Source organism: Pseudophryne corroboree, chromosome 4, assembly GCF_028390025.1.
Source record: "Pseudophryne corroboree isolate aPseCor3 chromosome 4, aPseCor3.hap2, whole genome shotgun sequence".
NCBI lineage: Eukaryota > Metazoa > Chordata > Amphibia > Anura > Myobatrachidae > Pseudophryne > Pseudophryne corroboree.
In genome coordinates, this window is record NC_086447.1 from 572,347,227 (window position 1) to 572,595,287 (window position 248,061).

The 248,061-nt window shown below is 46.7% G+C and overlaps 1 protein-coding gene across 1 annotated transcript; it reads left to right on the forward strand.

Moving 5' to 3' along the window:
- The first annotated feature begins 72,546 nt into the window (after positions 1-72,546).
- SYTL3 (synaptotagmin like 3) lies at positions 72,547-243,363 on the forward strand. Its single transcript, XM_063917458.1, has 16 exons — positions 72,547-72,627; positions 117,787-117,958; positions 121,786-122,001; positions 132,324-132,388; positions 145,394-145,445; positions 153,785-153,851; positions 160,659-160,731; positions 170,847-170,974; positions 171,973-172,110; positions 189,162-189,340; positions 213,796-213,898; positions 218,727-218,897; positions 241,197-241,311; positions 241,397-241,502; positions 241,599-241,795; positions 242,131-243,363. The coding sequence occupies exons 1-16, from the start codon at positions 72,618-72,620 to the stop codon at positions 242,259-242,261; spliced, it is 1,923 nt and encodes a 640-aa protein (XP_063773528.1). The 5' UTR covers positions 72,547-72,617; the 3' UTR covers positions 242,262-243,363.
- Positions 243,364-248,061: the final 4,698 nt, after the last annotated feature.

Genomic DNA, 248,061 nt, shown 5'->3' on the forward strand with positions numbered 1-248,061 from the left:
AGAGTGCCGATATCGTGCTGGGCTCATCTTCTTGCTCGCAGTCCTGAGGAAAGTTTAAAATGGGATACAACTTGCAAGGGTTAGCGTTAGTACATTTATCAACTATACTCTTATCGTATACCAATATGCCATTGTCTGTAGCCACTTTCTCCCCTACAATATACGGTGGTGGTGGTGCGGTTGCCATCATTTTCCTGCTAGGTTTGGAACCTGCTGCGTGAGCTAATTCTCTTTGCATATCGCCCTCTTGCTGCCATAAATTTAAACAGTTTGTGTGTCTGACCCTTTGCTTTCGGGATTTTATCAGACATATCCTAATCCTTAAATTCTGCAATACCTCTGGTTCAAAACTGCCTACCTTAGGGAATGATTGCCTATCTTCCGCAGTCATACGTTCCCATTCATTGCACAAAACTTCTGTGTGTGGTCCATACTTCTCACACATTATGAACCTCGCTGACCCCCTGGGTCGCGGTATTTCAACCTGAACCCTGGTTAAACGTCCCTTACTTGAGCAACTGGCCCCCATATTTTGCAGGTATTGTCCTTTCGGCTAATCCCACAAAAATAACCAAAATAATCAATATAAGGCAACGGTGAAAGTTCTCTGAGCGCTCTTCACCCGCTCACCGCCCACGTTGGCCAGTACTACCATACACTGTCGATAGCGAAGGCAATGTACCCAACCTAGGGCCCTATGTAACTTCTATTTACTGGAAGTATCTGGGAATAACTTACCCTTTCCAGTAAATATAAGTTGTTGGAGATTTCCTGAGAGAGACCAGCGACAACTCCCTAAACCTTTATTATACACAAATCACGCTTGCGTATGCTATATATAGCGCTAATGATACCGCGATTTTACGCAAAGCTCGTAAAAACGGTATCACGTTGCGCTAATCATTGCACCCACGAACGCGCGGTCCAATCGCACAGCGTATAGATACTTGTTACTTATCCGCCGTACGACCACTGGAATCGATTTTTCAGGCTGCGAAACCTGAGCCGGAGCGTATCAACAAAAACTAAATGGGTAAACCTTCGCTAACCCCCTGGGCTGTGGTACTCTGCTACCTTGCTCCTTTGCACTTCAATCTATATTAACGTGAGTCAGCTATCTCACGCCACCAAGTCTCCACTCACTTGGTGTACCACTCGACGGGATCCCGAATTCCCTGGGTCCACAAAACCTTTATTATGTTTCCTCACTCACGTTCGTTCACTCAAATACACTTTGGTTTTTCTGTACAGAAAATTATCTTTCATTCAGATAAACAGCCTTAGTACCAGAGGCAATGCAGTAAAAAAGGTTTTATTTAAACTAAATCTTGGAAACCGAGCAATTTGTGCTAATGTAGCGTGGCTACTGTCATGCCCCTAAACTAAACAATGCTATTGTGTAATTTGTACTTAGCGGTCGTACCCTTACGCACGTTGCGTAAACACGCGACCGTGTGTATGTCTTTACGTTGCGTACGCAGTCCCGTACTTTGTCCGAGACACATGTACAAAAACCGTACGTCCGCAATAGTACAAATCCCACACTTCTATAAATGTAAGCGATATTACCTATAATCGTTTACTTAACACAACACAGTTTCTTTCTGTATAAACCTGTTTAACTAGGCCAGACTGTATTTGTGTTTTACGTTTACTTCCTTAATATTTATTCTATATTTTTAACTAAATAGCAACAAATTTCTCTGCACAGGTCTAAATGAATCTAGTAATCAGTATTTATGGCAACAATATGAGCAGGTATACAAAGTACAGGTGTACGCTTGCGTTGTGTGCGCATTTGGCGCCATACAGAAATTCACAGACTTTTAAAATAGCTTTGCGTATTTACTTTACGGGTCCCACCAGCATCCCTACAAACCATGCAGAGCAGACGCCATCTAATCAGCAATAAAATAGAGTTTCCCAGTGTATCCTGCGGCCAGAAAAAAGTTTACGTAGGATACCTGTCCGCCCTTTGCTGATAGATAAAGTCTGCTTTAACCTGCTAGGCTGCGGGTATGTGGAAAAACCGGACGATGCCCCCAATTGATAATGTCGATATTATCTTAAACCATAAAGCTATACCTTTAAACACACTTTCTCTTACGTCCTAGAGGATGCTGGGGACTCCGTAAGGACTATGGGGTATAGACGGGCTCCGCAGGAGATAGGGCACCTAAAAAGAACTTTTACTATGGATGTGCACTGGCTCCTCCCTCTATGCCCCTCCTCCAGACCTCAGTTAGATCTTGTGCCCAGAGGAGAATGGGTGCACTGCAGAGAGCTCTCCAGAGTTTTCTGTTGAAAAAGAATTTTGTTAGGTTTTTTATTTTCAGGGAGTCCTGTTGGCAACAGGCTTCCTGCATCGTGGGACTGAGGAGAGAGAAGCAGAGCTGGCTTGTCAAGTTGGGCACTGCTTCTAAGGCTACTGGACACCATTAGCTTCAGAGGGAGTCGGAACACAGGTCTCACCTGGGGTTCGTCCCGGAGCCGCACCGCCGTCCTCCTCACAGATGCCGAAGATAGAAGCCGGGTGAGTATGAGAAGGCAGAAGACATCAGGCGGCAGAAGACATCAGATCTTCATGAGGTAAGGCGCGCAGCGGTAAGCTGCGCGCCATTGCTCCCAGTCACACACACAGAGCAGCACTGAAGGGTGCAGGGCGCAGGGGGGGGGGGCGCCCTGGGCAGCAATAAACCTCACTTTTGGGCAAATTCAGATAGATTAGGCTGCGGAGGCAGTAAATCTAAGATCCCCCGCCATTTTAATAGAAAAGTCACTGGGACCGAAGCCCGCCATCGGGTGGGTGGGGCTTGATCCTCAGCACTAACCAGCGCCATTTTCTCTACAGAAGCTGCATGCATGAACGCTGGCTCCCTGGTCTCTCCCCTGCTGAACTTCATAGGCTGGAAAAAAGAGGAGGGGGGCACATTAGCGACGCAGTGAGTGGGAATTGGTATATTATATATATAAAAAAGCGCTATCTGGTCATATTTTTTCCAGTGTTTTTAAGCGCTGGTGTGTGCTGGCATACTCTATCTCTGTCTCTCCTAAGGCCTGGTTGGGGTTTTGTCCCCGTATAGGTTAATCCCTGTGTGTGTGAGGTGTCGGTACGTGTGTGTCGACATGTCTGAGGCGGAAGGCTTCTCCAAGGAGGAGGTGGAGCAAATGAGTGGTGTGTCCCCGTCGGTTGTGCCGACTCCGGATTGGATGGACATGTGGCATATGTTGAATGCAAGTGTGGCATCTTTACATAAAAGGCTTGATAAGGCTGATTTAGGGGGGACATCAGGGGGTCAATCCTCGGATTGGACCGACTCACAGGGCCCGTCGGGGTCTCAAAAGCGTCCCTTAACACAAGACACTACTACCGATACGGATTCTGATTCCAGTGTCGACTACGACGAAGTAAAATTGCACCCTAGGGTGACTAAAACCATTCAGTGTATGATTGTGGCAATAAGGGATGTGTTGCATATTGAGGATGAACCCTCGGTCCCCGACACAAGGGTACACATGTTTAAGGGAAAGAAACAGATTATTAATTTTCCCGCATCCCATGAATTAAATGATTTCTTTGGAAAAGCTTGGGAGACTCCGGAAAAGAGACCACAGATCCCCAAAAGAATTTATATGGCATACCCCTTCCCTAAGCAGGACAGGGAGATTTGGGAATCATCCCCCACTGTGGACAAGGCGCTGACGCGCTTGTCCAAGAAAGTGGCGCTACCGTCTCCTGACACAGCGGCCCTTAAGGACCCTGCAGATCGCAGGCAAGAAACTACCTTAAAGTGTATTTATTCTCATACGGGTGCTGTGCTAAGACCGACAATTGCATCGGCATGGGTGTGTAGCGCAATTGCAGCTTGGACAGATGAGCTGACAGATCAATTTGATAATATGGATAAGGATACTATATTCTTAACTCTAGCCCATATAAAAGACGCAGTCTTATTTATGAGGGATGCTCAAAGGGACATTGGATTGCTAGCTTCTAGGGCCAATGCCATGTCTATCTCAGCGAGAAGATCCTTATGGACTCGCCAATGGACGGGTGATGCGGATTCCAAAAAACATATGGAAGTACTACCCTATAAGGGTGATGTATTGTTTGGGGATGGGCTGACGGACCTGGTTTCCACAGCTACAGCAGGTAAATCAAATTTTTTACCATATATTCCCCAACAGCAAAAGAAAGTAACACCCTATCAGATGCAGTCCTTTCAGTCGCACAAGTCCAGAAGAGGTCGAGGATCCTCTTTCCTCGCCAGAGGTAAGGGCAGAGCCAAAAGAGCACCTGCTTCGGCAGGTGCCCAGGATCAAAAGTCCTCCCCGGCTGCTCCAAAACCCACAGCATGACGCTGGGGCTCCCCTGAGGGAGTCCGCACCGGTGGGGGCACGTCTTCGACTTTTCAGTCAGGCCTGGGTCAGTTCAGACCTGAATCCCTGGGTGTTGGAAATAGTTTCCCAGGGTTACAAATTGGAATTCGAGGAGGTGCCCCCACACCGATTTTTCAAATCGGCCCTACCAGCTTCCACATCGGAAAGGGATATAGTGTTAGCTGCAATTCAAACGCTGTGTATACAGCAAGTGATAATCAAGGTTCCCCTGCACCAGCAGGGAAGAGGTTACTACTCAACCCTATTTGTGGTCCCGAAACCGGACGGTTCGGTCAGACCTATTTTGAATCTGAAATCCCTAAACCTGTACATAAAAAGATTCAAATTCAAAATGGAATCACTCAGAGTGATAATAGCCAACATGGAGGAGGGGGAGTTTATGGTGTCTCTGGACATAAAGGATGCGTACCTTCATGTCCCCATATATGCCCCCCATCAGGAATACCTGAGATTTGCTGTACAGGATTGTCATTACCAATTTCAGACGTTGCCGTTTGGACTTTCCACGGCCCCGAGGATTTTCATCAAGATAATGGCGGAAATGATGGTGGTCCTGCGCAAGCATGGAATCACAATTATCCCATACTTGGACGATCTCCTGATAAAAGCGAGATCAAGGGAGAAATTGCTGAGCAGTGTGGCGCTCTCTCTGAGAGTGCTCCAGCAACACGGTTGGATTCTAAAAAAAATTGTATTTCGTAACACTTCATACAGAAAAAAACCTACTATGTTTACTAAAACTGGGCATACACTATGCAATTATCTGGTAGATAATATGCCAGATCTGGCTGGTTTGAAAGAAAATCTGGTAATGGATGAGAGCAAATGACAATCGTCCATTAATCTTACTCGGGTAAATACAGGTGTGTTGTGACCTGACACAGTACTGTCATGCTGCGGTGTTTGGTTAGGAAGATTGATATGCCTATTGGATCCATTTGTTATCCTTATATAGCCACACAGGAAGTACCCATGAGAGAAAGGTATCCTCTCACTGAAAATCAACTCATGGGTTAAATTCCCCCTCCACGGGGGACCCCCAGGACTTAACCCAATTTCCCTATCATTGTTCCTTCCCACAATCTTCCCCAGGTAAGCACAGCATCATGGGCATTTGGAAGATGTTCAAAGAGGTTGCTCAGGTCAGCACCTGATGTTAGTCGCAGGACTTTTGCTAAGGGGTGATTCTCTACAAATTTACCCCATGTGGATTTATTCAAATATTATCCTGTGGACTAATCTGCTATCACTACTGGGTGGACTCAGTGATAGTTCAGCTGTGTGGAACTGTTTATCTGTAATTCTTGTGTGTTATCTACTCCTGTGTGCAATGAGAAATAGACCATTACTTTATTTCATCTACTCTGTGTCTGAGTGATTAGAAGAACCCCATATATTCACACGCAGCAAGCAGCTGCCTACATCCATGAGGCCTCATCTAATGCTGGAGTATTGGCAGCTAAGGCGTCTACCACCCCAGTATTGGTACGGCGCATTCTCTGGCTCTGTTCCTGGAAGGCTGACCTTGATTCCAAGAAAACTTTGTCATTTCTACCCTTCACTGGTGTAGTGCTGTTTGAGGACGAATGGAACAAAATTGTCACTGCACTAGCTGCAGCCAAGACTGCTTTTCTCCCGTTCACACAACTCTGCGTGGCAAAGCAAAAGGTCAGGCTTTCCTCAGGCAAGCCTCTGTCACTAAGGCTAAGCCCAAGGCCAAGCAACCCTGGGCTACACGTCTACCTCCTGCAAAACTTGACAATCCCGCACCTGAAGGGACGGGCCTCCTCCTGGGGGAACCCAGCATGGGAGGCCGTCTTCTTCACTTCACGCATGCTGTAATCAGGTCCGCTTGTCCCTCACTTGGTGACTCCACGCGGCCCAGTTGGATAAAGGTTGGCCCTTTTGGATTACGGACTGGGTACTCCTCACCATAGATGCCAGCCTCCGCGGTTGGGTAGTGGTTATAGAACAGCTCTCGTTACAAGGGCCCGATCAATATTCTGGAACTGCGAGCTGTATACAAAGCCTTAACTCTGGCGCAAACTGTTCTGCAAGGCAGACCTGTTCAGGTTCAGTCCGACAATGCCACCACAGTGGCTTATTTCAATCACCAGGGCAGCACTCACAGCCAGATAGCAATTCAAGAAGTGGCTCGCATTCTCAGGTGGGCAGAACTTCACTTTCCAGCCATCTCTGCTGTATACATTCTGGGAACCCTCAATTGGGAAGCTAACTTCCTCAGTTGCCAGGACATTCATGTGGGAGAATGGTCCCTTCATCCAGAAGTCTTCCAACTTCTAGTGGACAAGTGGGGTCTCCCAGAGGTTGACCTCATGGCATCGCGACACAGCCACAAGGTTCCCGTGTATGGATCCCGGTCCCGAGATCCACAGGCAGCGTTAATGGACAATCTCTGCATCATCTGCTTTATCATCCTTACGGATATCATCTGCACTTCCTGATTAGCCATAGTTGAAGGAATCCGGGCAGAAGTCACCTCATCATTTTTTCACATTGCTTGGGAGCTCAAACTGAACTTCTTTATACCTATTGTGCTTTCTCCACATATCTACATATTGAACTGAATCTCCACATGGACTATTCTCTGTTAATTTGATGGACTATTCCCGGAGAAACTGACGAAGAGTGTGTTCAACGGTAAATAATAACACCGTTGGAATATCTTTGCGCCGCAAGTGGGATCCCTTCCAAACCCCCATTCTGTATTATTACCCCATTGGTGTGTGTGGTGACACATCAGGATAAGATCCCACTATAGGCAGCAAAGTGAGTGCGCAGGAACATATCTTAAAATTTTGGTTACAATCTCTGCATCAAGTAGACCTTTCGTCTCATGTACGTTTTTCCTCCAGTATCCCTTATGCCAAGGGTTCTGCGGAAACTCAAACAGAATGGAGGCAATCTCATTGTGGTAGCCCCAGTGTGGCACAGACGCCACACTGGGGCTACAAGGCCTCTCAGTGGGCGTTCCTACAAGGCCTCTCAGTGGGCGTTCCACTTCCACTATGCCAAGACCTCTTGTCTCAGAGACCGTGTCTACACTCGGACCTGCCACATCTGTCTTTGACGGCGTGGCTCTTGAGTCATCCTTATTGAGGGCTAAAGGCTTTTCTCGCCCAGTGGTGTAAACCATGCTTAAGGACACGAAAGCCGGCCTCTGCCCACATCTGTACTATTTCAGATAATGGAAATCACAGAAAGCAGCTTACGCCTAAACATTCATTGAGTCCTGTGGGGGCTAAAGCATCTAGGGTATACAGTATATCAACTGTACTTTCTTGTTGGAGTAATGATTTTTTGCCTTATCAACACCCTGTACAGCCAATAGTACTTGATCAATAATACGGTATGTCACACGCCAGGGGCAGCGGCCGCCGCGCTTACCCCTGCATGTCCGCTGGTCCTCCTGGCGGTCCCCGCCTCCGGTGGTCGCTGGGTCCCGACGTCTGGCGGCGCTGCTCCCGGCGGTTCCCCGGAGCGTGGGCGCCGCCATTGCGCCTGGCTGTCACGTGGGTGGTGGGCAGGTGACGTCGCTGGCTCCCCTCCACCAATCGGAGGAAGGCGGGGAATTCAAAAGTGGACGCCGGACAGAGCCCAGCACCTGAGTATTGTCTCTCTTTAGTGACTGACTTCAGTGCTCCCTTGTGCAAACGTGTTCCCTGTTCTACAGTCTCCAGTGTTTCCAGCAGTCAGCGGGTTCTCCGTCTCAGCGTCTCCACGCACCTCAGTGCCTCCAAGCACCTCAGCGTCTCCACGCATCTCAATGCCTCCAAGCACCTCAGCGTCTCCACGCACCTCAGTGCCTCCAAGCACCTCAGCGTCTCCACGCACCTCGGTGCCTCCAAGCACCTCAGCGTCTCCGCGCACCTCAGTGCCTCCAAGTACCTCAGTGCCTCCAAGCACCTCAGCGTCTCCACGCACCTCAGTGCCTCCAAGCACCTCAGCGTCTCCACGCACCTCATTGCCTCCAAGCACCTCAGCGTCTCCACGCACCTCAGTGCCTCCAAGCACCTCAACGTCTTCACGCACCTCAGTACCTCCAAATACCTTAGCGTCTTCAAGCACCTCAGTGTCTCCCAGCTCCTCAGTATCGCTCTCGGTGAGCTCACGGTATTCTTCACCAAATTCATCAGCACCTCTTCAAGTCTTGTCTTTTCAGGAGGCCTGTCATCTAAATCCTGCATGAAGAAAACCTACATTCGGCCATCTCTGCTGCGGCCCAGTTGCGGTTCCTCTTCCCGGTCATCGGAAGAAACCCCGAGTCCACAACACTCCCAAACCAGGTCAGTGATACGGTAGTGTAGGCTCGGGCAGATCCAGAAAAAAATGACATGGGTGGGCACCATAAAAGGGAAGAGGGGTAAAGTGGTTGTGGCCTTGCAAAAAGAGGTGGTAGGTGGTAAGGTTTGGAAGGTGACGGTGAGTGTGCGGGGACAGGGGTGGTAAGTGAGGGTAAGTGTCTGGGGTGATGTTGTGGGCAGTTGCGCAAGTAGAGAAAATGTCTTAGTGGTACTTTAAGTGCCCACAAAATATGTGTGCAAAAAAAGTAACGTGGTTGCTTGAAACGGGGCATGGATCAGTTATAGCTGCATGAGGAGGGCTGGCAGCAGCAGCTTCATCCGTACAGCTGCAATAAATGTAAAAAATAAATTCAACTGAACAACAGGGGGGGGGGACATGCCTGGGTGCCCCTCTCCATGAATTTGAGTATAGGGAAGCCACCCATGTCTGGCTTTGGCAAAAAGTCAGACTACAAGTTGTTCACTGGAACCTGTATTAATGGCAGTCCTTGTTGAGACATATGCTCCGTAAACTGTCTCTCTGTCTTGGGCAAGACAGAAGGTAGATGATATATTTAGTACTGCAAACCAAGGAACAAGAGATTTAATTTTTTCCCAAATATGGATGAGAAAAACAACCTTAATACTAATATGATTTAGATTAGGAGTCCATAAATTGAAAGAGTTCCATTGTGAGAAAAGATACCTCCCCTGAGTGGAGGGTGGCAGCCAATATTCAAAACTAGTTGTACTCAAGGTGACTGAAATCTGTGAGAGTGGAAGAGAGGTGCTTTCTTGGTGTAATATTTTGGATAATAAAGTGTAAACATCAAAAAATATAAGTCATACGTCAGGGTATGCTTGTACTAAAGCTAATACATATACATCTTTGGGATGATCAGCAACCATTGAAAATGTTCAGTAGGGTTATCTCCAGTTCATCCATATGGAAATAGAAACACAAAATAGTGCAATAACGTCTAATAAAATGTAACACGTACAATTTTTTTTTAATCCTCGTATTTCAAAGAAAGAAAAATTAAGCTTATCCGTAGAGACCCTTAGGAGGATGTCTGGGAGGAACCCAATTGCAATGGAAGTCATCCATTGGTAACTTAATGTGTTTCAGCTCTAGAGAACTTCACCAGTAGTAGAATATTCATCATTAGGTTACAGTATAGCTGGATGAAATCAATCACCTTATTTAAAAATCTGGTGATTTATTTCATCCCAATCTATTCTAATCTAATAACCTGCCATTTTCTATCAACAGTTCTTACAGTGGCATACCTAAAAGCATATTTCTTCACAAAGAAAACTTACTAGCTAATGTAAAAATGCAAACTAGTATCTAAAAAGCACATTACATCAGATACAATATAACAACTACTCACAGACATCAAAACACTTTAAAGAGAAAAGCTACAATCTTAATGCACAATACTGTAACACAGGGGTGTCCGGACTTTTGGGACCTGGGATCTACTTTTTGGTCACTTATCGGTGGTCTACCGGCATCAAATAACACCAATAATAATGCTCACATTTAAATACAGCATTAATAATGACATCAAATAACCCCCCACTGTGCAAATCCCCCATTTGCAGATCCCCCTTCCGGTCCCCTGCATAATAGCCCCCTGTACAATAATCCCCTCTGTGCAAATCCTCCACCCTGTGCAGATCCCCCCTTGTGTAAAAAAAAAACCCTTTGTGAAGATACCACGCTCTGTGCAGATCCCCCCTTTGCAGATCATCCCTCCCCTTGTGAAAAAACTCCCCTTTGCAAAACTTACCTGACAAGTAACGCTGCCTAGCTTCAGTCCTCAGTCTCCCCGCAGTCACGGCTCCTGCTTTCATGCTGCATGGCCTCCCGCTGGTTGCTTCTCCTGTCGTCGCCACCGCCGGCTGGATCAAACTGGATCCAACTAGCACCCAGGCTCCTTACATCGCGGGTGACGTCATTACGCGCACCAGCACACTGCATCCATGGGAACTGTGAAGAGAAGAAGCAGCAGCGGCAGGCTACTTACACTTATTTTCTGTTAAGTCTGTCGTGATCTACTGGCGGATGTTCCGCGAGCTACTGGTAGATCGCAATCTACCTTTTGGCCACCTTTGTTGTAACATATATAATGTGAGAAATACACAAGACTGTCCATCTGGCACTTCTGGCAAATGCCAGAAGGGCCGATCCAGTCACAGAGAGACGGGAAGGCCGCGCGCACTGCATCTCCCGGCTCTCTGTTTATGCTCCCCGCTGCCTGAAGTACCTGTTCTAACAAAAATGGGGGCGTGCCGCGAGTCCACACCCCCATGACCTATGGCATACCCCCGTGTGCCTTGTCCGCCTGTCCCCTCCCGTAATGTGCATATCAACTAAATGAGGGAGTGCCGCGAGTCCACGCCCCCCTGACTCGCAGTGCACCTCATGTGCCATGTCCATGCGCCCTGTCCGCCATGCGCACGCACCCCATGCCAAGCTCGCACACGCCACATGAGAATGCCAGGGTCGAATTCTGGCCCCAGTCTTTCCCTGCAAGACAATAAGAACAAATTAGTCTATACCACATTTTGGGCTAACTGGGCTTCAGGATTTTCTACAAAGGGAAGGGCCGGATTAAGAAAGGAGGGGATCCTTGTGCAGTCTCCGTGCTAGCCCCCTTCGCTCTCTGGTGGTGCAGGTGAGTAGACTCTAGCACAGTGACAGAGTCTACTGCACATGCGCAAATGCGAAGCATTCCAGAGCTTGGCCCCATTCGCTAACACCACCTCAAGATGTCACTAGTCATTGTAGCCTATTGGCTACACATCACATAATTTACAAGGAAAGGAATGTTCTAGATACCTACCTGGTAATGGGCACTTACGCATGAATTGTTTGATGACCACACATGCATAGTAGGCCTTCTGAGATCCAGCAAGACATGGCAAAGTGATGTAATCCAGCGGCGTAACTAGGGCCCCACAGCCACAGTTATTGCTTGGATGTGCAGGGCTGCGGGGGTGCCACCGCCTCCATTGATTGTTTTGGGAAGGACACGGAGGGCACAGTGCGCACCTCTCCTGTGTGTCCCTCCTGGGTCTCCGGCGGCAGTGGCGTGTCTGTTAAATGAAGTGCCAGTTCATGAGCTCAGATTGGCTCACGAACCGGCACTTCCTTTAACAGACACGCCGCTGGAGACACAGGAGGGATACACAGGAGAGGCGCGCACTGTGCCCTCCAGCTCCTTCCGAAAATGTACAGCAGCGGGGGAGCCCGGGGGGAGGGGTGTACCCGGCACTGGGGGGTATATGTGTACCTGGCACTGGGGGGTATATCTGTACCTGGCACTCGGGGGTCATGTTTGGCACTGGGGGTATATCTGTACCTGGCACTGGGGGGGGGGCATCTTTGGCACTGGGAGGGCATATTTGACACTGGAGGGTATATCTATACTTGGCACTGGGGGGAGCATGTTTGGCACTGGAGGTATATGTGTACTTGGCACTGGGGGGGCATATTTGGCACTGAGGGTATATGTGTAGCTGGCACTGGGGGTATAGGTGTACCTGGCACTAGGGGGGCATATTTGGCACTGGGGGTATATGTGTACCTGGCACTGGGGGTATGTGTGTAGCTGGCACTGGGGGGGCATATGGGGCACATGTGTATCTGGCACTGTGGGGGAATAGCTGGCACTAGGGACATATGTGGCACTGGGAGCACAGCCCTAGCAATGAGCATTACCCCCTGGTTACAAGCACAACACCCAGCTCATGAAATCCCTGGCAACAAGCATTACTCCCTAACAACGAGCATGGCACCCAGTGCATGAAACCCCTGGCAACGAATATTACCCCCTGGCAACAAGCTTGAAACCCAGCACATGATAATTCTGGCAACAAGCATAACACCTGATAATGCTGAATATGATTACCTTATAACCTTCACTATATGGGTAAGAGACTCAGTGCGCATTGGCGTATGGGGTACCATAAGGGTACGCACTTAGCGTAGCATACGCTCGGCCGTGATCGAGACGCACATGCGGCACGCTCGCTCACAGCTTACGCTTGGTGTCGAGCACGCTATAGACGAGCGACTACCGTAATGCTACGCTACCAGCGTAGCGGACGCTCGAGACCACGAGGAGATCACGAGCGGCGCAGACGCTCACAAGATGATAATCAGTAAACCTTGAATGTAACACACAGAAAAGATACTCTTATGCTGTAAACCTTGTACTGAAACACTGTAGCGATATAACGCTGCTTAACCTTGTTAATCCTAAAGCTGTTTGAGCGATCGAGACGCTCCTATTACCCTCTGCAATGTAATGAACACACAATACCGTGCTAAGGTTCCAACACCTTTACTAACAAGCTTTTAGTTATATCGAAAAGGGGTAAAACAGTTTACAAGTCATACACTACAAGCTAACATATAATTCTAACAGAATATCTAGACAGAAATATACAATAACGTTACAATCTTATACTATAACAGAGAGAGAGAGAATGAATGGCCAATACAAACAAAGAGCGAGTTGATTACAGAGAATTACTTACGCACACTGGGAACGATCGCTGCGCAGCCTGGTACCAGCTCCGAGTTAGTCAATATGAAAACCGTTTGTGGAGAGTGGGGGAGCTGCCCAGGCTGGCTGATCTTATATACACTGAGTACAGTATACTACAAAGGGACCTATAATCTCATTGTTCATTGGACACAGGAATGTCTCCTCGCATCATAACAAAAGGTCATAGGTTAGTTTGAACAGGTGGGCTGTGACTATTACAAACTGCTCAGGTGGGAGGGAATCGCCGGATTCCCGCCGCATGGATAATGAACTGCAAATATATGAAATGTCCAGAATCTACTAATGGCCATAACTATACGCAGGAGCGATTAATCTTTACCTAACCAACACCGGATTATTGCTATTAAAATACTCTTCGGTTAGGTACCAGACACCACTGTTCAACCTTAATCAGACCCTTTGTACCACGTAAAGAGGGATTCCCACGTCCGTGAACAAGTCACATTAAACAAACTTACAGTTATCACTAAAGGGAACATTATCTATAAAACATGCTATATGGATTTATTATCTAGCGATTGAGTCGCCCGCTAGACGCACACAAACTCTACCGTAAATGCACATACCACGCGCCAATGCGCACGGCCGTAGAAGCTTCATTACGCAGCTGCGAGTATCCGCACGCACGGGAGAGAATGTGCACGTGCAGCAGGCACGCGCATGAGGTGAATATATGGCAACGTGTAGCATGATATTTTTCTGACTTTGACAGTCCACCCTTTGGCAGTCATAAATAACTGCCACTTTCCTAAAACAGTTCAAAAAGAGAAAAATATATGTCACGTGTAAATACATTTCTATGGTTGGGTAAGGGAGAAGAGGATCAGGTGGGAAAAAGGTATGACCTAGTGAGATAGTAGAAGCATGTGTGTATGAATCCATGTTTGAGGGGTCATGTATCATCGTGCCGTACGTGTTTTAAATCAAGCTTCGAGGTATTGCGAAGTATACATTTGGATTCCTTCTTATCCCGTATTACGGGCCTGTGGATGGGCTGTCAAACTTTACCGAGCTCTTTTCGGCTTGTGGTTGCAACAAAATGGGGGAGCACATTTTAGTTGATGATACATGAATGGGGGAATATTTGAGTGCTGATATCTGTGCCTATATTCCCTATCGACTATGTGTGTCATTACCTGAAGGTTGTAGAAATGAAGATAAGGAGCAATTATGGTAAATGCAGTCATAAACTATGTGAGTTTAATATACATTTGTTGATTGAGGTCTTGTCTTGTGTCTTGTCTCGATGTACATGTTGACTGTAGTCTCTTTGGGCTTTTGCTATAATGCGAGCAAAGCCGTTTCAACGTCCATAAATTTTTAAATCACAAGTTCTGGGCTAGCGTTTTCATTAAAGTCACTAGCGATATTGGGGGCCGGCAACATAGTCCATAAAAAAATCTTTGTATAAATGTGGTCTTCAAATCCTTCTTCCAAGCGAGTCTTTGTACCTTGGAGAAAAACAAAGGAGAAACGGGTGAAAGAAACGGACCGTGGAATCACATTTTCATCACAACATTGTCTCTATCGTTGGGTCATAAATCAAATTAGTCGTTGTTAATACAGTGTCCTCGCTCCTTAGACTCATCACCCTGGTACTGTTTCTACGCTTCGCTAAAACCCGAACGCATCTAAATATCAGACCGACCAATATGATGACACCCAGAATACACAAAAGAAATTTCCCTACATCCATAATAATACCTTGGGCCCATTCTCCTAAACCAGAGAACCAATTTCGTGGGTTCAACCATGACACCCAACTGGTCAGCTCATTACCCACAGCAGCAAGGGTGAGATTGTGTTTCCTTCGGAACTCCCATTTTAATTGTAAAATGTCATCCATCTTTTGGTCTATGACCTCGACTGGGTCCTCCGTGCTGTTTGTAATGTACGTGCAGCACTTTATTCCATATTGAGTAGCCAAGGTGACACAATACCCGCCTGTCACTGCTGTGAGATAATTGAGAATCATCCTATGCTGAACCAGTTCTGTTTTGTAGGCTTGTAACTCTCTTCCAGTATACCTGAACGTGTCATCATACATTTCAGTGATATTGTCTAATAAATTAGCAAGGGCAGATATATATCTATAGTTTAACACTCCTCTGGCGGTACGAGTGATATCTAACGCGATTAGGAATTGAATCCCGGTGGATTCATGGATCAGGTCAGAGGCCGGATGCTCTGTTCTTTCTGTCAGTTGCCTTTTAACGACGTGCTCGTAATGAGTGTGAGTGTAAGGAGCTTGTGCACTGCGGTGAATATCTTTCATTTTGTTATGAGATACAGTAATTACCTCAGGCAGCACTTTTCCAATATAACATAACCCTTCTGAGTTTGGGGCAAGCCACTTATACGCCTTCCTCCCGCATATGAAATATGCATCATCGGGGAGAACATATGGGACGGAGTATGACATTACCATGTTACAAATTTTCCATGTGAACTCTCCTAACCCTAATTCTCCCATCTGTTTAGTGCACGTATCAGTTTGTACGATCTGTGCACAGTATCCTGGTGATACTTCTCCAACTCGCATGATCCTACTTCCTAAGGTGTACCTATACCGAAAGAATTTCCTATGGTCGGCTATCTGGCGTATAAGTTCTGTGTCTACGGGTAATCTGTCGGCTCTATGTGAAAATGTCATGGTTTGATTACTCGATGACACTTCCCAATTTCCCGGCTTTCGGGGATTGGAAATGTTGAAGCATACTAAGGATCTATCCACATGATACTGGTGGAGCTTCAAACTAGGAGGACTAGAGATATTAAACCTCCTGTCCACCGGCCTCCCACCGCTTAGCTCAAGTACCTCTCCTACAGTTAAAGGGAATGGTACTAGTCCTGATTTGCTATGGCCTTGAGGTACTTTGAGAGCATACCCAACAATCTGTCTGATTTAACACTTTACCCACTAAGGAGTGATAGTCACTCAATGGATGCCGGTCCATATGGATATTAAAACTGGATTGGCATTTCTTGATACACCCATCCTCGACTATACTGTCACAGTGTCTACAGATGCAGTTCTCTTCAGCTAACAATCCTTCACAATTCCTTCTATTGTCAATGCTACCAGATCGTTTTCTGATACTCGCCTTTACTCTGTGATTATGTTGTTCTTGGAAATCTACGCCTTCATCCTGGCCATCAGAACCCATTCCAGATCCTTTCTCGACTTCCATGGTACTCTCACCGAAACAGACTGCTCTTGTCAACATCATGGTTAACAGGAAAATCCGTATCACAGTCTCTTGGGGCAAGTCCATCTTGGAGGAGTAAAAGGAGAAAATAAGAAGGAGGAAGGGAAATAGAAGGGAGGTGGGAACTGGAGAAAATAACAAATGGGAAAAAGAAATCTGGCTCGACAAGCTTCTGGTCTTATTATTCTCAACGCTCAGGTGTCATCTCACTCTTCCCTGAACAGACACTCTAGTGATACAACCTCTACCGTCTGTTCTTTGTCACGGGACCTTTCTGGATCCGCAACCTTCTTACAATGAGACGTATGGACCCAAGTCTCTCTCTCGGCAACCTTCAAAGCAGTTGTGCTGGTCAATAAGACTTGGTATGGTCCTTCCCATCTGTCAATAAGGCAACCTGAGCGTAGAAAATTCCGTATCATTACATAATCCCCAGGTTCAATGTCATGACAATTACTGTCTGGCAAATCAGGAATCACCAACTTTAGATTATCATTCTGATTCCTCAATTGCTTACTCATCTTAACCAAATACTTTACGGTTACTTCATTGTTACATTTCAAATCATCCTGGGGGTTAATCATAACATGGGGTTGTCGACCAAACAGAATTTCAAAAGGAGACAGATTAAGAGGGGACCTGGGAGTGGTTCTGATGCTCTATAATACAATTGGCAAAGCTTCAGGCCACAACAGTCCTGTTTCAGTCATTACCTTGCTCAATTTATTTTTAATAGTGCTGTTAACTCTTTCCACCTTTGCACTCGCCTGGGGGCGGTACGGAGTGTGCAGCTTACTATTAATTCCCATCAACTTACACATTGTTTGAAAGACTTCACCTGTAAAATGGGTACCCCTATCACTTTCAATTATTCTAGGGATACCGTACCTACACACAAATTCCTGCACAATTTTCTTTGCAGTAAATACAGCGGTATTTGTGGCCGTGGGAAATGCTTCAACCCAATTTGAGAACACATCAATACAGACCAAAACATATTTTAATTTTCTACAAGGTGGCAATTGTATGAAATCAATTTGTATTACCTGGAAAGGGCCATCTGTCGGAGGGATATGGGATGGTTCTGTTGGTATTGCCTTTCCGATATTCTTCCTCAAGCAGGTGAGACATGTCATTGCTCTTTTACCCGCATGGGAAGAAAATCCTGGGGCGCACCAATAAGCTCTTACTAGCTTGCACATCCCTTCTTTGCCTAGATGAGTCAGCCCATGTGCTGCTTCCGCTAGACTTGGAAGGTATGCTCTGGGTGCCACTGGTTTACCATGTCCATCTGTCCAGAGTCCTGAGGACTCCTGGCCATATCCTTTTGACCTCCAGACTGCCTTTTCCTGTGGGGAACACAAATTTTGCATTTCACACAATTTTTGTGTGTTTACAGTATTAAATACCATCAGCTGTGTGGTGTCTGTGTCACAACTGAGGGCCTGAGCTGACGGAAGGCAGCCTCAGTTGTAGGGGCTGAGATGTACCGGAACCTGGGAGGTTGTATCAGACCCCTGGACATGTAAGTAACATGAAGAGAAACCGCCCGAAGGCGTGACCACGACAACTTGAGTAAAAGTCAATGATATTTATTTATGACAAACTCCATGCATCACAGTAGCAGTAAAAAGTGACATAAAAATCAGCAGAGAAATAATAATACAGTTCCTGGGTACTACAGGGTGGCAGGGGCCACAGGGCTCTGGTGGTTTGAGACAGTTCTTATTATCTGCAAGTTGGAAAGTCCTTACCAGGCTCAACTGTAGCAATGAGGAAAGCCCAGGGTCGTACCAGCTGGTGTTCCAGGGAAAGCTGGACTGCTGTAGATAAAATGCTGCTGTGGGTACTGGATAGAACCAGACAGGTGTTGGCACGGAGTGGATACTGGCTGGAACCAGTTAAATAATAAATAAAGCTTGAGCGCAATGCAATGTAGATGAAATGTAGAATTTGAGAGCGGAGAAATAATAATACCGGTGGAGAGTGGTAAACTGCAGAAAGGACACCGGCCCTTTAAGAGAAGCTGTACACTGCTGGAAGCTGAGCTGGAAGCAGGTGATGTTATAGCTGGAAACAGGTGAGTCCAGAATGGATCGGAGAGTCAGGCTACACCGCAGATGGAATGCTGGTGCGGGTCTCTATAGCAGAAGTCTGGAGACAGGAGCTGGAACCTGGAAGACATTCACAGAAGAGAGACAAACTGGAACTAGGTTTGACAACCAAAGCACTGACGCCTTCCTTGCTCAGGCACAACCTATTTATACCTGCAGCAAGGAAGGCATTGGCTAGGCAATTATGCAAATTAATAATACTGACAACGGATTGGTAGGAATGATCAGCTGACAGAATCCAAGATGGCTGCGCCCATGCAGACACTTGGAGGGAAGCTTGGATTGTAATCCATGTGGTCCGGAAAACAGTAATGGCGGCGCCGGCCACCGGAGACAGGAGACGCCAGGCTGACAGATGCACATCCGACCACGCGGACACAGCGGAGGCCGCGGCTGACGTAATCGCCACTCTGAATGCAGAAGCTCAGGGATGGCGGCGGAGGCCGCGGGAGACGCCATGCCAGATGTACAAGGCGTTACTGTGACTGCGTCCAGAGAGAAAGGAGAGGATGCGGGAAAGTGCACATCAGGATAACAGATGGGATCCGGTCCTGGAGCGCTGAGCCAGCCTTAGGAGGCATCTGATAGGTAAGAAATGGCGTCCAGATACCCGGATCGTGACAGCACCCCCCCCTTTAGGAGTGGCCCCAGGACACTTCTTTGGCTTTTGAGGAAACTTGGAATGGAATCTCCGGACCAAGGCAGGAGCATGGACATCAGAAGCATTGGTCCATGAACGTTCCTCAGGGCCATAACCCTTCCAGTCAATAAGATACTGAAGTTGACCGTAACGGTGACATGAGTCCAGGATCTTGGCTACTTCATACTCAACGCCTCGTTGAGTTTGGACTTTCGGAGTTGGAGGAAGTGAGGAATGAAACCGATTCAAGATTAGCGGTTTCAACAGGGAAACATGGAATGTCCTGGGTATCTTTAAGAAGGGAGGCAACTGGAGTCTGTAAGCAACAGGATTGATGACTTGATCAATTTTAAAAGGACCGATGTAGCGAGGTGCAAACTTCATACTGGGAACTCTTAACCTTAAATTCTTCGTGGATAACTATACCCGATCACCCACCTTGAGAGCAGGAACTGCTCGACGCTTCTTATCTGCAAACTTCTTGTACCTGAACGATGCCTTGAGCAGAGCTGATCGTACGCTCTTCCAGATATTGGCAAACTGATGCAAGGTGATATCCACTGCGGGAACAGAAGTTGCTGGAAGCGGTTGGAACTCAGGGACTTTAGGGTGGAATCCAAAGTTGGTGAAGAATGGTGTTGAAGAAGATGAAGAATGATACTGGTTGTTATGACAGAACTCGGCCCAGGGAAGTAATTGAACCCAGTCATCTTGAGAGGAGGACACATAGATGCGGAGGAAGGCCTCCAAGTCCTGATTCACCCTCTCAGTTTGACCATTGGTCTGAGGATGGTAAGCCGTGGAAAACTTTAGCTTGACTTGGAGGGCTTGACATAAACTTCGCCAGAATTTGGCTGTGAATTGAACTCCTCGATCTGAGATAATTTCTTCTGGAAGACCGTGAAGTCGAAAGATCTCTTGTATGAATACTTGAGCCAACTTGGAAGCTGACGGAAGACCGGTGAGAGGAATGAAGTGTGCCATCTTGGTGAACCGGTCAACTACCACCCAGATGGTATTAAACTTGTTGCACATGGGCAAATCAGTAATAAAATCCATCGACAAATGGGTCCATGGTCGACGGGGAACAGATAGTGGAACCAGTTGCCCCGCAGGCGACTGGCGGGATACTTTATGTTGAGCGCACTTTGGGCAAGATGCAATAAACTCCAAAACGTCCTTTTCCAGAGTTGGCCACCAATAGGACCTAGAGATAAACTCCAGGGTTTTTTGGATACCTGTATGTCCGGCAAAGCGGGAAGCATGGGCCCAATGCATGAGCTTCTTCCTTAGTGTCGGCTTCACAAAACTTTTCCCTGATGGGGGCGTAGAGTCCATCCCTACCGTGGAGAATGCCAACGGACTTATAATAGGATGCTTGTCTGAAGACTCTGACTCATTTTCTTGCTCCCATGAGCGGGAAAGGGCATCGGCCTTGCGATTCTGAGAGCCCGGACAGAACTGGAGTTTAAAGTCGAACCTGGAAAAGAAAAGTGCCCATCTGGCCTGACGAGGGTTGAGACAATGTGCGCCTTTCAAATATAGAAGGTTCTTGTGGTCTGTAAGGATGGTGATTGAATGAGAAGCTCCCTCCAACAGATATCTCCACTCCTCTAGAGCGAGCTTGATGGCTAGCAACTCCTGGTCGCCAATGGCACAGTTGCGCTCCGCTGGGGAGAACTTCCGTGAGAAGAAACTGCAAGGATGTAAATGGCCATCTTTAGCCCTCTGAGATAACACCGCTCCTACTCCAACGGAGGAGGCATCCACCTCTAGGATGAAAGGAGAGTCGATGTCAGGCTGTTTCAGGACAGGCGCAGAGATGAACCTCTGTTTTAAAAGATGAAAAGCTTGCATGGCTTCTTCAGACCACTTGGACGGGTTAGCACCCTTCTTGGTGAAAGCAGTAATAGGCGCCACAATGGTGGAAAAGTCTCGTATAAACTTTCGGTAATAATTGGCGAACCCCAAGAACCTCTGGACCCCTTTGAGGGTTAAGGGTACCGGCCAATTCTGGATTGCTTGTAGTTTCTCAGGATCCATCACTAGTCCGGAACCGGACACAATGTACCCTAGAAACGGAATGGACTTGACTTCAAAGACGCATTTCTCTAATTTGCAATAGAGATGATTGACACGGAGACGGGACAGAACCTCCTTTACCCAAAAACGATGTTCCTCTAAATTGTTGGCAAAAATGAGGATATCATCTAGATAGACCACGACATGACGGTATAGAATGTCTCTGAAGATCTCAATGACGAAATGCTGGAAGACAGCTGGAGCATTGCTCAATCCGAAGGGCATGACGAGGTACTCATAATGTCCGTCACGGGTGTTAAATGCGGTCTTCCACTCGTCACCCTCACGGATCCGGATGAGATTGTATGCACCTCTCAAGTCCAGCTTTGTAAAGATGGTAGCTCCGCTAACTCTGTCAAAGAGCTCAGTAATCAGGGGTAAAGGATAGCGGTTCTTGATGGTAATGTCGTTCAAACCTCTGTAGTCGATGCACGGCCGCAGACCACCATCTTTCTTTTTTACAAAAAAGAAGCCTGCGCCGGCTGGAGAAGAAGAAGGTCGAATGAACCCCTTTGCTAGGTTCTCTTTAATGTATTCCTCCATAGAATGCGTCTCGGGCAGAGACAACGGATAAGTTCGGCCTCGAGGTGGAACCTTCCCTGGAACGAGATCAATCGGGCAGTCCCATTCTCTATGAGGAGGAAGGATATCAGCAGAAGCTTTACTGAACACATCCGTGAAATCTTGATATGGAGGAGGTGGAACATCAGACGACCTGGGGGAGGAAGAACAGACAGGCAACACTTTAAACAAACATGTCTCTGCACAGGAGGGACCCCATGCCAGGATTTGCGTAGTCGTCCAATCAATTGTAGGATTGTGAAGACGGAGCCATGGAAGGCCCAGGACCACAGGATGTGTGGCTCTTGGAATCACTAAAAGTGAAATAAGTTCGGAATGAAGAACTCCCACTCTCAGACGAACTGGTAGAGTCCTTAAAGCAATAACTGTATCAAAAATTTTACTGCCATCCACGGCAGTTAAGGAAAAGGAGGAAGGAAGTCTCTCGGTGGGTAGGGACCACCGTTTAACATAGGCTTCGGTAATAAAGTTCCCAGCTGCTCCGGAATCCAGGAGGGCAATGACGTTCTGATAACGTTGAGCAACTTGAAGCGAGACTGGGAGATTACAATCTTGAGGAGATGGAGAGGAGATCATTACTCCTAGCCGGCCCTCTCCTGGGCGAGCTAGGGTTTGGAGTTTTCCCGGACGTTCGGGACAGGCATGAATAGTGTGAGACGGGGCTGCACAATACAGACAGAGAGACTCAGAGAGACGTCTTCGGCGCTCAGCAGGAGTTAAACGGGAACGGCCAATTTGCATGGGTTCATCTTTAGTTGGTGACAGTTGGCGAGGAGGAGGAGCAGAAGATTTTGGAGCAGATGATCTTCCACGCTCAGTTGCTCTCTCTCTGAAACGTAAGTCAACTTTTGTACAAAGTGAGATTAGCTCATCTAACTTGGAGGGTAAGTCTCTGGTAGCTAACTCATCTTTAATACGCTCGGATAAACCATGCCAGAATGCAGCATACAGGGCCTCGTCGTTCCATGCCAGTTCAGATGCCAGGATCTGGAACTGTATAAGATATTGTCCTACAGTATGTGATCCCTGGCGTAAACGGAGAATCTCAGACGAAGCTGAAGTTACCCGGCCTGGCTCGTCGAAGATGCGCCTGAATGTTGACACGAATGCAGTGTAAGAAGATAGCAGGGTGTCGGACCTCTCCCATAACGGTGATGCCCAGTCAAGGGCTGAGCCACTGAGAAGTGAGATGATGTAGGCAATTTTTGTACGGTCACTGGGAAAATTGCCAGGTTGTAGCTCAAACTGAATCTCACACTGGTTGAGAAATCCCCTGCAGAATCTTGGAGATCCGTCAAATTTTGCTGGCGTTGGAAGATGAAGACGTGGAGCAGAAACGGGTAAGGTGGGTGGGGTTATAGTTGGAGTCACTGTGGTTGACGCCCCAGATGCGCCTGATCCACGGAGAGTTGTCTGAATCCCATCCAGCCGAGTAGAGAAATCCTGGAGACAGCGGATGATGTGGCCCTGTGCAGCCTCCTGATGTTCAAGTCGGGCTGCCAGTTCTTGCATCGGCCTGGCCGCTTGATCCTGGTCTCCGGCTGGATTCATTTGGTCAGTGCTTACTGTCACAACTGAGGGCCTGAGCTGACGGAAGGCAGCCTCAGTTGTAGGGGCTGAGATGTACTGGAACCTGGGAGGTTGTATCAGACCCCTGGACATGTAAGTAACATGAAGAGAAACCGCCCGAAGGCGTGACCACGACAGCTTGAGTAAAAGTCAATGATATTTATTTATGACAAACTCCATGCATCACAGTAGCAGTAAAAAGTAACATAAAAATCAGCAGAGAAATAATAATACAGTTCCTGGGTACTACAGGGTGGCAGGGGCCACAGGGCTCTGGTGGTATGAGACAGTTCTTATTATCTGCAAGTTGGAAAGTCCTTACCAGGCTCAACTGTAGCAATGAGGAAAGCCCAGGGTCGTACCAGCTGGTGTTCCAGGGAAAGCTGGACTGCTGTAGATAAAATGCTGCTGTGGGTACTGGATAGAACCAGACAGGTGTTGGCACGGAGTGGATACTGGCTGGAACCAGTTAAATAATAAATAAAGCTTGAGAGCAATGCAATGTAGATGAAATGTAGAATTTGAGAGCGGAGAAATAATAATACCGGTGGAGAGTGGTAAACTGCAGAAAGGACACCGGCCCTTTAAGAGAAGCTGTACACTGCTGGAAGCTGAGCTGGAAGCAGGTGATGTTATAGCTGGAAACAGGTGAGTCTAGAATGGATCGGAGAGTCAGGCTACACCGCAGATGGAATGCTGGTGCGGGTCTCTATAGCAGAAGTCTGGAGACAGGAGCTGGAACCTGGAAGACATTCACAGAAGAGAGACAAACTGGAACTAGGTTTGACAACCAAAGCACTGACGCCTTCCTTGCTCAGGCACAACCTATTTATACCTGCAGCAAGGAAGGCATTGGCTAGGCAATTATGCAAATTAATAATACTGACAACGGATTGGTAGGAATGATCAGCTGACAGAATCCAAGATGGCTGCGCCCATGCAGACACTTGGAGGGAAGCTTGGATTGTAATCCATGCGGTCCGGAAAACAGTAATGGCGGCGCCGGCCACCGGAGACAGGAGACGCCAGGCTGACAGATGCACATCCGACCACGCGGACACAGCGGAGGCCGCGGCTGACGTAATCGCCACTCTGAATGCAGAAGCTCAGGGACGGCGGCGGAGGCCGCTGGAGACGCCATGCCAGATGTACAAGGCATTACTGTGACTGCGTCCAGAGAGACAGGAGAGGATGCGGGAATGTGCACATCAGGATAACAGATGGGATCCGGTCCTGGAGCGCTGAGCCAGCCTTAGGAGGCATCTGATAGGTAAGAAATGGCGTCCAGATACCCGGATCGTGACAGTCTGTCTGTATGGGGTTACCGGCTGCTGATTTAGCAGCTTCGTCTGCTCGGCTGTTACCAAGTGATACTGGTCTTGGCTATACGTGTGAGCTTTACACTTGATAAAAGCCACTCTGTCGGGTTCCTGTATCGCTGTTAGAAGTCTTTTGATGTGGGCTGCATGCGCTACGGGTGTGCCAGCTGCCGTCATGAAATTTCTGAGGCGCCATAGGGCTCCGAAATCATGGACTACTCCGAATGCGTACCTAGAATCTGTGTAGATATTGGCTGACTTGCCCTTAGCCAATTCACATGCTCTGGTTAGGGCAACCTGTGCTGAGTGTGGTGGGCCTAGCGGTTCTGCTTCTATGGTACCTTGGTCATCTACGACTGCGTATCCAGTACACAAGTCTCCCGAGTCCGTCTGTCTGTGACAACTACCGTCAGTGTAGAAAGTAAAATCTACATCTTCCAGTGGGTTGTCACTGATGTCAGGCCTTGCCGTGAAATTTTGGGTCAAATATTCCATACAATCATGCGTGTCATCCCCTGTATTAAATCCTCCCTCACCATCACTCTCATCCTCCACCCTTTGTGCCTGTCCAGGCACACCTGGGAGATACGTTGCAGGATTTAATGCGCTGCATCTCCTTATGGTAATGTTTACGGGGGCCATCAATGCCAATTCCCATCTTGTAAACCGCGCTGATGAGACGTGTCTGGTTTGGGCAGAATTCAGTAAGGCTGACACTGCATGTGGTGTATGAATTGTGAGGTTGTGTCCTAGCACTACATCTTCGCTTTTCGTAGCTAGCAATGCTATTGCTGCAACGCTTCGCAAGCATGTGGGGAGGGATCGCGCTACCGTATCTAGCTGAGCGCTGTAGTAGGCTACCGGCCTGCTGGCATCACCATGCTTCTGGGTTAATACACCTGCTGCGCAACCAGCACTCTCTGTTCCGTACAGCTCAAAGGGTTTTCCATAGTCAGGCATACCTAATGCCGGTGCCTGTGTTAGGCACTGTTTTAGTCTTTCAAATGCCATCTCAGATTCGTCTGTGTGCGAAATCCGATCAGGTTTACTTGATGAGACCATCTCCTGCAGAGGTAGGGCTAGTATGGAAAAACCTGGGATCCAATTACGGCAATACCCACACATTCCTAAAAACGTTCTAATCTGTTGCTGGGTCTGTGGCAGGGTCATGTCACGAATTGCTTGAATTCTATCAGCGGTAAGGTGTCTCAGTCCTTGTGTCAGACAGTGTCCCAAATACTTCACCCGGGCTTGGCATAATTGTAACTTGTCCTTGGAAACCTTGTGTCCTGTGTCTGAAAGATGAAACAGGAGTTGTTTCGTATCTCTCAGGGACGCTTCCAGTGAATCTGAACACAGTAGTAAATCATCCACGTACTGGATCAATACTGATCCACTCACTGGTTGGAAAGACTGTAAACAATCATGCAGGGCCTGTGAGAAAATACTTGGACTGTCTATGAACCCTTGTGGTAAGCGAGTCCAGGTATATTGGACTCCTCTGTATGTGAATGCGAATAAGTATTGACTGTCAGGGTGCAGAGGTACCGAGAAGAAAGCGGAGCAGAGGTCACTCACAGTGAAAAATTTGGCAGTGGGAGGGATTTGCATTAGGATGACAGCTGGATTTGGCACTACGGGGAATTGACTCTCAACTATTTTGTTGATCCCTCTTAGATCCTGCACTAATCTGTAACCCCTCCCCCCACTCTTTTTAACAGGGAAGATGGGACTATTTGCAGTGCTGGACGTCCTTACCAGAATGCCCTGTTGTAGCAAGCGCTCTATTACAGGGTAAACTCCTAACTCCACCTCTGGCTTCAGAGGATATTGTGGGATTTTTGGAGCTATCCTACCATCTTTTACTTGCACAACTACTGGGGCTACATTTGCCATTAATCCAGTGTCTTGTCCATCCTTGGTCCAAAGTGACTCCGGTATCTGGGAAATCATTTCTGCTACCTTGGACGGACACCTATTTACAACAACAGTGTTTGACATTAATCTTGTTGGGGAGTCTAGCATATCTTGCGCTTCCTGAGCGTGGTTTTCGGGTATGTCCAAGAACACACCTTCAGGAGTACAGTATATGACGCATCCCATTTTGCACAGTAAATCTCTCCCTAAGAGATTAGTCGGAGCCGATGCAGCCAGCAGAAAAGAATGCTTGGTATGCAAAGGCCCTATCGTAATCTCTGCTGGCTTGCTTAAAGGATATTGTCGTACTACTCCTGTTACTCCCATGGCTGGAATTGTTTTACCAGTGGTTCTCATGCCCACGGTCGAATTTATCACTGACTTGGCCGCCCCCGTATCTACAAGGAAATTTAGAGATCTACCAGCTACATCGATTGTGACCTCGGGTTCACTTCCAAGGCTCGCAATCAATTTCACTGGCTGCAGATTACAGGTGTGGCCACACCCCTATGGTGTATGGTGACCTCCCTGTATTGCAGTTGCAGCTATCACCAGTGAAGGGGGTGAATGGGTGTTATTAGAAACTTGCCAGTCTCCTTTTGGGGGATACCTTCTTGTTTCCCCTGCGTGTGGCTCATAACTCCGTCTCTGCGGTCCTTGATCCCAATTTCGTATGTCATGTCGTTGTCTAGGGTTTTTATGTGCATTTTTCGATCTACAGTCTCGTGCAAAATGTCCCTCTTTATGACAGTAATAACAAGTTACCACATTTGACTTACCCACAGGGGTCGGAGATTTATACAGAGGTGGCCTTGTGGTCAGAGCCTGTATACTTAAGGCCATTAACTTATCACTTTGTGACTCCCTGTGTCTGGTGATATTCCAATCATGATCAACAGCGGCCTCTCTCAAAGTAGCCACCGACAGACCTCGCCAACATGGTTGGGTGGTGTCACGATCCGGGTATCTGGACGCCATTACTTACCCTTCAGATGCCTCCTGAGGCTGGCTCAGTGTTCCAGGACCGGACCCCATCCGTTATACTGATGTCCACATTCCTGCCTCCTCTCCTGTCACTCTGAGACGCGGTCACCGCGGCGCCATGTTACATCTGGAATGGCGTCTCCCGCGGCCTCCGCCGCTGTCCCTGAGTTCCTGCATGCAGAGTGTCAGAGTGGCGATTACGTCAGCCGCGGCCTCCGCTGTGGCCGCGTGGTTTAGATGTGCACTCATCAGTCTGGCGTCTCCTGTCTCCTGTGGCCGGCGCCGCCATTGCTGTTTCAATTCTCACATGGATTACAAACCAAACTTCCCTCCAAGTGTCTGCATGGGCGCAGCCATCTTGGATTTTGTCATCTGATCATTTCCACCAATCTGCTGTCTGTATTGTTAATCTGCATAATTGCCTAGCCAACCCCTTCCTTGCTGCAGGTATAAATATGCTGTGCCTGAGCAAGGAAGGCGTCAGTGCTTTGGTTGTCAAACCTAGTTCCAGTTTGTCTCTCTCCTGTGGTTGTTTTCCAGGTTCCAGTTCCTATCTCCAAACCTCCACTAAAGAGACCTGCACCAGCATTCCACCTGCGGTGTAGCCTGACTCTCCGATCCATTTTGGATTCATCTGTTTCCAGCTACAACATTACCTGCTTCCAGCCCAGCTTCCAGCAGAGTACAGCTTCTCTTAAAGGGCCGGTGTCCTTTCTACAGTTTACCACTCTCCACCGGTATTATAATTTCACCGCTCTCAAACTCCTAACTTCAGCTCATATTTCATCGCTCCCAAGTTCATTTATTATTTAACTGGTTCCAGCCAGTATCCACTCCGTGCCAACAACAGTCTGGTTCCAGCCAGTATCCACAGCAGCCGTTTTATCTACAGCAGCCCAGCTTTTCCTGGAACACCAGCTGGTACAATCCTGGGTTATCTCCATTGCTACAGTCGGGCCTGGTAAGGACTTTCCATCTAGAAGATTATAAGAACTATCTCACACTACCAGTGCCCTGTGGCTCCTGCCACCCTGTAGTTCCCAGGAACTGTATTTATTCTTTGCTGACTTTTATGTTTCTTTTACTGCTACTGTGATGCATGGAGTTTGTCATAAATAAACATCATTGACTTTTATTCAAGTTGTCGTGGTCACGCCTTCGGGCGGTTATTCTTCATGTTACTTACATGTCCAGGGGTCTGATACAACCTCCCAGGTTCCGGTACATCTCAGCCCCTACAACTGAGGCTGCCTCCCGTCAGCTCAGGCCCTCAGTTGTGACAGTAAGCACTGACCATATGAATCCAGCCGGAGACCAGGATCAAGCGGCCAGGCCGATGCAAGAACTGGCAGCCCGACTTGAACATCAGGAGGCTGCACAGGGCCACATCATCCGCTGTCTCCAGGATCTCTCTACTCGGCTGGATGGGATTCAGACAACCCTCCGTGGATCAGACGCGTCCGGTACGTCAACCACAGTGACTCCAGCTATAACCCCACCCACCTTACCCATTTCTGCTCCACGTCTTCATCTTCCAACGCCAGCAAAATTTGACGGATCTCCAAGATTCTGCAGGGGATTTCTCAACCAGTGTGAGATTCAGTTTGAGCTACAACCTGGCAATTTTCCCAGTGACCGTACAAAAATTGCCTATATTATCTCTCTTCTCAGTGGCTCAGCCCTTGATTGGGCATCACCGTTATGGGAGAGGTCCGACACCCTGCTATCCTCCTATACTGCATTCGTGTCAACATTCAGGCGTATCTTCGACGAGCCAGGCCGGGTAACTTCAGCTTCATCTGAGATTCTCCGTTTACGCCAGGGATCATGTACTGTAGGACAATATCTTATACAGTTCCAGATCCTGGCATCCGAACTGGCATGGAACGACGAGGCCCTGTATGCTGCATTCTGGCATGGCTTATCTGAGCGTATTAAAGATGAGTTAGCTACCAGAGACTTACCTTCCAAGTTAGATGAGCTAATCTCACTCTGCACGAAAGTTGATTTACGTTTCAGAGAGAGAGCAACTGAGCGTGGAAGATCATCTGCTCCAAAATCTTCTGCTCCTCCTCCTCGCCAACTGTCACCATCTAAAGATGAGCCCATGCAAATTGGCCGTTCCCGTTTAACTCCTGCTGAGCGCCGAAGACGTCTCTCTAAGTCTCTTTGTCTTTACTGTGCAGCTCCGTCTCACACCATCAATGCCTGTCCCGAACGTCCGGGAAAACTCCAAACCCTAGCTCGCCCAGGAGAGGGCCGGCTAGGAGTAATGATCTCCTCTCCATCTCCTCATGATTGTAATCTCCCAGTGTCGCTCCAAATTGCTCAACGTTATCGGAACGTCATTGCCCTCCTTGATTCCGGAGCAGCTGGGAAGTTTATTACCGAAACCTATGTTAAACGGTGGTCCCTACCCACCGAAAGACTTCCTTCGTCCATCTACTTAACTGCCGTGGATGGCAGCAAGATTTTTGATACAGTTATTTCTCTAAGGACTCTACCAGTTCGTCTGAGAGTGGGAGTTCTTCATTCCGAACTTATTTCTTTTTTAGTGATTCCAAGAGCCACACATCCTGTGGTCCTGGGCCTTCCATGGCTCCGTCTTCACAATCCTACAATTGATTGGACGACTACGCAAATTCTGGCATGGGGTTCCTCCTGTGCTGAGACATGTTTGTTTAAAGTATTGCCTGTCTGTTCTTCCTCCCCCAGGTCGTCTGATGTTCCACCTCCTCCATATCAAGATTTCACGGATGTGTTCAGTAAAGCTTCTGCTGATATCCTTCCTCCTCATAGAGAATGGGACTGCCCGATTGATCTCGTTCCAGGGAAGGTTCCACCTCGAGGCCGAACTTATCCGTTGTCTCTGCCTGAGACGCATTCTATGGAGGAATACATTAAAGAGAACCTAGCAAAGGGGTTCATTCGACCTTCTTCTTCTCCAGCCGGCGCAGGCTTCTTTTTCGTAAAGAAGAAAGATGGTGGTCTGCGGCCGTGCATCGACTACAGAGGTTTGAACGACATTACCATCAAGAACCGCTATCCTTTACCCCTGATTACTGAGCTCTTTGATAGAGTTAGCGGAGCTACCATCTTCACAAAGCTGGACTTGAGAGGTGCATACAATCTCATCCGGATCCGTGAGGGTGACGAGTGGAAGACCGCCTTTAACACCCGTGACGGACATTATGAGTACCTCGTCATGCCCTTCGGATTGAGCAATGCCCCAGCTGTCTTCCAGCATTTTGTCAATGAGATCTTCAGAGACATTTTATACCGTCATGTCGTGGTCTATCTAGATGATATCCTCATTTTTGCTAACAATTTAGAGGAACATCATTTTTGGGTAAAAGAGGTTCTGTCCCGTCTCCGTGTCAATCATCTCTATTGCAAATTAGGGAAATGCGTCTTTGAAGTCAAGTCCATTCCGTTTCTAGGTTACATTGTGTCCGGTTCCGGACTAGAGATGGATCCTGAGAAACTACAAGCAATCCAGAATTGGCCGATACCCTTAACCCTCAAAGGGGTCCAGAGGTTCTTAGGGTTCGCCAATTATTACAGAAAGTTTATACGAGACTTTTCCACCATTGTGGCGCCTATTACTGCTTTAACTAAGAAGGGTGCTAACCCGTCCAAGTGGTCTGAAGAAGCTACGCAAGCTTTTCATCTTTTGAAACAACGGTTCATCTCAGCACCAGTTCTGAAACAGCCCGACATCGACTCTCCTTTCATCTTAGAGGTGGATGCCTCCTCCGTTGGAGTAGGAGCGGTGTTATCTCAGAGGGCTAAAGATGGTCATTTACACCCTTGCAGTTTCTTCTCCTGGAAGTTCTCCCCAGCTGAGCGCAACTATGCCATTGGCGACCAGGAGTTGCTAGCCATCAAGCTCGCTCTTGAGGAGTGGAGGTATCTGTTGGAGGGAGCTTCTCATCCAATCACCATACTTACAGACCACAAGAATCTTTTATATCTGAAAGGCGCACAATGTCTCAATCCTCGTCAAGCCAGATGGGCACTTTTCTTTTCCAGGTTCGACTTTAAGCTCCAGTTCTGTCCGGGCTCTCAAAATCGCAAGGCCGATGCCCTTTCCCGCTCATGGGAGCAAGAAAATGAGTCAGAGTCTTCAGACAAGCATCCTATTATAAATCCGTTGGCATTCTCCACGGTAGGGATGGACTCTACGCCCCCACCAGGGAAAAGTTTTGTGAAGCCGATGCTAAGGAAGAAGCTCATGCATTGGGCCCATGCTTCCCGTTTTGCCGGACATACAGGTATCCAAAAAACCCTGGAGTTTATCTCTAGGTCCTATTGGTGGCCAACTCTGAAAAAGGACGTCATGGAGTTTATTGCATCTTGCCCAAAGTGTGCTCAACATAAGGTATCCCGCCAGTCGCCTGCGGGACAACTGGTTCCACTATCCGTTCCCCGTCGACCATGGACCCATTTGTCGATGGATTTCATTACAGACTTACCCATGTGCAACAAGTTCAATACCATCTGGGTGGTAGTTGACCGGTTCACCAAGATGGCGCACTTCATTCCTCTCACCGGTCTTCCGTCAGCTTCCAAGTTGGCTCAAGTATTCATACAAGAGATCTTCCGACTTCACGGTCTTCCTGAAGAAATTATCTCAGATCGAGGAGTCCAATTCACAGCCAAATTCTGGCGAAGTTTATGTCAAGTCCTCCAAGTCAAACTAAAGTTTTCCACGGCTTACCATCCTCAGACCAATGGTCAAACTGAGAGGGTGAATCAGGACTTGGAGGCCTTCCTCCGCATCTATGTGTCTTCCTCTCAAGATGACTGGGTTCAATTACTTCCCTGGGCCGAGTTCTGTCATAACAATCAGTATCATTCCTCATCTTCTTCAACACCATTCTTCACCAACTTTGGATTCCACCCTAAAGTCCCTGAGTTCCAACCGCTTCCAGCAACTTCTGTTCCAGCAGTGGATATCACCTTGCATCAGTTTGCAAATAACTGGAAGAGTGTACGATCAGCTCTGCTCAAGGCATCGTTCAGGTACAAGAAGTTTGCGGATAAGAAGCGTAGAGCAGTTCCTGCTCTCAAGGTGGGTGATCGGGTATGGTTATCCATGAAGAATTTGAGGTTAAGAGTTCCCAGTATGAAGTTTGCACCTCGCTACATCGGTCCTTTTAAAATTGAACAAGTCATCAATCCTGTTGCTTACAGACTCCAGTTGCCTCCCTTCTTAAAAATACCCAGGACATTCCATGTTTCCCTGTTGAAACCGCTGATCCTGAATCGGTTTCATTCCTCACTTCCTCCAACTCCGAAAGTCCAAACTCAACGAGGCGTTGAGTATGAAGTGGCCAAGATCCTGGACTCACGTCACCGTTACGGTCAACTACAGTATCTTATTGACTGGAAGGGTTACGGCCCTGAGGAACGCTCATGGACCAATGCTTCTGATGTCCATGCTCCTGCCTTGGTTCGGAGATTCCATTCCAAGTTTCCTCAAAAGCCAAAGAAGTGTCCTGGGGCCACTCCTAAAGGGGGGGGGTGCTGTCACGATCCGGGTATCTGGACGCCATTACTTACCCTTCAGATGCCTCCTGAGGCTGGCTCAGCATTCCAGGACCGGACCCCATCCGTTATACTGATGTCCACATTCCTGCCTCCTCTCCTGTCACTCTGAGACGCGGTCACCGCGGCGCCATGTTACATCTGGAATGGCGTCTCCCGCGGCCTCCGCCGCTGTCCCTGAGTTCCTGCATGCAGAGTGTCAGAGTGGCGATTACGTCAGCCGCGGCCTCCGCTGTGCCCGCGTGGTTTAGATGTGCAATCATCAGTCTGGCGTCTCCTGTCTCCTGTGGCCGGCGCCGCCATTGCTGTTTCAATTCTCACATGGATTACAAACCAAACTTCCCTCCAAGTGTCTGCATGGGCGCAGCCATCTTGGATTTTGTCATCTGATCATTTCCACCAATCTGCTGTCTGTATTGTTAATCTGCATAATTGCCTAGCCAACCCCTTCCTTGCTGCAGGTATAAATATGCTGTGCCTGAGCAAGGAAGGCGTCAGTGCTTTGGTTGTCAAACCTAGTTCCAGTTTGTCTCTCTCCTGTGGTTGTTTTCCAGGTTCCAGTTCCTATCTCCAAACCTCCACTAAAGAGACCCGCACCAGCATTCCACCTGCGGTGTAGCCTGACTCTCCGATCCATTTTGGATTCATCTGTTTCCAGCTACAACATTACCTGCTTCCAGCCCAGCTTCCAGCAGAGTACAGCTTCTCTTAAAGGGCCAGTGTCCTTTCTACAGTTTACCACTCTCCACCGGTATTATAATTTCACCGCTCTCAAACTCCTAACTTCAGCTCATATTTCATCGCTCCCAAGTTCATTTATTATTTAACTGGTTCCAGCCAGTATCCACTCCGTGCCAACAACAGTCTGGTTCCAGCCAGTATCCACAGCAGCCGTTTTATCTACAGCAGCCCAGCTTTTCCTGGAACACCAGCTGGTACAATCCTGGGTTATCTCCATTGCTACAGTCGGGCCTGGTAAGGACTTTCCATCTAGAAGATTATAAGAACTATCTCACACTACCAGTGCCCTGTGGCTCCTGCCACCCTGTAGTTCCCAGGAACTGTATTTATTCTTTGCTGACTTTTATGTTTCTTTTACTGCTACTGTGATGCATGGAGTTTGTCATAAATAAACATCATTGACTTTTATTCAAGTTGTCGTGGTCACGCCTTCGGGCGGTTATTCTTCATGTTACTTACATGTCCAGGGGTCTGATACAACCTCCCAGGTTCCGGTACATCTCAGCCCCTACAACTGAGGCTGCCTCCCGTCAGCTCAGGCCCTCAGTTGTGACAGGTGGTCTGTACCCTTGTCCTTAATACTTCCTTTAAACCTTCCATTAACACAGATACTGCTACTGCTCTATGATTTACATTTGTCTTAATGTCTTCTATGCCTGTATACTTAGCCATTTCCTGTAGTGCCCGATGAAAATAATCAGCAGCTGTTTCTCCCTCTTTTTGTTTGATGGAAAAAAATTTGTTCCATTTGGCAACAGCTGGAAAATACTCTTTTAACTGTAAATTTATTCTCTTTACATTATCTTGGTTGTACACATCCGTAAGGGGTACATCTTCATCTAATTTACAGTCAGCTAAAAATCTTGCTGAGTCGACATTGGAGGGTAAACATGCCCTCAGCAATATCTGCCAGTCTTTGTTATTGGGCTCCACAGTATTTCCTAGATCTCTAATGTATTTCTGGCTAGCAGCTAGATCTTTCCTAGGATCAGGGAATTCAGACACCATTGTTCTTAATTCCATTCGGGAAAAGGGGCAGTGCATGGCGATGTTTCTGACAGGAGTGACTCCTGAAGTGTCAGTTTTCCCATTTGGCACTGCTATTACCCTAACGGGATTAAGTCCAATAACATCATTCTGAGTAGATTCTACAATATGTGGTGAAATGGTTTCAGCATAGTGTATGGTGCCGTACTTACCAGTTGATACGACCTCACCTGTCCCTCCGCTAGGGGGCTTTGACGCTAATCTTACGGGTTGGGCCGTGCCCACTGTTGTTTCTGCTATGGTGGCTGCTAGAGAGAGTGCCGATATTGTTGTTGGCTCATCCTCTTGATCACACTCCTGGGGAAAGTTTAAAACAGGGTACAGCTTGCACGGATTAGTATTTGCATCAATAATCTTAGTCACATTATTCTTAACATTTATACAGTTACTAAGTGCATGTTTATCATTCACCAGTGTGCCATTCTCTGTAACCACCTGCTCTCCCGTTATGTATGGTGGCGGTGGCGCCGTGGCTATCAGTTTCTTGATAGGGTTAGATCCAGCCGCCTGAGCCAATCCTCTCTGTATTTCACCCTCCTGCTGCCATAACTGTAAATAGTCATAATGTTTGATCCGTCTCTTTGCAGATTTAATGAGACATATCCTTCTCCTTAGATTTTGTAACACATCTGGGCTAAAACTGCCTACCCGTGGGAACTTTTCCCCATCATGCACAGTCATTCTTTCCCATTCATCGCACAATACCTCTGTGTGTGAACCGTATTTCTCACACATTACATACCTTGCCGACCCGATTGGTCGGTTTACTAAGTCAACCCGAACCGAGGTTGATCGCCCCCTACCTGAACAACTGGCCCCCATCTTTGCAGGTGTTGCTTTCACTACCTCTGACCTTCAAATCAGGGTCTTCAGCGAACCCTTACAAAAACCAAGATGTCCTGGGTAGGCCGGCGGCGGAGTTTACCGAGTACTCCACTCACTCGCCCACGTCGACCAATACGCCCACACACTGCCTTAGCGCTGGCGTACTCAACCTAGGGCCCCTGCGACCTGAACCTCCTATTTACTGGAACATGTGGGTGTGATCCGAAGAGCACTTAACCCTTTCCAGTAACTATTGGTTGTTGGATAGTTCCCGAGTGACCAGCGAACCTCCCTTAAAATAAAAAAATTACACAAATCACGTTAGAATGTACAAATAGCGTTTGTGACCCCTCTAGCGTACGCAAATGGTACTGGGTCAAGTTATTAACTAATGCACACAATTACGTGCGATACAATCGTTCTGCACATAAGCAACTAATCTTATGTGCGGAGCGACCAGTGGAATAGAAAATTGTGGCTGCGAATTCCTTCAGCCAGAGCTTAATGGCCTATATGGGTATCGCACCAACCCTTTCTGGTGTTGTGCTCCTTTTATCTATAGCGGACTTCTTAGTCTGCTGTACCTAGACCTCCTGGTCTGTGCTACAGCAGACCTCCTGGTCTGCTATACTCTAATGCTCTTTTTTTAAATGTTTAACAAGGGATGCCTCCCAAGCCACCATGCAGTCACTTACACGTATGTACCTCACGAGAACTCGATGATTTCCTGTGGTTCAACCCCAAAAATTTTAGAAACTTATATATATATATGTATTGTAACACTGTAGGGGTGCAAGGCGCCTTTTCCTGGGGAATATGGCAGCACGCAGCAGCTGAGGAACAACACAAGTCCAGTTTCTGGTACAACTGACCCCGGCCAGTTTTATTGAAACAGAAAATAAAACAAACCCCAAAATAAAAATACCTTGCCTGTCCGGCACTAACTAAACATAAGATATTCCTAACTGTCACTAAACAAAACACAGAGTTCTTCAGTACATACTGTATAGCTCTCTTGCATCAGAAAGCGTGTCTCTCACACACAGATCCTGCAGCCTTCCCAGGCAGTCTGCCCATACTAATCAGGTTAGCAGCACTATAACACACTTACACAGCTGAAACCCTGATTAGCCCTCTGTGAGGCCAAAGACCCGAACTGGGCCCAATGTCTAGAACTCGCCTTATCTCTCTCTCAGAGCCTTTACCCAGCTTTTACAGCAAACTGAAAAGGTTCAGACAAAACAAAAAGCATTTTTCCTAGAAGTTAACATTTTCTAAAACATGTAAGACAAGAACCTGGGACAAATATACCTGCCCTCAAACACTATCCCAGTGTTCTTGTCACATATCCCCCTCCCCTGTTTCGACCTAGGGGCCGGAACACTTGTAGCCCCCAAACAGAAGATGCGAGACAATGCATCTGCGTTGGCCAATTGTGTTCCCGGTCTATGTTCGACAGTAAACTTAAAGTCCTGCAACGCTAGAAACCATCTAGTTACACGAGCATTCTTGCCTCTATTTACATACATCCATTTTAAAGGGGCATGGTCTGTCACTAGTCTGAATTGTCTACCCAAGAGGTAATATCTCAAGGTATCTAGTGCCCACTTAATGGCCAAAGCCTCCTTTTCCACAATGGCATACCTTTTTTCATGCTCATTGAGTTTCCTACTCAAATAAATGATAGGGTGTTCGTCCCCATCTCTGGTTTGGGACAGCACAGCCCCTATCCCTACCTCTGAGGCATCTGTCTGTACCACAAATTCTTTTGAAAAATCTGGTGTTATCAATACCGGTTGTGAACACAAAGCCACTTTTAACGCTTGGAACGCTTTTTCTGCATCAGGGTTCCATTTCACCATATTTGACTGCTTACCTTTGGTAAGGTCTGACAACGGCACCGCTGTGGTCGCAAAATTGGGAATAAACCGTCTATAGTACCCAGTTATTCCCAAAAAAGCCCTTACCTGTTTTTTATTCACTGGACGAGGCCAGTTTTGAATAGCATCAACTTTATTCAATTGGGGCCTGATCAGACCTCTGCCTATGGTGAAGCCCAAGTATTTGACCTCCTCCATTGCGAGGCAGCACTTCTTTGGGTTAGCAGTTAACCCTGCCTCTCTGATTGAGTCCAGTACGGCTTGTACTTTAACCAAATGGGACCCCCAGTCTGTACTGTGAATTACCACATCATCCAAATAGGCAGCTGCATATTTTCTATGGGGCCTCAAAATTTTATCCATCGCCCGTTGAAAGGTTGCTGGAGCCCCATGCAACCCAAAGGGTAACATCTTATACTGGTACAGCCCCTCCGGAACCGAAAAGGCTGTTTTTTCTTTGGCGCTATCAGATAAAGGTATTTGCCAGTAACCTTTGGTCAGGTCCAATGTGGTGAGAAACCTGGCTGTTCCCAGCCTTTCTACAAGCTCATCCACACGGGGCATGGGGTATGCGTCAAACTTGGACACCTCATTTAACTTACGAAAGTCATTACAGAAGCGTATGCTACCGTCGGGCTTCGGGATGAGCACTATGGGACTGGACCACTCACTGTTAGACTCCTCTATGACTCCAAGTTCTAACATGGTTTTAACTTCTTTAGAAATAGCTTCTCGCTGAGCTTCAGGAATCCTATATGGCTTTAAATGAACCCTGACCCCTGGTTCTGTGACAATGTCATGTTTTATTATGGTCGTTCGGCCAGGCAGCTCTGAAAATACCTCCCTATTTTGGATGAGAAATTCTTTAACCTGATTGTTCTGATCAGCTGATAATGTCTCTGACACCTTCACTGCGGGAAGCAACCGGGGTGAAGACACCGAAGGGCAAGGCTCCGCTGACAGAGACAACCTATCTTTCCAGGGTTTGATTAAGTTAACATGGTAGATCTGTTCGGGTTTTCTCTTTCCCGGCTGGTATACTTTGTAATTAACCTCATTCACTTTTTCCCTAATCTCAAATGGACCCTGCCATTTAGCTAGGAATTTGCTTTCCACAGTGGGTACCAAAACAAGAACTCTATCTCCAGGAGCAAATTCCCGTATCTTGGCACTCCGGTTGTATACCCTCTGTTGAGCACTTTGGGCCTGTTCCATGTGCTCTCTGACAATAGGTACCACAGCTGCAATCCTATCCTGCATTTGTGATACATGTTCAATAACGCTTCTATAAGGAGTGGGCTGTCCTTCCCACGTCTCTTTGGCAACGTCCAACAGCCCTCTGGGGTGTCTACCATACAACAAATCAAATGGAGAAAACCCCGTAGAGGACTGAGGAACTTCTCTGACGGCCATTAACAAGTAGGGCAACAAACAATCCCAATTTTTCCCATCTTTATCAACCACCTTTTTTAACATACTTTTTAATGTTTTATTAAACCTTTCCACCAACCCATCAGTTTGGGGATGGTAAATGGACGTCCTGAGGTGAGTGACCTTAAATAATTTGCACAATTCTTTCATGACCTTTGACATAAATGGAGTACCTTGGTCAGTCAAAATTTCTTTTGGTATTCCCACTCTACTAAAAACCTGCACCAGCTCCCTAGCTATCGCCTTGGTTGTGATAGTGCGTAAAGGGACAGCCTCAGGATACCGAGTGGCATAGTCCATTATTACCAGGATATACTGATGGCCCCGAGCGGACTTTAACAAGGGCCCCACGAGATCCATGGCTATTCTGTCAAACGGGACCTCTATAATAGGCATGGGAACTAGTGGGCTCCTGAAATGGGGTCTAGGGGCATGATACTGGCATTCAGGACAGGAAGAACAATATTCAGACACTTCTTTATAAACCCCTGGCCAAAAGAACCTTTGTAAAACTCTTTCAGTGGTTTTTTCTGCCCCTAAATGTCCTGCTGTAACGTGACTATGAGCTAAATCTAGCACCGTTCTCCGATAAGGCTGGGGTACTACCAGCTGTTCTACCACATCCTCACCCTTTTTGACAATGTGGTACAAGAGCTCATTACAGATGGCCATGTGGGGATACGTAACCCTGTCACCTGGTACCACAGGCTCCCCATTAACAATCTTAACATTCTCTCTAGCCTTTATCAAGGTAGGATCCTTTAACTGTTCAGATGCAAACAGATCCTTTTTTACTTCCAGGTCAGGCACGCTTTCGTTTCTAACCACTATGTCTCTGTTCCCAGCAAGAGGGTCCTCACTGGACTCCCCATCTGTCACTTCCCCAGCCAAACTGGCAAAAGGCAAAGGGTCAGAAAGTTCCGAAGACACACCTACATCCATACAATCACCGGTATTACCAACTGGCTCTTCACTTCTCACATCTGCTGATAAACGTGATTCCCACAGTTTCCAGAAATGAGGAAAATCCCTCCCTATTATGGCCTTATGCACCAAGGTGGGGACCAGTCCTACTTTAACCATTGCTGACCCACAACAAGTTTCTATATTCACTTCAGCAGTGACATAATACTGGGTATCCCCATGTATGCAAGTTACCCCAATAGGTATTTGCTGGACCTTTAAGGGGTTCACTAACCCAGTTTTCACGAGGGTAACTAAACTTCCTGAATCTAGCAAGGCCTCTACCCGGTTACCCTCTAAGAACACATCACACATTTGTTTTTCCAGCTCAGGTGAAGGTACCACAGTACAGGCTAACCTAGCAAAGAAAGACATTCTGCGACATTCAAAGGCAGCATCACATTGCATGGGTTCTTGCATGACTGGGCAATTGGCAACAACATGACCTGGCATACCACATCTAAAACATTTAACCACACGATTATCAACCCGTTTGGGCAACATAGACCGTTCTAGCCCCATTGGCCTGTCTCCAGGGCCAGTGTTTACAGTCTCTCCAGCCTTGCGTTCTCTTAACCGCCCAGCAACGTTTTCCCACGGAACAGTCTTACCAGTCTTTACTGAAGGGCGCTGTCGAGGATCTATGGGTTGCTGGGTGGTCATCAGTAGTTCCTCTACTGCCAAATACCGCTCTACCATGTCCACTAATTGGTCAGCAGTACCCGGGTTTCCATGGCTCACCCACTTGCGCAGGACCATGGGCAAAGATCTCAAGTAGCGGTCCATGACGACTCTTTCAACCATCTGGGGACCAGTTAATGTCTCTGGCTGTAGCCATTTTTTGTTAGCTGAATAAGGTCGTGCATCTGAGAGCGCGGAGGCTTCTCCATGGCGTACACCCAACGGTGCACCCGTTGTGCTCGTACTGACAGCGTGACTCCCAGGCGGGTCAGGATCTCAGTCTTTAGTTTATCATAGTCCCGAGCCTCAGCAGGGCTTAAATCAAAGTACGCTTTTTGGGGCTCACCTGACAGAAAAGGTGCCAGCAGACTGGCCCACTGTGCTTTTGGCCAGTTCTCACGCTCTGCAGTCCTTTAAAACGTGGTCAAGTAGGCCTCCACATCATCAGCCTCTGTCATTTTCTGCAGGAAGTGACTGGCCCGTATAGAACTAGAGCTGGTCGGAGTACTGACGGCCACATCTCCAATCCGGGCTGCAAGGCTCTGCACCACTTCTGTTAAGGCCTCTCTATCCTGACGCTGTTGCCTGTAAAGTTCGTCAATAGCCACCTGCTGCTGTCTCCTATTTTCCTCCATTGCCACCTGCTGTTGTCTCCTATTTTCCTCCATTGCCACCTGCTGCTGTCGGTTCGCCTCCTGCTGAGCCGCTGTAGCTTGCAGCAAGGCTTTAAGCAGATCCTCCATGTCGACAGATTTTTCAGGCGGCTTTGTAGCTGCTTTCACCCAGGACATATATCAAACCCTCAGGGGTGAGTCTCAGTAACTTCACACTGGGCTGTATCTGCATAAACCACCGTTTTCTGCAGGCCTCACAAAGCTGCTGCTTTCACTTATGCGCAGAACGGGGTTGCTCGCACTCTCCACCAAGTTGTAACACTGTAGGGGTGCAAGGCGCCTTTTCCTGGGGAATATGGCAGCACGCAGCAGCTGAGGAACAACACAAGTCCAGTTTCTGGTACAACTGACCCCGGCCAGTTTTATTGAAACAGAAAATAAAACAAACCCCAAAATAAAAATACCTTGCCTGTCCGGCACTAACTAAACATAAGATATTCCTAACTGTCACTAAACAAAACACAGAGTTCTTCAGTACATACTGTATAGCTCACTTGCATCAGAAAGCGTGTCTCTCACACACAGATCCTGCAGCCTTCCCAGGCAGTCTGCCCATACTAATCAGGTTAGCAGCACTATAACACACTTACACAGCTGAAACCCTGATTAGCCCTCTGTGAGGCCAAAGACCCGAACTGGGCCCAATGTCTAGAACTCGCCTTATCTCTCTCTCAGAGCCTTTACCCAGCTTTTACAGCAAACTGAAAAGGTTCAGACAAAACAAAAAGCATTTTTCCTAGAAGTTAACATTTTCTAAAACATGTAAGACAAGAACCTGGGACAAATATACCTGCCCTCAAACACTATCCCAGTGTTCTTGTCACAGTATACACACTCTTTCACCTCATATGCACTTTACTTTCGTTTCTGCGCAGAAATCCCTTTCATTCAGTAACACAGTCTAGTCCAGATGAGTTGCAAATTAGAGAAGGATCTATTAGCTTAAAATTTTGGACACTGAGATCGATTTGCGCTATTATCGCTTTGCCTCCTTTTCGCCTATTTAAAATACTATCGTGATTTGTATTATGTGGGCGTACCCAGACGCTCCGTTGCGTAATATACGCTCCGTGCGTCGGCCCTTGCGTCGCGTACGCTAGTCCCGCCCTTTGCTAGAGACAAATGTACGCAAGCCAGGTATATCCACAGAAATACAATTAACACGTTTATATCACTGTAGATGATCTTTAACTGTAATCATCTACTGAACACCACACCGAACTTCCTTGTATCTTAGGCAAGCCGTGCGCGTGTTTTACAAATTACTTCCTTACGTTATTAATCTTACTTTTAACTACCAATAGCAACAAATCTTTCTCAGCACGTTATCAATTGTGAAATGGCAAACAGGAAGGTGATATGTGAAAATACACAAATGAAAAGAGATACAGTGGTGTGTGTGCGTGCGTGCGTGCGTGCGTGCGTGTGTACGCAAAACAGAAATAAACAGTTTTAAAAAGGCAATAGCGTATTGTTCTTACCTCCGGTTCCGGATTCCACCAGCACTCCTACAACATAGCGAAACAGACGCTTATCTAGCCAGCACTACTGCCTTCCCGCCCTTGCTGGCAGATCACGTCTGCTTTCGTCAGTGTGGATATGTGGAGGACGGACGAGCCGCCAATTGATAATGCTGATTATGATTATCTTATAACTTTCACTATATGGGTAAGAGACTCTGTACGCAATTGGCGTATGGGGTACCATAAGGGTACGCGCTTAGCGTAGCATACGCTCGGCCGTGATCGAGACGCACATGCGGCACGCTCGCTCACAGCTTACGCTTGGTGTCGAGCACGCTATAGGCGAGCGACTACCGTAATGCTACGCTACCAGCGTAGCGGACGCTCGAGACCACGAGGAGATCACGAGCGGCGCAGACGCTCACAAGATGACAATCAGTAAACCTTGAATGTAACACACAGAAAAGATACTCTTATGCTGTAAACCTTGTACTGAAACACTGTAGCGATATAACGCTGCTTAACCTTGTTAATCCTAAAGCTGTTTGAGCGATCGAGACGCTCCTATTACCCTCTGCAATGTAATGAACACACGATACCGTGCTAAGGTTCCAACACCTTTACTAACAAGCTTTTAGTTATATCGAAAAGGGGTAAAACAGTTTACAAGTCATACACTACAAGCTAACATATAATTCTAACAGAATATCTAGACAGAAATATACAATAACGTTACAATCTTATACTATAACAGAGAGAGAGAGAATGAATGGCCAATACAAACAAAGAGCGAGTTGATTACAGAGAATTACTTACGCACACTGGGAACGATCGCTGCGCAGCCTGGTACCAGCTCCGAGTTAGTCAATATGAAAACCGTTTGTGGAGAGTGGGGGAGCTGCCCAGGCTGGCTGATCTTATATACACTGAGTACAGTATACTACAAAGGGACCTACAATCTCATTGTTCATTGGACACAGGAATGTCTCCTCGCATCATAACAAAAGGTCATAGGTTAGTTTGAACAGGTGGGCTGTGACTATTACAAACTGCTCAGGTGGGAGGGAATCGCCGGATTCCCGCCGCATGGATAATGAACTGCAAATATATGGAATGTCCAGAATCTACTAATGGCCATAACTATACTCAGGAGCGATTAATCTTTACCTAACCAACACCGGATTATTGCTATTAAAATACTCTTCGGTTAGGTACCAGACACCACTGTTCAACCTTAATCAGACCCTTTGTACCACGTAAAGAGGGATTCCCACGTCCGTGAACAAGTCACATTAAACAAACTTACAGTTATCACTAAAGGGAACATTATCTATAAAACATGCTATATGGATTTATTATCTAGCGATTGAGTCGCCCGCTAGACGCACACAAACTCTACCGTAAATGCACATACCACGCGCCAATGCGCACGGCCGTAGAAGCTTCATTACGCAGCTGCGAGTATCCGCACGCACGGGAGAGAATGTGCACGTGCAGCAGGCACGCGCATGAGGTGAATATATGGCAACGTGTAGCATGATATTTTTCTGACTTTGACACACCTACTGCATGAAACCCCTGGCAACGAGCATGACACCCTGAGCATGAAAACCTCTGGCACCGTGCATGGAACCAAGAGCACGGAAGCCCTGGCAACGAGCAGGTCATTTAAAAGTAATTAGAAGCCTTACTGTAGGACTTAATGTGTAATGGGCATTGCGGTGTGTGTCATAATGTGTCACAGGCATTACAGTGTGTGGTATACTATATCACGGGCATTGTGGTATGATGTCTCAGGGGCATTGCAGTGTGTGGCATAGTGTATAACGGGCATTGCGGTGTGTGGCATAGGGTATAATGGGCATTGCGGTATGTGTCACAGGCATTACGGTGTGTGGTATACTATAACACGGGCATTGTGGTATGTGGTATGATGTCTCCGGGGCATTGCAGTGTGTGGCATAATGTATAACGGGCATTGCGGTGTGTGGCATGGGGTATAATGGGCATTGCAGTATGTGTCACAGGCATTACAGTGTGTGGTATACTATAACATGGGCATTGTGGTATGATGTCTCAGGGGCATTGCAGTGTGTGGCATAGTGTATAACGGGCATTGCGGTGTGTGGCATAGGGTATAATGGGCATTGCGGTATGTGTCACAGGCAATACGGTGTGTTGTATACTATAACACGGGCATTGTGGTATGTGGTATGATGTCTCAGGGGCATTGCAGTGTGTGGCATAATGTATAACGGGCATTGCGGTGTGTGGCATAGGGTATAATGGGCATTGCAGTATGTGTCACAGGCATTACAGTGTGTGGTATACTATAACACGGGCATTGTGGTATGTGGTATGATGTCTCAGGGGCATTGCAGTGTGTGGCATAATGTATAACGGGCATTGCGGTGTGTGGCATAGGGTATAATGGGCATTGCGGTATGTGTCACAGGCATTACGGTGTGTGGTATACTATATCACGGGCATTGTGGTATGTGGTATAATGTCTCAGGGTCATTGAAGTGTGTGGCATAATGTATCACGGACATTGCAGTGTGTGGCATAATGTGTCACAGGCATTGTATGTGCTGTAATGTATCAGGGGCATTGCAGTGTGTAACAATGTATAACGGGCATTGCGATGCGTGTCATAGTGTGTCACAGGCATTACGGTGTGTGGTATAATGTGTCGGGGGCATTATTGTGTGTGTGGCATAATGTATAATGGGCATTACTATAAGGAGGAAAAATGACAAATAATGTAAGGGGCATGAATCAGGATTTTTTTTTTTTTTCCTGTGGTGGTCAACGTCTGGGCGTGCAGGTTGCAAAACTGGGGTATAGGGTAGTCTTTTCCTGCAATGCCATGCTCCATTATGCAAAGCCATGCCCATTTCAACAAGACCACGCTCCTTTTTGCTGTGCGGATTCATCGCTTTACTAGTGGCAATTATGGGGGGGAGAATGTTTTGGCTTGGGGGAGGAAAATTTTTAGTTACACCACTGATAATCATTTTACTTTACACATCCACGGGGCATCCAAGTGGTACAGAAGAATTTCTTATTGTCGCAAATACTGTAGCAGCTATAAGAAATTCCAATTATCGGGTTTAAAACGCGATAATTAATAAATGGTCTGCTATGACTTCACTATTTAGGCAAATTGCTATATCTTGGTGAGTATGTTATTTTTTTAATATATATTTCTGATTTTTTTTGAGATGCATGCCTGTTATACTATCACATGTGGGGGGTAATTCCAAGTTGATCGCAGCAGGAAATTTTTTAGAAGTTGGGCAAAACCATTTGCACTGCAGGGGGGCAGATATAACATTTGCAGAGAGAGATAGATTTGGGTGTGGTGTGTTCAATCTGCAATCTAAATTGCAGTGTAAAAATAAAGCAGCCAGTATTTACCCTGCACAGAAACAAAATAACCCACCCAAATGTAACTCTCCCTGCACATGTTATATTTGCCTCCCCTGCAGTGCACATGGTTTTGCCCAACTGCTAAAAAAATTCCTGCTGCGATCAACTTGGAATTACCCCCGTGGTCCTGAAATGTTGACAAAAAGTTTGACCATCTGATTATATGCCAGGCCTGTATCTGGTAACTATGCATTGAGAGCTGTACCTCCTAATACAATTAACTTTGTTTAGCAACATTGAGCGCCACATTTTGTTCCATGGGGGTCATTCCGAGTTGTTCGCTCGCTAGCAGATTTTAGCTGCATTGCACACGCTAGGCCGCCGCCCTCTGGGAGTGTATCTTAGCTTAGCAGAATTGCGAACGAAAGATTAGCAGAATTGCGAATAGAAATTTCTTAGCAGTTTCTGAGTAGCTCGAGACTTACTCCTACATTGTGATCAGCTCAGCCCGTTTCGTTCCTGGTTTGACGTCACAAACACGCCCTGCGTTCGGTCAGCCACTCCCCCGTTTCTCCAGACACTCCCGCGTTTTATCCTGGCACGCCTGCGTTTTTCCACACACTCCCAGAAAACGGTCAGTTTCCGCCCAGAAACACCCACTTCCTGTCAATCACACTCCGATCACTTCAACGATGAAAATTCTTCGTTCGGACGTGAGTAAATCTACTAAGTTTTGTGCTAAAATACTTAGTGCATGCGCACTGCGTACCATGCGCATGCGCATTTTCGCCTTAATCGCTCCGTTGCGAAAATCGGCAACGAGCGAACAATTCGGAATGACCCCCCATATGCGATATTTGCATTGTGTGTATATTTAACATATAAGGGGGAATTCATTTGTTTGAAAAGTCGGTTGGGTGTCTGTTTTTTCCTAACAATTTAATACCCCCCATAGTGTATATTTATAATGTATACATTACAGTTATTAATATGCATGTTATAAAATGTCAGGGATATTTTGCTCTGAAGAATGGTCAATGGTGTAGAATCTAGGTGCTCAAAATCAGGGACTTGTCCTGATTGAAACAAATATAAGGGTGCTTTAATGTCAGCACAAAGAATAAAGAAAATAAAAGCCTAGCCCTCATTCTGTGCAATATCTCACTTCTTCATTCCTCACTATCCAGGCAGCTAGACTGCAATCTTCAATGTCTCAGAGTAGCAAAGTATCATGTGTTTTATAGGGGGTCATTCTGACCTGTTCGCTCGCTGCTGTTTTTCGCAGCCGAGCGAACGGGTCTCTACTGCTCATGCGCTGGCGTCATAGTGCGCCGGCGCATGTCACACGGCAGAAGGCCATTGCAGGTCTGCGATCGCCTCTGCCTGATTGACAGGCAGAGGCGATCGCTGGGCGGGAGGGGACGGAACGGTGGTGTTTAGCCGCCGTTTCGTAGGCGCGGTCTGGCCAACGCAGGCGTGGCCAGACTGAACGGGGGACGGGCTGCAGCGGCAGCTTGACGTCACACGCAGCCGCTGCGGGCCGGGGAGCGAGGAGTAGCTCCCGGCCAGCACGCTAAATCTGCGCTGGTCGGGAGCTACTCTTGACGTGCAAAGGCATTACCGCTGTGCGATGCCTTTGCACTTCGGGGGCCGGCACTGACATACTGGGCGGACTAGCCCTGTGCAGGGCGTCCCCCCACATGTCAGGGAAGATGATCGTAGCTGTGCTAAATTTAGCACAGCTACGATCATCTTGGAATGACCCCCAATATGCCTCCTGTAGGTATGGTCATCGGCCTCCTTGCCTCAACTGGCCTCCAGGCTCACTGGGCTTTGGTTTCACGGGCCTGCTTGCTGCCACAGCCCCACATGGACTGTATCCACAGGGCCGGCAATAGGCGTGGTCACATACATTTTTAAGGCAGTTTGAGCGGATACCACCATCCCAGCACATGTTCAAGGGACTTACCAACACCTCCTAGTTTCATTCTACCACAATACTGTATATACACCACTATCAGGATTTATTTTCACTGCCTTGTCTGGTGTTTTCTTTCTGTTTAAATTCTGTTGGTTCAACAAAAGTTAGGATGTATTTTTTTGTTCTTTTACCAGATAATCAGTCAGTACAAGGGATCAGGAGCCAAACTGATAGTCATCCAAATCCACAGATCATATAAATGTTTGTTTAGAGATGTAAGTTCAATAAGCTAGCCTGAGGTAGAAAAATGCATGCATACCATTATACCATCATGTAGGAGAATCTTAGAGAAGGAGGCATAGCTGGTAATGTGTTTGGGGAAACATTAGTCAGAGACTGTGGGGGGTGATTCCGATCTGATCGCTGCTGTGTGTTTTCGCACAGCAGGCGATCAGGTCCTAACTGCGCATGCGCATCGGACAACAAGAATGGGCATTGCCGGTAAGCTACGGGATGGTGCAAAAAATCTGATCTCACCTGCGTTCGCAAGGTGATTGACAGGAAGAGGCCGTTTGTGGGTGGCAACTGACCATTTATTGGGAGTGTCCGATAAAATGCAGGTGTGCCCAAGCGTTTTCAGGGAGAGTGTGTAACGTCAGCTCCGGCCCCGATCAGCCTGATCTTGTCGCACTGGAGGAGTAAGTCCTGGGCTACACACAGACTGCACAAAGTGGATTTTAGCAGCTCAGCATACACATGTGATCGCACACTTACATGGCGCATTTACACTTCCTCTGGGGACGGCGACTATCTGAACGCAGGACAGCAAAGTTTGCAGCACAGCAATCAGATCTGACTTACAGCCTGTGTCAGTGTAAGAATCCTAAGACACAGTGGTGGTCATTCCGAGTTGTTCGCTCGCTGCTATTTTAAGCAGAATTGCTAACAGGCTAAAATCCGGCAGTTCTGCACATGCGTATGCACAGCAGGGCGCACGCGCTAAGCAGTTTTACACAAAACTATGCTATTTTACTCACGGGCGAACAAAGCTTTTCAATCGCTCTGCTGATCGTAGTGTGATTGACAGGAAGTGGGTGTTTCTGGGCGGAAACTGTCCGTTTTCAGGGAGTGTGCTAAAAAACGCAGGCGTGCCAGGTAAAAACGCAGCAGTGGCTGGAGAAACGGGGGAGTGGCTGGCCGGACGCTGGGCGTGTTTGTGACGTCAAACCAGGAACTAAACGGACTGAGGTGATTGCAATCTAGGAGTAGGTCTGGAGCTACTCACAAACTGCAAGGAAATACTTAATAGCAGAATTGCTAATCTTTCGTTAGCAATTCTGCTATGCTATACACTCCCGGCGGCTTTGCCTTTGCATTTCTGCTAAAAGTAGCTAGCGAGCTAACAACTCGGAATGAGGGCCATTATGCAAATAATAGCAACTGGCCACAGTTCCAGAGAAGAGGCAGGTTAAAATACTTGGTTTGGCACAAGTTTGTGATAGTGATGTTATCATTATGCATTTACCACAACTTTGTTTGTTGATTTGCATACTGCTGGGTGAGCAATTACATATGTACAAAGAGATAGAAAACATATCGGTTCATGCACAAGAGGGTGCACTAACGGCATGTGTGAAGGGGCCAGGGGGAGCACAGTGAGGCATGTGGAAAAAGAAGCAGGGGAGCACAGTGAGGCATGTGGGAAGGGAAGCAGGGGAGCACAGTGAGGCATGTGGGAAGGGAAGCAGGGGAGCACAGTGAGGCATGTGGGAAGGGAAGCAGGGGAGCACAGTGAGGCATGTGGGTTGGGAAGCCGGGGAGCGCAGTGAGGCATATGGGTTGGGAAGCCGGGGAGCACAGTGAGGCATGTGGGATGGGAAGTAGGGGAGCACAGTGAGGCATGTGGGATGGGAAGCAGGGGAGCACAGTGAGGCAAGTGGGTTGGGAAGCAGGGGAGCACAGTGAGGCATATGGGATGCGAAGCAGGGGAGCACAGTGAGGCATGTGGGATGGGAAGCAGGGGAGCACAGTGAGGCATGTATAATGGGAAGCAGGGGAGCACAGTGAGGCATGTAGGATGGGAAGCAGGAGAGCACAGTGAGGCATGTGGGAAGGGAATTAGGAGAGCACAGTGAGGCATGTGGGATGGGAAGCAGGAGAGCACAGTGAGGCATGTGGGATGGGAAGCAGGGGAGCACAGTGAGGCATGTGGGATGGGAAGCAGGAGAGCACAGTGAGGCATGTGGGATGGGAAGCAGGAGAGCACAGTGAGGCATGTGGGATGGGAAGCAGGAGAGCACAGTGAGGCATGTGGGAAGGGAAGTAGGAGAGCACAGTGAGGCATGTGGGATGGGAAGTAGGAGAGCACAGTGAGGCATGTGGGATGGGAAGCAGGGGAGCACAGTGAGGCATGTGGGATGGGAAGCAGGGGAGCGCAGTGAGGCATATGGGATGGGAAGCAGGGGAGCACAGCCAGGCATGTGGGATGGGAAGCAGGAGAGCACAGTGAGGCATGTGGGATGGGAAGCAGGAGAGCACAGTGAGGCATGTGGGAAGGGAAGCAGGAGAGCACAGTGAGGCATGTGGGATGGGAAGCAGGAGAGCACAGTGAGGCATGTAGGATGGGAAGCAGGAGAGCACAGTGAGGCATGTGGGAAGGGAATTAGGAGAGCACAGTGAGGCATGTGGGAAGGGAAGCAGTAGAGCACAGTGAGGCATGTGGGAAGGGAAGTAGGAGAGCACAGTGAGGCATGTGGGATGGGAAGCAGGGGAGCACAGTGAGGCATGTGGGATGGGAAGCAGGAGAGCACAGTGAGGCATGTGGGAAGGGAAGTAGGAGAGCACAGTGAGGCATGTGGTATGGGAAGCAGGGGAGCACAGTGAGGCATGTGGGTTGGGAAGCCGGGGAGCGCAGTGAGGCATGTGGGAAGGGAAGCAGGGGAGCACAGTGAGGCATGTGGGAAGGGAAGCAGGGGAGCACAGTGAGGCATGTGGGTTGGGAAGCCGGGGAGCGCAGTGAGGCATATGGGTTGGGAAGCCGGGGAGCACAGTGAGGCATGTGGGATGGGAAGTAGGGGAGCACAGTGAGGCATGTGGGATGGGAAGCAGGGGAGCACAGTGAGGCATGTGGGATGCGAAGCAGGGGAGCACAGTGAGGCATGTGGGATGGGAAGCAGGGGAGCACAGTGAGGCATGTATACTGGGAAGCAGGGGAGCACAGTGAGGCATGTGGGATGGGAAGCAGGGAAGCACAGCCAGGCATGTGGGTTGGGAAGCAGGAGAGCACAGTGAGGCATGTGGGATGGGAAGCAGGAGAGCACAGTGAGGCATGTGGGAAGGGAAGCAGGAGAGCACAGTGAGGCATGTGGGATGGGAAGCAGGAGAGCACAGTGAGGCATGTAGGATAGGAAGCAGGAGAGCACAGTGAGGCATGTAGGATAGGAAGCAGGAGAGCACAGTGAGGCATGTGGGAAGGGAATTAGGAGAGCACAGTGAGGCATGTGGGAAGGGAAGCAGGAGAGCACAGTGAGGCATGTGGGAAGGGAAGTAGGAGAGCACAGTGAGGCATGTGGGATGGGAAGCAGGGGAGCACAGTGAGGAATGTGGGATGGGAAGCAGGAGAGCACAGTGAGGCATGTGGGAAGGGAAGTAGGAGAGCACAGTGAGGCATGTGGGATGGGAAGCAGGGGAGCGCAGTGAGGCATGTGGGATGGGAAGTAGGAGAGCTGTCAGCGTCCGGGGTCTTACCGGAATGCTGGGGCCGCGGGGCGGGCTTCACGGGCGGCTGGGCAGCGGCGGTGGAGGGCTGCGGCTCTGGGTTCAAGGGTACAGGCAGCGGTAATGGCGTTGAGGTGGTCCGCTCGTGGCGGCGGGACGCCGCTACAGCGGCTCGCTCTCGCTAAACCGTTGCCTAGTAGACCAGGGGCAGTGAGCAGCATGTTGTCAGAAAAAGTCTGCATTACTGGGCGCCGCCATGTTGGAGACCAAGTTTCTGACATAATTCCTGTTACTAGTTTTCCAGCCAATCCAGGGAGACTTCTTCCTATAAAAGGGGGCTGGTTTAGGACAGGGATGCCAGTGCTTCAAGTTACAACCCTGTTGTAGGTGCTTTAGCCTGTGCTCCCAGGATTCCTGCTGTATTCTGGTACTTCTAACCCTGCATTGCCAGTTCTCAGTTGCTGCTGCAGTTTCCCCGTTCCTAGCCTGCTGCTGCCCGTGGAGACGCTCTTGGAAAACCCGGTTCAGTAAGACCCTTTGGGCACGGACAACCCCGGGTCTCTTGCCACGTCCTTCAAGCCACAGTCCGCAGATTCTTGCTTCCAGCCAAGTCCTCGAACCACCATTCACAGTCCTCAGCTCGTTATCTCCAGCTTCATCTTTCAAGCCACAGTCTACAGTTCTCAGTCTCCAGTCACGACCCAAACTACCATCCACAGTACTAAGCTCCTCTACCGCAGTTTCATCTCATAAGTCACAGTCCACGGTTCTTGTCTTCAGCCTCGTTTTACTCTCACTCACAGTTCCACAGTTCTTTGTCTACGACCACGTTCTCAAGTCACCGTTCATCAACCTCAGTTTTCTACCTCTGCTCTGTACATAATAAATACTTTCCATTGACTCTCAAACTCCGCCTACATCCTTCATTGCTCCGTATCCCATGCAAAGGAACTATATCCAACCCCCTCATTTTGTTCTTCCCCAGCCTGCTACCTCCTTGGGCAAGTCTCAGCTGCCAGATCCCCAAACTTTGCTAGACGTGACAGTAAGCACTGGCCCAATGGATTCGACGGTTGATCAGGCCTCAGGAGGAGATTCAACCGCTGATATCTGGTCTCGCTTAAGTAAGCAGGAGGCCACACAATCTCAAATTGTGCAGTTCATGCAGAGTATGTCCGAACGTCTCGATTCTCTCTGTGTTGCCATGACGGCTCCTCAAGTTTCTACAGCTGCTCCCACATTAGCACCTCCGGTTCCGCTTCCTCCTGTGCCAGGCCCACTTCCACGGTTGCATTTGCCATCTCCCAGTAAATTCGATGGGAATCCAAAGCAATGCCGTGGGTTTCTTAACCAGTGTGAAATCCAGTTCGAACTACAGTCGGCCAGTTTCCCATCAGCACGAACCAAGGTAGCCTATATCATTTCTTTACTTACTGGGCAAGCGTTGGAATGGGCGTCACCATTGTGGGAGAGGTCGGATCCAATCCTGTCTAACTACTCAGAGTTTGTAGCCGCCTTTCGAAGAATCTTCGACGAACCGGGCAGGACTTCTGCTGCCTCATTGGAGATCCTGCGCCTGCGTCAGGGCACGCGTACGTACGTACGTACGTACGTACGTACGTACGTACGGTCAGTCAGTACGTGATCCAGTTTCGTACTCTCTCCTCTGAACTGAACTGGAATGAGGAGGCTCTCATCGCAGCTTTCTGGAGCGGTCTCTCCAAAAAGATCAAAGATGACCTCGCGACTCAGGACGTACCTGATAAGTTGGATAAGTTAATTTCCCTATGCAATAAATTAGACTTAAGATACAGAGAACGCTGTATGGAGAGATCACGGTCAGATCGTCCCAGGCCTCGAGTCGTTCCTCTACCAACACCATCAACTCCAACTACTGAGGAACCCATGCAGATCAATCGTTCCCGTCTTTCCAACGAGGAACGTCAGAGACGGCGACAAGGGAACTTATGCCTGTACTGTGGTGCATCTGATCATTTTGTTAAATCTTGTAGCCAACGTCCGGGAAACGCCCGCTCCTAGCTTGTGCCGGAGATGTCAAGCTAGGAGAATTCTCAGAATTACTTGCCAAGAAAGAGTCAGTCTTGTTAACCCACCTGGAGCTTCCTTCTTCCTCCCTTCTCATCCCTGCACTACTCGACTCCGGAGCCGCCGAAAGTTTTATTACATCAGCTCTGGTCAAACGATCTGGGATACAAATGGTCCGTTTGGATCGTACCATCTCAATTACTGCTGTGGATGGAAGTCATATTCCTGAGGGAATTATCACTCTTCGTACAATTCCTCTTAAGATGAAGGTTGGAGCTCTTCATTCGGAAAACATCTCTTTCCTAGTAATTCCCAAAGCCTCTCACGAACTGATCCTAGGATTTCCATGGTTAATTAGACACAATCCCCACATAGATTGGCAAACCATGGATGTTCTTTCCTGGGGACGAAACTGCTTCCAGAACGGTTTGCCCTCTGTAAGACCTCTCTGCTCTTCTAGTCCTTCCAGCCTCCCTGCAGAATACCAGGCCTTCCAAGATGTTTTTAGTAAGCATGGGGCAGACACCTTGCCTCCGCATCGCACTTGGGATTGTCCCATTGATCTGGTACCCGGCAAGACTCCTCCCCGAGGTTGAATCTACCCGCTCTCTCTCCCTGAGACTCAGGCCATGTCGGAGTATATCCGGGAGAACTTGGAAAAAGGGTTCATTAGGTCATCCACCTCTCCGGCTGGGGCGGGGTTTTTCTTTGTCAAAAAGAAGGATGGGGGTCTGCGGCCCTGTATTGACTATAGAGGTCTCAATGACATTACAATTAAGAACAGATATCCATTACCTCTAATTCCAGAACTGTTCGACCGTGTTAAAGGAGCTACTGTATTCACTAAGCTGGACTTACGGGGAGCCTACAATCTTATACGTATTCGCCCAGGTGACAAATGGAAGACGGCTTTTAATACCCGCGACGGCCATTACGAATATCTGGTAATGCCTTTCGGCCTATGTAACGCCCCAGCCGTCTTTCAAGAATTCGTTAATGAAATCTTCAGAGACCTCCTCTATGACTGCTTGGTGGTTTACTTGGATGACATCCTCATTTTTTCTAGGGATCTGAAGACCCATCGAGAACAAGTCAAAGAAGTTCTAACTCGTTTACGGAGGAATCAACTATTTTGTAAGCTCGAGAAGTGCACCTTCGAAGTACCCATGATTCCATTCCTCGGTTACATCCTTTCAGGGCAGAAATTGCAGATGGACCCCGCTAAAGTCCAAGCGATTCAGGATTGGTCGCTTTCAGCTTCCCTTAAGGGAGTTCAACGTTTCCTGGGGTTCGCTAACTTCTACCGAAGATTCATTCAGAATTATTCCTCTGTCATAGCCCCCATAACAGCATTAACCAGGAAAGGAGCCGATCCAGCCAAATGGTCTCCAGAGGCTTTAGAAGCCTTTTCATCGTTAAAGAAGGCCTTCATGACCGCTCCTGTTCTTCGACAACCTGATCTCAGTCGTCCGTTCCTGGTGGAAGTCGATGCCTCCACGGTAGGAGTGGGAGCAGTTTTGTCCCAGCTCTTCGAGGACAAGAAAGTCCATCCTTGTGCATTCTTCTCGCGAAGATTCTCCCCCACTGAGCAGAATTACGCTATTGGGGAGCAAGAATTACTAGCAATTAAGTTAGCCTTTGAGGAGTGGAGGTATTTGTTGGAGGGAGCTCAGCATACAATCTCGGTAACCACGGATCATCAGAACCTCCTGTATCTACAGTCAGCCCAATGTCTGAACCCACGTCAAGCAAGATGGGCACTCTTCTTTACCCGTTTCAACTTTAAACTTAGTTACCGTCCAGGGTCCCTCAACAAAAAGGCAGATGCATTATCTCGTTCCTTGAGTTCTGAAGAACCCTCTGACCGTTCAAAAGAACAATACATCTTAGACTCCACCTCTTTTTCAGCAACCAATACCTCTCCACTTCCTCCTCCAGGAAAGATCTTCGTTGCTCCAAATCTTCGCAAGAGACTGCTTACATGGGCTCATTCCTCCTCCTTCATGGGCCATGCGGGTGGTCATAAAACGCTCAAATTCATTCAGCGCTCCTACTGGTGGCCTTATCTCAGGACTGATGTACAGGAATTCGTGGCTGCCTGTCCAAAGTGTGCTCAGCATAAAAGTCCCAAAGGTCCTCTAGTCGGGTTACTTCATCCGCTACCTGTGCCGCAAAGACCATGGACACATATTTCTATGGACTTTATTACTGTTTTGTCTGTGTCTGGCGGACGGAACACCGTATGGGTCATAGTTGATCGATTTTCTAAAATGGCACACTTTGTTCCCCTGGCCAGTCTTCCATCAGCATCCCAGCTGGCAAAATTATTCATAGCAGAGATTTTTTGTCTCCATGGTTTACCGCAGGAAATCGTATCTGATAGAGGTCCCCAGTTTGTGGCCAAGTTTTGGAAATCCCTATGTTCTGCTCTTGGCGTGAAATTGAATTTCTCCTCAGGATATCATCCTCAAACGGATGGTCAAACAGAAAGAGTGAACCAGGACCTAGTGACATTTCTGCGTTTATTCATGTCCTCCTCTCAGGACGACTGGCTGGACTTCCTCCCATTTGCAGAATTTGCCCATAACAATCTTTATCACTCTGCCAAAATCTTCTCCATTTTTCATTAATTATGGTTATCATCTGAAAGTTCCTGACTTCCAACTTCTGCCTACACTCGAGGTTCCTGCCGCAGAGTCATCACTTCGACAATTTACTGAAACCTGGAAACAAATTCACAAGGCCTTGCTCAAGACATCCAAGAAGTATAAGACCTACGCAGATCTGAAGCGAAAAGCGGTACCAAGTCTTAAAGTGGGAGATCGGGTTTGGGTTTCCACACGTAACCTAAGATTGAAGGTTCCTACTAAGAAGTTTGCTCCCAGGTTTATTGGGCCCTACCCAATCGAAAAAGTTTTGAATCCTGTGGCTTACAAGGTGAAGTTACCTCCACATTTAAGAATCCCTAACGCTTTTCATATTTCTCTCTTAAAACCGTTGGTACTCAATCGATTCAGAGCTGCTCTGCCTAAATCACCCAAGATCCAGTCAACACAAGGAGACAAATTTGAGATTCCCGCAAACGATACGGTTGCCTCCGGTACCTAGTTGATTGGAAATGATATGGACCTGAGGAAAGGTCCTGGGTAGAGGCAGAGGACGTCCATGCCCCAAGACTTCTTCGGACATTTCATGCCAAATTTCCAGCTAAACCTTATAGGTGTCCGGAGTCCCCCCGCAAAGGGGGGGGGGGGGGGTACTGTCAGCATCCGGGGTCTTACCGGAACGCTGGGGCCGCGGGGCGGGCTTCACGGGCGGCTGGGCAGCGGCGGTGGAGGGCTGCGGCTCTGGGTTCAAGGGTACAGGCAGCGGTAATGGCGTTGAGGTGGTCTGCTCGTGGCGGCGGGTCGTCGCTGCAGCGGCTCGCTCTTGCTAAACCATTGCCTAGGAGATCAGGGGCAGTGAGCAGCATGTTGTCAGAAAAGGTCTGCATTACTGGGCGCCGCCATGTTGGAGACCAAGTTTCTGACATAATTCCTGTTCCTAGTTTTCCAGCCAATCCAGGGAGACTTCTTCCTATAAAAGGGGGCTGGTTTAGGACAGGGATGCCAGTGCTTCAAGTTACAACCCTGTTGTAGGTGCTTTAGCCTGTGCTCCCAGGATTCCTGCTGTATTCTGGTACTTCTAACCCTGCATTGCCAGTTCTCAGTTGCTGCTGCAGTTTCCCCGTTCCTAGCCTGCTGCTGCCCGTGGAGACGCTCTTGGAAAACCCGGTTCAGTAAGACCCTTTGGGCACGGATGACCCTGGGTCTCTTGCCTCGTCCTCCAAGCCACAGTCCGCAGATTCTTGCTTCCAGCCAAGTCCTCGAACCACCATTCACAGTCCTCAGCTCGTTATCTCCAGCTTCATCTTTCAAGCCACAGTCTACAGTTCTCAGTCTCCAGTCACGACCCAAACTACCGTCCACAGTTCTCAGCTCCTCTACCGCAGTTTCATCTCATAAGTCACAGTCCACGGTTCTGGTCTTCAGCCTCGTTTTACTCTCACTCACAGTTCCACAGTTCTTTGTCTACGACCACGTTCTCAAGTCACCGTTCATCAACCTCAGTTTTCTACCTCTGCTTTGTACATAATAAATACTTTCCATTGACTCTCAAACTCCGCCTACATCCTTCATTGCTCCGTATCCCATGCAAAGGAAATATATCCAACCCCCTCATTTTGTTCTTCCCCAGCCTGCTACCTCCTTGGGCAAGTCTCAGCTGCCGGATCCCCAAACTTTGCTAGTCGTGACAAGAGCACAGTGAGGCATGTGGGATGGGAAGCAGGGGAGCATAGTGAGGCATGTTTGATGGGAAGCAGGGGAGCACAGTGAGGCATGTGGGTTGGAAAGCAGGGGAGCACAGTGTGGGATGGGAAGCAGGGGAGCACAGTGAGGCATGTGGGATGCGAAGCAGGGGAGCACAGTGAGGCAAGTGGGATGGGAAGTAGAAGAGCACAGTGAGGCATGTGGGATGGGAAGCAGGAGAGCACAGTGAGGCATGTGGGATGGGAAGCAGGAGAGCACAGTGAGGTATGTGGGATGGGAAGCAGGGGAGCACAGTGGGGCATGTGGGATGGGAAGCAGGAGAGCACAGTGAGACATGTGGGTTGGGAAGCAGGAGAGCACAGTGAGGCATGTGGGATGGGAAGTAGGAAAGCACAGTGAGGCATGTGGGATGGGAAGTAGGAAAGCACAGTGAGGCATGTGGGATGGGAAGCAGGGGAGCACAGTGAGGCATGTGGGGTGGGAAGCAGGGAAGCACAGTGAGGCATGTGGGTTGGGAGGCAGGGGAGCACAGTGAGGCATGTGGGTTGGGAAGCAGGAGAGCACAGTGAGGCATGTGGGATGGGAAGCAGGGGAGCACAGTGAGGCATGTGGGATGGGAAGCAGGGGAGCACAGTGAGGCATGTGGGGTGGGAAGCAGGGGAGCACAGTGAGACATGTGGGTTGGGAAGCAGGAGAGCACAGTGAGGCATGTGGGATGGGAAGCAGGGGAGCACAGTGAGGCAAGTGGGGTAGGAAGCAGGGGAGCACAGTGAGGCATGTGGGTTGGGAAGCAGGAGAGCACAGTGTGGCATGTGGGATGGGAAGCAGGGGAGCACAGTGAAGCATGTGGGATGCGAAGCAGGGGAGCACAGTGAGGCATGTGGGATGGGAAGTAGGAGAGCACAGTGAGGCATGTGGGATGGGAAGCAGGAGAGCACAGTGAGGCATGTGGGATGGGAAGCAGGAAAGCACAGTGAGGCATGTGGGATGGGAAGCAGGGGAGCACAGTGGGGCATGTGGGATGGGAAGCAGGAGAGCACAGTGAGACATGTGGGTTGGGAAGCAGGAGAGCACAGTGAGGCATGTGGGATGGGAAGTAGGAAAGCACAGTGAGGCATGTGGGATGGGAAGCAGGGGAGCACAGTGAGGCATGTGGGGTGGGAAGCACAGTGAGGCATGTGGGTTGGGAAGCAGGGGAGTACAGTGAGGCATGTGGGTTGGAAAGCAGGAGAGCACAGTGAGGCACGCCTGCGTCAGGGCACGCGTACGTACGTACGTACGTACGTACGTACGTACGTACGTACGTACGTACGTACGTACGTACGGTCAGTCAGTACGTGATCCAGTTTCGTACTCTCTCCTCTGAACTGAACTGGAATGAGGAGGCTCTCATCGCAGCTTTCTGGAGCGGTCTCTCCAAAAAGATCAAAGATGACCTCGCGACTCAGGACGTACCTGATAAGTTGGATAAGTTAATTTCCCTATGCAATAAATTAGACTTAAGATACAGAGAACGCTGTATGGAGAGATCACGGTCAGATCGTCCCAGGCCTCGAGTCGTTCCTCTACCAACACCATCAACTCCAACTACTGAGGAACCCATGCAGATCAATCGTTCCCGTCTTTCCAACGAGGAACGTCAGAGACGGCGACAAGGGAACTTATGCCTGTACTGTGGTGCATCTGATCATTTTGTTAAATCTTGTAGCCAACGTCCGGGAAACGCCCGCTCCTAGCTTGTGCCGGAGATGTCAAGCTAGGAGAATTCTCAGAATTACTTGCCAAGAAAGAGTCAGTCTTGTTAACCCACCTGGAGCTTCCTTCTTCCTCCCTTCTCATCCCTGCACTACTCGACTCCGGAGCCGCCGAAAGTTTTATTACATCAGCTCTGGTCAAACGATCTGGGATACAAATGGTCCGTTTGGATCGTACCATCTCAATTACTGCTGTGGATGGAAGTCATATTCCTGAGGGAATTATCACTCTTCGTACAATTCCTCTTAAGATGAAGGTTGGAGCTCTTCATTCGGAAAACATCTCTTTCCTAGTAATTCCCAAAGCCTCTCACGAACTGATCCTAGGATTTCCATGGTTAATTAGACACAATCCCCACATAGATTGGCAAACCATGGATGTTCTTTCCTGGGGACGAAACTGCTTCCAGAACGGTTTGCCCTCTGTAAGACCTCTCTGCTCTTCTAGTCCTTCCAGCCTCCCTGCAGAATACCAGGCCTTCCAAGATGTTTTTAGTAAGCATGGGGCGGACACCTTGCCTCCGCATCGCACTTGGGATTGTCCCATTGATCTGGTACCCGGCAAGACTCCTCCCCGAGGTTGAATCTACCCGCTCTCTCTCCCTGAGACTCAGGCCATGTCGGAGTATATCCGGGAGAACTTGGAAAAAGGGTTCATTAGGTCATCCACCTCTCCGGCTGGGGCGGGGTTTTTCTTTGTCAAAAAGAAGGATGGGGGTCTGCGGCCCTGTATTGACTATAGAGGTCTCAATGACATTACAATTAAGAACAGATATCCATTACCTCTAATTCCAGAACTGTTCGACCGTGTTAAAGGAGCTACTGTATTCACTAAGCTGGACTTACGGGGAGCCTACAATCTTATACGTATTCGCCCAGGTGACAAATGGAAGACGGCTTTTAATACCCGCGACGGCCATTACGAATATCTGGTAATGCCTTTCGGCCTATGTAACGCCCCAGCCGTCTTTCAAGAATTCGTTAATTCGTTAATGAAATCTTCAGAGACCTCCTCTATGACTGCTTGGTGGTTTACTTGGATGACATCCTCATTTTTTCTAGGGATCTGAAGACCCATCGAGAACAAGTCAAAGAAGTTCTAACTCGTTTACGGAGGAATCAACTATTTTGTAAGCTCGAGAAGTGCACCTTCGAAGTACCCATGATTCCATTCCTCGGTTACATCCTTTCAGGGCAGAAATTGCAGATGGACCCCGCTAAAGTCCAAGCGATTCAGGATTGGTCGCTTTCAGCTTCCCTTAAGGGAGTTCAACGTTTCCTGGGGTTCGCTAACTTCTACCGAAGATTCATTCAGAATTATTCCTCTGTCATAGCCCCCATAACAGCATTAACCAGGAAAGGAGCCGATCCAGCCAAATGGTCTCCAGAGGCTTTAGAAGCCTTTTCATCGTTAAAGAAGGCCTTCATGACCGCTCCTGTTCTTCGACAACCTGATCTCAGTCGTCCGTTCCTGGTGGAAGTCGATGCCTCCACGGTAGGAGTGGGAGCAGTTTTGTCCCAGCTCTTCGAGGACAAGAAAGTCCATCCTTGTGCATTCTTCTCGCGAAGATTCTCCCCCACTGAGCAGAATTACGCTATTGGGGAGCAAGAATTACTAGCAATTAAGTTAGCCTTTGAGGAGTGGAGGTATTTGTTGGAGGGAGCTCAGCATACAATCTCGGTAACCACGGATCATCAGAACCTCCTGTATCTACAGTCAGCCCAATGTCTGAACCCACGTCAAGCAAGATGGGCACTCTTCTTTACCCGTTTCAACTTTAAACTTAGTTACCGTCCAGGGTCCCTCAACAAAAAGGCAGATGCATTATCTCGTTCCTTGAGTTCTGAAGAACCCTCTGACCGTTCAAAAGAACAATACATCTTAGACTCCACCTCTTTTTCAGCAACCAATACCTCTCCACTTCCTCCTCCAGGAAAGATCTTCGTTGCTCCAAATCTTCGCAAGAGACTGCTTACATGGGCTCATTCCTCCTCCTTCATGGGCCATGCGGGTGGTCATAAAACGCTCAAATTCATTCAGCGCTCCTACTGGTGGCCTTATCTCAGGACTGATGTACAGGAATTCGTGGCTGCCTGTCCAAAGTGTGCTCAGCATAAAAGTCCCAAAGGTCCTCTAGTCGGGTTACTTCATCCGCTACCTGTGCCGCAAAGACCATGGACACATATTTCTATGGACTTTATTACTGTTTTGTCTGTGTCTGGCGGACGGAACACCGTATGGGTCATAGTTGATCGATTTTCTAAAATGGCACACTTTGTTCCCCTGGCCAGTCTTCCATCAGCATCCCAGCTGGCAAAATTATTCATAGCAGAGATTTTTTGTCTCCATGGTTTACCGCAGGAAATCGTATCTGATAGAGGTCCCCAGTTTGTGGCCAAGTTTTGGAAATCCCTATGTTCTGCTCTTGGCGTGAAATTGAATTTCTCCTCAGGATATCATCCTCAAACGGATGGTCAAACAGAAAGAGTGAACCAGGACCTAGTGACATTTCTGCGTTTATTCATGTCCTCCTCTCAGGACGACTGGCTGGACTTCCTCCCATTTGCAGAATTTGCCCATAACAATCTTTATCACTCTGCCAAAATCTTCTCCATTTTTCATTAATTATGGTTATCATCTGAAAGTTCCTGACTTCCAACTTCTGCCTACACTCGAGGTTCCTGCCGCAGAGTCATCACTTCGACAATTTACTGAAACCTGGAAACAAATTCACAAGGCCTTGCTCAAGACATCCAAGAAGTATAAGACCTACGCAGATCTGAAGCGAAAAGCGGTACCAAGTCTTAAAGTGGGAGATCGGGTTTGGGTTTCCACACGTAACCTAAGATTGAAGGTTCCTACTAAGAAGTTTGCTCCCAGGTTTATTGGGCCCTACCCAATCGAAAAAGTTTTGAATCCTGTGGCTTACAAGGTGAAGTTACCTCCACATTTAAGAATCCCTAACGCTTTTCATATTTCTCTCTTAAAACCGTTGGTACTCAATCGATTCAGAGCTGCTCTGCCTAAATCACCCAAGATCCAGTCAACACAAGGAGACAAATTTGAGATTCCCGCAAACGATACGGTTGCCTCCGGTACCTAGTTGATTGGAAATGATATGGACCTGAGGAAAGGTCCTGGGTAGAGGCAGAGGACGTCCATGCCCCAAGACTTCTTCGGACATTTCATGCCAAATTTCCAGCTAAACCTTATAGGTGTCCGGAGTCCCCCCGCAAAGGGGGGGGGGGGGTACTGTCAGCATCCGGGGTCTTACCGGAACGCTGGGGCCGCGGGGCGGGCTTCACGGGCGGCTGGGCAGCGGCGGTGGAGGGCTGCGGCTCTGGGTTCAAGGGTACAGGCAGCGGTAATGGCGTTGAGGTGGTCTGCTCGTGGCGGCGGGTCGTCGCTGCAGCGGCTCGCTCTTGCTAAACCATTGCCTAGGAGATCAGGGGCAGTGAGCAGCATGTTGTCAGAAAAGGTCTGCATTACTGGGCGCCGCCATGTTGGAGACCAAGTTTCTGACATAATTCCTGTTCCTAGTTTTCCAGCCAATCCAGGGAGACTTCTTCCTATAAAAGGGGGCTGGTTTAGGACAGGGATGCCAGTGCTTCAAGTTACAACCCTGTTGTAGGTGCTTTAGCCTGTGCTCCCAGGATTCCTGCTGTATTCTGGTACTTCTAACCCTGCATTGCCAGTTCTCAGTTGCTGCTGCAGTTTCCCCGTTCCTAGCCTGCTGCTGCCCGTGGAGACGCTCTTGGAAAACCCGGTTCAGTAAGACCCTTTGGGCACGGATGACCCTGGGTCTCTTGCCTCGTCCTCCAAGCCACAGTCCGCAGATTCTTGCTTCCAGCCAAGTCCTCGAACCACCATTCACAGTCCTCAGCTCGTTATCTCCAGCTTCATCTTTCAAGCCACAGTCTACAGTTCTCAGTCTCCAGTCACGACCCAAACTACCGTCCACAGTTCTCAGCTCCTCTACCGCAGTTTCATCTCATAAGTCACAGTCCACGGTTCTGGTCTTCAGCCTCGTTTTACTCTCACTCACAGTTCCACAGTTCTTTGTCTACGACCACGTTCTCAAGTCACCGTTCATCAACCTCAGTTTTCTACCTCTGCTTTGTACATAATAAATACTTTCCATTGACTCTCAAACTCCGCCTACATCCTTCATTGCTCCGTATCCCATGCAAAGGAAATATATCCAACCCCCTCATTTTGTTCTTCCCCAGCCTGCTACCTCCTTGGGCAAGTCTCAGCTGCCGGATCCCCAAACTTTGCTAGTCGTGACAAGAGCACAGTGAGGCATGTGGGATGGGAAGCAGGGGAGCATAGTGAGGCATGTTTGATGGGAAGCAGGGGAGCACAGTGAGGCATGTGGGTTGGAAAGCAGGGGAGCACAGTGTGGGATGGGAAGCAGGGGAGCACAGTGAGGCATGTGGGATGCGAAGCAGGGGAGCACAGTGAGGCAAGTGGGATGGGAAGTAGAAGAGCACAGTGAGGCATGTGGGATGGGAAGCAGGAGAGCACAGTGAGGCATGTGGGATGGGAAGCAGGAGAGCACAGTGAGGTATGTGGGATGGGAAGCAGGGGAGCACAGTGGGGCATGTGGGATGGGAAGCAGGAGAGCACAGTGAGACATGTGGGTTGGGAAGCAGGAGAGCACAGTGAGGCATGTGGGATGGGAAGTAGGAAAGCACAGTGAGGCATGTGGGATGGGAAGTAGGAAAGCACAGTGAGGCATGTGGGATGGGAAGCAGGGGAGCACAGTGAGGCATGTGGGGTGGGAAGCAGGGAAGCACAGTGAGGCATGTGGGTTGGGAGGCAGGGGAGCACAGTGAGGCATGTGGGTTGGGAAGCAGGAGAGCACAGTGAGGCATGTGGGATGGGAAGCAGGGGAGCACAGTGAGGCATGTGGGATGGGAAGCAGGGGAGCACAGTGAGGCATGTGGGGTGGGAAGCAGGGGAGCACAGTGAGACATGTGGGTTGGGAAGCAGGAGAGCACAGTGAGGCATGTGGGATGGGAAGCAGGGGAGCACAGTGAGGCAAGTGGGGTAGGAAGCAGGGGAGCACAGTGAGGCATGTGGGTTGGGAAGCAGGAGAGCACAGTGTGGCATGTGGGATGGGAAGCAGGGGAGCACAGTGAAGCATGTGGGATGCGAAGCAGGGGAGCACAGTGAGGCATGTGGGATGGGAAGTAGGAGAGCACAGTGAGGCATGTGGGATGGGAAGCAGGAGAGCACAGTGAGGCATGTGGGATGGGAAGCAGGAAAGCACAGTGAGGCATGTGGGATGGGAAGCAGGGGAGCACAGTGGGGCATGTGGGATGGGAAGCAGGAGAGCACAGTGAGACATGTGGGTTGGGAAGCAGGAGAGCACAGTGAGGCATGTGGGATGGGAAGTAGGAAAGCACAGTGAGGCATGTGGGATGGGAAGCAGGGGAGCACAGTGAGGCATGTGGGGTGGGAAGCACAGTGAGGCATGTGGGTTGGGAAGCAGGGGAGTACAGTGAGGCATGTGGGTTGGAAAGCAGGAGAGCACAGTGAGGCATGTGGGATGGGAAGCAGGGGAGCACAGTGAGGCATGTGGGATGGGAAGCAGGGGAGCACCGTGAGGCATGTGGGGTGGGAAGCAGGGGAGCACAGTGAGGCAAGTGGGGTGGGAAGCAGGAAAGCACAGTGAGGCATGTGGGTTGGGAAGCAGGAGAGCACAGTGAGGCAAGTGGGGTGGGAAGCAGGGGAGCACAGTGAGGCATGTGGGATGCGAAGCAGGGGTGCACAGTGAGGCATGTGGGATGGGAAGTAGGAGAGCACAGTGAGGCATGTGGGATAGGAAGCAGGAGAGCACAGTGAGGCATGTGGGATGGGAAGCAGGAGAGCACAGTGAGGCATGTGGGATGGGAAGCAGGGGAGCACAGTGGGGCATGTGGGATTGGAAGCAGGAGAGCACAGTGAGACATGTGGGTTCGGAAGCAGGAGAGCACAGTGAGGCATGTGGGATGGGAAGTAGGAAAGCACAGTGAGGCATGTGGGATGGGAAGCAGGGGAGCACAGTGAGGCATGTGGGGTAGGAAGCAGGGGAGCACAGTGAGGCATGTGGGTTGGGAAGCAGGGGAGCACAGTGAGGCATGTGGGTTGGGAAGCAGGAGAGCACAGTGAGGCATGTGGGGTGGGAAGCAGGGGAGCACAGTGAGGCATGTGGGTTGGGAAGCAGGAGAGCACAGTGAGGCATGTGGGATGGGAAGCAGGGGAGCACAGTGAGGCAAGTGGGTTGGGAAGCAGGGGAGCACAGTGAGGCATGTGGGTTGGGAAGCAGGAGAGCACAGTGAGGCATGTGGGATGGGAAGCAGGGGAGCACAGTGAGGCATGTGGGATGGGAAGCAGGGGAGCACAGTGAGGCATGTGGGGTGGGAAGCAGGGGAGCACAGTGAGGCATGTATAATGGGAAGCAGGGGAGCACAGTGAGACATGTGGGATGGGCCGCAGGGGAGCTTAGTGAGGCATGTGGGATGAGATGCAGGGGAGCACAGTGAGGCATGTGGGAAGTGAAGCAGGGGAGCACAGTGAGGCATGTGGGATGGGAAGCAGGGGAGCGCAGTGAGGCATGTATAATGGGAAACGGGAGCACAGTGAGGCATGTGGGATGGGAAGCAGGGGAGCACAGTGAGGCATCTGGGATGGGAAGCAGGGGAGCGCAGTGAGGCATGTGGGATGGGAAACAGGGGAACGCAGTGAGGCATGTGGGATGGGAAGCAGGGGAGCACAGTGAGGCATGTGAAATGGGAAGCAGGGGAGCGCAGTGAGGCATGTGTAATGGGAAGCAGGGGAGCACCGTGAGGCAAGTGGGAAGGGGCCAGAGGTAGCACAGTGAGGCATGTGGGATGCGAAGCAGGGGAGCACAGTGAGGCATGTGGTGTGGGAAGCAGGGGAGCACAGTGAGGCATGTGGGTTGGGAAGCAGGAGAGCACAGTGAGGCATGTGGGATGGGAAGCAGGGGAGCACAGTGAGGCATGTGTAATGGGAAGCAGGGGAGCACCGTGAGGCAAGTGGGAAGGGGCCAGAGATAGCACAGTGAGGCATGTGGGGTGGGAAGCAGGGGAGCACAGTGAGGCATGTGGGGTGGGAAGCAGGGGAGCACAGTGTGGCATGTGGGTTGGGAAGCAGGGGAGCACAGTGAGGCATGTGGGGTGGGAAGCAGGGGAGCACAGTGAGGCATGTGGGTTGGGAGGCAGGGGAGCACAGTGAGGCATGTGGGTTGGGAAGCAGGAGAGCACAGTGAGGCATGTGGGATGGGAAGCAGGAGAGCACAGTGAGGCATGTGGGATGGGAAGCAGGGGAGCACAGTGAGGCATGTGGGATGGGAAGCAGGGGAGCACAGTGAGGCATGTGGGGTGGGAAGCAGGGGAGCACAGTGAGGCATGTGGGTTGGGAAGCAGGAGAGCACAGTGAGGCATGTGGGATGGGAAGCAGGGGAGCACAGTGAGGCAAGTGGGGTGGGAAGCAGGGTAGCACAGTGAGGCATGTGGGTTGGGAAGCAGGAGAGCACAGTGTGGCATGTGGGATGGGAAGCAGGGGAGCACAGTGAAGCATGTGGGATGCGAAGCAGGGGAGCACAGTGAGGCATGTGGGATGGGAAGTAGGAGAGCACAGTGAGGCATGTGGGATGGGAAGCAGGAGAGCACAGTGAGGCATGTCGGATGGGAAGCAGGAAAGCACAGTGAGGCATGTGGGATGGGAAGCAGGGGAGCACAGTGGGGCATGTGGGATGGGAAGCAGGAGAGCACAGTGAGACATGTGGGTTGGGAAGCAGGAGAGCACAGTGAGGCATGTGGGATGGGAAGTAGGAAAGCACAGTGAGGCATGTGGGATGGGAAGCAGGGGAGCACAGTGAGGCATGTGGGGTGGGAAGCAGGGGAGCACAGTGAGGCATGTGGGTTGGGAAGCAGGGGAGCACAGTGAGGCATGTGGGTTGGGAAGCAGGAGAGCACAGTGAGGCATGTGGGATGGGAAGCAGGGGAGCACAGTGAGGCATGTGGAATGGGAAGCAGGGGAGCACAGTGAGGCATGTGGGGTGGGAAGCAGGGGAGCACAGTGAGGCAAGTGGGGTGGGAAGCAGGAGAGCACAGTGAGGCATGTGGGTTGGGAAGCAGGAGAGCACAGTGAGGCAAGTGGGGTGGGAAGCAGGGGAGCACAGTGAGGCATGTGGGATGCGAAGCAGGGGAGCACAGTGAGGCATGTGGGATGGGAAGTAGGAGAGCACAGTGAGGCATGTGGGATGGGAAGCAGGAGAGCACAGTGAGGCATGTGGGATGGGAAGCAGGGGAGCACAGTGGGATGGGAAGCAGGAGAGCACAGTGAGACATGTGGGTTGGGAAGCAGGAGAGCACAGTGAGGCATGTGGGATGGGAAGTAGGAAAGCACAGTGAGGCATGTGGGATGGGAAGCAGGGGAGCACAGTGAGGCATGTGGGGTGGGAAGCAGGGGAGCACAGTGAGGCATGTGGGTTGGGAAGCAGGGGAGCACAGTGAGGCATGTGGGTTGGGAAGCAGGAGAGCACAGTGAGGCATGTGGGATGGGAAGCAGGGGAGCACAGTGAGGCATGTAGGATGGGAAGCAGGGGAGCACAGTGCGGCATGTGGGGTGGGAAGCAGGGGAGCACAGTGAGGCATGTGGGTTGGGAAGCAGGAGAGCACAGTGAGGCATGTGGGATGGGAAGCAGGGGAGCACAGTGAGGCAAGTGGGTTGGGAAGCAGGGGAGCACAGTGAGGCATGTGGGTTGGGAAGCAGGAGAGCACAGTGAGGCATGTGGGATGGGAAGCAGGGGAGCACAGTGAGGCATGTGGGATGGGAAGCAGGGGAGCACAGTGAGGCATGTGGGGTGGGAAGCAGGGGAGCACAGTGAGGCATGTATAATGGGAAGCAGGGGAGCACAGTGAGACATGTGGGATGGGCCGCAGGGGAGCTTAGTGAGGCATGTGGGATGAGAAGCAGGGGAGCACAGTGAGGCATGTGGGAAGGGAAGCAGGGGAGCACAGTGAGGCATGTGGGATGGGAAGCAGGGGAGCGCAGTGAGGCATGTATAATGGGAAACGGGAGCACAGTGAGGCATGTGGGATGGGGAGCACAGTGAGGCATCTGGGATGGGAAGCATGGGAGCGCAGTGAGGCATGTGGGATGGGAAACAGGGGAATGCAGTGAGGCATGTGGGTTGGGAAGCAGGGGAGCACAGTGAGGCATGTGGGATGGGAAGCAGGGGAGCGCAGTGAGGCATGTGTAATGGGAAGCAGGGGAGCACCGTGAGGCAAGTGGGAAGGGGCCAGAGGTAGCACAGTGAGGCATGTGGGATGCGAAGCAGGGGAGCACAGTGAGGCATGTGGGATGGGAAGCAGGAGAGCACAGTGAGGCATGTGGGATGGGCCGCAGGGGAGCACAGTGAGGCATGTGGGGTGGGAAGCAGGGGAGCACAGTGAGGCATGTAATATGGTGAGCATGTCACACAGAGAGCAGAACGCCACAAAATACGAATAGTTTCCTTTTGACAGCCGCGGAATACGGAGCCCATAATTATGAAACAACACCAGGCCCGTAACTAGGTGTGTGCGGAGGGGGCATTGCACATAGCGCTGCAGGGTAGGGGGCACTGTTGGCGGCACTTGTCAATTATCTGTTTTCATTACCTTCACTTGCAGCTTCCCCCTTTTTGAAGCCCAGCATCTCCTGACCGCCGCTGTCTCCTACCCTGACCCCTTCTATCACTAATACCTAAACAACATTTATAAACTCAACTTGAGATTTCATTCTTATTAAGTCCTTTATTACATTTCAAGATGCTGACATACCTGGGATTCAAACCCATTGCATTGCAGTCAATCTATTAATTGAGCTCTCTGCACTTGCATAGAAAGGTAGATAATTCTAAGCTGGAGAATTCTAACTATTTGAAGCTTACCTTGTACTTTGTGAACAAAATGATCAGCATTGTGGATGAGCAGATCTATGTAGTGTGTGGCTGAAAGAGATTGGATGTGTGGCTGCACACTACATACAGATGGAGCATCTGATGTGGCTCCATCGCAGGTGTGCACTCCCGGCGTTACTAGGCAATCCATCCGCCTAGCCCAGCCGGGAGTGCACAGAGACGCTCTCCCATTCTAGTGAATGGGGTGCATCCCCGTCACGGGTGCGTGCACCCGCCCGGATGGAGATGCTCTCTGCGTTAGGCACTCCCGGGCGGACGCGCCCAGGCTCAGACGGAGCCACGACTAGCGTGGTTCCATCTGTAGATCTGCTCAATTGCACTGCTAATTACAAAAGTACCAGTAGCCTCATATACGTCTCATAGTTTTTATGCAGGATCAAATAGCTCAATGAGAAGGGTGTGTGATTAGAATTCAGCAGGTTATAGGTATGAATCCTGGGTATGGTAGAATATTGAAAAGGGTTATTTAATAAAGGGTATTGTAACTGAACAACAATGAGCTCTCAAGTGAAGTGCATGAATGTGGTATAAAGAGGAATTGTGTCCAAATTCATTTTCTTGCAGTGGTCTGTAAGTGTGTGTAATATATATATAATGCGGGAATGGGCATCATAGCATGGGCTTTCTCTGGGATCGATCTTGTCATGCCCCTTCCCCATGAGGCATGCACCTTATGTCACTATAGGAAAAATGGGAAAGGGTGGCGCCAATTCTCTCTCTGGCACAGGGCATCAAAAAGCCTAGTAATGGCTCTGCACAACATGTTACAGAGATTATGCTTCATCATAGCCACATGATGTCCTACCCAGCCACATAACCCTTACACTCCCACCCCCATAAGTAACATCACATAATGCATATCTTCCAACTTTAGATCTGGAGACCCGGGACCGTTCTGCATGGCGAGGCCGCGCCTGCCCAAAACAAGGGCATGGCCTTGGTAAAAGGGGGCATGGCTTCACAACCTTGCCACAACTGCCTGCCATGCCTCCCGTTATCATCACAGTGGGGGCATGGCCAGCGCGCTGTGAGGGTGACACCCGGGTGCAGGCTGCACTCCCAGCACCTGGGTTGTAATGCCACTACATCTTTATACTGTACAATGCTCTGTACAACTGCTTATAATTTATTTATGTTATCTTAAAAAAATATATATTATTTAACACAGTGCTTTTAATTATTTATTTTCTAAAAAAAATGGGGTGTGGACAACAATAGATTTTTTACTAATATGGCAACTTTCTAAAGCATGGGATGTATATGCTATGTAGTGGGATGATGCAGGGTTGAAAGCAAATTGTTTTGCTGTTGGATCTTGCATACAGTGCTATCATGAGCAGAGATAATGGGCAAATCCATGCCCCCTCCCCCAAAAATAAAAAAAAATACTATGGGCAGGACAGCGTGCAGCAATGGGGTTGCCGCAAGCTGTAATCAGTGCTGCAAACGGGACAATGGGGGTCATTCTGAGTTGATCGCACGTAGCTGCTTTTTGCAGCCCATGCGATCAACTATACTCCGCCTATGGGGATGGGTTTTTTCCCATAGCAAGGCTGTCGTTGCTTGTGCAGCCCTGCTATGGGAAAATAATTTGTGCAGTTTCTAAGTAGGTCTAGACATACTTACCAGCTGCCACGTTTTCAGCCTGTTCGGTCCTGGCTCTGACATCAAACACCCGCCCTGGACACACCTGCATTTTTCTTACCACTCCCAGAAAACGGGTCCGAACGCTGTGTTGCTGCCCAGGAACGCCCACCACCTGTCTATCTTCAAGTGATCGCCGCTGCGATCGCTTTCTTCGTTCTCTTCGGTGTGCGCATTACGGCCCCCGCGCATGCGCAGTAGTGACCAGGTCGCAGTTGTGCGAGCGAAAGCATGCTGCGATCGGGTTAGAATCGCAGCATCAATGTCCCCCTCAGCAACCAACCTGGGTCCCTCCAACAAGCCCAGAAAAGGCTACCTCCTCTGCTTGTGTATTCTTGCACTGCACGTGCTACGGAGCCAAGCGCTCACAACTAGTTGGATTTGTACACAAATCCGCTGCATCTCCATTTGCCACTGAGTTGCATACAACTGTGACTTGTTTGTTATTGTGTCACTCAGTACAAAGAAAAATTAGATGCTGATTGTGAAGTGCCTTGACCCAACTGTTCCAAAGGCCATTGTGTCAATTGCAGAGAATTGAATTCCCGCTAAAATGTAAAATTAGATTATACTTGCTGATCAGATATATCGTGTGGTTTAATGACCTTTCCCAATTTCCACTGGAAACACAAAGGGGCTAATTTTGAGTGGCAACCAAATAACAAGTATCTTTGCAGCTGAGCAAACCATGTGGCAATGCAAGGGGGGCAAATACATGTATTATTTATTCGAATGCAAGGTACATACTGACTTTTTCATGTAGCCCACAAATGCTGGACCACTCCCATCTAAATCTCTTTGCATGTTTTATCAGTTCCACCTGCAGTGCAACATGGTTCTACCAAGGAGCAAAGTTACCTGCTCTTTATGCTTTGCTCCCAAATCAGACCCAATGAAAGAATGAGAGAAAAACAGATATGTATAGGGGTAATTTGGATAATCTTAATCTTGTCTAAAAAAGACCAAAGTTATCCATGTATTTCCTTATACTGCTTCTATAATTCTCTTTTCCTCCTTATAACAATTTTTTTGTTCTGTCTGACATTACTGAGCAGCAGTTGGTTCCTGGAAAGAGCCCACCTTCTTCACACTGGTGTGGTCAGCTGTTCTCTTAATGTCTGTACAAGCTGTGGTTTTGGTTTGGTTCGTTAGTAGACACATGACATTTCCAGAAACAGATTTTCATATCTTGGGCCGATGTAAATCTAGTACAAGCTATTATCTCTATAGGATTCCACGTCTCAGCATATAGTAGTGATTGCACTCTACAGAAAGACAATTTCCACGTGATGCCTCCTCATTACTTGCTGTGACTTCTTTATTTGTGCGGCTAATGAGGTCCCCCAGGGTCTTACTGACTGAGCAGGAAGGAAAGGAGGTGACGTGTATATTTCCACAGAGACAAAAGTTGCCTTGCACTAAAATAACTATGCTTTCTGTGCTGCTGCTGAGAAGGTAAGGACTGGTACAGCCTGTTACTCCGAATTTTAAGACCACACTAGTACAGTATAGTAGCTTAGTAATGTGCAGGCTGTCATATGAGACATAAGGACAGATTTGGTAAGTTTATCTCTGTATGCTAGAAACCCTATATTACTTGTCATGTTGTCATACAAGAGAGTAGTACATTATAGCAGATGTGTGTAACAAGCTGTAGGAGTTCCATTCAAGTGATTCAGAAGTCTGGACAAATAAATCAGGTGCTCAGTCAGTCTATAGACACAGGTTTCCGATGGTATTCGGAGAACGGTGTCAAAGAGACCCAGGTTGTTATGTCCAGGTTGTTATGTAACTGCTTAGTGTGATGTGATGGTTTGTACAGTATGTTTCAGGCAGCTATCTTTTGTAGATGAAGGGAAGAATAGCAAACTGTATATAAGCACACTTACTACCAGTCACTGAATTATACATTTTGTCAGTAGTTTCTAGAAAAAAAAGATGTTATATAATCTGAACAAAAAAATAAACCATTGATTGAAAAAGTATATAGACTGTAAGATGCTGTTAGCATGTATTTATTGTAGATAAATGTTTCTTATTCAGTAGTGTGAATATTATGGTTAAAGTCTGATCTTTGGTAGAATATAGGAGTAAAGGTGCATACATACACTTAGCGATTTAGTAAACGATATCGACCATTTCCCCCCTCCTGAGAGATATTGTTTACTCTATCGCCCCGTGTGTATGCAGCTGACGACGGTAGTTAACGACCCTTGGTGTCGGCCGTATATGCAGCTCAATTTGGACACATCGTCCAAAACTGCATGTACAGCCCAGCCTCGGCATGACGTCACTGTGCGATATCGGCGGCCCAGGCTGGGAGGGGACACACTAGGCAATGTTGCTCACAGAGCACATCGCCTAGTGTGTACCCACCTTTATGGGGGTATTTATCAAAGCTTGGAGAGAGATAAAATTGTGAAAAACAAAGTACAGTACCAACCAATCTGCTGCTGTCATTTTTCAAACACAGCCTGTAAAATGTAAGGAAGAAGCCAGGTGGAGATGGGACATGGGGCTAGGGATCCTGCATGGGGGGGATTCTGCACAGCACAGGGCTGACAGGGGGTAGTGGATTCTGCATAGGGGGAGGATGCTGCAGAACACACTTAAATCATTTGAACAGCACAGAATGCCAGTTGACATTCCCAGTAAATGTGTTTTTGCTACCTATAGCTCCGACATATAATAACCATGCAATTTGAATTGGGCGTCTCAGTCTTCAGTCTTTGGGCTCCAGAAAACACATTTGATTATTTGACTCTTATGCTGGGTACACACTAGGTGATATGTTGTCTAATCTGGCAGATTGGACCAATATACCATGCACATCGGGTAGTGTGTACGCACTACCGTGTAATCCTGCCTGCCGACATCGTTGTAATTTTCCACCGAAGGGATGACCCGGTGGGCGACGTCCTGCTGCTGAATGCAGATATGAACGATATAGCGCACATCATTTGCTATATCATTCAGTGTGTACAGCTGACCGACATCTCATCCCATTGGTCACGATCACTGGATTGTCTAGTGCAGTGATGGGAAACCTTTGGCACTCCAGCTGTTGTTGAACTACACATCCCAGCATGCCCTGCTGCAGTTTTAGCATGGCCAAATAGCAAAACTGTAACAGGGCATGCTGGGGTGTGTAATTCAACACTATCTGCAGTGCCAAAGGTTACCCATCACTGGTCTAGTGCGTACCCATCTTACATACAATGTAGATCTGTTAGATAATAGAATATTTGTACTCTCCCCCTGCGTTCAGTCCCAAATGTCCAAAACGTCCTTCAAATGATGGTGGCACAGCAGGGCATGACGGTCAGTGGGAATTAAATCTCAGGAGCCAAAAAGCAGGGTATTTTCCCGGGGTGCTCTGTTTTCATTTAACATCTGCGGCTTCCATCACCTTTATCGGTACGATTGTATTCCAGCTACCCATATGCTTTCTGAATTATTTTATTCTGGAAATTCATATATGTTTTATGTTTTGAGCGTTGCATATGTTCAACCTTCTATTTAATAAATGTGACTTATACGTACATAGCTTCTTTACAATGTGTATACACCTAGCAATAGGTTGTTAAGGATTAGCGCCACAAGGGGAGAGTACAAATCTTCTATTATCTTGCATGTTTGGGGAGTTCATTAGGGTAACTCTAATACCTACCTCAGGCTTGCTTAAAATCCAAATACAGTGTATACTGTACGTCTACCCCATCCCTCTTTCTATCATACTGTAGATCTGTTGCCCATGAAAGCTAAATTGAAATGGAATTAAGGAAAAATCAGGGGAAAGATTAGGAGCCAAGTCATGAAATTCCACATGTACCCTTATATTTCAGCAGATACAGATGTATATTCTATATAGGGCATGCTGTACCTCACCTTTGTCAGAATTGCAACATTTGGTAGTGGTCATGGAATGAAATATTCTAAATGTGGAGAAGTAGCTGCTAATTTTTGCCATCTACTGTGACAATGTCCTAATTTTCAACATTTGAGCTGAAGACATTAAAGATAACACATTGCAGAGTACACACAAACACATTAAAAATAACTTGGATTATTGTGTTAATAGCTCTACAGTAAGCACAGAGTGTGGATTGCCTCCTTCTGTCCCAAAATGGTTAATGAAAGTCATGAAAACTTCTTACATTAGTAGTGCAGAGGTTCTCAACCTCAGACCCCACACAGTTCACGTTTTCCAGGTCACCCAGCAGGTGCACAGGTGTACTCATTACTCACTGACACTCCACAGGTGGAGCTAATTGTTTTGCTGGCAATTCTGTGAGGAAACCAGGTAACCATGAACTGTGAAGCTAGGTACACACTGGCAGATTTGTTTTGGTCTGCCCGACAATCGGACAGTTTTTCAGGAAATTGTAGGCAAAAATATCTGAGCTACACACTTAAAGATTTCTTTTTCAGTTACCAATTTTCTGCCACGTCACACCGCATTTGCATATGTCCGCCCACAAGGAGTGAGAGGAAAACATAGGAAATTTGGGCAGATTATTGAGAATGCACACACACCACTCAAAGGGGGTCATTCTGACCTGAACGCTCGCTGCAGTTCTTCACAGCGCAGTGATCAGGTCAGAACTGTGCATGCGCCGGCGCCGCAGTGCACCGGCGCATGGCTGACAGCAGGCGGCTGTCATTGCCTAGAGATCGCCTTTGCTTGATTGACAGGCAGAGGTGGTCGCTGGGCGGGAGGGGGCGGCACAGTGGCGTATGGCCGCCGTTTTGTGGGTGCGGTCCGACCAATGCAGGCGTGGCCGGACCGTATGGCGGGCGGGCCGCAGCAGCTGCGTGACATCACACGTAGCCACTGCGAGCTGGGCAGCGACAAGTAGCTCCCTGCCAGCATGCAAAAGCTGCGCTGGCCGGGAGCTACTCCTGAAGTACAAAAGCATCGCCGCAAGTCTCCCCGCACGTCTGTGTTCCTGATCGTAGCTGTGCTAAATTTAGCACAGCTACGATCAAGTCGGAATCACCCCCAATATCTAGAGATTGTGGCAGATATTTTTGGTCTGGGACGATTGATCGGAACATTTTTCACATTTTTTGTAAAAAATGTTTGGACTTTTTCATACTTTACGATCCACGTGGACTACGACTGGGAATAGTAACCTTGCCCGAAGCACAGCAAGTGAAGCGAGCCACGCGAGAGGACACGGTGCACTAATTGGGGTTCTCCGTCTCTTTACGAAGAAAACGACACCCCCCCAAAAAAAACCTCATGTCAAACTTTTTCCATGTCGGCCCTAGTGACCATGTCGACCTAATGCACGTCGACCGATAGTGGTCGACCTAATGACCCATACCCATAGCTTTGTTGGACTAGTTTACAAGCAAAATAAGAAGATGCATGTTGTATATTTTGTTTGGGGAAAAAAAGTTTATTTACCGGATCTAAGGGGGTATTTTACCAAAGCATGGAGAGAAATAAAGTACTTACCAATCAGCTCCTAACTGTCATTAAAAAAAAAACACACACAGCCTTAACGATGTTAGTTAGAAGCTTATTGGTTGGTGTTTTATATATCACTACTTCATCTCTCTTCATACTTTGAATTTAAATAATTTTTTAGGTGCTAATATTTTTTAATGCAATAACCACACCTTGATTTAAACATCATACAATAGGATAATTATAAAAGTAAATAATAACTTTAACCACTAGATGTCAGTAGAGCCATATCTAACACATACAAATATTAAAGAAAACACACCTTGATAAATATACATATATTCATAGGTCACCGTCATACTGTAGGTAAGTGGAAGAACAATAAATGAATTAGTAGAATAAGGGAGATAGTGCATATCACCCATTGAAGTCATCCGTATGTAGGTGGAATTCTTATGGTATGAGACAATGGGGGAGATCTACTAAAGCTTGCCTATGACAACCAATCTGATTCTTGAAATAATTTATCTAGTTCACAGGTCTCAAACTCGGTCCTCAGGACCCCACACAGTGCATGTTTTACAGGTCTTCGTGCAGAATCACAAGTCAAATAATTAGCTCCGCTTGTGGAACTTTTAAAATATGTCGGTAAGTAATAAATACATCTGTGCTCCTGCTGCGGTACTGAGGACCAAGTTTGAGAACCTATACTTTAGTTAGATAAAATGTGATTGGTTGCTCTGGGCATTGCATTAACTTTGTGCTTTAGGCATTCTACCTCAATGTGTTTTTCAGAAAGAGGACCATCATTTAAATTCTTGTAAGAAAAAGTGACATACAGTAATAATAATAATTTCTCATACGTCCTAGAGGATGCTGGGGATGCTTCAAGAACCATGGGGTATAGACGGGATCCGCAGGAGACATGGGCACTTTAAGACTTTAAATGGGGTGTGAACGGGCTCCTCCCTCTATGCCCCTCCTCCAGACTCCAGTTAGATTCTGTGCCCAGAGAGACTGGTCACACACTGAGGAACTCTACTGAGTTTCTTGGAAAAGACTTTATGATAGGTTTATTATTTTCAGGGAGCACTGCTGGCAACAGGCTCCCTGCATCGTGGGACTGAGGGGAGAGAAGCAGACCTGCTTCTCTGAGTTCAAAGGCTCTGCTTCTTAGGCTACTGGACACCATTAGCTCCAGAGGGTCCGATCACTTGGTGCGCCTAGCTGCTCGTTCCCGGAGCCGCGCCGTCACCCCCCTTGCAGAGCCAGAAGAAAGAAGCCGGGTGAGTAGATGAAGAACAGAAGACTTCAGTGACGGCAGAAGACTTTGTGGCTCTGAGGTACCGCGCAACGGGCGCGCTGCGCGCCATTGATCCCACACACAAGCGGCGCTACAAGGGTGCAGAACGCAGGGGGGGGGGGGCGCCCTGGGCAGCATGTATACCTTAGATTTAGACTGGCAAGAGAGATATTAATTGCCTGGGCAATACAGACCTCCGCCAGTATAAATATCTAGAAAATAGCGGGGCTGAAGCGCGCCATTAAGGGGCATGGCTTAGCCCTCGCAGCTCTATCCAGCGCCATTTTCTCCTCAAAAACGCTGGCCCTGCCAATACAGCACTGCTGAGCAGATCACAGTGAAAAACGGGGGGTGGGGGAGGGGGGGCACAGTTGTTTGAAATAAAGCACAATGTATAATGGTGTAAATAGAGCTGGTAAACGTCCGCTATGTTGAAAACTATATGGGAGACACAAACATGTGTGGGTGACCCTGTCGGCACCAACTAATCTGACTGGGTAAAAAAATTTACATGATAATGTGATGCATTTCAGAAAGCTATACCTGTGTGTGTGTGTGTGTGTGTGTGTGTGTAAGTATGGTACGATTGCATAGATCTGTGGCTCGAACACAGACGTAGTAATTTTGTGGATGGCTTAATATTAATAATATATTTCCCTCAGACCCCTCGGGGTCGCAAAAATATTATTTTGCCCAGTTACTACTCCCTGATATCGACACGAATACTATTTCTTATGTCGACCATGATGTTTCCTGATTAGATCCACAACATCGGCATTCAGTACATGTTTCATACACATTAGAACGTATTAATGTCAATAGGGACCTTGCTGTTCCTGACAAAAATATATAAAATATCTATATATAGATGTGTGTATATGAGTATTTAAATGTGTATATTCATATTAAAAATCATAATGAATGCTGAAGTAAAGTTGTTCCTTCTCATGTGCTGGTCGCTCTGTTGAAAAGCTCTAGGTCAGCCGTGACAAGATGGTTTCAAATCCTCACGAGGAGTCCGAGTGTTTATTCTTTTCCCGCCGTGGATAGAATAAAGTGAGAGTCAACCCCTGTTCTGCATGGGGCCCTGTCACAAAGGATCGTATAAAGGAAGTTAAGTGATATTTTAATTATATGCTTTGATTATATTTGCATTACATGCGCATGAGGGAGTGCTTGTATTCAGAAATGGTCGGTTACCTTGTCGTCCGATATAATTACCCTGTGGAGAGATGGGATACTCCTTAAGTTGGGTCATATATAAAACATTGCAGCCTACTGCCGTGCGACTACAAGAGGTATGGGACTCTTGGGTTCACGGGCCAATTCCATGGTGGTCTCGGCTAGGAGGGCGTTGTGGATTCACCAATGGAATGCTGAGGGTGACTCCGAGAAGTACTGGAGTATCTTCCCTATGAAGGTGAAACCTGGTTTGGGGATGGCTTTGTTATGTTGATCTCAGCAGATACCACTGGTAAGTCTACCTTCTCGAGTTATGTTCCCTCACAACGGTTGGCGACGCATTTTTGGACATGGACCAGTGAGTTAAGAATAGAGCCCCAAGGGGGACATACTGGAGTGTCCAGATAATTCCCCTCACTGATTTTTCAAATAGATCTTACCGATTCTCCTCTGGACGGGGAGGAAGTATGCGACGCCATACAAGAGTTGGGTCAGGATCAGGACATTGTCCAGCTGTCCCTGTCACAAAACAAAAAAAAAAGCTGTTATTCAAGCATTTTCGTGCTTCTGAGCCCGGACAGCTCGGTCAGAAGAATTCCAAAAAACTTCTACTTAAGAAGTTGAACTACAAGATGGAATCTCTCAGGGCAGGGATCTCCAATCTGTTAAAGGAGAAAGAGGTTTTAAGTGCGGCTTCTTCCGCGTTAGGCTTACCTGGGTTTGCAATTCAGGTTTGTCTTTGCCAGTTCTCCGGAGTGATGGCAGTATGATGGTTTTCCTTCAATAGTAAAAGCCATTATTATTCTGTACTGGGACGCTCTCCTGACTACGGCGAGGTCAAGAAACAAGTGGTGCAAGTCGTTGTTTTCTCTCTGACCGTTCTTCAACATAGTGGTTGGCTCCTGAACTTGCCAGAATCGCTGTTGATCCCAACGACACGGATGTCGGAGTTGGGAATAAGGTTAGATACAGAACTGTTGAAAAAAAATTTTTTCCGGTGGAAAGAGATCCGAGGATACAGAGTCGGATCAGATTTGCAACGGTGTAAACCCATCAATACATTACGTTAATGAAGAAGATGGTTGCGGCCTATGAGGCCATTCGGTGAGCAGGTTAAATGCCAGAGTGGTTTTAGCGGGACCAGTTGGACATGTAGTCCTTGTCTCACCTGCACATGCACAAGAAAATAATCCTATTTTCCAGGACCAGGATATCTCTCCTGTGGTGGCTTCACAGTTCTCACCTCCTAGAGGGACGAAGGTTCGGGATCCAGGATTAGATCCTGGTGTTCATGGATACGAGTCTCCGAGGCTGGGGAGCAGTCTTTCCAGGGGAAGAATTTCCAGGGAAAAAGGTCAAGCCTGGAAGCTTGTCTGCAATAAGCATTCTGGAAGTAAGAGCTTTTTACAACGAAACATCTTCTTCGCGATCTGCCTGTCTTAATTCAGTCGGACGACTTAACAGCAGTGGCGTAAGTTAACCGCTAGGGCGGAACGAAGAGCGAAGTGGCAATGGCAGAAGCCACAAAAGTTTTCCGCTGGGTGAAAAGGCATGTAAACGTTCAGTTAGCGGTCTTCATTCCGGGTGTAGACAACTGAGAAACAGACTTCCTCAGCAGACACGATCTCCATCCAGGAGAGTGGGGTCTTCATCAAGAGGTTTTCACAGAAGTGACAAGTCTTTGGGGAATTCCTCAAGTAGACATGATGTCGTCTCGCCTCAACAGAAACTTCAGGGATATTGTTCCAGGTCAAGGGACCCTCAAGCAATAGCAGTGGACGCCCTCGTGACACCGTGGGTGTTTCAGTCGGTATATGTGTTCCCTCCACTTACACTCTTTCTGAAGGTGATAAAGGTCATAAGAAGAACAAAGGTTCAGGCGATCCTCATTGTTCAGGTCTAGCCAAGGGGGGCTTGGTATCCAGATCTTCAAGAATTATTCACAGAAGATCCCTGGACTCTTCCTCTACAAGAGGACCTGTTACAGCAAGGACCGTGCGTGTATCAAGACTTACCGCGGCTGCGTTTGACGGCATGGCGGTTGAACGCCATATCCTAGCCAGTATGGATATTCCCAGTGAAGTCATTCCCACACTGCTTCAGGCTAGGAAAGAAGTAACGGCGAAGCTTTACCACCGTAAAGAAAGTATGTGTCTTGGGGGGTAATTCCAAGTTGATCGCAGCAGGAATTTTTTTAGCAGTTGGGCAAAACCATGTGCACTGCAGGGGAGGCAGATGTAACATGTGCAGAGAGAGTTAGATTTGGGTAGGTTATTTTGTTTCTGTGCAGGGTAAATACTGGCTGCTTTATTTTTACACTGCAATTTAGATTGCAGATTGAACACACCACACCCAAATCTAACTCTCTCTGCACATGTTAAATCTGCCACACCTGCAGTGCAAATGGTTTTGCCCAACTGCTAAAAAAAATTCCTGCTGCGATCAACTTGGAATTACCCCCTTGGTGTGAATCCAAGAAGGCTCCTACGGCAGAATTTCAGCTGGGGCGTTTGCCCCATTTTTTGCAAGCAGGTGTGGATGCAGGCCTAAAGTTAGGCTCCATTAAAGTACAAATTCCGGCCTTATCTATTTTCTTTCAAAAAGAATTGGCCTCCCTTCCAGAAGTTCAGACCTTCGTGAAGGGCGTGCTGCACATCCAACCTCCCTTTGTGCCCCTGGTGGCACCATGGGATCTTAATGTGGGGTTGCAGTTCCTGCAATTCTCATTGGTGTGAACCTTTGCGTATGTCACGATCCGGGTATCTGGACGCCATTTCTTACCCATCAGATGCCTCCTAAGGCTGGCTCAGCGCTCCAGGACCGGATCCCATCTGTTATCCTAATGTTCACATTCCTGCATCCTCTCCTGTCTCTCTGAGACGCTGTCACAGTAACGCCTTATTACATCTGGCATGGCGTCTCCCGCGGCCTCCGCCGCCGTCCCTGAGCTTCTGCATGCAGAGTGTCAGAGTGGCGATTACGTCAGCCGCGGCCTCCGCTGTGTCCGCGTGGTTGGATGTGCACTTGTCAGCCTGGCGTCTCCTGTCTCCAGTGGCCGGCGCCGCCATTACTGTTTTCATTACCACATGGATTACAAACCAAACTTCCCTCCAAGTGTCTGCATGGGCGCAGCCATCTTGGATTCTGTCAGCTGATCATTTCCTCCAATCTGTTGTCAGTATTGTTAATCTGCATAATTGCCTAGCCAATCCCTTCCTTGCTGCAGGTATAAATACACTGTGCCTGAGCAAGGAAGGCGTCAGTGCTTTGGTTGTCAAACCTAGTTCCTGTTTGTCTCTCTCCTGTGATTGTCTTCCAGGTTCCAGCTCCTGTCTCAAGACTTCCACCATAGAGACCCGCGCCAGCATTCCACCTGCGGTGTAGCCTGACTCTCCAATCCATTGTGGATTCATCTGTTTCCAGCTACAACATTACCTGCTTTCAGCTCAGCTTCCAGCAGAGTACAGCTTCCCTTAAAGGGCCGGTGTCCTTTCTACACTTTACCACTCTCCACCGGTATTATTATTTCTCCGCTCTCAAGTTCTACATTTCAGTTCATATTTCATCGCTCCCAAGTTCATTTATTATTTAACTGGTTCCAGCCAGTATCCACTCCGTGCTAACAACAGTCTGGTTCCAGCCAGTATCCACAGCAGCTGTTTTATCTTCAGCAACCCAGCTTTTCCTGGAACACCAGCTGGCACAATCCTGGGTTATCTCCATTGCTACAGTCGGGCCTGGTAAGGACTTTCCATCTAGAAGATCATAAGAACTATCTCACACTACCAGTGCCCTGTGGCTCCTGCCATCCTGTAGTACCCAGGAACTGTATTTATTCTTTGCTGACTTTTACGTTTTCTTTTACTGCTGCTGTGTTGCGGAGTTGTCATAATAAACATCATTGACTTTTATCCAAGTTGTCGTGGTCACGCCTTCGGGCAGTTATTTTTCATGTTACTTACATGTCCAGGGGTCTGATACAACCTCCCAGGTTCCGGTACATCTCAGCCCCTACAACTGAGGCTGCCTCCCGTCAGCTCAGGCCCTCAGTTGTGACAGTAAGCACTGACCTAATGAATCCAGCCGGAGACCAGGATCAAGCGGCCAGGCCGATGCAAGAACTGGCAGCCCGACTAGAACATCAGGAGGCTGCACAGGGCCACATCATCCGCTGTCTCCAGGATCTCTCTACTCGGCTGGATGGGATTCAGACAACTCTCCGTGGATCAGGCGCATCTGGTGCGTCAACCACAGTGACTCCAGCTATAACCCCACCCACCTTACCCATTTCTGCTCCACGTCTTCATCTTCCAACGCCAGCAAAAGTTGACGGATCTCCAAGATTCTGCAGGGGATTTCTCAACCAGTGTGAGATTCAGTTTGAGCTACAACCTGGCAATTTTCCCAGTGACCGTACAAAAATTGCCTACATTATTTCTCTTCTCAGTGGCTCAGCCCTTGATTGGGCATCACCGTTATGGGAGAGGTCCGACACCCTGCTATCTTCCTACACTGCCTTCGTGTCAACATTCAGGCGCATCTTCGACGAGCCAGGCCGGGTAACCTCAGCTTCATCCGAGATTCTCCGTTTACGCCAGGGGTCACGTACTGTAGGACAATATCTGATACAGTTCCAGATCCTGGCATCCGAACTGGCATGGAACGACGAGGCCCTGTATGCTGCATTCTGGCATGGCTTATCTGAGCGTATTAAAGATGAGTTAGCTACCAGAGACTTACCTTCTAAGTTAGATGAGCTAATCTCACTCTGCACGAAAGTTGATTTACGTTTCAGAGAGAGAGCAACTGAGCGTGGAAGATCATCTGCTCCAAAATCTTCTGCTCCTCCTCCTCGTCAACTGTCACCATCTAAAGATGAGCCCATGCAACTTGGCCGTTCCCGTTTAACTCCTGCTGAGCGCCGAAGACGTCTCTCCGAGTTTCTCTGTCTCTATTGTGCAGCTCCGTCTCACACCATTAATGCCTGTCCCAAACGTCCGGGAAACTCCAAATCCTAGCTCGCCAAGGAGAGGGCCGGCTAGGAGTAATGATCTCCTCTCCATCTCCTCAAGATTGTAATCTCCCAGTCTCGCTTCAAGTTGCTCAACGTTATCGGAACGTCATTGCCCTCCTTGATTCCGGAGCAGCTGGGAACTTTATTACCGAAGCCTATGTTAAACGGTGGTCCCTACCCACCGAGAGACTTCCTTCGTCCATTTCTTTAACTGCCGTGGATGGCAGCAAAATTTTTGATGCAGTCATTTCTTTAAGGACTCTACCAGTTCGTCTGAGAGTGGGAGTTCTTCATTCCGAACTTATTTCTTTTTTAGTGATTCCAAGAGCCACACATCCTGTGGTCCTGGGCCTTCCATGGCTCCGTCTTCACAATCCTACAATTGATTGGACGACTACGCAAATCCTGGCATGGGGTTCCTCCTGTGCTGAGACATGTTTGTTTAAAGTATTGCCTGTCTGTTCTTCCTCCCCCAGGTCGTCTGATGTTCCACCTCCTCCATATCAAGATTTCACGGATGTGTTCAGTAAAGCTTCTGCTGATATCCTTCCTCCTCATAGAGAATGGGACTGTCCGATTGATCTCGTTCCAGGGAAGGTTCCACCTCGAGGCCGAACTTATCCGTTGTCTCTGCCTGAGACGCATTCTATGGAGAAATATATTAAAGAGAACCTAGCAAAGGGGTTCATTCGACCTTCTTCTTCTCCAGCCGACGCAGGCTTCTTTTTGTAAAAAAGAAAGATGGTGGTCTGCGGCCGTGCATCGACTACAGAGGTTTGAACGACATTACCATCAAGAACCGTTATCCTTTACCCCTGATTACTGAGCTCTTTGACAGAGTTAGCGGAGCTACCATCTTTACAAAGCTGGACTTGCGAGGTGCATACAATCTCATCCGGATCCGTGAGGGTGACGAGTGGAAGACCGCCTTTAACACCCGTGACGGACATTATGAGTACCTCGTCATGCCCTTCGGATTGAGCAATGCTCCAGCTGTCTTCCAGCATTTCTCTAACGTCCTAGTGGATGCTGGGACTCCGTCAGGACCATGGGGAATAGCGGGCTCCGCAGGAGACAGGGCACATCTAAAAAAGCTTTTAGGTCACATGGTGCGTACTGGCTCCTCCCCCTATGACCCTCCTCCAAGCCTCAGTTAGGTTTTTGTGCCCGTCCGAGAGGGTGCAATCTAGGTGGCTCTCCTAAAGAGCTGTTTAGAAAAGTTTTTTTTTAGGTTTCAATCTCAGTGATTCCTGCTGGCAACAGGATCACTGCATCGAGGGACTTAGGGGAGAGATTTCCAACTCACCTGCGTGCAGGATGGATTGGAGTCTTAGGCTACTGGACACTTAGCTCCAGAGGGAGTCGGAACACAGGTCAGCCTGGGGTTCGTCCCGGAGCCGCGCCGCCGATCCCCCTTACAGACGCTGAAGAGACGGCAGAACGGAGGTCCGGAAAGCAGGCGGCAGAAGACTCCTCAGTCTTCTTGAAGGTAGCGCACAGCACGGCAGCTGTGCGCCATTGTTGTCACACGGCTCACTGACTCAGTCACGGAGGGTGCAGGGCGCTGCTGGGGGCGCCCTGGGCAGCAATATAATTACCTTTAGTGGCAAAATAAATACATCACATATAGCCATTAAGGCTATATGTATGTATTTTAACCCAGGCCAGTTTCTTAAAAACCGGGGAAAAGCCCGCCGAAAAAGGGGCGGAGCTTATTCTCCTCAGCACTCAGCGCCATTTTCCTGCTCAGCTCCGCTGGTGAGGAAGGCTCCCTGGTCTCTCCCCTGCACTGCACTACAGAAACAGGGTAACAAAGAGAAGGGGGGCATAAATTGGCGATATTTATATATTAAGAGCGCATATATAGTAAACAACACCTTCTAGGGTTGTTTATATACATTTATAGCGCTTTTGGTGTGTGCTGGCAAACTCTCCCTCTGTCTCCCCAAAGGGCTAGGGGGTCCTGTCTTCGATTAGAGCATTCCCTGTGTGGCTGCTGTGTGTCGGTACGTGTGTGTCGACATGTATGAGGACGATGTTGGTGTGGAGGCAGAGCAATTGCCGATGATGGTAATGTCACCCCCTAGGGAGTCGACACCGGAATGGATGGCTTTAGTTATGGAATTACGTGATAATGTCAGCACATTACAAAAGTCAGTTGACGAAATAAGACGCCCGGCTAACCAGTTAGTACCGGTTCAGGCGTCTCAGACACCGTCAGGGGCTGTAAAACGTCCTTTACCTCAGTCAGTCGACACGGGTACCGACACAGATGAATCTAGTGTCGACGGTGAAGAAACAAACGTATTTTCCAATAGGGCCACACGTTATATGATCACGGCAATGAAGGAGGCTTTGCAGATCTCTGATACTGCTGGTACCTCAAAAAGGGGTATTATGTGGGGGGTGAAAAAACTACCTGTATTTTTTCCAGAATCAGAGGAATTGAATGACGTGTGTGATGAAGCGTGGGTTAACCCCGATAGAAAACTGCTAATTTCCAAGAAGTTATTGGCATTATACCCTTTCCCACCAGAGGTTAGGGCGCGCTGGGAAACACCCCCTAGGGTGGATAAGGCGCTCACACGTTTATCAAAGCAAGTGGCGTTGCCGTCTCCTGATACGGCCGCCCTCAAGGATCCAGCAGATAGGAGGCTGGAAACTACACTGAAGAGTATATACACACATACTGGTGTTATACTGCGACCGGCAATAGCCTCAGCCTGGATGTGCAGTGCTGGGGTAGTGTGGTTGGATTCTCTGACTGAAAATATTGATACCCTGGATAGGGACAGTATTTTATTGACTCTAGAGCAATTAAAGGATGCTTTCCTTTATATGCGAGATGCTCAGAGGGATGTTTGTACTCTAGCATCAAGAGTAAGCGCGATGTCCATATCTGCCAGAAGAAGTTTATGGACGCGACAGTGGTCAGGTGATGCGGATTCCAAGAGGCATATGGAAGTATTGCCATATAAAGGAGAGGAATTGTTTGGGGTCGGTCTTTCGGACCTGGTGGCCACGGCAACTGCCGGCAAATCCACTTTTTTACCTCAGACCCCCTCCCAACAGAAAAAGACACCGTCTTTTCAGCCGCAGTCCTTTCGCTCCTATAAAAAGCGACCAAAAGGACAGTCTTATCTGCCGCGAGGCAGAGGAAAGGGTAAGAAAGGGCAGCAAGCAGCCCCTGCCCAGGAACAGAAGCCCGCCCCGGCTTCTACAAAGCCATCAGCATGACGCTGGGGCTTTACAAGCGGACTCAGGAACGGTGGGGGGTCGACTCAAGATTTTCAGCAATCAATGGGTTCACTCACAAGTGGACCCGTGGGTCCTGCAGATAGTATCTCAGGGTTACATGCTGGAGTTCGAAAGGTCTCCCCCTCGCCGGTTCCTAAAGTCTGCTTTACCAACGTCCCCCTCAGAAAGGACGTCGGTTTTGGAAGCCATTCACTAGCTGTATTCTCAGCAGGTGATAGTCAAGGTACCCCTCCTACAACAGGGAAAGGGGTATTATTCCACACTATTTGTGATACCGAAACCGGACGGTTCGGTAAGGCCTATTCTAAATCTGAAGTCCTTGAACCTGTACATAGAGAAATTCAAGTTCAAGATGGAGTCACTCAGAGCAGTGATAGCGAATCTGGAAGAAGGAGACTTCATGGTGTCCTTGGACATAAAAGATGCTTATCTACATGTCCCGATTTACCCCTCACACCAAGGGTATCTCAGGTTCGTGATACCAGACTGTCATTATCAGTTTCAAACGCTGCCGTTTGGGTTGTCCACGGCCCCTCGGGTCTTTACCAAGGTAATGACCGAAATGATGTTTCTTCTACGAAGAAAAGGCGTATTAATTATCCCTTACTTGGACGATCTCCTGATAAGGGCAAAGTCCAGAGAACAGCTGGAAGTCGGTGTAGCGCTAACACAAGTAGTGCTTCAGCAACACGGGTGGATTCTAAATCTTCCAAAATCTCAATTGACCCCGACAACACATCTGCTGTTCCTGGGCATGATTCTGGACACGGTTCAGAAAAAGGTATTTCTCCCGGAAGAGAAAGCAAGGGAGTTATCCGAACTTGTCAAGAACCTCCTAAAACCAGGAACTGTGTCAGTACATCAATGCACAAGAGTCCTGGGAAAGATGGTGGCTTCGTACGAAGCGATTCCATTCGGCAGATTCCATGCACGAACATTTCAGTGGGATCTGCTGGACAAATGGTCCGGATCGCATCTGCACATGCATCAGCGGATAACACTGTCACCGAGAACAAGGTTGTCTCTCCTGTGGTGGTTGCAGACTGCCCATCTGTTAGTGGGCCGCAGATTCGGCATACAGGACTGGGTCCTGGTGACTACGGATGCCAGCCTACGAGGTTGGGGAGCAGTCACAAAGGGAAGAAACTTCCAGGGCGTGTGGTCAAACCTGGAGACGTCTCTTCACATAAATATACTGGAGCTAAGAGCGATCTACAATGCTCTAAGCCTGGCAAAATCGCTGCTTCAGGGTCAGCCGGTGTTGATCCAGTCCGACAACATCACGGCAGTCGCCCACGTAAACCGACAAGGCGGCACGAGAAGCAGGAGTGCAATGGCAGAAGCTGCAAGGATTCTGCGCTGGGCGGAGAATCATGTCGTAGCACTGTCAGCAGTGTTCATCCCGGGAGTGGACAACTGGGAAGCAGATTTCCTCAGCAGACACGACCTTCACCCGGGAGAGTGGGGACTTCATCCAGAAGTTTTCCACATGATTGTGAACCGTTGGGAAAAACCAAAGGTGGACATGATGGCGTCTCGCCTCAACAAAAAATTGGACAGGTATTGCGCCAGGTCAAGAGACCCTCAGGCAATAGCTGTGGACGCTCTGGTAACACCGTGGGTGTACCAGTCAGTGTATGTGTTCCCTCCTCTGCCTCTCATACCAAAGGTACTGAGAATTATACGGAAAAGAGGAGTAAGAACAATACTGGTAGCTTCGGACTGGCCAAGAAGAACTTGGTATCCGGAACTTCAAGAGATGCTCACGGAGGATCCGTGGCCTCTACCTCTAAGAAGGGATCTGCTTCAGCAGGGACCTTGTATGTTCCAAGACTTACCGCGGCTGCGTTTGACGGCATGGCGGTTGAACGCCGGATTCTAAAAGAGAAGGGCATTCCTGAGGAAGTTATTCCTACTTTAATTAAAGCCAGGAAAGAAGTGACCGCACAACATTATCACCGCATTTGGAGAAAATATGTTGCGTGGTGTGAGGCCAAGAAGGCTCCAACGGAAGAATTTCAATTGGGTCGATTCTTACATTTCCTGCAAGCAGGATTGTCTATGGGCCTCAAATTGGGGTCCATTAAAGTTCAAATTTCGGCCTTATCAATTTTCTTCCAGAAGGAATTGGCGTCAGTGCCTGAAGTACAAACTTTTGTCAAAGGTGTACTACATATACAACCCCCAATAGTGCCTCCAGTGGCACCGTGGGATTTGAACGTGGTTCTAAATTTTCTCAAATCTCATTGGTTTGAGCCTTTAAAATCGGTAGATTTAAAATACCTTACATGGAAGGTAACCATGCTGTTGGCCCTGGCTTCAGCCAGGAGAGTTTCGGAGTTGGCAGCTTTGTCATACAAAAGCCCATATCTGATATTCCATTCGGACAGGGCAGAATTGAGGACACGTCCTCAATTTCTCCCTAAGGTGGTTTCGGCATTTCACTTGAACCAGCCTATTGTGGTGCCTGCGGCTACTAGCGACTTGGAGGACTCCAAGTTACTGGACGTTGTCAGAGCATTAAAAAATATATATTTCAAGGACAGCTGGAGTCAGAAAATCTGACTCGTTGTTTACATTGTATGCACCCAACAAGTTGGGTGCTCCTGCGTCTAAACAGACGATTGCACGTTGGATATGTAGTACAATCCAACTTGCACATTCTGTGGCAGGCCTGCCACAGCCTAAATCTGTAAAGGCCCATTCCACAAGGAAAGTGGGCTCATCCTGGGCGGCTGCCCGAGGAGTCTCGGCATTACAACTTTGCCGAGCAGCTACGTGGTCAGGGGAGAACACGTTTGTAAAATTTTACAAATTTGATACTCTGGCTAAAGAGGACCTGGAGTTCTCTCATTCGGTGCTGCAGAGTCATCCGCACTCTCCCGCCCGTTTGGGAGCTTTGGTATAATCCCCATGGTCCTGACGGAGTCCCAGCATCCACTAGGACGTTAGAGAAAATAAGAATTTACTTACCGATAATTCTATTTCTCATAGTCCGTAGTGGATGCTGGGCGCCCATCCCAAGTGCGGATTGTCTGCAATGCTTGTACATAGTTATTGTTACAAAAATCGGGTTATTACTGTTGTTGTGAGCCATCTGTTCAGAGGCTACTTCGTTTGTGTTATCATACTGTTAACTGGGTTCAGATCACAAGTTGTACGGTGTGATTGGTGTGGCTGGTATGAGTCTTACCCGGGATTCAAGATCCTTCCTTATTGTGTACGCTCGTCCGGGCACAGTACCTAACTGAGGCTTGGAGGAGGGTCATAGGGGGAGGAGCCAGTACGCACCATGTGACCTAAAAGCTTTTTTAGATGTGCCCTGTCTCCTGCGGAGCCCGCTATTCCCCATGGTCCTGACGGAGTCCCAGCATCCACTACGGACTATGAGAAATAGAATTATCGGTAAGTAAATTCTTATTTTTGTCAATGAGATCTTCAGAGACATTCTATACCGTCATGTCGTGGTCTATCTAGACGATATCCTCATTTTTGCCAACGATTTAGAGGAACATCGTTTTTGGGTTAAAGAGGTTCTGTCCCGTCTCCGTGTCAATCATCTCTATTGCAAATTAGAAAAATGCGTCTTTGAAGTCAAGTCCATTCCGTTTCTAGGGTACATTGTGTCCGGTTCCGGACTAGAGATGGATCCTGAGAAACTACAAGCAATCCAAAATTGGCCGGTACCCTTAACCCTCAAAGGGGTCCAGAGGTTCTTAGGGTTCGCCAACTATTACCGAAAGTTTATACGAGACTTTTCCACCATTGTGGCGCCTATTACTGCTTTCACTAAGAAGGGTGCTAACCCGTCCAAGTGGTCTGAAGAAGCCATGCAAGCATTTCATCTTTTAAAACAAAGGTTCATCTCTGCGCCTGTTCTGAAACAGCCTGACATCGACTCTCCTTTCATCTTAGAGGTGGATGCCTCCTCCGTTGGAGTAGGAGCGGTGTTATCTCAGAGGGCTAAAGATGGCCATTTACACCCTTGCAGTTTCTTCTCCCGGAAGTTCTCCCCAGCTGAGCGCAACTATGCCATTGGCGACCAGGAGTTGCTAGCCATCAAGCTCGCTCTAGAAGAGTGGAGGTATCTGTTGGAGGGAGCTTCTCATTCAATCACCATACTTACAGACCACAAGAACCTTTTATACCTGAAGGGCGCACAATGTCTCAACCCTCGTCAGGCCAGATGGGCACTTTTCTTTTCCAGGTTCGACTTTAAACTCCAGTTCTGTCCGGGCTCTCAGAATCGCAAGGCCGATGCCCTTTCCCGCTCATGGGAGCAAGAAAATGAGTCAGAGTCTTCAGACAAGCATCCTATTATAAATCCGTTGGCATTCTCCACGGTAGGGATGGACTCTACGCCCCCATCAGGGAAAAGTTTTGTGAAGCCGATGCTAAGGAAGAAGCTCATGCATTGGGCCCATGCTTCCCGTTTTGCCGGACATACAGGTATCCAAAAAACCCTGGAGTTTATCTCTAGGTCCTATTGGTGGCCAACTCTGAAAAAGGACGTCTTGGAGTTTATTGCATCTTGCCCAAAGTGTGCCCAACATAAAGTATCCCGCGGGGCAACTGGTTCCACTATCCGTTCCCCGTCGACCATGGACCCACTTGTCGATGGATTTCATTACAGACTTACCCATGTGCAACAAGTTCAATACCATCTGGGTGGTAGTTGACCGGTTCACCAAGATGGCACACTTCATTCCTCTCACCGGTCTTCCGTCAGCTTCCAAGTTGGCTCAAGTATTCATACAAGAGATCTTCCGACTCCACGGTCTTCCTGAAGAAATTATCTCAGATCGAGGAGTTCAATTCACAGCCAAATTCTGGCGAAGTTTATGTCAAGTCCTCCAAGTCAAGCTAAAGTTTTCCACGGCTTACCATCCTCAGACCAATGGTCAAACCGAGAGGGTGAATCAGGACTTGGAGGCCTTCCTCCGCATCTATGTGTCCTCCTCTCAAGATGACTGGGTTCAATTACTTCCCTGGGCCGAGTTCTGTCATAACAACCAGTATCATTCTTCATCTGCTTCAACACCATTCTTCACTAACTTTGGATTCCACCCTAAAGTTCCTGAGTTCCAACCGCTTCCAGCAACTTCTGTTCCCGCAGTGGATATCACCTTGCATCAGTTTGCCAATATCTGGAAGAGCGTACGATCAGCTCTGCTCAAGGCATCGTTCAGGTACAAGAAGTTTGCGGATAAGAAGCGTCGAGCAGTTCCTGCTCTCAAGGTGGGTGATCGGGTATGGTTATCCACGAAGAATTTGAGGTTAAGAGTTCCCAGTATGAAGTTTGCACCTCGCTATATCGGTCCTTTCAAGATTGAACAAGTCATCAATCCTGTTGCTTACAGACTCCAGTTGCCTCCCTTCTTAAAAATACCCAGGACATTCCATGTTTCCCTGTTGAAACCGCTGATCTTGAATCGGTTTCATTCCTCACTTCCTCCAACTCCGAAAGTCCAAACTCAACGAGGCGTTGAGTATGAAGTGGCCAAGATCCTGGACTCACGTCACCGTTACGGTCAACTACAGTATCTTATTGACTGGAAGGGTTACGGCCCTGAGGAACGTTCATGGACCAATGCTTCTGATGTCCATGCTCCTGCCTTGGTCCGGAGATTCCATTCCAAGTTTCCTCAAAAGCCAAAGAAGTGTCCTGGGGCCACTCCTAAAGGGGGGGGTGCTGTCACGATCCGGGTATCTGGACGCCATTTCTTACCCATCAGATGCCTCCTAAGGCTGGCTCAGCGCTCCAGGACCGGATCCCATCTGTTATCTTAATGTTCACATTCCTGCATCCTCTCCTGTCTCTCTGAGACGCTGTCACAGTAACGCCTTATTACATCTGGCATGGCGTCTCCCGCGGCCTCCGCCGCCGTCCCTGAGCTTCTGCATGCAGAGTGTCAGAGTGGCGATTACGTCAGCCGCGGCCTCCGCTGTGTCCGCGTGGTTGGATGTGCACTTGTCAGCCTGGCGTCTCCTGTCTCCAGTGGCCGGCGCCGCCATTACTGTTTTCATTACCACATGGATTACAAACCAAACTTCCCTCCAAGTGTCTGCATGGGCGCAGCCATCTTGGATTCTGTCAGCTGATCATTTCCTCCAATCTGTTGTCAGTATTGTTAATCTGCATAATTGCCTAGCCAATCCCTTCCTTGCTGCAGGTATAAATACACTGTGCCTGAGCAAGGAAGGCGTCAGTGCTTTGGTTGTCAAACCTAGTTCCTGTTTGTCTCTCTCCTGTGATTGTCTTCCAGGTTCCAGCTCCTGTCTCAAGACTTCCACCATAGAGACCCGCACCAGCATTCCACCTGCGGTGTAGCCTGACTCTCCTATCCATTGTGGATTCATCTGTTTCCAGCTACAACATTACCTGCTTCCAGCTCAGCTTCCAGCAGAGTACAGCTTCCCTTAAAGGGCCGGTGTCCTTTCTACACTTTACCACTCTCCACCGGTATTATTATTTCTCCGCTCTCAAGTTCTACATTTCAGTTCATATTTCATCGCTCCCAAGTTCATTTATTATTTAACTGGTTCCAGCCAGTATCCACTCCGTGCTAACAACAGTCTGGTTCCAGCCAGTATCCACAGCAGCTGTTTTATCTTCAGCAACCCAGCTTTTCCTGGAACACCAGCTGGCACAATCCTGGGTTATCTCCATTGCTACAGTCGGGCCTGGTAAGGACTTTCCATCTAGAAGATCATAAGAACTATCTCACACTACCAGTGCCCTGTGGCTCCTGCCATCCTGTAGTACCCAGGAACTGTATTTATTCTTTGCTGACTTTTACGTTTTCTTTTACTGCTGCTGTGTTGCGGAGTTGTCATAATAAACATCATTGACTTTTATCCAAGTTGTCGTGGTCACGCCTTCGGGCAGTTATTATTCATGTTACTTACATGTCCAGGGGTCTGATACAACCTCCCAGGTTCCGGTACATCTCAGCCCCTACAACTGAGGCTGCCTCCCGTCAGCTCAGGCCCTCAGTTGTGACAGCGTAAGGTTGAGTTAAAATTCCTTACTGGGAAAGTAGTCATGTTGTTGGCCTTGGCATCCGCAAGGCAGGTATCTGAATTGGCGGCTTTGTCTCACAAAAGCCCCTATTTAATCTTCCATGCTGATAGAGCAGAGTTGAGAACACGTCAGCAATTTCTGCCAAAAGTGGTTTCATCATTTCACGTAAACCAACCTATTGTGGTGCCAGTGGCTCCTGAGACCTTGGCGGAATCGCAGTCTCTCGATGTGATCAGAGCTTTGAAAATCTATGTCTCCAGAACGGCTCAAATTAGGAAAACAGAGGCTCTGTTTGTCCTGTGGGCTCCCAACAAGATTGGGGCTCCTGCTTCTAAGCAGACTATTGCACACTGGATCTGTAATACGACTCAGCAAGCTCATTCTACGGCAGGATTGCCGTTACCGAAATCGGTGAAGGCCCATTCTACCAGAAAGGTGAGATCATCCTGGGCGACTGCCCGAGGGGTCTCGGCATTACAGCTTTGCCGAGCTGCTACTTGGTTGGGATCAAACACTTTTGCGAAGTTTTACAAGTTTGATACCCTGGCTGAGGAGGACCTCTTGTTTGGTCAATCGGTGCTGCAGAGTCAGCCGCGCACTCCCGCCTGTTCTAGAGCTTTGGTATAAACCCCATGGTTCTTGAAGCATCCCCAGCATCTTCTAGGACGTATGAGAAAATAGGATTTTAATACCTACCGGTAAATCCTTTTCTCTTAGTCCGTAGAGGATGCTGGGCGCCCGTCCCAGTGCGTACTGTATCTGCAGTCATTGGGTATGTTTACACACATGGTGTGTTGTGGGTAAGTCAGACTGTTGCTGATTTTATTCAGGCCATAACGTGCTTTTATGCTGTTACTGGTTGTGTTTACACACATATATTGTGTTACGTTTCATGTCAGCGTATTGCTGCATATTCTTCATGCCGTTGGCTGGTGTTCTATTGAATGCCACATTCTGCGGCATACTGGAGGTGTGAGCTGGTAAGATGCTCACCATGGTTTAACGATAAATTCTTTCCTCAATGTCCGTCTCCCCTGGGCACAGTTCCTATAACTGGAGTCTGGAGGAGGGACATAGAGGGAGGAGCCAGTTCACACCCCTTTTAAAGTCTTAAAGTGCCCATGTCTCCTGCGGATCCCGTCTATACCCCATGGTTCTTGAAGCATCCCCAGCATCCTCTACGGACTAAGAGAAAAGGATTTACCGGTAGGTATTAAACTCCTATTTTTAAAAAACCCAAATAGCACCATCATAAGCCTTGATGTCATAGGGAGAGCATGTTTGAAAGATGTGTAATTAAAGCAAGAATATTTTTAACCCTTCATGTTAACCCTGGGTCAGTGGTTGTGAGAGGAGGCGAGATCCAAAACAGACTTTGGCATACTAGCCTACTGTTCTGGAAAGGGGTGATTTTAAAAGATGAGGGAGAACGAGTGCAGTTTGACTGCGCTCCCCCTCTTGCCGCCACCTTCTTCGAAGATGGCACCCAAGTCATTTTCCCAGTTATCTCCCTATTGTGTTTCCCCATTTTCCTGAAGATATTGATGGCAGTGGTGGATTCGGCGGAGAGGTAAATATAGTTGTCTATGGGTGCATCCATAATAAATATGCCCAAGCTCCTGAAATGTCCTTGAGACTTCTAAATCTCCAGTGTCTCTCCCGGACCCATGAAAGATTAGTCAAGTCTGTCAAATTTCTACCCAGCTGACCACCTGCCACCCATTTACTGAGGGAAGTAGGCAGTCTGGGCATCTTGATGCTCACCCATCATGACATTGCCAAAAGTCTCTTTGCATGAATGTATTAAGATAATATTGCTGGGATAGCTCCACCTAGCTGTCCCGATGAAATCCTTCCTTACAGGTTACGGACCCTACAGAGGTAATACTCATACATGCATATCTACTGTGGTACCCTGTTCCAAGCGCACATGCAGGGGAAACTTCAATGATGCAAAAGTCCTCTGAAAACAGCAGATTTTCTGCAAAATTGCATTTATACATTGGCCTCTTAATACCTATCAAAATGGACAATCCATTATTCTCCTCTTCTGTATAACCAGAGTTATTTAAGACCCCCCTCCTCCCCCCCCCCCCCAGGAATCAGGGGAAGGGGACACTGCCGGTGGGTGTACTGCAGATAAAGGAGGTGATGATTGATGATGTTGCACAATGTTATCATGCCCCACCTCCACCCAACCACTACACAAAAATAGGAAATGACAAAGGCATTGCACGTGTCCTTTCTTGCTCACTTCTGAATGCAATGCGAGTATTTGGGTGTGGAGTGCATTATATGGAGCAAGGTCTGGGTAGTGTACTGCGTGTAAAGAAAGAGCATTCCCTCCTGCCGGTAAGCAGTGGGGAAGTTCTTGTTTCTGTGACGTGTGATCTTGTCTCTATGGTAAGGTGGTGTCTGTGGCTTGTCTTAGGGCATCTAGGCTTAAGTTCTGCCACTGATCAGAAAGGTGTATATTAATCAAATTTGTACTTATTATTTCCAATTAAAAGTACCAAAGTGTCTTTAAAACATTAATAAAATGTACTTAGGACTTTGGCTCTGAAATGTGCTTTCAGGTGGCACCGGCTGAAGATTTGCAGCTCTCTTCTCACAAGCACTGGTGAATTAAGGCATTAGGTAACCCATTGATGCTTTGTTAAAAAGAATGGGAGATACTGTCCATCTTTTTCACCCATGGGACAAAGCTATCCTGATTGGGTCGGAGGAAGAGAGCCCACAAATAAGGAATATCCTGTCTAAGGGGGTAATTCAGGTTTGTTAGCAAACCAAAAGAGCACACTAAGGGGCACAACCATGTGCACTGCAGGTGGAGAATATGTAACACGTGCAGAGAGATTTAGATTTGGGTGGGTTCTATTGTTTCTTTGCAGAGTAAATACTGGCTGCTTTATTTTTACACTGTAATTTAGATTTCAGTTTGAACACACCCCACCCAAATCTAACTCTCTCTGCAACATGGTTTTGCCCATTAATGTGCTTTTTTTGGTTTGCTAACAAACTTGATTAAGGCCCAAAATCAGGATAGTTGGGAGAAATGGCTAATGTAATACAGATACGTAGAATAAGGGCCTGATTATGTGTAGTAGGCACCCTTGACAGTGGCACATGTTGCATTACCCTAGTTCTGTTTTTATGTAATACAGTAGGTTTGACTTTACTTTAAAGTACCACATAACCTACTAACTCAATTTTTGTAGTGACATATATTTCATAATATTTTTAAGTTTAACATTTTAAAGTGTTTGTAGGATGAGGGCACTACCTATTTGTAGGCACCTGCTTCCTTTATGCTGTTGTTTTAGGTTGTCCAGAATGTTTTCAATCTTAAATAGAGCAAGTATAAAGGCCCTGATTCGGATTTGGAAACAAAGCAAAAAAGCACACAACTGGGCAAACCCATGTTGCACTGCAGGTGGGGCAGATGTAATGTGTGCAAAGAGATTAAGATTTGTATGGAGTGTGTTCAAACAAAAATCTAAATTGCAGTTTAAAAATACAGTTGTCTAAAGGGTCCTACACACTGGCCGATGTGTTCGGCCGATATGAACAATCTTGTTCAGTAATGAACAAGAAATTGTTAATATCTTTCAGTGTGTTTATACCTGCAAGCCAATGTGGGCAATATCATCCATATTAGCATGCAGGGCTATGGGGCCAGATGACGTCAAGGAGTGAAGAAACTTCACTCCCCCGTCTCCCCTACCACCCCACCACCGGGTTGTCCATCGGCCGTCAGGCACCTTGGCCAGTGTGTAGGGCCCATAACATTTGTGGGCTTCATGCAATAGCGGACAGTATTTACCCTGCATGGAAAAATTATAAATGTATATGATCCCCTTGCATTGCAACATGGTTTGTTCCAAATACAAAGTTACATACATTTTCTGCTTTGCATCCAAATCCGAATCAGGCCCAGAGAGCAGTGAACACGGGGCCTATTTCAGCAAGTCTGCCCCTCCCCCCAGCACACATGCGAAAGCATCATACGGCTGCGATGCTTTGCCATGTTTACGGTAGCCCTCTGCCTATGCAGCTTAGCTGCTAAGGCAGACAACTACCCCCCCCATGTTTTGGGTCACAGCGGCTGCGTATGACATCATGCAGCCACCGCGGCCCACCCTTCAAACGGTCCGGACGCGCCTGCATGCCCACCCAACGCCGCCACGACGCCCCTTAAACACTGCCAATACTGACTGTGAATTAGGCCCAGTTGAAGGCTAGACTTTGTCAGGACTCAGAGATAAGTATTGCTGCATACAATAGACTACCATACCAACCACACTTACCATACTTACCACATACACTATCTAGCCATTTTAATGCCTATCACTTCTCCATCAATACCACCATATCACCTTTACTACCAGATGTACTAAGCCTCGGAGAGTGGTAAAGTGTAGAAAGAGAAACTACCAACCAATATGATGCCCTAGGCAAGATTTTGGCTGGTGCCCCCTAGCACCGCCGCTACAGTAGTTCCACCTGCACCCCTTTCCCAGCACCAGCACCCCTCACCCATAGCAGTCCTCATTTTGGTGCTCCTACCCCCTATATTTTAAATAGGAACAGTGCGCACATTCAGCGCCCAGCTCAAAAAGGGGCATCTTCTTGCTGGGAAGGGGCATGGCTGTATCTGCATACAAAATGCTATGTTACAGTGTATTTCTGGAAATCATGCTGCATATCATTTTAATCAGCAGAAACTGCTTGTGCACCTAGGCATACCAAATGCCCTAGGTGTTTGCCTATGCCTAGGGCCGGCTCTGGGTTTGTTTTAGCACTTTTCTTCTTTTGTTACGCATTTACATAGTTGCTAAAACAGTGCAAGAAATACCCTTTCTTATTAATTTTCTCATTGTGCTTTCAGTATCAAGAAGGCTGCAGGGGTGGTGTAACCTTGTTACACAGGAAATTCCTTTAGGAAACTTGGGAAATGACAAACTGAACTTGTAAACATTTCACAGTCTAGAACATTGCAAAATGTTGATTCAGCAATATCAATCTGCCTTTGCACTGCAGTGTGGTTTTCAAAAGGTCTGATTGAATAGCATAAGAAATGATTTAATGTGATTTGTATACTATTGCTCTACCTGGGATATAACAATCATCATATGCACTATCAATCTGCAAGACCTGACATACTGTGATGGAAAAAGAAAATGGAAAGTGAGAGCAACAATGCGACATCATTTCTTTCATGCAGTCTGTAAATACTAAGATTATGCATATGCAAGGAGGATTATAAAGGTAATCTTGACACTGGTGCTTTTTCTAAAAACTTCACTCTTTCTACTAAATCTATGGCTGTCTACAGTTGTGTGAAAGGAGCAAGTCTCCTTTGCATTTCACCACAAACTTACATAGAAGCAGCATAATTAGTACTAATATGGCAATGCCATACTTACCAACTTGGCCGATCGACGCATAGGGGGCATGGGCAGCATGCAGGTGGGCTGTCCAAAGGCATGGCAGCATGATTGTGTCATATTGGCCCCAACCTCGTTCTACAGTGCCTAGAAATTAGGCACTGTGTAGTGGGAGCAGAACTACGATGACGCAATTCACCATCAGATCTTCTCGGCCCACCCACTTATATTCTATTGTGGATGGCCGAGGTGGGGAGTGAAAGGCTGTAGAGGTATGCAGGAGCCTTGCCCATCTTTTTCGGGGGGCGGAAGCGCAACACAACTTTTGGGATCCTCCAGGCCGTTCTGGGAGTGTAGGCAAGTATGGGTAGTGCAGCATGAGGCTTCACGCCTCCTGCTGCATTATTGATCTGAACTGTGTCCAAGGATACAGTGTTGGATCGTCCCCGGCACCACCTGCTTCCTATGTGACCCATGAGGTCATGCAAGCTGGCCACTGCAGGAGCTACCAGGAGACCAGGAAATCTTCATCCTCTGATGGAAATCATGGCCTCATCCCTCCCCGACAATGGTAGCAACATGCCTCTGTTCTGAGAAGCGGAGGCCATCCCCGCCCTCCAAATGTTAGCAGACCATCAATCACAGTCTGCTGCCGTCCTGTGTCACTAGCCCGTTCGCACATGCATCTACCAGCACCATTTTAAATACTGACTCAAAACATGTCATGATGTGCTTTATACTCATGCAGGTACAGTATCTATAGCTCTTTCCTTTTGGTGTATTACATGTATCAGCAAGAGGCATAAAATTAAAAATAAGATAAAAAGAAACTATGTAAGTGATAAACTCTAAACATTATCTGCTGCCAACAAAGCAATTCTGCCCAAAATCTGGGCACTCTGTCCTATGTGGTAAATACAGAACTGAGCATGTTTCCCAAAGTACAGAAAATAACATATTTCAATCATGCTATAAAGCAGGGGTTCCCAACCACGGTCCTCAAGGCCACCTAACAATCCATGTTTTAAGCCATACTTAGCACAGGTGATGTAAATAGTAAATCAGTTATTTTGATTAAACCAGCTGTGCTCAAGCATAGATATCACTAAAACGTGGACTGTTAGTGTGCCTTGAGGACTGTTTTGGAAAAAACTGCTATAAAGCCTATTGGGTCCAGTGGCGGCTCCAGGGAAGGGGCTGCAGGTAAGTACATATTTCAAATAGGGGAGCCACACCTACTGTCGCCAACTGTCATTTCCAAATAACTCACTAGCAGTTGGTGTGCCTCCCCTATTTGAATTTTGAACTGAGCTGCAGCCCCACCTCTGGAGCCGCCCCTGATTGGGTCTATTTATCAAGCTTATCAGCCCTTTAAATCACTCCTCAGGTTCCTCTAACAGTTTGTCAACATTAATACCCCTTTTACACCACTGCACTAGCCCAGGTTATTGCTGGTGTAAAAGGGTTAACGCGGGTCCAGTGACATGGGAATCCAACCTGGTAGCTTGCAGGGTTGGTCCCAGGAAGGACATGGTTTAGGTGGAGCTGTGTGAATAGGTACCCTGGGTCATCTGAACCAGGTCCCATTCATAGCATCGGGGTAACCGCATTCCCTGGCGCAAGGTGATAATGTCCTCTCCAAGCACTGGCACAGCATCCATGTGCAATGTAAACAGCGCCAACCCAGGAATAACTCCGGGTTGTAGCCGTAACTAATACCCCTTTACCACCTAAGTCCTGGGTCTGACCCAAGATTTGGAACACTGTTCCAAACCTGGTCAGGTCCAGGACTGACACCTTTCCACCACAGATTTTACCTGGGTCTGAGCCGTTTACACTGCATACAGGTGCAGTAGCAGCTGGTAGTCTCAGCTGCACTATAGACTCCGGCTCCGCCATCTGATGTCACTGGTCCCACCCAGGGCCGTCTTTTCATATGGGCTCAATGGGCAATTGCCCAAGGGCCCCAGGAGTTTAAGGGCCCTAGACTGATAGCTGAGGGTCCCTTCTTTCCAGGGGTACCAGATTTTTTTTTTTTAAATGGCCCCCATCCAAGTGGTCACCATGCAAGCCTGTTAATTGCTCTTCCCAGCCAGATATTCCAGGTTCTGTCTGACTTAGAGTTTTTCTGAGGTTATATTCCAAAAGCTGTGACTCTCCCCTTTTGGTGGACACTGGCAGCTTGTCTCCACTATGCCTAGAACCAGAGATATAAGCCTTCAAGCAGCTGGTCCCTGCTCCAGCTCCACACTCCTCCTAAACTCTAATATCCAAGTCTCCAGTACATCCTGAAAGTTGAAAAGCTAAGAAATCTATTTCCAGGAACATGAGATATCTGCAGTCAAGCAAGCTGCCCTCCCACCAGAAAATGATGAATATTAAGCACACTCCACTATCCACCCATCCCCTACGTATTAAAAACCCACTACCACCCTGGAAGTCATGTATTGTGGCTCCTTCATTCAGCCCAATGCCCCTTCTACAGTTTAGTGTTCTCCCTCCCGCCCAATCTGTGCAGTATAGGAGTAATTACTGTAGAAGAAATTACTGCTCCAGGTCCTACAAGCTGAGCGGAAGGTAGAACACCCCCTACCTCCCGCAGGACATCAAAGCTGTCGTTGATAGCACCCCCCACTCCTACTGCTGAAGGATGGGTAGGGGCCCCAGTGCTTTGCTGTGCCCAGGGGCCTACACTGCTGTTAAGATGGCCCTGGCCCCACCCCCAAATAGTGTCATCGCTGCAGGAAGCAGCCAGATGTGCCCAGTGTCGGACTGAGGCATAAAGTGCCCACCGGGGGAATGCAGTGGTAGGGGCCCATGTTTAGAGGAGTTGCCAGTCTCCTCAAGGTTTGTGGCCAGCCGCCACATTGGTTTGCCTAACCATGAGAGAGTGCATGGGCTGGGCCCTTTGATAAATATATATACTAAATACTGCTAATGCATGCATGATAATGTATCAGAGTAACACACCATAGTCCTGTGGGGTGGTCTTCTGTATGCCGAATGTCGGGATCCCGGCGCACAGTATACCGGCGCCGGAATCCCGACACCCGGCATACCGACAACTATTCTCCCTCGTGGGGGTCCACGACCCCCCTGGAGGGAGAATAAAATAGTGTGGCGCGCGTAGCGAGGCCACAAGGGGCTCCTTTGCCCTCGCCACGCTGTCGATATGCCGGCGGTCGGGCTCCCGGCGCCGGTATGCTGGGCGCCGGGAGCCCGAGCGCCGGCATACCGTACGACACCCGTCCTGTGCAGTTTAAGGTAACATGTATAATGTACAATTCAAGTGCGCAGTCTGGAACCTGATCCATAGTGAAGGGGAAGGGCCCCCCAGACAGAGGGGCCCAGCAGTGGTTTCCCCTGTACCCCTGTGGGCCAGTCCGACCCTGGGTGTCACATTGTTCTCCCAATGCTGTAAACTGGAGCCGGGTCAAATGACCCAGCTTACCCATTTACACTGCCCCCTAACCCAGTTTCTTCCCGGGCCCAACCCTACAAGCTAGCCAGGTTGGATTCCTGTGTCACTGGACCTGTATTATCCCTTTTCCATTGAGCCCGACCTGGGTTATCATGGCAATAACTAAGGTTTTTAGCAGCAGTGGAAAAGGGGTGTGAAAAGGGTCTGTCCCGGGTCTGACCTATGGGGGTAATTCAGAGTTGATCGCAGCAGGAATTTTGTTAGCAGTTGGGCAAAACCATGTGCACTGCAGGGGAGGCAGATATAACGTGCAGAGAGAGTTAGATTTGGGGGGTTATTTTGTTTCTGTGCAGGGTAAATACTGGCTGCTTTATTTTTACACTGCAATTTAGATTGCAGATTGAACACACCACACCCAAATCTAAGGCGCCCTACACATTAGGCGATGTGCCGCCGAGGTGGCCGACGGGCGACCCGGCGGCGGGGGGGCAGTGACGGGGGGAGTGAAGTTTCTTCACTCCCCCCGTCACCCGGCTCCATAGACGTGCAGGCAAATATGGACTATCTCGTCCATATTGGCCTGCATGCACAGCCGACATGTCACCAGTGATGAACGAGCGCGGGGCCGCGCATCGTTCATCGCTGGTGACTCCACACTGCACGATATGAACGTTATCTCGTTCATTAATGAACGAGATCGTTCATATCGTGCAGTGATATCGGCATGTGTGTAGGGCCTATAACTCTCTGCACGTTATATCAGTCCTTCCTGCAGTGCACATGGTTTTTCCCAACTGCTAACAAAAATCCTGCTGCGATCAACTTGGAATTACTCCCTATATTGGAACAGGTCATACCCGGGACCTTTGGTGTAAAAGGGGTATAATAAACCAGGCCCTATAGAACTAATCCAGTCATTAGAAATATATTCACCCCCTCCATATTATATTATTTACAGGGAATATCCCTTTTTTACTTTCAATTATTTTCTACTTTCTGTTGCGGTACAGTAGCTCTGATGAGCCTTGTAGAGAAAGCATAGCAACTCTTTCTGCGATGTAACTGCATCCTGTCACATTGTTGCCAAACTACTATTATTTATGTGTTTGTGCCAATCTTGCGTACATGAGAAATAACAGCAGAGCCACCATTTACAACCTCTTATCTCAATAAAACAGAATGCAGATACACTTGTTTCAGACAGCAGACTCATTAATTATCACTAATCTAAATAATTAATGGGAATCTTCCATTTTGCTGTTTAGAAGAGATGGATACAATGGACATCCCTCTGTGTGATAGTTCAAGTGGTATTTTCTTTTCCTTGAAGAATCCATTTCAAATAGTTTGCGCACCATGTTACCATAAGCTTTACAAAATATAGAAGGCTTAATACTGTGAATCGGTTAGGCAACCTGATTTAGGAATGACTCAGATTTAAAATGATGCAGGTGAATCAGGAGACTGATTAGGGCCTGGGAAGAAGCATTGTATGAGAGACGCCACAGAGGCCAAATGCTCCTTCTGTCAAATTAATTGACTCAATGTAAAGTAATCCCTCAGTTGCATTAACACAATACAGCAGCATATAAAAAAAAAAACCTTTGGAATGTTATGTTCTTTGCAAGAACACTAAAGAATACCACATGCCCAGGCGAATGTGCAGGACTGCAGACTCTGGCCCAGATTTATCAAGCCTTGGGGAGTGATAAATTCAGAGCCGGCCCTAGCCAATATGATGCCCTAGGCAAGATTTTGGCTGGTGCCCCCTAGCACCACCGCTGGCTCCGCCTCTGACCTTGCACCTCTTTCCCAGCACCACCACCCCTCATCCATAGCAGTCCTTATTTTGGTGTGTGTACCCCCTGTATTTTAAATAGGAACCGTTCGCACATTTGGCGCACAGCCCAGAAAGGGGTGTGTTTTTGCTGGCAAGGGCATGGCCACACAATAGTAACCCCAATTCCAATTACGCCACACAGTACTGCAACTAAATTCACATTTGATCATGCGATAGTGTCCATAATTCATATTACATCCCACAGTAGTATCACTTTACCTTATAAACGTTACTCCTCACAGTAAAGCCCCGTATTCACATTACATCACACTGAATTGCTCCTTATTCACATTACACCACACCCTATTGCTTTTTATTCACATTAGACGACACAGTAGTGACCTTTCTATATGTAATGCCACATATTAGAGCACCTTATACACATAATTCCACACAGTAATGCCGCTTACACATATGAGACACATTATTAATGTCCTTATAAACATAATGCGCCTTACACATTATGACAACCTTTATTAATGCCCTTTTACACATAATGTCCCTTACACATATGCTGCACATTATTAATGCCCTTATACACATAATGACACACATAGTGCCCCCTATACATTTGCTGCACATTATTAGTGCCCCTATTCACATAATGGCACACATACAGTAGTACCCTGTTACACATATGCCACACATTATTAATGCCCTTATACACATAATGACACACATAGTGCCCCTTACACATATGTTGCACATTATTAATGCATTTTTACATGACACACATCATGCTCCTTACACATATTCTGAACACTACTGCACAACCAACCCACTCACATGCACACATCACTCACACTGCCACTAACACTGTGACCTCTGCCTCTGCTTGGATACAGATGTGTCCTCATAAATCTTGCCTCAATGCTAACGTCGGGCACATTTTTTTAATGAAAATGCATCTTATTTGCATTGCTAGGTGATATGTAGCATGCCTATATACTGTGCGCGACTGTGGCTGTGTCTGCATATGAAATGCTACACACAGAATATAGGCATGCATCATATCATTTTAATCAGCAGAAGCTGCTGATGCCCCTAGGCATATCAAATGCCCTAAGCAATTGCCTAGTTTGCCTATGCCTATGGCCGGCTCTGGATAAATTGCACGGTGATAAAGTGCCAACCAATCAGCTGTCATTTTTTCAAATACAGCCTGAAACATGGCAGCTAGGAGCTGGGTGGTTAGTACGTCGCCGTGCAATTTATCACTCTCCAAGGCTTGATAAATCTGGGCCTACAGTGTCTCTCCTGAGTTCTGCTTTTTTCTAACAGCCCTTTGTTTATGTCACATCTGGTATTACTGTATAGGAGATGAATTTAATTTGTCAGCTGTCGGGATCCCGGCGGTCAGGATGCCGACGCCGGAATCCTGACAGCCGACAATACCGACAGCTGGAATCCCAGTACAACAGGACTATTCCCACTCGTGGGTGTCATTAGGCCCTATTAGTATTGCATAGGGTTGGTGCTAAAATGATGCAATTAGCATATAATCATGTCATTAGGCCCCACCCCCTCTGCCGGTACCGTGGTTTGCCAGTTTTTCCTCTCTGTTCTGACCACTTCACTAGGAAGTGGGCAGAATGCGGGAGGGGTACCTAGTCTTTCAGGGCTGCGGAGGACTACCTGAGAAACCGTGTGTCTCCCGCAGAACCCAGGAGAGTAGGCAAGTATGAGTTGGAGAGAAGACATATATATATATATATATATATATATATATATATATAGATATATATATATATATAGATATATATAGATACACCCAAGAACGGCACTCACTGGTCTCACAAAGAAATACTGGACAACGTCCTCTTATCAACGTTTCGGGTTTATTTCAACCCGTCATCAGGATACACATAACAATTAACAAGTAACATAGACATACCTTAAATACCCCTCCATGCTGCCAAACGAGCGCGCCAATTTCAAATCCCAGCCGTCTAATCAGTGTAACACACCCCTTTCCGGAAGTCCTAATACATGAACGTAGCGCGCCCGGTTGCCCTGGCAACCCGTCAACACCACAGCCATCAGCTATGACACGCACCAATAACGGTGTATGCCAGCCATCGCTTCACTGAAAGACCAATCAGAAGCTGTGCCGCATCCCTCTCACGGAGCTCACCAGCCGCCGTAGTTGTTGCCTTAGCAACCTAACATAGCTGACCACAAAGGCCAAGCATAGCGTCTGGTATCCATGGCAACCCGTTTGGCAATACAGATTTACAATACCACCACATACCTACATAAAACACAATAATGCCTAAACTCATAAACAATACAAACACAACACAAAGTGCTAGTACTTTGTGTTGTGTTACATAGAAACATAGAATTTGTCGGCAGATAAGAACCACTTGGCCCATCTAGTCTGCCCCTTATTTTTTATTTTTTTTTTATATTATTTTTTAACACTAACCTTATTTGATCCTTATTTCTTTGTAAGGATATCCTTATGTCTATCCCATGCATGTTTAAATTGCTCTGTCTTAGCCTCTACCACCTCTGATGGGAGGCTATTCCACTTGTCCACTACCCTTTCTGTGAAATAATTTTTCCGCAAATTTCCCCTGAACCTCCCCCCTCCAGTCTCAGTGCATGTCCTCGTGTCCTATTGCTTCTCTTCATTTGGAGAATGTTTCCCTCCTGGACTTTGTTAAAACCCTTCATATATTTGAAAGTTTCTATCATGTCCCCCCTTTCCCTTCTCTGCTCCAAACTATACATATTGAGATTTCTTAGTCTTTCTGGGTATGTTTTGTGATGTAGGCCATGCACCATTTTAGTTGCCCTCCTTTGTTTGTACAGTTTCTAATGTATTAATATCCTTTTGAAGATATGGCCTCCAGAACTGAATACAGTATTCTAGATGAGGCCGTACCAATGACCTATACAGTGGCATTATTACTACTTTCTTTCTGCTGCTGATTCCCCTCCCAATGCAGCCAAGCATCTGACTAGCCTTCCTCATTGCCTTGTTACATTGCTTACCTGCTTTTAAGTCATCTGAAATAGTGACTCCTAGATCCCTTTCCTCCTCAGTAGTTTCCAGTATAGTGCCATTAATACTGTATTTAGCTTTAGGATTTTTGAGACCCAAGTGCATGATTTTGCATTTTTTGGTATTAAACTGTAATTGCCAGACTCTTGACCATTCCTCTAGTCTACCTAGATCCTCAATCATTTGTTTTACCCCACCTGGTGTGTCTACCCTGTTGCATACCTTTGTGTCATCTGCAAAAAGGCATACTTTCCCTTTAATGCCAGTTGTGTTGTGTTTGTATTGTTTATGAGTTTAGGCATTATTGTGTTTTATGTAGGTATGTGGTGGTATTGTAAATCTGTATTGCCAAACGGGTTGCCATGGATATCAGACGCTATGCTTGGCCTTTGTGTTCAGCTATGTTAGGTTGCTAAGGCAACAACTACGGCGGCTGGTGAGCTCCGTGAGAGGGATGCGGCACAGCTTCTGATTGGTCTTTCAGTGAAGCGATGGCTGGCATACACCGTTATTGGTGCGTGTCATAGCTGATGGCCCGGGTGGTGTTGATGGGTTGCCAGGGCAACCGGGTGCGCTACGTTCATGTATTAGGACTTCCGGAAAGGGGTGTGTTACACTGATTAGACGGCTGGGATTTGAAATTGGCGCGCTCGTTTGGCAGCATGGAGGGGTATTTAAGGTATGTCTATGTTACTTGTTAATTGTTATGTGTATCCTGATGACGGGTTGAAATAAACCCGAAACGTTGATAAGAGGACGTTGTCCAGTATTTCTTTGTGAGACCAGTGAGTGCCGTCCTTGGGTGTATCTACATGCTTTCTGTCGACGCAGCACCTTGGCAAGCTACACATGTGGGACAGAAGTGAGTGCCGACCTTTGGAATTTATATATATATATATATATATATATATATATATATATATATATATATATATATATATATATATATATATAATATATATGCGAAAGCCCTCACTCACTCACTCACTCACTCACTCACTCACTCACTCACTGACTGAGTGACTGATCATTAATTCTCTTACTTCCCGATATGTTAGGAAGATGAAATTTAACATAGTTTTCCTATTTCCCACCGGAAGAATACCTATGTAGAGTAATTAGAATTTTAATAAACCTCCCCTAAGGGGATGAAAGGGGGGTTGACATAATGATGTCATTACCATGCATGGCTTGCGTTGTATGAATGACAACGCCCAAACGGACAATCGGATCAAAATTTGGATTGCACCTCCAGTGTGTAGTATTTAATAAACTACAAAAATGGTCCTGTCACTTTTTGCTGTATCTGCTATGGGTGCTCCTCATGTAACGCCAAGAACCATGATTAATATTTACTAACATTAAGACGTCTCAAATTTATATCTCTATAGATTTACCAAATTTTTAACACTCATTTATATATACAACCGTGAAAATCAGAAACTCGTGCGAAGAACATCTAGTGTAACATAAAGAAGTATTTACAGAAAGAGTGGTGGATCCATGAAATAGCTGTTGTGTGGGTATTCCTAGAGTAAATGAGTTCAAGCATGCACGGGGCAAATATATTGCTTCTGTTATGACGTAAAATATTGAGATTAACTTCCCTCTGACCCAAACAAATAATGGGAAGACTGGATCGACCTGTTGGTTATTTTCTCCCATCAAATTCTATCATCTTATATGCAAGGTTAAAGATAAATAGAATATATCAGCATGTCAGCAAAGTAAAGTCTATTAGTCTGTGTACCATAATCATGGCCACTGTAAAAATTTCTGGGCACCTGTACTTTAAACGGGCATGACCACACCCTGTAAGGCATATTGGGTTCTCATGGAGATGCTGTGCTGCTGCAAAGTGCTGGCCACATATTATTGTGGACACTGGTAAAGCTGGGCATACACTATACAATTACATGGCAGATCATCTGCCAGATTTGGCTAGTTAGACTGAAAATTTGGTAATGGATGAGAGCAAATGACAATCCACCATTTTCTCCCAAACACTGGAAAACAGACAAAAACTGTTGTTCATACAATTGGACAAATCCGTGATTTGACCAAACTGTCTGAACAACAGGTTTTGTCCACTTTCCAGTGATTGGGAGCAAATGGTTGGTTGTCATTTGCTCTCATCCATTACCAAATTTTCTATCCAGCCAGCCAGATCTGGCAGATAACTGTATCGTGCATGCCCGGCTTATTGTTTCCTCCCTATACAGTAGCCTTTTTTCTAGTACACTCTTAACAGGTTTGTTTGGGGTTTTTTTTTTTTTTTTACAGGCCTAAACATAATTGTTAATCTTAATATAATACAAAATGATTGATCTGTACTGTTCAAAGTAAAGAGAATACTGTATTACCTCACAAGCATAACACATAATGACATTCTGTCTTATATCTAAAGAGACTTGGCACATATACCAAACCTTGGAGAGAGATAAAGTGGATGGGACGTGTACTAACCAGTGATAAAAGTGGAGAAGTGAGCCAGTGGAGACAGCTGCACTGTATACTTTTATAGTATGCAAATTATAAATGTTATGTCAATGCTGATTGGTTGCCATGGGCAACCTCTCCACTGGCTCACTTCCCCACTTTTATCACTGCTTAGTACATATCCCCTTTCCATTTACTCAGCTTCTGTCATTTCTCTGACGTCCTAAGTGGATGCTGGGGACTCCGTCAGGACCATGGGGATTAGCGGCTCCGCAGGAGACAGGGCACAAAATTAAAAGTTTGACCACTAGGTGGTGTGCACTGGCTCCTCCCCCTATGACCCTCCTCCAAGCCTCAGTTAGATTTTTGTGCCCGGCCGAGAAGGGTGCAATCTAGGTGGCTCTCCTAAAGAGCTGCTTAGAATAAAAGTTTGTTAGGTTTTTTATTTTCAGTGAGTCCTGCTGGCAACAGGCTCACTGCAACGCGGGACTAAGGGGAGAAGAAGCGAACTCACCTGCGTGCAGGATGGATTGGCTTCTTAGGCTACTGGACACTAGCTCCAGAGGGACGATCACAGGTACAGCCTGGATGGGTCACCGGAGCCGCGCCGCCGGCCCCCTTACAGATGCTGAAGAGAGAAGAGGTCCAGAAATCGGCGGCTGAAGACTTCCCAGTCTTCTTAAGGTAGCGCACAGCACTGCAGCTGTGCGCCATTGCTCTCAGCACACTTCACACCGCGGTCACTGAGGGTGCAGGGCGCTGGGGGGGGGCGCCCTGGGCAGCAATGTAATTACCTTTACTGGCTAAAAATACATCACATATAGCCCCTGGGCTATATGGATGTATTTAACCCCTGCCAGGATTACAGAAAAAACCGGGAGAAGAGCCCGCCGTGAAGGGGGCGGGGCCTATCTCCTCAGCACACAGCGCCATTTTTCCCACACAGATCCGCTGGTGGGAAGGCTCCCAGGCTCTCCCCTGCACTGCACTACAGAAACAGGGTTAAACCAGAGAGGGGGGGCATTTTTTGGCGATATTATTATATATTAAGCTGCTATAAGGGAAAACACTTACTATAAGGTTGTCCCTGTATAATTATAGCGCTTTGGTGTGTGCTGGCAAACTCTCCCTCTGTCTCCCCAAAGGGCTAGTGGGGTCCTGTCCTCTATCAGAGCATTCCCTGTGTGTGTGCTGTGTGTCGGTACGTGTGTGTCGACAGGTATGAGGACGATGTTGGTGTGGAGGCGGAGCAATTGCCTGTAATGGGATGTCACCCCCTAGGGAGTCGACACCGGAATGGATGGCTTTATTTATGGAATTACGTGATAGTGTCAACACGCTACAAGGTCGGTTGACGATATGAGACGGCCGGCAAACCAATTAGTACCTGTCCAGGCGTCTCAAACACCGTCAGGGGCTTTAAAACGCCCATTACCTCAGTCGGTCGACAGACACAGACACGGACACTGACTCCAGTGTCGACGGTGAAGAAACAAACATATTTTCCAGTAGGGCCACACGTTACATAATCACGGCAATGAAGGAGGCGTTACATAATTCTGATACTACAAGTACCACAAAAATGGGTATTATGTGGGGTGTGAAAAAACTACCTGTAGTTTTTCCTGAATCAGATGAATTGATTGAAGTGTGTGATGAAGCGTGGGTTACCCCCGATAGGAAGTTGCTAATTTCAGAGAAGTTATTGGCATTATACCCTTTCCCGCCAGAGGTTAGGGCGCGCTGGGAAACACCCTCTAGGGTAGATAAGGCGCTCACACGCTTATCAAAACAAGTGGCGTTACCGTCTCCTGATACGGCCGCCCTCAAAGATCCAGCTGATAGGAGGCTGGAAAATACTCTAAAAAGTATATACACACATACTGATGTTATACTGCGACCAGCAATCGCCCCAGCATGGATGTGCAGTGCTGGGGGGGTTTGGTCGGAATCTCTGACTGGAAATATTGATACCCTGAATAGCGACAATATTTTATTGACTATAGAGCATTTAAAGGATGCATTTTCTTTATATGCAAGATGCACAGAGGGATATTTGCACTCTGGCATCAAGGGTAAGTGCGCTGTCCATTTCTGCCAGAAGAAGTTTATGGACGCGACAGTGGTCAGGTGATGCGGATTCCAAGCGGCATATGGAAGTTTACCGTATAAAGGGGAGGAATTATTTGGGGTCGGTCTATCGGACTTGGTGGCCACGGCAACAGCCGGAAAATCCACCTTTTTTACCTCAGGTCACCTCCCAACAGAAAAAGACACCGTCTTTTCAGCCTCAGTCCTTTCGTTCTCATAAGAACAAGCGGGCAAAAGGCCATTCATATCTGCCTGAGGCAAAGGAAAGGGTAAGAGACTGCAGCAAGCAGCTCCTTCCCAGGAGCAGAAGCACTCCCCCGCTTCTGAAAAGTCCTCAGCATGTCGCTGGGGCCTTACAAGCGGACTCAGGTCCGGTGGGGGGGTCGTCTCAAGAATTTCAGCGCGCAGTGGGCTCACTCGCAAGTCGACCCCTGGATCCTGCAGGTAGTATCACAGGGGTACAGATTGGAATTCGAGACGTCTCTTCCTCGCAGATTCCTGAAGTCTGCTTTACCAACATCTCCCTCCGACAGGGAGACGGTGTTGGAAGCTATTCACAAGCTGTATTCCCAGCAAGTAATAGTCAAGGTACCCCTACTACAACAAGGAAAGGGGTATTATTCCACGCTGTTTGTGGTACCGAAGCCGGACGGCTCGGTGAGACCTATTCTAAGTCTGAAATCTTTTGAACATACAAAGGTTCAAGTTCAAGATGAAATCACTCAGAGCAGTGATAGCGAATCTGGAAGAAGGGGACTTATGGTGTCCTTGGACATCAAGGATGCTTACCTCCATGTCCCAATTTGCCCTTCAAACCAAGGGTACCTCAGGTTCGTGGTACAAAACTGTCACTATCAGTTTCAGACGTTGCCGTTTGGATTGTCCACGGCACCCCGGGTCTTTACCAAGGTAATGGCCGAAATGATGATTCTTCTTCGAAGAAAAGGCGTATTAATTATCCCTTACTTGGACGATCTCCTGATAAGGGCAAGATCCAGAGAATAGTTAGAGGCCGGTGTAGCACTAACCCAAGTAGTGCTGCAACAGCACGGGTGGATTCTAAATTTTCCAAAATCCCAGCTGAGCCCGACGACACGTCTGCTGTTCCTAGGGATGATTCTGGACACAGTTCAGAAAAAGGTTTTTCTCCCGGAGGAGAAAGCCAGGGAGTTATCCGAGCTAGTCAGGAACCTCCTAAAACCAGGAAAAGTGTCCTGGGTAAATGGTGGCTTCTTACGAAGCGATTCCATTCGGCAGATTCCACGCAAGAACCTTTCAGTGGGATCTGCTGGACAAATGGTCCGGATCGCATCTTCAGATGCATCAGCGGATAGCCCCGTCTCCAAGGACAAGGGGGTCTCTTCTGTGGTGGTTGCAGAGTGCTCACCTTTTTGGAGGGCCGCAGATTCGGCATTCAGGACTGGGTCCTGGTGACCACGAATGCCAGCCTGAGAGGCTGGGGAGCAGTCACACAGGGAAGAAATTTCCAGGGAGTGTGGTCAAGCCTGGAGACTTCACTTCACATAAATATACTGGAGCTAAGGGCAATTTACAATGCTCTAAGCCTGGCAAGACCTCTGCTTCAGGGTCAGCCGGTGTTGATCCAGTAGGGCAACACCACGGCAGTCGCCCACGTAAACAGACAGGGCGACACAAGAAGCAGGAGGGCAATAGCAGAAGCTGCAAGGATTTTTCACTGGGCAGAAAATCATGTGATAGCACTGTCAGCAGTGTTCATTCCGGGAGTGGACAACTGGGAAGCAGACTTCCTCAGCAGACACGATCACCACCCGGGAGAGTGGGGACTTCATCCAGAAGTCTTCCACATGATTGTGAACCGTTGGGAAAAACCAAAGGTGGACATGATGGCGTCCCGCCTCAACAAAAAACTGGACAGGTATTGCGCCAGGTCAAGAGACCCTCAGGCAATAGCTGTGGACGCGTTGGTAACACCATGGGTGTACCAGTCAATGTATGTGTTCCCCCCTCTGCCTCTCATACCCAAGGTACTGAGAATTATAAGGCGAAGGGGAGTAAGAACGATACTCGTGGCTCCGGATTTGCCAAGAAAGACTTGGTACCCGGAACTTCAAGAGATGCGCACGGAGGATCCGTGCACTCTACCTCTAGACTTACCGCGGCTGCGTTTGACGGCATGGCGGTTGAACGCCGGATCCTGAAGGAGAGGGCTCCGACGGAGGAATTTCAACTGGGTCGATTCCTACATTTCCTGCAAACAGGATTGTCTATGGGCCTCAAATTGGGGTCCATTAAGGTTCAAATTTGGGCCCTGTCGATTTTCTTCCAGAAAGAATTGGCTTCAGTTCCTGAAGTCCAAGCTTTTGTCAAAGGAGTACTACATATACAGCCCCGGTTGTGCCTCCAGTGGCACTGTGGGATCTCAATGTAGTTTTGGGATTCCTCAAATCCCATTGGTTTGAGCCACTCAAATCGGTGGATTTGAAATATCTTACATGGAAAGTGACCATGCTACTGGCCCTGGCTTCGGCCAGGAGAGTGTCAGAATTGGCGGCTTTTTCGTACAAAAGCCATATCTGATTTTCCATTGGGACAGGGCAGAACTGCGGACGCGTCCTCAGTTTCTCCCTAAGGTGGTATCAGCGTTTCACCTGAACCAACCTATTGTGGTGCCTGCGGCTTCTAGCGACTTGGAGGACTCCAAGTTGTTCGACGTTGTCAGAGCCTTAAAAATATATATATATATTTCAAGGACGGCTGGAGTCAGAAAGTCTGACTCGCTATTTATACTGTATGCACCCAACAAGCTGGGTGTTCCTGCGTCTAAGCAGACGATTGCTCGTTGGATTTGTAGCACAATTCAACTTGCGCATTCTGTGGCAGGCCTGCCACAGCCAAAATCTGTAAATGCCCACTCCACAAGGAAGGTGGGCTCACCTTGGGCGGCTGCCCGAGGGGTCTCGGCATTACAACGCTGCCGAGCAGCTACGTGGTCAGGGGAGAACACGTTTGAAAAATTCTACAAATTTGATACCCTGGCTAAGGAGGACCTGGAGCTCTCTCATTCGGTGCTGCAGAGTCATCCGCACTCTCCCGCCCGTTTGGGAGCTTTGGTATAATCCCCATGGTCCTGACGGAGTCCCCAGCATCCACTTAGGACGTCAGAGAAAATAAGAATTTACTTACCGATAATTCTATTTCTCGTAGTCCGTAGTGGATGCTGGGCGCCCATCCCAAGTGCGGATTGTCTGCAATACTTGTACATAGTTATTGTTACAAAAATCGGGTTATTATTGTTGGAAGCCATCTTTTCAGAGGCTCCTCTGTTATCATGCTGTTAACTGGGTTCAGATCTCAAGTTGTACAGTGTGATTGGTGTGGCTGGTATGAGTCTTACCCGGGATTCAAAATCCTTCCTTATTGTGTACGCTCGTCCGGGCACAGTATCCTAACTGAGGCTTGGAGGAGGGTCATAGGGGGAGGAGCCAGTGCACACCACCTAGTGGTCAAACTTTTAATTTTGTGCCCTGTCTCCTGCGGAGCCGCTAATCCCCATGGTCCTTACGGAGTCCCCAGCATCCACTACGGACTACGAGAAATAGAATTATCGGTAAGTAAATTCTTATTTTTACAGCCTGTTTGAAAAATGTCAGCTGGTTGACTGGTAATTTTTTATTTCTCTCCAAGAATTGCTATATCTCCCACCCTCAGCGCTGACATGCTTGTTAGAAATGCTTTCAGAAATCTGACATCTATAAACTAAGTTAAATATAGTGGAATATTATTATTTTTAATCTAAATTGCACTTCACAATAATAACCTAAATTCACAATAATATGAATGCATTGTAGTTTTGTTTACATGGTGCAATGGCGTAAGTCGAATTGAGAATAGCATTATCATAGCCCTGCCCACTTCAAAGGCAATATATACTGGAGGGTTGTCTACTCTCACAGTATCTTGGAACTTCCAGGAGAGTTAGCAAGTATGTTGTAAATATGTCTGAGACCAGGCATAATGTTTGCAAAGATGCTGCTTTCTGCTCTTTATGTATTGTTTTGCTTTTTTCTGTACAAAAACAATCTGTTAACTAATGTTTGTTCTATATACAATGCAATTGAACTCTATTATGCTACGCCTGTATGAGCTATAAAACCATGGCTGCTTAGCAAATCGGTGTAATAGAAGAATTACTTCCTACACTTAAAGCAGAGGCTCAGATGGTTGAAGGCAAAGCCTTTTTCAGGTATTCTGCAAGCTGTGTCTAGTGAATGGCTCCACTTAGCTACTACATTTTACATGATATTCTTGGCACATGATTATCACAAGTGGTTATGTTTCCCACAGCTGCATTATGTAGCGCAGGAATACTTTTAACTTAGCAACATGAAACTACTGTGGGGTTTTTTTTTTTTTTATTAATTTTTCTTTATATTCATTCTGGAAAGGTAAACGTTTTTGCTTTCTGATATACTAATGCAGAATTTGCTTTGCATCTCTAGTGAACGCCTCCTGCAGTTACTGTATTATTATCTAATGGTCTAAGCATATTGCTCCATTTGACAGAGATCAGCAAGATCTTGTACAGCAAGATGTGTGTTCTGGAGCAATAATCCAGTGTCCACACACATGACACCTGTGTTAAATGATACAAGGCAGTGATTCATTTGTCTTGCTAAAAGACTTGAGGATTTATTTGTGGATTGTCCCTTCTGTCTGTAGACAATGGCACGATAATTAAGAAGAGAAGTAACAGTACAGTGGACGTCTCTGGACTCGAGACAATGGCTGTTGATTTCAATTTAAGCTTTCTGAAGGAGCTTGAGAGAGAGAAGGTACTGGAGGTCCTTTATCGAGACCAGACACTCCAGAAGGCAGAAGAAGAAAGAATAAGGTACTGTAAATGCTTTTTACTCGCATCTCTGTATTTTTGCTTTATGACCTACTGCCCAGAGCTCTTTAATTATAAAATGACAGCTTATTTTTTTAGTAAATTTTCCAAAACTTTTTGTTTGCACTGATCATTTTCTGAAAATTATGATGGAGCTATAAAAATACAGTCTCTTTGCTATGGGATATATGTATAATCGACAGTGAGATAATAACCAACAACACACTATACATCTTTGAGGCACTGTTATGTGGGATAGAAAGCGGAGCAGATGTATTATTATTGATTCAGAACAGGAGAGAAAAACGATATTGAGTTGGGAAAGTAAAGATTATAAAAAAGGATTGGGAAAGGTCTAGGAGAGTGCAGAGATTGTTAGTGACTCCACTCTTTTTCTCTAATGTGTTATTCTCAAGTTATGTCTGCAACGTTTAGTACAGGAGGTCTAGTAGATGATTCATTAATACCAGGGTGTTCTGTTACATGAAACATTACTCCTGTCATCAGGGCAGTAGGGAGCCTGGCTGGGCCCAGGTACTTTTCAGGGGCATGGCCTAATCACAGGAGGCGTGGCCATGTGCCCTTAGAAAAAAAACTACTGACATTTTTTTTTATTTAAAGTGCCTCCCTGGTCACACTACTGAGGAGAAGAGCTGCATCTGCCCCCACTGGGCCCTCACTGGGTCCCTCCATCAGACCTGGGTCCGGGTAATTAGTACCCTCCCCCCCCCCTCTCTCGACACCACTGCCTATGGGGAGCCTCAAATTTGCTAATTTTATTTTGTTCAGCCACTAGGATGCTTGTAATAATGAGAATTTGGGACCTAGCTAGTTAAAGCACACTGCTAAGGTATAGGATTTATCTATTTTAAATTTGTATTGTGTCATTTAGTACAATGCTTTCCCTAATACAATGTTCGCAAATGATGGCTTTAGCAGTGGGGGATACAGTGGGTGTGGCCTCTATAGGGCCCAGATGTGAAAGAACCTGGCTATGGCCACCACACCCTTTCTCTCCTACATCCCGTGTCTGCTGTCAATACAGCAGAGTAGAGGTGTAATCTGAGTAGGAATTTTCAGATGAGGCCCTTTCAGAGTAGAGATGAGGACATGAGAGGCTAGAGCGGCATTGCCATACACCTACCCACATTTTGCTATGGGCCACCTTTAATCTCTGCTAGTTTCTACTGACATTTTCAGCTGAGGAATGGTATGCTTCACATAAAAAAGGATGGTTAATTTGTTCAGATTATAAAATCCACTCTCGTACTAATATCAGGTACAGTAAAATGGCGTCATAAGCCTGTTTCTGCATTCTTTATACACTGATGTATTTGGGAACTTAAGAAATAAGTAAATCCAAAGTAAAAAATCAAATAGTACAAGTAGGGTCTGCTCTGGAGAAATAAGGACACATATAAACCTATTATTATGTAGTGCACTTCAACCGCCAACAGCATAGTAATGTAACCAAAAGCCAAGATGGTTGCACACAGGAAGATCCTCTCATTATTTATTACTGTGTGTTTGTACCTTGCTCCGCAGTTGCATTCACTATATGGCAGACATAGCGTAGCCATACTTCCCTACTGCCCTGAGTTAGGCAGGACCGCCCTAGAAATATTAGAGAAAATTTCTACCCCCTCAGTTTTAAACAAATTAACCTAAAATATGAATTCCTATTTTGTTAAGATTCATTTCCTCAAGATTCATTTCCTAACAAATTCCTTATTAATTGTTTTCTCAATTGTTTTCTGGCACATAATTCAACACAAACTAAATAGAGCAGATTTATGCATAGGCATAAAAAAGACTGCAGGCTATGATATTTTTTGGTGCCCTGTGCCCCCCCAAACACACATTTTTTTCAGTAATACACATTAAAGACCACCGCAAGAAAAAAGAATTAGACACAAATCCTCTTTATAACACATTCATGTACTTAACTTGAGAGCTCATTGTTATTCAGTTGCTGTAAATATCCTTTTACTAAATAACACTTTTCAGTTTACTACCATACCCAGGATTCAAACCTATAACATGCTGAATTCTAGTCAAACACCCTTCTCATTGAGCTATTTGATCCTACATAAAAACTATGAACACTATATGAAGCTACTTGTACCTTGTAAGAAAATAATCAGCATTGAACAGATCTAGGCAATGTGCAGCCACACAGCCAATCCATTTCAGCAACACACTACATAGATCTGCTCAGCCACAATGCTGATTATTTTTTCACAAATTACAAGGTACGCTTCAAATAGTTAGAATTCTCTAGCTTAGAAATATGTACCTTTGTATGCAAGGGCAGATAGCTCAATTAATAGATTGTTTGACTGCAATGCCACAGGCGATGGGTTTGAATACTGGGTATGTCAGCATCTTGAAATGTAATAAAGGACAGTGTTACTGAATATCAAAGAAATCTTAAGTTGAATTCTTGAATGTTGTATAGGTATTAGAGACAGAAGGGGTCAGGGTAGGAGACAGGGGCGGTCAGGAGATGCTGGGCTTCTGAAAGGGGGGAAGCTGCAATTGAAAGTAATTAAAACAGATAATTGACAAGTGCCGCCAACAGCGGCCCCTAGCCTGCAGCGCTATGTGTGGTGCCCCCTCCGCACACACCTAGTCACGGCCCTATATGAGATCATCCGTTTCCTGGAAGAAAAAGGCCAGCCATGGAGGACAACAAAAGACAATCATCGGCGAAGTGTCATCCCTGAATGTGCATCACAGAGTTTCTTCATGTGCCTGGAGGAGAGGATATCAAATGGTATTCAGGGATTGGAGGTATGTCTCAACCAGTACTGGATGCCCAAAGATAAACTTGTAAACCTTTTGACAAGCACAGACTAGAGCCAACAGTTCCTTTTCAATGTGACCAATTTGTTATGCTGCAGGCAGACAGAACCAAGACCATGCTGGGAGGCATAGGTAGAGATAACAACAGGAATATGCACATTAAAAAATTGGAGCAATGGATTGGAAGTGAGCATAAGCTTGAGGTGAGAAATAGCAGCAGCAGGGCCGTCTAAACCATACCATTCAACGCCGTTGTGCGCTGGTACTGTGACCTCACTGTAGTCTGGCAGAGGTTTTGAATGGTAGTTGCTCATGGCCAAAAAGTGCTACAGACTCAATTTATCTGGGGGGGGGGGGGAGGTCGGCATGTTCTACAGCCTGTGTCTTGGCAGGGCAGGCTTAACACCATGTAGCTTGTGGGAAATCCCCCGGAGAACTGACATTTTCTGGGGATAACCTTAAAATGTAAGTATCCCATGAAAGTATTACAAGGGTCCGTAGCTGATTTCTTTGATGTCTGTTTTTCCGGTCTCTAATCGCACTGTAGCCTATGGGCTACATATTGCACAATTTACTGGGAGAGTGATGCAGTGTCTAATGACCACACATGAGCAATAGGTCCTGTCCCTGGCTTTGATTTTTAATACATCTGGACGGAAATTAATTTCTTCTTGCCCCAATATCAGTGATAGGGAATTCTATTCATCATGTCAAAAATTAATATTATAAATGGGCACCTTATTGTTGTAATTTTATTCTAATACACTGCATTCCCCATATTGTCCTCGAAGCTGTTTTCAACATAAATGTGTGTGTATGTATAAATATAGATCGATACAGATACATATATCCATCTCTGTAATCGGGTAACTGGTGTGGTGGGTAAGTCTAGCTACCCCTTTTCTTTTTTTTTTTCCCTCCAGCTGAAAACGACCTGTAGCGATTATAATTATTAATGGATACAACTGTGGCTTCAGTTACCTGTTCAGCTATGTCTCTATCTGTGTCTCTTGCGTGTGTTCCAGGAAGTTGAAAGCACATTTACAGCAACTGAGATGGAAAGGTGCAAAAAGTGCGAGCAAAGAATACCAAACGAGATCATGTGCCCGCTGCCAGAAATCGCTTGGTAGGGTGGTGGACAAAGGGGCGGTTTGCATTGGCTGCAGTCACAGAGTTTGCCATGAATGTCAGGTTTACCGGTGTAGTCTTGTGTGGAAGTGTACAGTCTGCAGCTCGCATGGGTATGTTCTTTATGTCTCATTACTTGTTTTTCTATTCAGTTTAAATGATCATTAAAATAATGGAGATATGTATGGTCATGTAGTAAAGTGAATCTGGTGGTTACTTTCACAATCAACCTTTTTACTCCTGTTTCTTACTTAATACACACTAGGAAACCTTGGATAGTGCAAAGCTTATTACTATGATTAGTGTCATGTTTGCAAAGTGAAATGTAGTTTACAATTGGGTCAAACAATAAAAATTCAATGTTTCTGGACCGTAAAATCAGATTTTGTGTTTAGGGTGTCACTCGGCATCATTTGGCTTATATAATAGCATGACGACAACACTCTCAGGGAAAATGGCGTTCACACATTTTTTAAACCTAGTCAAAGTATCCTAAATATGCTGAACACTAGTGTGACCAATGGCAATTTGTGCTATGCTGATCAATATCTGTTGTAGGTTTAGCATAAACCGTTTCCTGTTATTTGCAACATTCTGTTAGTCACAGTATATGGATGTTAAGTATTTCTTTTACATGTTCGTATGTACTAGAGAGTAGAAGTTACCAAAATGTCTGATTTTTAAAAGACACTTTTTACACATCGACACTACATACCCCCTCCGACGTCGGGATCTTCATTGTCGGGCATCCTGACAAGCGGTATTTCATACAGAGCCCATCTAGAAATGTATTGTTAAACTGTATAACCTTCATTAAAAAGTGCTTAAATTACAATTTAACAAAAACTAACCTGTTTATTTGGTCTATGATATTTATTTCTCCAGTCTCTGAGTACTGATTTTCTGTGAAACAAAAATGTGCAAATTGATTTTGTTTCTTTGTTAGACTTTTCAGGGCTAAATTGCAAAGACATAACTACACCATGGGGGTCATGCCGAGTTGATCGTATAGCACAGCTATGATCATTCACACAGACATGCGGGGGGACGCCCAGCACAGGACTAGTCCGCCCTGCATGTCAGTGCCGCCCCCCCCCCCCAGACAAAAGTGCAAAGGCATCGCACAGCGGCGATGCCTTTGCACTTTAAGAGTAGCTCCCAACCAGCGCAGCTTTAGCATGCTGGCCGGGAGCTACTCATCGCTCCCCGGCCCACAGCGGCTCTGTGTGATGTCACGCAGCCGCCACGGCCCGACCCCCCAACGGTCCGGCCACACCTGCGTTAGCCAGACCGTGCCCCCTAAACGGCGGCATCCAGCCCCCTCCCGCCCAGCGACCGCATCTGCCTCAAAGGTGATCGCTAGGCAACGACGGCTGGCATGCACTGGCGCACTGCGGCGGTGGCGCGTGTGCAGTTCCGATCCGATCGCTGCACTGCGAGAAACTGCAGCGAGCGATCGGCTTGGAATGACCCCCCATATGTTTTGTTTTGGGTCCTTTGGGGACGTTATCCTTCTTTCTTTTTCTTTTTTTAATTTTTATTTTGTATTAAAATATTTATGCTATAGTTGTAGTTGTAACTAAATAGATTTCTCTGACGTCCTAGTGGATGCTGGGAACTTCGTAAGGACCATGGGGAATAGCGGGCTCCGAAGGAGGCTGGGCACTCTAGAAAGATTTATGACTACCTGGTGTGCACTGGCTCCTCCCACTATGACCCTCCTCCAAGCCTCAGTTAGATTTTGTGCCCGGCCGAGGTTGGATGCACACTAGGGGCTCTCCTGAGCCCTTAGAAAGAAAGTATAGATTTAGGTTTTTTATTTTCAGTGAGACCTGCTGGCAACAGGCTCACTGCAGCGAGGGACTAAGGGGAGAAGAAGCGAACTCGCCTGCTTGCAGCCGGATTGGGCTTCTTAGGCTACTGGACACCATTAGCTCCAGAGGGATCGACCGCAGGCCCAGTCCTTGGTGTTCGGTCCCGGAGCCGCGCCGCCGTCCCCCTTACAGAGCCAGAAGCAAGAAGAGGTCCGGAAAAACGGCGGCAGAAGACATCCTGTCTTCACCAAGGTAGCGCACAGCACTGCAGCTGTGCGCCATTGCTCCTCATACACACTTCATACTCCGGTCACTGAGGGTGCAGGGCGCTGGGGGGGGGCGCCCTGAGAAGCAATAATAACACCTTGGCTGGCAAAAATGCCACAATATATAGTCCCAGAGGCTATATATGTGGAAAATACCCCTGCCAGAATATGGAAAAAAGCGGGAGAATAGTCCACGGAAAAGGGGCGGAGCTATCTCTCACAGCACACTGGCGCCATTTCTCCTTCACAGATCCGCTGGAAGGAAGCTCCCTGGCTCTCCCCTGCACTACACTACAGAACAGGGTAAAAACAGAGAGGGGGGGCACTAAATTTAGGCGCAGTATATAATATATAGAAAAAGCAGCTATAGGGGACATAACTCAGTTAGTCCCTGCATTATATAGCGCTCTGGTGTGTGCTGGCATACTCTCACTCTGTCCCCCCAAAGGGCTTTTGTGGGTCCTCATTCGGAGCATTCCTTGGGTGTGTGCGGTGTGTCGGTACGGCTGTGTCGACATGTTTGATGAGGATAATGATGTGGAGGCGGAGCAGATGCCTTTAGAAGGGATGTCACCCCCTGCGGGGCAGACACCTGAGTGGATGAGCTTATGGAAAGTAATGAGTGCACGTATAGACTCCTTACATAAGAAAATTGACGACATGCCAAATGTGGGAGAGCCGACTTCTCAGCTCGTGCCTGCCCAGGCGTCGCATGGGTCGTCAGGGGCTCTAAAACGCCCGCTACCGCAAACAGACCCAGATGTCGACACTGATACTGACACCAGTGTCGACGACGATGAGTCTAACCTGATGCCCACTAAGGCCATTCACTGCATGATTGAGGCAATGAAAGAGGTGTTACACATTTCTGATATAACTACAGGTACCACTAAAAAGGGTATTATGTTTGGAGAGAAAAAACTACCCGTAGTTTTTCCCCCATCAGATGAATTAAATGAAGTGTGTGAAGAAGCGTGGGCTTTCCCGGATAAAAAATTGGTAATTCCTAAGAAGGTACTAATGGCGTTCCCTTTCCCGCCAGAGGATAGGTCACGTTGGGAAACACCCCCCAGGGTGGACAAAGCGCTCACACGTTTGTCTAAAAAGGTGGCACTACCGTCTCCGGATACGGCCGCCCTCAAGGAACCTGCTGATAGAAAGCAGGAGGCGATCCTGAAGTCTGTATATACACACTCAGGCATTATACTTAGGCCAGCTATTGCGTCAGCCTGGATGTGCAGTGCTGCCGCTGCGTGGTCAGATAAACTGTCAGAAAATATTGACACATTAGACAGAGACACGATCCTGTTAACCATAGACCATATAAAAGACTCAGTCTTATATATGAGAGATGCACAGAGGGAAATCTGCCGACTGGCATCTAAAGTAAGTGCATTGTCCATTTCTGCTAGGAGAGGCTTATGGACTCGCCAGTGGACAGGAGATGCAGATTCTAAAAAGCACATGGAAGTGTTGCCATATAAGGGTGAGGAATTATTTGGGGATGGTCTCTCGGACCTAGTTTCCACAGCAACGTCTGGGAAGTCAGCATTTTTACCCCATGTCCCCTCACAGCCTAAGAAGGCGCCGTTTTATCAGGTTCAGTCCTTTCGGACCCAGAAAAACAGGCGTGGAAAAGGCGGGTCCTTTCTGTCCAGAGGCAGAGGTAGGGGAAAAAGGCTGCAACAAACAGCAGGTTCCCAGGAGCAAAAATCCTCCCCCGCTTCTTCTTCCAAGTCCGCCGCATGACGGTGGGGCTCCACAGGCAGAGCCAGGTACGGTGGGGGGTCGCCTCAAGAATTTCAGCGATCAGTGGGCTCGCTCACAGGTGGATCCCTGGATCCTGCAAATAGTATCTCAGGGGTACAAACTGGAATTCGAGGCGTCCCCACCCCACCGGTTCCTAAAATCTGCCTTGCCGATTGCTCCCTCAGACAGGGAGGCGGTGCTAGCGGCAATTCACAAGCTGTATTCCCAGCAGGTGATAATCAAGGTACCCCTACTTCAACAAGGCCGGGGTTATTATTCCACACTATTTGTGGTACCGAAACCGGACGGTTCGGTGAGACCCATTTTAAATTTAAAATCCTTGAACACGTACATAAAAAAATTCAAGTTCAAGATGGAATCGCTCAGGGCGGTTATTGCAAGCCTGGACGAGGGGGATTACATGGTATCCCTGAACATCAAGGATGCTTACTTGCATGTCCCCATTTACCATCCTCACCAGGAGTACCTCAGATTTGTGGTACAAGATTGCCATTACCAATTCCAGACGCTGCCGTTTGGCCTGTCCACGGCACCGAGGGTATTTACCAAGGTTATGGCGGAAATGATGATACTCCTTCGAAAAAAGGGAGTTTTAATTATCCCGTACTTGGACGATCTCCTAATAAAAGCGAGGTCCAAGGAACAGTTGCTGGTGGGAGTAGCACTATCTCAGGAGGTGCTGCACCAGCACGGCTGGATTCTGAATATCCCAAAGTCACAGCTGGTTCCGACGACACGGCTACTGTTCCTGGGTATGATTCTGGATACAGTCCAGAAGAAAGTGTTTCTCCCGGAGGAGAAAGCCAGGGAGTTGTCATCTCTAGTCAGAGACCTCCTGAAACCAAAACGGGTATCAGTGCATCGCTGCACACGGGTCCTGGGAAAGATGGTGGCTTCTTACGAAGCAATTCCCTTCGGCAGGTTCCATGCCAGAATCTTTCAGTGGGACCTGTTGGACCAGTGGTCCGGATCGCATCTTCAGATGCATCGCTTAATAACCCTGTCTCCAAGAACCAGGGTGTCTCTACTGTGGTGGCTGCAGAGTGCCCATCTTCTAGAGGGCCGCAGGTTCGGCATACAGGACTGGGTCCTGGTGACCACGGATGCCAGCCTTCGAGGCTGGGGGGCAGTCATACAGGGAAGAAACTTCCAAGGACTATGGTCGAGTCAGGAGACTTCCCTTCACATAAATATTCTGGAACTAAGGGCCATCTACAATGCCCTAAGTCAAGCAAGATCCCTGCTCCTACACCAGCCGGTGCTGATCCAGTCAGACAACATCACGGCAGTCGCCCATGTAAATCGACAGGGCGGCACAAGAAGCAGGATGGCGATGGCAGAAGCCACAAGAATTCTCCGATGGGCGGAGAATCATGTACTAGCACTGTCAGCAGTGTTCATTCCGGGAGTGGACAACTGGGAAGCAGACTTCCTCAGCAGACACGACCTCCACCCGGGAGAGTGGGGACTTCACCCAGAAGTCTTCCAGATGCTGGTAAACCGTTGGGAAAAACCACAGGTGGACATGATGGCGTCCCGTCTCAACAAAAAGTTAAAAAGATATTGCGCCAGGTCAAGGGACCCTCAGGCGATAGCTGTGGACGCTCTAGTGACACCGTGGGTGTACCAGTCGGTTTATGTGTTCCCTCCTCTGCCTCTCATTCCAAAGGTATTGAGAATAATAAGAAAGCGAGGAGTAAACACAATTCTCGTGGTTCCGGATTGGCCAAGACGAGCGTGGTACCCGGAACTTCAAGAGATGCTGTCAGAGGACCCGTGGCCTCTACCGCTCAGACAGGACCTGATACAGCAGGGCCCTGTCGGTTCCAAGACTTACCGCGGCTGCGTTTGACGGCATGGCGGTTGAACACCGGATCCTAAAGGAAAAGGGTATTCCGGAAGAAGTCATTCCTACGCTTATTAAGGCCAGGAAAGATGTTACGGCAACGCATTATCACCGCATATGGCGGAAATATGTTGCATGGTGCGAGGCCAATAAGGCCCCAACAGAGGAATTTCAACTAGGTCGATTTCTGCATTTCCTGCAAGCAGGAGTGGATATGGGCCTAAAACTAGGCTCCATTAAAGTACAGATCTCGGCTCTGTCGATTTTCTTTCAAAAAGAACTAGCTTCAGTACCTGAAGTTCAGACATTTGTGAAAGGAGTGCTGCATATTCAGCCCCCGTTTGTGCCTCCTGTGGCACCCTGGGATCTCAACGTGATGTTGAGTTTCTTAAAATCACATTGGTTTGAGCCACTAAAAACCGTGGATCTGAAATATCTCACGTGGAAAGTGGTCATGTTATCAGCCTTGGCTTCAGCCAGGCGAGTGTCAGAATTGGCGGCTTTATCATGTAAAAGCCCTTATCTGATTTTCCATATGGATAGGGCAGAGTTGAGGACTCGTCCCCAATTTCTCCCTAAGGTGGTGTCAGCGTTTCACCTGAACCAGCCTATTGTGGTGCCGGCGGCTACTAGTGAATTGGAGGACTCCAAGTTGCTAGACGTTGTCAGGGCCCTGAAAATATATGTTTCCAGGACGGCTGGAGTCAGAAAATCTGACTCGCTGTTTATCCTGTATGCACCCAACAAGCTGGGTGCTCCTGCTTCTAAGCAGTCTATTGCTCGCTGGATTTGTAGTACAATTCAGCTTGCACATTCTGTGGCAGGCATACCACAGCCAAAATCTGTAAATGCCCATTCCACAAGGAAGGTGGGCTCATCTTGGGCGGCTGCCCGAGGGGTCTCGGCTTTACAACTTTGCCGAGCAGCTACTTGGTCAGGGGCAAACACGTTTGCAAAATTCTACAAATTTGATACCCTGGCTGAGGAGGACCTGGAGTTCTCTCATTCGGTGCTGCAGAGTCACCCGCACTCTCCCGCCCGTTTGGGAGCTTTGGTATAATCCCCATGGTCCTTACGGAGTTCCCAGCATCCACTAGGACGTCAGAGAAAATAAGAATTTACTCACCGGTAATTCTATTTCTCGTAGTCCGTAGTGGATGCTGGGCGCCCATCCCAAGTGCGGATTGTCTGCAATACTTGTAAATAGTTATTGTTAACTAAAGGGTTATTGTTGAGCCATCTGTTGAGAGGCTCAGTTGTTTTTCATACTGTCAAACTGGATATAGTATCACGAGTTGTACGGTGTGATTGGTGTGGCTGGTATGAGTCTTACCCGGGATTCTAAATCCTTCCTTATTATGTCAGCTCGTCCGGGCACAGTGTCCTAACTGAGGCTTGGAGGAGGGTCATAGTGGGAGGAGCCAGTGCACACCAGGTAGTCATAAATCTTTCTAGAGTGCCCAGCCTCCTTCGGAGCCCGCTATTCCCCATGGTCCTTACGGAGTTCCCAGCATCCACTACGGACTACGAGAAATAGAATTACCGGTGAGTAAATTCTTATTATTATACAGTAGCTCGGTGAAAAGTAAATGTTGAAGGAGTTGTCCATCTTTATAATAGGTCTAAGACCCTGCATGATTTTAATCTGGCACTGAAATTAATTTAAAAAGGCCACTAAATTGGATTATTTAGCAGAGGAGTCCGTTCTAGATGTTATTTTTATTATAAAGACAGCACACAAAAAATGCAAACTAAAAAAAACACATTAATTTTGCAAACCATCTTATAATCAATGCAAAGATAATTTTAGGGAAAAGGTCCTCTTCCAAGGTGTAATTATCATGGATTATTTTGCTGTATTTCAGTAGCCTGATCCCAGGTCCACAGCCACCACGGTGCATTGTCCTGCTCTGCTTCCCCAAGAAATAAAACCAGCCATTACCAAATCCAGAATAGTGATCAAGAGGTCACTATGATGTCTGTACAGTCACTGACCATAACTGCATCAATGGTTGATTACAAATATATATATATATATATATATATATATATATATATATATATATTATACGAAAGAGCCCTCACTCACTTCACTTACTTCCCGATATGTTAGGAAGACGAAATTAAACATAGGTAGTCTTCAGGTGTGGAATAGGAAATCAATGTAATTAGAATTTAAAAAAATCTCCCCTAAGGGAATGAAAAGGGGGTTGACATAATGACATCATTAACAATGCGTGGCTTGCGTTATATATCCTATATAATAAAAGGCTAATGCTCCTTCTCACCGCTATGGGGGAAGTCAAGTGTTTTGCTGCTGACAGCCACTAGATGGTGCCCGAGGGAGCAATTCAAGTGTTGCTACGTTTGGGCTACACAGCTGCCAGCATTGACATTACTGTTATGTTTATCAACTGATAACTAGTGTATATGTATGTGTGTATATATAAATATCATACTGTCCCTTTAAACCGGGATGCTCATGGATTACACAGGTTAATCATAAGAGCAGTGGAACTGTGTTTGAGGACAGGTATAACTATCCAAGGTTTCTTTCCTATGAGTTTAAAACATCAGGAAAATGTCTGTTTCTGCAAAACAGACGTTAATAGAGTGTGGGCTTTTAGTAAAAGTCTATTAATGGATCCTGGGGGTATGGATGTAGAAATGGTGGGCTCCATCCGTTAGGCCCAGTCCAGGTCTTGAAGCCCTGTAACCTCATAGAAGGCTAATCAGTGCTGACACCTGCATGGGTGTGATAAAATACTTTCAGCCTAGAAAGTCTCTCATTTGCCTGGGCAGCTGTGCTGAACCCCTGTTTTTGTGAGCTGGACATTAGGTCCTACTCACACATAGGGGGAGATATACTAAGCCTTGAACAGTGATAAAGTACCAGCCAATCAGCTCCTAACTGCCGTGTCACAGTCTGGGTTTGAAAATGACAGGAGCTGGCTGGTTGGTACTTTATACTTGAGCGTATAGTTAGTGCCCAAATTGGCTAGGATTTATGTCTGTTTTTTTGTTTTACTTTTGCTGCAAAAAATAATAGCTGAGGCTATTGGCACCAAATACCCTGGACTGGGGTGCTGTAACAAAATGGGGTGCTCTAAGAAAATGCGTCAGTGTGGGTAGGAAGAACCTTTTCTGTCATACTCCAGTATAAGCCAGAGTTTTGAGTACATACAGTATATGGAAAATACAAAGAATATAAATCAGAAATATCTTCTTTGTATTGTTCTAATCATTTTTATCATCAAAACTCTGGAGTAAAAAGTCCATGACGGGTCAGGCAGTGCCCCCCGGCCTATCTATTCCCACATAACTCAGATCAAAACTCACAAAAGCTCTTGCACTTGCCACTTATGTATTATAATAAACATTCCAAACTGTACTCTGTATACTTTATAAACAATGGATGTTAGTTACAATTGTTGCAACATTTATTCAGCTGAGCAACTGCACCAGAGTCTTCCCCATCTGGTCAGTTGCTTCCGCTCAGAATTATAAACATACTGTGCGGCATGTTTCCTGGTTTGAGGTTCACCTGCACCCTGGCTTCTAAAGGCAAGACCTCCACCAAGCATTTCAGCTATAAAACATCTAGGAAAGCGGCTTACACAAGTTGGATTGAGCAAACATTGGGGTGCACAAGAAGATGTGATCACAAAAAGATGAATTAAGAAATGAAACAAATAAACAAAAGTGATTGATCCACTGCACTCACCACTCCTCTATCTGGAGTGCATCTAGTATGTGACCACATTGTTTAAATAAAAATCACAAAAGATCTGTACTCTCCATATATATAATAGCCACTCCAAACTATTCTCTACACTTTATAACCAGGTAATGTTAGTTATAATTGTTGCAATATTTGTTAAGATGACCAACTGCGCTAATGTTTTCCCAATCTGGTCAGTCCTCCTCAGCTGCTTTCCTAGGTGTTTTGTAGAAGATATGCTTGGTGGAGATCTTGCCTTTAAAAGCCAGTGTGCACTTGAATTCAAACCAGGAAGCATGTCTTATGTTTAACACTTATGTGATAACTATTGCAATGTTTATAATTCTCAACGTTAGAGTAGGACTGACCAGATTGGGAAGACCGCAACCGAAAAGGGGGTGGGGCTTTGGAAGAAGTGGATGGGCTTTGCAGCACGACCCCCATTTTCTTAATTTTGGGGGTGTGCCCGTCACGCTGTGAGCAGCTGGGTAGGCCCCTGCTCACCTCCCCCCCTCCCCGTGGGACACTGCGGCCCAGCCAGGAGGACAGTGGGACAGTGTCTGAATAGCCGGACTATCTCGCTGCAGTCGGGAAAGTTGGGAGGTATGCTAATGCCCCTAATTTATCGCCTGCCCACTTGCTGTCATCAGGAGCCATGACCTACTGAACAAACACATTTTTAGAGGTAGAAGAGAAAATGTAGGGATTAGCTCAGCTGTGGCTTACAACAGACTCATCTAAAACCCTGTTTGGATTCCCTCCAATCCTGCAAAATCATGCCGTTTCTAGCCCATTTGTTTCCCCCTTGATTTTATATGGATGCGGTACTCATAGGCTGTTAGCGATTTAGCCAATACTGTAGCTAAAATAGTGCACTCAGGTCCACTTCGGCCAAAACTCTGTCTTGCATGAACAAATTCTAGGACAGATAATGTAATGGAGTTGCCTTGCTTATGCGTGCTTAGCCTTTATTTGAAATTAAAACAACTACTTTATTTCTCCCACCTCTAAATATCAGGGAAGTCAAAATAAAGACTGGAGAATGGTTCTTTGAAGAAAGAGAAAAAAAGTTTCCATCTGCAGGTAATATTCATGACTGAGTGCGTGTAGCTGATTATTAGTAAAAGTGTCTGTTATGTGTGCGTGGCTCTGAATATAAATGATTCTGTATAACTGAACATGATGCTTTAAAATAAAATGGAAACTATATTGTCTTAACACGTTGCACAATGCAAACTATGAGTATAGAGTTTTTGAATTTTATTTATATTGCTCATCTTCTTGCAAGTGCATTAGACTACATTCCTCATGTTTTGACACTGCATATTAATATTGTAATCATGTGGTACATGTTTAATAAGAATCAGAAATGTATGTTGCATTTTGAGCACAAGAATATTAAACGCCTCTTAAAGTCCGCATCCAAAATGCGGTAATGGGTCAATGTGTCGACACTGTCTAGGTAGACACTAAATGGTAGACATACACAAGGTCAAATAGTCAACAAGCCGACCTGAAAATGGTTGACACATGAAAAGGTCGTCATGAGGTGTTTTTTGTGTGTCAAAATGTCCCTTTCAGTATGTGTACCCCCAATATGTGCACTGCGTCCCCTCGCATGGCTGATTTTGCTTGCCATTCTTCGGGTAAGGTTACCACTCTGAATGGTAGTCCACGTGGATGGTAAATTATGAAAAAGTCCTAAAAATGGAAGAAAAAAAAATATTTTATATATATATATATATATATATATATATATATATATATATATATATATATATATATTGACCTTTTCATGTGTCGGCCAATGTCATGCCGGCTATTTGAACCTGTTGACCATGTCGAACATTTGTTGTCAACCTTTTCACTGTTGACCTATCATCCGTATGCCCCAAAATACAGTACAGTAAATGCATGTTTGACTTACAAGACGCATGGCTGCAGTGAAAATTTCATCGTTAAAATGGAACTATAATAAACAATGTTTTGAGTGTTATTATATACGATAAAGATAGACAATGTTTATAAATTTAGAGAGCAATTTATCAAAAGGTGAAGAGTCCAATAGCCGTAGGAAACTACCGTTTTCGAAGGCGATATGTCTCCTTTTCGTTTTGCTCAATGAAGAAAGTGGTAGGTGGTAACTGTAAGCCAATAATTGCAGCAATACTCTGGATGGGGATAACTGAAGAGCATCCTTAAACCACTGCTTTAGTCTCAGAAGAAAGCATTTTTCATATATAATTGTTTTTTGTTTAGGAACAAAACATAAAATCTTATTTTTTTTTTCTTTGTATGTATGAGACTCTAAGCTGACTCTTGCATGCACACATCTGCAAAACCGGGCATGGTTAAACCTCTGTGGGCCAGTGCTGTCAGGGCAGCTGCATACTGCTCAGTTGGCTCAGCATAGGTTTTCTTTTCTTTTTAGTTCTAATTATTGTTGATAAAAAGGGTACTTATCACTTTGAGGGGGGGGGGTCTCTTAATAAATAATCTCATAAGTGGTCGATTTAACAAGAAATGGGGATAAAGAAACTTCTATCACTGCAACAGAAAATTATCTGTTGTTGCTGTTTGATTTGATTGTTTGATTGAAAGAACATTTATAATTTGCATACTATACAATTGTACGGAGCAGCTGATTGGTTGCCTTGGGCAACTTCTCCACAGGCTCACTTCTCCACTCTTTTCACAGCTTCATAACTAGACACAGGGGCGTTATAAGAGAGAAGGAGGCCCGGGTGCAGCCTCCTCCGTTCGGGCCCCCTCCTCTCTGATGGCAGCGCTGAGAGTCTGAGCACTAGAGCGTTCAGACTCTACTGCGCACGCGCAGAACTCCGTGAAAATGGCTGCTGGGAGGTTTAACACTGCCGTGGACGTCGCCGCGGGACTCCGGAGGGGTGAGTATTCAGAAAATGGGAGCAGCGTGTGCGGTGGGGGCCCCCTCTGGACTCAGGGGCCTGTGTGCACCGCACACACTGCACCCATTATAGAAACGCCAGTGACTAGACACCAAAGAACCAGCCAGTGAGCTTCTAACTGCCATTTTATAGGCTGTCGGCAGAATGTAATGGAGTCCGAGTTTGCCGGAGGTACAAGATGCCAGCTGATCTCGTTTTTTGTTTTTTTTAAAGGGGCAGTCACTTACAAGGCATGATTTTGTCTTGTAAGTGCTTGCCCCCCTTTTTAAAAAAAATTGAGACGGCCGGCAACCCGCACTCCGGCGATCTCGGACTCCATTATATCCCACTGTGTGCATTCGCCCAAATCTTGAAAACACGACTGCAACGTGCACGTGCCACAGCCTAGAGCCGTAACCAGCCTTTTTGGTGCTCTGTGCCAGAAAGAGAATTGGGACCTCCACCCCATTTTTCCAATAGTGACATTTGGCGCATTCCCCCATGGAGAAGGGGAATGATAAAATGTAATTTTATATATATATATATATATATATATATATATATATTTATTTAATCACTGAATAGAGGTATCCTCAGCGACTGGTTGTGTCAAGTCTATAGCAAGAAAATATTGAGGTAATAGAAAATAGGTTAAAAATTGGATCAGGTAGCCTAAGAAAAATTATAACATGTTTTATTTATACAAAAGCTGGATAAATGGGAGGACAAAGATTTTACATCACTTCCAGCATGCAGAGAAGGCTGTGCAGGGGTCAAGGGCGCTACCGTAGGTGCAAGGAGTACAACTGTTATGGGGCTCAGAGCTGAGAGGGGACACCTTCCGTGTCACAGTTACATGTGTCATATACAGGGGCGTAGCTACCATAGGTGCAGGGAGTGCAGCTGCTATGGGGCTCAGAGCTGAGAGGGGCCACCTTCCCTGTCACAGTTACATGTGTTATATACATTTTTCGCCATTGGGTGGTACGTAGGGGTCCTTTAAAAAGTTTTTCCTTGGGGCCTGCAATATACTGTATCTAGGTATGCCCCTGGACCTGCTTATTGTAATGTGATATAAAATGAACTGGAGGGCACTTTAATGTTATACTATGAACTGGGGCACTGTAATGAGGCACAATATGAACGGGGAGCACTATATATAATAATGTGAATTGGGGTACTGGGCGGCATAATGTGTACTGGCAGCTCTGAAAAGTGACATACAGGTAGGGTGAACTTAAGCACTACTGTGATTCATAAAAGAAACTTGGGCACTGCTATGGGGCATAACATTAAATAAGGCTCTACTATGGTTCAGAAAATAAACTAGGACACTATTATACGGCATATAGTAACAACTGCTGCAGAGAAGTGTCTCTGTAGAAGCATTGGGATGGGGGCCCCTTTAAAATGTTGCTAAGGGGCCCACAAAGTTCTGCCTATGCCCCTGGCAGGGGTACTGGGTCCAGAAAGAAGCGTGGGTAGTGCTATATCAAGATTTCTTTATTATAACAGGCTCCATCTGGTATTTGAAAAAATAAATATATATATATGTGTGTGTATATATTATTATTATTATTATTATTATTACTAATTTTTTTTGTAAATTCGGACGGATCGCATATACCATTAAAAGTAAGGGAAATGCGATCTGATTACTAGAAAAATTTGACTTTAATGGCCTGGAGAATTTTTAAATTTCTCCTCCAATTGCCATTAGTACGTTTAGGTGATACCAAAATAATGTGAAAACGATGTAAAATCAGTATTGCTAAATAAGCCCGTATAGCTTTCTCCACTTCTAACCAGACTTTGATATATCTCCCCCATGATCCTTCTGTTCTTGTATGTTCTAGGTTACGCCAGGTCACATACGCTCATTGCGCTGGAAGTGCAATCACTGTCAAATGAATATAAAAAATCTAGAAAACTTGTGTATAAACACACAAGAAAGCTGTTGCTGGAAGCAGCCACACCCCATGGCCCCCAGGAGTAACTTTCGCCTGCTTCGGAGCTTTGCAAATATTAACAAAAACACCAATTTTCACTCAATTTAGGTGTCTTCTGCCTATGATAAATACGCCTTAGTTCATACCTCAGCGGCACAGTTCCTATTTGAGGGGTCTGCCCTGCTATCATGATCAGAACCTTATTACTGCCATTGCTGGACAGTCGGAGATGTATAGTACACTATGTCTATCTACTTCTGCTCTGAAAAGCTGAAGTGAAAGTTTACTGCACACATATGCAACTGGTTACAGGAGGGGAAAGGCTCCCCCTTTCCCAAGATGCCCATTTCCAATGTTGTGAGCCATGTTAGTCTGCTACAAGATATATTATTGCTAAAAGTTAATATTTACAGCGAGTAACTGGCTAGATCAGCCAGACAGTCTCAGTTTCTGTGTAGTTTCCTGATTAAAATACGTAGTGATATTTTGAGAAAGGCAACAATAGGATTTTGGTTACCTACTGGTAAATCCTTTTCTCGTAGTCCGTAGAGGATGCTGGGGTCCACATTAGTACCATGTGGTATAGACGGGGTCCAACAGGAGCCATTGGCACTTTAAGAGTTTGAGAGTGTGGGCTGGCTCCTCCCTCTATGCCCTTCCTACCAGACTCAGTCTAGAAACTGTGCCCGAGGAGACGGACATCTTCGAGAGAAGGATTTAACACAGATAGTGGCAAGATTCATACCAGCTCACACATACAAGGCACATCAAGCTAACTAGCTTGAAAACTCAGCAACAGCTGAAACATTACTTACCAAGTAACAATGCAGTACATAACTAAACAAAGTTGTACTGAACCAGATAACGGTTGCAGGAAAACGAAGCTCTGGGCGGGCGCCCAGCATCCTCTACGGACTACGAGAAAAGGATTTACTGGTAGGCAACCAAAATCCTATTTTCTCTTATGTCCTAGAGGATGCTGGGGTCCACATTCATACCATGTGGATGTACTACAGCTCCAAGAACGGGAGGGAGAGCGTGGAGTGTCCTGTAGAACTGATTGACTGAACTTCAGATCATCAGAGGCCAAAGGATCAAACCTGTAGAACTTGGCAAACGTGTTCGACCCAGACCAAGTTGTCGCTCTGCAAAGTTGTAACGCCGAGACACCCCGGGCAGCCGCCCAGGAAGATCCCACCTTACGAGTAAAGTGGGCCTTAACAGATTTTGGACACTGCAATCCTGCCGTAGAATAAGCATGCTGGATAGTGAACCTAATCCAGTGAGATATAGTCTGCTTTGAAGCAGGACACCCAATTTTCTTGGGATCATACAGGACAAACAAAGAGTCCGATTTCCTGTGACGAGCAGTCCTCTTCACATGGATTTTCAAAGTCCACACAACATCTAAGGTCTTTAACGAAATTGAGGAGTCAGTAGCCACTGGCACCACAATAGGTTGGTTGATATGAAATGCCGACACAACCTTTGGAAGAAACTGCTGTCGTGTCCAGAGCTCAGCTCTATCTTCATGGAATATCGGGTAAGGGCTTTTACAGGACAAAGCCCCCAATTCTGACACATGTCTAGCAGAAGCTAAGGCCAACAACGTGACAGCCTTCCATGTAAGAAATTTGACCTCAACCTCCTGTAGAGGCTGAAACCAGTCTGACTGGAGAAACTGCAACACTACGTCAAGGTTCAAGGTCCCAAGGCGCCATAGGCGGTACAAAGGGAGGTTGTATATGCAGAACTCCCTTCAAAAAGGTCTGGACCTCAGGAAGGGAAGCCAATTGTTTCTGGAAGAAAATGGACAGGGATGAAATCTGGACCTTCACACATCCCAACCTCAGGCCCATATCCACACCTGCTTGCAGGAGGAGGAGAAAACGTCCGAGTTGAAACTCCACCACAGGAAACGTCTTGGACTCGCACTAAAAGACATATTTCTTCCAAATACGATGGTAATGTTTAGACGTTGCCCCTTTCCTAGCCTGTATCAGGGTAGGAATGACCTTCTTTGGAATGCCCTTCCGAGCTAGTATCAGGCGTTCAACCTCCATGCCGTCAAACGTAGCCGCGGTAAGTCTTGATAGGTGAACGGCCCCTGCTGCAGCAGGTCCTCCTGAAGAGGAAGAGGCCTCGGCTCTTCCTGCAAGAGATTCAGAATGTCGCATACCAAGCCCACCTTGGCCAGTCTGGAGCAATGAGGATCGTTTGAACTCTTGTTCTCCTTACGAGCTTTAGAACTCTTGGAATGAGTGGGAGTGGTGGAAACACGTACACCGACTGGAACACCCACGGAGACACCAGGGCATTCACTGCCACTGCTTGTGGGTCCCTCGACCTGGAACAATAGCGTCTTGTTGAGACAAGAGGCCATCACGTCAATTTGGGGTAACCCCCAAAGGTCTGTTATTTCCTTGAACACCTCCGGATGGAGACCCCACTCCCCTGGATGGAGATCGTGTCTGCTGAGGCAGTCTGCTTCCCAGTTGTCCACTCCCGGAATGAAGATTGCAGAGAGCGCCAATGCGTGTCTTTCCGCCCAGAGGATGATTCTTGTCACCTCTGACATCGCACTCTGCTCTTCGTTCCACCCTGTCGGTTTATGTAAACCACCATCATTACATTGTCTGACTGTACTTGAATGGCCCGATTTCTTAGAAGATGGGCCGCCTGAAGAAGACCGTTGTAGACGGCTCTTAGTTCCAGGATGTTGATCGGCAGGCCGGCTTCCAGACTTGACCACCTTCCTTGGAAGGTTTCCCCTTGAGTGACTGGGCCCCAGTCCCGGAGGCTTGCATCCGTGGTTAGAAGGACCCGGTCCTGAATCCTGAACCTGTGGCCCTCCAGAAGGTGAGGCAATTGGAGCCACCAGAGGAGTGAAATCCTGGCCTTTGGCAACAGACGAATTCTCTGTTGCATGTGTAGATGAGATCCTGACCACTTGTCCAGGAGATCCAGTTGGAAGGCTCGAGCATGGAACCTCCCATACTGGAGAGCCTCGTAAGAGGCCACCATCTTCCCCAAAAGGCGAATGCATTGATGAACCGACACCCGGGCTGGCTTCAGGACATCCCGGACCATTGTTTTGTATCACCAACGCCTTTCCCTGTGGAAGAAACACCCTCTGCACTTCCGTGTCGAGTATCATCCCCAGAAAAGACAACTTCTGGGTTGATTCCAAATGAGATATTGGAAGGTTCAGAATCCAACCGTGGACTCTTGAGTAGGCGGGTTGTGAGTACAATGGACTGCAACAGCTCCTCCTTGGACGATGCCTTTATCAGTAGATCGTCCAGAGACGGAATGATGTTTACCCCGTTTTCGGAGTAGAATCCTCATCTCCGCCATCACCTTGGTGAACACCCTTGGTGCTGTAGCGAGGCCGAATGGCAGGGCCTGGAACTGGAAATGACAGTCCAGTAATGCAAAACGGAGATAAGCCTGATGCGGTAGCCAAATCGGAATGTGGAGGTAAAGTACGCATCCTTGAGGTCCAGGGATACTAGGAATTCTCCCTCTTTCAGAGCTCTTATCACCGCCCTGAGAGACTTCATTTTGAACTTGAACTCCTTCAGAAAAGGGTTCAGTGATTTTAGGTTCAGTATGGGTCTGACTGACCCATCCGGTTTCGGTACCACGAAAAGGTTCGAAAAGTAACCCGTGGCTTGCAAATGAGGAGGTACTGGCACAGTGACCTGTGCCTCCACCACCTTCTGGACCACTGCTTGTAGGACAGTTCTGTCCGCCAGCAGAACTGGCAAGCCTGATTTGAAAATTGGTGAGGAGGGAGATTTTGAAATTCCAACCTGTATCCCTGGGACACAATATCTATCACCCAGGAAAACAGGCCGGACGATACCCAGACGTGACTGAACTGTCTGAGCCTCACTCCCACTGGCCCCACCTCCAGGCCGCGCAGTCCACCGTCATGCGGAGGACTTCGGCGTACTGGAAGCAGGCTTAGTTTCCTGGGAACCTGTCGCAGCAGGTTTCTTGGATTTAGCTCGACCTCCCCTAAAGAAGGTATTGGACGGTTTGGCCTTTCTAGGCTTGTTAGACTGAAAGGACAGTGATGCTGATGAAGAGAAGGATTTCTTCGGAGCAGGTGCAGCTGAGGGAAGGAACGGAGACTTACCCGCTGTAGCCTTGGATATCCACGCATCCAAAGCTTCCCCAAAGAGAGCCTGACCTGTGTAGGGTAGGGACTCCACACTTTTCCTGGATTCCGCGTCGGCCGACCACTGGCGCAGCCACAGTCCCAGACGAGCTGAAACAGACATGGAAGAGATTCCCGCAGCCATGGAACCCAGATCTTTCATGGATTCTACCATTAAACCTGCTGAATCGTGAATGTTACGCAAAAACAATTCAACATCACCCTTATCCATTGTATCCAAATCCTCAAGTAAGTTGCCTGACCATTTTACTATAGCTTTTGCAATCCATGCACTAGCAATAGTGGGACGTAATATGGCCCCCGAAGCGGTGTACAGTACATTGATTTAAGTGTATTATCAATTTTTCGATCAGCCGGCTTTTTTAAGGCGGTAGATCCCGGAACAGGTAAAACCACCTTTTTTGAAAGTCTGGACACAGATGCGTCAACAATTGGCGGGCTTTCAAATTTTTTCCTATCCTCCTCAGGGAAAGGAAATGCCACCTGGACCCTTTTAGGGATCTGGAATTTTTTCTCTGGGTTTTCCCATGCTTTCTCAAATATAGCATTTAATTCCTTTGATACAGGGAAGGTTATCTTATTTTTCAGTGAAAAAAGCCTCAACTTGCTCAGGTGTTGTATCATTAATATTCAATACATCCCTGATAGCCTCGATCATCAATTGCACCCCCTTTGCAAAAGAGGCAGACCCCCGCAACACATCTCCAGTACCGTCTGTGGTATCATAGTCGGTATCTGTGTCATCTTGCATGACATGAACAAGCGCACGTTTGTGGGGGTATATAGCAAAGCGTCCTGAGGTACCAGAATCGGGCCATACTGCCATAGAGTTCTGTAATACCTGGGTTGCGGATTCATTACTTGCAACTCTATCTGAAATCTGAGAAATCCAAGATATGATAGAGGAAAACCACTCCGTTTCCCTTGCTGGAATCTGTGCTAAACCAGTGCTATCCTGATTACATGGAATGGGATCATCCTGGGAGGACATATCCTCCGCAGCATATGACACAGTGTCCCTGGACATAGCTAAAGGAGACCACAAAACACCCCACACACACACACAGAGGAGGGCAGACAGAGTTTCACCCTCAAGAATGGCAAGAGAGACGGAGATTGGAGCCAACCCACACACAGTGCTTTTAACCAAAGGGAGACCCCTTGTCAGCGCTGACTGTGCACCTTAATAGTATACACAGTTATATTGTAGCCTCCCCCTGCCTTCTACAACCCCCTGGTACCGTGAGAGATAGCTGGAGTTGCTGTAGAAGGACCTTCTTTCTCCTGATCAGCGCTGTACAGGCAGGAAAATGGCGCTGAGCACTGTTGGGTCTGCTCTGAGGAGAAGCTCTGCCCCAAAATGGCGCTGTCTTCCCGCTCTTCATCTGATTATACAGGCTGGAGGATTGATGCTGGCTGAGATCTTGGGATCCAGACAGGCTTTGTGACCAGTGTAGGGTGTAAGCGCTGGCCCAGGGCACCCCTCAACGCGCCGCACTATGTACCGCTGAGCCTTCCCGGAACAAGCAGCCTCCCTGTAAAATAAAAAAACTCTCTAAAATAACTTTTTACTAGAAAAGCTCTGGAGAGCTCCCCTAGCTGTGACCGGCTCCTCCGGGCACATTTTCTAAACTGAGTCTGGTAGGAGGCGCATAGAGGGAGGAGCCAGCCCACACTCTCAAACTCTTAAAGTGCCAATGGCTCCTATTGGACCCGTCTATACCCCATGGTACTAATGTGGACCCCAGAATCCTCTAGGACGTAAGAGAAATAGTATTTATCATCCTACACAACAATATTTATTTCATGTTTATTTCTACCCTAAAGGACATCTTTCATAAAGGTACAATTATTTAAAACCTACTGTACACTTAATTTTGTAATGAGAAATGTATACAGTTGTCATTTTGTGCAATATTTTGTTGTACAAGTTGAGACTCCCATATCTGAAATGCTTGGGGCCAGAAGTATTTTGGAATACCATAATGCAATATCTTGGGGACAGGGCCATCTTAACAGCATTGTAAGCACTGGGCAAAGCAATGCACTGGGGCCCCTACACACCCATTCACTGGAACCAATAAAAAATATATAACATGTCCCTCCTGTGGTCCTGCATCGTCTCTCCACATGCTTCCATACAGTGAATGGCTGTCAGCACTCTGATTGGTGAATTGCTCCAACTAGTGGATGACAAAAATAAAACTAATAAAGCATAACGAAGAATATCAATCGACAATCACTCGCAAGAAATCACAGTTCCTGTCAAATGAGATCACAGCAGCAAACAATAGGCCAGCTCAACTTTTCCGCACAGTGGAGATGCTGTGCAAGCCAGCATGCCTGCAGACTGATGAGACCCTTTCCCAAGCAAGATGCAACGAGTTTGCAAACTTCTTTGCAGATAAAATATCCACCATCCGGGCTGGAATATCCACAGTGCCATCAAAGGAGAGCCAAACTACAAAGCCTGCCAATATAAGCTACCTGCCTTCATGGACCAGCTTTGACCCAGTGGATGTAAAGGACACTGCTGAAATTGCTCGGATTTTGCGTCCCACCACCTGTGGTCTGGACCCAGCCTCAACCAAGCTTCTAATAGGTTGTACGGATATAATCGGTCCTGTCTTTGCAAAAATTGTTCAATGCTCTTTGCAGACAGGCATTTTTCCTGGACCCCTAAAGGAAGCAATTGTTAGACCACTTCTTAAAAAACCTAATTTAGATCCCGACTGCATGTCCAACTACAGACCGGTATCAAACCTTCCTTTCCTAGGAAAGGTTATTGAGAAAGTGGTTGCAAATCAACTGGAAACTCGCCTGACAACCCATGATATTTATGATCCATTTCAATCAGGATTCAGGAGAAGACATAGCACTGAAACAGCCCTGGTGTGTGTGTTAAATGATCTTCTGATGGCAAAAGACAGAGGTGACTGTTCAATATTAATCCTTCTGGATCTCTCGGCAGCATTTGATACCGTGGACCACGGGCTTCTGATTGAGCGACTGATACACTTCTGTGGTCTGGATGGCACAGTCCTAAACTGGTTCAAATCATTTCTCACAGGCAGGTCACAGAGAGTATCATCTGGATTATACTCATCACCACCAGTGCCATTGCCATGTGGTGTCCCACAAGGTTCTATACTATCCCCCATGCTTTTTGCAGTATACATGCTCCCATTGGGCGAAATAATCAGGCGCCATGGCCTGGTCTACCACTGCTATGCAGATGATACACAACTGTACTTGTCCTTTGCTCCGGGCACTGATAACCCAGTAGCAACCCTGAATGGCTGTCTAGCTGAACTACAGGAGTGGATGAGCGCCAGTTGGCTGCGACTGAACCCGGATAAAACAGAGGTCCTTATAATACGACCGCAACATCAAAGGACAAGACTGCAGCATAGCCAACCAACTGGACTTACACTCGGGGATTCAGAATTACAGACCAGTGATCATGTGCGGAATCTTGGCGTTGTCCTGGATGATGGCTTGACACTTAAACATCAGATATCAGCCACAATCAAATCCTCATTCTTTCACCTGAGGAACATAGCCAGAATCAAGCACTTAATTCCCTCAGATGATATGCCAAAAGTCATACATGCATTTGTATCATCTCGATTAGACTACTGTAATGCCCTCTACCTTGGTCTACCAGCAAAAGAATTGCAACGCTTACAGCTGGTGCAAAACACAGCTGCCAGGCTGTTAACCAACCAGCCCCGTTCCAGCCACATAACACCCATCCTCTACTCCCTTCACTGGCTGCCTGTAAGATGGCGAATCCTCTTCAAGATTGGCTTACTGAGTTTCAAAGCATTACATGACCAAGGCCCAAGGTACCTGAAACAGCTTCTGATCCCATACTGCCCCACTCGATTACTGCGATCTGTAGATGAAGGACTTTTAGCAGTACCTAGAATCTACCGTAATTCATCTGGGGGTCGAGCTTTTAGTCATGCGGCTCCGACTCTATGGAACTCACTTCCCAGCACAGTGCGAGAGGCCCCAACTATAGAATCCTTCAAAAGTAGACTCAAGACTTTCCTGTTTACTCAAGCATTTCCATAGTATCTCTTTTAGTATCTTCATGTTTCTGTATTTTATGAAAAATGTACTTCATTATTTTTCTGTACTATATTATGCTGTGTATCTGTTAAGCGCCTTGAGTCCTATTGGAGAAAGAGCGCTATATAAATAAAATTATTATTATTATTATTATTATCCATAAATTAGCATGCTAATGCTAATAGCCATTCACTGTCTGGCTGCAGGCTGGGAGGCAGGTAGATAATGCTGCCTGACCACTTTGATTGTGTGACCCCCACCTTCCCCTGCTCGGAGGCCTCTAGAATTATAGGGCCCTGGGCAGATGCCCATTGCGCCTATATATTAAGATGGCCCTGCTTAGGGATGGGACCCAAGTCTAAACACAAAATGCATTTGTTTCATATACTGTATACCTTATACACATAGCCTGAATTACATAATATTTGTAATAATTTTTTACATGAAACAAAGTTTGTGTACATTTCACCATCAGAATATAAAGGTGTCACTATCTCAGTCATGCTCAACAATTTTTTGGATTTTGTACTATTTAGACATCTGCTTTTAGGATATGGGAGACTCAACCTGAAATACATCTTGGACCACTAATAAGTGATAGCTTGTGCATATGTAACAGATATATATATTTATAATGTGTTTATGGAAATAGTACATATAATAAAATACATTATAGTAATAATAGAAATGACTACATTTTATTTACGTTTTTTAGATATAATTAAACTTTATTAATTAAATGTACTTTTAAAAGTCATGAATAATTTGAGCATGCAAACATTCCTCCTCACTTACTCAGAAAGCAATGTGTAGTGTGTAGTAAAAGTGCTACCTCTCTACAAAATGAAGATTCAATACACATAATCCATTCATCAAGTTGCACAATCATATCTAGGAAAACATCCTAACTCTATGTAATCATATAATAACAAACAAATAAACAATGTAAAATGTCTTATTCTTTGTTTTGTAGGAAAGCATGAAACTGCTGGGGCCAAGCTTTTGAAATCCTACCAAAGAATGAGGCAAGTAAGATTTAAGGAGATGCATGTCCAGAATCTGCAGATAGAGATATTATGGCATATTGTAAGGCATTAGGTATGAAATGCTGGGAGTTGGGATGTAGGCGGTCAGAATACCGACCTCAGCATCCTGATGGTGGTAATACCGCCTTTTCCCAATGCCCCTTAACCCTCCCTACTCGCAGCCTTAACCTAACCCTCTCCCTGCAGCCTAACACTAACCCTCCCTGGGGGCGCCTAACCCTAACCTCCCCTTTCCCGCAGGCTAAATCTAACCTCCCTCTGGCTGATCGGCATGCACTTGTTCGGGATCCCAGCTGTCGGGATTCCAACAGTGGGTTTGTCAACCTTGTCGGGATGCCAGAGCCGGCATTCCGAGCAGTGTCTGGATTCCGGCGTCGGCATTTCAACTGCCGGGATACCGACAGCCTGGATCGTGACCAGATCCCATTGCAAGTTGCAATTTTGTTCAGCGGGGCCAAATTTTATAATATATCTTGGCATTGAATTAATGCTCATGTCAGTGAACTGTTCATGACCAACCTTGTCACTCACCATTTATAAAAACGTGGGTACAGTACTTAAGCCATCAAGACTCTAGCTATTATGACTTTGTCCTGAGCAGAGAAATTAAATCTATCAGAGGTTCCCAAACGTGGTCCTCAAGGCACCCCAACGGTCCTGGTTTTAAATGTGTCCACAGGTGATTTAATTAGCACCTTAGTCAATTTGATTTAAACATCTGTGCTGAGCCATGGATATACCTAAAACCTGGACTGTTGGGGTGCCTTGAGGACCACGTTTGGGAACCTCTGAAATATTCACTAGATTGTGATGTTCAACTGTCCAGAACAAGATCAAGGGAAATCCTGAAAAGACATTTTGCTATCCAGCTGTATTCTATACAATATTACAAGTGTCCTGAGAGGCAATCTACACTACAGAAAACAGTAAAGTTCACAATATATAATACAGAAAGGATTTTTGTAGACCACTATAAAATATATAGCGTATTCTAGTAATTCATATACATTACGGAAAGTATATTTGTGACTACTATAACTCTGGACTTCCGGTGGAATTAGAATGCAGACCCCAATCTTCTTGTGTCACTACAAGAAAAGCGGTCATAATCACTTGACTGGCCCTGCCTCTCTGATATATATATAGAGATATATATATATATATATATAGCTATATAGATATCTATATCTATCTATAGCTATATCTATCTATAGCTATATCTATCTATAGCTATATCTATCTATAGCTATATCTATCTATAGCTATATCTAGCTATAGCTATATCTATCTATATATATATATATATATCTATATATATATATATATATATATATATATATATATATAATATGTATGTATGTAACTGGGTGGTTAACTATGTGATTAAACCAGTAATAGCAACACTAATCGTAATACACCCCTCAAACTATAATTCAGTGGCAGCTTTTCACAATAAGATGTGAGACACAAGTGGTAGTAATGTAGTACATTGAAGTGAGTATAGCGCCTAAAGGTGTGGAAAAATAAAATATAAAATTGGGATACAGAGATACACTTAGCTTCCTTTATATTACAGTCTTCAGTTGAATGACCATGGTAGAACTCAAGTTATATGAAAAACAAACAAAGAGCAATAAAAACATAGTGCAACCTGGTATGGTGCAAGGAATGGTTGTTCATATAAAAGTTTTCCTTATATAGAGGAACTATGCTTAGAAACTATTGCAAGTACCAAAACAACAATATAAAATGTGTTTTTTATGTGATTAAGTCCGCAAGCTAGGACGAAACGCATTGGCACTTACGCCTTCTGGGTCCCTTTTGAAAGCTTTCTTTTAACTTATTTCTTGTATGTTTTCTACCTATTGGTTACCGTTTAGAATATCTGATTAAGGAGTTCTGAGTTCTACTATGGTCATTCGACTGAAGACTGTAATATAAAGGAAGCTAAGTGTATCTCTGTATCCCAATTTTCTATTTTATTTTTCCGCGCCATTAGGCGCTACATTTACTCCAAAGTACTATATATATATATATATATATATATATATGTGCAAACATCCGGCACTAACTTCTGCTGTTGCTTAAAATAATCACTCCGGTGCCTTCCAGGGGTTCAGCGTCCCAGTATATGAAAGCGTGATGGCGGCACTCAGAGATTTGCAAAGTGCTTACAAAATGCTGTTTATTTCAACGTTTCGGGCTCCTGCCCGTCGTCAGGAACATACAAACAAAAACTGTGCAATACATACAATTCTTATATACCCTCCCCAACAAGAACATAATTACCTGATCAGTCGCAGCTGGATACCATCTCTCCCGCGTGTAATGCTGACAGGGAAGATCTCAGGGTCTCCGGTCGTCTCAGCAGTGACGTCAAGAGCGTGCGCCGTCCTACTTCTGCTACCATCGTCAACGTTTGCCTGTTACCTAGGCAACGTTAGCTGCACGGTCCGGTTACTGCTAATTGCCTTCAAGGATTCCCGTCACTTCCCTGCTGCTGACAACGTAAGAAGGGGCTCGTTCGCAGCAACCAATCAGATACCTTCACAACACCCAATATCCGTGATCTAAAAAATAAATCATGTTAAAAACATTATTATTAAAATTACAAGCCAATCAAATGCATTCTAATGAGGGTGGAATGCAGGGCAAACAGCCTAACTGAGCATGAGGCTATATATAATTAGGAAAATTAGCTAGCTAAACGAGAAGAAAAAAATATATATCTACAAAAAACATTGTAGACCCAAGGAGTCGTTAAGACCCCTTGGGGCCAAAGTCTCCAATGTATGAATCCATTTACTTTCTAGTTGAAGTAACTTTTTCTTCCTGTTACCGCCTCTCTGATTCAATGGCACATGGTCAATCAATTTTATTTTAATACTGGCTATACTATGATTGACTTCAGCACAGTGTCTGGCCACTGGCTGGTCACTAGTGCCAGACTCCAGGGCTGCCTTAATGGCGGATCGATGTCCTGCCATTCTTTCCCTGAATTGTCGTTCTGTCTTGCCCACATAGTAAAAACCACATGGGCAAGACAGAATGTAAATGACAAATTTGGTGGTACATGTGAGGGCATGCCGTATAGTAAATTTCTTCCCAGAATGTGGATGTAAAAATGAATCACCTGGTATGATCGATCTGCATGTAGTGCATCCTAGACAACGGTGGCATCCAGTTTTTTGACTGAGAAAATGTGACACCGTTGCTTGTTTTTTAAGTTTGGTGATATCTCTTTTAACTAGCAGATCACTGAGGTTCCTGCCTCGGGTATAACAGGGTAGAAGTCTAGTACCTGTGAGGGCTGGTAGACCTCTATCTGTATTAATGATGGGCCAAAACTTTTTGGCATATTGTTTTGTAAATTTACCTTTAATATTAAATCTGTTAACCCGTGCATGCACTACATGCAGATCGATCATACCAGGTGATTCATTTTTACATCCACATTCTGGGAAGAAATTTACTATACGGCATGCCCTCACATGTACCACCAAATTTGTCATTTACATTCTGTCTTGCCCATGTGGTTTTTACTATGTGGGCAAGACAGAACGACAATTCAGGGAAAGAATGGCAGGACATCGATCCGCCATTAAGGCAGCCCTGGAGTCTGGCACTAGTGACCAGCCAGTGGCCAGACACTGTGCTGAAGTCAATCATAGTATAGCCAGTATTAAAATAAAATTGATTGACCATGTGCCATTGAATCAGAGAGGCGGTAACAGGAAGAAAAAGTTACTTCAACTAGAAAGTAAATGGATTCATACATTGGAGACTTTGGCCCCAAGGGGTCTTAACGACTCCTTGGGTCTACAATGTTTTTTGTAGATATATATATTTTTTTCTTCTCGTTTAGCTAGCTAATTTTCCTAATTATATATAGCCTCATGCTCAGTTAGGCTGTTTGCCCTGCATTCCACCCTCATTAGAATGCATTTGATTAGCTTGTAATTTTAATAATAATGTTTTTAACATGATTTATTTTTTAGATCACGGATATTGGGTGTTGTGAAGGTATCTGATTGGTTGCTGCGAACGAGCCCCTTCTTACGTTGTCAGCAGCAGGGAAGTGACGGGAATCCTTGAAGGCAATTAGCAGTAACCGGACCGTGCAGCTAACGTTGCCTAGGTAACAGGCAAACGTTGACGATGGTAGCAGAAGTAGGACGGCGCACGCTCTTGACGTCACTGCTGAGACGACCGGAGACCCTGAGATCTTCCCTGTCAGCATTACACGCGGGAGAGATGGTATCCAGCTGCGACTGATCAGGTAATTATGTTCTTGTTGGGGAGGGTATATAAGAATTGTATGTATTGCACAGTTTTTGTTTGTATGTTCCTGACGACGGGCAGGAACCCGAAACGTTGAAATAAACAGCATTTTGTAAGCACTTTGCAAATCTCTGAGTGCCGCCATCACGCTTTAATATATATATATAAATCCCTCAGACTGGTGGTTATGATTGTCATACCGAAGTGTCAAATAAACATGTATTTTGCATAATACATTGTATTTGAGTGTGTGAGAAAGGGGGGTCCCACATATCTGGTTGGCTGACTGGGGGGTTTAGGAGATAGCATCTATTTACTAAGCCTTGGATGGAGATAAAGTGGACCGAGATAAAGTACAAGCCAATCAGATCCTAACTGCCATGTCCCAGGCTGAGTTTAAAAATGACAGTTAAAAGCTGATTGGCTGGTACTTTATCTCCATCCAAGGCTTAGTAAATAGACCCCTTACAGGTTCTATACTGTAGCTGTGTCCTTTTATACTGTGGATTCAGTAGTGCTGAAAAGCCCCTCTCGTGCGGCCAGCCAACCAGATGTGTGGGACCCCCCTTGCCACACACACAAATAAAATTTCATATACTCACATACTTCAAAACAATTGGAAATGACAAGACTGCATTGCTAACATACACTAAGCTCCAGGCTTAATACGTCTGCCCCTGAGTCTGGGTTAAAAGGGCTCTGTTGCGAGCTGCCATGGATTTTCCTTACCTAAAATTCTGTTGTGCTTTATCTGTGACTTAGTTTGTACATGTGTGCAACCATTTCCAGTGTGGTTACAGTAGCAGCCTAGTATCTCTCGTACACTATGTGCAGCTTTGTGCTTTGTCTGCAATGTGACTAAACTAAAATAAAAATACCGTACACTACTCCACTTAGAGTGGTATATTTACTAAAGATTGATTTTAGTCGATTTTGTGTTTTCTGGGGAGTTTCTTTCAATTTTGCAAATCAAAGATCTGCTAAAGGCAAAATCAGCTGAAAATGTGGAAAAAAATATTAATATTAAATAAAATATCAATCCCCGGGCAAAATCGTACATGGGAAAACATAAGTGGAAAGACAAAAAATCTATGCTTTACCAACTGTTGCTTTGAAAAGCGAACAAAAATCAACAAACTGACCAAACAATCGACTAATATGTAAAAGACGTTTTTAACTTCTAAAACACATTCTATTGGCTAAACCTTCATTGTGATGCATATAAAAAGTAGAGATGAGCAGTTCGTTTTTGATGAAAACCAATCACACCTGATCTTGGGGGTTCCAAGTCAAAGAATGTCCAGGCACAGGTCACCCCGCCAAGTTTGGATCTCGGATCTAAAAATGGAATCTTGCGTATTTTAGATTGCATGTAAGTCCCTCCCTCATAATTGCAGGTGCAATTTCATACTGTAAAATACTCTAAATGAAGTTATTGATGTTAATAGTACTGTCGGAACAAAAACAAGACCAAATTATCTCTTTTTAGCAATTTTGAAAGAAATCCAGATCCAAACCAAAATATGAGGGTCTGTGCACATCTCTAATAAAAAGGGACCCAACAATTTGGTGCACTGTGGCTTGTAGGAATTATCGGGCTCATTTAGTGATGGATGCGGAACACATCATTCTGCCTATTTGGAAATACGCCTCTATAAAAATATGCTAATGCAGCAGGAGGCATCTGAAGGGAAAATGACAGCATTGCAGATCCGAGTGCTGCATCCGAAAATGCAGCATTGGATTACCCTGAGGCAAAGACGCAGGTCACCCACCACTGGAGATGTACACAAACCATCCGGATTGCGTACATTTGTGAATGAGGCCCTATGGCAGTTCAAGGCTATGCAATGATGAGCACTTTCCTGTCGTATGCAAATTGCCACCCTGACTTATTTGGATATTTTTAGGTCTACTTGCAGTCGATTTTGAATGGAATTGACAGAAACAACAGACTTGACACTACAAAAAAATCGACTGACATTGATGTTGATTTTAAATCGATTTCAAAATGAACATTCGTAAATGTACAAACACAAACATCGATGTCGGTCAATTTTAAAATCAACCTAAAAATAGATCTTTAGTAAATATACTCCTCAGTCGCTCTAGACATCTCGCGCCGTATGGTGTAAAGACGCTCGGAGGAAGAATCCGTAGCTAGTGCATGCATGTAGAGATCAATATTCACAGCATATTTTTTTTTTTTTAAATATTACCTGTTAATATCCATTTGGACTACATCTGATCAGGAGATAAGTTTGTGTACAAAGGAATCACTAGGTGGGAAAAGCACAGGTGGTAAAAAAAGGAAGGTTTATTTCTATCGAAATTTTTAAATGATAGATTTTGTGGTTGATTCTGAGGTGGGAGGAAAGCTAAAAAGCAAATCACTTTTGTATCTGGAACAAACCATTTTGCAAAGCAAGGGGTGCAAATATATTATTTTTTTTGCATGAAGGGTAAATACTGGCTGCTTTTTCATGTAGCCCACAAATGCTGGACAGCTTTATTTATACACTGTTATTTAGATTTAAGTTTGTATCAGTGGCAGATATTACCTATGCACTGCAGGACTGCAGACCCCCAATAAAATCCGCAACTGCAGGGAGTGAGCCAGTTGTAGTCTGTGACTGCACTGGCTACACAGTGACTGGTAGTGATGACTTCTCTTAGAAGTCCTACCAGAGCCGAGACTAAACATTCTGGTGCCCTGTGCCACTGCGATAGCCACCCTCCACCTCAAAGGTAGGAGTCGCCGCTGGTTTGGACACTCCTCTCCCAAATCTATATATCTCTGCACATTGTAAGCCTGCCATACCTGCAGTGCAGTATGGTTTTTTGTCACGGTGCTTTGCTCTGAACTAAGATTCAGCCCCTTTGTCTTTGATCAAGCAGGCAAGGAATACTTTTATATATTATTAGACTTTGTAGTATATTTGTGTGTGTGTGTGTGTGTGTGTGTGTGTGTGTGTGTGTGTGTGTTCATTCTTTATTTTGAAGTATAATAATTTACTAAAATGCAATTCTGCAATTTACTAAAGCCCAAACTGCCAGAATCCCACCAAGAATCCAGACTTTAGGATATTATACAATATTGAAGCACCATCAAGGGTTTTCCCATTAGAGGTACAGCAACCCCAGATGTACTAAGTGGCGAGTTTGGAACCCACTGCACATTTGTAAAAAAAACTGTTATGATTATGACAGATACGATAGCTTGGACAGCATGTTGCTGGAGCTATATGGTGAATCACAATATGCTTATGAGTGCAATTGTGTTGAACAAGGAAGCAGATAACAGTGACAATTTCCTTATGGGAAATAATATTACATTAATATAAAGGAAAATTATTGTTGACATTTATTGAGAGCAATATTATTAAAGATAGTAAAGGGGCAATATTATTTGTTAATTGGTGTTAAAAAATGTTCTAATCATGTGGCCACATTAATTATGTTATATCTATATAAATGGTGCACTTACAATAAAATAATAAATGTTGCCACATCATACAAAAACCTTTTTAAACACCAATAAACAATTAATATTGCTCCTTTCCTATATTTAATAAATCACATTGATATCAAAATTAAACAATGCTCTTCCTCCTGATATAGTAATAAAATACTATTTCCCTCATAATAGAATTATCAGTATTTTCTACCTTCTTACGCAATATATGATTGTCCTAATTATAAGTGCATTGTGATATCTCACCTTCTGATTAGCCAGATAAATGCAGCAGTTTTATGACCGTATTTTTGTCAAAACCTAAGGAAAGAAAACACCACAAAGCAACTATAGACCATATGGACATCAACCACCATTTACAGCACTCCCATCAAAATCACTGAATAGTAAATTATAATCAATGTGCAGAGGTTTTTTTTAAACCCCAGGATAACTGCCGCCCAAAGTTCTATTAAGTTACATAGTAAATACTGTTGCTTCAATGTAATGTTGTGCTTTTTATCAAAAAAATTAAATGTTTGTTAAAATGTTTTTTTGTTTTTTTTTTCTTGTCGTGTTCTAGTAAGATCTCTGTTGTTCCTCCCACACCACCTCCTTTCTCTGAAGCAACCGATGTATATACCTCCGGGGTAATGTATAACAATATTTTTTAAAATATTTGTTTCCATAGATTTGGCAGAACTGTTAAATGCAGAAGAGAAGAACATTACATAAATAATATAACGGAGGGCTATAAAATAAAAATTTGGCATAAAATATTACATACTAAACTAGTATTTTGGACCTGTCATTTGCCGGGGTTTCAAGTTAGTAGCTATTGGCATTTTTTTCCCTCTCTTTTTCCCAACTTCCCATCCCTCTCTCTCTCTCTCTCCTCCACCTGTCTCCCCCTCCCTGCCCCCACCCCACTTCTCTCTCTCACCCACTTTTTTCTTTCTCTCCAATCATCTCTCCCTCTCTCTCTCCCACCCCTCTTGCTCTTTCTCTCACCCTCATCTTTATCTCCACCCCCCCACCCTCACACACACACACACACACACACACACACACACACACACACACACACACACACACACACACACACCTTTTGTATACCAAATGCCTAATATGCTCTGTGAAATGGGGTACACTCTGGATTGCAATGTGTTGTAATTTATTATTTCAATATTCTGTCACCTTGGATATCTGCCTCATATTTCACCAATGTCAGTAACAACATTAGTTTTTTTTTTTAATTACTTTCACACAAATATAAATTTTTAAATCCTTATCTGACAAGTTCTGAAAACATGAGCACTGATGCAGATGCTCAAAGTGACTCCCACTGCAGCAGCTCTGTGGATCCTGGGAGGTACGAGGGCGTGTTGCTATGGGGAAGAAGTGTCCTGTGACGTTGCAAAAGCTGAAGGGGCTCTAACTTTGTGGAAACTGGGGGATGTGCTGTGTACTTATGCAGAGAGCAGGCCATACTTCCCAGGCTAATGCCCTGGGCCAGCATTAAAAGGTAGCCAAGCTTCCAATATCAAATCCAGTGATTCGATAGCTACTAGTAATCCAACCAAAACCATCTGTTGGCATAACCATCGATGGTCAAACTGTGCGCAGAAGTATTCAGTACTTCATGCAAGCATACATTAGCTGGCTGTTTACACTAAATCCTAGTGTCCAAAGCCAGAGGCATAGCCAGAACTTTTTTGGGCCACATGGCAACATTTGGAAGGCGCTCCTGTCCCAGTGTTTCTAGAGAGACACCTCTCTGCAGCAGTTGTTAGTTTTATGCTTCATAGTAGTACCCTAGCTTATTTTATGAACACTAGTTGTGCCCTAGTTCACGTTATGTCTCATTGTAGGGCGTCCACTACACATTATGCAACACAATATCCTCAATTCACATTATCACATACAGTGTCCCCAGTTTATATTATGCCACACTATAGTGCTCCCCAGTTTATTTTATACCACATTACATTGAGCAGGTCCAGGGGCATAACTACATACATTGTAGGCCCCAAGGCAAACTTTTGTAAGGGCCCCTATACACCACCCAATGGTGAGAAATGTATACAACACATATAACTTTGACCGAAAAGGTGGGCCCCTCTCACTCTGGGCCCCATAGTAGCTAGATTCCCTGCACCTACAGTATGTTACAGTAGCTGCGCCCTTGTTCACAGCACATAGAAACTGTAAACCATTGGATTGACATTGGAAAGCTGCATCTGATGACTGAAAACCATAGACTACCTGCAATTTGAAAAAGTCCTGACGTTTGAACCATTGAATCAAATACATTAATGTTTGCTAACCATCGGCTTCCAATGTCCATCCCTAGGTCTTGGTAATGGTGGCGGGGTACAGAGTTGGACAGAGCAGTGCCCAGTCTCTGTAGTAAACATAGGAGCAGCAGACATTTTGTTATCAGCACAATGGGGAAAGAGGTCAACACATTAACAGGTGGGAGACCCAAACCCTCTCAGGGGCGGAAGGGGTTAGGACCTTCTCTTTCTGGGAAGGCTGAAATGGTGTGCGGCAGACATCTGTTATCTCCTGCAGATACGCCTGTAAGCGGTGGCATGTATTGTGGCTCAGACAGAGCTGTGAGGTGGGGAGGCGGGGGGGGGGGGGTTGTTTTGCCTCCCTTCAGTTAGAGTCTAGACACATGCTTCGAAGCGTTATTATATAGACTGGAGTGTGCTGAAGTGGTTGTAAGGAATATTATTTTATCTTTGTATTGTAACACTGTGGTTGGATGGTCATACTGTGTGCATGTATCCCACTCAAATTACAGTACTGCATTTCTACAGGTAAACTGCTTATACCGGTGACACACCTGTCTCTCCAATTCTCTGTAATTGCCTCCACTTGATATTTTTATATACAGGGAAAAGTGTGCTACAGTTTTTATGGTGCTACAAGAATTCTAGCGAAAAACTAAAAGAAACAAAGAAAGAAAATTACAGGAGTGTTCTAAGAATGGGGTAAAACAAGAGTCTTCAAGGAACACTATGATCAAAACTGTGCGAGCTTCATATCTATATTTTATCATAGTATTTAGAAATAGTATTTTGCACAGGAAGTGTCATTTGACATTCTAGAATTGAATCCTCATATGTTTTTCAATGGCCTGTCCCTATATATGAAGCAGTTGCTTTGTTAATATTGTCAGTCACTAGTTTGGGTAGTAGTAGTATAAAGGGACACTTGGCTACTGTGCAAGGACAGCAAGACCCAATTTGAGAAGCTGGTTGGATGCACAGTTCTACATATATTTATTCTACAGCTACTGGAATAGAAAGCTCACCAAGCAGCACAGGGGTTCATTCAGACCTGGCTGCATGAGCGTCCCACAGCGCAGTTTGCCGATGGAGCTAACTGCGCATGCACAGCGGCCGCACGGTCACACACATTGCGGTCACATCCCCGATGTGACAGTAGGCGTTTGCAGGGTGGCAACGTAGTGTTGGGGGAAATGGAGCAAACTAGGGCGGGCTGGGACTGTTTTTGGGGCAGCCAGGCTGCACTGCCAGGGGTCAACCTTAGTTCCGATGCGTCCGCAATTAGATTGCTGATGCATCGGGAGGCGGCCTAACACATGCTGGGTGGCTTTGCCCTGTTCTGGGCGGCCCCCAGCATGTGCAGAGATGAACGTTGATCTGGCGGCATATGCAGCCATCTGCGTTCATCTCTGAATAACCTCCTCATTCTGTTATCAGGAGATGTCTCTCTGAAATAGTAATGTATGTGGAGACAGAGACTATGGGGGTCATTCCGAGTTGTTCGCTCGCAAGCGGATTTTAGCAGATTTGCTCATGCTAAGCCGCCGCCTACTGGGAGTGAATCTTAGCATCTTAAAATTGCGAACGATGTATTCGCAATATTGCGATTACACACCTCGTAGCAGTTTCTGAGTAGCTCCAGACTTACTCGGCTTCTGCGATCAGTTCAGTGCTTGTCGTTCCTGGTTTGACGTCACAAACTAACCCAGCGTTCGCCCAGACACTCCCCCGTTTCTCCGGCCACTCCTGCGTTTTTTCCGGAAACGGTAGCGTTTTTTCCCACACGCCCATAAAACGGCCTGTTTCCGCCCAGTAACACCCATTTCCTGTCAATCACATTACGATCGCCAGAACGATGAAAAAGCCGTGAGTAAAATTCCTAAGTGCATAGCAAATTTACTTGTCGCAGTGCGGACATTGCGCATGTGCATTAAGCGAAAATTCGCTGCGATGCGAAGATTTTTACCGAGCGAACAACTCGGAATGACCCCCTATGAGAAGACACTATTGTGAAACAGACAATTATTACTGCTTTAAAACCAGCCTTATTCAATAAAACTTGTCAGTTTTTTCTCTTCTAAAATACTGTTCAGTTTTACCTTTACTTATGGCTTAAATAACATACAGCAGTACTGCAAAATTTAATTCACTAAAAATTGTGCAATTATTTGGCGGATTCCTGTGTATTTTTCACAAAATGGATGTGACGATATAGGAAGTTAGTCTATTCACAGGGGGTGGGTATCCTATTAGCAACAGTAATTTACCGCTGCTAATAGATTCGCAAGGGGCTATCCTATTAGCCCCGATGCCAGCGTGCTGATCGCCCAATGCAGGCATTTATTAGGGATTATGCTTTGTGTGCCTCATGTTGATAAATGGTGCGCTCTGAGCCTGTCTCCTCATATGTAGGATCTCATAGGGGCATCCTCTAGTGTTCATCCCCTAGTGCCAGTGTCTTTGGGGGGAAGAGCCTCGCGCATGTTCTGTTCCTCCATCTTAGTGACAGTGTGCAAGTTAAGTCTGAGAGTTGAGACCGGAGAGCAGAGATCACTGCCAACAGAGAGTGAGAGACTTAGTGTTCTTGCGTGTACCGCGCACTGCCGGAGCTATCATAGAGCCAGGCGGTGCATTCCCTTCACAGCAGGAGTCAGACTGACGGACGTGCAGTCCTCCATCCCTTACCACCGGAGACATCCCCTGCTGACATACCGCAGCCACATGAGCATACCGATAAGTACCGCTACCATCACTGTGTAACTCTGTCTGATATAAGGGGTCAATTGCCTATTATAACAATACATCCAACTCACCAGCGTGTATACTGAATAACCCTGCATTGCTGTTTAATCTCATTAAGTGTGTGGACTAACGTCACTGCACCAGGCATCGCAATACTCTGCCAACACCTCAAGCACCCAAAGCATAATCCCCGATAGGAAGTTCTTCATAGCTGCACTAATACAGGGGCCCAGGAACTTATCCCGAGTCCCATGTGTTATCGCCTACAAACGTGGGGTTTTTTTCAGCCGGAAAAAAACAGACTTTAATAGGATTATCAACCTCATACCAACGGCAAGGGCTGAGAAGAATAACTTTGGTCTTCAGCCCATGCATGGGGTCAGTGCTGAAAGTAGGGTGGTACGGAGTACAATTAAGAAACATGGTGGTAGTACGCAGTACCACCAGCCCACCTGGGGCATAATTTATAAGGGGCAATTTTGGAAAATGGTGTCAGTGGTATAACTGTGTGTGGTGTAATATGTAATAGGCATAACGATGTGTGGTATAATATGTAATAGGCATTACGATGTGTGGCATAATATGTAATGGGTGTTAACGGTGTCTGGCATAATGTGTAATGGGCATTACGGTATGTGGCATAATGTGTAAGGGGTATTACGGTGTGTGGCATAATGTGGCCATGCCCCTATTGTCATGTAGCCATGCTGGTCATGCTTTGGGGGGAATTCCCATGCAATTTGTGTAAGGATTTTTAACTCTTTCGTTACATTGACACACTGATTGCATGCTTCTGCAGGCACGCTGTACAAAGGCAGGGTTTTAGAATTCGGACACAAGATGACTGAACTCGCACACTATTAAACAGTACTATGTGTGATTGCATAGATCACCAGCAAACATAATTTGGTCAAAGAAGATTCTTAGCAAATTTGAGTGTTTAATCTTGAAAAAACTCTCACATATCAATGCACAGCTGTTGAAACTGAAGCCAAACACGATTCTTTTGTATATCTTCCTCACTGTCCAAGGTGCACGGACAGTACTTTAAGATTACCACATATTAACCATAAGTGAGCCTTGAAATTTTGCTAATTTTCTGTAAGATTCTTTTAGTGTCACTTGCTATCTCCATGTCTTCTTTTTGTTCCAAAAATAATTATTTTTACACTAGGTTTGTGAAATTTCTACTAAATTCTGTATACAAAGGGGTTAAATAAAAATAGAACCATAAATAAAAAGTTTGTTTATATGTACGAACAGACAAATTAATGGATAGCAAAATTATATTTTTATGTTGTGGAAAACTGGTACGTGATGGAATTTTTTGTGTGTATTTTTAATGATATCAGCACCTGAATATCCATGGAAAAGCGTGGCCATTTTTCCAAAAATGTTCTATCACGTACCTGTGTAATTAATGAGAGTGAGGGCACATCTGGACTGTCTTTATTACATGTAGCACATTTGTATTTTTGCCGATTTGTTTTACACTGAGCTAATTGCACTTGGAAATTCCCATCTCTACCAAAGTGCACCTTTAAGGTGCATAATACGTTTTATAGAAAGTATAAGACAAGACTTGCCCTGCAAGCTCAGAGTTGGTGCAGATGTTCTTTTATGGCATCGTAATGACTGTGAGTCTTCACGTAGCAGGTACTGCTCCTGAAAATACTCTATTCCTACCACTTTAACTCTTTATAGTTATCGCCTTCTATAATGTGGCACTCCAGTGCACTCTATTCCATACTTCTCATAGAACACCCTTACTATCATCAACACCTCCTTCTAGTAGCCAGTGCAACCTCTGTCAGTGCTACCTTCTCCATCCGCAAATTCATGTTCTATGGAAGAAATGGGATGTAGTTGTTATGATCCCGGCGGTCCACATACCGACGCCGGGATCCCAGCCACCAGAATGCCGGCAAGGGGCCCAGGACTATTCCCACTCGTGGGTGCCCACAACACCCATAGAGTGGAAATAGAACCTGTGGTGAGCCCGCAAGGGGCTTCGTTGCGCTCGCCCCTCTGTTGGCATTGTGGCGGCCGGGATCCCAGCATCGGTATGCAGACTGCCAGAATCCCGACCGCCATTCACCCATACCCAACCCGCAGAAATCTATGTGCAAACAAGGCCATACCACTAAGATTATGCTTTAATGTGATGTTGATGTGTATTGGCCATTTGCAAATAAGTCTCTGTGAACCGTCACATTTTATGATTCAGAGTGAGTAACACAGAGCAAAATATAAAATGTATACTTTTTTTTAATACATTGATAACACAATATCAAAATCATACAGCTAGAAATATCACTTGCAGTTTACACAGATTTATGATAAGTTCTTAAACCATTTGGCCGTAGCGGAGACATTTTTATGTTTGTCCTAAATTCTTTTATCAATTCTCCCTTCCAGGAGCTCAGCAAATCAAAAGGCTTTAATAAATCGGTGGAAAATCTCTTCCTGTCTCTCACATCACAAATGAAAAGTAAGTATGGTCTGAAAACATAGAAACCTCCCAAATCACTAAAGTTGCTGTGCTAACAATAAAAATGACAGGTGAAAAGTAATTAAGTTCCAAATGGATAGTCGCCCGTGATCCCTGGAACAGTCCAGAGTACTACTAGTACTGTATAGCCTTCCTGGACAGTCTTTTTAGTTCCACCATCAAATGTTATGTAGAAATTTCTTCCCCGGAGAGCTGGAGCAGCCCAAGCTTCACCTACTGAATGAAAAGGTCAGAGGACATAAAAGGTCAGAAGTTTTATCTTGTGTAGGATTTATTGGTCCTCATCACAGGAATCTGCAGAGAGAATTTCTTGTGACTTCCTTTAAAGTACCTGTGCTATTTAATAACCTTTAACTGTGTTACTATAGTTCAGAAAGTCATATTTATTGTGCCAGTAGTTCTCATATCTGCCCCAGTTGAGAACTGAGAATGTACCCTATATTTTTAAGCAAGCCCTGGATCCCGGAAGTCTGCATCCCGCCCGCCAGAATGCCAGCAGGGGGCGAGCGCAATGAAGCCCCTTGCAGGCTCGCTGTGCTTGCCACGCTGCAGGTTTGGTGGGTGTTGTGTACACCCATGAGTGTGAATTGTACCGGGATCCCGACCGCCGATAACGTGAGTACATCCACCTGGAACAAGTGAATATTTATAGAAGGGGAAGCATGACTGAGCTAGGAATAAGCTGGGTTTACTTGGATTTACTCGGTTCTCAAAACGGCACCTTATTGGCTCACGGATGTCACGTGTTTTGGATAGCCAATAAGAAAAATCCGGATAAAACCAACGTAAATTCTGGTGTTAAATCCGAACCCGCTCATCTCTAATTAAAATAAATATATATATATATATATATATATATATATATATACACAGTGGGGATTGAAAGTTTGGGCACCCCAGGCAAAAATGTATTTTAATGTGCAAAGAGAAGCCAAGGAAAGATGGAAAAATCTCCAAAAGGCATCAAATTACAGATTAGACATTCTTATAACATGTCAAAAAAAGTTTGATTTTATTTCCATCATTTACACTTTCAAAAGAACAGAAAACAAAAAATGGCATCTGCAAAAGTTTGGGCACCCTGCAGAGTTAATACCTTGTACTGCCCCCTTTGGACAGCTGAGACCTGGCAGTGTCATGGATTGTTCTCAATCATCGTCTGGAAAGACCAAGTGATGTCAATCTCAAAGGTTTTAAAAGCCCAGACTCATCTGACCTTGCTCCAACAATCCGCACCATGGGTTCCTCTAAGCAGTTGTGTAGAACACTGAAACTGAGAATAGTTGACGCTCACAAAGCAGGAGAAGGCTATAAGAAGATAGCAAAGCGTTATCAGATGCCCATATCCTCTGTTCGGAATGTAATTAAGAAATGGCAGTCATCAGGAACAGTGGAAGTTAAAGCAAGATCTGGAAGACCAAGAAAAATATCAGACAGAACAGCTCGCAGGATTGTGAGAAAAGCAAGTCAAAATCCACGTTTCCTCCAGGAAGATCTGGCAGACACTGGAGTTGTGGTACACTATTCCACTATAAAGAGATACTTGTACAAATATGGTCTTCATGGAAGAGTCATCAGAAGAAAACCTCTTCTACGTCCTCACCACAAAAATCAGCGTTTGAAGTTTGCAAATGAACATATAGACAAGCCTGATGCATTTTGGAATAAAGTTCTGTGGACCGATGAGGTTAAAATCGAACTTTTTGACCGGAATGAGCAAAGGTACGTTTGGAGAAGGAAGGGCACAGAATTTAATGAAAAGAACCTCTGTCCAACTGTTAAGCATGGGGGTGGATCAATCATGCTTTGGGGTTGTATTGCAGCCAGTGGCACAGGGAACATTTCACGAGTAGAAGGAAAAATAGATTCAATAAGATTCCAGCAAATTTTGGACGCTAACTTGATGCCATCTGTGAAAAAGCTGAAGTTAAAGAGAGGCTGGCTTCTACAAATGGATAATGATCCTAAACACACCTCAAAATCCACGGTGGATTACATCAAGAGGCGTAAACTGAAGGTTTTGCCATGGCCTTCACAATCTCCTGACCTCAACATAATTAAAAATCTATGGATAGACCTTAAAAGAGCAGTGCGTCACAGACAGCCCAGGAATCTCAAAGAACTGGAAAACTTTTGTAAGGAAGAATGGGCGAAGATACCTCAAACAAGAATTGAAAGACTCTTGGCTGGCTACAAAAAGCGTTTACAAGCTGTGATACTTGCCAAAGGGGGCAGTACAAGTTATTAACTCTGCATGGTGCCCAAACTTTTGCAGACACCATTTTTTGTTTTCTGTTCTTTTGAAAGTATAAATGATGGAAATAAAATCAAACTTTTTTTGACATGTTATAAGAATGTCTAATCTGTAATTTGATGCCTTTTGGAGATTTTTCCATCTTTCCTTGGCTTCTTTTTGCACATTAAAAAGAATTTTTGCCTGGGGTGCCCAAACTTTCAATCCCCACTGTATGTATGTGTGTGTGTATATATATATATATATATATGTGTGTGTGTGTGTGTGTGTGTGTGTGTGTGTGTATGTATGTATATATATATATATATATGTATGTATGTATATATAATATATATATATATATTGGAACAAAAAGCCCGGCACTCCCACAAAAAATATATCAACTTGCCCCGGTGCCCTCAGGAACGACTGACATAGAAGAGAAAAACTGCGGCACTCGGGGACTGATGAAAAGATGATGTATTCAGCAATACATAATTAACATCAACGTTTCGGGGATTTTAACCCCTTTTTCAAGACACTCACACAGGTACATCTTGAAAAAGGGGTTAAAATCCCCGAAACGTTGATGTAAATTATGTATTGCTGAATACATCATCTTTTCATCAGTCCCCGAGTGCCGCAGTTTTTCTCTTCTATATATATATATATATATATATATATATATATATATATATATATATATTATAGGCTATTTGTTAGTGGCAGCACTCACCAGACTTAAGGGCCCTACACATTAAGCGCTCCGCTGCTCAACAGTGGATACGGCCAACGGGCGACCCAGCGACGGGGGAAGGGGGGCAGTGACGGAGGGAGTGAAGTTTCTTCACTCCCCACGTCACCCGGCTCCATAGCAGTGCAGGCAAATATGAACGAGATCATCCATATTGGGGGCCGCGCATCGTTCATCGCTGGTGCCTCCACACTCAAAGATATGAACGGTATCTCGTTCATTAATGAATGAGATCGTTCATATCTTTGGATATCGTCGCCCAGTGAGCAGGGCCTATTACACTGCTCTGCTGCAGTTTTTTTAATATATATATATATATATATATATATATATATATACACTGCTCAAAAAAATAAAGGGAACACTAAAATAACACATCCTAGATCTGAATGAATGAAATATTCTTATTAAATACTTTGTTCTTTACATAGTTGAATGTGCTGACAACAAAATCACACAAAAATTATCAATGGAAATCAAATGTATTAACCCATGGAGGTCTGGATTTGGAGTCACCCTCAATATTAAAGTGAAAAAACACACTACAGGCTGATCCAACTTTGATGTAATGTCCTTAAAACAAGTCAAAATGAGGCTCAGTAGTGTTTGTGGCCTCCACGTGCCTGTATGACCTCCCTACAACCCACACAAGTGGCTCTGGTAGTGCAGCTCATCCAGCATGGCACATCAATGCGAACTGTGGCAAGAAGGTTTGCTGTGTCTGTCAGCGTAGTGTCCAGAGCATGGAGGCGCTACCAGGAGACAGGCCAGTTCATCAGGAAACGTGGAGGAGGCCGTAGGAGGGCAACAACCCAGCAGCAGGACCGCTACCTCCGCCTTTGTGCAAGGAGGAACAGGAGGAGCACTGCCAGAGCCCTGCAAAATGACCTCCAGCAAGCCACAAATGTGCATGTGTCTACTCGAACAATCAAAAACAGACTCCATGAGGGTGGTATGAGGGCCTGACGTCCACAGGTGGGGTTTGTGCTTACAGCCCAACACCGTGCAGGACGTTTAGCATTTGCCAGAGAACACCAAGATTGGCAAATTCGCCACTGGCGCCCTGTGCTCTTCACAGATGAAAGCAGGTTCTCACTGAGCACATGTGACAGACGTGACAGTCTGGAGACGCCAAGGAGAACGTTTTGCTGCCTGCAACATCCTCCAGCATGACCGGTTTGGCAGTGGGTCAGTAATGGTGTGGGGTGGCATTTCTTTGGGGGGCCGCACAGCCCTCCATGTGCTCGCCAGAGGTAGCCTGACTGCCATTAGGTACCGAGATGAGATCCTCAGACCCCTTGTGAGACCATATGCTGGTGCGGTTGGCCCTGGGTTCCTCCTAATGCAAGACAATGCTAGACCTCATGTGGCTGGAGTGTGTCAGCAGTTCCTGCAAGATGAAGGCATTGATGCTATGGACTGGCCCGCCCGTTCCCCAGACCTGAATCCAATTGAGCACATCTGGGACATCATGTCTCACTCCCTCCACCAACGCCACGTTGCACCACAGACTGTCCAGGAGTTGGTGGATGCTTTAGTCCAGGTCTGGGAGGAGATCCCTCAGGAGACCATCCGCCACCTCATCAGGAGCATGCCCAGGCGTTGTAGGGAGGTCATACAGGCACGTGGTGGCCACACGCACTACTGAGCCTCATTTTGACTTGTTTTAAGGACATTACATCAAAGTTGGATCAGCCTGTAGTGTGTTTTTCCACTTTAATATTGAGGGTGACTCCAAATCCAGACCTCCGTGGGTTAATAAATTTGATTTCCATTGATAATTTTTGTGTGATTTTGTTGTCAGCACATTCAACTATGTAAAGAACAAAGTATTTAATAAGAATATTTCATTCATTCAGATCTAGGATGTGTTATTTTAGTGTTCCCTTTATTTTTTTGAGCAGTGTATATATATAATATAATATATATATGTGATGTCTGCCATAATGTGTAAAAAGGGGACTCTGTCTGCCGTAATGAGTAAAAAAGGGGACGCTGTCTGCCGTAATGTGTAAAAAGGGGGACGCTGTCTGCCGTAATGTGTAAAAAGGGGGACGCTGTCTGCCGTAATGTGTAAAAAGGGGACGCTTTCTGCCGTAATGTGTAAAAAGGGGGACGCTGTCTGCCGTAATGTGTAAAAAGGGGGACTGTCTGCTGTAATGTGTAAAAGGGGCTCTACCTGGTGTAATGTGTGTAAGTGGCGCTACTGTGCAGCGTAATTTGAATAAGGGAGACTACTGTGCACCGGTAATATGAATTGGTATTATTTTGTGGTCACGCTCCTTCCCCATGAAGCCACGCCCCTATATATTTTTTGCGCGCTTACGGCGCGCACTGCCCCTATCTTGCATGGGGTGGGGGGGCGCCAATGCCATTTCTTGCACACAGTGCTAAAATGCCTAGTTACAGCACTGGTGCAGTGTGTATAACGTGCTCTGCCTGGCGCAAAATGTATAATGTGCTTTATCTGGGGCAATGTGTATAATGGGGTAGTATTCAAGTGACCGGCGGTCGGGAGACCGACAGTCGCATGACCTCCTCCACCATCCCGACCGCTTACTATCCCGATGGTCGGCATGCCGACCAACAGAGACTATTCCCACTCGTGGGTGTCCACGACACCCATAGAGTGGGAATAGAACCCGTGGCGACCTCAGGTCACCACCGAGTCCGCAGCATGGCGAGCGCAGCAAGCCCGCAAGGGGCTTGCTGCACTCGCCCCTCCCCGCCGGGATCCCGGCGTCGGTATGCTGCCGGGATCCCGGCGTTGGTAAGCTGACCGCCGATCAGCCATACTACACCCGTATAAGGTGCTCTGCCTGGCGCAACGTGTATACCATGCTCTACCTGGCGCAAAGTGTAGAATGTGCTCTATCTGGCGGAATATGTATAACGTGCTCAAACTAGCACAGTGTGTATAGGAGGTTCTACCTGGTGCACTGTGTATAAGTGGCACTACTGTACGGTGTAATGTGAATTGCCACTATTATGTGGCAATGCCCCTTTCCCACTAAGCCACGCCCCTAAATTTTTGCGACGCGCCTAAGGCGTGCATTTTACATGCATTCATGTGTGCTGGCCTTCTGAGCAGTAATCTCTCCCACTTGACGGACTCCACACCCTCAACAGTCCGCCACCCCTATTAGGGCTGCTTCCATAAATTTCCCGGGCTGGTTTTTGATCCCAATCCGCCCCTGACTGGGAGCTTAAGTCAGGAGGTAAAGTTCACTGATAATTGAACTTTGGCAAAAGCTGGTTCTACCAAGTACTAGTCTGCAGGGCTTGAATACTTACACAAGTTGCATTTTTTTAGACAATCTGGACACAAGCAGTGAATTATGAGTTGAAACTTTTCTTTAGTAGCCTACTGGTTTGAAATAATAATGCTGCCTGTAACAATCTATGTGTCATTTGTATTGCAGACAAATCTCTTCACTTGTTAGTAGGGAAGCCAATCCCGGGCCATTTTTTCAATCCCGGGTATCGGGATTGAAAAATGGCTAATCCCGGAATTCCCGGGATTGGCTTTTACCTAGGTGGCCGCCCCCTCGCCCCACCCCGCCTCGCACATATAACTCACCATATACAGGGGGCGGGCGGGAGGGAAACATCTTTTGAACGCTGCTGGCGGCTCCCACCAGCAGCTGACAGCGCAGCGTGACCTCTCACGCTGCGCTGGGGACCCGGAAGGAGGAAGCCGGGCAGCGTCTGAGCGTCCTGTGGACGCTCAACTCTGATCCCTCAATCCCCGGGATTGGAGCTTCCAATCCCGGGATTGAATCCCGCCCATTTTTGGGCCTAAATCCCAGGATCCCCAGGATCCCCCCGATCCCGGGATTGGCTTGCAAAAGTATTCAATCACTAACAAGTTGTTAGCGATTGAATACTTTTGCAAGCCAATGTACAGTATATAATTTAGTTAGAGAATAGCTACTAAGCGCTTCCTATATGTAGATGTTATTTGAGAAAGCTAATCCAAACTGTAGCCTACACTGGGTATAATTTGGCACTATAATGCAGGATGTAAGTCTCCAAAAATACAGTGCCTTGCTAAAGTATTTACCCCCCATTGCATTTTTCATGTTTTGTTGCCTCACAACTTGGAATTAAAATGGATTGTTTGAAGGTTTGCATCATTTCATTCACAGAACATGCCTACAACTCTGAAGATGTTTTTTTTTTTTAAATTATTATTGTGAAGCAAACAACAAATAGGACAAAATAACAGAAAACGTCAGCGTGCATAACTATTCCCCCACCTAAAGTCAGTACTTTGTAGAGCCACCTTTTGCGGCAATTACATCTGCAAGTTGCTTTGGATAAGTCTCTATGAACTTGCCACATCTTGCCACAGGGATTTTTGACCATTCCTCAAGGCAAAACTGCTCCAGCTCCTTCATGTTGGATGGTTTCCGCTTGTGAACAGCAATCTTCAAGTCTGACAATAGATTCTCAATTGGATTGAGATCTGAGCTTTGACATGGCCATTCCAACACATTTAAATGTTTCCCCTTAAACCACTCGAGTGTTGCTTTAGCAGTATGCTTCGGGTCATTGTCCTGCTGGAAGGTGAACCTTCGTCCCAGTCTTAAATCACAGGCAGACTGAAACAAGTTTTGCTCAAGAATATCCCTGTATTTAGCACCATCCATCTTTCCCTCGACTCAAAACAGTTTCCCAGTCCCTACTGCTGAAAAACATCCCCACTGCATGACACTGCCACCACCATGTTTATCTGTAGGGATAGTGTTCTTGGGGTGATGGGATGTGTTGGGTTTGCGCCAGACATAGCGTTTTCCTTGGTTGCCGAAAAGTTAAATTTTAGTCTCATCTGACCAGAGCACCTTCCTCCATACATTTGGGGAGAAGTCCACATGCCTTTTGGCAAACTCAAAACATGCCTTCTTATTTTTAACACTAAGTAATGGCTTTTTTCTGGCCACTCTTCCATAAAGCCCAGCTCTATGGAGTGTACGGCTTATTGGGGTCACATGCACAGATACACCAGTCTCTGCTGTGGAACTCTGTAGCTCCTTCAGGGTTACCTTTGGTCTCTGTGCTGCCTGTCTGATTAATGTCCTCCTTGCCCGGTCTGTGAGTTTTGGTGGCCGGACCTCTCTTGGCAGGTTTGTTGTGGTACCATGGCCCTCATTCCGAGTTGTTCGCTCGCTAACTGCTTTTAGCAGCATTGCACACGCTAAGCCGCCGCCCTCTGGGAGTGTATCTTAGCATAGCAGAATTGCGAACGAAAGATTAGCAGAATTGCGAATAAAAATTTCTTAGCAGTTTCTGAGTAGCTCGAGACTTACTCAGCCATTGCGATCAGTTCAGTCAGTTTCGTTCCTGGTTTGACGTCACAAACACACCCAGCGTTCGCCCAGACACTCCCCCATTTCTTCAGACACTCCCGCGTTTTTCCCAGAAACGCCAGCATTTTTTCGCACACGCCCAGAAAATGTCAAGTTTCCGCCCAGAAACACCCACTTCCTGTCAATCACAGTACGATCACCAGAACGATGAAAAAACCTTGTTATGCCGTGAGTAAAATACCTAACTTTTGTGTAAAATAACTAAGCGCATACGCTCTGCGAACCTTGCGCATGCGCAGTAAGCGACTAATCGCAATATAGCGAAAATCGGCAACGAGCGAACAACTCAGAATGACCCCCCATGTTCTTTCTATTTGAAGATGATGGATTTGATTGTGCTTCGGGGGATCATCAAAGATTTGGATATTTTTTTATAACCCATCCCTGACTTATAGTTCTCAACAACTTTGTCCCTGACTTGTTTGGAGAGCTCCTTGGTCTTCATGGTGTGATGCCTCTTGCTTAGTGATGTTGCAGCCTCTGGAGCCTTTCAGAAAAGGTGTGTTTATACTGACAGATCATGTGACACTTAGATTGTACACAGGTGGACTTTATTTCACTAATTATGTGACTTCTGTAGGTAATTGGTTGCACCAGAACTTTTGAGGGGCTTCATAGCAAAGGGGGTGAATACATATGCACATGCCAATTTTCAGATTTTTATTTATAAAAATAATTTTTTATATAAATCTTTCTCATTTCACTTCACCAACTTAGACTATTTTGTGTAGATCCATCACATAAAATTCAGATTAAAAAATAAATAAATTAAATTACAGGTTGTAATGTAACAAAAAAAGGTAAAAAGCCAAGGGTGTGAATACTTTAGCAAGGCACTGTATGTTCTTTATAGCTAATAAAATGAACAAGCATGTTGGTAAATGCAATTAGCAGATTGGCCCCTGCATGCTGTCATGTTTTAAACACACTAAATGGCAGCAGTAACACCCAGGGCTGCCATCAGAAATTGTAGGGCCTGGGCCTGCCTGAATAGGCAGACCCCTCCCTTCCCCCCACCATCATCTCCAGCCAGTACAAACACCTGCACTTTATCCTTTACAAATTACTAAAACTGCACATTCCTATATGGACAAATATAAAAGCCGGTTGCCGATGCTGGGATGAGGCCGCAAGAAAGGGGATGGCTGCAGCCAGGAGGTGGAGGGTTGCAGCGGCCTATGTGTGTGCGGGAAGAGGGGAGACGGTATCTAATCACCAGGGATTGGAATTTGGTGTCCGTGTCTGGACCACATCAGTAGCAGCACCATGGCAAAGGATTCTGGAGGAGGCAGCCATGGACTGGAGAAACAGCGCCGGCAACATTTCAAATTAGGAGACAACTTTGAGCCAATGGACCAGCAGCCAATCAAGAGCTGCTGCTGTGGGTTCTCCTGATTGGCAGCCAGTTTACAAGCTCCAATTGGCTTGCAGCCAGAGCAAATTCAAAATTCAGTCGGTGCTATCCTTCCTCCTTCCTGCAGACGGTGAGTGACCATCCACACCACTGACCATCCGAGCCCCCTTGCAGTTCAGGCAGTCCCCACTAATGGCAACTGTGATAACAGCAGAGCGGATCCAGCCACTTGGATGTCTCTCAGACACCTATTTGTTTCCCAGACTATATTCTAATCATATTCTCTCTGATCCTGAAGTCAGTAGCATGTTTTCAGTATTAGTAAAGAATGCAATTTTATTCAGTGTCGAAACAATCGGGTAACCTTATGTATTTTTGTTTTAGAAATCTCCAAGTCACAGAACGATATGTTGACTGACAAATTTTACCTAAGCACGGACTATGGGCGACATGCAGAGAGAAGGAAGGAAAGGAGGAGTCACTCAGACACTGCCATCAATATAGCGAGTCAGGTATGACTTCAAGGACAACTAAAGTGAAAAAGAATATGTTAATACATATAAACAATACTGCAAGCCATGGTGGGAAAATGTTTTACCCCTGCTGAGAGATCCCATACACACAGCGCCATGGACTGCCTGTCTGGGCCCTGGTAATGCAGGGGGCATGGCCTAATACCAGATGTGTGACCACACCCCTTTTTTAAAACCGTGAAAAATCCTTTTGCATATGTGCCATGGATCGGCACGGACCTGCACAGGGTGGTGCAGATGCTAACTCCCATACCCCACCCCCCCACACACACACCTTCCTACAGGTAGAGGACCCACCACAGCCCAGCACACAGTAGTTGTAATGGGCTGGGAAGAGAGGCTGCAGTGCAGGTAAGAAGTTGGGGGAAGGCATGGATCCCCAGCAGGCTCCTCCAACAAGCCCGGGTAATTAGTACAGGTTGAGTATCCCATATCCAAATATTCCGAAATACGGAATATTCCGAAATACGGACTTTTTTGAGTGAGAGTGAGATTGTGAAACCTTTGTTTTTTGATGGCTCAATGTACACGAACTTTGTTTAATACACAAAGTTATTAAAAATATTGTATTAAATGATCTTCAGGTTGTGTGTATAAGGTGTATATGAAACATAAATTAATTGTGTGAATGTACACACACTTTGTTTAATGCCCAAAGTTATAAAAAATATTGGCTAAAACGACCTTCAGGCTGTGTGTAGAAGGTGTATATGTAACATAAATGCATTCTGTGCTTAGATTTAGGTCCCATCACCATGATATCTCATTATGGTATGCAATTATTCCAAAATACGGAAAAATCCGATATCCAAAATACTTCCGGTCCCAAGCATTTTGGATAAGAGAGACTCAACCTGTATTCACTCCCACTCCACTCCTCTCGGCACCACTGCATGCACACACCTGTTTAAAAGTAAACTTTTACTATAGGAGGATGATTTTTCTTTAATCATATATATGATGTATCTTTGTTACAGCTAGAAAAGTCTAACAGCCTACACCACCTTATTTACAAAGCCAGGGAAGAAGAACTGCTAGGAATAAAAGATACAGGCCAAGAGACAGAAGAAATGACCGAGACGAGGAACAGAATATTCCTTGGGAGTAGGAAACAAGTAAGTATTTAATATGTATTATATAATGAACATTAAGGGCACACAAGTCCAAAAGGGGACGCATCTAGCAATTTGTAGCAGGTTCCAGTCCATGCACTCGAATTTTAGGAGGTTGCTTCAATACGTAAGATGGCAAAACCTCTCTTGTGTAATGTTCTCGATTTCATTCTAAATTCCTGTCAGGCCAGAGCAGGTAGACCACTGCTTCCTCCCACAGCCATTAGATTGTGCTTTATATTAGTCATACTGTCCCAATATCAGGTGTAAGATGGATGGGCTGCAGAAACATAGTCAGACATTGAGTGGCGTATCCATTACATGATGTTGTCACCATACACCTCAATAAGTTGATAATGAATTTCACCTGCTGTTGTGCCCCTTCGACACAGAAGTCTGATCGCACTTCAATGTTTCACCATGTTTCCGCCAGCCCTTTTTATTTCACAATGACATATATTTGGCCTTTACGAAAACCTAATGCAGTTCTCATTGAGGCAGAGCCAGATTAAAGGGGGAGCCCTGTTGGTAAGTACCTCGGGCCCCCCTTTTTAAAAGGGCCCCCCACAGCCACGCCACCCATCACACATCGGATCGCTGGCGTTTTTGGTGATGCAGAGGGGAGCCATGAGAGCCGGGACTGCCATCGCCCAGCTGCCTTCACGGCTTGTGGTGCCGCAGCGGCCGCACCATCGTTTGGCAGTGCACTGGGAAGCCGGAGCACAGTACCGCAGATCAGATCTCTGTAGCAGGGTGACATGTCACGTGCATTCGCATGCGTCTCCCATTGAACTTAATGGCATAGCAGGGTATACACATAGCATACAGCCTGCTTTGGTAACAAGACTTTGTGGTATCATGAGGTGTGATGATGATCTGAAAGATCTTTTACACCCAGCATGGGGTAGATGTAAGAGACAATACTAATGATGACAGTTGCAGCTGTAGATGGAAAAACCGTGGAAGTATGATTCCGTTCATGAGTCGTATGAATACTTGCACTAACAGCAGGTAGTAAATCTGACTGCCATGGCTGTCCATCCCCGTTTCTGCTTTGAGTCCCAATCAGGACATAGGCACCCAGGAGAGGGGTGCATATTGCTTAGCTTGCAGAGATCACAGTAGCAAATGCTAAAATAGAGTACATGTTCGGACAGTGTTATTAATATCTAATAATGTTTCATTCACCATGTAAAAGCAAAGAATAAATGAAAGTTTTTGTTACGTTCACATAAATACACACAACTGACATCCCCACATTTAACAGATGAAACAGAAGTCTGCTTTATTGATGCAGACCAATTGTTAATATCACTGGAATAATCCAAATAGATTGTAGCACCAGCATTACTATAGTATTAGCATAAATGGGAGGGATGCAGATGCACTCAGCCAATCAGAATAAAATGTCACTGGTCATCATTAGTTCTTATTTTGCGACAGATATTGAGCACTAAGTGATATGTCTCCAAACAGACGCATGTGTGCCTGCACGGGACGCAATTTGCGCAAACCTACCTTTCTCTGACGTCCTAAGTGGATGCTGGGGACTCCGTCAGGACCATGGGGAATAGCGGCTCCGCAGGAGACAGGGCACAAAAGTAAAAGCTTTAGGATCAGGTGGTGTGCACTGGCTCCTCCCCCTATGACCCTCCTCCAAGCCTCAGTTAGGTTTTTGTGCCCGGCCGAGAAGGGTGCAATCTAGGTGGCTCTCCTAAAGAGCTGCTTAGAAAAAGTTTTGTTAGGTTTTTTATTTTCAGTGAGTCCTGCTGGCAACAGGCTCACTGCAACGAGGGACTTAGGGGAGAAGAAGTGAACTCACCTGCGTGCAGGATGGATTGGCTTCTTAGGCTACTGGACCCTAGCTCCAGAGGGACGATCACAGGTACAGCCTGGATGGTCACCGGAGCCTCGCCGCCGGCCCCCTTGCAGATGCTGAAGAGAGAAGAGGTCCAGAAATCGGCGGCTGAAGACTTCTCAGTCTTCATGAGGTAGCGCACAGCACTGCAGCTGTGAGCCATTGCTCTCAGCACACTTCACACCAACGGTCACTGAGGGTGCAGGGCGCTTGGGGGGGCGCCCTGGGCAGCAATGAAAGTACCAATGCTGGCTAAAAATACATCACATATAGCCCCTGGGGCTATATGGATGTATTTAACCCCTGCCAGGTTGTCAGAAAAACGGGAGAAGAAGCCCGCCGAAAAGGGGGCGGGGCCTATTCTCCTCAGCACACAGCGCCATTTTCCTACACAGCTCCGCTGCTAGGAAGGCTCCCAGGCTCTCCCCTGCACTGCACTACAGAAACAGGGTTAAAACAGAGAGGGGGGGCACTTATTTGGCGATATTATTATATATTAAGATGCTATAAGGGAAAACACTTATATAAGGTTGTCCCTGTATAATATAGCGTTTTGGTGTGTGCTGGCAAACTCTCCCTCTGTCTCCCCAAAGGGCTAGTGGGGTCCTGTCCTCTATCAGAGCATTCCCTGTGTGTGTGCTGTGTGTCGGTACGTGTGTGTCGACATGTATGAGGACGATGTTGGTGAGGAGGCGGAGCAATTGCCTGTAATGGTGATGTCACTCTCTAGGGAGTCGACACCGGAATGGATGGCTTATTTAGGGAATTACGTGATAATGTCAACACGCTGCAAGGTCGGTTGACGACATGAGACGGCCGGCAAACCAATTAGTACCTGTCCAGGCGTCTCAAACACCGTCAGGGGCTTTAAAACGCCCATTTACCTCAGTCGGTCGACACAGACACGGACACTGACTCCAGTGTCGACGGTGAAGAAACAAACGTATTTTCCATTTGGGCCACACGTTACATGTTAAGGGCAATGAAGGAGGTGTTACATATTTCTGATACTACAAGTACCACAAAAGAGGGTATTATGTGGGGTGTGAAAAAACTACCTGTAGTTTTTCCTGAATCAGATAAATTAAATGAAGTGTGTGATGATGCGTGGGTTTCCCCCGATAGAAAATTATTGGCGTTATACCCTTTCCCGCCAGAAGTTAGGGCGCGTTGGGAAACACCCCTTAGGGTGGATAAGGCGCTCACACGCTTATCAAAACAAGTGGCGTTACCGTCTCCAGATACGGCCGCCCTCAAGGAGCCAGCTGATAGGAGGCTGGAAAATATCCTAAAAAGTATATACACACATACTGGTGTTATACTGCGACCAGCGATCGCCTCAGCCTGGATGTGCAGCGCTGGGGTGGCTTGGTCGGATTCCCTGACTGAAAATATTGATACCCTTGACAGGGACAGTATTTTATTGACTATAGAGCATTTAAAGGATGCATTTCTATATATGCGAGATGCACAGAGGGATATTTGCACTCTGGCATCAAGAGTAAGTGCGATGTCCATATCTGCCAGAAGATGTTTATGGACACGACAGTGGTCAGGTGATGCAGATTCCAAACGGCACATGGAAGTATTGCCGTATAAAGGGGAGGAGTTATTTGGGGTCGGTCCATCGGACCTGGTGGCCACGGCAACAGCTGGAAAATCCACTTTTTTTTACCCCAAGTCACATCTCAGCAGAAAAAGACACCGTCTTTTCATCCTCAGTCCTTTCGTCCCCATAAGGGCAAGCAGGCAAAAGGCCAGTCATATCTGCCCAGGGATAGAGGAAAGGGAAGAAGACTGCAGCAGGCAGCCCATTCCCAGGAACAGAAGCCCTCCACCGCTTTTGCCAAGTCCTCAGCATGACGCTGGGGCCGTACAAGCGGACTCAGGTGCGGTGGGGGGTCGTCTCAAGAGTTTCAGCGCGCAGTGGGCTCACTCGCAAGTGGACCCCTGGATCCTACAAGTAGTTTCCCAGGGGTACAGATTGGAAATTCGAGACGTCTCCCCCTCGCAGGTTCCTGAAGTCTGCTTTACCAACGTCTCCCTCCGACAGGGAGGCAGTATTGGAAACAATTCACAAGCTGTATTCCCAGCAGGTGATAATCAAAGTACCCCTCCTACAACAAGGAAAGGGGTATTATTCCACACTATATTGTGGTACTGAAGCCAGACGGCTCGGTGAGACCTATTCTAAATCTGAAATATTTGAACACTTACATACAAAGGTTCAAATCAAGATGGAGTCACTCAGAGCAGTGATAGCGAACCAGGAAGAAGGGGACTATATGGTGTCCCTGGACATCAAGGATGCTTACCTCCATGTCCCAATTTGCCCTTCTCACCAAGGGTACCTCAGGTTCGTGGTACAAAACTGTCACTATCAGTTTCAGACGCTGCCGTTTGGATTGTCCACGGCACCCCGGGTCTTTACCAAGGTAATGGCCGAAATGATGATTCTTCTTCAAAGAAAAGGCGTCTTAATTATCCCTTACTTGGACGATCTCCTGATAAGGGCAAGGTCCAGAGAACAGTTGGAGGTCGGAGTAGCACTATCTCAAGTAGTTCTACGACAGCACGGGTGGATTCTAAATATTCCAAAATCGCAGCTGTCTCCGACGACACGTCTGCTGTTCCTAGGGATGATTCTGGACACAGTCCAGAAAAAGGTGTTTCTCCCGGAGGAGAAAGCTAGGGAGTTATCCGAGCTAGTCAGGAACCTCCTAAAACCAGGAAAAGTGTCAGTGCATCATTGCACAAGGGTCCTGGGAAAAATGGTGGCTTCTTACGAAGCGATTCCATTCGGCAGATTTCACGCAAGAACTTTTCAGTGGGATCTGCTGGAAAAATGGTCCGGATCGCATCTTCAGATGCATCAGCGGATAACCCTGTCTCCAAGGACAAGGGTGTCTCTTCTGTGGTGGCTGCAGAGTGCTCATCTACTAAAGGGCCACAGATTCGGCATTCAGGACTGGGTCCTGGTGACCACGGATGCCAGCCTGAAAGGCTGGGGAGCAGTCACACAAGGAAAAAATTTCCAGGGAGTGTGATCAAGTCTGGAGACTTCTCTCCACATAAATATACTGGAGCTAAGAGCAATTTACAATGCTCTAAGCTTAGCAAGACCTCTGCTTCAAGGTCAGCCGGTATTGATCCAGTGGGACAACATCACGGCAGTCGCCCACGTAAACAGACAGGGCGGCACAAGAAGCAGGAGGGCAATGGCAGAAACTGCAAGGATTCTTCGCTGGGCGGAAAATCATGTGATAGCACTGTCAGCAGTGTTCATTCCGGGAGTGGACAACTGGGAAGCAGACTTCCTCAGCACGACCTCCACCCGGGAGAGTGGGGACTTCATCGGGAAGTCTTCCACATGATTGTGAACCGTTGGGAAAGACCGAAGGTGGACATGATGGCGTCCCGCCTGAACAAAAAACTGGACAGGTATTGCGCCAGGTCAAGAGACCCTCAGGCAATAGCTGTGGACGTTCTGGTAACACCGTGGGTGTACCAGTCGGTGTATGTGTTCCCTCCTCTGCTTCTCATACCTAAGGTACTGAGAATTATAAGACGTAGAGGAGTAAGAACTATACTCGTGGCTCCGGATTGGCCAAGAAGGACTTGGTACCCGGAACTTCAAGAGATGCTCACAGAGGACTCATGGCCTCTGCCGCTAAGAAGGGACTTGCTTCAGCAAGTACCATGTCTGTTCCAAGACTTACCGCGGCTGCGTTTGACGGCATGGCGGTTGAACGCCGGATCCTAAGGGAAAAAGGCATTCCGGAAGAGGTCATTCCTACCCTGGTCAAAGCCAGGAAGGAGGTGACCGCACAACATTATCACCACATGTGGCGAAAATATGTTGCGTGGTGTGAGGCCAGGAAGGCCCCACGAAGAAATTTCAACTCGGTCGATTCCTGCATTTCCTGCAAACAGAAGTGTCTATGGGCCTCAAATTGGGGTCCATTAAGGTTCAAATTTCGGCCCTGTCGATTTTCTTCCAGAAAGAATTGGCTTCAGTTCCTGAAGTCCAGAAGTTTGTCAAGGGAGTACTGCATATACAACCCCCTTTTGTGCCTCCAGTGGCACTGTGGGATCTCAACGTAGTTCTGGGATTCCTCAAATCACATTGGTTTAAACCGCTCAAATCTGTAAATTTGAAATATCTCACATGGAAAGTGACCATGATGTTGGCCCTGGCCTCGGCCAGGCGAGTGTCAGAATTGGCGGCTTTGTCTCACAAAAGCCCATATCTGATTGTCCATTCGGACAGGGCAGAGCTGCGGACTCGTCCCCAGTTTCTCCCTAAGGTGGTGTCAGCGTTTCACCTGAACCAGCTTCTTGTGGTACCTGCGGCTACTAGGGACTTGGAGGACTCCAAGTTGCTAGATGTTGTCAGGGCCCTGAAAATATAGGTTTCCAGGACGGCTGGAGTCAGGAAAACTGACTTGCTGTTATCCTGTATGCACCCAACAAACTGGGTGCTCTTGCTTCTAAGCAGACGATTGCTAGTTGGATGTGTAGTACAATTCAGCTTGCACATTCTGTGGCAGGCCTGCCACAGCCAAAATATGTAAATGCCCATTCCACAAGGAAGGTGGGCTCATCTTGGGCGGCTGCCCGAGGGGTCTCGGCTTTACAACTTTGCCGAGCTGCTACTTGGTCAGGGGCACACCCTGGCTGAGGAGGACCTGGAGTTCTCTCACTCGGTGCTGCAGAGTCATCCGCACTCTCCCGCCCGTTTGGGAGCTTTGGTATAATCCCCATGGTCCTGACGGAGTCCCCAGCATCCACTTAGGACGTCAGAGAAAATAAGAATTTACTTACCGATAATTCTATTTCTCGTAGTCCGTAGTGGATGCTGGGCGCCCATCCCAAGTGCGGATTGTCTGCAATACTTGTACATAGTTATTGTTACAAAAATCGGGTTATTATTGTTGTGAGCCATCTTTTCAGAGGCTCCGCTGTTATCATGCTGTTAACTGGGTTCAGATCACAGGTTGTACAGTGTGATTGGTGTGGCTGGTATGAGTCTTACCCGGGATTCAAAATCCTTCCTTATTGTGTACGCTCGTCCGGGCACAGTATCCTAACTGAGGCTTGGAGGAGGGTCATAGGGGGAGGAGCCAGTGCACACCACCTGATCCTAAAGCTTTTACTTTTGTGCCCTGTCTCCTGCGGAGCCGCTATTCCCCATGGTCCTGACGGAGTCCCCAGCATCCACTACGGACTACGAGAAATAGAATTATCGGTAAGTAAATTCTTATTTTTACAGTACTTTGTCGGGGTTTACTTACCTTCTGTGCCCACCGTCCCCTCACCTTCTTAGGGCAAGCGGTCGCAAGAGTAAAATGCATTTGCACATACACAGTAAAAAAATAAGATTTTAAACCTACCGGTAAATCTTTTTCTCGTAGTCCGTAGAAGATGCTGGGGACTCCGTAAGGACCATGGGGATAGACGGGCTCCGCAGGAGACATGGGCACTTTAAGAAAGACTTTAGATCTGGGTGTGCACTGGCTCCTCCCTCTATGCCCCTCCTTCAGACCTCAGTTAGAGAAACTGTGCCCAGAGGAGACGGACAGTACGAGGAAAGGATTTTTGTTAATCCAAGGGCAAGATTCATACCAGCCACACCAATCACACCGTATAACTTGTGATATACTACCCAGTTAACAGTATGAAAACAACATATCATCAGTCCAAGACCGATGAAAACTATAACATAACCCTTATGTAAGCAATAACTATATACAAGTCTTGCAGAGGTAGTCCGCACTTGGGACGGGCGCCCAGCATCCTCTACGGACTACGAGAAAAAGATTTACCGGTAGGTTTAAAATCTTATTTTCTCTTACATCCTAGAGGATGCTGGGGACTCTGTAAGGACCATGGGGATTATACCAAAGCTCCCAAACGGGCGGGAGAGTGCGGATGACTCTGCAGCACCGATTGAGCAAACAGGAGGTCCTCCTCAGCCAGGGTATCAAACTTCTAGAACTTTGCAAAGGTGTTTGAACCCGACCAAGTAGCAGCTTGGCACAGCTGTAGTGCCGAGACCCCTCGAGCAGCCGCCCAAGAAGAGCCCACCTTCCTAGTGCAATGGGCCTTGACCGATTTAGGTAACGGCAATCCCGCCGTAGAATGTGCCTGCTGAATCGTGTTACAGATCCAGCGAGCAATAGTCTGCTTTGAAGCAGGGGCGCCAATCTTATTGGCTGCATACAGGACAAACAGTGCTTCTGTTTTTCTGACTCTAGCCGCTCTGGCCACGTAAATTTTCAATGCCCTGACCACATCAAGGGACTCAGAATCCTCCAAGTCACGCGTAGCCACAGGCACCACAATAGGTTGGTTCATATGAAAAGATGAGACCACTTTTGGCAGGAATTGAGGACGGGTCCGCAATTCCGCTCTATCCATATGGAAAACCAGATAGGGGTTTTTATGTGATTAAGCCGCTAATTCCGACACTCGCCTAGCCGAAGCCAAGGCTAATAACATGACCACCTTTCAAGTGAGATTTCTCTGACGTACTAAGTGGATACTGGGACTCCGTAAGGACCATGGGGACTAAGGGGAGAAGAAGCGAACCTACCTAACTGGTGGTAGTTTGGGCTTCTTAGGCTACTGGACACCATTAGCTCCAGAGGGATCGACCGCAGGACCCGACCTTGGTGTTCGGTCCCGGAGCCGCGCCGCCGGCCCCCTTACGGAGCCAGAAGCAAGAAGTGTTCCGGAAAATTGGCGGCAGAAGACTTCTGTCTTCAACAAGGTAGCGCACAGCACTGCAGCTGTGCGCCATTGCTCCTCATGCACACCTCACACTCCGGTCACTGATGGGTGCAGGGAGCTGGGGGGGGGGCGCCCTGAGGGCAATATAAGACACCTTGGCTGGCAAATCATCACAATATATAGTCCCAGGGCTATATATGTGATAAATTACCCCTGCCAGAATCCATGAAAAAAGCGGGAGAAAAGTCAGCCGAAAAAGGGGCGGGGCTATCTCCCTCAGCACACTGGCGCCATTTTTTTCTTCACAGTGCAGCTGGAAGACAGCTCCCCAGGCTCTCCCCTGTAGTTTTCAGGCTCAAAGGGTTAAAAAAGAGAGGGGGGGCACTAAATTTAGGCGCAATATGTATATACAAGCAGCTATTGGGGGAAAAATCACTCAGTTATAGTGTTAATCCCTGCATTATATAGCGCTCTGGTGTGTGCTGGCATACTCTCTCTCTGTCTCCCCAAAGGACTTTGTGGGGTCCTGTCCTCAGTCAGAGCATTCCCTGTGTGTGTGCGGTGTGTCGGTACGGCTGTGTCGACATGTTGGATGAGGAAGGGTTACGTGGAGGCGGAGTAGAGGCAGATAAATGGGATGTCGCCCCCACTGTGGGGCCGACACCAGAGTGGATGGATAGGTGGAAGGTATTAACGGTGCTTTCTTAGGCTGTGAGGAAACCTGAGGTAAAAAATTTTCTTCCCAGCTGTTGCTGTGGATACGAGGTCCCAGAGACCATCCCCAAACAATTCCTCACCCTTATAAGGCAGAATCTCCATGTGCCTTTTAAAGGCAGCATCACCTGTCCACTGCCGGGTCTCTAATACCCTCCTGGCAGAATGGACATTGCATCAATTCTGGATGCCAGCCGGCAAATATCCCTCTGTGCATCCTTCATATATAAGACGACGTCTTTAATATGCTCTATGTTAGCAAAATATTATCCCTGTCTAGGGTATTAATATTATCTGACAGGGTATCAGACCACGCTGCAGCAGCACTATTTATGCTGAGGCAATTGCAGGTCTTAGTATAGAACCTGAGTGTGTATATACAGACTTCAGGATAGCCTCCTGCTTTTTATCAGCAGGCTCCTTCAAGGTGGCCGGTATCCTAAGACGGCAGTGCCACCTTTTTTTGACAAACGTGTGAGCGCCTTATCCACCCTAGGGGATATCTCCCCACGTGACCTATCCTCTGGCGGGAAAGGGTACGCCATCAGTAACTTTTTAGAAATTACAGTTTCTTATCGGGGGAACCCCACGCTCTTTACACACTTCATTCAACTCATCTGATGGGGAACAAAACACTGGCTGCTTTTTCTCCCCAAAAATAAAAACCCCTTTTATGTGGTACTTGGGTTCATGTCAGAAATGTGTAATAAATTTTTTCATTGCCGAGATCATGTAACGGATGTTCCTAGTGGATTGTGTATATATCTCAACCTCGTCGACACTGGAGTCCGACTCCGTGTCGACATCAGTGTCTGCCATCTGAGGTAACGGGCGTTTTTTGAGCCCCTGATGGCCTTTGAGACGCCTGGGCAGGCGCCGGGCTGAGAAGCCGGCTGTCCCACAGCTGTTACGTCATCTAGCCTTTTATGTAAGGAGTTGACATTGTCGGTTAATACCTTCCACCTATCCATCCACTCTGGTGTCGGCCCCACAGGGGGCGACATCCCATTTATCGGCCTCTGCTCCGCCTCCACGTAACCTTCCTCATCCAACATGTCGACCCACCAGCCGTACCGACACACCGCACACACACAGGGAATGCTCTGACTGAGGACAGGACCCCACAAAGTCCTTTGGGGGAGACAGAGAGAGAGTATGCCAGCACACACCAGAGCGCTATATAATGCAGGGATTAACACTATAACTGAGTGATTTTTCCCACAATAGCTGCTTGTATATACATATTGCGCCTAAATTTAGTGCCCCCCTCTCTTTTTAACCCTTTAGAGCCCTGAAAACTACAGGGGGGAGAGCCTGGGGAGCTGTCTTCCAGCTGCACTGTGAAGAAAAAAATGGTGCCAGTGTGCTGAGGGAGATAGCCCCCGCCCCTTTTTCGGCGGACTTTTCTCCCGCTTTTTTCATGGATTCTGGGCTGGGGTAATTTATCAACATATATAGCCCTGGGACTATATATTGTGATGATTTGCCAGCCAAGGTGTCTTATATTGCCCTCAGGGCGCCCCCCCCCCCCCCCCCCCCCCCCCCCCCCCCCCCCCCCCCCCCCCCCCCCCCCCCCCCCCCCCCCCCCCCCCCCCCCCCCCCAGCGCCCTGCCCCCATCAGTGACCGGAGTGTGAGGTGATGCATGAGGAGCAATGGCGCACAGCTGCAGTGCTGTGCGCTACCTTGTTGAAGACAGAAGTCTTCTGCCGCCGATTTTCCGGAACACTTCTTGCTTCTGGCTCTGTAAGGGGGGCCGGCGGCGCGGCACCGGACCGAACACCAAGGTCGGGTCCTGCGGTCCGATCCCTCTGGAGCTAATGGTGTCCAGTAGCCTAAGAAGCCCAAACTACCACCAGTTAGGTAGGTTCGCTTCTTCTCCCCTTAGTCCCCATGGTCCTTACGGAGTCCCAGCATCCACTACGGACTACGAGAAATAGATTTACCGGTGAGTAAAAATCTTATTTCAACTCCACCGTTTTAAGTGGTTTCAAACCAGTGTGACTTAAGGAAACTTAACACCACGTTAAGGTCCAAGGCGCCACCAGAGGTACAAAGGAGGCTGAATATGCAGTACTCCCTTCACAAAAGTTTGTACTTCAGGGAGAGAGGCCAATTCTTTTTGAAAGAAAATTGGATAAGGGCCGAAATCTGAACCTTAATAGAGCCTAATTTTAGGCCCAAATTCACTCCAGTTTGTAGGAAGTGAAGGAAGCGACCCAGATGGAATTCTTCCATAGGAGCATTCCTGGCCTCACACCAAGAAACATATTTTCCGCCATATACGGTGATAATGTTTAGATGTCACGTCCTTCCTAGCCTTTATCAGCGTAGTAATGACCTCATCCGGAATGCCTTTTTCACTAGGATCCTGCGTTCAACCGCCAATGCCGTCAACGCAGCCGCGCGGTAAGTCTTGGAACAGACAGGGCCCCTGTTGCAACAGGTCCCTGTCTTAGAGGAAGAGGCCACGGATCTTCTGTGAGCATTTCCTGCAGATCCGGATACCAGGTCCTTCGTGGCCAATCTGGAACAATGAGGATTGTTCTCCACTCCTCTTTTTCTTACTATTCTCAACACCTTGGGTATGAGAGGAAGAGGAGGAAATACATAAAACCGACCGGAACACCCACGGTGTCACTAGGGCGTCTACAGCTACTGCCTGAGGATCTCTTGACCTGGCGCAATACCTCTGTAGCTTTTTGTTGAGGCGGGACGCCATCATGTCTATCTGGGCAGTCCCCACCGACTTGTAATCTGTGCGAAGACTTCCTGATGAAGTCCCCACTCTCCTGGATGCAAGTCGTGTCTTCTGAGGAAGTCTGCTTCCCAGTTGTCCACTCCCGGAATGAACACTGCTGACAGTGCGCCTTACATGATTCTCCGCCCAGCGAAGAATTCTGGTGTGCTTCCGCCATCGCCACTCTGCTCCTTGTTCCGCCTTGGCGGTTTACATGAGCTACTGCGGTGACGTTGTCTGACTGGATCAGAACCGGTTGGTCGCGCAGTAAGGTCTCCGCTTGACGTAGGGCGTTGTATATGGCCCTCAATTCCAGGATGTGATGTGAAGACAAGTCTCTTGACTTGACCAAAGACCTTGAAATTTCTTCCTTGTGTGACTGCTCCCCAACCTCGGAGGCTCGCGTCAGTGGTCACCAAGATCCAGTCCTGAATGCCGAACCTGCGGCCCTCTAGAAGGTGAGCACTCTGCAGCCACCACAGGAGAGATACCCTGGCCTGGGGGAACAGGGTAATCAACTGATGAATCTGTAGATGAGACCCGGACCACTTGTCCAGTAGGTCCCATTGGAAGGTCCTCGCATGGAACCTGCCGAAGGGAATGGCTTCGTATGATGCCACCATCTTTCCCAGGACTCGAGTGCAGTGATGCACTGACACCTGTTTTGGTTTCAATAGGTTCCTGACCAGAGTCATGAGTTCATGGGCCTTTTCTATCGGAAGATAAACTCTTTTCTGGTCCGTATCCAGAATCATGCCCAAGAAAGTCAGACGAGTCGTAGGAACCAACTGCGACTTCGGGATATTGAGAATCCAGCCGTGTTGTTGTAACACCTTCAGTGAAAGTGATACGTTGTTCAGCAACTGCTCTCTTGATCTCGCTTTTATGAGGAGATCATCCAAGTACGGGATAATTGTGACACCATCATTTCCGCCATTACCTTGGTGAATATTCTCGGGGCCGTGGAGAGACCAAACGGCAACGCTTGAAATTGGTAATGACAATCCTGTACCGCAAATCTTATGTACGCCTGATAAGGTGGATAAATGGGAACATGAAGGTATGCATCCTTTATGTCCAGAGATACAATAAAATCCCCCCCCTTCCAGGCTGGCGATGACCGCTCTTAGCGATTCCATCTTGAACTTGAACCTTTTCAAGTATAGGTTCAGGGATTTTAAATTTAATATGGGTCTGACCGAACCGTCCGGTTTCGGTACTACAAACAGGGTCGAGTAATATCCCCCTTCCTTGTTGAAGCAGGGGAAACCTTGACCACCACCTGTTGAAGATACAATTTGTGAATTGCATTTAACACTATCTCCCTTCCTGGGGAGAAGATGGTAGAGCCGATTTGAAAAACCGGCGAGGAGGCACCTCTTCGGAATTCCAGCTTGTAACCCTGAGAAACAATTTCTATTGCCCAGGGATCCACCTGTGAGTGAACCCAGATGTGGCTGAAAATTCGAAGACGTGCCCCCCACTGGGCGGACTCCCTTAGCGGAGCCCCAGCGTCATGTGGTGGATTTTGTAGAGGCCGGGGAGGACTTCTGTTCCTGGGAACTATCTGTGTTGTGCAGCTTTTTCCCTCTGCCCTTACCTCTGGCAAGAAAGGACGCACCTCGTACTTTCTTGTTTCTCTGTGATCGAAAGGACTGCTTGATAATGTGGTGCTTTCTTAGGCTGTGAGGGAATATAAGGCAAAAAATTAGATTTACCAGCTGTAGCTGTGGAGACCAGGTCCGAGAGACCTTCTCCAAACAATTCCTCACCCTTGTAAGGTAAAACCTCCATATGCCTCTTTGAGTCAGCATCACCTGTCCATTGCCGGGTCCATAGGACTCGCCTAGCAGAAATTGACATAGCGTTGATTCTAGAACCCAGTAGACTAATGTCTCTTTGAGCATCTCTCATATATAGGACAGCATCTTTTATATGCCCTAGGGTCAATAAAATGGTATCCTTATCTAGGGTCTCAATCTCCACTGATAAGGTATCTGTCCATGCTGCTACATCGCTACAAACCCAGGCCGACGCAATTGCCGGTCTGAGTAAGGTACCAGAATGTGTGTAAATGGACTTTAGGGTAACCTCCTGCTTGTGGTCAGCAGGATCCCTGAGGGTAGCCGTATCCTGCGATGGCAGCGCTACCTTCTTGGATAAGCGTGTCAATGCTTTGTCCACCCTAGGGGAGGATTCCCACCGTATCCTGTCCGTTGGCGGGAAAGGATACGCCATAAGAATCCTTTTGGGAATCTGAGTTTTTTGTCTGGAGATTCCCAAGCTTTTTCACATAATTCGTTCAACTCATGTGAGGGGGGAAAGGTTACCTCAGGTTTCTTTCCCTTATACATGTGTACCCTCGTGTCAGGGACAGGGGGTTCCTCTATGATGTGCAAAACATCTTTTATTGCAATAAACATATATCGAATACATTTAGCCAATTTTGGCTGTAACTTTGCATCATCGTAGTCGACACTGGAGTCAGAATCCGTGTCGGTATCTGTGTCAACTATTTGGGATAGTGGGCGCTTTTGAGACCCCGAAGGTCCCTGCGACATAGGGACAGGCATGGGTTGTTCCCTAGCTTCAGCTTTGTCTAATCTTATGTGCAATAAGTTTACATTAGCACTTAAAACATTCCACATATCCATCCAGTCAGGTGTCGGCGTTGTCGACGGAGACACCACATTCATTTTCACCTTCTCCTCCTCCTGAAAGCCTTCTACCTCAGACATGTCGACACACCACACACTCAGGGAATCCTCTTATCTGAAGACAGTTCCCCCACAAGACCCTTTGGAGAGACAGAGAGAGAGTATGCCAGCACACACCCCAGTGCTATATGACCCAGGAAATAAACACAATAATTTTATGTTTACCCAGATAGCGCTGTTTTATATATACAATATGCGCCTAATTATGTGCCCCCCCCCTCCCCCCTCTTCTTTAAAACCCTCTTTCTACCGTGGTATAAGCAGGGGAGAGTCCGGGGAGCTTCCTCTCAGCAGTGCTGTGGAGAAAATGGCGCTGGTGAGTGCTGAGGGAGAAGCCCCGCTCCCTCGGCGGCGGGCTTCTGTCCCGCTTAAAACAGTAAAAATTGGCGGGGGCTCTTATATATATATATATATATATATATATATATATATATATATATATATATATATATATATATATATATATATATTTATATATATATACAGTGCCCAGCTGTATATATACTTATTTGTGCCAAAAAGAGGTCTATATGCTGCCCAGGGCGCCCGCCCTGCACCCTTACAGTGACTGCCGTGTGTGAGGTGTATGGGAGCAATGGCGCACAGCTTTACTGCTGTGCGTTACCTCAGTGAAGATCATGAAGTCTTCTGCCGCCTCTGAAGTCTTCTTTTCTTCTCATACTCACTCGGCTTCTATTTTCCGGCTCTGCGAGGGGGATGGCGGCGCGGCTCTAGGACGGACGGCGAGGGTGAGACCTGCGTACCGATCCCTCTGGAGCTAATGGTGTCCAGTAGCCTAAGAAGCAGGGCCTTTCAACTCACAGAAGTAGGTCTGCTTCTCTCCCCTCATTCTTTCTGTCAGGAAGCTCAGGAGAGCTCCCTGAAAAGCACCCAGTCTCCTCTGGGCACAGTAGTAAACTGAGGTCTGGAGGAGGGGCATAGAGGGAGGAGCCAGTGCACACCCAGATCTAAAGTCTTTCTTAAAGTGCCCATGTCTCCTGCGAAGCCCGTCTATCCCCATGGTCCTTACGGAGTCCCCAGCATCCTCTAGGACGTAAGAGAAAAAAAGAAAGGCAATTAGCATCCGCAATGGATTCTTAACACTTCTCTGCTGGCCACTGCTGTTGGGCGTTATACAGCTGTGCAGCAGTACGTAAGGGAGGGAGAGAGCAAAGATTGCTGCAGCTTAGTGACAGCAGCCTCCCTGGGCCTGCCCCAGCCCAGCACACAGCAGCATGTGATGGGCTTGGGGGGGAGGCTGCTGTCGCTAAGCTGCAGTCTCTGAAGTGCCGCTGAGCTGCTATATAGTGGTAGTGGGCAGGAGATCACCTTGATTCTCCTCCTCCCAAGTTCCACCCCTGATTAGTAAAATATTATTACAAATGGCAGTGGGTTTAGCAAGTATTATTTGGACATACATTTCTTGTAGAGTTCCTGCTGCTAGAATGCTAAATTCATATGGTGATGTGAAGATGATAGAATAAAACTTCTGAAAAGCTTCCTACATATATGCAGTGCTGCTTTGTGATGTTTCGGGCCTTGGTACTAAGAGGGGGTGCTGTGAGCTCCTGTAATTCGGACATAAAATGTGTGAACTACAGTACACAGAAGCTAGACATGTCTCCTTCCTGCAGCCTAACCCTAACCCTCCCAGGGAGGTGCCTAAACCCTAACCATCCTAATCCTAGCCCCCCCCCCCCCTCCCCAGCGGCTTACCAGATAGACAATACTGGAATCCCCAATGGCGGGGATTCCAGAACTAGGCTTGTAAACCTATATCGGGAATTTGGCATTGGTATTTCAACTGCCGGGATCCTAACCAGATTGGGTTGGGATTGAAAGTCGGCGTTGGGGAGGCCGGCGGTCACAATACCGACTGCGGTATCCTTAAGCAGAGAATTCCAACAGGGGAATATATACATACCTTCCCCCTGTGGGCCCCTAACCCTTCCTGTCCAGCAACCTAAACCTAATCTCCCCCGGAGCCTAACCCTAACTCTTCCCAGGGGGGTGGGGGGCTGGGGTATACCTGACCAGATACCATCTGTAATTTATGGAGAGTGGGAGTATTGTTCTACCTGATTATAATTATATTGTAAACATCAGCAATGGTTCGCTTGGTGTCTGAATAATGAAGTTTAATAATAGAATTTCTGAAACACTGAGAACAATGAAAACAGACTCCGATTAGTACTATATATGCATTATGATTAAGTACATAACAGTCCTGCTTGTCCATAAGACATAACCTTTATTTTCATATGTGTGGACCCTCACATTATGTTCTTTTTCCAGGCTAGTATGACCAGCATCAACAGTGCTTGCACTGATGTGGGCAGCATGGACAATGACAATGTTACCGGAGAAATTGAGTTTGCCATTGCATACAGCCTGAAGACCAGCACTCTGGAAATCTCAATCAGAGCATGCAAAAACCTGGCCTATGGGGATGAGAAGAAGAAGAAATGTAACCCGTAAGATGCATCCTGCTGTTGTGTGTTCATAGTCCTGCTCACTAGGACGTTGTCTGCTGACACTGTACAGGGGCAGACGTATTAAGCCCGGAGAAGTGATAAAGCAGTGATAAGTGGAAGGTGATAACGCACCAGCCAATCAGCTCCTAACTGTCATTTCTCTATCGTCCTAGTGGATGCTGGGGTTCCTGAAAGGACCATGGGGATAGCGGCTCCGCAGGAGACAGGGCACAAAAAGTAAAGCTTTAGGATCAGGTGGTGTGCACTGGCTCCTCCCCCTATGACCCTCCTCCAAGCCTCAGTTAGATTTTTGTGCCCGGCCGAGAAGGGTGCAATCTAGGTGGCTCTCCTAAAGAGCTGCTTAGAAAAGTTTAGCTTAGGTTTTTTATTTTACAGTGAGTCCTGCTGGCAACAGGATCACTGCAACGAGGGACTTAGGGGAGAAGAAGTGAACTCACCTGCGTGCAGGATGGATTGGCTTCTTGGCTACTGGACATTAGCTCCAGAGGGACGATCACAGGTACAGCCTGGATGGTCACCGGAGCCTCGCCGCCGGCCCCCTTGCAGATGCTGAAACGAGAAGAGGTCCAGAATCGGCGGCAGAAGACTCCTCAGTCTTCTTAAGGTAGCGCACAGCACTGCAGCTGTGCGCCATTTTCCTCTCAGCACACTTCACACGGCAGTCACTGAGGGTGCAGGGCGCTGGGAGGGGGGCGCCCTGGGAGGCAAATGAAAACCTTTTTTGGCTAAAAATACCTCACATATAGCCTCCGGGGGCTATATGGAGATATTTAACCCCTGCCAGAATCCGTTAAGAGCGGGAGACGAGGCCGCCGAAAAAGGGGCGGGGCCTATCTCCTCAGCACACAGCGCCATTTTCCCTCACAGAAAGGCTGGAGGGAAGGCTCCCAGGCTCTCCCCTGCACTGCACTACAGAAACAGGGTTAAAACAGAGAGGGGGGGCACTAATTTGGCGTTAGAAATATATAAAAAAGATGCTATAAGGGAAAACACTTATATAAGGTTGTCCCTATATAATTATAGTGTTTTTGGTGTGTGCTGGCAAACTCTCCCTCTGTCTCTCCAAAGGGCTAGTGGGTCCTGTCCTCTATCAGAGCATTCCCTGTGTGTGTGCTGTGTGTCGGTACGTGTGTGTCGACATGTATGAGGACGATGTTGGTGAGGAGGCGGAGCAATTGCCTGTAATGGTGATGTCACTCTCTAGGGAGTCGACACCGGAATGGATGGCTTATTTAGGGAATTACGTGATAATGTCAACACGCGCCAAGGTCGGTTGACGACATGAGACGGCCGACAAACGATTAGTACCGGTCCAGACGTCTCAAAAACACCGTCAGGGGTTTTAAAACGCCCGTTTACTTTAGTCGGTCGACACAGACACAGACAGGGACACTGAATCCAGTGTCGACGGTGAATAAACAAACGTATTCCTTATTAGGGCCACACGTTAAGGGCAATGAAGGAGGTGTTACATATTTCTGATACTACAAGTACCACAAAAGAGGGTATTATGTGGGATGTGAAAAAACTACCGTAGTTTTTCCTGAATCAGATAAATTAAATGAAGTGTGTGATGATGCGTGGGTTCCCCCCGATAGAAAATATGGGCGGTATACCCTTTCCCGCCAGAAGTTAGGGCGCATTGGGAAACACCCCTTAGGGTGGATAAGGCGCTCACACGCTTATCAGAACAAGTGGCGGTACCGTCTATAGATAGGGCCATCCTCAAGGAGCCAGCTGACAGGAGGCTGGAAAAATATCATAAAAAGTATATACACACATACTGGTGTTATACTGCGACCAGCGATCGCCTCAGCCTGGATGTGCAGAGCTGGGGTGGCTTGGTCGGATTCCCTGACTAAAAATATTGATACCCTTGACAGGGACAGTATTTTATTGACTATAGAGCATTTAAAGGATGTATTTCTATATATGCGAGATGCACAGAGGGATATTTGCACTCTGGCATCAAGAGTAAGTGCGATGTCCATATCTGCCAGAAGATGTTTATGGACACGACAGTGGTCAGGTGATGCAGATTCCAAACGGCACAAAGGTGTATTGCCGTATAAAGGAAGAGGAGTTATTTGGGGTCGGTCCATCGGACCTGGTGGCCACGGCAACTGCTGGAAAATCCACCGTTTTTACCCTAAGTCACATCTCTGCAGAAAAAGACACCGTCTTTTCAGCTTCAGTCCTTTCGTCCCTATAAGAGTCATATCTGCCCAGGGATAGAGGAAAGGGAAGAAGACTGCAGCAGGCAGCCCATTCCCAGGAACAGAAGCGTTCCACCGCTTCTGACAAGCTCTCAGCATGACGCTGAGACCGTACAGGACCCCTGGATCCTACAAGTAGTATCCCAGGGGTACAGTTTGGAATGTCGAGACGTTTCCCCTGCGCAGGCTCCTGAAGGCTGCTTTACCAAGGTCTCCCTCCGACAAGGAGGCAGTATGGGAAAAAAATTCACGAGCTGTATTCCCAGCAGGTGATAATTAAATTACCCCTCCTACAACAAGAAAAGGGGTATTATTCCACACTATATTGTGGTACTGAAGCCAGAAGGCTAGGTGAGACCTATTCTAAATCTAAAAAAATTTGAACACTTACAAAGGTTCAAATCAAGATGGAGTCACTCAGAGCAGTGATAACGAACCGGGAAGAAGGGGACTATCTGGTGTCCCGAGACATCAGGGATGCTTACCTCCATGTCCCAAATTTGCCCTTATCACTAAGGGTACCTCAGGTTCGTGGTACAGAACTGTCACTATCAGTTTCAGACGCTGCCGTTTGGATTGTCTACGGCACCCCGGGTCTTTACCAAGGTAATGGCCGAAATGATGGTTCTTCTTCGAAGAAAAGGCGTCTTAATTATCCCTTACTTGGACGATCTCCTGATAAGGGCAAAGTCCAGGGAACAGTTGGAGGTCGGAGTAGCACTATCTCGGATACTGTTACAACAGCAGGGGTGGATTCTAAAGATTCCAAAATCGCAGCTGATCCCGACAACAAGTCTCCTGTGCTTAGGGATGATTCTGGACACAGTCCAGAAAAAGGTGTTTCTCCCGGAAGAGAAAGCCAGGGAGTTATCCGAGCTAGTCAGGAACCTCCTAAAATCAGTGCATCATTGCACAAGGGCCATGGTAAAAAAATGGTGACTTCCTTCGAAGCAATTCCAGTCGGCAGATTTCATGCAAGAACTTTTCAGTGGGATCTGCTGGACAAATGGTCCGGATCGCATCTTCAGATGCATCAGCGGATAACCCTATATCCAAGGACAAGGGTGTCTCTCCTGTGGTGGTTACAGAGTGCTCATCTTCTAGAGGGCCGCAGATTCGGCATTCAGTTTTGGATGTTGGTGACCACGGAGGCCAGCCCGAGAGGCTGGGGAGCAGTCACACAAGGAAAAAATTTCCAGGGAGTGTGATCAAGTCTGGAGATTTTTCTCCACATAAATATAGCTAAGGGTAAATTTATAATGCTCTAAGCTTAGCAAGACCTCTGCTTCAAGGTCAGCCGGTATTGATCCAGTGGGATAAAACATCACGGCAGTCGCCCACGTAAATAGACAGGGCGGCACAAGAAGCAGGAGGGCAGTGGCAAAAACTGCAAGGACTTTTCGCTGGGCGGAAAATCATGTGATAGCACTGTCAGCAGTGTTTCATTCCGGGAATGGAAACTGGGAAGCAGACTTCCTCAGTAGGCACGACCTCCACCCGGCAGAGTGGGAACTTCATGGGGAAGTTTTCCACATAATTGTAAACCGTTGGGAATTACCAAAGGTGGACATGATGGCGTCCCGTCTGAACAAAAAACGGGACAGGTATTGCGCCAGGTTAAGAGACCCTCAGGCAATAGCTGTGGACGTTCTGGTAACACCGTGGGTGTACCAGTCGGTGTATGTGTTCCATCCTCTGCTTTCATACCTAAGGTACTGAGAATTATAAGACGTAGAGGAGTAAGAACTATACTCATGGCTCCGGATTGGCCAAGAAGGACTTGGTACCCGGAACTTCAAGAGATGCTCACAGAGGACTTATGGCCTCTGCCGCTAAGAAGGGACTTGTTTCAGCAAGTACCATGTCTGTTCCAAGACTTACCGCAGCTGCGTTTGACGGCATGGCGGTGGAACGCCGGATCCTAAGGGAAAAGGCATTCAGGAAGAGGTCATTCCTACCCTGGTCAAAGCCAGAAAGGAGGTGACCGCACAACATTATCACCACATGTGGCGAAAATATGTTGCGTGGTGTGAGGCCAGGAAGGCCCCACGAAGAAATTTCAACTCGGTCGATTCCTGCATTTCTTGCAGACAGGAGTGTCTATGGGCCTCAAATTGGGGTCCATTAAGGTTCAAATTTCGGCCCTGTCGATTTTTCTTCCAGAAAGAATTGGCTTCAGTTCCTGAAGTCCAGAAGTTTGTCAAGGGAGTATTGCATATACAACCCCCTTTTGTGCCTCCAGTGGCACTGTGGGATCTCAACGTAGTTCTGGGATTCCTCAAAACACATTGGTTTAAAACCAGTCAAATCTGTGGATTTGAAGCATCTCACATGAAAAGTGAACATGCTCTTGGACCTGGCCTGGACCAGGCGAGTGTCAAATTGGTGGTTTTTTTCTCAAAAAAGCCCATATCTGTTTGTCCATTCGGACAGGGCAGAGCTGCGGACTCGTCCCCAGTTCTCTCCCTAAGGTGGTGTAAGTGTTTCACCTGAACAAGCTTATTGTGGTGTCTTGCGCCTTCTAGGGACTTGGAGGACTGCAAGTTGCTAGATGTGGTCAGGGCCCTGAAAATATAGGTTCCAGGACGGCTGGAGTCAGGAAAACTGACTTGCTGTTATCCTGTATGCACCCAACAAACTGGGTGCTCTTGCTTTTAAGCAGACTTTTGCTAGTTGGATGTGTAATACAATTCAGCTTGCACATTCTGTGGCAGGCCTGCCACAGCCAAAATATGTAAATGCCCATTCCACAAGGAAGGTGGGCTCCTCTTGGGCGGCTGCCCGAAGGGTCTCGGCTTTACAACTTTGCCGAGCGGCTATTTAGTCAGGGGCAAACACGTTTGTAAAATCCTACAAATTTGATACCCTGGCTAAGGAGGACCTGGAGTTCTCTCATTCGGTGCTGCAGAGTCATCCGCACTCTCCCGCCCGTTTGGGAGCTTTGGTATAATCCCCATGGTCCTTTCAGGAACCCCAGCATCCACTAGGACGATAGAGAAAATAAGAATTTACTTACCGATAATTCTATTTCTCGGAGTCCGTAGTGGATGCTGGGCGCCCATCCCAAGTGCGGATTATCTGCATTACTTGTACATAGTTACAAAAATCGGGTTATTATTGTTGTGAGCCATCTTTTCAGAGGCTCCGCTGTTATCATACTGTTAACTGGGTTCAGATCACAGGTTGTACAGTGTGATTGGTGTGGCTGGTATGAGTCTTACCCGGGATTCATAAATCCTTCCTTATTGTGTACGCTCGTCCGGGCACAGTACCTAACTGAGGCTTGGAGGAGGGTCATAGGGGGAGGAGCCAGTGCACACCACCTGATCCTAAAGCTTTACTTTTTGTGCCCTGTCTCCTGCGGAGCCGCTATCCCCATGGTCCTTTCAGGAACCCCAGCATCCACTACGGACTCCGAGAAATAGAATTATCGGTAAGTAAATTCTTATTTTTTCAAGCCTGTAATGATTAGCTGGTGCGTTATCACCGAGTAAAACCGAACCCGCTCATCTCTAGTTATCACCTTCCACTTATCACTGCTTTATCACTTCTCCGGGCTTAATACATCTGCCACACAGGTGTGTCTTCCTCAAGTTGCTATATGAGGAAAAACAAAACATTACATCAAGTGTGTTTGTCAAAGCATAAAACATATTTTTGTGCCACCATATGGCATTTGGAAGAATCTTATGACCAGCCATGGAAGCAGAGCAACACCTCACTCGCTGCACCACTGTGATGCACAATCTTCTCAAGGAACTGTTTTCAGAGCAGGCTTGGCCATGCCACCATGTTAGGCCAATCACTTGTAGGAAGAAACACATAGGGCTGATTAGTGGAGAACTGTCAGCATTGATTTTTGACTGTACACCAAGAACAGGTACTAAATCCTGTAATAAAAGTGGGGGCGTGGGAAAACCAAAAAAATAAAGGCCAGTGAGTCTAATTATCAACCAAACGTGGCAAATGAGGGCCCAAAATATTAGTACAGTATGAATATAATTGGAGGGGACATTTGTGGTCTTCTTTTTTCCCCATTCAATGTACACATGTAACGGTGGGGGTTAGAGGTAAGATGCTCAACACCATATGAGTCCATGTCACACTCTTGATACACTTTAGTATAGGATTATATGATGTATGATATTAGCAGTGAGACCAGTTTTGTGCTCCCCTGTTGTACTTCTGGCGAGATGGGAACTTCTAGGTGCACTCCAAGAAATGTAAAAAACTGTTAAACACATCCATAGCTGCTATGATAAATAAAGGTCTTACTGCCTTTATTATTGGAGGCCATACAGTAAATTAGGCTATATTGAGCAGTATTTAAGTTAAGAAAAGGGTTACATACATCTTGTTAACATTCATAGGGCGATATTTAATTGATCTTTTATATCGCCCCCTGATCGCGCTCATAGAGGTTCTGGGCGCGATCGTGAAAAATGCTGTTTGGGCGCCCAAACGGGTAATTTTTCACGCATTTCAGCTTGCCACCCCTGGGGGGTGTGAGCTGAAATACAGGTGCCGGCAACCATCGCGCCTGAATGGAGCTATAATTTAATAGCTCCGGTGAGAGCCATCTAGTAGCATCCGGTAAGAAGAAAAATTTAATTCCATCCATAATGTCAAAAAGTATTATGTGGACCCCAGGATGCAGCACTGCGAGATCGACAAGAGTGAAATCTTAGATGAAGGGCGCCAGCAGTACAACTGTAAAGTAGAGATGAGCGCCTGAAATTTTTCGGGTTTTGTGTTTTGGTTTTGGGTTCGGTTCCGCGGCCGTGTTTTGGGTTCGACCGCGTTTTGGCAAAACCTCACCGAATTTTTTTTGTCGGATTCGGGTGTGTTTTGGATTCGGGTGTTTTTTTCAAAAAACCCTAAAAAACAGCTTAAATCATAGAATTTGGGGGTAATTTTGATCCCAAAGTATTATTAACCTCAAAAAACATAATTTACACTCATTTTCAGCCTATTCTGAACACATCACACCTCACAATATTATTTTTAGTCCTAAAATTTGCACCGAGGTCGCTGTGTGAGTAAGATAAGCGACCCTAGTGGCCGACACAAACACCGGGCCCATCTAGGAGTGGCACTGCAGTGTCACGCAGGATGTCCCTTCCAAAAAACCCTCCCCAAACAGCACATGACGCAAAGAAAAAAAGAGGCGCAATGAGGTAGCTGACTGTGTGAGAAAGATAAGCGACCCTAGTGGCCGACACAAACACCGGGCCCATCTAGGAGTGGCACTGCAGTGTCACGCAGGATGTCCCTTCCAAAAAACCCTCCCCAATCAGCACATGATGCAAAGAAAAAGAAAAGAAAAAAGAGGTGCAAGATGGAATTATCCTTGGGCCCTCCCACCCACCCTTATGTTGTATAAACAAAACAGGACATGCACACTTTAACCAACCCATCATTTCAGTGACAGGGTCTGCCACACGACTGTGACTGATATGACGGGTTGGTTTGGACCCCCCCCAAAAAAGAAGCAATTAATCTCTCCTTGCACAAACTGGCTCTACAGAGGCAAGATGTCCACCTCATCTTCACCCTCCGATATATCACCGTGTACATCCCCCTCCTCACAGATTATCAATTCGTCCCCACTGGAATCCACCATCTCAGCTCCCTGTGTACTTTGTGGAGGCAATTGCTGCTGGTCAATGTCTCCGCGGAGGAATTGATTATAATTCATTTTAATGAACATCATCTTCTCCACATTTTCTGGATGTAACCTCGTACGCCGATTGCTGACAAGGTGAGCGGCGGCACTAAACACTCTTTCGGAGTACACACTTGTGGGAGGGCAACTTAGGTAGAATAAAGCCAGTTTGTGCAAGGGCCTCCAAATTGCCTCTTTTTCCTGCCAGTATAAGTACGGACTGTGTGACGTGCCTACTTGGATGCGGTCACTCATATAATCCTCCACCATTCTATCAATGTTGAGAGAATCATATGCAGTGACAGTAGACGACATGTCCGTAATCGTTGTCAGGTCCTTCAGTCCGGACCAGATGTCAGCATCAGCAGTCGCTCCAGACTGCCCTGCATCACCGCCAGCGGGTGGGCTCGGAATTCTGAGCCTTTTCCTCGCACCCCCAGTTGCGGGAGAATGTGAAGGAGGAGATGTTGACAGGTCGCGTTCCGCTTGACTTGACAATTTTGTCACCAGCAGGTCTTTCAACCCCAGCAGACCTGTGTCTGCCGGAAAGAGAGATCCAAGGTAGGCTTTAAATCTAGGATCGAGCACGGTGGCCAAAATGTAGTGCTCTGATTTCAACAGATTGACCACCCGTGAATCCTTGTTAAGCGAATTAAGGGCTGCATCCACAAGTCCCACATGCCTAGCGGAATCGCTCCGTGTTAGCTCCTTCTTCAATGCCTCCAGCTTCTTCTGCAAAAGCCTGATGAGGGGAATGACCTGACTCAGGCTGGCAGTGTCTGAACTGACTTCACGTGTGGCAAGTTCAAAGGGCATCAGAACCTTGCACAACGTTGAAATCATTCTCCACTGCACTTGAGACAGGTGCATTCCATCTCCTATATCGTGCTCAATTGTATAGGCTTGAATGGCCTTTTGCTGCTCCTCCAACCTCTGAAGCATATAGAGGGTTGAATTCCACCTCGTTACCACTTCTTGCTTCAGATGATGGCAGGGCAGGTTCAGTAGTTTTTGGTGGTGCTCCAGTCTTCTGTACGTGGTGCCTGTACGCCGAAAGTGTCCCGCAATTTTTCTGGCCACCGACAGCATCTCTTGCACGCCCCTGTCGTTTTTTAAAAAATTCTGCACCACCAAATTCAAGGTATGTGCAAAACATGGGACGTGCTGGAATTTGCCCATATTTAATGCACACACAATATTGCTGGCGTTGTCCGATGCCACAAATCCACAGGAGAGTCCAATTGGGGTAAGCCATTCCGCGATGATCTTCCTCAGTTGCCGTAAGAGGTTTTCAGCTGTGTGCGTATTCTGGAAAGCGGTGATACAAAGCGTAGCCTGCCTAGGAAAGAGTTGGCGTTTGCGAGATGCTGCTACTGGTGCCGCCGCTGCTGTTCTTGCGGCGGGAGTCCATACATCTACCCAGTGGGCTGTCACAGTCATATAGTCCTGACCCTGCCCTGCTCCACTTGTCCACATGTCCGTGGTTAAGTGGACATTGGGTACAACTGCATTTTTTAGGACACTGGTGAGTCTTTTTCTGACGTCCGTGTACATTCTCGGTATCGCCTGCCTAGAGAAGTGGAACCTAGATGGTATTTGGTAACGGGGGCACACTGCCTCAATAAATTGTCTAGTTCCCTGTGAACTAACGGCGGATACCGGACGCACGTCTAACACCAACATAGTTGTCAAGGACTCAGTTATCCGCTTTGCAGTAGGATGACTGCTGTGATATTTCATCTTCCTCGCAAAGGACTGTTGAACAGTCAATTGCTTACTGGAAGTAGTACAAGTGGGCTTACGACTTCCCCTCTGGGATGACCATCGACTCCCAGCGGCAACAACAGCAGCGCCAGCAGCAGTAGGCGTTACACGCAAGGATGCATCGGAGGAATCACAGGCAGGAGAGGACTCGTCAGACTTGCCAGTGACATGGCCTGCAGGACTATTGGCATTCCTGGGGAAGGAGGAAATTGACACTGAGGGAGTTGGTGGGGTGGTTTGCGTGAGCTTGGTTACAAGAGGAAGGGATTTACTGGTCAGTGGACTGCTTCCGCTGTCACCCAAAGTTTTTGAACTTGTCACTGACTTATTATGAATGCGCTGCAGGTGACGTATAAGGGAGGATGTTCCGAGGTGGTTAACGTCCTTACCCCTACTTATTACAGCTTGACAAAGGGAACACACGGCTTGACACCTGTTGTCCGCATTTCTGGTGAAATACCTCCACACCGAAGAGCTGATTTTTTTGGTATTTTCACCTGGCATGTCAACGGCCATATTCCTCCCACGGACAACAGGTGTCTCCCCGGGTGCCTGACTTAAACAAACCACCTCACCATCAGAATCCTCCTGGTCAATTTCCTCCCCAGCGCCAGCAACACCCATATCCTCCTCATCCTGGTGTACTTCAACACTGACATCTTCAATCTGACTATCAGGAACTGGACTGCGGGTGCTCCTTCCAGCACTTGCAGGGGGCATGCAAATAGTGGAAGGCGCATGCTCTTCACGTCCAGTGTTGGGAAGGTCAGGCATCGCAAACGACACAATTGGACTCTCCTTGTGGATTTGGGATTTCAAAGAACGCACAGTTCTTTGCGGTGCTTTTGCCAGCTTGAGTCTTTTCAGTTTTCTAGCGAGAGGCTGAGTGCTTCCATCCTCATGTGAAGCTGAACCACTAGCCATGAACATAGGCCAGGGCCTCAGCCGTTCCTTGCCACTCCGTGTGGTAAATGGCATATTGGCAAGTTTACGCTTCTCCTCCGACAATTTTATTTTAGGTTTTGGAGTCCTTTTTTTTCTGATATTTGGTGTTTTGGATTTGACATGCTCTGTACTATGACATTGGGCATCGGCCTTGGCAGACGACGTTGCTGGCATTTCATCGTCTCGGCCATGACTAGTGGCAGCAGCTTCAGCACGAGGTGGAAGTGGATCTTGATCTTTCCCTAATTTTGGAACCTCAACTTTTTTGTTCTCCATATTTTATAGGCAGAACTAAAAGGCACCTCAGGTAAACAATGGAGATGGATGGATTGGATACTAGTATACAATTATGGACGGACTGCCACGGTTAGGTGGTATAAAAAAACCACGGTTAGGTGGTATATATTATAATAATAATACAATTATGGATGGACGGACTGCCTGCCGACTGCCGACACAGAGGTAGCCACAGCCGTGAACTACCGCACTGTACACTGGTTGATAAAGAGATAGTAGTATACTCGTAACAACTAGTATGACACTATGACGACGGTATAAAGAAAGAAAAAAAAATACCACAGTTAGGTGGTATATATTATAATAATAATACAATTATGGATGGACGGACTGCCTGCCGACTGCCGACACAGAGGTAGCCACAGCCGTGAACTACCGCACTGTACACTGGTTGATAAAGAGATAGTAGTATACTCGTAACAACTAGTATGACACTATGACGACGGTATAAAGAATGAAAAAAAAACCACGGTTAGGTGGTATATATTATAATAATAATACAATTATGGATGGACGGACTGCCTGCCGACTGCCGACACAGAGGTAGCCACAGCCGTGAACTACCGCACTGTACACTGGTTGATAAAGAGATAGTAGTATACTCGTAACAACTAGTATGACACTATGACGACGGTATAAAGAAAGAAAAAAAAATACCACAGTTAGGTGGTATATATTATAATAATAATACAATTATGGATGGACGGACTGCCTGCCGAGTGCCGACACAGAGGTAGCCACAGCCGTGAACTACCGCACTGTACACTGGTTGATAAAGAGATAGTAGTATACTCGTAACAACTAGTATGACACTATGACGACGGTATAAAGAATGAAAAAAAAACCACGGTTAGGTGGTATATATTATAATAATAATACAATTATGGATGGACGGACTGCCTGCCAACTGCCGACACAGAGGTAGCCACAGCCGTGAACTACCGCACTGTACACTGGTTGATAAAGAGATAGTAGTATACTCGTAACAACTAGTATGACACTATGACGACGGTATAAAGAATGAAAAAAAAACCACGGTTAGGTGGTATATATTATAATAATAATACAATTATGGATGGACGGACTGCCTGCCGACTGCCGACACAGAGGTAGCCACAGCCGTGAACTACCGCACTGTACACTGGTTGATAAAGAGATAGTAGTATACTCGTAACAACTAGTATGACACTATGACGGTATAAAGAATGAAAAAAAAACCACGGTTAGGTGGTATATATTATAATAATAATACAATTATGGATGGACGGACTGCCTGCCGACTGCCGACACAGAGGTAGCCACAGCCGTGAACTACCGCACTGTACACTGGTTGATAAAGAGATAGTAGTATACTCGTAACAACTAGTATGACACTATGACGACGGTATAAAGAAAGAAAAAAAAATACCACGGTTAGGTGGTATATATTGTAATACAATTATGGATGGACGGACTGCCTGCCGAGTTCCGACTGCCGACACAGAGGTAGCCACAGCCGTGAACTACCGCACTGTACTGTGTCTGCTGCTAATATAGACTGGTTGATAAAGAGATAGTATACAATACATACAACAATATACTACTATACTGGTGGTCAGGCACTGGTCACCACTAGTCACACTGGCAGTGGCACTCCTGCAGCAAAAGTGTGCACTGTTTAATTTTAAATTAATATAATATTATGTACTCCTGGGGGCTCCTGCTATAACAACCTGCAGTGCTCCCCAGTCTCCCCCACAATTATTATAAGCTTTGCCTTTTATACATTGATGTGCAGCACACTGGGCTGAGCTGAGTGCACACAGACTGAGTCACACTGTGTGACTGGCTGCTGCTGTGTATCGTTTTTTTTCAGGCAGAGAACGGATATAGCAGAGAACGGATATATTATATTAAAATAAATAAAAGTTAACTAACAACAACTGCACTGGTCACTGTGGTAAACTCTGTCTGACTCTGCACAATCTCTCTCTCTCTTCTAATCTAATTTCTAATGGAGAGGACGCCAGCCACGTCCTCTCCCTATCAATCTCAATGCACGTGTGAAAATGGCGGCGACGCGCGGCTCCTTATATAGAATCCGAGTCTCGCGAGAATCCGACAGCGTCATGATGACGTTCGGGCGCGCTCGGGTTAACCGAGCAAGGCGGGAGGATCCGAGTCTGCTCGGACCCGTAAAAAAAACATGAAGTTCGTGCGGGTTCGGTTTCAGAGAAACCGAACCCGCTCATCTCTACTGTAAAGGTGATGATTATTTATCATGTTAATGTGTGTGAAATAATGTAACTGAGACTTCACACTCGTTGATCTCTGCGTTCCACAAGGTTGCTGAGCTGTTTCCAAAGAGCGGTAGTTCGGCATACACCTTTAAGTATATTGGACGGATCATGCAGGTGCATTAGTGCAGAATGGGTGTTTTACAGGTTACATTTTGTATCGTTTGTATGTATGTCAAATGCCTGGCATTTGGGAGGACCAATGCTAATTCCCTGAGGCCCCTGATTCTTTAGATGTTGCTAAAATTTACAGTTGAAAACACATTTTTATTTCAGATAAAATACAAATTGTCAGTAATTATTGTATCATTGTCAAGCCTAAATGGTCATGCCTGAACATGAGGTCAGAGGTGCAAGGTCACATAAAATGTTGATATTCCTGATTTTCTTTCCATAAACATTATCCTCACTGCAGTGGCGGAACAAGCAAGCGGTGGGCCCAGGTGCAACAAAATGCTTTGGGCCCCCCCCCCCCCCCCCATCCCATCCAAGTCCACCCCATGGGCAGTGCGCGCCGTAGGCGTGGCTTCGTGGGGAAGGGGTGTGTCCACAAAATAATACCAATTCATAAAACGGTGCACAGTAGTCTCCATTCTTCAAATTACGCCGCACAGTAGCACCACTACACCAGGTAGAGACCCTTTTACTCCTTACAGCGAACAGATTCCCCTTTTTACACATAACGGCAGACAGCGTGCACTTTTTACACATAACGGCAGACAGCGTGCCCTCGTTACACATAGCGGCAGACAGCATACACTTTTTACACAATGGCAGACAGCGTGCCCTCGTTACACATAGCGGCAGACAGCGTGCCCTCGTTACACATAGCGGCAGACAGCGTGCACTTTTTACACATTACGGCAGACAGCGTCCCCATTTTACACATTACGGCAGACAGTGTCCCCATTTTACACATTACGGCAGACACCATACACTTTTACACATAACGGCAGATAGCGTGCCCTTTTTACACATTACGGCAGGCAGATTCTACCTTTTTACACATAGCGGCAGGCAGATACCCCATTTTTATACATAGCGGCAGGCAGATTCCCCATTTTTATACATAGCGGCAGGCAGATTCCCCATTTTTATACATAGCGGCAGGCAGATTCCCCATTTTTATACATAGCGGCAGGCAGATTCCCCATAGGGAAGGGGCGTGACCACATAATAGTGTCAATTCACATTACACCACACAGTAGTGGCGCTTATACACATTGCACCAGGTAGAACCTCCTATGCACACTGATCCAGGTAGATCACGTCATACACTTTGCTCCAGGTACAGCACGTCATACACTTTGCTCCAGGTACAGCACGTCATACACTTTGCACCAGGTACAGCACGTCATGCACTTTGCACCAGGTACAGCACGTCATACACTTTGCACCAGGTACAGCACGTCATACACTTTGCACCAGGTAGAGCACGTTTTCATACACATTGCCGCTAGGTAGAGCACTTTATCATACACAGTGGACCAGGTAGAACACGTTATACACACTGCGCCAGGTAGAGCACGTTATCATAGACATTGCGCCAGGCAGAGCATGTTATCATACACATTGCCGCTAGGTAGAGCAAGTTATCATACACATTGCATCAGGTAGAGCATGTTATCATACACATTGCCGCTAGGTAGAGCAAGTTATCATACACATTGCCGCTAGGTAGAGCAAGTTATCATACACATTGCGTCAGGTAGAACACGTTATTATACACAATGCGCATGGTAGAGCACGTTATCAGCCACATTGCGCCAGGTAGAACACGTTATTATACACAATGCGCCTGGTAGAGCACATTTTCATACACATTGCGCCAGGTAGAACACGTTATTATACACAATGCGCCAGGTAGAGCACGTTATAATACACATTGCACTAGGTAGAACACGTTATTATACACAATGCACTAGGTAGAACACGTTATTATACACAATGCGCCTGGTAGAGCACGTTATTATACACATTGCACTAGGTAGAACACGTTATTATACACAATGCGCCTGGTAGAGCACGTTATTATACACAATGCGCCTGGTAGAGCACGTTATTATACACATTGCACTAGGTAGAGCACGTTATTATACACATTGCACTAGGTAGAGCACGTTATCATACACATTGCGCCAGGTAGAACACGTTATCATACACATTGCGCCAGGTAGAGCACGTTATCATACACATTGCGCCAGGTAGAACACGTTATTATACACAATGCGCCTGGTAGAGCACGTTATTATACACAATGCGCCTGGTAGAGCACTGAGGCACATTGCAGTAACCACTCACTTATCACCTCCAGTTGCACGAAGGAGCCGTTTGACACAAGTGGTTCCGCCCCCAGCAGCAACTCACTGACACTCACCATTTTTTCTGACAGCACAGTGCAGTGAGTGCACTGGCACAAGTAGCCAGACTGCGCCTGTAGTAGCCGCAGCCTGGAGGAGCTCTATGTGAAATCGCAAGCAGAGGCTGTTCTCTGGCAAGAAGGAGCTCGTCCAATCGCTTCCCCTGACGGGCTGGCCACCACTGCTAAATATACCGATAATCAGTTCCAACTGTGTCAAAGTAGTGGAGCCCCAGGTGCAATGGGAAAGTCAGTGTCACTGCACAGTTGTACTGATTACTGGTATATTTAGCAGTGGCCAGCCCGTCAGGGGAAGCGATCGGAGGAGCTCCTTCTTGCCAGCCTCTGCTTGCGATTTCACAGATAGCTCCTTCATGCTGCGGCGCAGGCTGGCTACTTGTGCCAGTGCACTCACTGCACTGTGCTGTCAGAAAAATGGTGTCAGTGAGGCCCTGACACTCTGAGCGGCCTCACATTGCACACACGGAGCTTGCAGCCCCCGGACATCCCGCATCTGCACCAGCTACTCCAGGTGAAGCGGGGCGATGCAGCACTGTCTACTGCTTACCTACAGCGGGAGCTGCGCAGCCCGGCCGGCTCCTGCTGGAAGGTAGTTGTCGGGTCTCGGTGGGGCGTTAAGCGGGTCCCGGGTAGGGGGGGTGGCGGCGGGCAGATCCGGAGCTGTACTCCCAGTCGCAGAGGAGGGTGCTGGCGGCAGAGCGGCAGTGGAGCCGGATGAGCGGGGCCAGTCTGTCAGCCCTGCAGCACAGATTCATGTGCTGGCGGGGAGCAGGATTCAAAGCGGGAGATGCTGCAGGCTGTGATTGGATGGAGACTACAGGAGGTGATTGGCCGAGGAAACAGCCAGTCACCTCCTGCATTCCGCTGACAGGCTTAACACATGCAAACACATATTCAGATGAGCGCGTCCTGTGGGACCCGCTCATCTTCTAAATGTGAGTCCTGGGCGGCTGTTTCTGGGTAAAATACGCGCCATAGCGCGTTTTTGCGATCACTGACAATGCACATGACACAATATGCACACACCGTAATGCCCCCTACACATTATGCCACACACTGTAATGCCCCCGACACATTATGCCACACACCGTAATGCCCCCGACACATTATGCCACACACCGTAATGCCTGTGACACATTATTCCACACACCGTAATGCGTGTGACACATTATGCCAGGAATCGCAATGCCCGTTATACATTATGCTACACACTGCAATGCCCCTGATACATTATAGCACATACCACAATGCCCGTGATATAGTATACAACACACCGTAATGCCTGAAACATTATGACACACACCGCAATGTCCGTGATACATTATGCCACACACCGTAATGCCCATTACACATTAAGTTCTATAGTAAGGCTTCCAATTACTTTTAAATTACCTGCTTGTTGCCAGGGGTTTCATGCACTTGGTTCCATGCACGGTGCCAGGATGTCATGCTCGTTGCCAGGGGTTTCATGCACTGGGTGTCATGCTCGTTGCTAGTGGGTAGTGCTTGTTGCTAGGGCCGTGCTCCCAGTGCCACATATGCTCCCAGTGCCAGATATTCCCCCACAGTGCCAGGTATATGCACCCAGTGCCAGATATTCCCCCCCAGTGCCAGATATTCCCCCCCAGTGCCAGGTATATGCCCCCAGTGCCAGGTATATGCCCCCAGTGCCAGGTACATGCCCCCCAGTGCCAGTTATATGCTCCCAGTGCCAGGTATATGCCCCCAGTGCCAGATATCCCCCCCCCAGTGCCTGCTTCCCCCCCAGTGCCAGGTATATGCCTCCAGTGCTGGGTATATGCCCCCCACCCAGTGCCAGGTATATGCCCCCCCCCAGTGCCAGGTATATGCCCCCAGTGCCAGGTACATGCCCCCAGTGCCAGGTACATGCCCCCCCCCCCCAGTGCCGGGTATATGCCCCCCCAGTGCCAGGTACATGCCCTCAGTGCCGGGTATATGCCCCCCCAGTGCACGGTATATGTCCCCAGTGCCAGATCTGTCCCCCCAGTGCCAGGTATATGTCCCCAGTGCCAGATCTATCCCCCCAGTGCCAGGTATATGTCCCCAGTGCCAGATCTGTCCCCCCAGTGCCAGGTATATGCCGCAGTGCCTGCTCCCCCGGCCCCCCCTCCCCCCTCCCCCCTCTATGTGTTGGAGGGACACGAGCGCATCGCGCGTCTCTCCTGTGTCCCTCCTGGCTCTCCCCCCGGCCGGTCTAATGAAGGAAGTGTCGTTCGTGAGCCAATCAGAGCTCACGAACGGCACATGCTTCCTTAGACAGCTGGGGGAGAGCCAGGAGGGACACAGGAGAGACGCGCGATGCGCTCGTGTCCCTCCAACACATAGGGGGGGGGAGGGGGGAGGGGGGGCCGGGGGAGCAGGCACCGCAGCAGGGAGGGAGAGGAGACCGCAGATTGACATGCGGACGTTCGTCCGCATGTCAATCTGTTCTAAATGCCGGCCGGCGGCTGTGGGCCCCTGAGTGCGGCGGGGCTCCAGTGCAATGCACTGCCTGCCCCGCCAGTAGTTCCGCCCCTGCCTCACTGAGGTATTACCTGTTCCATAAAGTAAGCGGTCTTTCTCTATCGTCCTAGTGGATGCTGGGGTTCCTGAAAGGACCATGGGGAATAGCGGCTCCGCAGGAGACAGGGCACAAAAAGTAAAGCTTTAGGATCAGGTGGTGTGCACTGGCTCCTCCCCCTATGACCCTCCTCCAAGCCTCAGTTAGATTTTTGTGCCCGGCCGAGAAGGGTGCAATCTAGGTGGCTCTCCTAAAGAGCTGCTTAGAAAAGTTTAGCTTAGGTTTTTTATTTTACAGTGAGTCCTGCTGGCAACAGGATCACTGCAACGAGGGACTTAGGGGAGAAGAAGTGAACTCACCTGCGTGCAGGATGGATTGGCTTCTTGGCTACTGGACATTAGCTCCAGAGGGACGATCACAGGTACAGCTTGGATGATCACCGGAGCCTCGCCGCCGGCCCCCTTGCAGATGCTGAAACGAGAAGAGGTCCAGAATCGGCGGCAGAAGACTCCTCAGTCTTCTTAAGGTAGCGCACAGCACTGCAGCTGTGCGCCATTTTCCTCTCAGCACACTTCACACGGCAGTCACTGAGGGTGCAGGGCGCTGGGAGGGGGGCGCCCTGGGAGGCAAATGAAAACCTTTTTTGGCTAAAAATACCTCACATATAGCCTCCGGGGGCTATATGGAGATATTTAACCCCTGCCAGAATCCGTTAAGAGCGGGAGACGAGGCCGCCGAAAAAGGGGCGGGGCCTATCTCCTCAGCACACAGCGCCATTTTCCCTCACAGAAAGGCTGGAGGGAAGGCTCCCAGGCTCTCCCCTGCACTGTACTACAGAAACAGGGTTAAAACAGAGAGGGGGGGCACTAATTTGGCGTTAGAAATATATAAAAAAGATGCTATAAGGGAAAACACTTATATAAGGTTGTCCCTATATAATTATAGCGTTTTTGGTGTGTGCTGGCAAACTCTCCCTCTGTCTCTCCAAAGGGCTAGTAGGTCCTGTCCTCTATCAGAGCATTCCCTGTGTGTGTGCTGTGTGTCGGTACGTGTGTGTCGACATGTATGAGGACGATGTTGGTGAGGAGGCGGAGCAATTGCCTGTAATGGTGATGTCACTCTCTAGGGAGTCGACACCAGAATGGATGGCTTATTTAGGGAATTACGTGATAATGTCAACACGTGCCAAGGTCGGTTGACGACATGAGACGGCCGACAAACAATTAGTACCGGTCCAGACGTCTCAAAAACACCGTCAGGGGTTTTAAAACGCCCGTTTACTTTAGTCGGTCGACACAGACACAGACAGGGACACTGAATCCAGTGTCGACGGTGAATAAACAAACGTATTCCTTATTAGGGCCACACGTTAAGGGCAATGAAGGAGGTGTTACATATTTCTGATACTACAAGTACCACAAAAGAGGGTATTATGTGGGATGTGAAAAAACTACCGTAGTTTTTCCTGAATCAGAAAAATTAAATGAAGTGTGTGATGATGCGTGGGTTCCCCCCGATAGAAAATATGGGCGGTATACCCTTTCCCGCCAGAAGTTAGGGCGCGTTGGGAAACACCCCTTAGGGTGGATAAGGCGCTCACACGCTTATCAGAACAAGTGGCGGTACCGTCTATAGATAGGGCCGTCCTCAAGGAGCCAGCTGACAGGAGGCTGGAAAAATATCATAAAAAGTATATACACACATACTGGTGTTATACTGCGACCAGCGATCGCCTCAGCCTGGATGTGCAGAGCTGGGGTGGCTTGGTCGGATTCCCTGACTAAAAATATTGATACCCTTGACAGGGACAGTATTTTATTGACTATAGAGCATTTAAAGGATGTATTTCTATATATGCGAGATGCACAGAGGGATATTTGCACTCTGGCATCAAGAGTAAGTGCGATGTCCATATCTGCCAGAAGATGTTTATGGACACGACAGTGGTCAGGTGATGCAGATTCCAAACGGCACAAAGGTGTATTGCCGTATAAAGGAAGAGGAGTTATTTGGGGTCGGTCCATCGGACCTGGTGGCCACGGCAACTGCTGGAAAATCCACCGTTTTTACCCTAAGTCACATCTCTGCAGAAAAAGACACCGTCTTTTCAGCTTCAGTCCTTTCGTCCCTATAAGAGTCATATCTGCCCAGGGATAGAGGATAGGGAAGAAGACTGCAGCAGGCAGCCCATTCCCAGGAACAGAAGCGTTCCACCGCTTCTGACAAGCTCTCAGCATGACGCTGAGACCGTACAGGACCCCTGGATCCTACAAGTAGTATCCCAGGGGTACAGTTTGGAATGTCGAGACGTTTCCCCTGCGCAGGCTCCTGAAGGCTGCTTTACCAAGGTCTCCCTCCGACAAGGAGGCAGTATGGGAAAAAATTCACGAGCTGTATTCCCAGCAGGTGATAATTAAAATTACCCCTCCTACAACAAGAAAAGGGGTATTATTCCACACTATATTGTGGTACTGAAGCCAGAAGGCTAGGTGAGACCTATTCTAAATCTAAAAAAATTTGAACACTTACAAAGGTTCAAATCAAGATGGAGTCACTCAGAGCAGTGATAACGAACCGGGAAGAAGGGGACTATCTGGTGTCCCGAGACATCAGGGATGCTTACCTCCATGTCCCAAATTTGCCCTTATCACTAAGGGTACCTCAGGTTCGTGGTATAAAACTGTCACTATCAGTTTCAGACGCTGCCGTTTGGATTGTCTACGGCACCCCGGGTCTTTACCAAGGTAATGGCCGAAATGATGGTTCTTCTTCGAAGAAAAGGCGTCTTAATTATCCCTTACTTGGACGATCTCCTGATAAGGGCAAAGTCCAGGGAACAGTTGGAGGTCGGAGTAGCACTATCTCGGATACTGTTACAACAGCAGGGGTGGATTCTAAAGATTCCAAAATCGCAGCTGATCCCGACAACAAGTCTCCTGTGCTTAGGGATGAGTCTGGACACAGTCCAGAAAAAGGTGTTTCTCCCGGAAGAGAAAGCCAGGGAGTTATCCGAGCTAGTCAGGAACCTCCTAAAATCAGTGCATCATTGCACAAGGGCCATGGTAAAAAAAAAATAAAAAAAAAAATGGTGACTTCCTTCGAAGCAATTCCAGTCGGCAGATTTCATGCAAGAACTTTTCAGTGAGATCTGCTGGACAAATGGTCCGGATCGCATCTTCAGATGCATCAGCGGATAACCCTATATCCAAGGACAAGGGTGTCTCTCCTGTGGTGGTTACAGAGTGCTCATCTTCTAGAGGGCCGCAGATTCGGCATTCAGTTTTGGATGTTGGTGACCACGGAGGCCAGCCCGAGAGGCTGGGGAGCAGTCACACAAGGAAAAAATTTCCAGGGAGTGTGATCAAGTCTGGAGATTTTTCTCCACATAAATATAGCTAAGGGTAAATTTATAATGCTCTAAGCTTAGCAAGACCTCTGCTTCAAGGTCAGCCGGTATTGATCCAGTGGGATAAAACATCACGGCAGTCGCCCACGTAAATAGACAGGGCGGCACAAGAAGCAGGAGGGCAGTGGCAAAAACTGCAAGGACTTTTCGCTGGGCGGAAAATCATGTGATAGCACTGTCAGCAGTGTTTCATTCCGGGAATGGAAACTGGGAAGCAGACTTCCTCAGTAGGCACGACCTCCACCCGGCAGAGTGGGAACTTCATGGGGAAGTTTTCCACATAATTGTAAACCGTTGGGAATTACCAAAGGTGGACATGATGGCGTCCCGTCTGAACAAAAAACGGGACAGGTATTGCGCCAGGTTAAGAGACCCTCAGGCAATAGCTGTGGACGTTTCTGGTAACACCGTGGGTGTACCAGTCGGTGTATGTGTTCCATCCTCTGCTTTTCATACCTAAGGTACTGAGAATTATAAGACGTAGAGGAGTAAGAACTATACTCATGGCTCCGGATTGGCCAAGAAGGACTTGGTACCCGGAACTTCAAGAGATGCTCACAGAGGACTTATGGCCTCTGCCGCTAAGAAGGGACTTGTTTCAGCAAGTACCATGTCTGTTCCAAGACTTACCGCAGCTGCGTTTGACGGCATGGCGGTGGAACGCCGGATCCTAAGGGAAAAGGCATTCAGGAAGAGGTCATTCCTACCCTGGTCAAAGCCAGAAAGGAGGTGACCGCACAACATTATCACCACATGTGGCGAAAATATGTTGCGTGGTGTGAGGCCAGGAAGGCCCCACGAAGAAGTCTCAACTCGGTCGATTCCTGCATTTCTTGCAAACAGGAGTGTCTATGGGCCTCAAATTGGGGTCCATTAAGGTTCAAATTTCGGCCCTGTCGATTTTTCTTCCAGAAAGAATTGGCTTCAGTTTCCTGAAGTCCAGAAGTTTGTCAAGGGAGTATTGCATATACAACCCCCTTTTGTGCCTCCAGTGGCACTGTGGGATCTCAACGTAGTTCTGGGATTCCTCAAAACACATTGGTTTAAAACCAGTCAAATCTGTGGATTTGAAGCATCTCACATGAAAAGTGAACATGCTCTTGGACCTGGCCTGGATCAGGCGAGTGTCAAATTGGTGGTTTTTTTCTCAAAAAAGCCCATATCTGTTTGTCCATTCGGACAGGGCAGAGCTGCGGACTCGTCCCCAGTTCTCTCCCTAAGGTGGTGTCAGTGTTTCACCTGAACCAGCTTATTGTGGTGTCTTGCGCCTACTAGGGACTTGGAGGACTCCAGGTTGCTAAATGTGGTCAGGGCCCTGAAAATATAGGTTCCAGGACGGCTGAAGTCAGGAGAACTGACTTGCTGTTATCCTGTATGCACCCAACAAACTGGGTGCTCTTGCTTTTAAGCAGACTTTTGCTAGTTGGATGTGTAATACAATTCAGCTTGCACATTCTGTGGCAGGCCTGCCACAGCCAAAATATGTAAATGCCCATTCCACAAGGAAGGTGGGCTCATCTTGGGCGGCTGCCCGAGGGGTCTCGGCTTTACAACTTTGCCGAGCGGCTATTTAATCAGGGGCAAACACGTTTGTAAAATCCTACAAATTTGATACCCTGGCTAAGGAGGACCTGGAGTTCTCTCATTCGGTGCTGCAGAGTCATCCGCACTCTCCCGCCCGTTTGGGAGCTTTGGTATAATCCCCATGGTCCTTTCAGGAACCCCAGCATCCACTAGGACGATAGAGAAAATAAGAATTTACTTACCGATAATTCTATTTCTCGGAGTCCGTAGTGGATGCTGGGCGCCCATCCCAAGTGCGGATTATCTGCATTACTTGTACATAGTTACAAAAATCGGGTTATTATTGTTGTGAGCCATCTTTTCAGAGGCTCCGCTGTTATCATACTGTTAACTGGGTTCAGATCACAGGTTGTACAGTGTGATTGGTGTGGCTGGTATGAGTCTTACCCGGGATTCATAAATCCTTCCTTATTGTGTACGCTCGTCCGGGCACAGTACCTAACTGAGGCTTGGAGGAGGGTCATAGGGGGAGGAGCCAGTGCACACCACCTGATCCTAAAGCTTTACTTTTTGTGCCCTGTCTCCTGCGGAGCCGCTATTCCCCATGGTCCTTTCAGGAACCCCAGCATCCACTACGGACTCCGAGAAATAGAATTATCGGTAAGTAAATTCTTATTTTATTTCACATGTAATGTTTTCTGAGTTTATAATATCACATAGGCTGATTTATTTATGCTATAAATCCAATTATATAAATCCAATTGCAGTATGTAAACACAAGAATCTAATCCACCCAATAATCAGAGTAGTAATTTGCAAATCTGAAATTTTGCAGCAGAAATGTATTTGTGCAGGTTATGAAAATAGGAATAAAACACACAGGACTCTTACTTCTCTTTGCACTTTGTGATCTCCTCATAGAGGATGCAGTGCATACTTAAAAGCATACAGAACCAAATATTTTAGCTGAATCCTTTGGCTATATCTAGATTCTGTACTGCCTCAGATGTTTTTTTTTCCCTTCAAAACACTTCATAATTTATCTGTTCCTAAAGTGAGCTAGAAACAGTGGGGGTAATTCCAAGTTGATCGCAGCAGGAATTTTTTTAGCAGTTGGGCAAACCATGTGCACTGCAGGGGAGGCAGATATAACATGTGCAGAGAGAGTTAGATTTGGGTGTGGTGTGTGTTCAATCTGCAATCTAATTTGCAGTGTAAAAATAAAGCAGCCAGTATTTACCCTGCACAGAAATAAAATAACCCACCCAAATCTAACACTCTCTGCACATGTTATATCTGCCCCCCCTGCAGTGCACATGGTTTTACCCAATTGCTAACAAAAATCCTGCTGCGATCAACTTGGAATTACCCCCAGAGTGCAGTATATTTGCATCTGTCATGCAGATTTTATGTCTTTAATTACTCTGTTTACTTTTTTAGATATGTGAAGACCTACTTGCTTCCTGATAAATCTTCCCTCCGGAAAATGAAAACGAGTGTAAAAAAAAATACAGTTGACCCATTTTTCCATGAAAGTTTAAAGGTAAACAGTTTGTTTCACATACACTGATTAGAAAGCTCATTGCAGTACAGTATGTTTGCAAAACAAGATCCAGTATAGTATATATTACTGACTCCTTTCACTGCCTTTTTAGTTGCAGACAGTTAATATTAATTACATAATGTAGAGTATGGGTACTTGATGGTGTCAGAATAGTATATTGGCACATGAATTATAGCAATATACTTCAGCATCACTTGTTACAATGCAACCTATTGACATTTTTGTGAAATTCTTTTTATTTGTTGGAAAGAGATACATTTATTTTAATGTACACAAGCAAATTAAATGTTAGATTTGCTGAATGGTTAATATGTATCAGAGATTATGGGCATTTTTCTATTTATAGTTTTATACCCATTAGCCATAACATTAAAACCACCTGCCTAATACTGTGTAGATCCCCACTGTGCCACCAAAACATTTCTGACCCATCGAGGCATGCACTGTACAAGATCTCTAATGGTGTCCTGTGGTATCTGGCACCAAGATATTAGCAGCAGTACCTTTTAAGTCCTGCAGGTTGGCAGGTGGGCATACGCGCATGCAGGGTGGTTTCCGAGTACCTGGAAACCCCACCTGGCCGCCAATCCATCGGCACAGTTTACACTCTCTCTCTCTCTCTCTCTCTCTCTCTCTCTCTCTCTCTCTCTCTCTCTCTATATATATATATATATATATATATATATATATATATATATATATATAAAGCAATACAAATAAAGCTGCGCATTACAGTCCACCTTAAACTTAGTGTCAGTCCATAATTAGCAGTCTGTGTCCATTTTTTTGGGATATTCAAATATGTATGCTGCCGCCTCCTCCGCCTTAGGACCAGAACCACTGAATCCAATGTACATGCAAGTAAAAGAAGAATGGAGGGCGCAGGTGTGAGTAAAATATTAACATTCCATTTATTAAACAACAAAGCTCACATACATCTTAGCTTCCGAAGATCAGCATAATCAACCGTTTGGCAGCAAAAGCCTCAGGGTCACTCCGTCCCGTGTTGATTCAAACGGCAAACCGCAAGAGCCGCCAGGCACAGCCCGTCAATCGCGCCGGGACCAGACTTGGTGACGTTCACACGTCTATCGCTCCACAAGCCACGCCCAACGCGTTTCGTCGATGGACTTCGTCAGGGGGAGATGTCTAAAAAATACTCTGGCCCCGAGTAATCTCTCACAAATAAAGGATAATTCTTGGCTGAATAAAACAACCGGCTGTTTTCCTTGTGGAAAATGTAAAATGTGTGCCTATGTCAGTAAAGAAAGAAGAAAGATTTGGAATAGAGAGAAAACGAGATTTTGGAACATAAAAGATTTGATTAATTGTCAGACTACATGTGTAATATATTTGGTGGAGTGTGGATGTGGTGCCAGATATGTAGGAAAAACTAAACGGCCCTTAAAAATTAGGATGCTGGAACACACACGTAGTATAGTTAAGAAGAGTGATGAACATATAGCGTTCCAAGACATTTTTTAAAGTGTAATAATGGTGATCTGAATAAATTTAGTTTTAAAGCTTTAGAGCATGTAAAATTAGATGAGAGGGGTGGGGATATCCTTAATTAATTAAGTAAACGGGAGGTCTATTGGATTCATGCTTTGGAAACTATTAGCCCTTTAGGTTTGAATGAAAATTACGATATCACTCCGTTTCTGCACTAATGGTTGCCCTTGGTGACCGCACTGTGCGGCAATGTTGTTGGATCATTGATCCCTTTGCTGCACCAGAGGGTGGGTATCTAATGGGTAACGGGAGTGTAGCTATTGATATCGTGATTATAGGATTGTTATAGGCCCATTGACTGTGGTAAAAATCCAGATGTTAATGGTTTAAAGGTGCTATCTGTATATGTCAGTATCTTATGGCGGATAACTAATTAATTATTAATCTTTACAGGTTTTATTATATGAATTTTGATATATAGATTGGAGGTAGTCAGTGGTTATAATAGCCACTGTTGATATAGTAATGATTTATTGTGGTGAGTTTTTTAAGGATGATACGTTTGGCTTGTTCTCAGACCGATTAAGATCATTGTGTGTCCATTAGTACGATTAACTTTGGACAGAATCATTTTAAAGTTATTATTGTTAAGTGACAATTTTAGATAGAAAAATCTTTTGGCTTGTAAATTGTTTGTTCAATTTGTAACATATAGAGAGATCATCACTAAAATGTGGTGTTTTATGTAAATGTGTGTTTTTACACTGTGTTAACCATGGGATAGCATTTGATTTATAAACGGAGCACAGGTGTGTTGAGAGGTATAAAGTGACCTCATGTACGATCATAGCCACACCCCCTGACGAAGTCCATCGACGAAACGCGTTGGGCGTGGCTTGAGGAGCGATAGACGTGTGAACGTCACCAAGTCTGGTCCCGGCGCGATTGACGGGCTGTGCCTGGCGGCTCTTGCGGTTTGCCGTTTGAATCAACACGGGACGGAGTGACCCTGAGGCTTTTGCTGCCAAACGGTTGATTATGCTGATCTTCGGAAGCTAAGATGTATGTGAGCTTTGTTGTTTAATAAATGGAATGTTAATGTTTTACTCACACCTGCGCCCTCCATTCTTCTTTTACATATATATATATATATATATATATATATATATATTATTATTTTTTTTCTCAGAAAAGATCGCACACATATACTTTCATCATTGGTACATGGGCGTAGGGTCAGCCATGATTCTTATAGAAAAAAATCCAAACAGTCCACTTGTGTGTCTGGCAGGAAGTTGTGACCAGCACACCTTTATGTAGTACAGCACACACTAATGTAGTATTCCATTACTATACTACATTTAATGTCACCATAAATACCAGTGTAAAAATCATCCCAATCACATGGGGTTATCACAGCAGCATAGAATAAAGAGTGCCATTTATACTTGCAGCATATCCTTAATGAAAAGGCATTACAATCAACTAGGGGAGCAGCGCTCTTATCCCTGATTCAGTGTAGCAGCATATCCCAACAGCTATTCTGTCACTCCTCCCTCAGGGCACTGACAATTGTGCTGCACATAGGGCTCGCCTTATATCCCCAAACCAGTTAACCTTAATTGGTGATAATGGACTTCACCTGTCAACGTCTTGCAGCACCAGAGTACACATTTCTGTCTTCTCCCAGTCATGGAGGTTACCATGGTAACTGCCCGGCACTGGAAGTGTTGTCACGGGAGGAACCAAAAGAGCCTGCCTCAGACCACGGGGACACCGTGGTCTGAGGCAGGCTCTTTTGGTTCCTCCCGTGACATCAGTTGCGGTATCGGGCGGTTACCATGGTAATCTCCATGATTGGGAGAAGACAAACGTGTACTCTGGTGCCCAGTGGAACTGAAAATCATCCCTTGTCATTGCTTCCTCAAACTTATCTGAATTAGCAAACCCTCTCAGAGAATAAATCTGCTTCTTCTGAAAATGAGCCATCCTCAATACAATCTTTTATCCTGGTAATTTTGATTGGCACTTAATTTCTCAAGAGTCGCAATTATAGCACTTTAGAACCGGGGGAAAATATGCCTCTACTATTTGTATTTGTTGAAATAAGTAAATGGACATCTATAACAGAAATTAAAAACAAAAAAGAAAACAGTTGAGTAACTCCAATTGTCTCAATTTGTAATCTTAAGCAATTACCTTTCCAGCTAATTAATCCTTACTATCGGATGCATAAACAAAAAATCATTCTGAAATTCAATTGCATTCAGTGCTACTGAATTTCATGATTACACTGTGTTCCTGTAACCCTAGTACACAAATTACGTTTTCTGGTAGCTCCTGCCTAATTTTGAGTTGGAAGTAAAGCAAACAAAAAACAAATAACTGTGTAACTTGGTAAAACCATATTGCACTGTAGGTGGGGCGAATGTAAAATGTGCAGAGAGATTTAGATTTGGGTGGGGTTTGTCCAAACCGAAATCTAAATTGCAATGTAAAAATTAAGCTGTCTAACATTTGTGCGCTACATGCAAAAGCAGCCAATATTTAACCTGCACAGAAACAATATAAATGTATTTGCTCCCCTTCAATGAAACATGGTTTGTTCCAAATACAAAGTTATTTGCTTTTTGCTTTTCTTCCAAATCAGAATCCGGTCCTAAGTGTACCAATGAACAAAGAGAAGTACCCAAAGTTATTCCTATGTGCGACCTTGAGTGTGCACTTCCCTTGACCATTACTGAACTCTTGTGAGCATACTGCAGAGCAGATCAACACCTTTTAAGTCTGTACTTTCATCCCCTACCATGAAATATTATGAGGTGGGATCCAGTGAGCATTAATATTTTAATCTTATGTATTCCGCCAGCTGATGAGGAAGGATTAAGGGGTCTATTTACTAAGCCGTGGATGAAGATAAAGTGGACAGAGAAGTAAGAGGCCAATCAGCTCCTGTCATTTTCCAAACCCAGCCTGTGACATGGCAGTTAGACACTGATTGGCTGGTACTTTATCTCCAGCGACTTTATCTCCATCCAAGGCTTAGTAAATAGACCCCTTAATTTGTTGGTATGGGTTTCCTGAAAATCCAACAGCAGCTGTAATCCCTGGTATATCAGTAGCTGCATCCATGTAGATACAGTTTCAGGGAATTGCCTGTATATTTTTTGCGTCATATCCTAAACCATTTTATTTGCATTCATGTAGGCAATGGTTACACCTACCAATTAAGAGATAATGAGCCCAGTGACCACACAATTACTTTACTGCCATGTGTCAAGTTTTTTTTTTCCTCTTTACCATCAGTTTACTTGATTTTAGCGTATTTATTGCTGAATTTCATTTTATTACACAGTACACCCTAGAACGCTCCCAGCTGGAGACACGGACTCTTCAGGTATCGGTGTGGCATTCAGGGACACTAAAGAGAAAAGTTTTCCTAGGAGAAGTGATTATTCCACTGGAATCTTGGGACTTTGATGACAACTCTACTCAGTCATTTAATTGGTACCAACTAAAAGCTAAGGTGCGGTTAGGTTATAACTTGGGTGTTGATGTCTAAAAGTATATATCACTATTGTATATTATAACCAAGTAGAATCTAAATAGTAACAGAAAGCTGCAGGTTCAGCACTATAATACAAGGTTCTTATGAAAAAGGTGATACTGTACTTCTCACCATCTCAAAAGCAGATGATACTGAGGAGTTAAGGTGCATACACACGGATAGATTTTGGCTATGAGAGATTTTGACTGAGAGATTTCCCTTGAACTGGCAGTCGGAGATTTTGACTAACTTTTCCAGCAATTTTGTCTAACTATGCAAGAGATTTTGGCTATGGGAGATTTTGACTATCTCATTTAAATAAGGGGATAAGTGGGGGAGTGTCATATATAGGATGATTTTACAGGGTGGCTGGTATTTAAATAGCTAAAAGTAAAAAAAAAAATTGCCTGGGGTCCCCCCTCCTATGTATAACCAGCCTCGGGCTCTTTGAGCCGGTCCTGGTTGTTAAAATACAGAGGAAAAAATGCGTAGGGTTCCCCCGTATTTAGACAACCAGCACCGGGCTCTGCGTCCGGTCCTGGTTTAAAAAATACGGGGGACAAAAGACATAGGGATCCCCAGTATTTTTAAAACCAGCACCGGGCTCCACTAGCCAGGGACATAATGCCACAGCCGGGGGACACTTTTATATTGGTCCCTGCGGCCGTGCCATTACCCCCCCAACTAGTCACCCCTGGCCGGGGTACCCTGGAGGAGTGGGGACCCCTTAAATCAAGGGGTCCCCCCCCTCCAGCCACCCAAGGGCCAGGGGTGAAGCCCGAGGCTGTCCCCCCCCCATCCGTGGGCGGTGGATGGGAGGCTGATAGCCTTTCAAAATGACATAAAAAGAATATTGTCTTTTGCTGTGGAACTACAAGTCCCAGCAAGCCTCCACCGCATGCTGGTACTTGGAGAACCACAAGTACCAGCATGCGGGGGGGAAACGGGCCCGCTGGTACCTGTAGTTCCACAACAAAAGAAATACCCAAAAAAAGACACAACTCCCACACCGTGAAAGTAAAAATTAATTTAAAACACACACACTCACTCACACATACTTACCTACATCCCACGCCGCCAATCACGTCCCCTTGTCCAGTAGAATCCAATAGGGGTACCTGTAAAAAAATAAAGTACTCACGTAATATCCTGTGAAGTTCGGACCTCTCCACCTCCCCATAGACAGACGGACAGATCACCCCCCCCCCCCCTCCATTGACAGACAGTACTGCACCATCATGCCCCCCCCCCCAACCCCCATATAGACTGGCAGGACAACAGCACCTCTCCCCCACCACACACAGCAGGATAGCACCATCACCCTCCCCCCCTCCCCTCCCCTCCCCTCCATGGAATGGACAGCACAATCATTCCCCCCCCCCCCCCCCCTTCCCATAGACTGACAGTGCTGCTCACCTTAGCATGTCAGCGGCTCTCACCTCAGGGTTGAAGATAGATCCAAGTGGGCTAAGGGACGGAGACTCATCAGCCTGAGAGGAGCTGCTCTCCGGACTACACGCCGTCCCACTGTGCCACCTACCCTGGACCTGCACCGCCCGGCTACACGGACACTCGGCGCCAACTTCCCCCTCCCGGACCTGACATTAATGTGCGGCGCACGTGCCCGAGCCCTCCCCCCCGGGACCGGACGCTACAGAGCGGCATCTCCCCCCTCTCCCCACCTCCCGAACAGAGAATAGCAGTATTCATACTCACGTACTTGGAGCTCCTGTGCTGAAGGTTGATGTGCTGCTGGCTCTTCCCTCTTCAGCCTCCGCTCAGGTAATAATAGTGGCTTTGCTTCATGAGATCGCTGTCGCTGCTAAAAAATTGACTTGCCTGCAGAGTCTATTTTTAGCAGCGATAGCGATCTGGCGGGGACGCGCATCGCTATCGCTGCCTGTGTACACACAGAGCGATATGGACTAACTTTCTGAGCGATTTTGACTATATAGTCAAAATCGCTCAGTTATATCGCTCCGTGTGTATGCACCTTAAAGATGATAGGACTCTGTTACTATTCTTATTATTATTAATAATAATTATTATGCTACTATAATAACTTCCATTACTATACTAATGCTATAATAATTACTTCTGCTACTATTTAATTTGTTTTTACTGTTCTTTATACAATTTAATATTTACATAGAGCCAGCAAACTTTGCAACACTTTACAGTTGTATCATCAGTGGCGACACTACAGGGGTGCGGGCCACTTACGGGTGTCACCCGCCAAGGGTTGACACCAAAGTGCCAACTCCTGCTCAATGACAGGAGCCAGGTGCTGCACTGTAACATTATGTGCCGGACTCTGTTCCTGTCATAGTGTAGGAGCTGGAACTGCACTGTAGGGGCAGGCTAGCATCTCCGGTTCCCCGGAGTGATGAAAACGGGGGTTTGGGCCATGAGGCCACGTCCCCTGCACGTGAGACCATGCCCCTTTTCAGTGGCATGTGAACAATATGTCCTCCTGCACCGGTTGTCACCTAAGGTAGGTACACCACTGTGTATTATTATAACTATTACTACTACCACAATTGACTAATTATATTCCTAATATTTGTTAAAATGAACAAAACTATTACATTTAAGGATTTCATTATTTGTTATCCTTATTATAGCAATGTTTTTTGTTGTTTTTTTACTTTTTGGGAAGTATAGATTTCTATAGTTCTTTACTATAGACATTGCTGAAATAAACTCCAACTGATATAACTGATACTGGGCTAACTTCTTAGTCAGCTGAATTAGAGACAGGAACAGGAAATGGCTCAAAGGGTTTGAGTGAGTGTAGAGCATATTTTATGCGTTACCTAAGTGGCTTACGTGTTCTTGATGAGTCAATGGTCCTTGCGAAGCAAACAGGAATAGGTATAGCTCACTGGGAATGCAAGTTGCTACTTCAAATGCGAGTTTGAAGATTTGACTCTCCTGTACCGATTAGCTAGTGCTTAGACATATGACACCACTTCCATGCCTCACTGCAGCGCATTCCCGCCTCACTGACAGCAGCGCATTCCCGCCTTACTGATAGCAGCGCATTCCCGCCTCACTGACAGCAGCGCATTCCCGCCTTACTGACAGCAGCACATCCCCGCCTCACTGACAGCAGCGCATCCCCGCCTCACTGACAGCATCATATCCCTGCCTCACTGACAGCAGCATATCCCTGCCTCACTGACAGCAGCACATCTCCGCCTCACTGACAGCAGCGCATCCCCGCCTCACTGACAGCAGCGCATCCCTGCCTCACTGACAGCAGCATATCCCTGCCTCACTGACAGCAGCACATCCCAGACTCACTGACAGCAGCACATCCCAGACTCACTGACAGAATTGCATCCCCGCCTCACTGACAGCAGCGCATCCCCGCCTCACTGACAGCAGCATATCCCTGCCTCACTGACAGCAGCACATCCCAGACTCACTGACAGCAGCACATCCCAGATTCACTGACAGAATTGCATCCCCACCTCACTGACAGTAGCACATCCCCGCCTCACTGACAGTAGCGCATCCCCGCCTCACTGACAGCAGCGCATCCCTGCCTCACTGACAGCACCATATCCCCACTTCACTGACAGCAGCATATCCCCACCTCACTGACAGACATACACATTTCTGACAGAAAAATGTAAACTGTTTTATTCACTTACATTGTTTTCCAGCTAAATGTTTAGTCATTAAAAATAATTCAAATGAAACAGGCTATTCTGAACATTTTTATCCTCCTGTTCTGTCTATTTCACAATAATTCGTTACAACACGAACGATTTTATAGGATAGATATACCTCTCTTGGTTGGGTGGTCGCACTCTGATATACGTATGTCTCAGTCCTTGGCCACGTGCATCACAACGCACAGCAAGGTGTGCATATATCGGAGCATTACCAACACCCAAGAGAGGTACAGTAGATCTACAGTACTGTTCAGAAACTTCAAGTTTGAGCGCCCCAAGCGATCTGAACGACTTGCCCTTCCCCCCTTCGCACACATACACACTCTCCAGAAAACCCCCCAAATACTAATAAAATGCCTCCAAGGACATGATTATTCTTTGCGAGGGGTGTGCCAAAGGGTCTGTACTCAAGCCGACATTATTACCTTAAAATATTTTTCCTTATTTTTCACATGCACAGGGGCTGCTAACTAAAATCCTGATAAACTCCCATTGTGACCCATGTTTGCTCAACACAAATTCTCTAACTGAATGGCAAAAAGTTTTTTAGCTGCATTAAGCAATTTTCATCCAACTCACGCCCAATTAATTCAGATAAATGTGATTTCAAAAGTTGCATGGAAATTTGAAGTGAATGGCTGGGGGCTTTTAATATTCTAAAATAAATTTTAGATGCATTTTTAACACTCCGGCCACCGAGAGAGAATGAGAGGCCACTTAAAAAGTTCCATAAGCAGTGGGATGTAATGCCGCCTTAGTCTGGCGGCCTTGGGGGATGCCGGCCAAACTCACTTACAAAGCAAAACCATGCCCTGTAAGTGATTGCCCCTTTAAAAAAAAGTCAGAGTTCAGCCGGCATTCCGCACGGCCTCCGGACTTGGGCGGCATTACATCCCTCCATGTCAGTATACATGCTGCCAATTCACATTATATAATAGAAAAAGGGGTTTGTTAACCGCACAGACTGGAGAACAATAAAATAAAGGATATCTAGGTCAAAGGACAGTCTATAAATGAGTAACACTCCTACCCCAAGTTTTCTTATATCTTGCACCTCTGTGCCTGTGTATTGATTAAGGGCAATGGGGGGTGCTCCCTGAGAGTTTAGGTTACATTTTGCAACAGAACTTTACCAAGAAAGGTAAACAAGAACTCTCCTATATTGGGGCACTCAGTTGGTGTCATAAATATGTGTGCCACACCCTTGGATCAATAATAGGGAAAGAGAGAAAGAAAGAAAGAGGAAAGATAGGAATAGAAGAAAACTCTATTTAAACTTAACTTTTATTGTGGAATAATTAAAATATTAGAGAGATAGAACACTCACTTTATCTAAAAAGGCGAAATATAGACACACTACATACAATACAACATGTAACAAATATAAAAGGTACAGGTAATGTATAAACTCTAATGGGCCTTAGCCTTCTCTGTTGATAGAGAATGATTTTGTAAAAGGACACCTTCAGAATTTAAGTCAAGACCTTATGGCAGTTTTCTTGGTTCTGCTGCCTCATATGTGCTTTTGCATTATATACGTAGGTGAGAGACCATTACTTGTGCCAGTCTCTAGAGTCACAGACAGTGCCAGAGCATCAGCAGAGAGTGTCTCATTCACTTCTACTTTTGGTTGATGACCTATGGTCAGTGCAGCCAATGAGAGAGCTACTGACACTTAACCTGCTCTGGTGTTGAGAAGAGTACAGAGTGTATAGTGTGTATAAAGGCAAGACTATATATCAAACTTCGTGGTTCTGCTGCCACGCATGTGCTTTAGCATTATATGCGTGGTGAGAGACCATTACTGATGCTAGTCAATGGAAACGTAGATTAGGCCAGTCAATATGCACTGTGTCTCATTCGCCTCGGATATTGGCTGATAATACTAAGATCAGTGCAGCCAATTCGGGGGTTACTGACACTTTGCTATTGTAGTCTTGAAAGTACAAAAGACACTGTAGATCTCATCTCTTATCATCTATTGCATATTATCACAGATAAGAATCAGCATGTACTGTATATCACAGAGAGGACAATGTTCTCTTATCTCCTTTCATAGGTTTTACTCAAATTATACTTCTTATATACATAGAAAAATAATTTGGTCAATATGTAACTTTTTTAGACCACTGTAATTTAATTTGAATATTGCTGGCTTTGGTATTCAATTATCCTTTATATCTTATACTCATCTATTGTGACAATGATAATCAATCCTCCAGAATAACAATACTTGTTTTTGTGGTATACGTCCTGGTTGTGGAGCACAACGTTGAAAACATGAATATATATATGAACCTAATGGTTTGTTGCCCCCGGCAACGGTGCTCAATGTTTAGTGATTATATCATGGCTCTGAGCATAAAAAAAGCCCAGAATTATTCCAGGGTGTATACCTAATCAAGAGAGGATATTAGTAAACGGTTATAGCTCACCTATTTCCTATATATTACTTCGGGGTTCGTGCTATTTTACCTTTGAGGTCATTCATAAAATTTGTGCAAATATAATAGAGTTTAACATGCTATATTTGTGAAGCACATATATATATGGTCTATAATTATCTATCACTCATAGCAACAGCTGTTTACAATAGACAAAATCACACTTGTCATACACTGACCGTGCAGCTATTAGCGTGCTATTCCATTGTGATATCAGACCAATATAATGCTTTTAAATTAGAAGCTTCACAACAGTATCATTCGTCTCATACGACCTGTACCGGGGGCAGCCCGCCGTGCGCACTGGCAGGGCGTCCACACGCTCCTTCCTTTAGCGTACGTTTCACCCGTGGCTTGTTCACAAAGGGGGGAACAGCATCTAATTTTGTGAACAAGCCACGGGCGAAACGTACGTTAAAGGATTCGTATGAGACGAATGATACTGTTGTGAAGCTTCTAATTTAAAAGCATTATATTGGTCTGATATCACAATGGAACAGCACGCTAATAGCTGCACGGTCAGTGCATGACAAGTGTGATTTTGTCTATTGTAAACAGCTGTTGCTATGAGTGATAGATAATTATAGACCATATATATATATGTGCTTCACAAATATAGCATGTTAAACTCTATTATATTTGCACAAATTTAATGAATGACCTCAAAGTTAAAATAGCACGAACCCCGAAGTAATATATAGGAAATAGGTGTGCTATAACCGTTTACTAATATCCTCTCTTGATTAGGTATACACCCTGGAATAATTCTGGGCTTTTTTTTATGCTCAGAGCCATGATATAATCACTAAACATTGAGCACCGTTGCCGGGGGCAACAAACCATTAGGTTCATATATATATTCATGTTTTCAACATTGTGCTCCACAACCAGGACGTATACCACAAAAACAAGTATTGTTATTCTGGAGGATTGATTATCATTGTCACAATAGATGAGTATAAGATATAAAGGATAATTGAATACCAAAGCCAGCAATATTCAAATTAAATTACAGTGGTCTAAAAAAGTTACATATTGACCAAATTATTTTTCTATGTATATAAGAAGTATAATTTGAATAAAACCTATGAAAGGAGATAAGAGAACATTGTCCTCTCTGTGATATACAGTACATGCTGATTCTTATCTGTGATAATATGCAATAGATGATAAGAGATGAGATCTACAGTGTCTTTTGTACTTTCAAGACTACAATAGCAAAGTGTCAGTAACCCCCGAATTGGCTGCACTGATCTTAGTATTATCAGCCAATATCCGAGGCGAATGAGACACAGTGCATATTGACTGGCCTAATCTACGTTTCCAATGACTAGCATCAGTAATGGTCTCTCACCACGCATATAATGCTAAAGCACATGCGTGGCAGCAGAACCACGAAGTTTGATATATAGGGGGATATTCAATTTGGTCCGAAGAGACATCGGGAGTAAAAACCCCCGATGTTTCTTCGGGTGCTGCGGTCGGGCTATTTAATTTGTTCGGCCGGTAACAAGTCCTCTTACACCCGAAAACACACAGGTTCAGTGAAACCTGTGTGTTTTCGGGTGAAACAGCCCCGTTTTCGGTTGAAAACGGGGCTGTTATCGCGCATTTTGCTTCGCCTGCCTCCAGCAGGCGAAGCAAAACCCCCGATAAGCCGCGGCACCCGCCGGCTTATCAGGGCCAATTAAATAGTCCCCACCGGCCTATACTTATCACCCGGCACCCTGGGCCAAATTGAATATCCCTGATAGTCTTGCCTTTATACACACTATACACTCTGTACTCTTCTCAACACCAGAGCAGGTTAAGTGTCAGTAGCTCTCTCATTGGCTGCACTGACCATAGGTCATCAACCAAAAGTAGAAGTGAATGAGACACTCTCCGCTGATGCTCTGGCACTGTCTGTGACTCTAGAGACTGGCACAAGTAATGGTCTCTCACCTACGTATATAATGCAAAAGCACATATGAGGCAGCAGAACCAAGAAAACTGCCATAAGGTCTTGACTTAAATTCTGAAGGTGTCCTTCACAAAATCATTCTCTATCAACAGAGAAGGCTAAGGCCCATTAGAGTTTATACATTACCTGTACCTTTTATATTTGTTACATGTTGTATTGTATGTAGTGTGTCTATATTTCGCCTTTTTAGATAAAGTGAGTGTTCTATCTCTCTAATAGTTTAATTATTCCACAATAAAAGTTAAGTTTAAATAGAGTTTCTCTGACGTCCTAAGTGGATGCTGGGACTCCGTAAAGACCATGGGGAATAGCGGCTCCGCAGGAGACTGGGCACAACTAAAAGAAAGCTTTAGACTAACTGGTGTGCACTGGCTCCTCCCACTATGACCCTCCTCCAGACCTCAGTTAGAATCTTGTGCCCGGCTGAGCTGGATGCACACTAGGGGCTCTCCTGAGCTCCTAGAAAGAAAGTATATTTTAGGTTTTTTATTTTACAGTGAGATCTGCTGGCAACAGACTCACTGCAGCGAGGGACTAAGGGGAGAAGAAGCGAACCTACCTGACTGGAGGTAGCTTGGGCTTCTTAGGCTACTGGACACCATTAGCTCCAGAGGGATCGAACACAGGACCCGACCTCGATCGTTCGGTCCCGGAGCAGCGCCGCCGGCCCCCTTACAGAGCCAGAAGCAAGAAGTGTTCCGGAAAATTGGCGGCAGAAGACTTCTGTCTTCAACGAGGTAACGCACAGCACTGCAGCTGTGCGCCATTGCTCCTCATGCACACCTCACACTCCGGTCACTGATGGGTGCAGGGCGCTGGGGGAGGGGGCGCCCTGAGGGCAATATAATACACCTTGGCTGGCAAATCTACACCATATATAGTCAGGAAGGCTATATAGGTGTAAAAATACCCCTGCCAGAATTCCAGAAAAATCGGGAGAAGTCCGCCGGAAAAGGGGCGAGGCTATCTCCCTCAGCACACTGGCGCCATTTTTCCCTCACAGCTCCGCTGGAAGGACGCTCCCTGGCTCTCCCCTGCAGTGTCAAGCTACATAAGGGTAAAAAAGAGAGGGGGGGCACTAAATTTAGGCGCAGTATATATAATATAAGCAGCTATAAGGGAAAAAACACTCATTTATAGTGGGATCCCTGTGTTATATAGCGCTCTGGTGTGTGCTGGCATACTCTCTCTCTGTCTCCCCAAAGGGCTTTGTGGGGTTCTGTCCTCTGTCAGAGCATTCCCTGTGTGTATGCGGTGTGTCGGTACGGCTGTGTCGACATGTTTGATGAGGAGGCTTATGTGGAGGCGGAGCAGATGCCGATAAATGTGATGTCACCCCCTGCGGGGTAGACACCTGAGTGGATGGTTCTGTGGAAGGAATTACGCGACAGTGTCGACTCCTTGCATAAAAGGTTTGAGGACATACCAAATATGGGACAGCCGGCTTCTCAGCCTGTGCCTGCCCAGGCGTCTCAAAAGCCATCAGGGGCTCTAAAACGCCCGCTACCTCAGATGGCAGACACAGATGTCGACACGGATACTGACTCCAGTGTCGACGACGATGAGACTAATGTAACTTCCAATAGGGCCACACGTTATATGATTGAGGCAATGAAAAATGTGTTGCATATTTCTGATGTTACCCCAGGTACCACAAAAAAGGGTATTATGTTTGGAGAGAAAAAACTACCAGTTGTTTTTCCTCCATCTGAGGAATTAAATGAAGTGTGTGAAGAAGCGTGGGCTTCCCCCGATAAGAAACTGGTAATTTCTAAGAGGTTACTAATGGCGTACCCTTTCCCGCCAGAGGATAGGTCACGTTGGGAGACATCCCCTAGGGTGGATAAAGCGCTCACACGCTTGTCAAAGAAGGTGGCACTACTGTCTCCGGATACGGCCGCCCTAAAGGAACCTGCTGATAGAAAGCAGGAGGCTATCCTGAAGTCTGTATATACACACACAGGTGTTATACTGAGACTAGCTATTGCTTTAGCATGGATGTGCAGTGCTGCAGCTGCGTGGTCAGATTCCCTGTCGGAAAATATTGATACCCTAGACAGGGACACTATATTGCTAACCGTAGAGCATATTAAAGACGCACTCTTATACATGAGGGATGCACAGAGGGATATTTGCCGGCTGGCATCTAAAATAAGTGCAATGTCCATTTCTGCCAGGAGAGGGTTATGGACTCGGCAGTGGACAGGAGATGCAGATTCTAAAAGACACATGGAAGTTTTGCCTTATAAGGGTGAGGAGTTGTTCGGGGATGGTCTCTCGGACCTCGTTTCCACAGCAACAGCTGGGAAGTCTACATTTTTACCCTATGTTCCCTCACAGCCAAAGAAAGCACCGTATTATCAGGTACAGTCCTTTCGGCCCAATAAGGGCAAGCGGGTTAAAGGCGCGTCCTTTCTGCCCAGAGGCAGAGGTAGAGGGAAAAAGCTGCAGCATACAGCCAGTTCCCAGGAGCAAAAGTCCTCCCCCGCTTCCTCTAAGTCCACAGCATGACGCTGGGGCTCCACAGGCGGAGCCAGGTACGGTGGGGCCCGTCTCAAAAATTTCAGCAATCAGTGGGCTCGCTCATGGGTGGATCCCTGGATCTTTCAAAAAGTATCTCAGGGGTACAAGCTGGAATTCGAGACGTCTCCCTCCCGCCGTTTCCTCAAATCTGCCTTGCCAACAACTCCCTCAGGCAGGGAGGCAGTGATAGAGGCAATTCACAAGCTGTATTCCCCGCAGGTGATAGTAAAGGTGCCCCTACTTCAACAAGGACGGGGTTACTATTCCACAATGTTTGTGGTACCGAAACCGGACGGTTCGGTGAGACCCATTTTAAATTTGAAATCCTTGAACACGTATATAAAAAAATTCAAGTTCAAGATGGAATCGCTCAGGGCGGTTATTGCAAGCCTGGACGAGGGGGATTACATGGTATCACTGGACATCAAGGATGCTTACCTGCATGTCCCCATTTACCATCCTCACCAGGAGTACCTCAGATTTGTGGTACAGGATTGTCATTACCAATTCCAGACGTTGCCGTTCGGTCTATCCACGGCTCCGAGGGTCTTTACCAAGGTAATGGCCGAAATGATGATACTCCTTCGAAAGAAGGGAGTTTTAATTATCCCGTACTTGGACGATCTCCTGATAAAGGCGAGGTCCAGGGAGCAGTTGTTGGTTGGGGTAGCACTATCTCGGGAGGTGCTACAACAGCACGGCTGGATTCTAAATATTCCAAAGTCACAGCTGGTCCCTACGACACGTCTACTGTTCCTGGGGATGGTTCTGGATACAGAACAGAAAAAAGTGTTTCTCCCGGAGGAGAAGGCCAAGGAGCTGTCATCTCTAGTCAGAGGCCTCCTAAAACCAAAACAGGTGTCGGTGCATCACTGCACGCGGATCCTGGGAAAGATGGTAGCTTCCTACGAAGCAATTCCATTCGGCAGGTTCCATGCAAGAACCTTTCAGTGGGACCTGTTGGACAAGTGGTCCGGATCGCATCTTCAGATGCATCGGCTGATAACCCTGTCTCCAAGGACCAGGGTGTCTCTGCTGTGGTGGCTGCAGAGTGCTCATCTTCAAGAGGGCCGCAGATTCGGCATACAGGACTGGGTCCTGGTGACCACGGAGGCCAGCCTTCGAGGCTGGGGGGCAGTCACACAGGGAAGAAACTTCCAAGGACTATGGTCAAGTCAGGAGACTTCCCTGCACATAAATATTCTGGAGCTGAGGGCCATTTACAATGCCCTAAGTCAGGCAAAACCCCTGCTTCAAAACCAGCCGGTACTGATCCAGTCAGACAACATCACGGCGGTCGCCCATGTAAACCGACAGGGCGGCACGAGAAGCAGGACGGCGATGGCAGAAGCCACAAGGATTCTCCGATGGGCGGAAAATCACGTGTTAGCACTGTCAGCAGTGTTCATTCCGGGAGTGGACAACTGGGAAGCAGACTTCCTCAGCAGGCACGACCTCCACCCGGGAGAGTGGGGACTTCATCCAGAAGTCTTCCAACTGATTGTAAACCGTTGGGAACGGCCACAGGTGGACATGATGGCGTCCCGCCTAAACAAAAAGCTAGAAAGATATTGCGCCAGGTCAAGAGACCCGCAGGCGATAGCTGTGGATACTCTAGTGACACCGTGAGTGTACCGGTCGGTTTATGTGTTCCCTCCTCTTCCTCTCATACCAAAGGTACTGAGGATAATAAGGAGAAGAGGAGTAAGAACTATACTCATTGTTCCGGATTGGCCAAGAAGAGCTTGGTACCCGGAACTTCAAGAAATGATGTCAGAGGACCCATGGCCTCTGCCGCTCAGACAGGACCTGCTGCAGCAGGGGCCCTGTCTGTTCCAAGACTTACCGCGGCTGCGTTTGACGGCATGGCGGTTGAACACCGGATCCTGAAGGAAAAGGGCATTCCGGAGGAAGTCATTCCTACGCTGATTAAAGCTAGGAAAGAAGTAACCGAAAACCATTATCACCGCATATGGCGAAAATATGTTGCGTGGTGTGAGGCCAGGAAGGCCCCAACGGAGGAATTTCAGCTGGGCCGTTTCCTGCACTTCCTACAGTCAGGGGTGACTATGGGCCTAAAATTGGGTTCCATTAAGGTCCAGATTTCGGCTCTATCGATTTTCTTCCAGAGAGAACTGGCTTCACTTCCTGAAGTTCAAACTTTTGTTAAGGGAGTGCTGCATATTCAGCCCCCTTTTGTGCCTCCAGTGGCACCTTGGGATCTCAACGTGGTGTTGGAGTTCCTAAAGTCACATTGGTTTGAGCCACTTAAAACCGTGGAATTGAAGTATCTCACGTGGAAAGTGGTCATGTTGTTGGCCTTGGCTTCGGCCAGGCGTGTATCAGAATTGGCGGCTTTGTCATGTAAAAGCCATTATCTGATTTTCCATATGGATAGGGCAGAATTGAGGACTCGTCCCCAGTTTCTCCCTAAGGTGGTATCAGCTTTTCATCTGAACCAACCTATCGTGGTGCCTGCGGCTACAAAAGACTTGGAGGCTTCCAAGTTGTTGGACGTAGTCAGGGCCCTGAAAATTTCTGTTTCCAGGACAGCTGGAGTCAGAAAGACTGACTCGCTATTTATCCTGTATGCGCCCAACAAGTTGGGTGCACCTGCTTCAAAGCAGACTATTGCTCGCTGGATCTGTAGTACGATTCAGCTTGCACATTCTGCGGCTGGACTGCCGCATCCTAAATCCGTGAAAGCCCATTCCACGAGGAAGGTGGGCTCTTCTTGGGCGGCTGCCCGAGGGGTCTCGGCTCTACAACTTTGCCGAGCAGCTACTTGGTCGGGGTCAAACACATTTGCTAAATTCTACAAGTTTGACACCCTGGCTGAGGAGGACCTAGAGTTTGCCCATTCGGTGCTGCAGAGTCATCCGCACTCTCCCGCCCGTTTGGGAGCTTTGGTATAATCCCCATGGTCCTTATGGAGTCCCAACATCCACTTAGGACGTCAGAGAAAATAAGAATTTACTCACCGGTAATTCTATTTCTCGTAGTCCGTAGTGGATGCTGGGCGCCCATCCCAAGTGCGGATTGTCTGCAATACTTGTATATAGTTATTGTTTAACTAAAGGGTTATTGTTGAGCCATCTGTTGAGAGGCTCAGTTGTTATCATACTGTTAACTGGGTATTGTATCACGAGTTATACGGTGTGATTGGTGTGGCTGGTATGAGTCTTACCCGGGATTCAAAATCCTTCCTTATTGTGTCAGCTCTTCCGGGCACAGTATCCTAACTGAGGTCTGGAGGAGGGTCATAGTGGGAGGAGCCAGTGCACACCAGTTAGTCTAAAGCTTTCTTTTAGTTGTGCCCAGTCTCCTGCGGAGCCGCTATTCCCCATGGTCCTTACGGAGTCCCAGCATCCACTACGGACTACGAGAAATAGAATTACCGGTGAGTAAATTCTTATTTTTCTTCTATTCCTATCTTTCCTCTTTCTTTCTCTCTTTCCCTATTATTGATCCAAGGGTGTTGCACACATATTTATGACACCAACTGAGTGCCCCAATATAGGAGAGTTCTTGTTTACCTTTCTTGGTAAAGTTCTGTTGCAAAATTCACATTATATGCCATAATGTGTATTACCCCAATTATTATTACCCCAACATTGTTACACACTATGGGGTCTATTTACTAAGCCTTGGATGGAGATAGTCGCTGGAGATAAAGTACCAGCCAATCGGCTCCTACCTGTCATTTTTCAAACACAGCCTGTGGCATAGTAGTTAGGGGCCGTCTTCTAATTATATGCCACACTCCCCCTCCCCTCCCCACCTTCCTTCATTGGTATTTTGTATTAACCGGTTTACCTCAGCTATGAATGTAGTCTTTTCCTGGGCTATACAGCAGTAACTGCTGACATCACAATGTCCCTATTGCTGAGCTGCCTCCAGTAGCTGCCGACATCACAATGGAATTATCACTGCACTACACAGCAATAACTGCTGCTGACATCACAAATGCACTATTGCTGGACTACACAGCAGTGACATCATAAAGGTCATATTGCTGCACTACACAGCAGTAACTTCTGACATCACCAATGCCCTATTGCTGGAGTACACAGCAGCAATTGCTGACATCACCAAGGCCCTATTGCTGGACTACACAGCAGTAACTGCTGACATCACCAAGGCATACCTCCCAACTGTCTGGATTCCAGCGGGACAGTCCCGCTATTCGGACACTGGGCCTAATTCAGACCTGATCGCTGCTGTGCGTTTTCGCACAGCAGCCAATCAGGTCTGAACTGAACTGCGCACTGCGGCACCGGTGCATGCCAGACAGCCAACGGCCGTCTCAGCCCTGCGATCAACTCTGCCTGATTGACAGTTTGCAGTGGGCCACGATAGTGCAGATGACTGGCCCTGACTGCTCCATAGCAGATAATACCCCCGACATAGCGCAGATGTTCATTTCACACTTTAAAGAGGTCTATGACTCTCAGTCGACGTGCTCAGTGGATGACTTAGACCTGTACCTGTCCAATATTCCCCTTTGCAGGCTTTCCCCCGAGGCCAGGGATATTCTAGATGCGCCCTTGACTTTGGAAGAGGTGACTGTGGCTGTGGGAATGTCTCCCTCTGGAAAGTCTCCGGGAAGCGATGGTATCCCCACTGAGCTGTATAAACAATACATACAGTTCTTTGGTTCCAAGCTGCATGAGATGTATACAGACATGTTTGCCACTAATCAACTTCCTCCCTCAATGTCCGAGGCCGTAATTATTGTACTGCCAAAGCCCGGTAAGGATCCTAAACAAGTGGAGTCCTACAGGCCAATGTCCCTTATCCCCACTGATGCCAAGATCCTGGCAAAAATCCTTGCGGTCCGGCTCAACTTGGTCATTACCTCTATAATACACCAGGATCAATCTGGCTTCATGCCGGGGAAATCCACGTCCATTAATTTGCGCAGGTTCTACACTATTTTGCAGGCTCCCCACGACTTCCGCTCGGATGTGGTTGTAGTTTCTCTGGACGCAGCTAAGGCATTTGACAGCATCGAATGGCCGTATCTGTGGGGGGTCATGACATGTATGGGCTTCGGCCCTAACTTTATACAATGGATTAAATTGCTGTATCAAAGCCCTCGCGCCAGGATCTATGTGGCTATGTCTCTTCCTCATTTGCTTTGACTCGGGGCACCAGACAGGGATGCCCCCTCTCCCCAGCCTTGTTTGCCATAGCCATTGAACCCTTGGCTTGTCTGGTCAGATCCCACCCGGACATTGGGGGAGTTGAAACGGGCCCATGTACTGACAAAATAGCCCTTTATGCGGACGACCTGTTACTTTTCTTACACGACTACAGTGTGGATATGCCTATAGTGTTGCAGGTCATAGAGACCTTTGGCGGCTTCTCTGGTCTCCGCATAAACTGGTCCAAATCATTTATAATGCCCATTATGGGCTCTCCTCCCCGGGTCCCAAGGATTTCCCTACCGCTAAGCTGGACAGGCCAGTTTAAATATTTTGGGATCCAGGTTACTAACGACCCTTCGGATTTCATATGTTTGAACCTTGGCCCACTTGTACAGCTGATTGTACGCAAGTCAAGGGCTTGGTGTAAACTCCTGTTGACAATGACAGGCAGGGTCGGCCTTATTAAGATGATTGTTTTGCCCAAACTACTGTATGTTCTTTCGCAATCCCCTGTATATATATTCCCGGCCTTCTTTAAGAAATTAAACAGTATACTGACATCTCTGATATGGGCCAATAAAAGACCTAGAATAAAGTTAAATACCCTCACTAGACAAAAAGTTGACGGCGGCTTGGCCTTACCTCACTTCCAAATATATTATTATGCGGCCCAGCTGGCACACATCAGTATCTGGTTGCGGGGAGGTGAGGAGGCTGGTCTGAGTTGGGCATTTCTCCGATGCTACTATTGTTTTTCAGGCCATGAAGATCTGGCAGGCTTTGATACGTATGCTTGGGTACGATAGTATGGACCCGGATACTCCCCTTTGGCACTCCGCATCACTCCCTGAACTGGGTTCTCTTGAGGGGGGGGGGGGGCCCATACTCAGTAACCTCCATGTTTCAGTTATATGACAATGGTATAATGAAGTCCTTTCAACAGCTAAAGTAGGAGGTTGGTCTCCCAAACTCTTACTTATACAGATTTTTACAGTATGGGGCCCCATACTCCGTAACCTCCATGTTTCAGTTATATGACAATGGTATAATGAAGTCCTTTCAACAGCTAAAGTAGGAGGTTGGTCTCCCAAACTCTTACTTATACAGATTTTTACAGTATGGGGCCCCATACTCCGTAACCTCCATGTTTCAGTTATATGACAATGGTATAATGAAGTCCTTTCAACAGCTAAAGTAGGAGGTTGGTCTCCCAAACTCTTACTTATACAGATTTTTACAGCTCGGGCATGCTTTACAATCACAGTTCGGGGATTCACCCCCGGCGCTCCTCCCTTTCCCCATAAAGACCTTTCTATGCTCATTGGGTCGGGTCAAGGTGATCTCCTTCACTTACTCATACCTTATAAAAACAATTCATGCAGACCCGCTGCCGACCCTTCGGGAGCGCTGGGAGCGTGATCTGGGTCCCATAGATGCGGAGGACTGGGAGGTGGCGCTGGGGAACTCGAGCCAGGTCACCAAGTCATTACGGTTCCAACAAATCCAACTCTTTATATTACATAGATCATATATGACACCGAACAGGTTGGCCAGGTTTGGGGCAGGTGGCGCAGCCGCCTGTCCTAAATGCGGGGCCGCTGGCGGATCATTCTGGCACCTGATCTGGGAGTGTCCATCCTTACAGACGTTTTGGGCTGGGGTCGGGTCGATTCTGGAACGTACGGGAATACCGAGAGGAATGTTGACTCCAGGATTTTGCATTCTGGGAGTAGGAGGACCTGAATCTGGGTCTAAGTGGGAGGACTTGTATGCTCGCAGTATTTGCGCCATTGCTAAGGTGTGTATTGCGCGGACATGGATGGCCCCACGCTCCTCTACGATGTCTGCATTTAAGGCCCTGGTGAACGACACAGTACTGAAGGATAGGTATATTTATATGAAAAATAATGTCCTTCCTAAACATGAGAAGATATGGTCATATTGGATTAATTCTACATATTCTTCCCCTGCCCTTAGAATTTAGAACCTAAAGAATTTATAATTTGACATGCCGCACATCCTCTACGACAGCTAGGCTACCTGGGTCCCGTGGGGACGAGCCGGGCTCCTCTCCCGTATTATACACTGTAGGGATAGCGTAACTCACTTCGCACAACTGTATGAATCTAGGCTAGATGGAGTTGTATTGGTTTGCTCTGCTTATGGTTCATGCTGTCTTTTTGGTTATTCCCCCCCCCCCCCCTCCTTTTTTTCTCTCTTCTTTTTGGTTCACAGGTGTTTTGTAGGCTTTACTAGGCCTTATAGTTGGGGGGGGGGGGGGTTATTGTAGTATTACGGGGAGGAAACAAGAAATGTTAGTATGTGTTTCAATTTTGATTGCAGTTTTCAGAGAATCTGGTGTATTTCGGATTGACAACATACAGTCCTGCGAATACTAGCTGCACCACGTATTTATATATAATGTTTGAGAAGGATAGGTGCATGAATATATTGTATAATAATAACTGAAGTTCCCAGTATGCACTGAGATGTCTGTAACACTTTCATCCGTGTTGAATAAAAATACTCTATTCAAAAAAAAAAATGCAACAATGCAAATAGAACGCACAAGCAGCTTATGCTGACTAAAATGATATGCGGCATGCCTATATTCTATGTGCGATAGTAGCTGTGTCTGCATATTAAATGCTACTTTACAGTGTTTTTCTAGAGTCAGCTGATGGGGCATCCAGCATGCAGAAACCTTTCTCAGGCCAAGCTTTTCATTTGTATTTCAATGAGTTGCCGATCTTCTTCTCTGACTGGACCATGGTCACCCTGGTGTGCACCTCAACTATGACCTGATGGATTTAAGGGGGGTGCGATCAGGGTGTTCATCCCCTTTAACTTACAGTTCCATATCACGTGCTGCTGTATGCACAGTGTGTGTGCCAGAGATCTGCATTAGTTCCTCCAACAGGCTAGCAGAGTCATCGCTGGGTGAGAGTGAGACAAAGAGACGGGACGGGACTGAACCAGCAGCACTTGTGAGCTCTCATGACTCCCGACTCCCAGCAAATCAGAACTGGCCTTTCCACTGCTCCTCCTCTCTCCCTTTACTGGCTTCTCCCTGCCTGTGAGCCAGCCTCCTGTGCAAAGCACTGCTGGGAGTGGCAGTGGGAGTGTCTCCTGCCTGCATTTTAAGGTCACCTCAGCTCCAGGAGGAGCCTCCATGTGCGAAGACATGGGTGAGGAGCATGGGGCAACCAGGGTACATGTGTTTAGGTAGGGGTGGATTAGCTTATTACAATTTTTGACTGCCCGTGTCTTCACACTATAGCTGCCAGCTCCGTCCTTGCTGTAGATACAGAAGGAGATCTCTCTGACCCCTTTCTCTCTCTCTCTCTCTCTCCTGATCTCTCTCCCCTGATCTCTCTCTCTCTCCCTCCCCTGATATCTCTCGATCTCTCTCTCTCTCTCTCTCTCTCTCTCTCCCTCCCTCCCCCTCTCTCTCTCTCTCTCTCTCTCCCTCCCTCTCTCTCTCCCTCCCCTGATATCTCTTAATCTCTCTCTGGCCCCTGATCTTTCTCTCCCCAATCTCTCTCTGGCCCCTGATCTTTCTCTCCCCTGATATCTCTCTCTCTTTGACAGCTGTATCTTTCTCCCCTGATCTCTCTCTCACTGATCCCTTTTTCTCTCTCCCCTTATATATCTCTCCCCTGATTTCTCTTGACCGCTGTATCTCTCTCCCCTGATCTTTCTCTCTCTCTCTCTCTCTCTCACTCCTGATCTCTCTCCCCTGATCTCTCTCTCTCTCCCTCCCCTGATATCTCTCGATCTCTCACGCTCTCTCCTGATCTCTCTCCCCTGATCACTCTCTCTCTCCCTCCCCTGATATCTCTCGATCTCTCACTCTCTCTCTCACTCTCTCTCTCTCTCTCTCTCTCCCTCCCCTGATATCTCTTAATCTCTCTCTGGCCCCTGATCTTTCTCTCCCCAATCTCTCTCTGGCCCCTGATCTTTCTCTCCCCTGATATCTCTCTCTCTTTGACAGCTGTATCTTTCTCCCCTGATCTCTCTCTCACTGACCCCTTTTTCTCTCTCCCCTTATATATCTCTCCCCTGATTTCTCTTGACCGCTGTATCTCTCTCCCCTGATCTTTCTCTCTCTCTCTCTCCCTCTCACTCCTGATCTCTCTCCCCTGATCTCTCTCTCTCTCCCTCCCCTGATATCTCTCGATCTCTCACGCTCTCTCCTGATCTCTCTCCCCTGATCTCTCTCTCTCTCCCTCCCCTGATATCTCTCGATCTCTCACTCTCTCTCTCTCACTCTCTCTCTCTCACTCTCTCTCTCTCTCTCCCTCCCCTGATATCTCTTAATCTCTCTCTGGCCCCTGATCTTTCTCTCCCCAATCTCTCTCTGGCCCCTGATCTTTCTCTCCCCTGATATCTCTCTCTCTTTGACAGCTGTATCTTTCTCCCCTGATCTCTCTCTCACTGACCCCTTTTTCTCTCTCCCCTTATATATCTCTCCCCTGATTTCTCTTGACCGCTGTATCTCTCTCCCCTGATCTTTCTCTCTCTCTCTCTCTCTCTCTCTCTCACTCCTGATAACTCTTTTTCTGACCCCTATCTCTCTCCCCTGATCTCTCTCCTCAGATCTCTCACTCTCTCTATTTCCCCTGATATCTCTCTCTCCCCTGATATCTCTCTCTTTGGTCCCTGTCTCTCCTGATTTCTCTCTCTTTCTGTACATCTCTCCCCTGATCTCTCTCTCACCCCTGTGTATCTCTCTCCCCTGATCTCTCACTCTCTTTGGCCCCTGTTCTCTCTATCGCTCTCTCTCTCTCTCTCTCTCTCTCTCTCTCTCTGATCCCTGTCTCTCTCTCTCTCCTGAGCTATCACTTTCTAACCAATGTCTCTCTCTCTCTGACCTCTGTCTCTCTCCCCTGATATGTCAAGCTCTCTCTCTCTCTCTGACAGTTGGGACAGGATGTGGGAGCAGTACTGAGTGGAGGGGGAGTAGCCAGAATTCATTCATAAACCGCCCCCACCCCCACCAAAAAGAAAAGTGTAAATCCGCCCCTGCCCACACGGCAGCAATGTTGTCCTTGTTGATGGTGGACACAGGTCGGCCGTGTGCTGAAATTCTGCAAACCATTCAAACACCGTTGTTCGGGGCGGTGCTTCCTCCCCAATAGCAGTGCGCAGTCGGTCAAAACTCTCCTGCTGTCGCAGACCACCCCTGTAGTCGTAGAAGATCATAGTTCTCCAGTGCTCTCTGTTGAGCTCCATAACAAGTTCATGAAGGAAGTGAACATGCTGACTACATCGGTGTGCAGTGCTGTTTATATACAGTTCTATACCTTGACATGTCACAACAACTGTAGTCAGAGATTACAGTTCACAACCAGTCAGATTGTTATCTACTCTACCTATGCACTGCACGTCCAGAAACTTAAATCAACATTTAATTGTCATTCATAATACAAAAATTCAATCAACAGTAAGATGAAAAAATTATCATGTTAGCAGGTACAGTTTTATTGTACTGTGTTGTATAAGTCATTTCATGTGTCTCAATAATAATATATAAATAATTACACTGAATTAAATGCAGACGACATTCAAAATAAGCTTTTAAAATGTTAAGTGTTCCAGTGTTTCAGTTTTATTGCCAAAACTTTCATCAGGGATATTAGAATAAATATATTTGCTAACTTTCTATAGTTGCTCACCTAGTTATTTCCCATCTCTGCATGGCGGGCAGCCGGTCTTCATTTATGTCATAAATCAGCATCCACATCAGTGATGCCCAGGGGGTGTAAGTGGAACTGTGTGGACCACTATCAACATTTTGAAGAGGCTCCTCCAAAACACGCACCTGGAGAGAGGCATATTATCTTTTCTTGCTTATTGTGTCAGTGGATAAATGACACACACACTCCTTCACTGTTCAGCCTACAGTATGTGATTTAAAGAATGAGATGGTTAGGATTCTAAAGGTTAAGGTTCTCTACACACACTGAGAGCTCCAAACATAGAGGGAGCTTGTTACCAGGGAATAAGCTATTGTACAGAGGACATGTATAATCACAAAGGGCAAGACTGGGTACATAAGTCCGTTCTAATAGCACCCACATCTAGTTTTCCGTGATGTGTGCACACGCTCACTAGCACGTGCGTATAGTCTCACCCTTGATCCATGGGAAATACATTATGCGATCGCGGGTAAGACTATTAGCACCAAGGTGCGTGCATGCACATGTGGAAACGCATTGTGGCAATGATGAATGGGAACACATCTGTACATCGCTCTTCCCACAGTGAGCAGTCTGTATACAAAGACCAGCAGCGCAGCTGTGAGTGAGAGCTGTACTCACATTCAGCATGTGCTTAGCAGCTAGCATCAACATGTCAGCCAGTAAGTGTTACTGTAAGTGGTGGTTCTGCTAAGGCAAGTAATCTGAAGAAGCGAGTGGATGAAGGGGTTATGTAACAAGTTCCTGAAATATAATTATTTTTAATATATATAAAATTGTATTTGTTCGTCATTTTTGTTTTTCATTCTATAGTCAAAGAAAAATGAGGAGGGCACAGTGCAGTACCATGGAGAGCTGTGTGTGAGGATGAGACTTGAAATGCCCTCAGTCTCTAATGCCCTCCAGCATGGACGTCATACATCAGATGGTAGGCAGCATGCCGTGGTCCAATATGAGTTTAATTCTTCAATTATAATAACGCCTTTCTCATAGTAACTTTATCCATCCTGCAGGTGTGGCAGTAAAACATTTGTCCATAGTCCAGCTTCACCTTATAGTAAAAAATGCCAAGAATCTGTCGCTGAGATCAGATGGATTTCTAAGTCCTTTTGTTAAGAGGTAATTTGACGGAGGATGACTTTTTCCATCGACTTGTCTTTACATAATGAACCAAGTTGTGCTACTGAAGAAATCTCTGTTTACTTCTTTTACCAGTTGTCTTGTTCTGCCAAACAAGTGTGAATTAAAGCAAAGGACTCCAGTGCTAAGAAGACAGCCCTGCCCAGAGTGGAACCACACGATCATTTATACTAACGTAAATCTAAGTGATCTCAAGGCATCTCGGCTGGATCTTACTGTGTGGGACCAGGGCCTGACTGAGCGTTTTCTCTGCGGCACTAGCATAAGCACAGGTACAGCAGCTGTCAGTCCCAGCATGAATACTGATCTTCTCCAATTCCTGAACAGTTAGAACTCGGCACACCTGTGTCGCATCCATTTGTCTTTATCTGTAAATAGTTTTTTTCTCTGTTTGCTTCACACTGAAATGTACAGTAAGGTGAACCATTAGCCACAGACAGACAAATCCTTTGCGTCTCCACTGTGAATAGTGTTACATATTGGTAAGGAGAAGCCCGGCAGGTGTAAGAGCTACTTCTTCTAATGCATCCTAAGAGGATTATCTAACCGACAATGTAACTGTAGTTCTATATTAACACATTCTTCATTTTCTCATTTATCCCCAAAGGTGAGGAAGCCAGTGCCTATGATGGCCACCAACAAGTGCATCACTTATGGGAACAGATGCTCAGTACTCCTCATGAGTGGGTGGAAGAGACTCTTGTATTACAAGCCAACAAGGGGGCTTTTTATTGCTGACCTTTACATTTGCACATCATGATAATTTGCATTCTTTGCACCTAGTATTTTTTTTAAATATCACTGAATGCGTTGGGTATTAATACCAAAGTACAAGATTGGCCAAGTTTCTAATGATCATTGAATTCTAGGCCAGAGAACAGATGGACTGATATAAAGAATCTGTAAAACAGGAATGCTAAAATATAGAAGGCTGCTTCAGAGTTTGGGACAAACCCAACCAGTGGTTGCGAGTAGATAAGCTATTCTGCGCTCGGGGGGGAATGTCATATGCACTCACTGGTTTATACAGTAGCTGAAGACGTAGACCGCAAGCTACAGATTGAGTCTCCCATTTCCTGAAATGCTTGGGACCAGAAGTATTTTGGATATCGTATTTTTCCATACTTAGGAATACTTGCATACCATAATGATATATATTGAGGATGAGACCCAAGTCAAAACACGAAATGCATTTATATTTCATATACTGTACACCTTATATACACAGCCTGAAAGTAAGTTTAAATAATTGGTTTAATCATTTTTTGCATGAAAAGTTTGTGTACATTGAACCATCAGAAAGCAGAAGTGTCACTATCTAGGTCACGCTGAAACATTTTTGGATATCGGATATTCAGACACGGGAGTCTCAACGTGTACAACAAAGCTCGGCACAATCTCTTGCAGCAGACTAGTAAAGCGTACAGGTCATTCATGTACTCTGCCTAGTGTATGGTGATTATAAGCAGACAGCATTTTGTATATATAATACTCTACTAACTCTGAATACAAAAGTGGACATTCTGCTTTGCATTTTTCTTATAGTTTGTACAGTATCTTTGTGCAAGTTTTGTGTCTAAGTCTTTTTTTACAACTAGATTAGAATTTGGGTTATTTGGAATGTTCCACAAATATATAGAAATGTCTATAGTAACATAATAGGCAACAATCCGTACAGTACCTTATCAATCAGCTTTGCATTCAGGGAGTCTTATGAGGAGTGGTGGCTTCCTCCTTGCTAGTGTGACAAATGTGGACAATATACAGCAGAAGGTGTTAAAGAGAAACCTGGATCCATTTACGTGCAGTACTATTTATAATTAAACCATTTTACATTTTGTCTCTTTATTTAACCATGGAAACAGACTAAAGGTGGGTACACAACAGGACAGGCTGCTCGACGGTAGGCATACACACTGTGCGATATCGCTAGCGAAATCGCACAGTGACGTCATGCTGCAGCTGGGCTAGACATGCAGCTTTGGACAATGGTGGTCATTCCGAGTTGTTCGCTCGCTAGCTACTTTTAGCAGCAATGCAAAGGCAAAGCCGTCGGGAGTGTATCTCAGCATAGCAGAATTGCTAACGAAAGATTAGCAATTCTGCTATTAAGTGTTTCCTTGCAGTTTCTGAGTAGCTCCAGACCTACTCTTAGATTGCGATCACCTCAGTCCGTTTAGTTCCTGGTTTGACGTCACAAACACGCCCAGCGTCCGGCCAGCCACTCCCCCGTTTCTCCAGCCACTCCTGCGTTTTCTGCTGGCACGCCTGCGTTTTTTAGCACACTCCCGGAAAACGCTCAGTTACCACCCAGAAACACCCACTTTCTGTCAATCACACTACGATCAGCAGAGCGATTGCAAAAGCTTTGTTCGCCCGTGAGTAAAATAGCATAGTTTTGTGTAACATTGCTTAGCGCGTGCGCCCTGCTGTGCATACGCATGCGCAGAACTGCCGGATTTTAGCCTATTAGCAATTCTTCTAAAAATAGCAGCAAGCGAACAACTCGGAATGACCACCAATGAGTCCAAATTGAGCAGTATGTACGACTGGCACAGAGTATCGTTAAAGACTTGTGGGGCCGCGCATCAGATATTGTCAGCTGCATACACACTGGGCGATGTAGTAAACTATATTTCTCAGGAGGGGGGGGGAATGAGCTATATAGTTTACTATATCGCTAAGCTTGTATACACCTTAATACTTGCATTTGTACTAATGGAGTTTGTAGCAGAGGAGTTGATTGTTTTGGTGGACTAGTGACAGTGATTAAGTAGATGGATACGTTAATTTGAACAATATTCTAATCAGTGTATCACTATATGTAATTGTTTGGTCATATCAATGAAATAATGGACACATGTATCTGAATTCCATAATTTTCTGACCCAATTTAACAGCAGTATTTCTGCATATGTCTTCACTAGTTATCTTATTTACTGGTTTGCTATAGGTAAAGCAATTGGTAATTCTCCAGCAGTTAGGGAATATATCCTTTGTTCGGAGTAATATGTGGGATACCTTTTCTTGAAACACCAAAGAGTAAAATAGTAACAGCCTTGTATGAGCCATGTATTTGTTTAGTAATACAAGATTGAGTCCCAAATATTTACTAATACGTATTAGAAATCTAGTTTTGTTTTCTTAATTTCTCACAGTCAGAAACCAAATCTTTTCAGCAAATTAATTTCTAAAAGAAAATTAATGAAATTGCATTCTGAGCAAATGATGCCATCACTGGGAAAGTATATGTGAAATGTCAACTCTGTTATTTGCCTAATATTTATTTATTAACAGTTTTTTATATAGTGCAGCAAATTCCGCTGCATTTTACAACTGAATTCATGTAAATAACAGATGTAAAAGTAGTTTTAAGTTTGTTTATATTTTGTTCATATTGAGCAGATACTGGAAACAATGTGAAACTGCTTTTGTTTAGGTAGAAATGTTCTGGTTTGCACTATGTTGTGGCTACAGTTAGGGCCGGTGTAAGGGTGTTTGGCGCCCCCCTGCAAGCAATAAATTTGCGCCCTCCCACCCATACATAATAAAGGGTCCGTGCACGCCAAAGGCTCGCGCCATAGAAAACGAGTGTGAACTCACAAGGAAGGGAGGCGTGGCCACACAACAGAATCCCCAAGTCAAATTACGCCACACAGTAACACAATCTTATTTACATTACACCGCACATAGTGCTCCTGATTCATATTACACCACATAGTAATGTCCCTTATTCATGTTACGACGCACAGTAGTGCCCCGTATTCACGTTATGTCATAGTAATGTCCTTTAGTCACGTTATGCTGCACAGCAGTACCGCTTGTACATGTCACGCAACACAGTAGTGCCCCTTATACACAATGCCCACACAAGTAGTGCCCCTTACACATAAGTCACACAGTAGTAGTGTCATACATAATGCCCATAGTAGTAGTGTCCCTTACACATAACGCCCACAGTAGTATTGCCACACATAATGTCCACAGCAGTAGTGCCCCTTACATATATGTCCACAGTAGGGGAGGGGAGGAGAGAGAGGGGGGAGTGTGGTCCTTATGCTGGGCATACACGGGCAGATAAAATGGTTGTCAGGCATTTTATCTGACTCTGCTGATATCTAGCACATACACTGTGAGATCTCTCACAGTGGATGTTATGTGATATCTGTGCTCTATCCCCCAGGGAGGATACATTTCCAGAACCTTCCCATGTGAAGGAACAGGGGAAATGTCCGTCGGTCAGCCACAGTAGGGCATACACTGCCACTTCGGCCGACCAGACACTTAGAAAATATTGCCTCAGGTGGACATGCTGGATGATCCAGTATGCTTGACCGATCAATATTTTTGATTGCAATTATCTAATAATTGCAGGGTGTATGCCCAGCATTACACGGGAGAGCAGTGTCGGGCAGTCTGGTGACTGAAGAGCTGCTTCACGCTGCCAATGCAGCTACGATCATACAGGTGCAGGCAGCGGGGAAGAGTGGGAAGAGAGAGGAGGGAGGGAGTTAGCTGACGCTTCACGCTGCTGGCGCGGCTGCCATCATACAGGTGCAGGCAGCGGTAAGGAGGGGGAGGAGGGAGGTAGCTGACGCTTCACGCTGCTGGCGCGGCTGCCATCATACAGGTGCAGGCAGCGGGGAAGAGTGGGAAGAGAGAGGAGGGAGGGAGGTAGCTGACGCTACACGCTACCGGTTTAGCTGCCATCATACAGGTGCAGGGAGTGGGGATGGGTTGGAGGAGAGAGGAGGGAGGGAATAGGTCACGCTACAGGCTGCCGGCGTGGCCATTATACAGGTGTAGGTAGCGGGAAGGAGGGGGAGGAGGGAGCTGACGCTAGAAGAGCTGCTTCACAGTGCCGATGCCACTGCAATCAGACAGTTTGACATGTGCAGCGGCAGCCGGAAGCAACAGCAGAGTAGGTAGAGCACATATCCAGCCATGCGCTTCCCCGCTTTGTATATTCTGCTGCGTGGGTATTGTTGGCTCCAACTACACCCTAAAACCCCAAAATTTAATGTACACATCAGTGATAATAGAAAAATAACATATCCAACTACAAGTTGTATTAATAGACAAACACACACCCCCCTCCCCCCAACCACACACACACACACACACACACACACACACATATACTTACTCAGCTGGAAGAAGAAGGCTCTTTGGATTCTGAGTCTGCACACTCAGAAGGATGGAACTTGGAAGCAGCCCATGGGTGGAGGAGAGGAGGAGGAAGGGATTTGGGGAGGAGAGGGATCAGTGATAGTGACATGGAATAGAAGGGAGGGAGTGTAGCCTCCAGGAGAGGAGGCTAGCGATAGGTAAATGGGGAGAAGGGGCGGAGTATCATGGGATAAGGGGTGTGGCCTCTGTAAAGCAGACAGTGTGACTGACATTGGGACCTACTACTCTCACACACAGTATACCGCACACTGACTGAGCACAGCCTGAAAGCCACAGCTGCAGCACGGACCGGGGTCTCTGTGAGAGCGGCGTCTGGGCAGTGTGTTCCCCATGTAGGCCCTGCTCAATCTGCACAGTGTCAATGGTTCTAGAGCCGCTGCCCCCTGCTTCTGTTGGCTGGAAACATCAGTGGGCGGCCCTCCCGCATCCCTAGACAATGGCGAGGAGGAGCTGCATTTTATTTATGCTTCCGGCACCGCTGCCTCTAATACAGTATCACAGACGCAGCGGCAGCCAGCGACAGTAGTCATATACCTCAGCAGAGCAGGGAGAGCGCCTCTCCAGGTCAGCGCCTCCATGCTTTGCAGGACTTTGCTGAGCGGGTAGCGCCGGGCCTGGCTACAGTGATGAAAGAAAGGATTGTGAGCCCTTTAAAATTACCGAGATTATTCTGATTTTAAATGTAATTTGATCTTAAAGGAATTCTCCATCTAATTTCCTTTTTACAATTTGAATTGTCTGTGAACCATAAATACTAAAGTACTAACACTGCGTTTTCTTAGTTGATTTGATGTCTCACAGAGCCATCTTAGCGTATGGGCACACTGGGCAGCTGCCCAGGGCCTCATGATTCTAGGTGCATTTGAGCTGGTCTGACTGAACCAGAGGGCATCTGCCTTCCAGGCTTTTGCCTTCGGTGCTTCTGGGAAGGCAGGTAGAGTTTGATTCCTGGCTGCTCTAATTGTGTTTTACACACAATCAGAGTGCAACATGCTCTGCCTGCCTCCCAGCCTGCAGCCAGACAGTGAATGGCTGTCAGCATGCTGATTGGTGGATGGCTGGAGCTGTTCACCAATTAGAGTGCTGACAACCAGTCACTATAAGGAAGCATGTGGAGAGACGATGCGGGACCACAGGAGGGGTAAGTTATGAGGTGTTTTTTTTTGTCATTTTTCATTTATTCTGTAATTGGCTGGGTAGGGGCCCCAGGCAATGCTTTTCCCATGGCCTACAATGCTGTTAGACGGCCCTGGTATCTAGCCTAGTAGTCCCTGGCTCCTGGCATTCTCACACATGAAGGAAATGTTGGTGCTATGCAGGAGTCAATATATCAACCTTATCAATTTGA

Bases quoted from the DNA above. Each gene is read 5' to 3' on its own strand.
- SYTL3 (XM_063917458.1), top strand. The intron at 153,852-160,658 runs GTAATGTATAAC...TCTCCCTTCCAG, and splicing joins CCGATGTATATACCTCCGGG to GAGCTCAGCAAATCAAAAGG. The intron at 172,111-189,161 runs GTAAGTATTTAA...TTCTTTTTCCAG, and splicing joins TCCTTGGGAGTAGGAAACAA to GCTAGTATGACCAGCATCAA.